This window comes from Colletotrichum jinshuiense, chromosome 9, assembly GCF_051148585.1.
Source record: "Colletotrichum jinshuiense chromosome 9, complete sequence".
Lineage (NCBI taxonomy): Eukaryota > Fungi > Ascomycota > Sordariomycetes > Glomerellales > Glomerellaceae > Colletotrichum > Colletotrichum jinshuiense.
Window position 1 is genome coordinate 3749435 of NC_139316.1, and position 206578 is coordinate 3956012.

General features: G+C 51.9%; 49 protein-coding genes across 49 annotated transcripts; 25 read left to right on the forward strand and 24 right to left on the reverse strand.

Moving 5' to 3' along the window:
* Positions 1 to 3776: 3776 nt before the first annotated feature.
* Positions 3777 to 4353, reverse strand: EsH8_IX_000988 (DUF1993 domain-containing protein; the record flags this gene model as incomplete). Its single annotated transcript, XM_083267324.1, has 2 exons — positions 3777 to 3939; positions 3998 to 4353. 2 exons carry the CDS (start codon positions 4351 to 4353, stop codon positions 3777 to 3779), a joined length of 519 nt encoding a protein of 172 aa, XP_083130889.1.
* A 4862-nt stretch (positions 4354 to 9215) lies between these two features.
* Positions 9216 to 10577, reverse strand: EsH8_IX_000989 (uncharacterized protein; the record flags this gene model as incomplete). The annotated part of the gene is made up of 4 exons (XM_083267325.1): positions 9216 to 9517; positions 9572 to 10035; positions 10098 to 10224; positions 10286 to 10577. The coding sequence occupies 4 exons, from the start codon at positions 10575 to 10577 to the stop codon at positions 9216 to 9218; spliced, it is 1185 nt and encodes a 394-aa protein (XP_083130890.1).
* A 2633-nt stretch (positions 10578 to 13210) lies between these two features.
* Positions 13211 to 13801, forward strand: EsH8_IX_000990 (cell wall mannoprotein 1 family protein; the record flags this gene model as incomplete). Its single annotated transcript, XM_083267326.1, has 2 exons — positions 13211 to 13351; positions 13415 to 13801. 2 exons carry the CDS (start codon positions 13211 to 13213, stop codon positions 13799 to 13801), a joined length of 528 nt encoding a protein of 175 aa, XP_083130891.1.
* Positions 13802 to 15328: 1527 nt separating this feature from the next.
* EsH8_IX_000991 (P-loop containing nucleoside triphosphate hydrolase protein) lies at positions 15329 to 22491 on the reverse strand (the record flags this gene model as incomplete). Its single annotated transcript, XM_083267327.1, has 6 exons — positions 15329 to 17262; positions 17309 to 18202; positions 18257 to 18948; positions 19015 to 19351; positions 19400 to 20854; positions 21003 to 22491. 6 exons carry the CDS (start codon positions 22489 to 22491, stop codon positions 15329 to 15331), a joined length of 6801 nt encoding a protein of 2266 aa, XP_083130892.1.
* A 658-nt stretch (positions 22492 to 23149) lies between these two features.
* Positions 23150 to 24489, forward strand: EsH8_IX_000992 (uncharacterized protein; the record flags this gene model as incomplete). Its single annotated transcript, XM_083267328.1, has 2 exons — positions 23150 to 23327; positions 23375 to 24489. 2 exons carry the CDS (start codon positions 23150 to 23152, stop codon positions 24487 to 24489), a joined length of 1293 nt encoding a protein of 430 aa, XP_083130893.1.
* Positions 24490 to 26631: 2142 nt separating this feature from the next.
* Positions 26632 to 28140, forward strand: EsH8_IX_000993 (3'-5' exonuclease; the record flags this gene model as incomplete). Its single annotated transcript, XM_083267329.1, has 3 exons — positions 26632 to 26824; positions 26896 to 27122; positions 27202 to 28140. 3 exons carry the CDS (start codon positions 26632 to 26634, stop codon positions 28138 to 28140), a joined length of 1359 nt encoding a protein of 452 aa, XP_083130894.1.
* Positions 28141 to 28909: 769 nt separating this feature from the next.
* EsH8_IX_000994 (F-box protein) lies at positions 28910 to 31518 on the reverse strand (the record flags this gene model as incomplete). The annotated part of the gene is made up of 4 exons (XM_083267330.1): positions 28910 to 29685; positions 29742 to 29853; positions 29906 to 30622; positions 30775 to 31518. 4 exons carry the CDS (start codon positions 31516 to 31518, stop codon positions 28910 to 28912), a joined length of 2349 nt encoding a protein of 782 aa, XP_083130895.1.
* Positions 31519 to 37471: 5953 nt separating this feature from the next.
* On the forward strand, positions 37472 to 38689 carry EsH8_IX_000995 (chalcone-flavanone isomerase-domain-containing protein; the record flags this gene model as incomplete). Its single annotated transcript, XM_083267331.1, has 1 exon — positions 37472 to 38689. One exon carries the CDS (start codon positions 37472 to 37474, stop codon positions 38687 to 38689), a length of 1218 nt encoding a protein of 405 aa, XP_083130896.1.
* A 515-nt stretch (positions 38690 to 39204) lies between these two features.
* On the reverse strand, positions 39205 to 39699 carry EsH8_IX_000996 (thioredoxin-like protein; the record flags this gene model as incomplete). Its single annotated transcript, XM_083267332.1, has 2 exons — positions 39205 to 39374; positions 39549 to 39699. 2 exons carry the CDS (start codon positions 39697 to 39699, stop codon positions 39205 to 39207), a joined length of 321 nt encoding a protein of 106 aa, XP_083130897.1.
* A 2719-nt stretch (positions 39700 to 42418) lies between these two features.
* On the forward strand, positions 42419 to 43360 carry EsH8_IX_000997 (BAG family molecular chaperone regulator; the record flags this gene model as incomplete). The annotated part of the gene is made up of 1 exon (XM_083267333.1): positions 42419 to 43360. The coding sequence occupies one exon, from the start codon at positions 42419 to 42421 to the stop codon at positions 43358 to 43360; it is 942 nt and encodes a 313-aa protein (XP_083130898.1).
* A 1015-nt stretch (positions 43361 to 44375) lies between these two features.
* Positions 44376 to 45547, forward strand: EsH8_IX_000998 (60S ribosomal protein uL13; the record flags this gene model as incomplete). Its single annotated transcript, XM_083267334.1, has 5 exons — positions 44376 to 44396; positions 44635 to 44770; positions 44911 to 44961; positions 45052 to 45310; positions 45409 to 45547. The coding sequence occupies 5 exons, from the start codon at positions 44376 to 44378 to the stop codon at positions 45545 to 45547; spliced, it is 606 nt and encodes a 201-aa protein (XP_083130899.1).
* Positions 45548 to 48052: 2505 nt separating this feature from the next.
* EsH8_IX_000999 (ankyrin repeat domain-containing protein) lies at positions 48053 to 48985 on the reverse strand (the record flags this gene model as incomplete). The annotated part of the gene is made up of 1 exon (XM_083267335.1): positions 48053 to 48985. One exon carries the CDS (start codon positions 48983 to 48985, stop codon positions 48053 to 48055), a length of 933 nt encoding a protein of 310 aa, XP_083130900.1.
* A 2060-nt stretch (positions 48986 to 51045) lies between these two features.
* EsH8_IX_001000 (Clr5 domain-containing protein) lies at positions 51046 to 51722 on the reverse strand (the record flags this gene model as incomplete). The annotated part of the gene is made up of 3 exons (XM_083267336.1): positions 51046 to 51182; positions 51270 to 51484; positions 51580 to 51722. 3 exons carry the CDS (start codon positions 51720 to 51722, stop codon positions 51046 to 51048), a joined length of 495 nt encoding a protein of 164 aa, XP_083130901.1.
* Positions 51723 to 52461: 739 nt separating this feature from the next.
* Positions 52462 to 53484, reverse strand: EsH8_IX_001001 (alpha/beta fold hydrolase; the record flags this gene model as incomplete). Its single annotated transcript, XM_083267337.1, has 1 exon — positions 52462 to 53484. The coding sequence occupies one exon, from the start codon at positions 53482 to 53484 to the stop codon at positions 52462 to 52464; it is 1023 nt and encodes a 340-aa protein (XP_083130902.1).
* Positions 53485 to 57645: 4161 nt separating this feature from the next.
* Positions 57646 to 58980, forward strand: EsH8_IX_001002 (uncharacterized protein; the record flags this gene model as incomplete). The annotated part of the gene is made up of 4 exons (XM_083267338.1): positions 57646 to 57810; positions 57869 to 57973; positions 58050 to 58491; positions 58547 to 58980. 4 exons carry the CDS (start codon positions 57646 to 57648, stop codon positions 58978 to 58980), a joined length of 1146 nt encoding a protein of 381 aa, XP_083130903.1.
* A 975-nt stretch (positions 58981 to 59955) lies between these two features.
* On the reverse strand, positions 59956 to 61175 carry EsH8_IX_001003 (carbon-nitrogen hydrolase; the record flags this gene model as incomplete). Its single annotated transcript, XM_083267339.1, has 3 exons — positions 59956 to 60929; positions 60985 to 61078; positions 61128 to 61175. The coding sequence occupies 3 exons, from the start codon at positions 61173 to 61175 to the stop codon at positions 59956 to 59958; spliced, it is 1116 nt and encodes a 371-aa protein (XP_083130904.1).
* Positions 61176 to 62178: 1003 nt separating this feature from the next.
* Positions 62179 to 63699, reverse strand: EsH8_IX_001004 (FAD-binding oxidoreductase; the record flags this gene model as incomplete). The annotated part of the gene is made up of 1 exon (XM_083267340.1): positions 62179 to 63699. The coding sequence occupies one exon, from the start codon at positions 63697 to 63699 to the stop codon at positions 62179 to 62181; it is 1521 nt and encodes a 506-aa protein (XP_083130905.1).
* A 2865-nt stretch (positions 63700 to 66564) lies between these two features.
* Positions 66565 to 68415, reverse strand: EsH8_IX_001005 (general substrate transporter; the record flags this gene model as incomplete). The annotated part of the gene is made up of 7 exons (XM_083267341.1): positions 66565 to 66671; positions 66726 to 66957; positions 67013 to 67290; positions 67382 to 67417; positions 67473 to 67594; positions 67649 to 68147; positions 68220 to 68415. The coding sequence occupies 7 exons, from the start codon at positions 68413 to 68415 to the stop codon at positions 66565 to 66567; spliced, it is 1470 nt and encodes a 489-aa protein (XP_083130906.1).
* Positions 68416 to 69278: 863 nt separating this feature from the next.
* Positions 69279 to 70841, forward strand: EsH8_IX_001006 (sulfatase family protein; the record flags this gene model as incomplete). The annotated part of the gene is made up of 1 exon (XM_083267342.1): positions 69279 to 70841. One exon carries the CDS (start codon positions 69279 to 69281, stop codon positions 70839 to 70841), a length of 1563 nt encoding a protein of 520 aa, XP_083130907.1.
* A 1240-nt stretch (positions 70842 to 72081) lies between these two features.
* Positions 72082 to 73563, forward strand: EsH8_IX_001007 (fungal specific transcription factor domain-containing protein; the record flags this gene model as incomplete). The annotated part of the gene is made up of 1 exon (XM_083267343.1): positions 72082 to 73563. The coding sequence occupies one exon, from the start codon at positions 72082 to 72084 to the stop codon at positions 73561 to 73563; it is 1482 nt and encodes a 493-aa protein (XP_083130908.1).
* A 1320-nt stretch (positions 73564 to 74883) lies between these two features.
* EsH8_IX_001008 (glycoside hydrolase superfamily) lies at positions 74884 to 77429 on the reverse strand (the record flags this gene model as incomplete). The annotated part of the gene is made up of 3 exons (XM_083267344.1): positions 74884 to 76657; positions 76710 to 77019; positions 77072 to 77429. 3 exons carry the CDS (start codon positions 77427 to 77429, stop codon positions 74884 to 74886), a joined length of 2442 nt encoding a protein of 813 aa, XP_083130909.1.
* A 604-nt stretch (positions 77430 to 78033) lies between these two features.
* On the reverse strand, positions 78034 to 79169 carry EsH8_IX_001009 (Alpha/Beta hydrolase protein; the record flags this gene model as incomplete). Its single annotated transcript, XM_083267345.1, has 2 exons — positions 78034 to 78229; positions 78277 to 79169. The coding sequence occupies 2 exons, from the start codon at positions 79167 to 79169 to the stop codon at positions 78034 to 78036; spliced, it is 1089 nt and encodes a 362-aa protein (XP_083130910.1).
* Positions 79170 to 83227: 4058 nt separating this feature from the next.
* On the forward strand, positions 83228 to 84340 carry EsH8_IX_001010 (pectin lyase fold/virulence factor; the record flags this gene model as incomplete). Its single annotated transcript, XM_083267346.1, has 3 exons — positions 83228 to 83534; positions 83598 to 83842; positions 83915 to 84340. The coding sequence occupies 3 exons, from the start codon at positions 83228 to 83230 to the stop codon at positions 84338 to 84340; spliced, it is 978 nt and encodes a 325-aa protein (XP_083130911.1).
* Positions 84341 to 84760: 420 nt separating this feature from the next.
* Positions 84761 to 86378, reverse strand: EsH8_IX_001011 (major facilitator superfamily domain-containing protein; the record flags this gene model as incomplete). The annotated part of the gene is made up of 5 exons (XM_083267347.1): positions 84761 to 85260; positions 85319 to 85505; positions 85562 to 85963; positions 86021 to 86035; positions 86085 to 86378. The coding sequence occupies 5 exons, from the start codon at positions 86376 to 86378 to the stop codon at positions 84761 to 84763; spliced, it is 1398 nt and encodes a 465-aa protein (XP_083130912.1).
* A 2089-nt stretch (positions 86379 to 88467) lies between these two features.
* On the forward strand, positions 88468 to 91493 carry EsH8_IX_001012 (bifunctional triacylglycerol lipase/ester hydrolase; the record flags this gene model as incomplete). Its single annotated transcript, XM_083267348.1, has 2 exons — positions 88468 to 89693; positions 90494 to 91493. The coding sequence occupies 2 exons, from the start codon at positions 88468 to 88470 to the stop codon at positions 91491 to 91493; spliced, it is 2226 nt and encodes a 741-aa protein (XP_083130913.1).
* A 257-nt stretch (positions 91494 to 91750) lies between these two features.
* On the reverse strand, positions 91751 to 92726 carry EsH8_IX_001013 (uncharacterized protein; the record flags this gene model as incomplete). Its single annotated transcript, XM_083267349.1, has 2 exons — positions 91751 to 91809; positions 92222 to 92726. 2 exons carry the CDS (start codon positions 92724 to 92726, stop codon positions 91751 to 91753), a joined length of 564 nt encoding a protein of 187 aa, XP_083130914.1.
* Positions 92727 to 93833: 1107 nt separating this feature from the next.
* EsH8_IX_001014 (uncharacterized protein) lies at positions 93834 to 96010 on the forward strand (the record flags this gene model as incomplete). Its single annotated transcript, XM_083267350.1, has 4 exons — positions 93834 to 94349; positions 94413 to 94653; positions 94850 to 95278; positions 95409 to 96010. The coding sequence occupies 4 exons, from the start codon at positions 93834 to 93836 to the stop codon at positions 96008 to 96010; spliced, it is 1788 nt and encodes a 595-aa protein (XP_083130915.1).
* A 2175-nt stretch (positions 96011 to 98185) lies between these two features.
* Positions 98186 to 99337, reverse strand: EsH8_IX_001015 (uncharacterized protein; the record flags this gene model as incomplete). The annotated part of the gene is made up of 1 exon (XM_083267351.1): positions 98186 to 99337. One exon carries the CDS (start codon positions 99335 to 99337, stop codon positions 98186 to 98188), a length of 1152 nt encoding a protein of 383 aa, XP_083130916.1.
* A 2410-nt stretch (positions 99338 to 101747) lies between these two features.
* On the reverse strand, positions 101748 to 102565 carry EsH8_IX_001016 (uncharacterized protein; the record flags this gene model as incomplete). Its single annotated transcript, XM_083267352.1, has 2 exons — positions 101748 to 102417; positions 102468 to 102565. The coding sequence occupies 2 exons, from the start codon at positions 102563 to 102565 to the stop codon at positions 101748 to 101750; spliced, it is 768 nt and encodes a 255-aa protein (XP_083130917.1).
* A 2986-nt stretch (positions 102566 to 105551) lies between these two features.
* On the forward strand, positions 105552 to 107386 carry EsH8_IX_001017 (uncharacterized protein; the record flags this gene model as incomplete). Its single annotated transcript, XM_083267353.1, has 4 exons — positions 105552 to 105627; positions 105686 to 106239; positions 106294 to 107162; positions 107242 to 107386. 4 exons carry the CDS (start codon positions 105552 to 105554, stop codon positions 107384 to 107386), a joined length of 1644 nt encoding a protein of 547 aa, XP_083130918.1.
* A 1064-nt stretch (positions 107387 to 108450) lies between these two features.
* Positions 108451 to 110288, reverse strand: EsH8_IX_001018 (dicarboxylic amino acid permease; the record flags this gene model as incomplete). The annotated part of the gene is made up of 3 exons (XM_083267354.1): positions 108451 to 109480; positions 109536 to 109829; positions 109888 to 110288. The coding sequence occupies 3 exons, from the start codon at positions 110286 to 110288 to the stop codon at positions 108451 to 108453; spliced, it is 1725 nt and encodes a 574-aa protein (XP_083130919.1).
* Positions 110289 to 116353: 6065 nt separating this feature from the next.
* On the reverse strand, positions 116354 to 117922 carry EsH8_IX_001019 (NupC/NupG family nucleoside CNT transporter; the record flags this gene model as incomplete). The annotated part of the gene is made up of 2 exons (XM_083267355.1): positions 116354 to 116518; positions 116576 to 117922. 2 exons carry the CDS (start codon positions 117920 to 117922, stop codon positions 116354 to 116356), a joined length of 1512 nt encoding a protein of 503 aa, XP_083130920.1.
* A 3703-nt stretch (positions 117923 to 121625) lies between these two features.
* Positions 121626 to 125424, forward strand: EsH8_IX_001020 (cation-transporting P-type ATPase PCA1; the record flags this gene model as incomplete). Its single annotated transcript, XM_083267356.1, has 2 exons — positions 121626 to 122436; positions 122492 to 125424. 2 exons carry the CDS (start codon positions 121626 to 121628, stop codon positions 125422 to 125424), a joined length of 3744 nt encoding a protein of 1247 aa, XP_083130921.1.
* Positions 125425 to 134951: 9527 nt separating this feature from the next.
* EsH8_IX_001021 (multicopper oxidase-domain-containing protein) lies at positions 134952 to 137079 on the forward strand (the record flags this gene model as incomplete). Its single annotated transcript, XM_083267357.1, has 5 exons — positions 134952 to 135320; positions 135432 to 135498; positions 135599 to 136482; positions 136541 to 136591; positions 136657 to 137079. 5 exons carry the CDS (start codon positions 134952 to 134954, stop codon positions 137077 to 137079), a joined length of 1794 nt encoding a protein of 597 aa, XP_083130922.1.
* Positions 137080 to 138340: 1261 nt separating this feature from the next.
* EsH8_IX_001022 (uncharacterized protein) lies at positions 138341 to 139456 on the forward strand (the record flags this gene model as incomplete). The annotated part of the gene is made up of 1 exon (XM_083267358.1): positions 138341 to 139456. One exon carries the CDS (start codon positions 138341 to 138343, stop codon positions 139454 to 139456), a length of 1116 nt encoding a protein of 371 aa, XP_083130923.1.
* Positions 139457 to 139794: 338 nt separating this feature from the next.
* On the reverse strand, positions 139795 to 141218 carry EsH8_IX_001023 (Mu homology domain-containing protein; the record flags this gene model as incomplete). The annotated part of the gene is made up of 3 exons (XM_083267359.1): positions 139795 to 139801; positions 139859 to 140828; positions 140882 to 141218. The coding sequence occupies 3 exons, from the start codon at positions 141216 to 141218 to the stop codon at positions 139795 to 139797; spliced, it is 1314 nt and encodes a 437-aa protein (XP_083130924.1).
* A 1922-nt stretch (positions 141219 to 143140) lies between these two features.
* On the forward strand, positions 143141 to 144779 carry EsH8_IX_001024 (1, 4-beta cellobiohydrolase; the record flags this gene model as incomplete). The annotated part of the gene is made up of 5 exons (XM_083267360.1): positions 143141 to 143232; positions 143280 to 143687; positions 143746 to 143993; positions 144044 to 144346; positions 144400 to 144779. The coding sequence occupies 5 exons, from the start codon at positions 143141 to 143143 to the stop codon at positions 144777 to 144779; spliced, it is 1431 nt and encodes a 476-aa protein (XP_083130925.1).
* A 739-nt stretch (positions 144780 to 145518) lies between these two features.
* EsH8_IX_001025 (uncharacterized protein) lies at positions 145519 to 148978 on the forward strand (the record flags this gene model as incomplete). Its single annotated transcript, XM_083267361.1, has 3 exons — positions 145519 to 146402; positions 146517 to 148351; positions 148434 to 148978. 3 exons carry the CDS (start codon positions 145519 to 145521, stop codon positions 148976 to 148978), a joined length of 3264 nt encoding a protein of 1087 aa, XP_083130926.1.
* A 6831-nt stretch (positions 148979 to 155809) lies between these two features.
* EsH8_IX_001026 (uncharacterized protein) lies at positions 155810 to 156477 on the forward strand (the record flags this gene model as incomplete). Its single annotated transcript, XM_083267362.1, has 2 exons — positions 155810 to 155854; positions 156178 to 156477. The coding sequence occupies 2 exons, from the start codon at positions 155810 to 155812 to the stop codon at positions 156475 to 156477; spliced, it is 345 nt and encodes a 114-aa protein (XP_083130927.1).
* A 914-nt stretch (positions 156478 to 157391) lies between these two features.
* Positions 157392 to 158012, reverse strand: EsH8_IX_001027 (uncharacterized protein; the record flags this gene model as incomplete). The annotated part of the gene is made up of 1 exon (XM_083267363.1): positions 157392 to 158012. One exon carries the CDS (start codon positions 158010 to 158012, stop codon positions 157392 to 157394), a length of 621 nt encoding a protein of 206 aa, XP_083130928.1.
* A 1127-nt stretch (positions 158013 to 159139) lies between these two features.
* Positions 159140 to 161133, reverse strand: EsH8_IX_001028 (flavin-containing monooxygenase; the record flags this gene model as incomplete). The annotated part of the gene is made up of 3 exons (XM_083267364.1): positions 159140 to 159274; positions 159329 to 160437; positions 160512 to 161133. The coding sequence occupies 3 exons, from the start codon at positions 161131 to 161133 to the stop codon at positions 159140 to 159142; spliced, it is 1866 nt and encodes a 621-aa protein (XP_083130929.1).
* Positions 161134 to 164514: 3381 nt separating this feature from the next.
* Positions 164515 to 166563, forward strand: EsH8_IX_001029 (amidase signature domain-containing protein; the record flags this gene model as incomplete). Its single annotated transcript, XM_083267365.1, has 1 exon — positions 164515 to 166563. One exon carries the CDS (start codon positions 164515 to 164517, stop codon positions 166561 to 166563), a length of 2049 nt encoding a protein of 682 aa, XP_083130930.1.
* Positions 166564 to 171433: 4870 nt separating this feature from the next.
* Positions 171434 to 172111, forward strand: EsH8_IX_001030 (uncharacterized protein; the record flags this gene model as incomplete). Its single annotated transcript, XM_083267366.1, has 1 exon — positions 171434 to 172111. One exon carries the CDS (start codon positions 171434 to 171436, stop codon positions 172109 to 172111), a length of 678 nt encoding a protein of 225 aa, XP_083130931.1.
* A 1602-nt stretch (positions 172112 to 173713) lies between these two features.
* On the reverse strand, positions 173714 to 178243 carry EsH8_IX_001031 (uncharacterized protein; the record flags this gene model as incomplete). The annotated part of the gene is made up of 8 exons (XM_083267367.1): positions 173714 to 174345; positions 174401 to 175122; positions 175220 to 176960; positions 177016 to 177201; positions 177263 to 177514; positions 177568 to 177781; positions 177858 to 178149; positions 178215 to 178243. 8 exons carry the CDS (start codon positions 178241 to 178243, stop codon positions 173714 to 173716), a joined length of 4068 nt encoding a protein of 1355 aa, XP_083130932.1.
* A 2154-nt stretch (positions 178244 to 180397) lies between these two features.
* Positions 180398 to 181138, forward strand: EsH8_IX_001032 (DUF2306 domain-containing protein; the record flags this gene model as incomplete). The annotated part of the gene is made up of 1 exon (XM_083267368.1): positions 180398 to 181138. One exon carries the CDS (start codon positions 180398 to 180400, stop codon positions 181136 to 181138), a length of 741 nt encoding a protein of 246 aa, XP_083130933.1.
* Positions 181139 to 181311: 173 nt separating this feature from the next.
* Positions 181312 to 182074, reverse strand: EsH8_IX_001033 (sugar O-acetyltransferase; the record flags this gene model as incomplete). The annotated part of the gene is made up of 2 exons (XM_083267369.1): positions 181312 to 181621; positions 181725 to 182074. 2 exons carry the CDS (start codon positions 182072 to 182074, stop codon positions 181312 to 181314), a joined length of 660 nt encoding a protein of 219 aa, XP_083130934.1.
* A 2291-nt stretch (positions 182075 to 184365) lies between these two features.
* On the forward strand, positions 184366 to 184977 carry EsH8_IX_001034 (uncharacterized protein; the record flags this gene model as incomplete). The annotated part of the gene is made up of 1 exon (XM_083267370.1): positions 184366 to 184977. One exon carries the CDS (start codon positions 184366 to 184368, stop codon positions 184975 to 184977), a length of 612 nt encoding a protein of 203 aa, XP_083130935.1.
* An 870-nt stretch (positions 184978 to 185847) lies between these two features.
* On the forward strand, positions 185848 to 186438 carry EsH8_IX_001035 (uncharacterized protein; the record flags this gene model as incomplete). The annotated part of the gene is made up of 1 exon (XM_083267371.1): positions 185848 to 186438. One exon carries the CDS (start codon positions 185848 to 185850, stop codon positions 186436 to 186438), a length of 591 nt encoding a protein of 196 aa, XP_083130936.1.
* Positions 186439 to 197520: 11082 nt separating this feature from the next.
* EsH8_IX_001036 (polynucleotide 3'-phosphatase domain-containing protein) lies at positions 197521 to 198513 on the forward strand (the record flags this gene model as incomplete). Its single annotated transcript, XM_083267372.1, has 3 exons — positions 197521 to 197652; positions 197702 to 198239; positions 198299 to 198513. The coding sequence occupies 3 exons, from the start codon at positions 197521 to 197523 to the stop codon at positions 198511 to 198513; spliced, it is 885 nt and encodes a 294-aa protein (XP_083130937.1).
* Between the last annotated feature and the right edge of the window lie 8065 nt (positions 198514 to 206578).

Below are 206578 nucleotides of genomic sequence, written 5' to 3' on the forward strand. Positions count from 1 at the left end.
AGGAATTGGCGATCAATGCTGGCCTGGCGGAAGGATAAAGGAAGAAAACGAATATGAAGGGCTGGGCTGCCAGAATCGAGAGAACAGAGACAACTCCAAGACTTGTCCAAAGCCCCCTGAGACGCATCCCTGATAGCCACCGTCTTGCGTCACAGTGTGTGGGTTGGATGTTGTTTCTAGCCTGCAGTCGTGTACGGCCGCTACACGCAAATGTTTGCACATCCAGTCGGGGCAGGCTACTCATAGTCGAGCCGGTATTGGTCTATTGCTACTCAAATGTGCCTCACCAGCGACGGTGATCGGCAGCGGTGTATGTCCGCGAAATCTGTGTTATTGCTGTATCACACACCAGATCTTGCCCTCACAGCTTACCCCTACCGGTAATTGTCTTACAAGGCCAGGGCCTGGTCGATCGGCCACTCACTGACTCTTGCAGGATGGGGGACGGCAGCAGGGGGTCTGAGCGTAACCATGCCGTCCGTCAGAGGGACAAGCTTGGGGGCGTTCTTACTTCTACAACGTCTCTCCTCGGAGTAACAAGAACAGGCTACCTTTGGATGTCGACGATTATCCTCGTTTGGACCCTGATCCGGTATCCTCTTCACAGAAATGCCACAGTAGCTTTTGTATTCACAAAAAAGAAGGTATTATCAAGCCCATTGCTAGCGAATGGATCAGTGGCGCGTCGCATAACGACGAAGGATCGGCGGATCGGCTAACGGGCGTTGTAAATCCTGCTAATGAATGTCTGACAGGTACATTTCTACAGGGCACGGCCCCGATGACAGGCATGTCATCCCACGAGCAACTCTGCCATCCATTGCAGACAAGATACTGCATGATGCCGGGGTTTGTCCCGCCCGTCACAGGAACTTTCGTAGAGGTTCCATCATGTTAACTGCGTGCACGGATGACATTTGTTAGATTGCCATCCTTTTCTCATCCCACCTCTGTAAGGTGCACAGAGCGTTGCCCTCACATCGTTGGGAAGACCGAGAGCTAAACATCGCTACAGTCCCAACCACACTGATGACTCTTACCACGCCTTTTAAAATAAGGAAAAGGTCTTCGTGTGTACAGAGAACCTGGTCTTTGATAGTGAAGGTTGCTTGTCTTGGTGCACGATGCCACCAGAAGAGATTCAGCTAACGAGATCCCAAATGCATTTGGGCATGAAGAGGCCTAAGACAATCCACTCGGATTGGTAGGTTATGCCGCACCGTCCAGGGTCCGACTCTAGTCAGTTTGGTGTCGCGCGAAGCAGGGAGAGGAGTGTGTTGATGAATGAGTACGCCCAGTGCCCTACGGCTCGCTACTTTTGGATCCGCTCCGTTCAGTAGTTACACAATGAGAGGGATCCGACACCAGTTACCGGTTTTACGGCTTCATTGCTGTCTCTCCAATGTCTAAGACAACCCAACCCGTCGCACCGAAATGTCAGACGTGCCAGGGAAGTTGTATGGATCAAGCTCCGTAGTAGAGGCGATGCTGTGCATGTAGTCGCATCCCAGAAACCCCTCAAGTTGAAGGCTACACCTTTGTGGAGATGGGGCACGTCCAACATCCAAAACCCGTGGCCCATTTATGATCAGGGGCTGAAGCAGCCGCCAACTTCATTATCCGCAGACCAAACTTGGCAGGAGACTCTCTCTCCATCACTCAGCCTCTTCCAACTGAGTCGCTCATGTGCTCCTCCATTCCCTGCGTGTGTTACATTCGGAGCAGGTCAACTGAGTAAGGTAGCGTAAAGTAAGCTCAGGTAAAGGTGAACACACAGGAACGGTTTATCTTGTTGATGCGTACAATTGCGGAACGTTATTCACAGGCCCACCTCCCTTTCACATGATTATCCCTAAACAGCGAGTACGCAATTTTTACGACAAATTTCCCGAGGTGAGCTGGGAGCATGGCTGCCCGAATTGCCGTTGAGGTTGTGTGCACATCCTGTCAGTGTCGTTGAGAGCAAGACTGAAGATTCCGAATGTGCTTTGTTGATGACCGTTGTCAGTGTTCTTTCCTTTGCCCTCGTTTCTGGAAATTTGCCCAGCGATATCTTCCGGCTCCCGCTCTGGTATTGTCAAAGATGCGGGGATACTCAACAGAGCCTTGAAATCAGGGTACAACGGCAGTGCGTTTAGGTTCGGTAAAGGAGTAGGTATACGTGCTCGCTCTCGGCACCGATATCTGTAGTTTTGTGCATTATTGAAAGTATCAATACTGCCGTCCGTCCATGGTGACATTGCGATTATGCAATCTACTCAGCTGATGTAGCCCCCGACGCGAGCTGTGCTTGCTCACGGATTCCGCGGCTTAGTGTCTACTATCAGTGATGACATCGGTAGTGAACTTCAGGCCGACAATGGCTGGGGCAATCAACCTGTCTTAGAAATGTTCCCTCTCGTCGAATGAAATTGTAATTGAGAGGTAACCTGATGGCTCGTACGAATAGATGTTCCTGAAACTAAACGTCGAGGGTGGGAAATGCCGAGCCTTTCAAGGGATTCAGTTGACGGACCTGGCGGCAAGTACTTCTTGTCGGATTTTCTACAAGTCGCTGAACAATACCACAGTAGCCCACTGTAGCCCCTGATATCAGCGCCTGGGTGACATCCACTATTAGCGGTGGTCCGGTCATCCTAGGAGTGCTGCAGCCCAGAAACCCCTTCCGTAGTAGAGTGAAAAAGTTCCCACAGGCTTAAAGAAACAGGACCTTGACACACTGAAGAGTCCACACAGGTAAGTGAGCCGGCCGTACTTCGATATTCGTTCCATGCATATGCATCATGGAATACAACGTCTTGATGCAGTTTTCTTTCATAGTTATTCGAGTCCGAATCACGCACAACTGGCACGTCGGCGCATGGGAGTAACAGGATGAAAATTGTATTCATTACAAAAACGCAGTAGCCCTGCTTGAATTACTCTTTCGTGGCTTCCTTCTCAAAGCAACAGCTACGCAGCACCCCAGAACCTAAGATGTACATTAAATAGGCCTTCTCTTAGGTTGTCATATGACTTCAAGACTATGCCTCTTCCACGTGATATCACCTCAGTAGGTCAACAAAGTAAAAATCAAAACCTGAGAATGTAATAGAATTCCAATCACAAAGAGAAGGGGTCTTTCCCAGCTCCACTCAGGAACCTCCATGTCAGTCGCTCTATAGCAACTTGCGAAATCCGGATCGTCAACCAAAGTTACTGGGTTGGTCTCGTGGCTCAATGGTAGAGTGTTAGCCTCCTATACAGGAGCATAGTCAGCTGAAAGTTGCGGGTTCGAGTCCCGTCGGGATCGTTTTTGGCTCCGTAAAGGCCCCATGTGGGCCCGCTGGATCGATTTTTGTTGAAACTGGAAAGGCAATACGGAGTAAATCGGCAAAGATATAAGAAGAGCAACAGTGTTTACATTAGAGTCTTTTGCCACGGCGGTGTTCTGTTGACGGTGGCTTTGCTACTGCTCTTTACAGTAGTCATGTGTGCAATAGCGAGGCATGATCCGATATCCTAAAGAAACGCAGACGAAGAAATGCAACTCTGTGCATCGGCTACTCAGACTCCATAGTCAGCTAGCTTAATCCAAGAAAGAAACTGGCAATAAATAGGTGAGATTCTACAAGACCTGAAAAACCTTGCAAAGTCCTATATGTGCTCAGGTGCCCATTGATACTCAACTGCTCGGCTATTTAACCTCCTTCACTCTACTCGCAAGATACGCAACTAAGAGCACATATTTCATTGGTCATTAAATTTTTATTTTCCTAGATATTGTTTCTAGTTGACTAGAGAACAAAGCTACCAAGGTAATCGGCCTTGCCAACAGGTACGCCCTTTGATCTCAGAACGGCATATCCTGCGTTCAAGTGGAAGAAGAAGTTGGGGATACCGTGGCTCAACGCCGCCTCCTTGGCCGTAACCTTCAGCGTCTTTCCACCGAAAATAGGGCTATTATGAATGTTAAAGACTTGTTTTTTTCCAAAAATTCAATGCGTGGGTTACTTACAGGTCAACCTGGGAATCAGCGTTGGCGTTGACAGTGGCAGCATCGACCTTGCTGAGCAGCTCAAGCGTCTCCTGGATGCGCTTGTGCAGGTCTTCGACCGTCTTCTCCTTGTTCTCAAAGGGCTCCAACTCGACGCCCGTCAGGCGACCGATATTGGTCTTTACTGTCTTGGTGGCGTTCTGCACCTGGAAGGTGAGCGGGAGCTGGTCTTCGACCAGGCGCGCCTCGGGGTAGGTGTTGACGTCGACGTTGTTGGCCTTGGCGTACTCCTCAGCCTTCGTCAGGATGTGGTCGAAGGTCTTGAGACCCTTAATGAAGGTGGGGATGACAACATCATAGACGGTTACTGAGGCCATGTTTGCGGGTTTGGAAAATGAATATGGAGAGAATGTTGAGTTATTTGGGCGAATTGAGTTGCCTGGTGGGTTGTTGAGCTTTGAATTAGATCTCAGTGTGATGGGTGACTTCAAAATAGTAGGCATCGGATGGAATTGCAGACTGTCTTTATATAGCATTCGAAGCTGTATAAAACTATATAGTGAGGATTTGTAAGACGCCATGACAATTGCGTGCTTGGTAAGCTGCATATCAGTGCGCATGCGAGGCAATCTCACAACAGGCGGTGACCGCTGCCAGGTACGCAACAGATCTGGCGCGGATCCCGCATTTTTCGGGCGGCTTCGGATGTCGTGATGGTCTGGGGTTGAGGGGCATCCCCTGGAATTGCCGCTTTGGGGAGCTCAGTTCGGGGTTCGTCACCATCCAGGTGGAACGTCACGTTATCATCTGGCGGATGGCGTCATCAGACTGCATCAGGAACCCCGCGACATCGCTTTGACACAGCGAACCGCTGCGATACAAACAAATGATAACAATAATGCACAATGCGATGCTCCAATGACGTTAAATTTGAGAGGGGCACTCAAAAGTATGAACGAATCTGTCCGAAATCGGCCATTGTAAGATGCTGACAAACTACCTAGATGTTATACTGCCTAAACAACTGCTCAAACTATCTCTCCAACAACCTTTGGCATGTAGACAAAATCGGGGAGACAATTGATTTCTGTCTGCATCTTAAGGGTCACAATGACAGGCTGCCCAGTTTGTATAACGTGGAAGAAGGATTTAGACATGTCACACTAGTAATTGTCTTTGCTTTCGCGTCATTTAATGTCATATTTCGTAGATAAAATCTTTCCTCATCGTTGTCACAAGGCCAGCGCGGATATCCAATGGCACGATGTGTGGCATAATGACAATAGTAATTACTCAAGTACAACATCGATTACATGTGTAGGCTCTTTCAAGGGAAGAAGCTAATTGCATTGCAACGACTGCATGCAGTATAGCAGTTAATAGTGAGAGAGGCTTACGCGGGTGCGCAAAGTTATCTGCCTATTAGAATAGATGGGCAAGTTATCTAAAATCATTTAGAGCAAAATGTTGTAGAAGTTCTCTATATGGTATGAGCGGGACGCATGCGACAATAACACATAATTTCATGAGGAGAAAGGGGAGGGGAAAAGAAGATGGGAAAAGCCATCATTTCAGCGCCAGTACCAATTTGACAGCACTCGGAAGCTAAAAACAATGGGCTACACATCAAATAACACCGGGTTTCCCCATCCATACCCACAGAACGCCGCCAAAGATCCGAGAAATAAGATACAAATGAATCAAATACAGCAAGTTCCTCCTTTTCACTCATCCGGAAGACTTCGCTTCACACCCCGAGGAAAATGATGGATTGCCTCCATGAGGCGTCGATGGAATGACTCGTGCGGCTCAAACTGTACAGTGGTATGCCAGATATTCAGACTTGTTGCGTCCGCTGGTCCAGGCTTTTTCGAGAGATGCACCAATTTGTCAAGGAAAGCGTTGGTGACGTTAGCAGTATAGACGCGGATCTGCTTCTTATCTCGAATGTTTGAGAAGACAACGTGAACCTACAATGGCAGCATTAGAATTGTTACGGTAAATATTGAATGGTTCCTGACCTTATAAGAGGCATCTGCCTCGAGAACATGTTTCTCAGGATATCTCGCTGTCTCGGCATCTTGCTTTTGGCACTGTTGAGCTTGTGCGATTAGAAGAGCTGCAATGTACGGATCGAGATGTGGTTCATTTGGGAGTTCAGGTTGTTGCATGAATGATATTCTCCGATGGCGCAAACGCAAGATCCCCATGTGGTACTCGATATAAGAGATGGAGCAGGATTGTAAGCTATCTGTATCAGTTGTACGACTAACGTGTGTGTCACATGGAAGGTGAATATCAAATCTCCCGAAGCGAAAGACGAGGCGTTTTCTACAAAGTCAGCGTATTTTGTGAGCCCTAGGATGAGAAGGATTTCACTCACGGTAGTTTTGTGAAGGAGTAGCATGCCAAGAGAGATTGTAGCGCCTCGGCCCTCACGATCTCATCTATATCGGCCATCATCCAGCCCCATGCCGTTGCGACCTCCACAGATGGTTCTTCGGTGATGTTCCAGAGACGTGTATGCGATGGCTGGGGTGGTGTTGACATCTCAAAGAAAGTGCAGCGAAGGAGGTGGAGTTGACGTGCAGTCCATGCCAGCGGCTGTGCCACGAGCCGTTCTCTCCAGAATCGGAAGATTATTTCGTTGATTGAAAGTGTTGCGAGATTGTCTGTGTCTTCCCCTCCATATTCTTCCTCTTTGCAGGCCATTGCGAAGTTTCTAGCGAAACTTTTTCAAGGGCTGTCTGGTTTTGGATGGTGAAGGTTTGAGCAGCTCAATATTCAAGGCGGAAGACGGTCAGTCACACAAATGCCAGGCGGAAAAATTTATCTGCCGAAATCTTACCGTGGTTCAGACGCAAAGGTACCGTGGCTTCCTTAACTTTGCTAAGTTATGTCATAGTTTGGATGCCTAAGTGCCTTAGATATTATATGTTAATCCGTAACCTGCTACAGTATCCTTAGTCAAGCCAAATATCAACTCCAGTGACTAAGCGCTACCCGGTACGTACCCGAACCCTTCAGGAGCAAACATCAACTCCTAGAGGATCAGATACAAAGGGCAGGCAGCGTTAACAACGTTGGTACAGAGGGGTTTATTATGCGCATTCCAAAGGCAAAATATAGTGTAATCATATCGGAATAATATTCAGCTGCTGTCTTCTCCAAAGATTAGAGGCGACAGATTCAACTGCGTCCTTGAGACCTACTGTTGGATTACGTGACCAGAATACGGGCAGGCGGTCAGCAGCCAGGCTGCCGGCCACCGGCCGCCGGCCGCGGCAGCGGCCGCAGCAGCGGAGCCCGGAGATTATGTCTCCGGGCTGCCAACAGCTATATCTACACTTCCGCTTCTACTTTCTCTTCTACATACCGATTTACAGCTTCCGAATGTACCATATTGATATTCGGCGAGCTCCAGCCCATACGGGCAGTTCTGTTGTATACAACAGATGCCCTGTGATTCCAACACCTACTCTGGTCTTGAAAGGCGACGCATTAGTCAAAGCCAGCGGGAAAAAATAACAGGTTTGGAAAGGAGGCATACATGAGCCAATTTCTCCTATCCTATGGTCTCTCACAACACTCCTGTCTGGTATCTTGAGGCAGTCTATTTGCCAGGTAAAGTTCAAGGTGAAAATGAGGTGACATGACACCTGCAGGCTGAAGATAAGTTGCTACAAGCTCAAATATGTTCACTTTATTTAAGTTTTTCCCAAATCACCTCATTTGGCTCTTTTTATAGATAATTCCCCTTTCTTGTCTATGAAGTCTCTCAAAACTTATATTGGCTTCCGCCATATCCCTGTGGCTTTCTCTCTCTGCTAACCCCTTTTTCGGTTCAGACTCACCCCATTATCCGTATCTCGGGAAGGAGCCATGAACCCCTTAGGTTATGGTGCCTAATATTCTTCTTCCTTCTCTCTTAGACATTAAATACCACTCCTAGGTGTCTTATTTCTGGTCCCGGAAAGAACGTTTTGATGTACTCTTACCCGGTTGAGTATTTTTCTGAATGTTGATCGCAGTGATTTTCAGCAGACTAATATCAACTTAGGGTTACCCAGAGAGCCCCATATCAGAAAATTTTGAGTTGCGCTCTCAATATTCGGCATCCTTTAAGGGAAAGGGTCCTGTGACAGCTGATCTAATGTCGAGTCCGGTTCCTTGCTCCTCTTGATAGAAGAGCAAATAAGGTATGTCACCAAATGCATTCAAAAGTTCATATGAAAAGGATAGAAAGATTTGGTTATACGGATAGCGCTTTAGAGTGTTTTCTCGAGTATGTGGGTAACTACTTTGACAGAACTTTCTGCATCGGCCGGGAAGTGGTTTCAACTTTGACCTTGACACTGCCTTTGTGTGCATCGTCCGAAACCAGATTTAACTTCTTCCTGACTGGCTTCCTGTCACTGCAGACAATAATCAATCGGAGTACAAGTGGCAAAGAAAAGATCCGGGCGGCGTGGCTGGGTTCCTGTTTGCACGGTTTTACCGCTCTATGACACCCTCGTTAAGAGGACTGTGACTACGAGATGCTGTATGAGTACGTGCATCTAACGGCGTGGCTTGGAAACTTTGACGTGCGACCTGACCGCGATTGCGTATTCTATTTCAACGAAGTCTGGGCGCTGCATAAGGTTCGTTTTTTGCTTGACTGTTTATAGCTCATCGGGACTGCAAACGGTTTGTAGTTAATCATAGATCATAGTCTGGTAGTATCATCCCATGTTTCGCGACTAATGATTGGGCATCCAAGCTGGGCCCGGTACTTCACAGACAGACGCACTGCTTCCAGGTATGTTTCAGCCAAATACATTTATACCAACGACTTAAAATTGTTTCATGAAGGACTCTATGGTAAATTGAAGAGGGAAGTGACTTCAAAGGCAAAGATATTTTTGTCAGAAAGGTTTATTTTGGGGTTCCACTTATTCTGCAGACTTCCCCAGACCGAAGAACATGAGATCGATGTTGACGTACGGAATACTGTCGTAGAATGTTCGCTGAAACGTCTCGCGATCAAGTAACTATCGTTCAAATGAAGCTCAACTGCATGACGTATGTGTTTAATTCAGACTCCCAAAAACGCAATTGGATATAATGTTTCAACTAATCAAGTTCTATGAGGGGCGTGTGGTCATCAGTAATTTGTTGACAGTTCAAATCCTTGCAGCGGCCACGTGCTGCCTTGGTCGTATCCTTTTTCTCGCCTGTACCTTTCTCCGGTAGTAAATTAAGCCTTGACACATTCAATGACTTGCATCTTCATGTCTAAGCCATGAATCTTCTCGATCTTTAACCCAGCACGCTTAAGCAGGGCTCCCCAATCCTTTTCCGATCGTTCTTTGCCGCCAATCTGCAGCATGGAAAAGTCGGTCATGGCTCCCACTGGTGGTGGAGGATTCGAGAGCACATACTCGACGACCAAGACTTTGCTGTCGGAAGCCATGGCATCAGAGAGTTGGGAGAGAATCATGACGCTATCGTCGTCCCCGTAGTCGTGGAGACACCGGCGGATCCAGTAAATCAGCGCGTCTGCGCATGTCAGTTCTTGTTCGTAACAGAAAGGACTCTAAGAATCAGGCTCACTCGTAACCGGCTGCGCTTTGTGAAAATCGTGCACTTGGAGTTGAACTCCTTGAAGCTCAGGGTCCTTTAGCGTAGTCACTTGTTCAATGACCTCGTCTCGGTCTTGCAGTATAACGCGCTCCGAAGGAATAAATGGGTTCTCCTTCAGAATGGCTTTGATGGCGTGTCCTTTGCCGCCGCCAACATCGACGAAAATTGGCCTCTCGTGTTGCTCTGCGATCATTGCTTCAACCCAACCAAAGTCGTAGATACCCGCAAGTGGGATGAATTGCTGAACCATTTCCATGGATTTCATGGCTCTCATGAGCTGCTCAGGATTATCCTGAAGGATCTCCCAGATCTCTCTCTCGGGGCTTCCGTGGGCGAAGGCGTAGGGGGTATGTCGTCGAGTAACAGGCTCACGGCGGCCATACTGTGCGAAATATGCCGGGAGCTTCATGGCCGTTACAACGTGCTCATCAAACCTTAAAGATTATGTTAATTGACGAGGCACAACGAGGGGTTGAATGCAGTGCCTGAGACTCACAGCATGTTAAACAAGATTTCATTCGGTGCACCAAGCAGGTACGATTTAGACTTTTCAGTGTGTTCAACCTTGTCTTCATCAATTTGTCGCAAAATGCCACCAGAAATGAGGACCCAGGCGAGACGCCCTTTGTGAATATTAGCACTTATCAGAGGCCGACAGTGTCGCGATTCGGCACGGTTTATTACTTATCAACGGTTCGTCTGCTTCCACCTTCTCAGCCAGCTCGGTGTACAAGATCGTCCCTTGCTGCGGTATGGCCTCAAAGGCTTTCCACTCGAGAAAGAGCTTCAGAGCGGCTAACTCCATAACGCTGATCATTCGATCCATCCAGTCTGGGGTTGGTTCTTTGGAGGTAGTGAGAATCTGCTGTGCGATGCTGGCAGCGGCAATCTTCTTATCGGCATCGTTGGAGGATGACATGGCTAGCTCCGAGAGCTGAGCGGTCAATCCCGAAAGTGTCTTCGAGTAAGTTGCCATACTTGGTGATGTCTTGGCGTATGGGTTTCGGGGGCAATAAGACGCAGCGGGCGATAACAGATATCAGTGGAAGGCTTAGGAGGAATTTTAGAGGCGATGGTATTAAGATAATGATGAGGATGGCGATGAAACTTTAAATTTGAGAAGCAAAACGATGAACACGATCGATATAAATATGTTCAATCATCATCAAATACAACCCGGCGTCTAAGTCTTACAACCGACGCCACTACTGAATTCACCGATCGAATTAATTGCCCGACGCTGTGTGGGGCTCGGGCGACCGAATCTGACCCCGCTTTTCCGTTAACACCGCGCCGCAGCGGGGCCGAATCCTTTCGGCCTTTTGAGATGGAATCAGCTACATCTATTGATTGCACCGCGATGAAATCCGAGACGGCCGAAAGAGCCTGCTTGCCTCAGGATATCGTTTTGGGACTCTTTGTCATCACGCGTCCCAGCGCCAAACGCTGCAGGTTGATCTGATGCGCGAATCGCATTTCTCAGACGCTCGGCCGCTTTCTTAGTCATTCGGCCCGCCTTTTCCGTCGCTGCCGTAACCGGTGTAGCGAATGATGACACTCGCTTCGGCAGCTCGGAACAAAACATGGCGCCCGAGAATGCCACTGCTACGGCAACGTCTGGTAGTGTTCTCGAACAATACCCGTGTTTCTGTGCAGCAGCGCCAGGACAACGGAACGGCTGCCCTCCCGCGCAAACCAAACCGCAAAGCCGCATTTGCATATTTGCAAAACTTCTCCCTGCGTCTGTCCCGCTTCCAGCCGTCACACAGATTGCCGAAAAAGGAAACATGGTGACTGCAAAAGACGCATAGGCCATCATGTGCGGCGACCGTCCTGGCGGGTGAGTGACAGAGATCGATTAGGCCATTCCGCCTCCCTCTTGGATGTCGGCGCTCTTTTCATCATCCGGCTTGCGCTTCATCCGTGGCCGCGTAAGATAGGGCAACTGGACACATTGTTGCTATGGGCATTAAAAAAGGTCATCAGGCGGTAACAGTGGCCCCCTTGGCAAGCTAAACTTGGGATGCCGGCAGAGGCGTCGGTAGTGACCCAGTTCGATGTTTGGCGATGAACTGAGGGGCCCTGCGTTTGCCAAATCTAGGTCGCAGTTGATCAGCCGTCACGTCGTGTGGTTCGATTGGGCCACTCTTTGACTAGGACATGTCAAATTGAGATACGACCTCGCCGGATCCCGTCCTCAAACGGCCAAGACGACGCCGCGTATCCCCCAGATCGGGCAACGTCCAGGTGTCACGGAAGAAACTCCGTAGTGGGGAACTTGTCGCTCGTTTCGCGGAAATCGGGAGCTTCCTCGCAGACTCGGCGGTTTCCCCTGTACTAAGGTTAAATCTAGTGCCGTATTGGAGTAGTGCCGTGAGCCGTGAGCCGTCAATCGGTGGCTTGGCCGCTGCGTAACCCATGCGGCGATCCAGAAGGTAACCCCGTTTAAAGCGGATTTGGGGCCATTCCTTGCCAACTGATGCCCACCATGCTGAAGAAAGTTTCTCCCTTGCGTTTCCTATTTTGGCAATCCATACGTTGCGCCTCCGCTAGGTCGTGGGGGGGGGAGGGGGGGGGCAAAGGCTGGGCAGAGTACTCTTGGGCCCTGAATGTTTGGCGTGCTAGCGAATGACAGATGTCGTCGCGGCTGAGGCTCTAGTGTAAGACCCTCTGACTCGAAGTCTAGTTGAAGGGTGTGGTGCGCGGACCACGCCAAAAGTGGCAAGTTGGTGAGAAGGTGAGAGCCTCAACCCTGCAGTGTGACCCCATTGCCACAACACGTCCGTCGGGAACACCTGGAATGACGAATTTTCTTCCAGAAACGTCTCACGAGTTTGGCAACAGGCGTGCATGGATCTCCCTAAGCACCTCGAAAGGGCAGTTGCCCTCGACCTTCTGAGACGACGCACACGGCCGGGTTTCGTTTCATCTGAACCTCAGCGCTCGAAGCGCGCGCACGACTAACTGAATTTTGCCCTCCACACCATTAGGTCAACGCAGTGCAAACTCACACTCACACTCTGACATGGCGTAATTCTGGATTCGTCAAACGCACAGGAGGGGCAATGCTGTGGAAGCTACGGCTGCTCCCCTCAACTCAACCGGGCCTGCTGAACTCGAGGACTTGGCCCAATGTGGCACGCACCCCCGTGCCCTCGCCCATTACCATCTCCATCTGCCAAAACAGGGGAGATCTCTCGAACCATTCGAGACATCCGAAGAAAATGGAAGCAGGCCATCGTGCCGTTGGTATGGTGCGGGAATGATATCCACACTCTATGGACTTCCATCGTCTCAGGCGTCGGGGCTGTGCGCATCCTGGGTTGTCAAGCCGCAGGGAGGAAGTTTAGCTGCCGAGGTGAACTCACGACACAATACATTTTCGTGACACATGGGGCCAGTACGTAGCCATCCGTTCAATCCTATATTAACGCTGATAGTTCCCGCCCTTCATCGGAATATAGAAGCTCATCATCCAACAGACTTTCCTCGCACAGACTCTTCAGCGCTCATACAAATATATACTCCCTGGTTGGAGACTTGCCTTTACAAAACTATTCACTAATTCACATCAATACCGATCCCTCCGGACAATAATCAACCATCAAAATGCAGTTGACCAAGACTCTTCTCTTCACCCTCGTCGGCACCGCCTTCGCCCTCCCCACCGAGAAGCGTGACCTCGCCACCATCCAGGGCGCCGTCACCTCCGTCCAGGACTCCCTCAAGAAGCTCGACACCGCCGTCAAGGTACGCCCGATCTGATGATTCCGGGGATTGGAAGATTGGTTTCACTAACATTGCATTCTGCAGGCTGTCGGCACTGATGCTGCCTCCGCTGCCCCCATCTTGACCGCCGCCGGTGACGTCTCCACCACCATCCAGAAGGCCAACACCGACATCGGTGCCAGCGATGCTCTCCAGCTCCAGGAGGCCCTTGGTCTCCAGCAGACCGCCACTGACCTGACGACCTCTGCCACCACTGTCGTCGACGATATCATCGCCAAGAAGTCCAACTTCGACATGATCGGCGTCTCCGCCCAGGTCCTTGACCAGCTCAAGCAGCAGAAGGATGCCTCCGCCACCCTCGGCACCACCATCGTCTCCAAGGTTCCCGCCATCGGCCAGACCATCGCCCAGCAGAGCATCGACCAGATCACCGCCGCTCTGGACAAGGGCATCCAGGCCTACTCCGCATAAATGCATCTGCATCCATCGCGCGCCGTCCCCGCCACTCCCTTGATTGCGTCCGTCCGTCCCTCCGAGGAATAATCGACTAGCAACCAATGCGCCCGAATCTTCCAGCCGCTCCTAACAGGTGCTGGAGCGCTGGAGATCTTGGTGCTCTCCTCGGAAGTCTTGGTGGCGGAGCTGCTGGGGGGTTGGATCGTGGCCGGCGCGACGAAATGCGAATGTGGTCGATTTGACAGAAGACGCAGCAGTGGAGGACGAGATATACAGTACAGACCGGGATACTCCTAGCAGTTGTTTAGCCTGTAGCAAATCATCATTGCGGATTCCTTTCAATCATCGTCACGTTTGCATTCCCCTGTGAATATCCCTTGTTTATTGAGGCATCGTTTCATGATTCGACCTTCTAGGACAGCTATACTAAAATATCCGATATGGTGTGGTAAGGAAGTGAAACGCTATCCATGGGCGATCTTATGTTATGTAACCGCGTCTTTTGACTTTGCCCTGTGATGCCGCGGCCCCCGAATTTTACACGCCCGCTTGGTTGCCAGAACCAAGAGCTTCCATGTAAAAGGGGACTTGCAATATGTCATGACGGCGGCTGATGCCTAATGCCGCTCCCTCTGCCCCGCATGACATTATCACGACAGAACTCTCTCCGCGTTTGACCAAACTCTCTCGATGCTGCTAGCACCAAGGCTTCGTCATAGGCGATCGCCACCTCGTCCATTGCCCCCATTCCCAAAAACCCACACCCGTCATGCCATGGTAGGCGGGTTCACCACGTGCCACTGCCGATTGCCAAGCGCCAAACGTGTCGAGGCATCGCTTGGGTCCAGCCCGCGCCGGGACCAGCTCGCCCTCCCCCTTGACCCCTGCATCCCACCGCAGCATGGAGGTCCGGTGAAGCAGATACTGACAGGGCGGGGGTGGGATCTCTGGGGGCGCCCAGTCGGCCAGGGCGTAACGGGCCACCTGGAGCCCACCTGACTGGTGCGCCAATCGCATCTCGGTCGAGGCTACATGTCAGTCGATGTCCGGTCGAAGGCCAAACACGCCGGGGCCATGACAGGCTCACTCATCAGACAAGCGCAATATCCACAGGAGACCCATCAAAAAAGAGGCCCCGTTCATGATCCTCACGATCTGCAACATGGGGGTAATGAGGCGTCCTCGAGGGCTTAGCCGTTTCGCGGGTCCAACCAGGCTGGATGTGGAGACGTTTTGACAAGAAACGTATTTGGAATGCCTTAATACAACTCCGAGATGCTCGTACTTTGACGCAGAAATGAATCGCCAGCAGTTCCGCAGAGATATTTTTGACAGCGCCGGTTTTACTGGCAATGCAGGCCGGGCGAAGAGAAGGAATGGAGAAGGAGACACATCCAAGAACACCAAAAAACAACAGAGCTACCATCACGTCCATGGGGCATTGGATGGTCAAGTAGGCTGAGGGAATCAGTCTCTATTGGGTCAAATTCGTTGGTCTATGTCTACCACATCTCCAAAATCAAAGACATCGGGGCGAGTCGTTCAAGAGTTGGCAATCTCCTCGTCGGAAACAGCATGTGAACCTCCCTCACACCGGTACCCTTGAGCTTGCTTGATCCACTGATATCCCATGGGGCACCTTCCAATCCGCGCCGCCTTTTTGCGCTGCTCTTCTTCCTTCTTCCGCCGCTCTTCCTCCTCGATCAACTCCTTGACAATGGCTTCACGTGCCGCGCCGGCCGCTTCCCGCTGTGCCTTGAGCAAGGCCTGGTACTTGGCCTCTCTCTCGTCCTGGGCCTTCTTGTCGCGTTCCAGCTGTTCCCAAACCTCGTCGCTGACACCAGCATCCCGTACTGCCTTTTTTCTTCCGTTGTCAACATCTTCGACGGGGCTCTCGGGGGGCGTACAGGTCGTCTCGTCTGCCGCTGTTGCGGACTGGTGCTGTGTCTGGATGTTGTCCCGGGTTTGTATCAGCGGTGGCATCTGCATAGTCTGCGGCCCGGCCATTCCGCGTACGTGTGCGGCTTGCCTGCTGCGGGTCTCGCGCTCGTTAAACATCTTGTCGAGCTCCGTCTCAACAATCGCCTCTGTGATCGTGACGCATGTACCTCGCCGGAGCTTGACGGCCTCGTTTAAGATGGACTTGACCAGACTCTCCATGTCACGAGCGCTGGCCCAGCTGGTCTGCATGGACAGCCCACGAAGTATGCTAATGACGTCTTCCTTGAACTCTGAGGTTGGGTTCTGTAAGCAGTCCAGCACGAGGCTGTTATTCGTCTTCTCGAGCATGTGCTTCTGCTTCAGGAGGAGCTGTAGGATTAGGTCGTAGCAGTTATTTGGGCTGAGGCTGTGGAAGTCGATGACTTCGGGGAACCGGCTGGACATGCCCGGATTAATTGAAAGCAACCGGTTGATATCGTCATCGTATCCTGCCAGGATGATCACAAGGCGCCCCTTGTACTTTTCTTTGGTGACTGAGTCGACTAGCTCGTCGACTGCCTCCTTGGCAAAGCCACCGTCGGCGAGACGGTATGCCTCGTCTATGAACAAGACCCGACCGAGAGCCTTGTCGAGAAGTTGCCGTACTTTGGGACCAGTCTGCCCCACGTATTGGCCTATGAGATCGGATGCAGAGCAGTCTAAGACATCGCCATTGGCTAGGAAGCCCATGTCGTAGAAGACCTTACCCATCTTCCTCGCAGTTGAGGTCTTGCCCGTTCCCGGAGGGCCGCGGAAGAGAAAGTTGAAGGGAATGTTCTCCTTAGGGTTCATCCCAAGTTCTTTCAGAGCCCGGACATTGTTCTGGAAACCTTCAAGAGTCGCAACGATGGTTTCGCACCCAACAGTGTCCTCGAACAGCATGGCCACGTTGGTATCAGCCCGCTCCGCGCGATCAAAGTCCTCGTCAAAGTCCAGAGCTTCGAGCGTGGAGACTTGACTGGTCTGTTTCGATGTGAGACGTCGTTGGTGGCGGGATTTCGCGTCGTCCAGTAGATTGTCTACTTCCCCGGCGTTGCCGAAGTTGGGTCGATTTCGAGCACGATCCAGCATTTCCATTGCAACTCGCTTGGCCTGGTCCGTTGCTGAGAACCCCTGCTGCTGGAGTTTTTGGTCCAGGATCTTGCGCAAGTCGGCGCTATCAAAGTCTTGAAAGAGGAATGCAGACGATAGAGGGAACCGTCGGCTGAGACCGGGGTTGACATTTTGGAACATGTCCTCCATCTGGTCCTTGTAGCCTAGAAGCAGTACGCAACGATCCTCTCCGGGGACACTCTGAACTTCGGCGACGATTGTGTCAATGACAGCGGTCTTGTAAGGGTCCGAGACGCTTCCATTCGAGCCGCCACCGCCGTACAAACCGTACGCCTCGTCAATGACAAGGACCTTGCCGACCGTGGATGCGAGAATCCCTTTGGTTTGGGCTTCGGAGCCACCCAAAACAGCGCCCACGAAGTCGGCCGGCTTCTTGACGACCACTTATGTGAATTAGCATTGAACACGAGACTTGCAGTGAACACTCACCTTCTCCATTTGATAAGAGCCCAAGGCTCACAAGAATCTGGGCGTACAACTTCGCGACTGTGGTCTTTCCGGTTCCGGGTGATCCGAGGAATACCTTGTTCAAGGAGTACTCGATGATAGGTTCTTCGGCAAGCTCCCGGAGGTAGTTGGTTTGGATGCTGTCAACCAGAGCTCGGACTGAATCCTTGACCGACGGAAGTCCGGTAAGGGCTTGCAGCTTAGTCCAAGCTTTACATTTGCCCAGTGCACTCGAGGGTTCCGGTCCTATCAAGTCCTCCTTCGTGAACAAGAAGTCGTCCGGTTTCACTCCGGAGCGCCGATCTTTTTGGAGCCTGTTGGCCTGTCGGCTGGATATCTTGGCAAGCATGTTTTCGACTGCTCTCGCGTTGCCGAACCCTTCTTTTCCCCGTCCTCGACCGAGTCTACGGGTTGCGACGCGCAGGTAAAGATCGGCTTCCCACTTCATGCGACCTTTGTATTTCTTCCTCATCTGCACTTGAAGGATCCGCAGAAGCTCGCCGTCGTCATAGTCGTCAAACTTCATCTCGATCGGGAACCGACTTGGGAAGCCGGGGTTGTGCGCGAAGAAGGATTCCATCTGCTTATTATAACCAGCCAAGATAAAGACTACTCTTCCGGTAAGGTTCTCGACTTCGGCCAGGAGGAAATCAAGCACGGCCCGGCCGCCGGGACTGTTGCCAGACGAGAGCTGGTAAGCCTCATCGACGAAGACCACTCCGCCGCCGTCGTTCAGAACATCGTCTAGCAGTTGCTGGCAGCCACTGACCCCCATTGACGCAAGCTTGGAGCCAGAGGTCTCTTTGAAGCAGCTTCCAGCAATGACGCCAACTGATGTCAAAAACTTGCTGTAGATTCGCGCAACGGTTGTCTTGCCTGTAATTGATTAGCCACCGATGACTGACTATACACTACCAAGAACGAATTTACCAGTGCCCGGGTTTCCGAGAAGGGTGCAACCGAATCTCTCATTTGACAGCGAAATGTCTTGGCGGACCGCGGTATCAACCTTGGACTTGATTGAGAGAAACTCCTGCTTGACACTTTCGAGGCCAATCATACCCATCAGAGTATCCAAAGCGCTGCTGCTTGCCCCGTCTTGCTTCTTCATCTTATTCCATTCTTCTTGCGAACTGTCAGGGGCTGGTGGCACATCCGTCCGCTGCTTATCTGTCTGAGTAGTGGCATTTGGGGTTTTCTGGCGGGCTTCCGCCGCGGCTCGCATCTTCTCCGCTCGCGATCTCGTTTGCTTGAGTGTTTCGAGTTCTCCGCGAGTTTGCCCCAAGGTCTTTTCCTGGTCCTCTTTCTCCTGGGCGTACTTGAGCAAGCGTCGTTCGTGATCCAGCTCGTCCTGCATCTGTTGGAGCGCTTGGGCGTATCGCTTCTGGGCCAAATGGCGGTCGTGCTCCATTTTCAGGTCTCGCTGGATTCTTCTTCGATTGTCTTCATCTTCCTTACGGCAAGAAGGACAAACAATGTTTTTCTCGGTGCAACGGACACTGAAGCGGTGGCCTCTATCACACTTTTTCTTGATGCGGCTTTCGCACAGTACCTTGCTGTGATCCGCAATGCGGTGGCAGCGCATTTGGCACATGTGCGTGCCACAGGATAAGGGAGCGTTGCTATTAATGCCATGGTCAGCTCCGGTGCCCACAGTAGGCAGCAGTCCTGTATGCCTTTCGACTCACCAAGGTTCGTCACAGCCTCCATCGGGGCATTTATCGTCAAAGTCCTCAGGGCTAGTAAGCAACGCAGTTTTCTCGGGATGTTGTTGACAGCGGATAGCCACGCCATCATGCAGATACTCCTTCTCTTTGAGCAGGCTGAAAAAGGGCACCCAGACTTCTTTGCCTTGTAAAGATGCCATGAACGTTTCCATGTTCCCAATCATGATCAGGCATTCTCTCGCTCGAGAGCATAACACATTCAGACGCTCAGGTGCCTTCATGAACCCAATGTCACCCTTGTTGTTGCTGCGAGTTAAGGATGCGATGACGATGTCGCTCTCTTCACCTTGGTAATTGTCTGAAAATGTCAGTCCAACAGTCTGGATAGGCAGCACATTGGTCTTACCTATAGTCGACAGCTTAATCCGTCCCGACCCAGACTTCACTTTGCTCGCTGCTACGGTCATCAATCCCGCACGGATGAGCTCGAACGAGTCCAAGTCGTTCAGACATGGGTCGTTTTCTTGGCTCAACAGCTCCTTGAGTAAATGAAGCTGTCCCAAATAGGGCGTGAGAACCACGAGGTTCTCCGTTCGATATCCCTGTTGCCCCAAGTATCTAACAAGCTTAAGGACCATCTTCGCCTCGAACTGGTTCCTCTTGCTCGAGGGCACCCCATTGTCCCGTCGGTCGGTGATCTGGTCCGTCAAGTCTTCCAGGTGGCTGTGGTTGATGAAGCTGACTCTTCCTTGCAGTCCCTTGGGTTCTTTGCGTTTCTTGGTCTTCTCGTCGTCCATCAAATCAGGATATGTCATTTTTCGAACAAGATCTGAGATGTCGGGGTGCATCCGGTGTTGCTTCTGAAGCGTGACGTGATCATGCCCTTGCAGAATCAGTCGTTCGAAGAGCGAGCGGTTGAGATCGAAGCCATTCCCCTTCTCTACGCTAAGCGCGTAGTTGTTAATCTTGGGTCGCAGTTGCTTGTGGTCGCCAATCAAGATCAACTGGCTCGTTTCGCCATGTAGGGCGGTCAGGACATGAGCCTCGAGGATCTCACCGGCCTCTTCGACTAGGACAACATCTGGTTTGGCAGCCTTGATGAGTGCTTTGTATTTGGCGGCTGCAGTAGTTGTGCATCCAATGAGTCTCTTCGACTGGATGAACGCGCACTTGGATTCGTTGAATAGAGTTTCGACTTGTTTTTGAGCCTTGTCGAAGCGCTGGACTAACTCCTGCGCTTCTTCAACTCGTTCCCTTCGCAGACGTGCAACCCATGTCTGAATGCGCTCCCATCTCTGGGCTTTGGACATCTGCCAGATGTGCTTGCTATCGGCGGAGATATGATGACGAAGCTCGCCGGGATCTTTCCCTTGTGCCCATCGGTCGAGTAGATAGTCGGGTGCCATGACTTTGCCGTCCCTTCCTGCAAGCTGGAATCCTCCATCTTGTTCAGGCAGGAGAAATGCGACATAAAACGCCTGGTCATCGTCGAAGAACTCAAGAAAGTGGAGGATTTCCAATGGGCTGACGTTTTCCCGGACAAGCGCAGCGCATGCGTCCTCGATCTCCGTCCTGATTTCGCTTATATCTCTCTTTGCTCCATCAATCATCTGCCATGCGGATACGTTTCGGCGAAAACTCCCGCTTGCACGTGATTGTTTGTCGAGTGACAGCATCGAGGTTGATTCGGTCGACTTGGAGCCCAGCCGCACCATGTCACCAGATGGGATGCCGATCTTCATCAAGTCTTCGAGAAACTGGTCGAGCGCATGATTTGTGTAACTGAGCACCAGAATACGTTTGCTGGGGTCTTTCAGCAACAACTTGGTTACCAGTGCACCCACAAACGATTTTCCGGTCCCTAGAACAACGCAAATCAGTGTCGGGGTCTTTATTTCGGTTGTTTAAGGATGGGAAGGATTGCACAAGTCATAGAAGTGACAGAACAGCGTGGCAGCAAGGAGAAACACCCACTGGGCGACGTTGGATACGATTGAAATTTCACCTACCGGGAGGGCCTTGGATGAGGGCGACATGGCTCTCCAAGGCATGCAGCAGAGCTCGAATCTGAGACCCATCAAGATGGAGGCGCTTTTTGTCCAAGTTAAAGCCTCGTGATCCGCCTTCCAATATCTGCTCGAGCTCCCTTACATACGGTTGCATTAAAGGAGACTGGTGCAACGATTCGGCCAGGTCGTCTACCTCATCGGTCTCAAGGTGGAGAAGCTTTCCTCCCAAAGGCATCTCCGTGACTTCCTGCAGACATTCCAATACAGGCTGATAAGCAAAGACCGGAGTATCAACTAGGATAAACCGGAGGTTATTTGGCGATTGGAGGGCAAGTAAAGCTCTCGCAGTGGCGTCGCTGCTGGTGAACTGCAAGGCTATGACAGGTGGATGCTTCATCAACTGATCAACATCCCGAAGGAGGAACGCAAACGCGACGATGTGGTTCTCTCCGCAAAGGGCGCCAAAGGACTGGTGGCGAAGGAAGCTTCTGTTGTCGTTCAAAAAGGCCTTGCGCTTGGGTACGGGTAGGTTTCGCAGAAACTGCAATCCATCGCGACAAGCGACAAGCACGGCACAGAAACGGCCTCTTTTCTCGTCTCCAGTGTCGATTCCGATCGGCAATAGGCCGGCAAGTATCTGAGCTTTCTTGTTGCTCCTCTTTCTGCCAGTGGCTACCTTCAGGTCTTCTCGGAGTTCCCCAAGCATGTCTTCGCGGAGAAGACGAAACTGGTTGTCGAGATGTACTCGCGGTCGTTTCGAGTGATCGACAGCAGCAACTTCTGCCGCCCGCTGGTAGAATGGCAGGGCGCTCGAGTAAAACTCGTCGCTGGTGGGAAAGATGGAAATATCCCGGAAGTCGGCGAAGTCGTTGTCATGACGGCCACCAGCCGCTTCACTGTCCTGCTTGGGCGAGGCAGAGGACCTGAGCGCAATGACTTTCTTGATTCGATAAGTGAGCTCTCGGGTCCGATGGTCTTGAGCTTCCTGGAATGGCTTCTGCAGCAAAGCAGCGGATATGTCGTCGACAATGCTGTTGAGTTCGTTCCCCGGAAAGCTTACAAGCTCAAAGCAAAGCCATGCGAACACGTGGAGTTCGTCATCGTTGAAACGAGATTCCCCAAAGGCTTGAAGAAGGCTGCCCCAGAGAGTAGGTGGCTGGACAATGATGAGGAGGATTCGATGAAGAAGCTGGCCGTTGTACACCATCTTCACTCCGGGATCACTCAAGTAGTCAATGAACGGAATGACGTGCGTACGGGCGAATGAGAATGATGAGTCAATTCGGATGCTCTGTTGAATGGCATTCCGCGCTACATCGCTCGCCGTGATGATCTCCAAACACGCAGGCGGCGAGGGGCTGGTTCGGACCGCTTCGAGGAACAGCCGGGCGTCGTTAGCCGTCGCGATTGCTCTACCGCCTTTGGTAACTTCTCCGAAGACCTTCCGCAGGCGAGCGGCACGGGCCGCTTCCGAATTGGTGTGTGCCATGACTGCCGGCGACAAGACGTGCAAATGACAAGGCCGGTGTTCGCTAAACCGCAGTTCTTTAAGGCCAGAGGGCTGACGCCTATATCAATTGCGCAGCAAGAGAGGGTGATCAAGTGCAGACAATGACAATGATTTTGGCTGGTTCGCGTGATCTTCCAGCCTGGCTGGTCGACTGAAATACAGAGAACGGACAATCAGTTGATGGGGCTTTAATGACACCGACAGACTGCAGCCTTCTCGGGGGAGCGGTGACTACTTATCACATGTCTCGCCTCGTTTCCTGCCAGGCAAGCAGGCTAGGTTAGGCTTTGGCGCCCAACAGCTTTGTTGGGGGCAGTGAAATGAAATCAAAGTAGAAATACCACCAACAGAAAGCCGTCGAATGTTGGTCTCGGCCGTCGTTGGTCGCGCGGCAAGAGGCGTGGTCGGCCTCCAGCATGAAGGCTGCATAAAGCCGCAGCAAAGGCCTCTAACTGGGTCGACTCCTGCAAGGCCAAACGGCCGCTGGGCATACTTCAAAAAGGCCGGTTAACGCGCAGTCATTTTGGTTTTCCCGTCCGACTCATCCAACTCGAACCCAACATCCCAAGACATGGACAGACTACAGAGACGTGGAAACTTTCGAGGGGATTTCGGCCGGCGTCGGCCCGAACCCAGAATGCCGTTGCCGTCGCTATCGCCATCGCCGCCGTTGGGAGCTTTGGTAGAGACGGTCAACATCGCGGACCTGTCAAAGCCAGCCATTGCATTTGAATCCTCTGCTCGGGTGAGCGGCTGCATGCCTATAGCATCGTACAATTGGCTAGATAGAACGGCATCATCGATCTTGGTCCCAGGTATGTGACACCGTAGCGCTGAGTAGCATTTTTTCTGATTGCACCAGGTGCCCCGGCCAAATGGACACCGCTTTCACACCCTAGAAGACTATCAGAGGATAGCGGTGTCTACTATCGTGACAAGAATGCCGCCCGATACCCGGCTCATCCGATGGAACCAGCCGCCCAGGCTGTTCTGACGATGCATCCGGAGCCTCTCGAGAGACCGGTTGATCTCGTTGCATGTGGTGGTACAATTGGGAGTCTGCTCCGTTTCATTCGGGGCGATGAGCGACCTTTCCGAATGCTCGTGGAGGTGGTCGGTGGCGCTGTCCACTTGATTCGCAGGGAAAACTCGCCCAAAGAGATCATCCCAGACGTCAGGGGCTATGGCCACACGTTTCCAGACGCTTACACGACGTGGGATGCTGATGTCCGCGGCTCGGCATCCCATCAACGGATCCTCCAATATGACTTTGGTGGTCTTGGCTGCATTGTCCGGCACGAAGGCGACGGCTACCTCAAGGATAAACTCGGGAGATCGTTGAAAACATCACGTCCCGCATGTGTCGAGAAGAGCACTGTCGAGGGGCTCATTGCTGGCATGGATGCCAATAGGATGAACACAAGAACTCCTGGCGAATCGTCTCGACTGCGATTGCAGTCTGGGGGCTTCGAGGTTCCCCAGTCAGCCATATTCGACCTCAAGACCCGGTCAATGTTTCGCAAAGGAAAAGACTTCCTGGGCGAGGAACTCTCTCGCCTCTGGGTGTCACAGATCCCCAACTTCGTCCTTGCATACCACGAACGTGGCACCTTCACCGAAATTGAGGTCATGGATGTGGCTGAGAGGGTCAAGGCCTGGGAGAAGTCAATGAACAAAGAGCTCTCTCAGCTGGCAGCGCTCCTGCACCGCATCGTCCGGCTTGCTCGGGCGAGTCCAGATGGCAGGCTCGAGATCAGCAGGCAATTGGTCAACAAGCTGGACATCCGAGCCCAATCTCCCGGGTTGTCGCCAGCGTTCTCAGTTGAGGTGAAGAAGAAATGGGAGAGCTGGCTGACTGCCAACGCCAAGAGTGATGGGGGTAAGGGCGAAGAGGACATGATTGTATGGAGCGATGGGGAAGGCGACTATACTGCCTGCTCGGAGAAGTGCTCGTACTGCGGGCGATGCACGTACTGACGTTTCAGCGGCGCCGAAACAACCAAGGAGCGCGACGCGACAGTGATTTTGGAATGTTGGATTCTTCCTCGTGTTTATGGCTACAAGATTGTTCAATGCTTGGGTTGGTTATCGCGGATAGTGGTATCATGCAATTGGGGGTTAGCTATATGTCTTTAGTTAGTACCAGTGCTTTCGAATCTGTTTACCAAACCCCAGTGAGTAAAGCCAAGTCCCGCCCTGATGCAATATGAGGATATTTGGCGTGCCTCACGGATACCACAGGAGCTCCGCCAGCTGCCCGGTTAATCATGTTGCACAAATGATGCATATTTGACTTGGTGGTCCTAAGGTATTCGCGGAAGTTCCGGACTGCTTGAAGTACAAGATGGCACATAGTGAATGCATGAAGCGGCGATGTCTTGTGGATGAGCACACTCTCGACGCGCCAGGGCATGACGGCACCCATAAAAACATGATCACGTGATGGTCTGGTGGGGACGGGTATGTGCGGCTTGGCCCGGTGAACCCGTTTCGGTGAACGCAGTCGCTCACCGAGCCCATCATCAACTGCCCCGTCATGTAGCAGCAACATCCCCCAAGAGCTCTGCAGGTATAACTACAAGTATTGTTATGTAGAGTATCAATTCTTGGCAGTCTTTTCTGTCTCGCGATGCTTCTGTTAAGGTATTCTATGTCAAAGTCGGATCTAACAATGCCGTGTTCAGGTGTGTGACAAACCGCGCTTAGCGAGGCATGAGCACCATCGCCGAGAGCCCCTACAAACTGTTTTGCCTCATTATATGAACATTTTCTAGTATTTCCTGGACATACACAATGTTTGCCTTGTTGTAGTGATGGGAGATTCCGGTAGTGAGGGGTACGTCACCGGCCGTGCATCGGGCCGTCGATGGCGAGGAATCTAACATTGAGTGCAACTTTATATCGCACCACACTCCGTCGAAACGCAGGCCAAAGAATTAATTTGTGATTCGGGTAGTATTATCTGGTCTTGGTACATGATTTCCGACTTAGTTGATGTGTTTTTTGTGTTTGTGGACCGTCATGCTATTTTTTCACTTATTATTAACCCATTTATAAAACCAAACTTAATACGACATGCCAACAAGTCACTCTATTCACCAATGCCTGGGGGGATTCGGCAATGAGTCGCCGGCCTTTTCAATGACTAGGCACCAGAATTTACACATTGTTGATAGTTTCTAGAGCATCCATTCTGTTGGAGCTGGCATGGTGCCAGCTCCAACCCGGTCACCACGATGGCGCTGTTGGTGGTGCGGCGGTTGATACACTTTGCTACGCGATTCAGCGAAACTCACTTGATCTCCCGCAGCAACACCGGTACCCCCGCGAATAATACGAGAATACGAGCAAGCATTCCAATACTACTGGCCTCATATAGCGGTCGGCGGCCTGCGAGGCTGAGCAGTCTCAGCCGGCGGCAACGGGGGGACGGGGGGTGGCGGCGGGCGGACGGACGCCCAACTTTGGCCTCCAACACCAACGTCGCCCATCACCAACATAAAGTGGGGCCTTGTTTTTTTCTCGCTCCTACTCTCTTCCAACCCTTTTGATATACGCCTCGCACTCTGCCTAATAGACCGGGATTGCCGAGGGAAAAGGGAAAAAAAAAGGAAGAACTGGACGACGAAAAGGGCAGGCAGGGCCCGGTGATGTCTGCCTTCCTCGCGGCAAGGGAAGCAAACGGCGGCCGAAAAGCGCGGCCGTCATCCAAGACAAACACCTGCAGGAGGACGGGGGACCTTGTGCTCATCCACCTCGACTCACAACCTCGTCACGTCACGTCGCCTTCTGCTCCCCATCGTCGTCGTCGTTGTTGGCCTCCTGCGTTCCCATCTACGCCTGCGGGAAAAGTCATTCCATACCCAACTACTTCCTTCTTTTTAGACTCGTCCTCGTTGCCATAAAATCCCCGCCCGGCACCGGGCATCATCTCACACCTCAAATCCCACGCGCGTGCGCATCTCACTCACTCACTCGGCGCTCACCGAAATTTATCCATCATTCACCGGGCGACGAAAACCCTCGTGTATAAAGTTTCCTTCTCTCTAATCTGATATAGTCACCATCGCATCCTATCCCTTTGAGCGCGATCCTCCGTACCTTCCCAAAACAGACGTCATGGCCTACCTCCAGCCCCAGAACCCGTACGGGACCCCCTCGGCGGCTATCGAGCCCACCCAAGCCTACGTCCAGCAGCTCCGCTCCATGACGCACCGCAGAGACGTCCTCGCCAAGAACGGCTTCGTCGTCAACTCGCTCTCCGACGCGGACATTGACGATAAGAAGCGATGCCGCAGGTGCAACGCCCGCTGTGAGTCTCCGTTCTCCAAATACCGCTCCCTTCCGCCACCCCATTCAGAATTCGCTGACACACCGCGGCAGGCTCCAACACGAGGAACAGGTTCAAGTCCGACGGAAAGGATGGCCAGAAGGGAACCAGGAAGCCCTTTCTCAAATCCGCGCCATCGTCTCAGCCCAGGGCCAAGCCAAACTCCGCGCTCGCCCTCAACTCCGACGGCATCGTCAGCAAAGACAACGACCAAGAAGGCAAAAAGCCCTCCAAGCCGGTCCTGAAATGCCAATACCACACCGGCCGCGTCGCCCGCATGGTAACTTGAACACCCCCCTTCCTTCTCCCTCATCCCCTTCATCGAGACACACGAAAGCCATGACTAACATCGCCGCCAGTACTGGAGCTGCTGCCGCGCCTTCGTCTCCGCCCCGGGCTGCACCTACGCCCCGGACCACCTCACCAGGGCCTACACCCCCGGCGACCTCGCCGCCCGCCACCAGTACCACCGGACCCCCGCCCACGCCCTTCTTGACCTCTCCTCGACCGCCGCGGCCTCCCCCCCGGCCCGGCACCCGCGCCGCGCCGTCGCCATCGACTGCGAGATGGGCACCGCCTACGACGGCGAGTCGGAGCTCATCCGCCTCACCCTCGTCGACTACTTCACCGCCGAGATCCTCCTCGACAGCCTCGTCTGCCCCGACGTCCCCATGCAGCACTACAACACGCGCTACTCGGGCGTCTCCCGCCAGGACATGGACGAGGCCCGGTCCAAGGGCAAGTGCATCGCCGGCGGGCTCGCCGCCGCCCGCGCCGAGGTCTGGCGCTGGGTCGGCCCCGAGACCGTCGTCGTCGGCCACGCCGTCCACAACGACCTCGCGTCCCTGCGCTGGATTCACCCCCTGGTCGTCGACTCCTTGATTCTCGCGACCGCGGCCCGGGCCGAGAGGGAGAAGAGGGAGGAGGAGGAGGCGGAGGAGGAGGAGAGGAGGAAGAAGGCTGCTGCCGCCGCCGCCGTCGCCGTCGCCCTTCAGGAAGGCGACCTCATCTCCTTTGACGAGCTTCGGGTCTCGACCCCCGCAGACGACGAGAAAAACGCCGGCGGCGACACGGCGGAAACGGAAAGGGGGAAGCGCAAGTCGGGCGGCCTGTCCCTAAAGGCCCTGGCGGCCGAGTTGCTCGGCCGCTCCATCCAGAAGGGCAAGATGGGCCACGACAGCCTGGAGGACGCGCTCGCGGCCAGGGACTTGGTTCACTGGTACGTCGCGCAGAAGTGTACGGAGTTGCAAGCGCAGACTCAGGGGCAGGGGCAGGTGGACATTGCGGGTTTCTGGTGACGAGGAGGCTCCGCAGAATGACGGGTGTCCATGCGAGGTGGTGGGGGGCGGCACCAACTTGGGTGGTGCAGAAGCCTTCACGACACAGCGGACCGATGAGAAATGATGGAATGATCAGAATAGATAATTTAATGCCTCCCTGGGCGAGGCCTACGAGTTCATGGGCTTTCGCCCCGACTTCCTTTTCACCCCGCAGTGCCCTCTCTATAACGGGCACCGTCTCATGGTCTCGCCTCAAACATGTTTTGTTCCTCGTCAATGCTTAATTTAATAACCGTTGCCCTGACGGGCCGTGAACCCTTCCTGCATGTCCCCGCTGCTACCAAAACTCAATCAATGTGAAGAATTGAAAAGTAAAAGAAAAAAAAAAGGAAAAAAAGACCGTCCTCTCCCCCAAAGTCTACCGCCGCACAACAGTCGAATGAGAAAGGCCGAATGGCCAGTACCGTGTAAAGAACCTAATGAACCAAACGGTAGCCTGGGACGGAGGAAACCAATCACAGCCGTCAACGCCTCGGAGGAATGTTTGTGTAGCAACTAGTCTCTCCCCGATAAGAAGCGATGTCAATAGGGCTACATGGACCAAAAAAAGCCCAACAACCAAGGCAAAAGAGCAATCGACACTTTGCCTGTACCAATCCACTATGTTCCGGTGTTTCCCGCGCGCTCCTGGGTATATTGTCGTTGCGTATCTCATGCCAGTGTATCATAATCCCCTACTACTCCCCGAATCGGGTTGCATCCCATCAAAACCTCGATCACCTATAGGTTACATCTGTTGCCCAGTCGGCGTGGAAGGCTCCGGTGTGTCGGGGTCGAGAGGCCCCAACATCGATGCCTCCATGGAGATGACACTTGCTGGCCGATCGCGGTGGAACTCGGGACTCAGCATCGAGGCTTCCATGGATGCGGTGCTGGCACCCAGTGGTGTCGGTCTCCTGTTTGTGTATGCGGTGAAGCCGAGGTTCGTTCCTTGCGGCGAAAGCGTATTCGCTGTCGATGTGCTAGGTCCCGCACTCGTTGGAGAGTAGTGGCTGGACACGACCAAGGGCGATGGGTGGTTTGGCGTGCGCGTAATGGTTGGCGATCGGGTCGATTGCGGGAAGCTTGGACTTGAAGGGCTGAACAACAGAGGAGCCTGTCCCAGGGGTTGCGCAAACATGGGTACGGCGCCGGTCGGGGGCACATGGGTTGGCGGCGGCGGAGGAACTCCGTTTTGGGCGTTGCCGTTGACAAGGTTTTGTGCCAACAGGGGCTGTCCATCCACTGCCATCTCGCTGCCGTCGAGGCCCTCGAAATCGTCATCCTCGAGCGCATCCGCGTCGTCCGCTTCAGCATCGCCGTTTGCCTGCCCGGCATTGCCAGCCGTCGCGGCCCGAGGATCGACAGGCTGGCGTGAACCATAGCCCGCGATGCCGCTAGAACGAGGGGCGGACGAGTCACGCAAGCCTTCGTATTCGGGGGAAGAGTTTAGGTAGTCGCGGAGTCGCGAAACGCCGATGCCGGAGAAGACGCAAAACACTCCACGCTGGTGATCCGTGAATTCTGCATCATGGTTAGTTTTCCTTGTGGCCAAAGCGATGTCGTGGGCCTCAACATACCGGGAGGAGGAGGCCGGCAGAACTCGGCAAACTCTTCCCTGAGGAAAGCAGTCACTCCTGTCAAGCTGAGATGAGTAAGTCGTGGGCAGTAGTTCAGCAACTTGATGATGCTCTATTTTGGGTTAGCAGGGGGCCGGACGTTTCTTCGCGGAGGGCAAACATGCCTTAAGTGTCAAGTTGGTGCAGTAACTTAGATGGACTCTCTCGAGACTGGAGGAGTAGTACTCGTCGATGTTGCCGTTTGCGTCCCGGCGGGCGCGAGGGCGGTGGTTGGCGCGCGCAAGAGCAAACACGGACTCGTCGGTAATGCTGCTGCACTTGACAAGGCCGATTCTCTTGAGCTTGGGGAGCTGGGCCAGCTTCGTGACGGAGTCATCCGTGAGGAGTGTGCAGCAGCCAAGATCAATGTACCGTATGCGATTGCATTCCTTGACGAGCCGCTTCACGGCATCATCGGTGATGTGGCCGCAGTGACCCAGATGCAAGTAATGCAAGTTCTTACCGAGCTTCGAAATGGCATTAACAGCGACATCGGTGATGTTGCGACACTTGGCAAGCACAAGGTTGCGAAGACGCGGCGCAGCATCGATAATCTTCTGTACAGCCTGGTCGGTCAGCCTGGCGCATGAGGTCAGGTCCAGAATGCGGAGGTGATCGTATGTCCTGCCGACGGGCAGGGTCAAGAAGGCGCTGTCGTCGATCAGCTCGCAGCCTGCCAGCCGGAGCTCGCGGAGCGACTGGCCCTTTGCAATGAGGGCGGTGATGGGCTCGTTTCCAATCTGGGCACACTGGTGCAGGTCAATCTCGAGTATGTTCGGGCAGTTCTCGGCGAAGGATAGGATTGCGTTGTCTTGCAGTTGAGCACACTCGTTGAGTTTGAGCTGGAGAAATGTCAGCGAGGTCCAAAACGCGATGCGGGGGTGCGTCATGAATCAGTCACAAACGCAAACCGCCCAGGCTGCGCCCGAGGGGGGAGGGAGCAGAGAACGAACGACGCCAGGATAGGCCAAGGCGAACCAAATCATCTACGTACCCTCTTGATGAACCGACAGTTCTCGGCAAGCTTGATCATGCTGTCGTTGGTGATCAGGCGGCAGCCAGATATGTTCAGACCCTGTAGCCTCTTGCAGTGCTCGGCGATGGTCCTGATGGACACGTCCGAGATGTGCTCGTCGCCCGAAATATCGAGGGCAAGAAGCGAGGAGCTGTTTTCCACGAGGGCCGTCAGGCCCTGGTCGGTGAGGTTCCGGCAGTTCGTCAGTGTGAGGCGCTCGACGCGCGTGCACACGGACAGCGGGATGACGCTGCCATCGTTGATTCTATCAGCGAGGGGTGTGGCGGCAAGGTTGAGGCGCTTGATGAAGGCGCGGTAGGCGAAGAAGGGGTTCTCGAGCTGTAATGTTTGGCAGATGGACGAGTGGTTCTTCCAGTTTGTGCAGGCGGGACGATGCCACAGCAGGTCGACCGAGTTCTTTGCCCATCGCTTGCACGTCAGCATGCAGTGGAAGAGGTCGGACGAGTTGTTGAGCTTGGCGAAGATGGAGATCAGGATCTCGCTGGGCAGCCGGTTGACGGCGGGCTGGCACGGGTCGTCGTTGACCTGCATGTCCTCTATGTTGGGGACGCCGAGGGACGACTGCGAGTCGTTGCCGGCGATGAAGAAGTCTGACTCCTCGTTGTCGGCAGGGAGGGGGGAGTTTGTGGACGACGAGGAGCGGGAGTCTGGTGTGACTGACTGAGCAGCCATGATTTCTATTGAGGGGGCGGCGGGCCTCATGGTGAAGGACGGCGGCGGCGAAGCGAGCGAACAAACGGGTCGGCCGATCGAGGGATTCGCGGATTTTTCGGTCAAGGGGGCAAGGGGGAATCGAGACCCCAGTAGGAGAATGGGCGTTGCAGACGGCAGAGCGATGACAAGCCGAGGGATGCTGTTTGTCGTGGAGTCGTCGGGTTTGGGTTCAGGTTCGACGAGGTGAATGGCGGGGATTTGTCACCAGAACGAGGGTTTGAAAGGCGGACCAGTCCCACGAGGCCGACGGGACGCTGGACGCTGACGCCTGACCCACGGAAAATGGGAATGGAGAGGCTCCGACAGTGGTGGAGGATGGCCCGGCGGACGGTACCTAGAGTCGACCACGCTACTACTTGCCCTAGCAGCAACGGGGGGGCCGTAAGTGCAGTACCCGTGCAGTGCTCTGCTGTGTTGTGGTGCGCGCAGGGCAGGGCGGGAAGTGCTTGTGTGACGGACGGAGCACCAAGGTAACGGAGTGACGAGGCGAGGCGAGAAAGACCTAACAACAACAAAAAAGAAGGACGCCAGGGAGACGGAACTGTCGTCGGGGGAGGCGAGCAAATTGTATTGTGAAGGACGAAGCCGGTCTAAAGTTGGATGAGGGGGAGGGGGAAGGGAGAGTTCGCGTCGCGAGGACAGGGTCGTCAGGCGTGGTCTTGAGGAGAGTGGAAGCGGTGATTCAGATTTGCAGCAAGCACTGTCTCTCTCTGGCGCAGCAGCAGCGTGCAGAAGCAGTGCAGTGACCAAGGGTGAGTGGATGACGACGGGGTGGGAGACCAACAAGGCAAGGCCAGAGGCAGTTGGGGGCTTGGGTCTTGGGGCTTGGTGGAGGTGAGTCGGTCAGTGGGCGTAGCCGTGCTGATGGTGGTGGAGGAGGCGGTAGTGGAGAGGGAAGGGGGGAGGTGACACGCTGGGCTGCGCTGGACTGGAACTGGAACTGGAGCTGGAACTCTAGAAACTCTCTGGAACCGGGACCGGCCAGGACAAGGGCTGGGGGAGGCTCTCACGAAGGCGGAGGACGGTGCTCTGGTCTGGTCTGCTCTCTGCCGTGCTGTCGACTGGAGTTTCCTGTTCGTTGTGCGTGTTTGTGTTGGCGTTTGGTGGAGGAGGAGGAGGCTGATTGACGACCGGGGGGGTGGCTGCTGGGGGGCGCTGGGCTCTTTCTCTTTCTGTATGTCAGTTCCATGTACATGTACTTGTGGGCGTCATGGGAAGGTAGCTGAGAACTGGAATTTCGATGGTAAGGCTGCAGCCAGAAGCACGGGCGACGGGCGAGCCGACGATGGTGGTCACCACAGCTACAGACGTCGTGGCCTTCGCTTCCTTCTCTTCACCCGTTCTTCAGGGGATGATGATTTGATTACAGAGTCCGAGCAGAGAATGTGGAATGAAGAATGGACATGGAGCAGAACAGAACAAAAGTGAAGGCAATGCTGGAAAGGTGTATCCGTATCCACCGCCGTACGAGTAAGCGGCCCGCGGCGCGACGAGGAAGGAGGCAGGGGAGACGGAAGGGAAAGGAAGGGAAGGAAGGGCAAGGGAAGGGACGGGATGGGACAAAGAACCGGGGAAGAATGCAACAGGCGGGAGGACTGAGACAGGCAGGAACGGGTGTACAGGGTACCTTGCTCCCTTGGATGTACACCAGGTACTTGGGGGAGGCACGGTACGTACCTTGCACCTCATGAGCACCTGCAGTGGCAGGCAGGCAGGCAGGCAGGCGGGCACTACATAATGCTGTGTAAGTAAATCAGGTAGGCACGCATGTATACACGCAGGTAGGCACTATGTAGGGTAGTCTGTCAAAGCAGGCAGGAGGACGGGGCAAACAAAGCAAGGTGATGCGAAGCGAGACGAGGCAAGGCAAGGCAAGGCGAGGCGAGGCGAGGTTCATCCACAACTCTTTTATTTTTATTGTTACTCACGTATTCTCACCTGTGTTCTTTTTTTATTTTTACCTCATTTTCTGTCACATCACAACCCATAATCCCCGATCCGAGAGGTCTTCATGCTCCCTACCCAAGTATTAGAGGAAGACGGGGAAGAGACTGGACTGGGCTGGACTGGGCTGGCCTGCAACGCAGCATGAGAGCTGGAGCCAGCCGACGGTGACTGGCTGCATTTACATAATTACACAGTACCTGGTACGAGGAGACGAGACGATGGCCCCGACACGCCCAGCGCGGGGCATATTTCAGCCTTGTTGAGATGTGATGCGTAGCGTAGCGTTACGTTTATGCGCCCAAAAGTCTGAAGTCGCTCGTGGAAAGAGGGGGCAGGAGCAGCAGCAGCAGTAGCAGCAGCAGGGCAGGAAGCAAGCAAGAAGCAGATGATGATGAATGAGGGCATTGCATGCGATTGAGTCACTTGCACTTGGTAGCGGATCTGCATCTTATTCAGCGGGGAATGTTGGCCAGAGCCGCCGGAAAGCGATTGCTTTGCTCTGCTGCGCAGGGGAGCACATGTACCTCGACGCACTGTAGCCGGCAAGCAGAGCGGTACGGGTACTTACCGCCTCAACCCTCCCCCCTCCACCCTCGCTTATCACCCCCCCCCCCCCCCCCCCCCGGATAAAGGAGACAACGTCACTTCGAGGCAAGTAGCGTGTGCATGTACTGGCTACCACTCATTTTCCACACACCCCCCGATTATATCATTCCAAGCCAACAACCCCGCCAAAATTCCACGGCGGACCAAATGCTCGACAGAAGAGAGACAATGACAATGACAGAGAACAAGCGAATGGGCCTTTGAGGGGGCCACGGGAGCCCGTACCTGACGCCACCGGGAAAGGAAAGGGTCAACAGCAGCCTCTGGCATGTACTCTAACTACCGCCGGATTCTTTGTTCACCAGAGAAAAGTTCCCACAGACCCGACTGCTACAATGCTCACTACCCATGATGCCTGCAATCTTGAATTACCGCATTCCTTGACCCTCTCCTTCCCTGCTGCCCGGACGAGATGCCGACTTGTTGACAACGCTGGCTGGCTGACCCAACTGACTGACTGATTGACTGATGACTGAGGGCATAATGACGCCAAACACATCCCAAGTTAACCACGAGCAGAACAGGAAAAAATAAAAATAAAATAAAGACCAAAGTAAAAATAAAACAAAAAGCGTTAATCATCGACCATGACTTCTGCGGCGCCCAAGCAGGGGTAGCCCGACAAGCTCGACACCCTCTCGCAGTCCTCTCCTGCCGGCATGCGGCCAAGCCAACCTTGTTTACCTGACAAGCAGCGAGAGGCAGGGCGGGGGACCATCTCATCGTCGACGACCGACATGGACCAAGAGAAGCCAGAGCTTCCTTCTCTTCCTTTCGCTCTTCGCCTCTTCGGAGACCAGACTTGCCCTTGATACCCGTCCTCCACCCACCGCTTGGACGCCGGCCTGTATGTTCGACTGCTTCAGGGCGGCCACTCTCGCACTCCTCACTCATTTCATTTCAATTTTGCATCTCTGGCACAGACGCACACGCTCTCTCGCCCCCGTCCACCCCATCCACACCCCCATCTGCTTCCATTGTCAAAAGACTGCTCCCCCAGCGATCTCAAACCCTTCCTGCTTTGCAAAGACGGGATGTCAGGGCCTCGGATGCTGCTGCTGGGCTATATGCCATGATGCAGTCTCCGCTCTCAAGTCCAGGCCTAGATACTTGACACCCTCCAACCGCTGCCAAGAAGCCTTTGTTTCGCGATGGCCCCCGTTCCCCCAATCTCTTCCTCTTCGGACCGCATCTCGGCCTATTTTTTTCTCTCTCTGTTTTTTTTCTTGATGCTTTGTTGCGGCGCGGTGGGTTGCTGGAGCTTGCGAGAGAGAAACGGCCTGCCCTGCACCTGATACCCGTTTCATTCTTGCCATCCGGGCCTGGCTGCCCATCGTCGTCCTGGATCATCCATGTTCTCGTCTCGTGCGCACCTCAATGGCATACCAGACACGCGACGGCATTGTAGCGCAAGACCACTTGTTCATTCATTCGACTGGCGGCAAGTCCCGCACGCCAGAGGGGGCCAACGTCGGATGTCGGGGGTTATGGGACACCGGGTTCGCGTCTTCGGCGTGCGTGCCTGCCTTCAACCTCGCTCGCTGTGGGAGGGTTTCGTCCGTGGTGTCGATGTCGATGTCGAGCACTGAACGAACGCCAAGCCGGCTTAGACGGGCTTTGCAGGCTTTGGGCATCGCACATGGGAAAAGTGGACGCACTGCGCAGCGACGACGAGGGTTCACTTTGCCAAACCAGCCCGTCAGCCAGCCGCCTTTCCAGCTGGGCGGGTTTGCTGCGTTGCGCTGCGCTACGTAGGTGGTTGGCCAATGGAACCGTGCCCTCCCGGGCTTCCGAACCCTCCCCAAATCGCCAAAAACGCCATAGATGCGGTAGAGACGACGCGTCGGGTTCAGGAAAGAAGAAACCTTCAGTGAGTCAAGAATAGACGTGTGTACCGTCTGCGTGAGCAGGGTGAGGCATCGAGGCGACGATCAACTGCCGCTGCCGCAGTCTCACCTCATCCGTCATTGAAACGGGGGCATCGACATCTAGTCCTGGATTGGTCGACACTGAACTCGGTCATATCTCAGAGCATCTGTCGCTGTCGTTCACAAAAAAAGCCAAAAAGCAAGCCACGGTTCGTGAGACTACGTAGTTCCCCATACCGAACGCGCAATTGTCTCTCTGCCGGGGTCCATCCATCTGCCAGATGACTGGGGTGACGGCCGATGTCTGCATGCAAGACGCACGCTACAGTGACTGCTGCTTGAGGGGTGGTGATGTGTGAGCGGTGGCTGCGTGGCTCAGCGTGATACCGTCACGATCCCTGGACGCCATCACGCGTGGGCGCTTAGACGGCCACAGACTGGCCACTCAGCAGTGCCCCTCCCACCTCGCAGATCACGGGCAATGCCACCACGCTCCTGCGGGCTGGATCCCATAGTCTCTGGCTAATTGATAGCCTGTGCCCGTTCAAAAAACACTGGAGACGAATCCTGCCCGCCAAGGTCTGTCAGCCGTAAGAAGCTTGGAGTAACAGACAGCTCCCCCCTCACAGACTACCGTCAACGTCAACCTATCTACGTAGTGTAGATAGCTGCAAGGTGGGGGATGAGGGATCAGCAAAAGTGTGTCGAGCTAGCATCCTGTCCATTCGATCCGAGATCGGGCTGTTTCCTTCCGGGCCGCTTTGCACAGACCCCGAGCATGAAGAAGAAGGAGAAGAAAAGAAAAGGGAAAAAAAGGGAACAAGATGGATTCAAACATTGGGCCGGTCCAGTCCCCCCCCTCGTGACCTGCAGCAAGCCAGCTTTCGATCTTTGCATTGTCGCAGGAGACTGTTGCAGTTGGAGCTCTCCCTCCCCTTCTCCAGACTCTCTCGCTCCAGGGACCTTGGAGGTCTGAGGCCAAGGCTAGTCGATGCATTGCACGGGGCCAAATGCGGAGTGCCCGCTACGTACTGCGCCGTTCAGTGCCTGAATATGCAGCGGAGGTTTCCGTGCCACGTGACGCACGAAACGTCATTCCGAAGTCCCGGCAGGCCCGACCCACCCCATGCCCCGGACCACTCAGTGCACTACACTGCCTACTCGTTGACGTGCTTCCAGTCAAGGAGCTCCAATTGCAGCTTTCCCGCACCACCAATCGTCTGCACGCCGATTACGAGCCTCACGATCAGACTCCCTCGCAGCTGACCAGTCTGTGCAGTGTAGTCTCGACGACCCCAAATACCCTGCTACATGACCCGGGCCATGAATCGTCGTACCCGACCGGCACCGAGTTCCAATTAGCAAACCCGTCCTCCCCCCCACCCTGCCCGAACATCCCGCGCGCCGTCTGAAGAATCTCGATCCAACAATCAGCCCACACTCTCCCCGTCTCTCCTCTGCGCGAGCCAAAACACCACCACCCACCATCAACCACGGCGACTCCACGCCCTCTGCCCCCAATGTTCCGCCCGCGCACCCTCCGGGCCCTGCTCAGGGGTCTGCCGCCCGTCCGAACCTCTCGACGCACCATCTTCTCTCGCCAGCGCACCTCCTCGTCCCACCCCGTCGAGCGGTTCAACATCAACGAGCTCAGCCAGGCGCGCTCCAGCTACGACCGCGACCGCACTTATTTCCTCGCCGCCGGCGCCCTCGCGGGCATCGTCTCCATCATCTACACGGCCAACAAGCTGCGCAAGGCCCTCGCCGCCGAGAAGAAGCGCAAGGCCGCCGAGGGTGGCAGCAGCAGCACCAACAGTAGCGAGAACCACCGCTCCGGCTTCCAGCTCGACTCGGCGGTGCCGACCGAAACCTTCACGACCGAGGGCGGCAGCAAGCGCAAGGTCGTCATCCACGACGACGAGGGCCGCGAGCTCGTGCCCACGGGCAACTCGACCGTGCCCACCTTCCCCCGGACCATCGGCCTCTCGCTCGGCAAGCCCCACCACCACAGCACCCAGGAGGGCGACCCGGCGGCCCCCGCGCCGGCGGCCGCCTCCGTCGTCGACGCCGAGGGCGTCGAGTACACCCTCGTCGGCCTCGGCATCCGCACCGTCAGCTTCCTAAGCATCCAGGTGTACATGGTGGGCTACTACGTCGCGACGGCCGACGTCGCGCGGCTACAGCACTACCTCACCAAGAAGATCAACCCGATCGCGACGACGCTGGTGCCGTCGGAGCGCGACGCCCTGCGGGAGAAGCTGCTGCACCCGGCCGAGGGCGAGGAGACGTGGTCGGCCATCATGCAGGAGGTCGGCTGCCGCAGCGCGTTCCGCATCGTGCCCGTCCGCGACACCGACTTCCACCACCTGCGCGACGCCTTCGTGCGCGCCATCACGGCCCGCTCGTCCGCCGACAAGGACGCCTACGGCGACGACGCCTTTGGCGAGTCCGTCAAGGAGTTCCGCCGCGTCTTCAACCGCGGCAAGCTGCCCAAGGGCCGCGAGCTGCTGCTCTGCCGCGACGACAAGGGCGCCCTCGAGGTCGTCTTCGACGACGGCCGGAGCTTCGGCCGGCAGACCATCGGCGCCGTCCAGGACGAGCGCGTGTCGCGCCTGCTGTGGCTCAACTGGCTCGCCGGCAGCAAGGTCGCGTCGGAGCCGGCGCGCCAGAGCATCATTGACGGCATCATGGAGTTCGTCGAGAGGCCCGTCGGCACCGTCGCCGCGCAGGTCGTCTAAGAGAGGGAGGAGGTGGCGGAGAGGAAGAATTACAAGAGGAAAAAAAAGAATCACATGAGGAGGACTGGGAGTGGGAAGGGGGAAAACAAAAAAGGAGGCTCGACTGTAGAAATAGTAGTGAACAAGTCACAACTCGCATCATGTACAACAGTAACGGGACGACGCCAAAGGCGCATATATTCCCGGCGACGGCAAATCTTCGAAAAGAGAAGAAGAAACGTATTTTTTCACAAAAAATTGTCTTTTTTTTTATGAGACCAGATTCTATGCGCTAGAATGTCTATTCCCTTCCCCCCTTGGTTTCTCTTAAACCATTGGTATCTCGACACGTTCCACCCTTATCAAACACGGGCGGACGGGCGGGCTACAGCGATATCGGCTACAGCTTGGACGGCCTTTTCGGTTTCGTGTCGCGCCCCGTCAGCCTCTCTCTCTGCGGTGAAAAGAAAAAGCCCGCATGTCTATTCCCCCCCGATACACCAAACACACACAATTGACGGAAAGAGGTGATCGGCTTACGCCTTGAGGGCGCCGGCCTCCCTGAGGAGGTTCTCGAGCTTGCCGCCCTTGAGCAGGCCCTGGAGGTCCGAGTTGCCGCCGATGTGCTTCTGGGAGATGAAGCTGTTGGGGACGGTGCGCTGGCCGGTGATCTCCTGGAGGGCGTCCTGGATGGCGCTGCCGTCGTCTGGGGTTCGGTGTGTTAGTAATTGTCGCAAACGGAGTGGCGATGTAGCTGCAGCATGGTGATGGGGGCAGAGGGGAGAAGGAGGGCGAGGAAGAGAAAGAAGGACAAAGGCAGGCAAAGATAGACAGGTAGAGGGACGTCGGGGAGGGGGATGCTGCGGGAAGGTAAACTCACCAATCTGGTCAAGCTCAAGGACCTCGTAGTCGGCGTTGAGCTCGTCGAGGACGGACTTTGTCGCGCGGCAGTAGGGGCAGTACGACTTGGAGAAGACGACGACCTTGTTGTCGTCGATGAGCTGCTGGACTTTCTGCTTGGTGGCGGCCATGTTTGCGGGTGATGTCTGGACGGAGGTAGAGAAGAGACGTCTGAATAGGGATGCCATTTCTCGCGACGGAGGGGGGAGAGGGGCGGGCGGAGTGACGATATATATACGATGATGAAGGAGGGGGTGGGGTATTTGTCAGGCGCTGCGACTGGGTGTGGGTGGTGTAGTTGCACGGCAGCAGCGGCGGCGGGGTGGGAGGGGGATTGAAGAATGGACAGGAGGGCAGGCCAGCAAGGTAGCAGTGGCAAGGAGGTAGCTGAGCCGGGTAAACAGGTACTTCGGGAATGGCTGCGCGTAGGGGAGACGGCGATGTACCGGGGCGGCGGGTGGTGCGGTGAGGTGCTGTAGACAAAAGCGGCGCTGATGTTGGTGCTGGTGCTGGTGCTGGTGCTATCTAATGCGTCACGGAGTGGATGATGCAATCGGGATTGGAAATGGACAATATTTTTATTTTTTGGGCAAGTGGGCGGGTGTCTCTCACGGCAGAATAGCGGGTTCTCGGGGTTCCGATTTATAAGGCAGAGCCAGCGAGAGACAGAAAAAGAGTGAGAGAGGGGCGGGCGGTGGCTGTTGGTATGCGCTCGTCCCAGCTGAGTGAGCGTCAGCATCTGCTGTTACTATTGCTGTGTAAGCTATGAATCTACAGATACATGGAAAGGAGGAAACAATTCCAAATCCCAAACAGCCGTATCGGATGCAGCATCTCAAAATGGCAAGCAAGAAACGACAACAAGATTCGAGCTGCTGATTCACGTTTGCCATGCACGCAACACCCATGTCATGTTCCCGAAGGTTCAGGCGATGCGATGCAGGTACTACCTATGTAAGCACTGAGTCGAGTCGAGCGTAGGGGGCGGATAAGATAAGAGCACCGCTACCGCGTACGGAGCGGGAACCGCTGGATTTGGAAGGGAGTGCACCTCACGATCCCGACAACGGCCCAAGTGCCACCTCTTGCCGCCTGCTGCATCCTTCAAGGGGTCTCCCATAATCAAATGCCGAGGACCGAAGAGCTGAGTGGTTGACGTTGTTGAGCCACCGATGGATCTATCCGCAACCACGTTCAGATAGACTAGACACACGCGCGTCTAGCGCGGGACGGGATCCTTGAGCATCCATGGTGTAATACACCACACACTACAACTTATGGTTGATGATGATGCAGCGGCTGGGTTGGGGTAGAATTCCCCAGGAACCGGCATCCCTCCCAGCCCAGGAGGAGCCATCTTCTCAGCCGCCCCGGCTACCCGCCTGACTGAACAGGCCATCAGATGTCAGGCAGCCAGGCATGCAGTTAGTTAGTCAATTTGCAGGGGGCGTAGCCATAGGGCCCGGTTGTTGGAGCTTGCTGCCGGCTTTCCACTTGACACCTTGCCTTTTCCGAGCTCTCATCCATCGTATCATCTAAAAGAAAAGGAAGAAAGAAGAAAGAAAAGGAAAGGAGAAAAAAAAAGCCACCCGAATCCACTCCCCGCCCAGATCCATACAACGCCAACGCAAAGCGCAAAGACACGGTGACACTCGGAACGCCCTAGCACCAGGCATCGCTCGCACATTCTAGCATACCAGCTCCTCGGGATATAGCGTGCTTCGAACTCGGTACTCTCACCACCACCATCGATATCCGGCACCTCATTCTGCCACTCGCTCGACTCTTCCGGCTTTCCTACCCGTCAAACGGACCGCAATAGCACGGCGCACCGCTGCCAGGTACGTACGAGTGTCTCTGTCACCCCCCCGAATCGTATCAAAAACGTGGCGTCTCCAAGACCACGCTCGAATCCTCTGCCACTGGATGGTGCCGTCTTCCACCGGCCCGTCCAATGACCAACACGGCTCCTCCCTCCTCCCTCCGCACCCCCCATCCCGTCCCCCGTCATTCGCTGCCTTCCCGGGTTTCTAGAACCTCCCCTCCACACATTTCACCACCACCATACATATCGTTCCCGACTTTCTGCCGTCATCCCCCTCCTCCCCCCTCTGGTCCAGCTCTGCCCGCCACACACACCCTCCGCACCCCTGCCCACCACCGCTCGCCCTCACCATCGCTGACAGCGCATTGTCTCCTTCCAGTCCTTCTCTTTCCGCCTCACCAATCTCACCACCTGGACCCTTGACCCAGGCCGGTGATCGTCGACGCCAGTCCCCCGGCAGCAAACTCAGCCAAAGACCGATTCTCCACCGCCCAGCGCCGAGCTGCATCGAGCCCGTCCAAGGCCGCAAGAAAAGATAGAGCCTGCTGTGCGTTGCTGCAGAACGGCCTGATCTTCGACCCCGCGACTCGGAACCCCCCAAGCGAGGGCATCCCCACGACACTCACTACCTACCTACCTTCACCCATCCCTCTTCACCCCCGGCCCGTCGCTCGTGACGCACGATACGAATCGTTGCCGACGCCGTCGCCTTCGCCTCGCTCTCCCCCTCCACCTTTCCTCCACTTTACCTACTCTTTCCCCCGAGACAGCGTCCTTAGCTTTAAGGACCGCCTACTGCCGCCAAGGTGGCTTCCAGTCAGCCTCTTCTGGCATCTTCTGGTGCCCTTTCCAACATCACAGCACTGCTGCCCGCCTCCCTCCAGGTCTATCTTGACAAATCCATTGCTGGCCTCGCCAACGCCATCGCCGCCTACTCCGACTATATCTCCAACACCACCGGCATCGACCCGAACCTCATCCTATACAGCACCATTGGTTGCATCCTGCTAGCAATCCCGCTCACCATGTCTCGATTCGGCTGGTCGACGAATCGGGAGCAAATATCCCCATACTCCTCCACCCTTAGCGGCGTGCCCGACGTCAAGGACGAAGACTTCAGCTACATCACCACCGAAGACCTTCAGGCATCCTCCGTGGGGGGCTCCGTCCCCACGAGGTCATACGCCCACAACCCCCGAACCCGCGGCGCCATCCCCGAAGACGATGTGCTGCTCATCAAGAACAAGGGCGTCACCTACCCTGCCCACTTCCCCGCATACGCCATTGGCGACGGCAAGCTCCGGGTCCGCGACGTGCGCGACCGCGTTGGAGTCATGCTGGAGCTGTCGGACAGGCGCGTGCGCCGCGTCAAGCTCCTCTACAAGGGCCGCCAGCTGAAGGAGCCGGCCGCGCCAGTCCGGGACTACGGAGTCAAGAACAACAGCGAGGTCCTGGTGGTCCTGCCGGACGGCGATGTCGACGCCGAGAGCAGCGACGAGTCTGACGAGGAGATGGTCGTCGTGGACGGTGATGGCGGTAGCGCCGTGGGCAGCACTGGCGGTACCGACGACGGCAAGAAGCGCCGCAAGAAGAAGGGCGGTCGCAAGTCCAAGAAGCGCAGCAGCAACAACAGCCCGCGGGACAGCTCGTCAAATCTGGGCGTGCCCGGCCAGGGCGGACAGAAGTCGCCTCCGGCCACCGGCCCTCACGCCAAGCTCGAGGCCATTGCTACGCACTTTGACACCGAGTTCCGCCAACCCTGCGAGGACTTCATTGCCGCGCCGCCGTCAGATTCCAAGAAGCGACAGGAGGAGCACCGCAAGCTGTCCGAGATGACGATGCAGCACGTGCTTCTCAAGCTTGACGAGGTTCAGACAGAAGGCGACCCGGAGGCCAGGGCAAAGAGAAGAGCCCTGGTCCAGAACGTCCAGGACGTGTTGAAGCGTCTGGACGCTACACTTCATTAAGGAGATACCCCGGCATCGAAAAGTGGCCATGGTTTCTACATTGTGTGTTTGTTTACCAGGGAACGGCCCTGGATTTCCTAGATGAGCATTTGCGGAGGATTTTCAGTCGGATTGTATTTAATCACAGCGAGACTTGCATCTAGAGACACGCCGCGTAAAGAGGGCGGATACGTTGACAAGCAGGGGCTTCTGGGCGGTGATTGAAGTGTTTGCTACGATAGGAATAGGAAGTCTAGCAGGTGAAGGCGGTGACAGAGAAAGAGAGAGGCGCATAGCACGCCCGTAGACAGGAATGGCAAAACGGCCCAACGTTCTGGGAATCTTCACTCCATCCAGTGCGCACATGATGCATTTCACCGACCTTGGAACCGCCTTCGTTGCCCATACCAGGGCTGCAGCGTGACGTTGGCGACGACGCCGTGTCGTGGGGACATCCCGGTTTGGCCTGGACTTGACGTCGGCTTAGTCACCCCGGGCGCTCCTCGCGCGACTGCTATCTCTTTTGACAAATCAATGGACCGAGGGGGTCTAAATTCGGTCCATTAAGGGGGCCTGGCCGTTGGGTGATGCCCCGCCGCGCCCACCTCTCCCACACCGAGGTGAGCCCTCACCGGTCTCGGGTGCAAGGTGAGGCGGGGTGCACGCGCCACAGGTATGGATTTTGGTAGGTCTTTCCAGCCCTAAGTTGCCTCAGGCCCCAGTACCAACCCTCGCTTGCGCTGGAAAGCACCTTGCCCAATCAGGCTAGGGCACTTCGCTTTTGGGCAGTCACGCTGGGGGCTTTTGTGTGCTGTTGTGCGTGTAAATTTCTCCGCCAGCCCCGATTTCAAGATTGTCGCGACGGCTTCTTCCAAAACTCACCCTCCGACAATCACTACTAACCCAAAGGCAGCTCCCAGCCCAGACCAGATCTCTCCAGAGGCACCTCTTCGCCCAGAGATTTGATATCCTATTTCGGCCCTTTCCCTTCAATTCAGCAAAACACCGCGACCGGTGTTTTTAAGGAACAGGAACGATGTCGTCTTTCGAGCCGGTGGTGAGTCTTTGGAATTATTCTTTGTCTCGACGGGATTCGTGGGATATCGGCCGTGAGGGTCGTCGTTTGCGGGTGGGCGGCGGAGAGCATGCGAGGAGCGATGGAAGACGACAATCACCTGCGACTGTCTGCCGTCGCCGTCGCTACTCGACGTCCCTCCCTCTCCGAACGAGAATACTTCACTGGCCCGCGGACACAAACGGGAAATGCAGATCGCTGACTCCCATCCTCTACACAGGTCGTCATCGACGGCAAGGGCCATCTCCTTGGTCGTCTCGCCTCTATCGTCGCCAAGCAGCTTCTCAACGGCCAGAAGATCGTCGTTGTCCGCACCGAGGCCCTCAACATCTCTGGCGAGTTCTTCCGTGCCAAGCGTATGTCGAACCCCAACCCCCCACCGTCGCACCCGGCCAGGCAAGAGGAGGACCTTTTGAGGGACAGCATCGTAGAGAAGATGCTGCGTGCTGGCACGGCCGAGACCGCTTCCGAGAATAAGATACTGATGGACCAACAGTCAAGTACCACGCCTACCTGCGCAAGATGACCCGTTACAACCCGACCCGCGGTGGTAAGCTTTATACATAAACATCCGAGCTCTGATTTGTCTTCAAGACATCAACTCGAGGACATTCAATTGTCTGACCTGAACAACTAGGTCCCTTCCACTTCCGCGCCCCGTCGAGAATCTTCTACAAGACCGTCCGTGGCATGATCCCCCACAAGACTGCCCGCGGTGCCGCCGCTCTTGAGCGTCTTAAGGTCTTCGAGGGTGTCCCCCCCCCTTACGACACCCAGAAGAAGATGGTCGTTCCCCAGGCCCTCCGTGTCCTGAGATTGCAGCCCGGCCGCAAGTTCTGCACCGTCGGCCGTCTCAGCCACGAGGTCGGCTGGAAGTACCAGGACGTCGTTGCCAGGTGCGTTCTGCCCTGTGTGCTACTGCGGGAATTCCCCTCCCCCGTGGCACACAATCTGTCCCCCCAATATATTGTTCCCGACGCTAACCCCCACCCAGACTCGAGGAGCGCCGCAAGGCGAAGGGTGCTGCCTACTACGAGCGCAAGAAGGTCGCTCAGCGCCAGCTCTCCGATGCGAAGAAGAACGCCAAGGTCGACCAGAAGACGGCGCAGGCCCTCGAGGCCTTCGGCTACTAAACGTGGCCGTCAAAGTCCTGGCTTGACAGCCGCGCGCTGCTGCAGGAGGAGGGTCTCCTCGTTCCCACCACCCGTGGCGGCTGCGTGACATGACGGCTTAGGGTTTTCTCGCGCATTTCTGTCCTTCCTCGCGTTTCCTCATTAGATTGGCGTGGCGGTTCATAAGGGAAATTCTTCATTTGCTGATGGCACAATGGGCTGGTCATTGGAGGGGGGGTTTTTGAGGGGGGGGGGAAGTTTTTGAAGTGAGTCGAGAGACTTGCTTGCGATCATCCTGTTCACTACCCCCGCCGCCGTTCTCGGTGTTTTCGGTTCGGTTTACCCCCCTTCTCGCAATAAGTCACAACACACACACAATCAATCAAGATGATTCATGTCCACGGGCTTGTTGTTATTTGGTGGCTACCGCAAAAATGGGTTCTGGCTTTTCGATTTTATTATGGGCAATTGATGGGTAAAACAAAACGGTCAATGGACATAACTTCAAACATTTACCTTTCCCCCCCTTTTCTCTCCACGAATCCCCCTTTCAAGGTTTCCCTAGAACAACACCAATAGTCCAGATGAGGCGATATGAAGACGGACGGAAAAAATGAAGATATCAAGAAGACTAAAAAAAGTATACCACGGCATTTTTGGGAGGGGACCTTGGCGAGGCGTCTTGTGCTTAGAGAGAAGTAATTGCATTACAATCACGACCTTGAGCTTCATGTGACGATGCGATGCCCACACACAAGACCCTCAGAACCCGGATCCCGACGCAATCGACCAGTGATAGACGATGGCTAGTGACTGGAATGTGAAGACATGAGGTGAAGAAGATCGAAGATAGCATGTGAATGTCTCGTGATGATGGAATGTGCTGCATGATCCAATCAGCCGATGGGGGACCGGCCAATATCGATATCCCAAAGCACTTGGTGATCTCACGCTCGTCCCGTTCCCCAACCCGACATGTCAACATCGCGATAGCCCGCCCAGGTGACGTGACGAGTTCGCGATTTCACGCGTTTGGTGTGCCCTAGACTAAATGACCCGGCGCCCTAACCTAGGGACCATGCAAGGGTGGCCGACTCCCGGACGCTGACCAAGCGCGCAGACGGTCCATGGAAGCCAGACCGTCCTCCGCCTCTCTCTCCCACTCCTCTCCTCTGGACCCGGGAAGACGTTCGTGGTGGATGATGTCAGATAAAGAGGAGACCAGACTCGCGAGAGGGCGGATGGATGCCCCATACCGCGTCGTGACCTGACGTTTGCTGCCGCCGCTCCATCAACTTTGGCAGCGGGCATATGTTGAACCCACACGAACGTAGTATGTCACCGTTCCGCCCGTCGCAGAAGAGAGGGTCGGGTTCGGGGCAGAGCCCCGCCGTGATTTTCTTTGTCTTGTCGTCGTCTGTGGGTTTTCCAGCGGCGGCCGGGTACATGAGCGTCCTGGGTGCCTCTCTCTTCCAACAAGTTGGGCGATTGGTTTAGTGGTATAATGACCGCTTAGCATGCGGTAGGTCCAGGGTTCGATTCCCTGATCGTCCATTTCTTTTGCCTTTTCGCGGTCCGAATCACTTTTTTGCTTTGGCTCTGATGGCTTGCGGTGAATTGGTCTTCGTGCACGAGTTGTTGCGAAGGTTATACGTTTAGAATTGGCTGCTTCTTTCCGTCTTTTGACCTTCTGTCCTCTCTGTTTTGCTCTTGCTGCATACACTGTGTGTCGGATCCCAGTTCCTGTGCCGCCTCATTCGGTCGACGTCTCGGAGGTGGACCGTGCTCCCACTTGAGATCAACGACAACACAGCCTTGCATACAACAGTCACCATGTCGTCGCCCACAGACAAAGCCGCATCACAGGATCCTGTCACTTCTGAGATGCTGAGCTCAAGAGAATCTGACCAGAGTACGCAGAAGAGCGGTGCCGATGATTCTCACGGGTCAGCCCGTGAAAAAGAAGGAGATGCATTTCCAGAAAAACAAAGTGAAAATAAAGCAGAGAAAAATGAAAAGTAGGTCAACAACAACAGTTTGCACATGAATTTTGATCAAAATCTACTTTGATATCATTTAAAAGCTACTAGAGAGATTATAAGCTAACTGGGAGGGATTCAGACAGTTTGAGGACGCGTCGGCGGTGGTGGCGAGGCATGTCAGACTGCTGAGAGAGTACAACGAGATCAAGGACGTGGGGCAGCAGCTGATGGGCATGGTTGCCGAGAAGAGGGGTGTCACGGTTGGGAGACTTTACAAGATGGGCGAGTTTGGTGTCGGGCCCAAGGACTGATGGATGGTCATTGTGTTGGGGAGTTGATGATGCTTTCAAGCCATGCAGGTGGGCGGGAGCAAGCGCGGCCATTCCGCTATCAATGTCTTTTTGAGATCGAATCAGCAGAACTTCTGGCATGGTATATTGAGTAGCGTTGAACATCGAACTCTTGAGCATTGAACTCCGTATGATGGCCAGGAACTCCCCATAACAATAAATTCCATCTGATCATGACGAGACAGAAATCAACATTACCCTTGCCAACTTAACCACGGCATCTCTGAAGACAAGGCCTCGTACGCCTCGGCCCAAATTTCATCCACAGGTTTTTCTGTCGCGCCGTAATAATCCCTCTCGATGCTCTGTCGAACCTCATCCATGATTGAAGACGGAAGACGCTCGCTCGGTGCTTCTCCACGAACTGCTTCGTGGGTGCCTGAGCTCTCCTTCTCCGCCTCATCATCTGCGGCTTCAGGAAAACCTTCCGATGATTCGTCGTAGGACTGGAGACCTGTTTCTGAAGATTCATGCTCCTGGTCCGGATCCTCTTCTGACTCTTCATTGCTGTCATAATATAATCCTTCTTGACGCCTTGCGATTGCCTTTGGACGTTGGTCATGGTCAAGGAGGCCCATTTCATCGAGAATTCTTTGGTCAGCCTCAGTCCATTGTCTGTGAGATTTTAAAAGCGTCGCGACGGTGTGGTGACCTTCTTCGCTAGCAAATGCGATAGCTCGAACATATTGACGACGCTCGTTACCATCGGTTTCGACGCCCGAATTGAGTAGTAACTGCACCACGTCCAATCTTCCATGCTCGGCGGCACCTTCCAACGCAGTTCGCCCAAATAACTCTGAACCTGGCACACTTGGATCTGCACCCAACTCTAACATTCTGCGTACGAGACCAAAGTACCCCTTGATAGAAGCGGCCTGAAGCGCAGTGACGCCACTATAATTAGTGACAGGCGGCAGGTTAATGTCAGCTCCAAGATTGACAAGCCTTTCTAGTAATATAGCATCCCCCTTCTCGGCTACTACTTGGACAGGTGATCTGGAAAATCGTACGTCGCCACCACCGTCTTCCAACTCCCTTCCGTTGAGATCGATGTCTAAAGACAGCAGCCATTCCGTTAACTCGAAATCGTTACGATTTATCGATCCTTGAAATGCTCGCCATGACATATTTGTTCCATGTTCATATAACAGTTGGCCTAGCCCGACGGAACGAACGTCATGGCACCAAAGAGGTGCATGGTACCCATATTTTAGTAGCATTTCGACGTAGTCCAGCCGTCCGATATCCATGGCGACCTTCATCAGAGGGTGAATGAATTTCGAATCCAGAAATTCCGACCCCAAGTAAGCGCATGTGACACAGCGCCATTGAAGATAGTTCTCTGACATTTTCGAGGGTTGGTTTTCGTTGAAGGAATTAATTCCGCTGTGTTTGTAGATTGCAGCTAGTGATAACTTAGGTCGGAGACCTAATGTGAACATTAACTCCGCGATATTAAGAACGCCGAGGGTTGCAGCCGCAGAAATGGTTGTGCCAATCCCAATATCATCGTGTTTTAGTTCTTTTGCATATTCCTCTACCAAGCGGCGACAAAGGGTCAGGTTCGAAGTTGCTTCTGCAACAAATATGGCGGCCCAGAGAGAAGGTACAGTGACGGCTTGCGGGTTGGCGTCGATAATTCGGAAGACCAAATCCGTGTTTTCTGTCAGAATCGCTGCCTCGAGAACTGACACATTGTCGAGGTTGGTTGGTATATCGTCTAAAGAGGCTCCCCTAGCCAGAAGTTGGTCGACGAGGGAATTCTGGCGAGATAGAATAGCAGTGACCAATTCTCCTCCTACTAAGGTTGCTCCTGTCTTCAATAGAAACAGAGCATTTTCAGTGTTGCCTCCAATCAAAGCAGCTTGGAGTGCGGTTTTGCCAAAAACCTGTTTTACAAACGAAAACCTACGTGATCTATGTCTTGGATCCTCAATAATTAATTCACAGGAGACTGCACTTGAAGAGTGACAGAAATTGAGGTTGGCCCCGTGGAGCAGAATTCGATGAAGCATATCCAAATCAGCATAAAAAGCCGCATGTTGGAGTGAGGTGGCGATGGGCCGGCTCTGCCAGGTCTTTGCTGGCGGTATATCAATACATGCGCCAAGCTCCAATAGTCGCTCTAGCACTTCAATATCATTTCCCCAGATAGCTGCCTTGAGCGGAGTTTCTCCAGAAGAGTTTGGAATGTTGATATGGCTGCGGCTCTCTGAGAGCAAATCAAAGACGAATTTGCTGCGTGCCACAATCGCCGTTATGAGTAGTTGCGATATTGAAGACGGGGTACGAAGGATATTCCGGAAAAACCCAATGATCTCTTCTGAAATTGGACAGGCTGTAGTTGTAGTGGAAGCAATGCTTTGGAGGAGGCCGCAGGCAATTTCTTCCTGTTCCTGCCGGAATGTAAAATTTGAGAGCAAAAACGTATTGAACTCTTCTGGAGTCGTATTGTATCTTTTGCGCATTTTCCAAGCCGTAGCCATGATTTTCAGATCCTTTATCTCGGTAGAAGCTCCGTGTTTAATAAGAAGTTGAGCTAATGGTGAATTGTTAACAATAGCCGCATACTCGAATGCTCTTGGCGCCCTCCAAAGGCCATGTTTTCTTCGGAGATCTGGTAAGGATTGATTCACATCAACTCCTATTCGAAGCAAGGATCGTATAAGACCGAGGTTAGATCTTCGAACGGCTTCCATGAACAAGCGGTTCAAGGTTGACTGCAGACTTAACGTAAGCCTAGTAGACTGTTGTACTGCCAAAGTAACCCAACTGTGGGTAATCTGCAGCATGTATAGCAGCGAGTCGATCAATGCTGCTTCATCTTTGCTGCCATCCTGCAGAAAGTTGTTGGACAGAAGAAATGACAGCACTTCGAAGGCTTCTGTATTGTTGCTACCGCATTGGGAAGAGAGAAGAAGGCCTTCGGCGCGAAACACATGGCTCTCCAAGATATGTTCAGGCATAATCAAGGAAAGTGCCTGGAATGTGTATTGGAGCCTGCTTGTATGGCTGGTAAGAGCTGACTTGTTTCCAGCCGCCCAGAGAAGCTCTTCGTCGGTTCGAAGTCGAAACGAGCTATTGCTCTCTTTAATGGAGAGGGAAATTTGATTCCCAAGAACTAGAGGTATTTATAGGTAGCATTAGAAACATTGCTATAGTGCTTCAGCTACTATTCAAAGGGCGATCATGGAGACATACCCTTGAAAAAGTCTTTGGCCAAAAGCCAAGGAATGTTGTGCATGTTACAAATGTTTGTCACCATCTGGGGAGACGGCGTACGGATGATCAAAGACAAATAATCTGGCGGCGGTGGTGTGTTCACTGTGAATAAATATCAGTGCTCAGTGGTCCATGGCAGATTGCTCATATTTCGAAGGTCAGCGGAGGGAGAGGAGGCCAGTGACTTACCTCTCATGGTCTTCTCAATGGTTGTTTCGTAGCAATGCCGCGATCTTGCTTTCTCCACAGTTGCAAGCCGTAGTGGGATTCCCGAAAGATATATTTTGCTGTCCTTGCCCTCGAAATGTCGCTTGCGAACCCTTCTGATGACATGCTTCCACTCCGTGCTCGTCATGTTCTTGGTCATGTGCCACTGTTTTAGCTTCCATTCGAGCTGAGCCTTGCTGTAGCGGTGTTACTAGGGTGGCATTTCATGATTCTTGGGAATTTTGAAGTTTCCGGACACAACAGATGTGAAGTTCGGATTTATTGTACTGACCTAGGGCGGAAGTCACGAAAGGCGCTGAGAATCATCATGACGTCTTTCAAGCTCTTGTCCTCAACAAGGTACAGTCTGCGGATTTCAGGCTGGACTCTCGCCCATTCCTCATCCTTGATGACAGTCTTCCTTGGTCGAGGCATTTGTATGACTGTTGATACGAACTTGTGTTAAGGACAAGTCCCAAAGTCAAATCGTACAAGAGAACTCCGCGGCTTAAACCAAACGGGCTTACTTGGGAATTGGAAATAAAGTGGAAGGGACTGGTGCATGATTTACATCAGGCTGTGTTGGGGCGGACATCCGTGGGCTTTTGTATCTTCAGAAGAGGCGTTCTAGTACAAACAAAACCAGTGTGTTGATTGGCTCAAGCCGAAATCTCATGGAATCACTTCCTGATTTCATTGGGTATCAGAGTAGATGAATGATGATGGTGATGCAGCTCGAGCGATTGGCTGTTGCCGAAATCCGGTCTCCTTTGCGTCAGCCATTTTGAAGTGCTGCCAGTGACATTGCAGCTGATCTGCAGGTTGATGCCGACTAACAGCACCGTCGCGTAGACACGTAATTTGCGACAAGGTTGGGCACAAGCTCTCACTACTTCGACCATGCTGCTCCTCCCTCATATCATTTTAGTATTCCTGTTCTTAGAAAGGGGTTCCGGGTGTCAAAATAGCCAATAGTGGCTGTGAATCTCTGGAGGACATAAAATCAACTATGATAGACTGTGAACGACGGTAGTAAATATATTTTGGTCTAGTGCCCACGATGTGGAGGAAGTCATTTCAGTATGTACATCCATTACAATTATAATATCGTATCCAAACAGCGCCCCTCATCGCGGAACATCACACCTCCTCCCACCCAGCTATTCCTTGTCAATTATTTCGACAGCCAAGCGACGAGAGCGTCGTGGAACTCCTCGGGGTGGGAGATCTGGGGCGCGTGGCCGAGCTCGGGGAAGGTGTGCAGGGTCGCGTTGGGGATCTGGGCGGCGACGGCGGGGCCGAGGGCGGCGAAGTTGCCCAGCTTGGCGGCGACGGCGGGGGGCGACCACTGCTTGCCGATGGCGGTGTTGTCCTTCTCGCCGATCATGAGCAGGGTGCGGGGCTGGACGAGGGGGAACTCCCAGCTGACGGGCTGGGTGAGGACGAGGTCGACGATCTGGGCCTGGTTGAGGGCGTAGGTGTCGGCCTTGGAGCCCTTGTAGACGTTGACGAGCATGTTGACCCAGGTGTCGTACTCGTCCTTCCACTCGCCGACGTAGTAGGTGGCCTGCTCGTAGCCCTTGATGGAGGCGTAGGAGCTGGCGCGCTCCGTCTTGTAGTTGTCGTCGATGGGGAGGTAGGGCACGCCGAGGGCCTTGTAGTCCTCGAGGCCGACGGGGTTGACGAGGACCATCTCGTCGACCTGGTCCGGGTACATGAGGCCGTAGCGGGTGGTGAGCATGCCGCCGAGCGAGTGGCCGATGACGGTGACGCTCTCGACGCCCAGGGCCTCGAGCAGGCCGTGGGTGTTCGTGGCGAACTGCTGCAGGGAGAACTGGTAGCCCACGGGCTTGGACGACTTGCAGAAGCCGACCTGGTCCGGGGCGATGACGCGGTAGCCCGACTGGGCGAGGACGCGGATGGTGGTCTCCCAGGTCGGGCCGCAGAAGTTCTTGCCGTGGAAGAGGATGGCCGTCTTGCCGTTGGGCTTGCACTTGGGCTTGATGTCCATGAAGGCCATCTCGAGCTCCTGCAGCTGGGAGGTGAACTTGTACAGCTTCACGGGCCAGGGGTAGGTGAAGTTGGAGCCGTTGAGGTCCTCGGGGAACGAGTCCGAGTTGTCGTCGATGACGCCCTGGGCGGACACGAGCGCGACGCCCGCGGCGGCGAGCGTGGCGAGGAGGGAGAAGACCTTCATTGTGACGGCTGGGGAGGAGGGGTTAGCTACCCGTGAAAGCGCGTGCGGCGAACCATGAGGACGGGTTCATCTCAATTGACAAGGCGGAGCAGAGCCGGAGTCAATTGAGGTGTTCGGACGCTCCATTGAGGGATACATAAAGAGACACAAAGTCACGGAGCCGAGGATTGAGCTCCGGACTAGGTTGGGATGAAGTGTGAATTGAGATAAACAAGGCTTGCCTGCTAACTTACCTAGGCGTGATGACAGCTCGACCTAGACTAGGAACCCGGACCGTTGGCGTGAGTACAGAGCCAAATGCTGGTGCGTGCGAGGGGCATTCATATATTAGACTCCGGCCCGGGGATGGGCGCCTCTGTTTATATTACACTACACAGCTGGAGATTGGCCGGGTTTCCAGGAACCAACAGCCGCATGTTGGAGCACACGTGTGGGCATGCAAGGCATAGCCGCACTGCACGAGGAGAGACGGGGGGACTGGAGGGAGGGAGGGAGAGGGAGAGGCAGGCCATGACGCGGTGCCTCTTTTGGCCGCAGTAAGGCGAGATCCATAGCCGATGGCTTCATCTCCAGTGGCTGCAAAACGCCCTAATTTCCGCTTTTCAGTGGGCCTGGCAGCTGTCGGGCTCGGCTCCGCTGGCGAACGAGCCCCCCTCCATGTCCTTGTGGACCTGGCGTGCCGTCGCCGCTGAGGATACGGCCCGGGTCTGCTCCGCTTCTCAGGTGATGTGACGCGGGTGCGGGTTCGTTCACCTTGTATGGTGGGTGTTCTGAGGTTAGCCATGCTTGTGTTTTGGTTCGGTCTCCACGGCCAACGTTGAGTCCTGGCCACTACAGAGTCGGCATCCATCCGACTTGGTGAGATTCCACGGTTCATACGGCGAAAGGAGGAGGCAGTGTGGCATGGATGCGAACGCCGTTGGTTCAACTCGGAGCCGATGCTCGCGATTCCCCCACTCACGCCCTTGTCTGGGGAAGCATGCTGATACAATAATTGACAGCACCAACAGCAGCTTGGCCGGGAATAACGAGATGTAAGGGATGCTGCAGGGGCGAGACTGGCACCGGGAGTGCTGGAGACGAAGGCATTCGAGCACAGACCGTGAGCAATCCTGATGGAATGGGCAACTCGCCGGTGATCCATGTTCTTGGCGGGAACTTTTTCGCTACTCAGGAGAGGGGCAGCGTCTCTTCTTATCGACCTACGATGGCTGGGCACTCGAGGCGACGGGAAGCTGGGGTAGGGGCAACGATCATGCTGCAAGCTGTGCTGAGGGCCGTTCTCACGATCTCCATCAATGGTGCCCTTCGTCATAAAGAATGCATGATGCGGATGGAGCGTTGCAGCAGTGGTGCATTCACCAATCACGTATTGAACAGCCCAGCGAACAGGATAAAAGCCATTCGCCCCGTACATTTATTTCATGGCGCACACTGAAAGTCAATGAGTGGTGTCTCGGCGACAATGGCCTGACATCATCATAAATCAGATGCCAACAATATGAATGACCCCTGTTAATATCATCTCTAGGAGCTATTGCTCGTATCCCACCGGTCTACTGCATTATTCTTCGCAAGAGTATCTCTGAAAGGCCGTCGCCGCGTTCTCAGGTGAAAGAATGCTGTCCCTTTTGGATTGGCACTGCAGCGACCTCATTTTAAGCCGTCGCCGACGACAGGGAGCCCCCGCATCTTTAGCGCTTGGTCCCGGGCTTCCGCGGGGGCGATAAAATCCCTCAGAAGAGTTCGTCTGGCCGATGGCACCCCTGTATGTTCTCTGTCAGGATACAGGAACAGCGCTGCCGTGGTTCCGGGATAGCACAGACATCGAGGTTGAACGCGAGAAACGAGCAGATCGAGGCGGAAGCGAGGAAACAGGGTGAACACGCACAGCAGGATCAACCGCTCTCATGCCGGTGATTCTTCCTCTCCTAGGTCCATCATCCTTCCATCACCGACTGACCATTGTCGGCCAGATCGGGAAGGCCTGGCAAGGAAGGATTCTTTGCCCTGAGGCCTGCATATCTTCATCGGGGGATGTGTAATGCCAAGCATGGCACACCCCCTGGAGAAAATTCTCCCGGTGAACATTCGGTGCCCCAAGAGGAAACCCATGGCCGCGTCGTGCGTTGACCGAGGACTGTGATGCGCTGTTGGTAGCCAAGTCTGCGCTGTCCACGACGGCTCCGCGCATGTGAGCCATCTCCCTCGCCAAGGGCGGCAGAACACCGTCTTGCTTCGTTGTAGTCCTCGACGACCACTTCGCCACCACTTCGCCTAGTAGCATCGGTTTTTACAACTCAATCGGTTAGTTGGAGCGGACTTCTCGCCGAAATGAGAGTTAGTGGAAGCGGGAACCCGAACGGGATGCGGCGCCACGAGCCCTCCACGACCCACCTCACCCTCACAAAGGGACCACAAGGCAGACCATTACCCATAATCCATTGTAACGTTGGGGCCCTATTTTCTCTTCTTAAATTGTTAACGGCCTCCATTGTGCACAGACTGAACTGCGGATGCTACGGATACATCGGGAACTCTAAACGAACCATGTCCGACTAACGTATGCTACTCTGGCTACCCAAGATGAACTGCATCGCTTGGCAAAAACTCGATGGCAAGCAACGCCGAATCCTCTCATCCCAATCATGTGGGCATTCACAGACAGTTCGTGCCAGTCCCATCCTCCGTCCTTAGATTGCTCAACACAATGTCGGCCCATCCTCCAGCAGAAGCAGCCCGGGTGAACTCCTTGAAGAATGAGATGATTTCATCTCCAACGGACAGGGCAGGGGTATCCCGCTATGCTTATGCAGAGAAAACCGCTGCATTGGAGCTTGCTGGCTAGGAACTCCGCCGCAGGAACCCATATAAACTCTCCACCTGCATCTCTAATAAGCCTGGACCACCACCGCGCCACAACCCATCAGCCCTAGGGAGGAGAAATACGGAGAGAGGATAAAAACTCGAGAAGTGAAACCTGCCTGCTTTGGGCTCATGGTTCAGGGCACTATGCATCTCATTTCCCTCGCAGTCGACCTCGACCGAAGTCCCTGACTGACTGGAATGGTCAAAATCCTCTTCCAAATCAAGAGGGGCTAACCAATCTTGTGATGCAGTCCGATGCCCTGAGATCCTCCAGCATCTCTGATGCAGATAAAAGTGTGTGACGGCATTCGGAAGGTGCATGCATAAACCCTGTCAACTCTAGGTTTGTTGCGCGTATTCTTCGGGTTTTGTTTCTTCTGATCCTGTCAAACAACCGCCCCATCGATTTGCAGACACAAGTCTAAGAGAGAAACACTGCGAAGATAGAGCGAGAGAGGAGCCACCTATATGACACATTGCGGAAAGCTTCATCTCGCTCTGCCAGCCGAGTCATATCACCGAAACCCGATATGCCCCAGAGTCGAACGTTTTACAGTGGAGGATGGCGAGGACGGCCCAAAAATTGGCCCAGGCGGTACGAACGCCGAGGGAGAATGCCGGGTTCCTTTCCCACCCTTCCGTGATGGCCAAGCCCGCACTCAAACAGGGGGCACGGTTTATTTTTTTCTCTGTCGTCTCGCCATCTGTAATCTCGTTCACCGGCTGTTTCCTGCTGGTCCGCAGCCCTACCCTCCATCTGGCCCCCATCCCCCGACCATCCCTCCTTGGCCGTTACGTGACTGCCTAGCCCCTCCCTGCCTGCCTCTCGGCGCCGCTGTACCATCTCCGCAGTAGTCTGGAGACTGTCACGCCGTTGAACGCCACCCGCATGTTGTTGCTGCAGAAGCGGGAAGAAGAAGAAGATGCTTACAGGCGTGTGCCTGACAGGAACAGGAAGGGGGAGGGGTGTTCGTTTCTTCGGTGGCCGATCTTGTCCAATGAAAAAATCCCGCCATTCCTTTTTCACTGGGAGACTGCCGAAGATTTCAACCAAAGCGGATTGGTTGTCCCTTGTCGACAGCCACGAAATGGGAAAGATTGCAAAAAAGGGTCTGGGCATGAACATATAACCGATCGTGGGGACCCATACGTCCCAGTCTCCCGGAGTCCCTCTTTGGTAGGTATCTGCTTTCCCTTGAAACTAGGCATCTTGCCCACAGACCATTAGCGGTCCACCGGCCTCTATCAGATCGCCAGACTATTCTCTACTTTCGATTGAGCTCGCCGTTCGCCATGGTCGAGGGGAATATCCCCGGCGAGAGCAATGCGCTCATGGTCCAGGTGCCGGCCATCGTCTTCTTCGTGCTGACGCCCGTCTTCGTGGGCATTCGGTTCTGGTCACGCATCAAGATGAGGTCGGGCTTGGGATGGGATGACTGGACAATTCTGTTTTCGTTTGTAAGTCCGGCCCCATGTTGTTGAGTGATGATTTTTTCAACTGACTGTGAATACCCAGTTCTGTTGTCTTGCCGTGTCGGTTTTGATGATGATCTCTTGCGAGTATGGCTTCGGCCAGCATATCAAGAACCTTTCCAAGCCGAACAAAGTGATGACCTTGAAGGTGAGTGTCCGAGTAGTCAACTTGACGCTTTGGGTTGATGCCCCTTTACTCTTAGGCACCATCTAATCATTGGCAGCTGTTCTATGTGGCCCAAATCTTTTACAAGATCACCATCAACCTCACGAAAGCGTCTATCCTGCTCCTGTATCTCCGAATCTTTGTACAGCGATACTTCCGCGTCTTGTGCTACATCCTGCTGAGCATCATCCTGGCCTACATGGTAGCCACCTCGGCGTCCTCCATCTGGCAGTGCACTCCCGTCCCGCGCGCGTGGGACAAGTCCATCCCCGGCACTTGCATCAGCTTGACCATGAACTGGTACGCCAACGCGGGTTTCTCCATCGCCACCGATTTCCTCATCATGGCGTTGCCTCAGCACGTTCTGTGGAAGTCGAAGCTGCCCATTAACCAGAAGAAGGCCCTCATGGCTGTTTTTGCCTTGGGTTTATTCGTCACCGTCACAAGTATTCTTCGCATGACGACGCTGGATTTTTCTACGACTAGCCCGGATACTACCTGTAAGTTGATGATGTGCATACGCTTCTGACCCTGGGTACTGACAACTCGTGCAAGTTGACATCGCCTCCACCCTCTGGACCCTCGTCGAAGATAACGTCGCCATCATCTGCGCCTGCCTACCCATGTGCCGCCTACCACTGACCTACATCTTCCCCTCCTTCTTCGCTTCCAAGCAAGGCTCGACCGGCGGTGGCAGCTACGGCTACGGGTCCGCGCCACGCTCGAATACCGGAAATTTCCTCCTCGCCGGCACGGGTCGCAATGAGTGGCACCCGTATCAGGGCCGGGAGGAGAAGAAGGGCATCCATCTGACGAGCGTGCAGGGCCGGACCAAGATCGGGGACGACACAAGCGAGGAGTACATCCTGCCGACAGCGACGGATAGCGGGCATGCGAGGAATCCAAGCGAGGATCTGGATGACAGAAAGGCTATTCGGAAAACGACGGCGTTTCACATGACTTATGACGAGCAGGGGGCAAAAGCCTAAGTAGGGGGCGGGACAGAGGAATAAAAAAAAAGGAAAAGTGAAAACGAGTTAATTGTTACCAACATGTTAAAAGTTATGGTTAATCAGCTGGTACGGTTTTGTAATCAAGTTCTATTATTTCGGGGATGAAGTTTGCAAGTGCGCCCGACTTGTGTGAGTAGAGATATCAAAAGCGACACCCTTCATTGTCTTATGAGAAGGAAAATAAACCAAGCTCGCACGCTTTTATCCCCCCTTCCTTCTCTTTTGGAAATCAAACACTAGACCGTTGCTAGACGTTCTGAGAACCTGGAAGTTGTGGCGGACGGGGTCCGGTTCACCGACCTGGCCATCTTACCAACACCTTTACCAACCGCTGGAAGGCCCGGATTATGCACGCATCAGGTGAGGAAGGGGTCCGTAGAGCTCTATCAATATTTTTTGAAGTACAACTTGCACCGGCGCGTAACTTCTATGGGCGAGGAAGCCGCATTTGTGCCAGATTCCTTCACTGAGAGTGCCGCTTGCCGTTGGGAAGGCGGACTAGTTGCTGATCGCGCCAAGATGTCGCAATTCCACGACACAAAGGATGTGCATGTTGTGGCAGAACGTCGCATAGGTGGTTTTACGCATGACAATGGCTTATACTGGGAGCATAGTAGCTAGGGTTACTGCTGGACCAACTTCGGAATAGGGGTCCCAGGGGAAGGGGGTTGCCAAGTCCTCTAGCTTATAAATGAGCTATTATCACAAAAACAAGTTTCGGAGTTGACACATGCAGTATAGATTGAATAGGAAATTTTCAATTTCGTTTATTTGGAAACTATTGACAGGACGGAGGAAAGTGGTGTATTTAGACAATATGGTAGGAAAATAATACAGGTCCTAGGGACTTGACATTGATGCACGAATACACCACGTCACCGAAGACGGAGCAATTGGAAAATTGCTTTGAGGCTTCGACATATGCATCAGAGGAAGACCGACTGAGACCCCCTAGAGCTTCTTGGCAGGCTGGGCAGCAGGCTCCTTGGAGACACGCTTGTTGACGTTCTCATGCTCGTGGAGCTCGGGCTTGGAGTCCAGAGGGCGGTCCAGTCCCAGGCGATGGTACGTGCTGTATGAAGCGATGCCGCCCTCGGGGTCGGCCTCGGTGACGAGCTCCTTGCGGCGTGTGTCGACCAGCAGGCGGATGAGGTCGGGGCGCATGTAGTGACCGGCGAAGTCAGCGAGAACCTTGGTGAGGTGGGTCTCGTTGAGGTCGATGTCGACGAACATCAGGCCATCAAAGTCCTTCTCGGGCTTGGCGTACAGGCTGCCGTCGGGCCTGAAAATGCGGGCGTGGCCGTTGTAGACGGAGGGGTCCGTCTCGGGCTCGACGCCCTCGGGGGTGTTCTTCTTGAGGCCCTCAACGGACAAGCGCTGGAAGGGAGCGAGGACCCAGGTACCGGTCTCGATGGCGTAGGCGGGGGTGACGAGGTCGGACGCAGGGTCGGCGTAGTTGGTGGCCGGGTCGGGGGCGACCTGGCGCTCCTTGCCGGGGTAGACGGGCCAGGCGGCGATGTGGACCTGCTCGCCCTGGGAGACGTTCAGGGACTTGAGGAAGGGGTTCATGTTCTCCCAGCAGTTGAGCTGGCCGAGGCGGCCGATTTCGGTCTCGGAGACAGACATGAAGGTGTCGCCGGAGCCGTCACCGTAGACGAGCTTCTCGACGTGGGTGGGCTTGATCTTGCGGCGGTGGTTGATGACAGTGCCGGTCGGGTCGATGAGGACCTGGGAGAGGTAGAGGGTGGCGTGGTCGAGCTCGGAGAAGCCCATGGAGACGAAGATCTGGTTGTCGCGGGCGGCGCGGCGGATGCGGCGCATCTCCTCAGAGTCGACGCGGAGGGAGTTCTCGCGGTACTTCTTGAGCATGGGAAGGGACTGCATGTAGGTCACCTTCCACATCCAGTAAGGGTATCCAGGAACCCCTATGTTGAATTAGTATGTTGCATGTTCGTCGGGATGGAATTAAAAAAAACTTACAAACTTCGGGGAAGGCGATCAGCTTGCAGCCTGCCTGGCCAGCCTCGTTGATAAAGTTGATGGTCTTCTGGACACCACCCTCAAGATCGAACCACTAGGAAAGTCAGCGGAGCTAATAGATGCGCCAAAGAAGGGTAACTCACTCCGGGCTCGGAAGTGACAGCGGCGGCCTTGTACTTGGTGATAGGCATATTGGCGGTTTGTTGTCGAAAAAGACTTCGAATTGAGTGAGTGTTTGTTTGAAACTGAAAGTTTGGTTGATCGAGTGTGTTTGAGTGTGATGATCCGAAAAAAGAACTCGAGCTTATTGAAGAACCAAACCTACTTATACGGTTTCTTCATCTCTGGCCGAAACCTATCTCCAACTAATAATTTCACAACAAACCTCCTCACCTTCGGGCTTTGAGAAACATCATGTAAAACTCGTCCTTCTCCATTGTCAAGACGCCTCCATGTGATCGCAGCCTCTGGGCGCACAACCTACAAACGGCGTCTGAGCTAGATGCAAGTCTTGATGCCGACCCGGCACTTGGTGAGCATGTTTCTGTCCAATTGTCGTGTTCCGCAGATCGCCGATTGATTCATGGCCTGATGGGTGCTCGAATCTCCGAGCTCAGGCACGGTAAACAACCGGGCACAATTAGGTACGACTCAGAAATGCGGATACAGACAACCGCCAAAAGCCTTGGAGGCCGAAAACTGTTGGCCCCCTCAGGATGTAACCCCCGACTTGACGAGCTTCGTCCGGTGGTACGAGGACGCTGAGCAAAGGCCGCGCCCGAAAGTGGCATGTTTTGTGTGACGTAATTGTCCCGCGACTGCCGTGTGTGTCTGGGCCGATGGGGAGGGATCTGTGGATGATTTAATTTAGCTCCCGTCCTCCCGGCGGGAGATTCGACGTGCAGTTTCTGGATCGTCAGAGGTGGGCCACGGGGTCTGGTGTTGCATGCGATTCAAATCCCGGGGGTGCAAACACCTACATCGTCTGATGTTCGGGAACGCTCGACCCCCGATACTTCTATGGAGAACCCTGCATGTCACACGCACGAAGGATTTTAACGCAGAGAACGAGGATTGATCGTTACCCACTTCTAATCTGATAATACTTATGGCCGCATCCTGCCGATCACCAGAATTCTTCACCTCTCACGCCGCAGCCAACCCCCAGACGCTTCTCCATGACCTTTCATCATCTTAGTTGACGACGTGGCCACGTCCAAGCATGGTCAAGACGACGGTCTTCCAGAAGGACTCCTTCTCCATATAGTTTCCCTCCGCGTTGTTCGTCTTGTCCCAGAGACTGGGCAGACCGCTAGCACCCCACTTCTTGCGCAGCTGATCGTACTCCTCCTTGTTGTAGACGGACCAGAATTCATCCTCGGTGGAGTAGTTGTGAGCATACAACCACTTGAGGCCACCCAGCTCGCGGACCTTGGCCTCGATGGCTCGGTTGTCGTCAATGAAGCGCTCAAAGGCCGCGTGACCAAAGGTTCTCTGGAAGAAGGGCCAGTTCGAGGTCTTGAGGCCCCAGAGTCCAATGTTGATGATGGTCTTGGTGTCAGCAGGACGATTGGCAATGTGGAGAGGGGCATTGGTGGTGGCTTTGATAGGACAGAGCCAAAGGGGATAAACGTGAAGCTTATCGTTGGACCAGGTGAGAAAGTCCTCGGCCGACTGCTGGGGAATCGCGAGGTCCTGGACAATGAAAGCCTGCGATTTGTTGTTGTGATGGATGATGCTGTTCGTGACACGAGTCTGCATCAGAGGGTTCATGATGTAGTACGAGGACTTGTTGAAGAAGACTGGCTTCTGGCCGTAGATTCCCATCCAGAACGCGCCGCGGTTGTAGCGGAAGAGGTAGTCGACGACGGGAACAAGGTTGGTGACGATGCCTTTCTCGTAAGCAGAGCGAGGGCTGGAGTAAGAGCAAGTGTCGCAGCAAGTGTGTCGAGCATGGGCGACGGATCCATGGACATGGAGGTAGTACCAGGGGTCCTGGCGCCGAGTGAAGCGGACGATCGGAATACCAGGCTTGGCCTCATCGGTGAGAGTTCCGATGATCACGGCGCCGCTCGTGGGGCCGAAGATGATGGCGTCCACAAAGTTGACGAAGGAGATGTTGTCGGTGTACTCCTTGATCTTGGCGAGTGCTTCGGCCATGGAATGAACGGGCAGGTATCGAACCTCAACGAAGCGGCAGGCATCAATCAGCTTAATCTCCAACAGGGTACCGATGCCAAGGGTGTCACAGGCTCCGGCCGCGCCGTAGAAAAGATCAGCATTGTCGTTGGCCGAAGCTTTAACGACGTCGCCATTGGCGAGAATGAACTCGGCCCAGTTGACGGACTGGTCGAAGTAGCCGAACTTGAACGACGAACTCTCAGCTGCGGTACCGGAGAAGCTGCCTCCAACGGTAATGCCCGGGAACTCGGGGACGACCTGAGGAAGCAGGCCATGCTTCAACGTGGCTGTGACGAAGGCATCCATGGTCACATTGGGCTGGACGAGGGCAACGCGGCGGTCCTTGTCGATGGCGATGATCTGATTCAGGCGACTCATGTCGATGGTTGGGTCGGCCTTGCGAGTGGCGAGATGAGCTTTGTTGGTATCACCGTGGTAAACACGGAACTGAATACCGTCGGCGAAGAACTTCTTGATCTTCTCAGCGATGGCCGCGACGGCCTCGTTGTGTTTCTTGATTCCCTCTTCCTCCATTTTGGGTTGACTTCTGAATAGTGATGTCAATGTACAGAGGAAGCGATGGATAAGTGGAAGATGGAAGGTTTGGAATTTTCAGAAGGCGGTCTGAAAATTCGAAGGAAGGTGGCAGTTGAATGAGGTGTTTCTACAAGCAGACCTCGACAGAAAAACCCAAAGCTAGCAGGGCGGGGTGAGAGTAGTGTTGACGAGTCATCCAGAAAGTCTTCACAGCGGGGTGAGGATATCGAGGAGTGTGTGCGGAAGGGACCGGAATGTGCTGTGAATATGTCGTCAACCAGGTGCGTTCGAGCCAGCTGTCGATGCGGTTCCATACTTGGAAGTTGGTTGCTGTTATTCTCGAGAGGGTTCAATTCAAAATCCCACGACACAACGACCGGGTGCAACAAGAAATTTAGTCAAGGGCTCGTGAAGCATTTGTGATTTGAGTCGAGCAGCAAATGATAAGATAAAAGAAACCGGCCAGAGATGATATGAAAGCTTCTAGCCTCAGGAGAATCGAGAATTACTGGCTGCTTGATATCTAGGTCTGGTGCACTTAGTCTTCGTTAAGATAGACAAAGACCATAGTTAACATTAGCACTCGCTTTAGCAGCTAAATCTGCCATCATTACAAGCAGACAAAGATTTAATTCATGTTTTCCTTGAACTCATTGTTATGAAAGGAGTGGATAATTTAACCAGGTGATTACTGGTATCGTGATGCGATGAGATCAGAATTTCTTACAGGAGTCAGCTGGTCCATAAAGTGGCCGGCTCATCAACCGTGCATAAACGTTGAGAAAGACGCGGCACTGTACGGTATATGGTCTATCAACTTGTGTAAATAATAAACATTCTTTGATTTTGACTTGAATTTTCAGATGAGAGATGTCATGAATCTTACAATTTCAGAAACCCAATACTGAATGGTTGAGTTTTGTGAGCATTCTCAACTACTCCTGCTTAAAGCCCATTTTGTGGATGGAAGGAGGCATCTGCCAGGCGTCAGACAAGAAGCTACCACAACTCAGCCATGGCCGAAGGAAGGAAACCCCAAGTTGTTGCTTTCAGATACACTCTATCAAATTTGGGGAACCACAACCCAATCCATTTCCTCCTTCTATTCATTCAGTTTTGCACCGGGTCATCTAACATCATTTCTGACAGACCATGATTCCACGAAGTTAGTGCAGCATCCAACTACGCCCTCAGCACTCAAAGTCGCGAGCAACTTTCCGTCCAGACGAGTCCCCCACAGCATGTCCGAAATTAAACGCCAGCTTCTCATCGATACGACTCACAAAAGACTCCAGAAAGTGGCTCAATGTTTGAAGCGGGGCATTGCCTCCGCCTGCGACGAAGAGATTCTCCAATTTGCCGCCATGCTGGAAGTTTCGGACGACCCTGACTGGGACCTGGAGACTGCAAGTGACGGCACATGGGGAATACATGACGAGGTTTCTTCCTCTGGGCATGGTCCTGAAAGTTTTGGAGTGCAAAACATCGACGGAACCCAGAGCAAATCGCGGGACAATGCATATCAAAGCGCCGTGGAGGGCGTGCGCTCTCCACACCCGAACTCGGAGGATGTTGACTCGGACAAAAGTAGCCTCGTCTTGCTCATGACGGCATCGCGGGACCCAACACCCGAGAACAACAGCAAATTACATCATTCCCCAAGGACTGCTGGCGGATCTGCGGAATACTTTCTCCAGAACATGCGTGAGGAGGGGATTGACTTTATTAAAAGTGCAGCCTTGTTAACGAATGAAGTAGACAGAGGTTCTCCAGAAAACTCAACCACACACCGGACCAAAAACACGACCGAAGACGCCAACACAGCACACATTCCATCGCTACTGCTCAATGGTTCAACGCCAAAAGAAGCGCCTTCAGAGATCCACGTTGAAAATGCAGAGAATGAATACAGAAGCGGAAGAGAGCCTCAAAACATGGTATCAAGCACGAGTATATTTAAAGAAACTCACCATTGTTTCATTCTCGAAGATGAGTGGCTTCTGCAATGCCACCGGACGCTCAGAGTTGGACCAACCACAGCGGAATATCTCCTCCAGGTGCATGACCTTCTAGACAGTGGTCTGAAGTTCTGGGAAGGAATGTTGGCTGAAAAATGTCGTTTCGAAGCTCAGAAAACTGATAAATCTAAGAGGCGCAAAAGTGAAAGGGCGTATGCTGCAACGGCAGGAAACAAGGGGGAATTGCTTCGACCCAGTCCCTTGAAACAAAGCGTAACGATGGAGTTATATGAGGCAAATCCGGAGACAGTTTTTCCGCGAAGAAAGGTGAGGTGGTAATCGCTACCGAAAGAGACTCGGGGAAACTATCATATTGGCGCTAAACGAAGGATTGGACAGAGCCAGGCTATTTGCTGGCACATAGATATCAAGTGGGTGCACTGGGGACCTGCTGTCGTGCCATTAGACAACGATTGAGCACGCTAATAAAGGATAGAGGAGCACGCTGTAAGCATTAGAATATCTGTTTGAATTGCCAAAGCTTGAACTAAAGTATAAAGTTCCATCAGCCACATTTGTTACCTTTGCTAACCAGCATCACCTTGATTCCAAACCACCAAACCCACCCATTACTACAACTTTTCGTATCGTCGTCTTGTTTTTTCCCCACTCTTATTTGTGGATATAACTTTCAAGCTCAATGTCTCATTTGATTCCTACTAAAACCATTGTCGTTGAAGCAGTAGAATGGAATCTCGCACGCTTTACACTGATTCGGGGGAGTTAAGAATTGACTTTGGGAGGATGGATGATTAGTCGTCAAGTATTAAACCTAAACGTTTGAGATCGAAGAAATTCCTTAGAATGCTCAAGTATAAAGACCTAGCAAGTTTCGCCGGTGCTATCAATTCTTTTGTTCCACGTCCTGCGGGGTTCGAGTGGCGTCTTGCTCCTCACTTCTCTTCTCTGAAGCAGTTTCAGCATCGTTCCTGAAAGCTTTACCAGAAAACACTATAATGATCACGTCAGTAATTGAAATATTTCCTTTCTCAAGGTGACACTTACATGCATCCATCTCCTCGAGTGACTTGCCCTTCGTCTCCTTGATAAAGAACCATACAAACACCACCAGTGCCCAGTTGAAAATGCAAAACATGAGGAAAGTCTTCCAACCGAGATTCTGGACTGCATGCGGCGTGGCCTGAGAGAATACAAAGTTGAAGAGCCATTGAGTCGAGGTTCCGATTGCGATTCCAGCTTCGCGGATGCGGGACGGGAAGATCTCGCCCATGTAAACCTGTTTTTTGATCAGTTTGGTTTCTTCAAACCTAAGAGGAGGTTTAAAAACATACCCAAGGGGCGGGACCCCATGAAATGTTGTACGACATTGCCTCTAAGTAAATCATCGTCATTGAGGCGATGGCAGTGGAGGTCAAGCCTTGGTCCACGGATTTGGGTGGGTGCGTTGCAGTCAGGCAGGCAATGATGAGCATGTAGGTACCCATGAGAAATGCTCCAGCGAGGAGAGAGCCGCGCCGACCAATGCGTTCAACGAGGAAGAGGAGATAAAACAGGCACGACACAACTTTGACGACGCCGAAGAAACCTGTGATGAGCAGGTTGTTCTGACCTGCGCCAACTGCTGCGAAAACCTGAGGGGCATCTGTCCGACAGAAGTCAATATTCGCATCCTGCTTTAAGGCTGTATCTTGTTAACTTACAATAAGCCAAGGAGGTGTTTCCAGTAAGTTGAACACCTATTGATCGAGTTAGCTCTGCTGAGAAAATACTGACTACCTGTGCTGAACCTACCAACTTGAAGAGCAATGATGAGGAATATTCGGTATCGGTTGACAGGTTGGGCTAATTCTTTCCAAGTGAGACCCTCTTTTTGGCTCTGTTCTTCTTCGATGCTAGCGATGATCTCTGCGAATCTTGAAATGGAGTTAGCATATCCGCTCTCCCTGCGAAACCAAATTTCAACATACTCTTCTTGGACTTCAGGCGTGTCACCGCCCCGAACCCACACCAGAGACTGCAGCGCCTCTTCCCTGCGCCCCGCCTTAGCCAGCCATCGTGCGCTTTCCTTGCAGAGCAACATGCCCAATCCGAGAATTGCGCCGGGAACGAGCTGTAAGCCGACAGGAATTTGCCACTGCTTGGTGGACGGCTTCAAGTGCTTGCTGACACCGTAGTCAATCCAGTAGGAAGTCATGACGCCCATGGTGAAGAAGAACTGGAACATGCTGCCGAGCATGCCGCGGATGTTCTTGGGCGCCATCTCGGCCGAGTACATGGGGATCACGACGGTGGCCATGCCGACGCCGACGCCACTGACAACGCGGGCGACGTAGAAAGCGGCCAGGGAGTGGGTGTTTATAGTCTGTACAATGGCTCCAACGCAGAAGATGACCGAAGCGAGAATGATGGACCGTCTTCGACCATATTTCGCAGTGAAGGGCCAGATGAAGAAGCAGGAGAAGAAAGCTGATACAGGAATTCGGGTTAGCTGGCTCCCGGCTGAAGTCGCGGTATGGAATGGAGAGCGTGGTCACATACCGCCTGCTTGCAACAGGCTCGTAGAGTTGGAGCCAACGTTGGCTTTCTGCGATGGACCGTAGCGGAAGTCTTCTTGAAAACCCTCAAAGGTGAGAATACCACCGATGATGCCCGTGTCGTAGGCGAAGAGGAAAGAACCAACGCAGCAAAGAGCCACGAGGTAAACAGCTCGGAACGTTCCCAGAGTCTTTGACATCCTGAAGGCTGATATTGCAGATGTCAAGGCGGACAGTAACTGAAATTCGACCCAGGCTACAACGGCACCAGACGGCCTTTTAAAGAAAATATAGAGCGAAACAAAGTACCAGGGAGTCGGGTGCAAAACCTCGTTTGTCCCTGGGAAACGCCCTTACAGTAAAATATCCATTTCAAGATGATGGTGTTGACCGGAACATTTCCAATTGCTCAGCACGCAATCCTGAAGCATCCAATGGTTAAGCATCTTAGGATCCAATGGTGCGTGTTAAGAAGAGCAACTCCTCGGGCCATTCCTCTTGCCTTTCAAGCACGCAATGCAAACCCTGCACTTGAATGCTGGGGTCTGCCATGATCACCAATCGATATTCCCCATTGTTTCCTGTCCTTACCAGTGCGGCAGCTGTCGGTAGTCGGTCGGTAGGCCTAATGGGGTATGGTCTCATCACCAGATGAACCCCCACATACTCTTTTAGGTCGCCGGACCGACTACCGAGACGCTCAGTCGGTAGCGGGGCACATCTCCGGTGAGACCCTGGGTCGCCGCATACCCGCTTCCATGTCTGTCGATAGAGCTTTTGTAGAGGATTCGATGTCGGTTGTCGCGAAATCAACCCATCTGAGAATTGTCTGAGGTCCCTCTGTGTCAAAGAGGGGCATTGATGCAGTGACAATAAGGTGGGGGCATTGGAGGGGCTTTGGTGCTGCAGGATCGGAGCTGTCTTAAGCTTTATCGAAGACCCCATTTACTCTAGGTGCCTTAAAGGAGCTCGACGCGTCTTTTGCCTGACTTGCGTGTTTCCCTCACCTTCTTTCGCCATCGAAACCTGCTTCATAGCCGATATCCAGCCACAGACCTCCAACATGGCAGATTCCAGACCCAACATTGTGTTCATTATGGCCGATGACCATGCGTCCAAAGCAATCAGTGCTTACGGAGCTGGTATAAACCACACTCCGAACATAGACCGCCTGGCGACGGAGGGCATGAAGTTCAACCACTGCTATGTCACCAACTCCATCTGCACGCCGTCCCGGGCGGCCATTCTTACAGGCACCCACAACCACGTCAACGGCGTCATGACATTGAACGACGATATCAACAAGCACCTGCCCAATGTCGCCAAACACTTGCGTACCGGTGGATATCGAACGGCGATGGTGGGCAAATGGCACTTGGGGGAGGGCAAAGCGCACGAGCCGACAGGTTTCGACTACTGGTCAGTTCTTCCCGGACAGGGAGACTACTGGGATCCCGAGTTCATCGAGTCGTCCGGGGAGAAGGTTGAGGAGGGCTATGTCACGGACATCATCACCGACAAGTGCCTGAATTGGATCTCAGAGACCAAAGACACGAAAAAGCCATTCTTCCTAATGTGTCACCACAAAGCGCCGCACCGTTCGTGGGAATGCGACGCCAAGCACAAGAACCTTTACACCGACCCGATCCGCGTGCCCGAGACTTATGACGATGATTACAAGAACCGCGCGAAGGCTGCAAAGGTTGCCAAGATGCGGGTGGCCGAGGACATGACATATCAAGACCTGGGGCTCGTGCAGCCCGACGGCGGAAACAAAATTGGCGAGCGGGTGGTGCAGGAGTCGGGTTCTGCACAGCGTAAAGTCCCAACAGACGCCAAGAGGCTGATAGACAAGGAGGATGGCACAGTTTTCACCTTCAAGAGCGAAGAGGATCTCGCGCACTTCAAGTTCCAGCGGTACATGCAGCGATACCTTCGCGTAATCCAGTCCGTCGACGACAATGTTGGACGCATGCTCAACTATCTCGATGAGAATGGACTGGCAGAGAACACGATTGTCATTTACACGTCCGATCAAGGCTTCTTCCTTGGCGAGCACGGTTGGTTCGACAAGCGCTTCATGTATGAGGAGTCTTTCCAGATGCCGTTCCTTGTTCGGTACCCTGCGGCTATTGCCAAGGGCTCAGTTTGCGACGACATCATCTGTAACGTCGACTTCGCGCCAACGTTTCTCGATTTCGCGAATGTTCGCATACCCAGCTATATGCAGGGGGAGACCTTCCGCAAGTTGCTCCAGGGGGAGACGCCAGCCGACTGGCAGCAAATCGCATACCACCGTTATTGGATGCACAACGATATTATCCACCATGCCTACGCGCACTACGGCGTCAGAGACCAGCGGTATAAGCTGATTTACTGGTACAACGAGCCATTGGATATCAAGGGCGCGAGACCGGGCGGCGAGAGCGACAAGGAGTGGGAATTATTTGATTGCGAAAGGGACCCGTTGGAGCTATTCAACGTTTACCATGACCCGGAGTATGCAGAGGTTGTGAAGAACATGACAAGGTTACTAGAGTTGAAAATGGAGCAGATCGGGGATGAACCCGTTCATCCCAGGACTGGTGAGACGGATGCGCCATTGGAGTTGGCGAGTAAGTTGTGAGACGCTTTGAAAGTAAGAAAGCACATGGTTTTAATCACAGACCCTTTTGCTCTCGCACCAGGAATTATTCACGCCCGTGGGATGATTGAGCCATAAAAAACTCCAGCCGGTTGTATTCAAGGGTTTACAAGAAAGATGCGTTGCGAAGTCGAGCAACGCGGGTTACTGAAACCAGGCTTCGGAACGTTATAGTAAAGCACAGAGCAGAAACACGTTCTCGTTGCCAGAGGAAATGGATGTCGGAACTAAGGGTATTCAGTAATAGGTGAATGCGATGTGTTGTACCAGTTTGGATGAATAAATGGCATTTCTAGATCTGGTTGTTGCAGCTTTGCGAAACGGATATGACAGTTGGTTGTGTGACAATTGAACCATCCCGAAAATTGGGCGAGAGCGGTGTTAAACGGCAAGGATTATTGATTACCTATGCCAGTTCCTGCTTGGCTCACCCAGATCCATCTTGGATGTCGTTACCCTATCCACTCCTCGCGTCATGGCAAACTAACCTGAGTAGGCGAAGTGCGAGCTCCCCGCATACCCATAATGGCAGAAAAACCCACAATATCGTCCCAAGAGGCCCGGCACACAGGGTACGGGACGTCATGTGGGAAGACGCAAGCAAGACGCTTTTTGACAGTTAGTTCGTCGGATCATCAGGCGGTTGCCCAGATGTGTGCTTCCAACCTTCATCAACACATTTGCCTCCATTGACTACCTACTTCGGGCTCAACAAATTGGTCGCGTTGCGGCAGGTGCAGTAACATGAGTCGGGAACAAAGATGATGTGCCAGGATGCCACTGTTTCAACGAGAAGATAATGGATTCACTCGTCGGCTGCTTTCAAGGTGGCCCAGGCACACCGCGTCAGACATGCTCCCAATGCCGATGGCGGAAGGTCGGTGGTTTCGTTAACGTGGGCCGCAGGGCCTATCTCCCCATACGTCGCAGGGCCTTCTCGGCTAACTTGACCCAGGTCCGATGTGATGGAGGCACTGAGCAGTGCTGTGGAACTTGCGCCCGCCTTCGTCTCGACTGTTCTTATTCAATCGCTGCAAATGGAAGAAACGTTCCGGTTCTTGGTCAGCAACCGCAGACTTTGTCCAAACCACGACGGCTTAGAGGCACGAGAGCGTGCCGGGCTTGTCGGGACAAGAAAGTACGCTGCTCCGGAACATCGCCGCAATGCACGAACTGCAAGCGCCACAGCCGAGAATGCGAGTATCCAACTCCTATGCGCACGATGCGCGCACCTTCCCCGCAAAGCACATCCACAGAGGGGGACGAGGCCTGCGGGGTTGAGATTGGCCACTATCTTGCCGATTCCGTCGAAACCTTCTTCGAGAAGGTCTACCCACTTCCATCTCATGCGTTTCTGCATCCTGGGACGACAAGGGAGCGCTGTCATGAGGGGAAGATCGACCCGGCACTGGCGTATGCCATCTGTGCCCTGGCGACCCTACACACTGGTTCGGATCTCCAGATGCGAGACCGGGCTACATCCTGGGTTCAGACGGCGGAGCGGAGAATCTGGCAACAACTCGAAAGCCCTACCATACCACGGCTGCAGGCCCTGTTGCTAATTATCCACTATCAGATGGAGACTGGAAAGTTCCAACGGGCGTTTATGCTTATGGCCACTGCTGCCCGCTTTGCCGCGGCCATGCGTCTCAATCATGAGCGACCTGATCTAGACTTTGTCGCGCAAGAGGTGCGCCGAAGGATCATGTGGTCTCTCAAGATTACAGAGCGATACTTCTCAGTTGGTTTACCAGAGTTTGAAGCATGTCCCATTGAGACGATATACCTGCAATTTCCCTCGGCTGAAGACGATTTCTGCGCCGATGGAGAACCGGGCGACGGCAGCTGCTATAGGTTATACGTGAGGCTGGAGATTATCCGGCGGGATATCATGAAGTTGACCAGAGGCGTTGCGCTCTGCGACCAGCCGTTTTTGCCTTTAACGAAACTCATCAGTGACGTTGAAAGAGACTTGGCTGAGATTGGGTCTCTGATGCCGGATGGCACGGAGTTCTCTCTGTCTCAAATCCAATCCCATTTCAGCGACCGGTGGTTGAGAAGAAGGATGTTCATGCATATTTCATTCCACCAAGCGCATTGCGACTTGTATCGGATTTTACTTCCGGGCTATCCGGAAGCGGCACCCCGTGTGGTCCTTGATGCTGTGGATGACGCCTACGTAACGGCAGCAGAGGAGAGCTGCCTGAAGCACGCTACCACAATCATCCAGATATTAACAAATCTGAACCAATATAGCATGAACCGCCTTCTTCTCGAATTCGATACGGCTATTTGCGCCTATCATGCCACAAGACTGCTGTTATTCATATCCCGGTCTGCAAGGGCGCCAGGCTGCCCCTCACCAGAGTTCTCAATGAGCCGCGCAGGTCTGTGTCTTGCCGCACTCAAGCGATTCTTCCCCTCGTCAGCGTTGGTGAACCCCATCATTGAAGACATGGAGCGCCTAATGAAAGGGCATGCGCCTCAGGAGACTGGCATCGGCGGCCTTTCTTCGCCAGAGTTCCAGGAGGGTAGAAGAAACTTAGAACAGCAGCTCTCAGAGGCAGCAAAAGCAAGGCAGCGGTTGGCAATCCACAGCCTTCTTAGACAGGCCGACTTTACCGACGAGGATGATGTGGATGGATACTCTTCGTCCATGTCAACTATCGGGTTGTCCCCCGTCACGACAAGACGGACGCCGTAGGCCTAGTTTCGAACAACCGACTGTCGGTCTCGGCCTTCGCAAAAATAGCCTGGAAAACTTTCAAGAAGCCAGCATTGCGTACGTTGCAGGCACATGCAGAATGGCATCCTTTACCAAACAGCACCCTGACAGATTCGATGAAACCAGCGGGCCCGCATCGAAAAGAGTCAGGGTACGCAATTCTATTCATCTTGCACTGAACGCTATTCGACCAGCATTCTGTCGTTGTAACTGTTGGTTGGGCGAGACTCTGCCGGCGGGTTGAAATGCATAGTTGCACGAGTACCATGGCACATACATGGGGAACCAGCACAAGCCACTGCGATGTCAAGATGGTGGGTACACCTGTTGCACTTGTTGCAACTGGGACAACTTGATACACTTGCGCCTACCTACCCGACGTGTTAAAGGACCCGAATTGTTGGGACACTACCTTAAGCGTCCAAGAAGGTGGTTCGTCAGCTGAATTTAAGGTTTTGCACTCCCGTACGTTACTCATGCGATGGAAGCTGTCATATTCTACTCTACAATGCCCCTCCTGTCTGTAACCTATGTGCGTTTCAGCCCACCTCTCGGCATTTCCTGTCTCTAAGATTTCTGTCTCTTGTCAGCTGTCGTCTCATATCCCCTGCCAACATGACTCAAAATCACGGCCATGAAATTCAGACTCATGTAACCTGTATAGGCTACGATGCTCGGAGAGAATAAATATCAACTGAACACCCGTGAAAATAGTACGAAATTATCAGAAACCAATACACATCATTCTTCCATCTCATACCCCAACTATTACTCTTTAATTCCTACCTTAGGCTTTCCGGTTAAAGTCCCTCCAATATGAAGTTCTCTGCCGTTATCTTTTTCGTCGCCTCAGTTGCCGCTGTCGCTCTTGACACCGATGTGCCTCCCGCCCTCAGCCAGCCCGGCCGTCGTGGCGTGGACTGTGGAGCATGCGCCAGGCTAAACTTTTGCCCTGGAAAGCCGAACAATAACGTGGAGTGTGAGCTCGACGGCTGCTGCTAAAACTGGGTTTAGATTCGCAGATCTGGGGGTATGTGGCATAAGTTTTACTTGTACAAATCTTGACATTCGCTGACATCTGAGAAGACGCACCCTCAATTACCAAGGTTCATTATGCAGCAACGAGCCTTGCCTGAGGATGGAAAGGATGTCCTTAACCCTAAACGATCGATATGGAAACTGGCATTTGACTGCGCTCCAATATTGGGCTGCCTATTACTTTTTACATAGAATGAATTTGTAAGAGTATTATTTTTCAACAGACTGTTGAACAACATAGCTTGCATTACCGCGAGGAAATCATGTCAAAGTAACGTTCAGTCCCTGAAGATCCTCGGTTCTGGCGCTGTTTCCGACCCAAAAGTTGTAAAGACCCGTCTCAACATGCCACTCTCCGTCGATGAAATATCCCAATTCTTTGCATGGCACAGTTAGACTGATTTGTTTGGACTCCCCGGCTGCAACCTCTACCTTCTGAAAGCGGATAAGTTTCATAACCGGAAACTCGATCTGAGTGTACTCGGGTCGGTAGTAAAGTTGCACGACTTCCTGGCCAGAAACATCGCCTGTGTTGGTCACTGTGGAAGTCACAGTCACTTGGCTATTCTCGCCACATGACCCAGTGATGTTGCTGCCGTCTGAGTGACATTGGATGGATGCAGAGGAAATGTTGAAAGTGGTGTAGCTCAAACCAAAGCCAAACCTCATCGGCGCATAACGCGTCAGCTCCGGAAAATGCCAATCGAACTCTGTCGCAGTGCCAAAGCCGCCTTCGTCATCCGAAGGGAAGTAATCATAAGCGACAGGGAAGGCGCCGTCAGCTTCGGGAAACGTAATGGTCAACTTGCCGCTGGGGTTGACGTCGCCGAAGAGGATCTCAACAAGAGAATCTCCAGTGAACTCTCCTGCAAGCCACGAGTGGAGGATTGCCTTGGATCGCTTGGTTGACTCGTTAAGTAAGAAGGTCTGGCCGCTGCTAAGAATTAGGACTGTCGGCACACCAGCGTCGAGGACCGCGTCTAAAAGCTGCTGTTGCAAACCGGGGAAGCCGAGGTCAGGATGACTGAAACCCTCACCATCGGTCCGATGCAGTGACTCAAAGGAGTTGTCGAAAGATCCCCAGCCGGATCCAAGAACGATAATAGCTTGTCCGACCTCTATAGCAGTCGACACGGCTTTGTCGATGCCAGAGCTGTCGTTTGTGCTGAGAATATCGACACCCGGGACAAATCTAACATTCTCAGCACCAAGCTCTCGCTCTAGGCTGCGGCGGAATGTGTCTCCGTAGGAAGGGTCGGAAGCGTTATTGGCGGCATATTGACCGGTGTTGAGAATGTCGGCGTAAGGGCCGAGCAAAGCAATCTGAGATGTGTTGCTACGTCGTAGAGGTAGTGTGCCGTCATTTTGGAGCAGCACAATGGCCTCACGAGAAATGTTGCGGTTGACTTCTAGATGCTTTTCATTACGAAGTGTCGAGTTTAGTTTTTCAACCGAGGGGAGTGGCAGATCGAAGGTGCCGGTGGCAAATTTGACCTCAAGAATCGCTCGTGCTGACTCGTTGATAAGATCCGCAATCTCGCTGTTGTTGACCGAGCTAATCAGTGTAGGAAAGACGGAAGGAGGTCGAGGAGACAATTCATGTTCCAACCCGCCGCGAATAGCTTTTAGGCCAGCATCTGAGAACGACTGGGCAACCTTTGACTGTGTATACATGTTCCGGATGGAACCCGCATCAGACATGATCAGGCCTTTGAACCCCAGCAAGTCTCTAAGAATCTTCTTGTTGAGATATTTGTTCATAGACATCGGGATTTGGTCCACACTTGCGTAGGAAACCATGAGCGACAAAGGCTTAGCCTCTTTGATCGCTTTGACATAGGGAGCACCAATATCGTTGAGGATGTGGTTCAAGCCGCCTTGCATGCTGGCAGTGTTGACGCCTCCGCTACTGGACCCGTATACCCAGTGCTTTATAGTCGTGGCCACCTTGACGAAGCCGTTCTCGTCTTTCTCTTGCATTGTATTAATGTAGTGGGTAGCAAATTCACCAACAAGATACGGATCCTCGCCGAACCTAAAACTGCGGTTAGAAACATGTAAATACCAAGAAGTCAAACAATACATACATTTCTCCATTTCGGCCATTTCTGGGGTCTTTGGCGAGGTCAACTTCAGGTGAGAGAACCCAGTGAGTGCCGACTGCCATGTTCTCGTCCCGGATAGCTGCAACAGCCTGCTCATAGAGCGGAATATTCCAAGTTGCGCCCATGGAGATGGCGCCCGGGAAGAGGGTGCCACCGGAGATCATCAGTCCGCTAACGGAATCGGCAATCGTGATGTAAGGAATGCCAAGCCTAGTGCTGTTGATCTGCTCCGTGCGGACCTTGTTGGCAATTGGCAAAAGTTCGTGTGCATAATTCTGAGGTGCGCCGAAACCTGAGATGCTTTAGTGACAAACATTAATAGCTGGGGCATGACATAGACGAACCGATTTGGCCATTCTGTGTCTTTCTAATTTCCTCAAATGAAGTTTCGTTAAATGAAAGCTTTCCATTTACCGTCTCGGCAAGTCGTCGAATGCCGCCCAGCTGGCCAACCTTCTCCTCCCACGTCATGAGCCGAACGAGGTCATCGGCGCGCTCCTTCGCAGAACGATTTGGATCCAGGTATACCGAGCCATTTGACAGTGAAACAGCAGAAGAAACACCGGTCAACTGGCATAGAGCGACAGCAAAGAACGAGGTCGCTAGCTTCACCATTTCAGCGGTGATTTCGACCAGCTCTAGAAAAGAGTCTTGGTAATAATTCGATTGAAAGCGAGCGCTTACGACAAACAGTTGAAACATTGTCCCAAAACAAAGCTTATATCAATCAAAATCGAAGCACGTCATTGTGGTTTGGCCCACCTTCGAGTTCGGCAAGCAAGGTGAAATCGGCGACCCCACTTGGTAGACCGGGACTTCGGGATGGCAGCTCGGATGTCGGTCGGTAGTCCTGAAGAGGACAAGTGAAAAACCGTTGCAGTCCTGTTTTCTCCTACGCGACCAAATTGCGCCATATGAGTTATCGAAGCGGTCCGATGTTTTAAAAATGGGATAAAAAGCTCTCAAATATACATCGGCAAAGAGATTTAATGCTGGTCAACCGCTGTTGGCTCATTTACAACACACCTCTCCATACTTGTACCCTTCTCTCTTTCTCTCGGAACAGAAACAGAGGAAGTTTTGATATAAGATATCGAAGTCTTTTCATCCAATTGCTGATTTCGGGCAAATTGCAGAAAATATACCGAAAGAGGGAAATACTGAAATAAGGTCGCTTTTCGACGTGCTTAGGTAGTTGTGGCTAAATACGTGACTTTGCGACAAGTTGATTGCAACCATTGATCTGGTTACTCGGTGGAGAGTTTAGGGACTTGCCATTGCCATTGTTTAAAAGTTCCTATCCCCTCTATCTTATTGGCAACTCCTTCGATTCCCGGCTCGGGGTGGTGGAAAAGAAGTTCTTCAACTTGTCGTCCAACCACTTGACATCGTCAAAATTCCCGGGGGGTCCTCCAGCCCAGTGACCCCAGACGGATGGGATAACAGCTAATTCCCCAACGCCATCACTCATGCAAGCTAATTCATGTTCGGAATCCTCAGGCCTACCTCTGTCAGCGAAAGCTCTTCATCTTTGCAAGGGAATTCTTACGGGAAGTAAAGGTCGGTCTTGGAGGGCAGCACCAAGGTTTTGGCCTTGATACTCGCCATGGCTTTCTTGAAGTCACCATTGTATGGATCTTGCTTGCTCACGTCGGCACTCTGCCACGAATAAATCATAACAAGCAGGTTCTCAGGATCCTTGCTTAGCGCCCATTGCTCCCAGAAGCTCTGGAGAAAATCCTCCAGGTCCTTGGCCTTATAATGCTTCTTGTAGAGCTCAAGTCGATAAAATGTCTGTGAGAACCCCCAGCCCGCATACCCACGGCCGAATGCCTTCAGGCCTACCTCTTTCTCCTCGTCGGACCAGATGCGGGCGGACTTGCTTTCGGCCGTTTCGATGCATCCTTTGGCGCTTCCAGCTGAGCTTTTTTTCTTTGCAGCCAGGAGTGCTGATTTGACGCCTTCCAAAAAGACTTGGTTATGAAGCGCAACTTTAGCTGCGCCGCAGAAAGGGACGCAAATGTCCATGAAGTCTGGGTATTGTGTCGCCCATTGATAAGACTGAGCAGCGCCCATAGACCATCCCAAGACTGCTCTCGCATGATTGATCTTGAGTTCCTGAGTGATGAGTTGATGCTGTGCCCGAACATTATCGTAGATGGTGACGTCGGGGAACGGGTTGATCTCTGAATTGGATGGGCTTATGGACTGCCCATTACCGAAGAGGGCGGGGATGATAATAAAATACTGTGTCGGGTTTAGAGTTTTGTCATCGCCAACGAGCCACTCATTGTCAGATATGGCACCGGAAAACCAAGTCGGGTAAATGACAGCCGGAAGCGAAGGATCGCCAAAGGTCTTGTATGCGATCCAAGCTTGAGGCAATGTTCCACCATTCTGGAGCTCAAAGTCACCGAGCTTGAACTTCTTGATATCGGCCATGGTGTGTTGGAAGATAGGGCGTTGGGTACGATCGAAGAACGACAATGTCAACCTAGATTGAGTTGGCACAGAGAGCTTTCTATCTTAACAAAGTAAATAATCTTTATCCTAGAAGAGGAGAACGTAGCCTGGAATCGAGGAACCAACACCCTTATCTATCGTCATCAACACGCCGCCGGCCACAAGAGGGGAAACACTAGTCAGCCGACCCAAGCCGGGAGCACCAGACCCCGCAATTATCATGCAGGCCGCTATCTCCAAACTAGAGTTCCGATAACCTAAGATAATCAATGATAGGTTTAGATGGCTACGGATATTTTTCGGTGAAACTAGCACAATTCCCATTACTTTACGTGAGAATGAAACAGTCTGTTGGGCCGTAGTTATATTGGAGAATGACCAATAGTGGAAGACGCATTTTCCCGAGTGGCTGAAACCTGCGACAGTGAAACTCTACTAGGAAGCAAACGTGACACCACAGGAATTTTATAGCTAAGCTGTTAACTTGGTGATTAGAAAACAAAGGAATTTTTAAGCACCGGTACAGTGTTCTAACCTTCTCCTGACGCAGACACTCGCACCCGCGCCAGACAGCCGGCCGACCACATATGGGAACATCCATTAACAACTAAATAAAAATAGATGATCATGTGCCATGTATATCGTAGTGATGCTGAAGCTAACGCGGCAGGGAATGATTTGTAACTCGTAGAAGTCGATGGGCTTCGGTCAAAGAAGTGGGATTCTTGGAGTTTTCTGGCATGCTCTTGTTGATTTGAAGTCAAAGGTGGGCTGCGCTAGCAAGTAAAAGCTTGATAATTAATCAGATGAGCCATTTGCTGTCTTTACGACGAAGGGGGGGAAGAGAACCCATCAAACTGTTGGAACTGTCATGGAATCTCATAGATGAGTATGGAGGGTAAAGAAAAAAGAACTTGTGAATGATAGAAGCAATGTATCAATATGCGATACTGCTAGGCAACGAGTTTGAGTTTCTCCAACCTTCTCGGACATCGCAGTTGGCAAAAGTATACAAAAAATGAAGCCGATTTTCTCCGGGAGCACCAACGCCAATTGGCTCCCAACCCGCCGGGTCGACCTTCTGGCTTATATTTTCTGTAAGAAATAAAACAAAAAAATCAAGAAAAAAGCGATCCAAATCGACACTTGTCTCTTGGAATGCTTTTCTTGCTCATCGGTGGCCGAAACGTGATTTGGCTTGACGGAAGGTTTCTATTAAGTACCAATCAACGGTATGTGCCAGTTTACTTCGTATATACGATGTATTTGGCCGTCAAACAATCATTGAACAGGTAGGATATTTCAGTAAAAGAAATAACGAGAACAGAAGCTGGAAAGAAATCACGAACAAGGTAAAATCATCCGACTCTTACCTAATTTTCATACATTGCCATCGAATCTTACACTTGACAATTTCGATTGCTAGAATGCAATTACTATATCTGACTTTGCCATACAGAACAATGAGTTGAAAGTTTCGGCCGAGCGTTCGTAGCCAATAAGTCCAATCTATTCAATCTTAGTGGAGGCGAGAAACGGAAAGAAGTGGGCAGATTCATATTCTCTCTATAGTGTGGTCCCCAACGGATAAATTTGCTTTACAGAATAGATGAACCCAAGAACCTTTTCTAGCATATTTCACTGCGTAAATTGATTAATGACTCGAATTCAAGCCCAGCCAAGCTTTCTCCTCCCTGCGTTCGTCCCGTCATTTGATGTGCTTCGCCAACGCGGGTCTAGGGTCTAGGAGGAGATGAGGGCATCGTTATTGGTGGTTTTCCAACATAATTGACCTTCCAAGATCAATCGACACTTAGTTGGTGTCCGAGTCAAGAGAGCAGACACAATCTAATGCTGAGAGGGTATCGCGTGCGAGGCAGCAGGATGCGTAAGTGCATGTAATCCTTGCATGTAACCTCCTTCCTCTCTGAGGTTTGTCGGTGGTTATTCCGTATGGCTCGTCGGCTAGCATGGAATTTGTCCCATTCGTGCGAAAAACATCAGCCGCGATGATCACAGCCTCACTCGGGCTGTGCGGGAAGAAATGAGTGAGCCGAAATCGATGGCAAATTGGCAAAGTCTAGGAATCGCTGCATGTTTGACTTTTGAATTTGCCTTGGGGATTCGAGGATTGGACGGCAATTCTACACTCCCGGCCCGCTTCGGTACTGGAAGCTGCAGATCAGCTAGTGGGCGGCAGCACGGATAGAAATGCAAGAAAAAGCTGGGGGAAACGGGGTACGTCGTCGTCGCTGGCCGTCAGCTGCAGCAAAACTCACGTCATGATGCGTCGTGTTGCGTCTGCGTAGCTGCGCCCGAAGTTGTTCTTAGACATCCACGTGCCCCTTGACACAGCCCAAGAAACCCCTTTGGCGCGCAATTCTTACAATCAATCTCCTTTGCCACAACAACTCCTGATTATGCTAGTACTGTGGATTTTCGCCTTTGGAATACGAACTGTTTGATTTTCATGTAACAATACCCTGCATTGCAGAGTGCCAAGATTGGATCGTTATAAACCTCTTGGCGCAATTGTTTCGGCTGGACTGATGGGAGCCGAGGAGACTACAGAAGCAGATTCAGATGGGTGAAGTACCGCGTGCTGAACATTCTTACTTGGTGAGAGATGAAAAAAGGTGGAGCGGGCAGTCAGATCGAGTGGCAGTTGGAAAGGAGAGTTTGCCAATGCAGTATGCCAATATTCTGAGTCTTGGCGGCCAATCCCCCTTTCTCAGAATGCACCGTGCCAAGGTTGCGGGTAGATGCACAGCTCAGTCACCGCCCCTCTCACTCACAAACTTGTCAGTCAATTGATTGCCTAGAGTTACTACGAACATAGTTACGGGCAAGCTCCATCAAGCTTGCAGGGAAGCAAGCTGCAAAAGTCTTGTTTCGCGTTTCTGCTGCTCTATAGTTGAGAACCTGAGCATTGCCTACTGTCTATTATGATGCTCTTGCGGAGTGGTGGCAGCTGTCTCATGTCTCATGTTGCCGAGAGCCAGGGATGATCCCCGCACGTCTATAAACCCCCAATCGATCAGCAAGTCATCTGCTTAGATAGGCGACGGCTCCCTCTGTACCTGCACGGAGACGCTCTGCTTCTAGTTATTCCTCCAACAGCCGGCCATCGTTCATTTACACAAAATCTTGGCGTTCATCTATCTGGAGTGCCGCGCGCAAAAGTCTCTCAACCACCCATCCAAAACACATGATCTGGCAATTATAGCGCAGGGTCAAACCTGCAACTTTTCTACGAATGCTGCCCAGATGGGGGCTGTCTGGCCCATTATTCTGCATGGAGTGGATTGGGCTAGCGAGTTAGCAGCAAACCTGCCGAATGAGCCTATTCCCGATCCTGGCGCTTTCTCTTGTCTTGCAATCCCACAATCCCAACACCGCCAAACTGTAAACGGACAGTTTACTCCACTTTATACTCGCCCTCTTTAGGGCGTCAAGCCATGCCCAGTCACCTGGTTCTGGCGCCCTGGTCAACTTGGGATGGATCAGGACATGATCCGACCTTACTCGCGCCGGTCATCTCAATGTGACCGTCTCGTTTGAGACCAATCACCTTGCGTCGCGTGTGCCAACAGTGAGGGCTCCGTCCACGGAATTTTCGTCCTGTGTATCCGATACCCTTGAATGGTGGTGAGGCTATCCCGGCTCTCGCAGATGGGAAATAAGCAGGGCTTGGATGGAGACCAGGACTGCATGTGGTTCGTAAAGCTGCACTGGAGCGGAAGTAGAGTTGTCGGCGTGGGGTAACCTGCTTTGCGCTTCAAGCATCCTGAATGACACCATCTATAATCTAACTAAGAAGCCAAGACTTAAGCTTGAATCTTCTATATAAGAGGATTGCTATCGAACGAGTCGGACCATCAGTTCCTTTGGCCCTCCATCGCTTCTCCGACTTCAAGTCACAGTCTTTCATTCATTCTTCACTTAGTCCTATTCTGCAGCCCTCGCAAGTGCTAGTCACTCAATTCGTACTCTCACATCTTCTTTTGACTAAATCAAAACAACAACCTATCACCAAAATGAAGTTCTCCGCTGTTGCCTTGATGGCCACGTTGGCCGCGGCCTCGCCCACCAACATCCTCAGCGCCCGGAACGAGGTTGCTCGCCGCCAGGCCGCCGAGGCTTGCACTATCGGTTACTGCACAGAGAACGGTGGTACCACTGGTGGTGCCGGTGGTGATACCGTTACTGTCAAGAGCGTCGATGAGCTCGTCGCCGCCGCCAAGACGGAGGGACCCCTTACTATCATCGTCTCCGGCGCTATCTCCGGCAGCGCCAAGGTCCGCGTCTCTTCTGACAAGACCATCATTGGAGAGAAGGGTAGCTGTAAGTAGTCCGTTTCTTTCTCAAAGCACCTTTACGAGGACTCTGATGCTGATACTACAACAGCTTTGAGCAACGTCGGTCTCTACGTCCGCCAGGTCAAGAACGTTATTATCCGCAACCTCAAGATCGGCGGTGTCAAGGCCGCCAACGGTGATGCCATTGGCATTGACGAGTCTACCAACGTCTGGGTTGACCACTGCGACCTCTCCGGTGACCTGAGCGGAGGCAAGGACGACCTGGACGGTCTCCTCGATGTCTCTCACGGTGCCGACTGGATCACCGTCTCCAACGTCTACTTCCACGACCACGTAAGTTGCTTCCTCAAACCTGATACCTATTGTGGTTCTTAGCTCGGATCAAATATTGACACAACAATACAGTGGAAGGGATCCCTCGTCGGTCACTCTGACAGCAACGGAGGCGAGGACACTGGCAAGCTCCACGTCACCTACGCCAACAACCACTGGTTCAACATCAACTCCCGTACTCCCCTCGTTCGCTTCGGTACCGTCCACGTCGTCAACAGCTACTACAACAAGCTTCTCCTCACCGGTGTCAACACCCGCATGGGCGCTCAGGTCCTTGTTCAGAGCACCGCCTTCGCTGACAGCCCTGCTGAGGCCATCTTCTTCGCCGACTCCAAGGAAACCGGCTACGCCGTTGCTGAGGATGTTGACCTCGGTGGCTCCGTCAACTCTGCCCCCAAGGGCACCCTCACCTCCGCTTCGCTCCCCTACAAGATCGCGGCTATCGGCTCCGCCAAGGTCGCCGGCACCATCCCTGGCACTGCTGGCCAGAAGTTGTAATCGGTGTAATATGACCCGGTATTTTGAGCGTGCCAGGATGGCTCCTTGTTTTATTTGTAAATACTTGACTCAGTATATATGAGTGGCAGTGATGGCTTGTTGATATATTGCCCCTAATGTGTACATATGGGGTCAAGTCTCTCGCCACAGCCGGATATTTGGAGGCATTGTATATAAATCTGCTGTCTACCGTGTAGGCCGAACAAGATTTACTCCTTATCTGTCTACCTGTCTTTCCTCCCTTGTGAGATTATACAATCAAGACATCAAGTACTCCAGTGGATGTAGAGGCCATTTGGGTTTTGTCTTCGATAGTTTCCAGAGAACTTATAAAATGTATTTCTGCGATGAGCTTTATTTCTAACGTCGCCAGCCGCGCCGTGACGTATAATCCGGATGTAGGCTTACCAGAGTGTTGTTCTAGTCCTTCTTCTTAATGCGCGGGAAGCAAAGCCATACAAGAGCAACCACGGCAATGAGCGATAGGACAATAGGTTGTAGTACAGCAACGCCCTTACTAGTCGCAATTGCACCAATGATGAAGGGGAAGACCGTGCCACCGGTGCCGCCTATAGCCATGGCAAAGCCAATGGCGCTGACGTGGATGTGCTTTGGAAGCAACTTGGCCGTCATCATAACGGCGCCGGGGAACATCGGCCCTAAGAAGAAACCGAGGAATGCCACAGCAACTGCCGAGACAATGAATTGCGGTACAAGCCAGAAAAGAAGCTCGAGGGCGATGCATATGGCGAGGTAGATGCTGATGCAAAGTCTCTCGCCGAAGCGCTCGGTCACGAATCCCAGGCATGCACGACCGAGAGCCTGGCCGGCCCAAAAGCCAGTAGCTGAGATACCAGATGCGTAAGCCGACGCTTTACGGACTCGCAGCATAAAGGTAACAATCCAGCCGCCCAAGCCAACTGAGAAATGTGTCAACCGCTTTCCTTTCATATCCTGAAATGATACTTCGAGACATACCTTCGACGCCCATGTAGGCAAAGAAAAAGAGAGAACAAAGCCAGGTCACCTTGGACTTGAGAGCGACTCTAGTTCCTGCACCTCCAGCTCCCTCGTTCTCATGTGCGTGTTCCGCGCGGTACACGGCGCCTGTCTTTGGCCAGAAGGTGATTGTAAGGCCAACCAATTCGAGAACGGATGCGCCAACCTAAGTGAGGGTTCATCAACATAACTACATCAAAATATCCGCAGCCTCTGACCTACCATGACATAGTAGTAGTTATACCAGGGCAGTTTGGCAGTAACCACCATTGACGTGGCAATTAGTGGAGAAATCAAGGCTCCCACGGAATAAAATGAGTGTAGGAAGCCTTGGATTGTGTTGGCCTTGTCCATGGCACCAATCCAGGCGCAGAAGCATGCATCGGTCAGTCCGTTGCCAAAGCCACTGATCGTGTTGGCTATGACCAGAACTGGGTACGGCGGGTGTAGAGCTAAGACGATGTAGGTGATTATATGGCAGAGAGGGGCCATAATAGCAACACCTCGCTGACCGAGCTTTTGGTGGATCCTGGCATTGGTGAAAGCTGCGACGGAGTAGCCAGCAAAAGGAGTCAGGAAGATAAGGGATACAATGGTGTAGCTGAGGTCGTAGTAGGTTTCAAGCTGTTTATAAATAAGAACGGTTGTTGAGCCTCATGATGGATGGGGGAGTGAGCATACGTATGGAATCAAGGCCTGTGAAATGTAAGTGAGTGCTTGCGGTTCAGGGTTTTGGATGACATACGCCAACCGCCGCATCGTTCATGCCGGCGATTATAAAAGAAAAGAAAGCGAAGCCGAGCCTTCCAACATTCCCCTTTGGCGAATTCCATCGTTCTACGGCGCCGTGGGCATGTGGCGGCGGAGTATCATCTGGGATATCTGACAACTGATTCTCCTCAGGCCCGTCCCGCTTTGGCGAGACCTCGCCAATTGAGCGAGCATGACTAGAGCTGAGATGGCCGAGCTCGTACTCCTCTGAGCCAAATGGCTTATGTTGCTGCGTCTCGGAACGAGTCACGGTTGCTGTCTGCGACATGATGACGGCGTCGAAGGAGCACAGACAATTTGGTGCAACGCAGCGTGATAAGAAGATTTCGTCTTTGCCGACTCAGGGCATTTGCGATATGTTCCAAGAGAAGGCAGAACTATCAGTCAACGGCGAGAAATTATTCAAATAGAGCGGCTGCTGCCTCAATCGACTGGGGTGAGCGGGGCGGGGAAGCCGGGGCCCTGGCCCCGATGATTAGCCGGCCGATCTGGAGTACTTTCGGAGTCCTATGCGGAGTTTTTGGCGGAGTTCACTCGGGGCGCTCATTACTAATAGGTATAAATGTCTGATGGGGAATGCGGGTTTGAAGACCATTGATTCGTTCGTTTTTTTGGTTCGTCGCACGGGAAGAGAATCAATCGCGTCCCGCTAGACTGAACGAAAAGTCTCGACGATAGATGGCCGTATCTCTTTACGAATCCGCGAAACGAAGAGGAAAGATTGAGAGGTTTCTCGAAATGATGCAGGGAGAGCCATCGTGCCCAATACGTGTATGCGCACCAGGCATATTGTCGAATAACAATTCTCGACGAAAAGGGTAGTCTGGCACAAGGCCCCTGCAGATTCTTTCGGACCACATACGATATTCTGTATGTTCTTCGAAGGTAACCATTAATTCAACAAGAGCGAACAAATCACGACGATCTAAACTACTTATTGTTGCAGATCAAGTCAGTTGATCCTAGAAGGATATCTGTTATCCGCCATAAGACCAGAGAAGTTGCCGGATGGAGTGTCTCGGATTGCGGAATAGCCTGGAAGAAAAAGAAAAGAGAGCATTGTTGGTATCGACGAACGATAAAATATAGTGCTAGAGTCTCGGAGCAGAGGGCCAACCGGGTGTCGTTTCACAGAGCAAGTGCAGCGGTGTGCGTCATAAGAAAAGTTCCAAGGGCGTTGCCCAAATCGGTCTGTCAGATGACTTTTCGGACGCCAGCAAACCCAGTCAATATGTAAATAATTGCTGCTCTATGTAAAACAAGCGATACCTACGTTTCATTTCCAATATTCCTACTGGGAAATGACGCTGAAAGCAGATGTGACCAATATTCTTCAATGTGAAGACTAGCCCAATTAAACTCCATCGTTTTGGCAGGTGACATGATTGACACACAAGGTGATATGGCGTGCAGATTGTGTCCCCCGAAATGTCTTCCTATTTGAGTTATATTTCACTTGAATCCCCCGCCCGCCTTAACAATGCATGGATATATCCGCGGTGTCACTTGGCCAAGGTCGCAGTGCAACAGATGAGCGTGACGGGGTAACCAATGTCTCCAAATCACGGGTGCGCCAAGCAGGTTTGTTTATAATTCGGTGAAAGATGGCGTCGAGAAGCTCGTATACGAAATGACAGTTGATCGATCTAATACCTCTCCGTGGTAAGATAAGTAAACTGCTATTTATTAGAAATGGAGAAGTAAGACTAGAAAAGTGGGTGGTCGAGCCTGCATTGTAAGTCATGGATGCCTCTCATTGTACACCCGGACCTGCAGACCGTCGTCACTCAACTCTGAATGTCAAGTGCGAGTCACTGCTGTTTCCCGGTAGAGTTTTCGTGATTGAAAGGACAATGGGTAGCATGGTGCGACCCTTTTCCTTGGCATTAACCGTGTCCTTCGAGAGGACAGTCCGGCGTGGAACACTTCAAATAAACAAACAAAATAAACTGTGTCGCCAGTCTTGAAAAAGTAAATATTCTGGTATATTGCTCCATCTAGTAATCATTATCCCCACCAACCTTCTTACTATTTACTGGTGGTTAAATAGCATAAACTCAATTAATTCAACCGCCATTACTATTTTATCGATAACAGAAGACATGCCCGACATATCCAGAGCTCGCAATGAAGATGTCATTGGGAACGTCGCATTGGTCGGATACGAAGGCTCAAGCAATCACAACCGAGTCGAAATTGGGAGTCAAGGTGCGCAATTCAGAGGAAATTATATTGACAGCCTCAAAAATACGACCAGTGGGGTTGAAGGGGAACGCATCGATCCAACGAATTATGGGAGAAATGAGAAGCTCCGAAGATGCCTCGTTCGCAAGTTCGATAACAGACTGCTGCCCTCTATGTTTTTGGCCCATCTCCTCTTCTTTCTCGACAAGAGCAATATTGCCCTCGCCCGTATCAACGGCCTCGAGAGAGACTTGCAGCTGGTCAACGATCAGTTCAACACGGCCCTGGCGATGTTTTTCATCCTCAACATCATCTTCAACATCCCAGGGAACCTGGCAGTCAGGCGTGTTGGCGGAGCCATATGGCTTCCGTCTTTGATTATGGCTTGGGGGGTTGTCACTACCTGTAGCGGCTTCGTTACAAATTTTACGGGACTCTGTGTTACCCGTGCCTTTCTGGGCTTGACCGAAAGTTCATTTCTCGGCGGAGTCTTGATCTACCTCGGCTTCTTCTACACCGCAGATGAGCTCATTCTTCGAGTCGGACTATTTTACTCAAGCACAGCCCTTGCGGGCTTCTTTGGCGGTCTCATGGCAGGTGGCCTTGGACAAATCAAAGTCCGCGGCTATGACGGCTGGCCGTGGATTTTTTTCATTGAAGGATCTTTGACAGTCATTCTCGGACTCGTTCTCTTGTTCCTTCTGCCGCACACGCCTGCAGATGCGAAATTTCTGACTTCGGCTGAAAGAGCACTTGCAATGCAGCGCATGAGTGCTCAAGATCGATGGCATTACCTTGAGCCTCAGTGGCCTGCTGGCCAAGAGTCAATAGAGACTTCACAATCAAGCAGACAAGCACCAGTCAGCAAAGACCCCCTTAACTGGGATGCAGTCAAGAGCGCTATCTTTAATGTTGTCACCGTAAGCATGGCTGTCGGAGGATTCTTTTCCATCGAAGCCATCTATAGCTACGCCATGTTCCTGCCAACTCTCATATCAACAATGGGCTACAAGAGACTCCAGGCTTCATTGATGACAGCCCCTCCGAATCTCGTCGCTTTGGTGTTTACCATTGCCATCTGCTTCTGGAGCCGAAAGTCTGGAAAGACAGCACTGCCGCTCAACGTTTGTAGCACGATCGGAATATTGGGTTATATTCTTCTCATCATTGGCGCAAACTTTGGACCACCTCCGTTGTTCATCAATATCAGAATTCAATATGCCGGCACATTCTTAATTGCAATGTCGGCTAATGCTACGCCTCCGTTGGCGCTTACATGGCTCAGTATCAACGCCTCTCCACATTATGTGCGTGCAATTGCGCTTGGATTTCTTTTGTCGATCGGTAATGCTGCTGCATTCCTCGCTTCTTTCACATATGTCAAAACTGAGGCACCCAGGTACGTGAGCTCAATATCCGTGGTCCCTTTTTGGGGTTCTGCTAACTCCGGCGTCTTCGTAGATATTTGAAGGGCCACTTCATCAACTTTGGTTGCCTCGTGGGTCTTCTTGTCATTGGCACCAGCTTACCATTGTATATGAAATGGGAAAACAGGAAGCGGGAGCGAGGTGAACGAGACTACAGGTTGGAAGAGGGCCGGCGTAATGGCTTAACACAGGAGGAACACGAGTTTAGACTTGGGTGGATGCATCCATGTTTTCGTTTCAAGGTCTGAGATTGGGGCTGTTGAAGTTCGTCGTGTGCTTTTGGAGCGATAAAATTGCAAGCCTCAATGAGAAGAGCTGGCAGATTTATTGCTGGCAAGATGGTCCAAAGTAAGACTTATATGATGAGTTATAGAAATCGAAGCAGATTGGTTTCAATAATTGAGTTGGTCTTTGGTTTGTTCATTTTTATTCTTTTTTTCTATTTGTTCTTATTTTCTTCCTTATGCTCAAACGCTCTAAAGTAACTCATTCCCAGAGCAGAAGACATGGAGCCCATTTTTCCGGCGAATATTTAAACGCCGATAAGGGTTTTGTTTTTATTTTATTTTACCTCCGTGCGGTCGGATCCGGGCATCCATGGCGCTAAAACTGTTCCCGAAAGAACGCGTCTTAGCAATCTACGATCCACTGCCGAGGTGGATCTGCCGTCACTCAACCTCCTTTCCTACACCTTTTTCCGACATCAGACGACACCACACCCACGGCACAGAGGTGACAAAATCCGTGCAGGCCGTGCTCCGTTGCGAAACAGCTTCAACGAAGCGTGCATGCAGAGAAAAATGTCTGGGAACGGTCTTTTTTTCTTCATCCCGGGCAATCCGGGTCTGGTGGATTACTACACCGACTTCTTCGATGCCCTCAAGGCCCGCATTGGCTGGGCTGAAGGCCGGATCCATGTCCACGGCCGCGATCTTTTTGGGTTTCGCGACGACAGCCATGAGCCTTTCAGCAAGGAGAGCCCGCCCTATGACTTGGAACATCAGATTGAGGCCGTCTTTGACCATTTGGCGTCATTGAGGCGGACCGACTCATCAAGGAACGCGCCGGGCAAGAAAGGCGAGCCGTATGACTTCGTCATCCTGGCAGGTCATTCGGTAGGTAGCTACATCGCCCTTGAAATCTTCAACCGCCACCTGAAAGATCCCTCGCGTGCGCCGCATCTCAAGCTCCATGCGGGCATGTTGCTCTTCCCGACAATCACACACATCGCCCAGTCACCAAGCGGCAAACAACTCGACCTCCTCCGCACGACGCCGTTCCTTGACAATACGGCGCATGTTGTTGCGCAGAAGTTCCTGAACCTGATGCCCACGTGGGCGCTCCATTGGTTCGTGGGGACCGTACTTGGCTTCGGGGCCAAGGCAGCAGATGTGACGACCAAATTCCTGAAGAGTCGGGATGGTGTGTGGCAGGCACTTCATATGGGCAAAGATGAGATGAGAGTCATTACCGAGGACAAATGGGACAAGGAGCTCTGGGAGGTTGAGCAAGAAGATGTGGGCAAAAGGACCGCGCCGAGATTCTTCTTCTTTTTCGGAAAGAAGGATCATTGGGTTGCCGACCATTTTAGGGACCATTTCATTGGCGCACGAGAGAAGCACATCAAAAACGGATGGGCACGGGTTGAGATTGACGAGGTCGGTCTCCCCCACGCTTTCTGCACAACTGAGAAGAACAGTGAAGTCATCGCTGCCAAAGTGGCGGAATGGCTTGCGGAAGTTTGCGGGCCCTTGGCTCAATCAACATCCTGAAGTTGGACTGCGAGTATGACTTGCTCAACTTTTCTTATAGAGTATTAGACAATCAAGAATTATTGTATTGTTGTAAAATGAAATTGAACGCTTATGGTGCTACATAAAGGTGACAAGCTGTAGCGTCTACAATCAACCCGATTCAAGTTGCCGTTAGGGCAAGTTCCCTGCTCTTGCTGTTGATACCCTATACATAGGACTGAATCGTCTTGTTGGACTATTTGGTTTCAACACCGTTCCACATCTACCGCAATTCTCTAACCGCAATTCAAATCGGCATTGGCCTCCCAATTCGCGCACTCGCGACGCTGGCAGCCTACAACAGAGTCAGTCAGTATACATGAACTTCTGGAGCCTATTTCAATCATACCTCTGCTTCAGTCCTCTTCTTTCGCCTAATAATCAAGCCATAGATAAATATACCCATTATCAATAAAGACACACCAGCTGCGTTATGTGTCAGTGTATATTCGATGAGACCAGATCAGAGTGAAAAAGCTTACCAACGCCTGCAAAAACACCTAACAAGACAACGCCCGTATTAGTGCCGCCTGCGCCCTTGGGCATCATTGAGGCCGATGCCGAGGCCTTGGGTGCGGAAACCGATGCCAGAGGTGGCCGTGTAGTTGTTACCGCCGGTGGCGGCACAGCCGGAGGAGGTGGTGGAGGGACAGCCGGGGAAGATGGTGGCGGAACAGCCACAGGTGGAGGCGGCGGTGGTACTGTACTCTTAGGAGGAGGCGGAGGAGGAGGCGTACTATTTACTGGGGGAGGTAGAAGCAGCGAGCTGGTCTTTGGAGGCGGAGGGCTGTTGACTGGTGGTGCTGGAGCCGGCGCTGGTATCGCGGTCACGGTAACAGTCGTGGGGACCATAATCATGACGGTTTGTGTCGCTGCCGGTGGAGTCACGGTCACGAAAACAGTGACGGTCGGAACGTTTGCATTGTTATTTGGAGGCAAGCTGTTGGCGGGAGTTTGTACTGCTGGAATTCCTGGCGTTGGTGCCGCTTGTGTCTGGCCGCCCAGAAGCCCCAAGACTGATAGAAGTTGATTCGGGTCGATGGGCAGCGCGTTGGCGTCGGGGGCTTTACCCGCAGCGGCGTCCTTTATGGCGGCAGAGAAGGAAGCTTCAACATTAGCTGCGGCGGCGTTCTTCTCTTGGGCGTTTTTCTCTTGACGACGTTGTGCCCACGACTCCTCCATGTCGCGCTTGACAGTGTTGTCCTTGTCCATGTCCACAAGGCCACCCGATGTTGACGCTGATGTTCTGCGAGACGGCCTTCCGATACGATTCTGCTCTGATCAAGCTTCGGTCCCCTCTTAGTCGATAGATGGGCCGAATGGTCGTTGCACGATTGCAAGCATATCACAGATTGCTTGTTGTGGTAGTCCGGTCGCGATCAACCTAAAGAAGGGTCCTGGGGTGTAGTCTCTGGACAACCTGGCGTTGCGAGCGAGGTGGAACCCATGCACTTCTTATTCGGGTGTCCATTCTTGTCTTGCCAGTTTGACTTCTGGCTCGTGTCAAACTCACGGGGCCGAGGTGCCACCCCTCGGACCTTCGCGTAGGCCTACTACAGTACAGGGCGAGAAATGTCCAAATGGGGCAAGTGGGCGGCAGGTTTCCGAATGAAGGGTGGAAATGCTCAGATTGGGTCTCATGTCATGGTTACCGAAGACGGGAGGAAAAGAAGACATGCTTGCTTGCTGTCTTTGGGTGAACGTGCGCTCCCTGACCGCCTCATCCCCATTTGTTTCCTCTTCGCCAAAAGTGCTTTCTCTGATTTGCGTTGAGAGGGGGGAAGGGGAGGGGGTCGGAGAGCCACACACTCGACGCATCTAAGGTAGCGGTTGTGCCGCTGCACCGAAGCAGCTTTGGTGTTTCATGGGGGACGCAGATGTGGTAAAGAAGATGGGATGCCAAATGAGTTTTGTGATTTGCGAAACCAAGTTCTGTAACCTGCACTTCCCGTGCATTTGGGGTGGGCGGCCGTGCTTTGACTCGCAGGCAACCCCGGCCGAGACTGAACGAGGGTAGAACTTCTTCCCCTCTTCCCCACCAACCATGGCAGCAATTCGAGCTGAATGCTTTAATTCCGTTAAGCTCTTTCAGCCGTGTTCGCGATCCAGTTGACGTCAGGTCGATGATGGCCACCGACCGGCTGCGTCACTACGTGGCGCTGGAGGATGAAGTTAGTGTCCAGCGGTGCTGATGACCATCAATGAAATGTCCTTATATGCATCGGACAACCGAGCGCAAAAACGGGCGATAGTGCTAAGATAGGTTTCTGTAGCTTATTCTCTCCCGGTCCTATCGAACAAAGACAAGCCCCAGTAGTTATGAATCCGAACAGACTTCAACCGCAGAGACCCGAACTGAAAAGAGGGATTCTGGGAAGTCTGGGTGCTGCATCGGTTGCTGCATACAACTTCCTTACTCATGACTTTGAGTATATCCCGGATCGGCTACACGACGAAAAGCTGACCCCCACGCGGTTGTCTCGGGCCGGAACGAGCATCCGACTGGGACAAGCGCGTGGCCGGAACAATTACCCTCTGAGACCACCACCCATTCGGAAAAGAACATGGCAGAAACTAGAGGACGGAGAGCTTCGCAGCAAGTCATTTGAGGATTCACAGCACAACCAATATGACGAGGGACGTGGTGGTCGTGACCGGGACCCATTCGACGATGCTAATACGGTCGAGGACCAAGGGGACGACAATGACGAAGAACCATTTCACGTCTTCACGAAGAGACAGAAGTGGTCCGTCATTGTCATAATCGGCTCAGCCGGTCTATTTTCTGGGCTGTCGTCAAATATCTATAATCCTTCCCTAGACGCCATCTCGCGAGTATGTTCCACTCTATTTCGAAACTACTTAGCGCGCGGCAGATGCTAATGTGGGTTCCCAAAGGATTTGGGCGTAACAGCATCACAAGTGTCACTTACCATCACGTCTTACTTGATTATGCAAGCCGTGACTCCTCTATTTTGGGGTCCTATGTCCGATATACTTGGAAGGCGGCCTACCTATATTGCGTCCTTTGCAGTTTACATAGCCGCGAATGTGGCGCTGAGCTTTTCGCCTAACTACGCTGTGTTGCTCATTTTTAGAGGTGTTCAAGCTGCTGGAAGTTCTTCTACTGTCAGTATTGGTAAGTATCTTTACCCTCATGAAATCTCCGAGTTGGTAAATAACGGTCGTAATAGGTAATGGTGTCATCCAGGATATTTCTCCAACGTCAGAGAGGGGGGCTTTCATCAGCTTTTACCAAGCCAGTAAGTATTGATATTTAACTCAAAAAGGTCTTGTTGGTAACTGGCTTGCTACAGTCCGGAACTTCAGCACAGCGATTGGCCCGGTATTGGGTGGCGCCTTGGCTAACTCCCTCGGCTTTCGATCGGTTTTCGTTTTTCTGCTGATTGCCTCGTCGCTCATTCTCATCGCCATTGTAGTGTTTCTGCCGGAAACAATGCGAACCATTGCCGGAAACGGTTCGCTTCGCCTCACTGGCATCTACAAGCCTCTTTTCAGATATGTTACGAAAGAGCCCAAGTACATGCAAGATCCGGACGGACCTTTGAGCCGAAAGAAAATTACTATTTGGACGTTTTTGAGACCCTTCCGGTTGTTCAAGGAGAAGGACCTTGTTATCAACCTCGTATGGGGTGGTGTCATCTATGCTATCTGGAACATGGTTACGACTAGCACAACACCTCTGTTCAAAGCACGGTTTGGCTTGAGCGAGCTTCTCTTAGGTGTTGCATTCTTGCCCAATGGTGAGTGGTGCTTTTCATCTCCGAGTCTTGGAGGATGATTGGTTCTCCGTTTCCCTCAGCTTTTTGTCCTTCATGCCGAGGGGATGCGAGTGTCTCGGAAGTCGGCGCCGCTAACATATCATGTGAATAGGCTTGGGGACCATTGTCGGCTCAGTATTTGCCGGGAAGCTGTTGACTCGAGATTACAAAGCCATCGAAACTGAATACAAGGAGAAACACAACATAGCATACGACGAGGATCTATCACCAAAGGACATTCCTGCGGATTTTCCTTTGGAAAAAGCTCGCTTGCAGCGACTACCATGGATTGTCGCCCTCTTCATAACTTCTATTGCCGGCTATGGATTTTCACTGGCGTACCCAACCGCGACAGCTCGGCCCGGGTGGATTGCTCTTCCGCTAACAATGCAATTCCTCATTGCTGCTTCGGCAAATGCTATATTCGCCCTCAATCAGACCATCATTTCGGATCTGTGTCCGGGGCAAGGCGCGAGCGCGACAGCCATCAATAACGTGGTCCGCTGTGGTTTGGCAGCCCTCGGTGTAGCCTTCGCAGAGCAAATGCTTAATGCCGTGGGTCCAGGCACGGCTTTCCTGGCCTTGGCAATGGCGGTCATAGCTGTGTCACCCATACAGGTTGTCAATCAATATTGGGGGCCCAAGTGGCGGGCAGAGAGGGCAAGAAGAAGGCCCGAGAATAATGAGATGGATCAAGATCGGCAGAAGGCTTAGAAACTTGTTTCAATTTCGCAAAAGAAAAAAGAAAAAAAGTTGAATCATATTTGTTGACATCTGTGGGCCGGGCATTCGATGACGTTCATGAAGCATATTCTGCTATTTGGTTTACCTGCATCGTCATGAAAGAGAGCGGTTTGTAATGGAGACACATAATCAGTAATCCACTCAGATCTTGTTTCTTCCAAAGCCACCGGTGCTCATCCCAGTTGAATAAATCTATTTTTGTGTATGGCTTGCCGTTGGCGAAGAGCTGAGCTGACATTAATTAACTTAGATTCCGCATCCACGCCAAACTTCCGCCTCACACCTTGGCGCCATCATTATCCTTGGGCAAAGACCACGAATGACCTACAAAATCGCCTTAGCTTCTCTGTGGTAGTAATGATCTGCCCGGGATCACCCCTCTAGAAAGCCAAATCGCGTTCTCGCGTTAACCGAGAGTTTGGGGATCCCCACGGGTTGATCATTTCTGTTGCAGGTCGTCTGGTGTTGACCCTGAAACTCGGGGCCAAGCAACGAGCATCCCAGTTGCATATTTGCGTGTATTGCAACCTTCTTCGGCGGTGCGTACTTTATTCCCAGACGCCGCATAGCTTTCTACATATGGACAAGGCCCGTGCCATTCTATGCTAGCTGCACTGGGGCATAAAGTTCACGTGGCATCTCGGCTCGTTGTGAGTGAACCAAAATGCTATAATAGACAGGTCTCGTCAGACTACGGAAATATTTCAAGAGAGCCGAAAGACCGATTACCTACTAATCCAAGCGCAAGATCGTCTCGCGCCGAGAGGTTCACATTTGTTTTCATTAAACAACAGATGACGATCGTTTTTGATCTTTGCGACACACACACTACAACAATTTTGATGTAACGGGAATGTAGTATCAATCGAGATTGGACTTTGGTCTGAAACTCGGCGCAACTTTTTTTTTCTTAAATTCAGCAGACTTCCGTGGAGGTTCTACAAAGTCAAAAGGTTGATCGTGCGTCCTCTTCCAGCGTCCTCTTCCAGCGTATCTTTACCATTCACATCAAATTATGCTTGTTTCCGGCTTCATTCCATCTTCGACTTCAGCGCGCATGCCAATATGAAAATGTGGGAGGATCACAGTCGAATTTCGGTATGCACATGCCAAGATGAGGAGGTAGTGGGAAATTGAGGCGCATCTCGTAAGAACTTTGCTTAGTTGTTCTTCGGTGAGTCACACGATTATCTCACCAATGCTAAAATTCTGGAGATGTATGATATGTCAATTCACGGTCGCGGAGTAGTTCGAAAAAGGGCCCAGCCATTGGGTCCCATTGGATCCTTGCCAATAGCCTGAATAGCCTCTCAACGTAACTGGTTACTTGTCACATTCTAAAGGAGATTCCAAGGTAACAGAGTGAGGAAACCCAGCATGCATTGCAGCACTGATTACGTTAACTCTTCATTTGCCGGCCATATCATTTTAATGTTTATTCTCATAGAAGGTTTTCAGGCTTCTTGTACCGGAGGCAATCAGGGCATGCACTATTGAGCTGACGCTGTAATCATCCCAGATACCAGCATTCCAATCGCAATGTGTAAACCTTGAAACACTGAAGATTAATACTCATGCTGGTATCGACTAAATAGTTGCCATTGTCATCTCACAAAAATAATACAGGCTGCAGTCATCAGAATAACACGTTGTTTAAGAAGTTACCATATTTGATGTTTTACAAACTGTTGTAGGTTTTTGAAGCCGTTTCATTCGACCAAATGAACAAGATGTGAGGATAGCAGTCAGTTACGAATACCTAACTCCGTAAACTGATTAGAAGTCCATAATGACTTAAAGTAGGATCAATGTTGCGGAACTTTATGTGTCCAAAGCGTTGAAATAAACACTGATTATCTTGCATTGTGCACATGAATATGTGAGGAGCTGAGACGAAATAGTATGCAAAGAGCCCTGGATTGAGCATTATATAAGTCGGTATACGCAAAAGAGGGAATTGGAAGTAAAAAGAATGTGATACGCCTTAATCCAAGGCACACACATAAGAGTGCAGGTAATGGATATCACACAACCGGCTTTTCGGAATACTAATCAAAGCGAAGTTCTTCCATGCTCCTCTTCTGCCCTCCGTCAGGACGACATAATGAGAATCGGCATACTTGGTCTTTTCGAAGAGTTAGAAACTCATTCTTCCCAATGAGAAGTTGATTCATATCTCTTTTCGGGAACACCGATGGAAGATACTTCCCCACGAGCATTGATGCCCCCATGACCGACAAGAACCTTGCGCTCCAGATCAAAGCAATTTTCCTTGTACTGCTCGTCACAGAGATTGTAGAGTTGCTTCACAGTCATATCGCAGTATGTTGCCTCTCGGAGGGAAACAACATCCCAACCATACGAGGTCGTGCTGTTGCAGACAGCTGAAGCCTCGTGTCCTTCGGCTCTAGTGACAACAAGATGACTGACATCATGATTCGTTCCTTGCCGCTTGCTAAGTTTTGCCCTCTCGGGCTTTCGTTGCGATGATGCCGTTGACCGTCTGACAATGGGCTGTGGGTCTGTCTTGGCGTCCTTGTCCCACTTGACTTTATCGATGGCAAGTCGGGGGTCTTTGTCTCTACCCTCTTGGCCGGAAATTTCGTCACGCTCATACTGAAGAGGGGGCCGGAAGATTGGAACGTGTGAATCCGGGAGCAGGTTTTTCCAAAAGGCGAATCGAGGCGTGCTCTTGCAGAGATACTCTTCTGGGTTCTCTCGGTACATCATGACCTTGTCTGGGGTTCCAAGCATGTCGTTGAGATGGAAACTGATTGCTCGTGCATTGAAGCCAGCGGTGTGATCTTCATCGATCCAAACACACTTTGGGTGCGGGAGCTTATCACTCAGACGGCGTCGGCTAAAGTACCAGCTCTGGCCGCAAAAGGCCCCAAGATCGCCGTAGAAGACCGCCGAGAGTCTTCCATTGGATACTTGCAAGGCTGAGAGACAAATGGCATCGGAACTCCACTGATTGACGACAACATATTTTGGAGTCTCCATCTTGTTTTTGTGTGCGTTGTGCTCGATCTTGTAAATGTGCTTGTCTAGGTCGTTGCTTTTGTCCACTCTGTAGCCCTCTCTGTTGCTGCGGTGTCCGAGGAGATACCCGTTATCATCGTAAAGATTGATAGCAGGTTGAACACCGCTTGCGCCATTCTCATCACCAGTCATCAATGTAACCAGGGTGTAGTCGACATGCTTGCTTGGTATCCCCGCGTCGTGGGACCATTCAACGTTGTAGATCTTGTTGTTGACGCTAAAAAGCAGACCAAGGATGTTGCGCCCGCTAACCATATTGAAGAGAATGTTGGGATACCCGAGAGACCTTGCCGTAAAACAAGTTGGACCAGAGTCGGAGAACCGGTGGAGACTCTTAAAGAAGTATAACTGTTAGCCGAGGCGAGCTAGTTGGCAGTTTGCTGAGCTGTCACCGAACTAGAGGATCACATATCACTGATGCTGAAATCCAGCTTTCAAATAGATTTCGAAGAGACAGTGCGCACTTTTACAACCACTGAGAATATCAAAGCATCTTTAGGTCAAGATGTCAAACCACGCAAATGATCGAGTCTGCAGGGGGGGTTCCGAAGGGGTTGGTTCGTTACACACTCATAAAGATATCTTCTTTTCAAGTCCAGGGACATAGACCAAGAGTAAAAGATTCTGGACCCGAAGCTATTTGGGGATTCATAATCATAAAAGAAAGCTGTGGGTACAACTCTTTGCGAAATGCACAGCTTTCAACCTGGGATGATGCGGTCTTGGCCAAAATCACAGACTTGATATGTGAGCGATGCCTCCGGATCGAGGACATGTTCGAGCGAAATTATTCTGTCTAATTTGCTGTTCTAAAGACTAGGCTCTTAGTTTTCCAATCGCGTATCCCTCTAGCTAAAAGTCTCTCGGCCTGTCTGAGTGCAATTTGTCAGTAGTACTATACCGTTCTTAGCACGACTTTGTGGAGATACATCTAAGTTTGTGACCTCTTGCAACCAATCTTGGAATATCGTCAATACAGAAATCCTAGAAAGAGCCAATCGAATTAAATAACTTGAAAGAGGTCCAATCATACGGTCGTGGGGGGCTACTTGCATTGGTCTCATTGTCCGCAAATTCCGCAAATCAAAGAATCTTCTTTTATTGGGCCTCGATATTTATAATCGCAAACGGTGTAGGTGATGACGTGCCTCGGTTTCACTCTCTTTGTTCACAGAGTACGAGACTCCAACAAGGACATTAAAAAAGACACTAAGATCTGGACAGGCTATTTATTATTTGGTTGGAAGGGCTGTTAATCCTACTCTTTCGTGACTCGGCCGTTTATTTCATTTCTCAGTCGTGGACGTCGTCTGTGGCAGGTCGTGTGACGGCTAAGAGAACAAAACTGAAATCTATACCTTCAGTAGACCGAAATATCAAGAAAGGTTTAAAGAACATTAACTTCAATGAAGAATATCACATGCCTTTGAATGCGCCCGCGTAGGAATGTTTCCAATATGAGCAGATTCATAAGAATCGATGTCGCAATCACCCCTAATGAAGGGATATCAAGGATTAGACATTATTAGAAAATATCCAAAGATATTGAAGGTCAGTTTGAACTTCTCTCTTCATAGCTGATTTGAATTCCTATTCAATCCTTCTCCGGTAGACGATGCTCAGGCAGAAAATAAGTTCGGTCAAAGCACGAGAAAGGGTTTGTCACGAGCCTCTGTTGTGAGGTTTCGTAGCGTGCAATTGAAAACATCTGTAGCAATTGAACAACCTAGTGTAAGACAAAAGCAAATTTTTACCGTAGAAGCAAAAAGAAAGTATTTGGTAGGTGTTCAAGAGACCTGGGTTGCGTCTCTTTTGGACCGGTAGGATGGACAACGTTCCATCTATTAGCCAAAAAGTTAACAAACGAAACATCCCGTCGGACTCATACACATTTTCTGATTAAGATTCTTCATAAATCTGTGTTACCGGTTATTTTCTAATGATTTCTATCAAGAAAGTTCCTCCCGGTAATACCTCATATCTTAAGATACAAGACACGAACAGTACCGAGAACGAAATAATCAAAAGAGTGACCTGGAGATCAATGGCAATGACAAGCACATGTAACCATCGTAAAACAGCTTCAAAGACGAATCTGTTACTTGATCTTGAATTTCGTTACTTCATTGGCTCTTCTCGGTTTCGCTTCTCCAAAGCCTCAGTCTGAGAATAAGCATGCTTGGAGACCAAACTTTATAAACGGGCTCCCACACATTGAAACTACTTTATCTGCATGAATACTATATATGTAGGGAGGGGCCTTGCTTAAACGCAATAAGCTTTGCCCATGAAGTTTCTAGTCAGGGTCCGGAGATATCCGAGGAGGATCAACCTTGTCACGATGAGGCACTAGTGGCAAGTTATCCGACTAGTAGTCATCATCATTTCACGTTTGACGTTGTCCTTGCCTGCACTACACATTTTTCTCAAGGTCAGGCCAAAGGCCTTGGATTAAGTCACGGTCATAGCCCGCAACGGTCAGATCATCAAAGTAGTATGTACCACCAAATAGAGTTATTGAATTACGGAGTTTAGATAACCCACAAGCCAAAACGAAAGTCCACATCGATTTAGCTGCCCAAGCTTCTCTGTCCCGTGTGATTCGCTGTCTCCGAAAGATCGCTGTCTCAATTCCCTGCGCAAAACGACTCGTCAACACAAAAGCTCACTCAACATTCTTTGCGGGAACGGCAAGGGGAAGACCCGCAGGACCTGCGGGTTTCGGCGCGGGGGCTTGAGGAGCAGCGCCGGGCTTTCCACCTTGGGCACCACCCAGAGCCCCAACCGCGACAGCTCCTGCGGGAGCGGGGGCGGGACTGTTAGGGCCGGCAGCCTTTGGCGGGGCGGCTCCAGCCGGGGGAATGGGCTTCGAGCCGACCGGGGCGGGAGCGGGTTTTGCTTGGTTTGGATTACCTTTGGTCGCACCTGCGGCTCCAGCCGCAGCAGCACCAGCTCCGGTAGCACCAGCAGCCTTCTTCGGGGCGGCGGCCCCTGCTTTGGCTGGTGCTGCAGGCGCAGCGGGGGGAGTAGTGGCCTTCGCCGGAGTTGCAGCAGGTGCAGCAGGTGTACCCTTAGCCGGCGGTGTCGTAGCCTTTGCCTTTGCCTTGGCCTTGGCAGGGGTGGCCGCTTTAGCCTTCGCCTTCGCCTTCGCCTTCTTCTTCTTCTTCTTTCCCTTCCCCTTCTTCTTTCCGAGTGCCTTTAGCAAGCCTAGGAGTTGCCGTGACTGAAGCTCGACCTCCTCGCCGCCTGCGGCTAGCGCAGCGTTGGGCTGTTCAACAGCAGCTACATCGACTGGGGGGTTGATCTGTGGTACGTCTGCCTGGTTTCCAAGCGCACTGTTGCTCGTTAGATTTATCAGTTACCACATGGGAGTTTGTGTAAGTACCTGTAATCAGTCCTCGCGACTTCGTTTCCTGCTGGAGCACCATTGATGCCAACAAGGAGGGCCGAAGCGAGCAAAAGGACTGGTGTAAGGTATTTCATTGTAGCGAATGGTTTTCTTTTCAAAAGTTGTTTATAGAAGGAGGGATAAAAGGTATGCCCAAGCCAAGCTTTGAACTTGGTGGTAAGAAATGTACTTAAAAATATGCTATGCCGTTGGGGGTCGGCTTGATCTGAGGTGCCTGCCTGCCCTTCCAAATACACAAATGGGCGGCGAGACATTCCTATAAGTACTCGAAATGCATGCTTTCGACTCTTCGTCCCAGTCAAGGATGCACAATCCTCATCCAAACCTTAGAGCTGTCGTCTACACTGCCAACGTACGGACCTGCTGGTCGGCCAGTCGTTACTTCAGATTAACTTTCACGGAAAGGGTAACTTGCGAGTGCCTGAAACCAGCAGTTGTATTTCTAGGGCGACAGGTGCCAAAGTTCTCGGCTCAAAGTGCCTCACCCCGCGCCAGCCACACAACGCATGGGCCCACATTGTCATATACTGGGATACTACCTTGAAGCCGAGTTACCCTGGATCGCCGCGAGTGGAGGGCATCTCCCTGAGATGCTCGAAATATTGACTTATTTAGGCTACGTTGCGTTTCGATGTGGTGTTTCGTGGGTGGAGGCCATCCTCATCTGATGTCAGCAATAAGCAAATATGTGCAGGAGAACGCGAGCTAAATCGATTCATCCCATCTGATGTTGTTTCAGTCCCCCTCTGTATGGTCTGTTTTGAGGCAGTTGCTTCTCACCTCTTGGCAAGCGGAGCCCTGCTCTTAAGCTTACCTCTGGTGCGGCGATTCCGGGAACAGGGCAAAGGAGCATGGGGTTGGTCCCCCGTCATTCGTTGACCCCAGGAGCGGTTGACCATCTCCCGCATGCAGGCTGGAAGCTTCGGAAACCTTACTTTCTCGCGATTTCAAAACCGTGGCATCATTTGACTGAGTTTGCGTTAGTTCGATTTTGGAATGGTTTTGAAGTCCGTCATTTGACTGCGTACCCCTTGGTTGATTATCTGCAGCCCGGGAAGCAAATTCTCGCCTGCTGAGAAACTCAACTCTGCACCCCACACCTAGCGGAAATGTGCTCGGTAATTGCAGCAGCCTAGGTTTCTCGTCCAAAAGCCCACGTTCTCGCGAGATAAAAGTGAAAATTAAGGCCGATACATTTGGGCTAGCTTGCGGCTCTGCACCAAGGTTTTTGGCCCAAGTACACAATGTAGTGCTGCATTTTACGCAACATAGGCAATTCCGACTTCCACGCCAAAGATTGCCGTGCATCTCTATCCGTGGTTTCATTTATTCCCTTGGACGTCAATGAACCCCATGACAGCTGGCGTGAAGAACTACAGACTGTCTTTCAGATGGCGTGGGCCATCACCATCTCGTAGCTACCCGCGGTGCATACACAAGCACAGTCAGATGGTAAGATCGGGTGCTCTGCGCATTTTCATGCACGCAGATGGTGTTGGGACGGCAAAGCGGCACCGCTCACGGACGTTCCGTAAAGACCAATTTAGTGTATGACGAAACCGTTGCATGACACGGTAGCCATGTTGTTGCGTTCGTTTGCCCGAGGCTGATCTCCCAAAATGGCGGAAGCGCCCACCGGGATCGACGACCGGTGAATATCGTTTCATGCGCCTCCCAATCGCGTGTTTATGCTGGCTATTATAGCCGGGTATGGGTGGCGCTGGTGTCTAAATGTTCACCCCGTATTTTCTGCTGGCCAGGGCTGGCTAGATCATTCGTAACCGACGTATCAGGAGGCTTGATATTCTTGAGGCAGATATGCCGGTCTGGGACCCCATCCAATGGATGTTGTAGCTCGATCGTCTCATGCTTTTGCCCTTAGATGTCCGATAGCTCGCGAGGCGAGAGTCCTGTCTGAAGACTGAGTTGTCTGAGCTTGTTACACAAGTAATGCAGTTTCGCGCACTTTAAACCCGTGGGCTCAGCGAGGGCCTGTCTAGACGACCAGTAGGAGAACGCTTCCAGACAATCCAAGTAAACGAACTGTATGTACTTTTCATGCGGAAAATTTTGACTTGGAGACCGATAACATGCAATGTAGCCATTTGCATGATGCACTGTGGCGCAGATAATGCTCTTACTGGTTATCCATCTTCAGCTGAATGAACCTGGTTGGCAATGCTTTCTTTACGCCGGATAGACTTTGGGGGAAAGCCCGAGGCCTGTGACGTTCGGTCATGAGTCGAGGGGGCGAGTGGAACTTGTGACCGACACTCTGCCCTACGTACGACGTGACTAATGTTATCGACACGAGGTCATCATTATTTACGGGAAGAATCACAAACACTGCCTTACATAATTAACTTAGCTTACTAGGACACTTGAAATGGGAGGACTTCGGATGTCGGATGCCACCCCAGGGATGAGCCGAAGACTCACCGTTGTGGAGATAAGCCGGCGCCACGCCCGGGTAGTGGTGGAGGTACGTATCGGTCTCCATCTGCGGGTTTCCTCGGCGACCCCCGGTGCACCGGCAATTGTGCACCGGCATTTGTACCCCGCACGTTTCTCTTGATCCTTCAGGAGCTTCTCCTTCACGAGCCCGGAGAGTGAACTGCCTTCAAGATATCATCATTCAGTCGTAAACGAATGCCCAGCACGCGGTGGGAGGGAGCGTTGTTCCGCTTATTCTGCCGTGTCTTGCATGGGGATTGAAGCATACCCCAATCCTTTACGTCATGACTTTCTCCAGCCGGTTCTTATCAAGAATGAGCTGCCTCTCTGGGTTGAAGACGCCATCATACAGCGTCAACTAAAGCTACGCGATCCCGGGCGTGTCTTATCGCACTCGCCTTACTGCGGGGCCGCGCCGGCAGACTACTCGACGCGATGCAGCAGTGCATCGAACTAAACATGCAGGTGAGCATATTTCAACCGGGACTTGCAATATTAATATACGGTAAGCACCCAGACTAGGTGTTCTGGAAAGTGATCAATGACCAAATTTGGTCATTTGAGCTCAGAACGTCGAGCGAATCTTCTCGTTCCCATCGTCGCACCATGATTCTGCAGCGATCATGCATATGTCTGGCCCTGATCTGGCTAAGGATTTCCAGTGTTGCCAACTGTCTAAGTGGTACGTTCCAGGTTGCCAGCCGTGTTCCAAGTGTGCGTCAATTGACTTTAGCCCGTAGTCAAAGGCGTCCCGTTTCCCAGTCTGATCGATGTGACGGTCGATGAATTGGCCGAGGGCTTGGAAAACGGCCTCTTCACCAGCGTCGACCTGGTGAAGGCCTACTTGGGTCGCATTGAACAAGTGAACAGCAGCCTTAGTGTTGTGACAGAAGTAAACCCCGACGCCCTCTCTATCGCTGCAGACTTGGATACCGCACGTTCAAATGGCACGATTAAAGGGCCCTTACATGGAGTCCCCATTCTCATCAAAAACAACATTGCTACTGCCGACAAGATGAACAACACCGCAGGATCCTGGGCGCTTGTGGGGGCCAAGGTGCCACAAGATAGTTTCATGGCGAAGAAGCTGCGAGAGGCTGGTGCCATCATCCTGGGCAAGACCAACCTCAGCCAGTGGGCCAATTTCAGGAGCAACAACTCTAGCAACGGCTGGTCTGCTCACGGTGGTCAAGTTTATGCGGCGTATTACCCCCAGCAAGACCCGAGTGGAAGCTCAAGTGGTAGTGGAGTGGCGTCAGACCTGGGGCTTGCCCTCGCTGCTCTGGGCACTGAGGTATTTCTTTATACCGTTGTGGCATTTTATCTACTCATCACTAACACTCTAAAGACCGATGGCTCGATTCTCTCTCCTTCCCAGCGGAACAACTTGGTTGGCATCAAGCCAACAGTTGGTCTCACTTCCAGACACCTAGTGATCCCAATCAGCGAGCACCAAGACACAGTTGGGCCGATGGCCCGGACCGTCAAGGATGCGGCCTACATTCTCCATGCCATAGCTGGTGCCGACCCAAATGATAATTACACTTTGGCAATCCCCAACAATGGTGAGATACCAAACTATCCCGCCGCTTGCAACATGTACGCTCTCCGCGGAGCCCGCCTCGGGATCCCGCGCAACGCCATCGAGCTCTTCTCGGACAACACCACAGGAACCGAGACGGCCGCCTTCGAGGAAGCCCTTAATGTCCTGAAGTCCGCCGGTGCTATTATCGTCGACAATGCAAATTTTACTGCAGCAGAGCAGCTGGCGACATCCACCTCCGAGAGCATTGTCCTGAACGCGGACTTCATATCGAACCTGGCATCCTACCTCGCCGCGCTGAGTTTCAACCCGAATAACCTGACGTCATTGGCCGACGTACGCGAGTTCACTCAGTCCTTCGAGCTCGAAGGATACCCCGACCGCAACACGGGTGTCTGGGACGGTGCCCTTGACGAGCAGGGCTTCAACAACACCGACCCGCGGTTCTGGGACGCGCTGCAGGAGAGCGAGTTCCTTGGCGGCGAAGGCGGCCTTTTCGGAACGTTAGATAGGCACGGCCTCGATGCTGTTGTCTTGCCGACTAGCTTTTCGAGCACTTGGGCTGCCATCGTCGGGGCCCCTGTTGTGACCGTCCCCCTGGGCTTCTATCCCGCGAACGCAACAGTGATCAAGAACAGGAGGGGCAACCTGGTGGACACTGGCCCGCATGTGCCGTGAGTGAACTGATTCTTCGTTGCTGTCTTGGCGCACAACGCGTTTGTGAGACTGTGGCAAGTGGCTGACGAGCCGCAGATTCGGCATCAGCTTCCTCGGCGCGAAGTTTCAAGAGGCCAAGCTCATTGGCCTCGCGTACGCGTACGAACAGAGGACATCTACCAGATCCAAAGTCCAGCCTTACATCACACCTAACATTGAGATCGGTGACTTCGCAGGGTAATAATACAAGCCCGTCTTGGCTCGAAACACGACGCTTCTTCTTGTAATCATAATTAGAACAGTCGATTTTTTTCCACGGTGTTCACCAGGAATTCCCGGGTACATAACACAGTTGGCTTCATCGTTGCAGGTAGTGTCGGTGCCCGGGCTCATGTAGTGCCTCACTTTTGATCGAATACAAGTAGAAAAGCGTAAAGTTGAGCCAGGTGCCAGGCGTGGGTGGTTACCTTGATGATCCAGCAAAACAGTAAAGTACTCTGTAGTAAGAAATCAACGGAAAAGGACACTGGGGTCAGCGTTTGGCAGTTCAGCCGGGTCGCAACTCTGGCAGTACGATTACCGACAAGGCCGGAACCATTTCTGCTTGCTGCCCACCGGCAACTCTGTCATAACCGCGGCTCCAATGCAGGCAGGCTGTGACGGCCCAGAATGCCAGCAAATGCAGTAAAATACACGATGTAGTGAGATCGCGGGAGTATTTGTTGATAAACAAGGAAAAAGACGAATTTCGCGCAACCAATAAACAGGTTAAAACAAGAAAGGGTACGGTAACATAGCGCAGAAATAAATAAATAAAAGGGAACCCGTACGAAGGATGCACGCTTTGCCTACTATGCACCGGCAAAGAAATCATCAAAAAGAAATCTAGCACGACCTGGTTTCGATCCAGGGACCTCTGGGTTATGAGCCCAGCGCTCTACCCCTGAGCTACCGTGCTTGAGGCAATTGCTCGATGAGCAGATGTTGTCCCAGTTCAATATTTGCACTAATATTTCCATGGGGCGTGAGTCATCGTGGGTGGATAAGATTCACGACCCAAACCCCACTTAACTCAATCTCAGTTTGCGTTAGTCAAGCCGTCATTTCCCGAGGCACTCAAATTTCACAAGGCAGGCAGTGGAAGGTCTGATATTTGTGCGCGAAATCGACAATGTCTCTTGGTCTAGATTGGGATATCTACGTAACGACTAGGCGGACCAATACGCCATGGTATATTCGCAAGACATGATATTCATAGAACGACAACAAAACCTCCTCTTCCCATCCTTATTACGTATTTCATGCTTAGAACAGCCAAGAGATGAAGGTCTTGTAGAACCAACCACCACGGCCACCCTTGCCGCCACGAGCCTCCTTCTCGGCGGCCTTGCGTGCCAGGAACTCCTCCTCCTCGCGGTCGATGATGTCCTTGCCAGTGTAGAAGTCGGCCTCGTGAGGCTTGACGCCGCGGGTCTTGTAGTAGAACTTGTGGCCAAAGAGGATGATGAGGTAAATGGGGATACCGAGGTAGCCGGTGATGAAGGTCTTGTACTTCTCCTGGCCGAAGTTGCCGCCAACGAAGACATCGTAGTTCTTGGTAAGGGCAACAAGGATGCAGAGGAACAGAGCGCCGTAGGAACCCCAGATACCAAGAGGAGCAACGTAAGGCAAGATCTCGTTCGGGATATTCTGGGCCTTGCGGGCCTTGCACCACCAGATGTGAGTGACGAGGATGGAGATCCAGGTCAACAGACCGAGAATGGTAGTCAAGTTCACGAAGTAACCGAAGACAGCCTTGGAATCGTTCGAGACGTTCATGAAGGCAAGCAGGGCAAAGAGGGCCGAGGCGCCGAGAGCGTAGACAGGGACGCCGTTCTTGTCGGTGCGCTTGAAGATGGCAGGGGCAGCACCGTCAGAGGCCAGGCCGTAAAGGGTACGGCTGGCAATGTACAGATCCGAGTTGGAGGCGGAAAAGACGAAGATGCAGATGCAGGCGTTGATGATGTGGGGAATGACCTTGACACCAGCAATCTCGGCAGCGACGACGAAGGGCGAGGCTGAGGCACCGGTCTGGGCCTTGTTCGCAAAGGCGAGCTCCTTGGAGTTCCAGGGGACGAGCATGCCGATCAGGAGAACACTGAGGCAGTAGAAGAACAGGATGCGGTAGAAGGTGAGCTTGATCGCACGGGGAATGGTCTTGCGGGGGTTCTGGGCCTCGGCGACAGTAACACCGACAAGCTCAGTACCCAGGTAGGCGAAGGTGGCGTTGACCATGCAGGACCAGAAACCGAGGAATCGGCCTTCGGAGCCAGTCTTGATGTATTCCTTGAAGGCACTAGACACACGTTAGCTGCGAGATATTACAAGTCTAGAGAGTCTGAGAGACAAACCCAGGATCGTTCCAGTAACGGAAACCCTTCGCATCGTGGTCGGGGCCACCGCCAACGGCCAGGACGAGAGAGAAGATGATGATACCAACGATGGTAATGACCTTGAAACTGGACAGGTAGAACTCAAACTCGCCGAAGAATCTGATGCCAAAGTAGTTGATGGCGATGATTGTGACCAGGAAGATGGCGATGAAAACACCAGGGTTCACGCGGTCGCGGTCCACCCAATATTGAATGACCAGGGCAGCGGCTGTAAGCTGGTTGGGTGTGACAATAATGTACTTGAACCAATAGCTGCGAGGTAATGGTGGTCAGCACAGCTGAGGAGTAGAGCAAAGGTGTGGTGACTTACGTCCAGCCAAGCGCAAAACCGAGCGAAGGGTCGCAGAATCTCGAGGCGTAACCAGTGAAACCAGCAGAGATGGGCAGCCAGGCGGCCATCTCACCTAGAGCAGCCATGACGAGGAAGACGATAAAACCGACGAGAGTGTACGAGATGAAGACGGAGCCAGGACCAGCTTGGGCGAGAGCCTTGCCGGTTCCGACAATGAGACCGGTACCGATAGCACCACCGATGGCAATCATGGTGATGTGACGGGCCTTGAGACCACGGTGCAGCGACGTCTCGGCGCTGGTCTCGAGACCGCGGATCTGGACATTTTCGGTGTCGTAGGTCTGGGTGTGGTAACCCGTCTTCTCGACATCGTGGGCGCCCTCCGAGGAGGACGTCCGCTTGACGAGGCCGTCGCTCATGGTTGCTGTGTGGCGAATATGTCCGTACACAGATTGGAGAGACTCTCTGTCGGGGGAGGAAGATGACCGGGGGGATGGTAGAAGAGAGCTCTAGGAGCGAGAGGGATGGGAAGAGAGAAGGGGAATCAAGACCGAGGAGGGAGGGGGGATTGGAGGTTCTTTAATTAAGATTCGGGCACCGACGCGATACAGCTACCGCATGTGAGACGGAAGCAGCGACGGCATGATAGACAGACAGGGAAACGTACCAGCCTGCATCCCGTTGGCTGACATGGGGCGCACCACAGGTAGGCGACTAGCAGACACGGCAGGCAGATCACAAAGTCGCCTCCATGTTGCTCGCAGGTTCGTGGGCTGGACCTGGCCTAGTTGGCTTGGGGGTTTGATGGAGGCTGCAGACTGGGGACTGGCGTCGTACGCTAAGATAGACCCGTCAAGGATCCCTGCAGCTGCAGTTGCTAGACAGTACGGGCGAGTAATTACGCAGCAAAACGGTCTTGATTGTATTAAGTATTACCCTAGTTTTTTGGGGGCGCGCTATCTCTCTGTATCTCTCTGTGGGTGCGCGAACATGCCTGCCCCCCTGTAGACCATTACTACCCGCGCCGCGCTCGTGGTTCTGCGCCTGTGCAGGTTGCAGTGTGGAGAGGAAGAAGAGGATACCCCGTGCGTGAGCAGGGCCATGTCTTAATCAGCTTCTCCATTTTTGCGACAGTGCCGGGGTTCGTACCGGCCAAAGGAGGGGGGGGACTGAACTGGAGGTGAGTGGTGAGGGGAGGGGGGATTGGGGTGGAGGAATGGCGTCTCTACCGGGGGTGAGATGGGCCAAGTTGCTGCCAGGAAGGACAAGGATGGGACGAATGGGGGAGGGGGTGAGGCCGGGCTTCGTTCTGGGTGATCGCAGTCGCCAAAGAGGAAGAAGCAAAACGGCCACAGAGCAGAATGGATGGTCGTATCCCACGGCACAGTTGGAGACTAGCAGGCTGCGCATACAACGCTGTTCAGCCTTGGCGGGCATCATGAGGGAGACGAGAGTGTGGCGGAGGACCGGATAGGTGCGGCCATGGAAACTGGTTCGCGTGAGGGGGGTGATGGGTAGCTCAGGGCTGTCATCGACGAGGTTGAGATGAAAGGCGATGAGAGGTACTTGGCGGGCAAAGTCACTCGTTAACGCCAAGTATCGTCAGTCGTCGAGCATGAGTCGCGAAAGCCCAAGATTCCGTGGGCCATCTATGCCTAGAAGCGCCCAGCCGCCCAGTCTCTTGACGGGCCAGTCTGTGTGATGACAGGGACAGTTGGGAAAAGCTTAGAGAGGACAAGCACAAAGGACAAGCCGCGAGGTACCTGGCGAGGGTCGACAACCCTTGTTCGGGGTGGGCGCGATCGGTGGTACCAAGAAAACACCAAGACAATGGCCCAATGCGCGGGATTCCTTCCATGGCCGCATGGCCAGATGCTGCCTCATTCGCCTGGATGGTTTCTGGAATAACGCCCGCAGGCGGATAACTTGTAGGTGGTTCCCTCCCGCGAGCCAAGTGTCTGGGATTGAAATTTTTCTCACTAATATTGAATGTCGCGTGTGTAGCCAAGTGCTGCTTATCTCTGGGGCGAACTCAGATGAAGTGATTTTTTTCTTCTTTATCGCCAAAGTGCACAGGTTCCAACCACAACCTTGCCAGCCTACGCCATCCCAGGGGGAGCAATCGCCTCTGGGTTCGCCCTGTTGCCTATGCGAATCGGCCGGTAAGACACGGGACATTGTGTCAACCTGGCATGACCTTCGAGGAAGAGATAAATGGTGCTTTCGGAATGTACAGAAATAAGGTATCGTCATGCAGCCCGTGTGTCCTGGACATGGCGTCCCTCCCACGCCCACTCCCAAGCAGCTTACCACCACCACCACCACCGCCGCCTCCGCCGCCAGTCAACTCGTTGGAAAAAGCCAAGAGATAGACTGCTCACGCGTTTGGCATTCTTTCGGGCAATCTGCGGGGGCACTTTTCAGCCACGATTCATTCCGTCTTGCCAATCACTGGCCATTACCCCGGCCCAGATAGGCTGTTCGCTCTCGTTGAAGCGATCCTTTCAATACTGGGAGTGCCTAGCGAGCCCGTCGCGTCGTCGACCCTGCAATGCACAGTCCAGAGTGCACGAGACAGAGATAGACATCGGCGTTCCCGTCCACCCAGTGATTGTCTAAATTTCAACGTCGACACTGACACTGACAGGGCGACACCAGACCATTCACAGATTAGACCAAGGCTTCTCGACGGTGTGCTTGGTTGGTGGAGGGGGGGATGCACCCGGCCAAAGGTTGTGTTAAGCGTCTTCTGTGTGCCGCTAGCTGTGTCCAAGAAGCCTACGAGTTTGCCCATCTCTTGTTGTTTCTTGTGGTCTCATCCTCCCGCAAGCTAGGCATTGCTTAGCACCAGCCAGCCCGGAGCAGGCTGGAGAAGCCCTAGAACGCCTGGCAGAGTAGGGGACCGGGGAAGCCTCCCCCAGCCTCTTCCGGTGTCTCACCGAAGAATGCCCTGGATATTTCAGCTCATCCCGTCGCCTCGCCTCACGTTGAGACTCGTCCGTCGGCAGGATAGAGCGTCCCGGAGAGCAGTGTACGTACTCGTTATGTGAATCCGTTAGGTATCCAGCTACCGGCGGGTGGTAGAATAAGTCTAATCACGATGCTGACACTAACGCCTATTGATAATATCGTCCCCATGAGTGTTCCATCTTACGTTCTAGAAACGGGCTGCATCTCTCCCATCCATCTTCCCTGCTGCCCTCCCCTCCATCGCTTCTCCCGCCGCCGCCTCGTCCATTCAGAGCTCGTCGTTTGTCTCCCCGCCAAGACGTTTATCTCTGGCCTAAATAAGCAGGTCCTTATCTCCTCCACATGCCCCCTGGTCTCGTCTTCCCTGAGACTTTCGTAGTGGGCACTTGGGTATGGATTTGACCGAGCTTATCCTCGCCCTAGACTGTTTCGGGCTTAGACTGCCGAAGAGCCACTTCGGATGGCTTGGGATAGCTCGGGCACTTGGCCTCGTCCTGTCAAAGTCAATGGCTGGAATGGCTATCCATCCCTCCCTCCTGGTGCGCAGCGCGTCCCCCATCCACTAGCAAACGTCTGCCATCTTGTTTTGATTCGATGGCCGGGACAAAACTAACTGACTGACTGGCTCCGTCGCATTAGCTTCGCTAGTCGCACTAGCTAGCTAACCCGTCACCCAGTCGGGCACGTCGCTGGATGCGATTCCCCTGCCCACCCATTTACGAATCAGTCCAACGCCCCGGCGTGCGGGAGCCATTCCCAAAGAGTCCGAGGCTCCCCTCCCACATTCCATCCCAACTTCCGATTCAGCATACCATGCACCGTGATATTTCGGGAGTACACATGTCACAATCGGCAGCCTGGGCTTGAGGGAGAAGCCAGGACTGGCTGGACTGGTGCTGTCATGTCAGCCCTCTCCTGAGACCCTGAGATGATGCGCTGTAATGGACGGCGATCCCAAGGCACAACGCAGCCTGACCTGATCCCTGGTCGAAAAGGACCGTTCTGCCGCGACTAGCTTTGACCGAGGCCCGGCGGTCCAGCAAACAAGGTCGACGTGCCCGTTGGAGCCCACTGAAAAAAATGCCTAGCCATCCCAGCGTACGGTTTACAGCCTGTGATACCTGACGATCTGTGCGCATCTCCCAAATGTATCCATTCTTTCTTTGCCGTGTACGTACACAAGTCCCCAACTCCCGGTCCAGTCCCGGTCCCACGCATTAGCTAGCCGTGTTCGTATGTGTCCGACTCGAGCAGAAAGATGTGCCAATTCGCCCTCATCTAAAAGACCCAACTTTTAACTTCCGACGTCCACAACACAGTCCTGCGTACGTTTCCACGCACAGCGAGATCTGGGGTCTCTGAGCGGGACCGCACAGGGATGGCACCTTGAACGCCATCGCTCGGCGTTCGATGGTTGTTGCTGTCTGCTCAGTTATGACGAATTCCATTCAGTCACCACAAGCCGGACGGCAAACAGCGTCCAACCAGACACACGGCGCTGTTGGGAGCGGCACCGCGCCCCGCGCGGGACGATGTGTGCGCGCATTGAGATTTGGGTTTTTCCCCCTCCCGAATCCAACCGGCCTCCGCTCCGGCGCTTCCTGTCGCGCTGCGTAATAAGATTGCGCCATTCCCAACACCCCTAGACGAATATCTTGCCGGATCAACATCGCCAAGAGGTCCTAGATGCGGTATTTTAGCCATCGACCAAGGCACATTCCCTCCCGTCCTGCTCTGTTGACTCGTATGCGCACCTGGTTTGAAATTTGCAAGTTCGGTTTTAGCCCGAGTGTCGACTAGACTCCTCCTCTGGCGTCCAAGCAGGTCGGTGTGGCCAACAAACACGAGCACAAGCCACTCCAGCCCTCCGTTTTGTTTGTTTAGTTTCGCATCGGTGAGGGCATTTTTGGCTTCCCTACGTCTTCTGTCAACGAACCGACTGCCAACGGTTTCCACAGCTATGGCGGTCCATTGCGCTCTCGCTGTTTCTCCTCATCTCGCCATGATCTGTTTTTATAATGAGTGAAGCATATCCGAGCCTTCGTAATTGTCGGGATGCCACACTCCCATGCGTGTCCCCTGTCAGCGCATATTCGGCTACCCACGGCCAACGGTCTCCTGGTAGACTTTTGCCGTTTGCCTATGCACACCTAAGGCTCTGCAACCTGAGAGGCTCTTTTCCTAGCCAGCCCTGATCAGTTCTTCCCTCAGCTCCCGCCTGCCGCTATTTTGGCGTCCTTCCATGCGTTTTCTAGCGTTTCCATCACCGCCATCACCTCCAACTCGATTCATCCCCTGCCATCCCCCCTCATCATGCCCTCCAGTTGATCGGGTGGACCATGGTCCTCTTGCCCTGTACCCATCCTTCTCCCCAAGCAGCACCCCAAATTGACCCCAGATGAGCCTAGCCAGGGCAGTGCAAAAGCAACATGACATTACCATGTGCATTGCTAGGTTTCTCCAGGCGTTTGGTGGCGCTTTTTTAGAGCTGGTGGGCGAGCGCACAGTTGGGGAAAGAGTAGCGATGGGGTAATGAATGGAAACGATGGGGTAAATTTCTCGTAACAGATTTCATCGCGGCGGAACCATTCTGGCGCCATTGCAACTACTCTCCTCCCCCGACTCACGCTCTGGCAGTCTCAGGATCAGAACTATTGTGCCATCTGCCCGAAGGTGAATCTATTACGTGAAAACGTCGGGGGAATTGCGAAAGAAGCAATCCGGGGTACGGGGTACGGGGGAGGGGCAGAGAGGGGAAGCCCTGGAGAAGGTAGCTCTGGCGGATGCTGCGGAGAATCGACGACACGATGAGCTTCGCCACGCCTATTCAGCCTAGGGAATTCCGTCCGTCAGCCAAGTCAGACATGACACGCGGATGCCACTAGCTTGGGCTAATTATTTGACATTGAGGGGATGAGACCAGCCTCGATTGCCGTTGTATGGCCAAGGCAGGCTGCCAAAAAACTCTGAAGTGAGCCCTGCTGTCTCGGCTGCGATGCCGGACGGCTACTGCGACCAGCTGAGGGTGTCACCAGCATGCAGGGCTTTCCCGCTGTGTGAGACACCCAGGCTTACTCGTTTATCTCCCGACGCAATAAGCTCCCCCTTCCATCATTCACAAGGCCCCAAATGTCCGATGCCGAAGCATCCTTTAGGCTTATTTGCATGCATACGTTGGTCCGGTAGCTCCCGCATAACTTTGGGCTAGTTGTTGACCCCTGGTGAAATCCCGCACCATCTGGACCATCTCCCGAGCCGAGTTAGCCACGTACGCAAAGCAATGACATCGCACTCACACGCCGGGATGGCTGGTTTAGTGGCATTGGGGAAATGAGACGTATGGCACGCATGTTCCCTTTTGACGAACGTACTAGCGATGCAAACACGGCATCTCCAACAGTGAAGTGAATCCCATAGCCTCCCCGAGATCGTCCGCCTTTTGGTCATCGTGCGAGCGAGGAGTTGTGATATCTGTACCGATTCCATGTCCATCAATTCTCCGCGTGTATTCAGATTACTCGGTATACAGCATGCCAGCAACGCTGGCGGAAGTCAGGGTTGATAGAATGCCTGCAAACAAAGCAGACACGGAGACCCGAGAAACGTCTCCGGCGCGTCCAGGGGCGATCTGTGAGAGGACTCCAATCTGAGTACCGAGAGAACCAACATTGCCAAAGCCCTGTTCATGGGTTATTAGTCTCGGTTTGCATTGAAGTGACATTCAGAATATACTTACACAGCAGGCGTAGGTGGCAATGAGCTTGGATCGGGGAGACATGGAAACGTAAGGTTCGACGTTACTCGAGAGGGATCTGAAAGCAAGATATTCGTTCGTGATGATTTTGATCCCGATGAGCTCACCGACGACTCGGAGGTCCTTATTCGGCACCCCAAGACACCAAGCAACTGGGTAAAACACGTAGCCAAGTATTAGCTCCAGAGTCAGTGGCGGGTTGTCGATGCCCAAGTATCTGCCGAACCATCCGAGGAGGCCGTTGACCAAGGCCACGAACGAGATAACGCAGAGTAGAGTGGCCACAATCATACCAGCCACCTTGATGCCGAACCAGGCGCCGTTGGCGAAAGCATGTAGTGCGTTGGCTGCCTTCTCTTCATCATCGGGAACTGTGATGCTGCCGGAGGTAATACTCTCCTCAGTCTCTGGATACCTGAGCTTCGATACTGCAATGCTTGCCGGTATTGACATGATGCATGAGGAGACGAGTATCTGTGCGTTGAGGCCGAGACTTATGTAGCCCACCAGAACGGATCCCGCAATGGTTGCAAACCCGCAGGTCATTACCTGGTGGATCTCGGCGAGGGTCAAGTAGGGCACGAAGGGCTTAATGAGCATGGCCGATTCGCCTTGTCCCACGAAAGGGGTTGCTGTGGCCACCACGGCCTCGGCCCCTGAGACACGGAGGGACCAGAAGAAGAAGACGGCAAATTTACCGATAAACCATTGCAGAAGACCGCAGTGATACAGTAGCTGAACCAGGGATATGAAGAAAATGATGGGCGGTACCACGCCGATGAGGAACCACGTCCGGGTTGGCACTTCGTCGTCGGTCAAGAACTTCAGACCTTCCTTGGCGAACTCCAACAAGGTTCGGGCCATCTCAGATATGAAGGCGAAGATGTCGTAGCCAACACCCGTCTTGAGGACGAAAAGGGCGATAATGAACTGGGTCAGCATCCCGCCGATCACGGTATGCCAGGGAATCTTTCTCCAGTCACGGGAAGTAATGGTGAGTAGGGCAATCAACAGAAGCAGGCCAAAGAGGGAGATGGCTCGGCTTGCGCGCGTGTTTTCTCCAACTTCTTCTGGAATCATGGATCCGACTAGGAAAACGGCCATGGTGAAGGCGGCGGCAATGGGTTGGTGCAGCTTAGTCGGCGTCATGTCGTAGGCTTTGGCGGCAGTATGTTTCCATACATAACGCAAAGGGACCATGGTGGCAGAAGCAGGAAGCCACAAAGTGACTATTCGGATGGTAATGGCGAGATAGACCAGAAAGGGTTTTAGCCAACCCAGACTGTCGGAGCGGTGGAAGATGAGGCCAACAACCCACCACCTAGCCATGTCAATCGATTGATTCTGCGAGATTTCTGTGGGTGGGGTTTTACTTACGCAGTAAATAGCAGCCATATCAGCAAATGGAATAGAAACTTGTACTTATTGTAAAGCTTCTTCAACCTTGCTTTCTTTCTCTGGTTCGAATCTCGCGTGGAGTCGGTCGTATTAGTGCCAATCTCCAGATCACTTCCATCGTTGTCTCTGCTCTTATTTTTGCGAATCTCGCTCTTGTTTTTCGGTATATCAGAACCCAAGTCTATTCCGTCTGAACAGATTCGTGTGTCGTCCGGCTCTTGCTTCTCGGATCTGGCGTCAGCACGGGATAAATCGTCACTCGGCGCTTCTGTTGGGGCTGAATGCATGATATTATATATCGCACCAGCGCGAAGCATCAATGATGTGGCCTTTCACAAATGACTTCTCTTGCTAGGTCTTCATTGAACAAGAGTGGTGGTGGAATTGAGTGTGGCCAGCATACCATGGTCGAGGATGGGACGATGATGCAGAGAGGAAGGGTCAGTGCGAGTCGGACAGCCTAGCAGGATGATGTAATGTTAATCAACCAGTACTAGTGTAGGCCAAGCAAAGATCAACGGCCCATGCGGAGTAAAACCCATCTGCTTTGTTCCAGGATGGAAATGACTCCTTATGGTGTCCGGCGGCAGGTTGCTTATGTATACAAGGTGGAATTCTGAAAATACAGAAGTAAACTTATGACACTTATTCGGCCTTCTGGGTCTCAATTTTACTTGGTTTCGTCGTGGGAACCATGGCCGATGACTTTGGGTTGGTCCAGCATTGTAGCTCGATGGGCACGTGTGACGAGTTTGAACAGCGGGGGCTTGACGCATACATATTTATCAAAGGACTAGCAGCTGCATCTTAACAATGGACAAGCCACTCCAGTTTTGGCCTTTTCTAGGGGATTGGCTACATCATTAGGCTGGCAAACGGAGCCGTGACAGTGACGTTGTTGTCCTGCTGAAACATATGATGTAAAGTTTTGTGTGTTGAGCATTGGGACGAACTAAACAGTCTGCTGACATCACTGAATCTGAACCAAGGAATCCATCCAACCACAGCGTCAGCTAACCTCTAAGGTGATTCTGGCGCTCATTCACCTCCCTTTTGGCCTTGTTCTTGTACCACCCGATGCTAATATCCTCGCCAGAGCCGGGTTAATAAACGTCCTTCGGAACCTGCTGCCGCGAAACTTGCCCCCATGTCGAATCTCTTCGTGGGTATTCTTAATGAAACCCGCCCTTTTTAGTCAGGCCATCCAGTTCCATGAGTCTCCGCTGCTCCCGATACGCTTTGAAGAATGTATCAATGCGGTACGCATCCCCGATATACAAGCATTGTGACCGTATGGGTCTATCCCCTTTTTCCATTTCCTCTTCTTGCGTGTCTTCGCCGTCTTCGCTGTCTTTGTCCATATTTTTGCCGTAGGAGTTTTTTTTTTTGTCGCCAAAAACAAATTAGGCCAGGAGCGTTTCGGTCAGTTGTCGCCATTCATCGACAGGATGATATTGTTGGGTTTAACATCAATATACATCGCGTACCCGTACTCCTTACCATAGGCTAGACAGATCATATTGGGAGGGAGCTCTTCTTCTTCTTCTTTGTCATCTTCCTTCTCTAAACTATTTCCATATTCCTTTTGTTTGGGTAATGAAGATGACGCCTCATTGTCAGTTGATCTATGTATCGCCTTCAACAAACCAGGGCTGATAAACTCTTGTGGGTACGTCTCGCCCATTATGCTGATTTCGCTGGCAAAATTGAAGTATGGGATGTGGCGTACCAGTTCAATGCCCCCGTCAGCCTTTCCTAGGCCGATAAACGATTTCAGCGTGATTTGTGGCCATCCCCTTGGAGGCTGGTAGCGTAGTTTGAATGATCCGTCATCTGAATGAACTCTCAGGACCTTCTAACAGTGGGAAGTGATAGCTGCCACCGTAGCATTATGCGGATGACTTTCGTCATTAGACTTGCCGCCTCGTGACTGATCTGCTGGTCTGAATGGTAACATTGCAAGATGTTGCATGGGAAATAGGACTACAGAAATTTGAGAACAAATTTTTTGTGCTGGTTCAAGCTTGAGAGTGTCATATGCAAGCTTGTGTGAAGATGGGACCCCGTGGAGCGAAGGACATCGGGTAGCTAGCCGTCTGTGAGGTGAGAGTCAATGTAGTTGAAATGTGGAAAACAACATTACGGGGCGCCGAACGGCTATAAATATGGACAGGAGGCGCGATGTGACTAATGACTTACGGGCAGTGATGAGAGCCAAGGCAGGTAGCCTGAATAAGTTCATGGCAAAAACACTTAGTACCAACAGCGTTAGCGAAACACCACAGAGACTGTCCCATGCTGTGTAAGTGCTTTGGGAGTGAGGCCAAATCTTTATGAAGCCCCACCAGCCCTAGGAGATAGAATCCTTACCTCATAAATTAGGAGGCAATGATTGTTGATGATCTGAAAACTTACCTACTATGTATTCGCCAAGTTCAATGTTGTTGGTTTCACCCAGTTGACGCCCCCGCAGCGAACCAACACCAAGTCAGTCCCATCGTCACCCCCAACACAACTCTTAACCTTAATGAGACCCAACTAGCTTCAGCCGGGGGAGCAGCCGTTCAAAAAATACATGGATATTGCCGGAAATGCAGCCAAAATGTAGTTTGGGGCACCATCTTCGCAGGGCTTGGTTGGCTCGGGTGAGTTGCCTCGTATCACATCTTCGTTTACAGTGGATGATGCCGTCGTGTTGAATGTATCAAGGGCTGGTCGGTCAAAAAAGTGTTCTATTTAGGTAGTTCGATAGGCACATGCGACTAGTTGATAGAGCAGTGATTCCCGCGTACTATACTAATCGAACAACTAACAGTCGGGTCTCAACAATACTAACTACCCCGGCTTATGGATTTTTTAAGAGATTGGGCGCATCGTTATGTTGCTCAACGAAGGTAACGACAGAGGCGTCTTTGTCCTGCTCAACAAAAATGATATGAAGTGTAGGTTCAAAATTAAGACGAAACAGTATCTGCTAATATCGCCGAGTTAAAACATAGGACTTTTACTTCATCATATCCATTCAACTGTAAGTCTAATAGCGATGGACAATCTAGACTTCCTATATAGTGGTAGTTCCTTTTAATTGTTTGTTGAGCCATGCGTAGTGATATTATGGCTTGGATTTCACAATGGCGAGGCTTGTATTTGACCGTAAGGGAGGCCTCATCGGCCAGAAACTTGCACACTTGCTCGATGTCTATGGCATAGGTCGAACAGACGAGTGCTCTGGCCCCTATAATTTTTATCGCCCAGCCTTATCCAGGAATTTACCAAGAGACGGAAGTTTGGAAGTTTCATTTGGAACCCCCTCTTTTGCAAAAACTTCCACAATTCAAGAGTGCCATTGGCAGAACTCTATTCCTCCCTGCTTGCATGTGGCTGTAGCTATGGCTTGGCTTTTCGGCGATAGCCGGCGAGTTACTCCCTGTGGGTCGCGCATTCAACCAATCATGCGGCAACATACGCCGATCAAATAGCTGTGGCCAACTCTCCTTACCGGCGTGTGCTTGTACTTCAGGCCCCAGATTTCGGCATCTGAAGCTCCCCCACCTTCACTCATGTCCACCAAACAACGTCAAACCACGATATCTGACAACAAAAACGAAAGAAATCACGGCATCAATTATCCGCCATGGCCTGCGAATCAGGTTGTTGCGGCCCCAAGGACCAGGAGCTTGTCGTGACCAATCCTGAGCCCTTAGTGGCCCCGACTCAATCAGACGGTGAAAGAGACAACTGCTGCGACGATGAAGGTTCTTGTGCTGAACCAGGCGGCACAAAAGATGACACGCGCAACACTAAAACTGAAGAAGAAAAGGACAGCTTGAATGCGTGCTGTGATTCTGACAGCAACCTGAAGAAATCCGAAGTCAAGGACACCTGCCATGAGGGTTGTTGCGCTTCGGCTGGTACAGCTCAGCATGTGGCTGATGAACAAGTCGATGACTCCTGTCCTGCACCAAACAGGGGATTCAAAACGGACGACTTCAATTTAGTCGATGTCTGTTGCACTTCAGACCGCAAAACCGAAGAGGACTGCGTTGAAGGATGCTATGATCCTACTGCCGAGACCCAGGTGGCCAAGACCTGTGGGGCGAATGTAGGTGTCAGTATGGATGATTGCGGTGCGAAGACCACCGCCAAAGAAGACTGCAAGAAAGGGTGCTGCGGCTCTAACAATGAAGCTAAGATGGTCGGTGGCAGCTGTGGAACTAAGAAGAACGACTCCATTGACGACTGTTGTGCCCCCAAACCTCTGCCCGATACTGATTGCAAGGAGGGCTGCTGTGCGACCGTAACTCCTGCTAAGACACAAGAGGAGAAGGTACCGAGCTGTTGTGAGGGGAAGACATCTCCTTGCTGCGACTCAAGTTGCATTGATCGCCTCGCGCTGCGCGAATGCGCCGGTAGGAAGCCATCAACTTCCAACAACAAGAGCAAGAGTAAGTCAACCCATCAAAAGTCAGACCTGTCTTTGCATGGCTAAAATGGTTATAGCCTCCTTTGATACTGGTGACTGCACTGGAGGTAAAGACGGCAAGCCTTGCCGCGGCCATGTTCGCACCATGCGCGAGACTTACCAGTCAAAGCTGGAGGCTTTGGGGTGCATTTGTCGTGCCCTGCTGGCCCTAGGGCAAGAGTCCTGCTGTGCGCCCCGTGAACGCTCATATACCGAAGGGAAGCGGTCTTCAATCAAGTCATCTCGGTCCCGTACTTCAGTCGACTCCTGTTGCGCTTCTGGGGCAAGCAAAACTGCCTGCGGCTCCAAAGTGCGCCCCAGAGTCAGAAGCCCCCGCCAAGCTAGCCCTATACTCAACAGTAGTGGTTGTGCTGATGCTTGTTGTTCGAAACCAAAGGCCCCGAGCCTCGCTGGGTCTTGTGCTGATGCTTGTTGCGTCGGCAAAGAATCAGCAGGTGATGTCGTGGAGCTCTCTACGCAGACGGTCAAGAATTCGACTAATGCCGTTGATCCTGAAAAGGGCATCTCTGGAAGAGAGCATGTCGTTCTCAGCATTACTGGCATGACTTGTACTGGATGCGAGACCAAACTCAGACGAACGTTCGCCACGGTCGGAGCAGTCAAGAACCTCAAGACCAGTCTGGTGCTGGCTCGTGCCGAATTCGACTTGAATTTGAGTGCTGGATCCGTAGTCGACGTCATCAAGCATCTTGAGCGAACTACTGAGTTCAAATGCGAAAAGATCACCAGCCAGGGGTCCAGTATTGACCTCATAGCCCCCGGCTCTCCAGAGGATTTCATTAACCAGCCATGGCCTGAGGGCGTCACCGATATTCGCATTGTTGACAAAACAACCGTTCACGTCGACTTTGACGGCGAGGTAGTTGGAGCCCGCCACCTAGTCGAGAAGGGCTGGAGCACGCCGATGAATCTGGCACCTCTTCGAGCCGATCCAACTTTAGAGGCGGGAAGCAAGCACGTTCGCAACATGGGACTAATTACTATTCTCTCGATCATCCTTACTATTCCTGTACTTGTAATGGCTTGGGCCCCTCTCCCAGAGAGGGAGATCGCTTACGGCTCGTCCTCTTTGGCGCTGGCGACCATCGTACAGGTTGTGATTGCAGGACCATTCTATCCGAAGGCCTTGAAGAGCTTAATCTTTTCAAAGGTCATCGAGATGGACTTGCTGATTGTGCTGAGCACTAGTGCCGCATACATATTTTCCGTTGTTTCCTTTGGGTACCTTGTCTCCCACAAACCCCTTTCGACAGGCGAGTTCTTTGAGACGAGTACGCTACTTGTTACCCTCATCATGGTCGGTCGCTATGTCAGCGCTCTGGCACGCCAAAAAGCTGTCGAATCCATCTCAATTCGATCACTGCAGGTCTCCACAGCACTTATAATAGATGCATCTGGAGAAGAAAAAGAGATCGACGCTCGGCTCCTTCAGTACGGGGATGTTTTCAAGGTCGTCCCAGACTCTCGAGTCCCTACTGACGGTACAATAATATCGGGCTCATCAGACGTAGACGAGTCGATGATGACCGGGGAGTCGAAGACTATTGAAAAGCATGCCGGGTGCTCAGTCATTGCTGGGTCGATCAACGGGGCCGGAACCATCAGCGTTCGTCTGACCCGCCTTCCGGGCGAGAACACTATTAGCAACATCGCCGGAATGGTTGATGAAGCAAAACTATCAAAACCAAAGATCCAAGACGTCGCTGATAGAGTTGCTTCGTACTTCGTCCCGGTGGTTGTAGCGCTGACAATTATCACTTTTTTAACCTGGGTTGCTGTCGGTGTTGCTGTTCGGAAACAATCTGGTTCTGAAGCAACAATCCAGGCCATTACTTACGCTATCACGGTTCTTATCGTCTCTTGCCCATGCGCCATTGGACTTGCGGTACCCATGGTCATTGTAATTGCGAGTGGTGTTGCAGCAGAACGGGGCGTCATCTTCAAATCAGCTGACAGTATTGAGGTTGCCTACAAAACCTCCCATGTCGTATTCGACAAAACTGGAACCATCACCAATGGAAAGTTGGCCGTTGTACAAGAACAATACTTCACAGATGATACGAAGGCAACAAGGGCCCTGCTCCTTGGTCTTGTCGGCAGCATTAAGCATCCCGTATCTGCCGGTGTCGCTGCCCACCTGAAGGCTGTCGGTATCTCGGCCACAGCCGTGTCGGATCCCAAAACCCTAACTGGCAAGGGAGTGGAGGCAATGATTTCTGGGTGTCAACTTCGTGCTGGTAACTCGCGATGGCTCGGTCTTTGTTCTGATCCTAGAGTCGAGCCCATCCTCTCCAAAGGCTATACGGCTTTCTGCTTTACTGTGGATGATTCTCTAGCTGCGGTATTTGGCCTGGAAGACTCCATACGGTCTGATGCTGTTGAGACCATCGCAAAACTGCAGTCCTCCGGGGTCTCAGTCCATATTATTTCGGGTGACGATGATGGTGCTGTTCGAGCCGTTGCAACTCAATTGAGCATCCCGGATGTCAATATTCGCTCCCGTTGCACCCCCGCAGACAAACAAGAATACATACAGCGACTGCTAAGTACCACTGTTTCGAACAATTCGTCCAAAAGCCCGAGCAGTTCAAAGGAGCCAGTCGTTATCTTCTGTGGTGATGGAACCAACGACGCAGTTGCATTGGCCCAGGCCACGATTGGAGTCCACATGAACGAGGGCACCGACGTCGCCAAGTCGGCAGCAGATGTTGTCCTGATGCGGCCCAGCCTAGCTGGTATCCTCACCATTATTTCTATAAGCAAGAAAGCTGTCCACAGGATCGCCTTCAACTTTGGCTGGAGCTTCGTCTACAACCTATTTGCCATTCTTCTAGGGGCTGGCGCGTTTGTCAAAGTGAGAATCCCACCGGAGTTTGCCGGTTTGGGCGAGCTCGCCAGTGTTCTGCCAGTGATTGCCGCTGCAGTTCTCCTGCGTTGGAGCAAGGTTTAGATCTACAAATTTGGTCTAGCAAGATAAGGCAAGAGGCATGCCCAGGAGAGGGCGCACGATGCCGGGAAGGGGCGCTTGAGGTGGTGCGCTGGCAAGCCGATTCAACATCTGCTGCAAGAATGCTGTTCCTTTTTAGGCTTGGATACTATGCTTTCAGTTCTTGCCTTTGCTTGATATGGACCTTTTGCAGGCCGTAAAGTACGACTTGGCGATATTATATTTAAACAGGGATACAAAGTTGCCACTTGAAAAATGATGAAATAAGTTTGGCAACATAATTAAATTTCTTCCCCAGCGTTGAATGACAAATCATGCAGTGAGCCATGCTGTGTAGACACCAGAAGTCCTAGGTTTAAATGCACTGCGTAGAAATTTGATAGGGGTGTTGTCTACATTCCTCAACGCGTCCATCACCCTTTGAAGCCTTTAAATATGACTACACGCGGACGAGAACTAATGGAAACTACAAAGACTAGATTGAGTGTACACACATTTAAATAGCAAATACGTTAGCATAATGTAAATTTATACCAAACCACCATCTCGTTCGAGCTTTAAGTTTCAGAATCCACCTAGACCGTTTGATGAGATCTCAATAAATGGCTTTTTTTGCTTGTTTTCCCCGAAGAGGAGTTTGGCTCTTTGAACTGCACTCAGGGTCGACGGAATAAGCTGACGCAAGATTCTTGGAAGCAGATGATCTGTAAAATTTGCTGCTCGAGATGGATGACTTATATGAAACGCTGCTCCTCGAAGAAGACGAACCCGAAATAGCCGGCGATAATGTTTCCTCCTCGTCAACGAGAAAGCCATGGATCTTTGACACAGCAGATCCCCGGCGGTGTGATCGAGTGGCAGAGCCGTATCCAAACTTGCGGCTAGCCGTTCCCTTGCGGAGCTCGCGGAAACTCATATCCGGGGTTGTTGGTTGTGTAGAAACTATAGTGGCTCGGTTAGTCACATCATTGATCGGTACGAACCGGGCGTCGCAGGAGGAGGATTTACGGTAGCGCGTGCATTCAGCACAACATCCATGGTCACATGTCTTGGCCCCATCGGCGTTCATACCACTGATGTCTTGCATCGACTTGGGCATCGTGCACCAGCCCTGGGTGTTGGGTCCGTGGCCACACTGACAACACGTCCAGCTGCCACTCATGGCTTTGAACTGACAGTTGAGAAGAGGGCAATCTGCATTGCTAGGCTGTGCGTTTGCGTAGTTGAGGTGAGTGCATGGAGTCTCGATACCGGTTTCAAGGTCAATTAGGGCGGAGGGGCAATAGTGCCAGTTGATGGAAGTGTGCGAGCAAGGATGCCAGCGAGGGTGACCGTGACACATCGCGGTTGCTTTCGTACTAAGTGAAATACTTGGAATAAGAGAAACGCCTAGGGTAATATCTGGCGGTAGGATGTGATGAAATCTAAAATAGCAAGCATTTACAAACTGACATTTAACATTCCATGCGGCTTGTAGCATCTTATATAGTGTTTATTGAAGCACTTTGGCCAATGTTCCAGTACAGAATACTCTCATTAGAGAAATACAACATCACAATGATTACGTTTTCATCCATTCTGCCAATTGACGCCTCACTTGGTTTCTTTTCTGCATCTACTGACATGCATTCACTTTTCGCTAACCATATCGAACATCACTACAATTCCACATCTCAACTGTCATTATTTCTGCTTAACTAACAATGAGTCTTGTACAACCATGTCGCAGATCTGAACCAGATTGATTGTCTTTGATAAGTCAATGTCTCGGAGTTGCATATTGGGTGGACGATATGTTCTGAGCATGGTGTTGTGATACTGATGTCAAAGAATGGAAGAACTAGTGTCGGGCGGCCAATGGGATTACCCAGAGATATAGCCAAGAGTATCCGAGATAACCGAGGGCGAATCTAGATGAAGTCCCCGACGGATAGTCGCAGCCTGTGCTACACCGATCCCACCAAGTATTGAATCACGGCGATCGGCACCGTCATCTTTGTATCACACGGCTTGCGCTGGGTCCATGGAATCATTTCTCCACGAGTGGTAAGTTGCATCGGGACCCGATCACGCCTGACCGGTCTCCTGTTTGTTCAGATCTTACTGGCGGTGTGGCAGACATACTGTCATGTATTGGCTGAGAAGGATGGTCTTACGATAATTACGAGATTCATCGGGGATAGATCTTAATCTGAGACTTTCTTTGGCCAATCGGTTGCTTGGAGACCCAAGTCGTCGGGAAACTAGCGGCGTGGGTGACGAGGAGGTGGCTGGATCGAAATGCAGCTGTGCAGGATCTGGGTTGATATTTTACCCCATTAAAACATGCAGGCCTGGTTAAGGAATCAGGGGTTTGATTCTTTTCCGGCAAAATTTTCAAAGCCAGAGTAGCTAGGATAAAGATAGCAATCAAATGTTGTTTAAACAATATGCCATGACAAGCTTGGCGACAGGCAGAACTGACGTGCAACGACAAGAGCAAGAACCATAGGCTCATGATTGGAAGGAAAACAATAGTATATTAATCTATATTCAGCATCAGCCAAAGCTCGCTTCCCATTCTTTCTGGCTATGGATATGGCATCAGGATCGCTGTCAGCTTTTGGCAACTTCACGTTTAAAATAAAATAAAGTTGTCTATCTAGCGCCTAATGTGAAATTATGGGGTTAGCTTAACATTGATTTAGAAATTCATCTTCTGCCGACTTCATTATCATACATGTAAATTGAAGAATTCTCAACATAACTAATTTCTTGTTCTCCCATACTTCTCATAGTTTCTTGTTGTTCGGCTGTCAGAAAGCAGCAGTGCAAGTATTGCAACAGATATGCTCACACCGATACTCGTTTCCATCAATGATCATGACACAACTACACCTGCCGCAGTCATTCCAACCTTTACCGCACCAACAACAGTTCCAGCAACAGTTTCGAGTCTCATAAGGGCAGTTTGCGAGCGGGCATTTTGGCAATGTTTGTTTATCGTAGCCCGGCGGGGGTGGAAAGGGGATGTTTTGCTGAGTGACGTCGCTGCAAGTCTTGCGGTTGGAGGAGTCTCTCCTAGTAGGTAGAAGTGCTTTTGAACAGTAATTGACTTCAGTTTGAATATGCTCGCACGGCAACTTATAAGAGACGATGTTGCACATGGTGTCTTGATCGGAGCTTTCGTAGGTCTTTGGTTTTTAAGGTTGCAAAAATGGAGATTCTTTAGTTGTGGCAAGGCCAACGTAAATGCTGAATTTTGATTTTGAAATTGCGTGTGAATCGGTGTCGGTAAGTTTTTAACTACTCCTGGTCTGCATTTAATATGTTCATGATTATTAGAACTTCTGGAAAGACCCATCAACTATATAATCTAGCTTCCCTGTGGAAACAAAAATGAACAATGGTGCTCAGTAATCTGTCCCCAAAGTCTTAGAATATTGAATGGTGTGAGAAGGTAGCTACGCTGTCAGTTCTTTCCTCCAGCAATCAGGTACCATACTCCTATAGTGATATATCATTTGTGAAAGTCCAGCCGGGCTTTTGGCCTAAATGATAGCTAATTATTTCAATGATCCGTTCAAAAGAACTAATAGTCTGAAAGGCTATTGAAAAAAAAACGTGGCAGCCAGGTCTTTGATATTTTCAAGAGTCGAGTTCGGACGGGTCCAGATCCGGGACACTGTATGGGACTGATTGCCTTCGGAAGCTAGACAGAGAGAGTCATACTACATACAGTAAGTCAGATGATTGAATAATGTGCGTGGAGGGTGCTTCCATTCGGCTAAATTGCGTGATTTATTGCAAAGGCTCCGAAGACATCTTGTCTCTATCTTTCAGTCTTGCGCCAGGTCCAGCCCTCAATAGCCAGCCAAAGTTCCTGAATGTTTAAAAGGGGCGTCTTTAGTCATAGAAATCATCCCTATTGGCTTGTTCCTGTTGCAGTGGCTCACCCAATTCCGAATTCTTGTACCACCCGAGTTCAGCTCTTGGAAACCTGGTCTGGGAGTCTAGATTTAAATGCCACAAGGAAGAGGCCCCCGCATTAGGAATAGGTGATATTAATGCTGCTGACTATGAGGTGCATCAGTTGAAATATGGCGTCTGAAGCTACATGTTTCCGTAAATTGGACATTGTCGTTGTATTTAGAAATTTCAGATATATGGATAACGTCTCGTGTGCTCTTCCCTTTCAGACGGTACACACTATTGGACTGAGCTTACTCCGAAAAGCCTGCACTTCTTGCTATAGTATGATTGTTAAGTGTTAGTGTCAGGCATACAATTTTCGCAGACAGGGTGGTAACAGAAAGTGTCTGGGCTTTTTTTCATCTTGTGTCGACACCATCGTAGTGAGTTGCTGCCCCGGCTGCATTGGCAGCAGATCCAATGGCCATTAAGCTTTTGCAGGCGGCAGTTGCCAGAACTACAGTCGGGTGAAATGAGACAGCCACCGGTAGCGCAAGGGTTGTCGATATCGATGGATTGAACCGGATCATAGAAAACCCTGTCGCAAGGGACCTGGAATATCCCGTCCGAGTCCTTCCCCGCGTCCTTGCAGTACTCGTAATGAACAACATAATCGATGGGTCGAGTACAGGGTTGGACGTGGTGATGATGTAGATAGGAGTAGTTGCACATGATAATTATTTGCCGGGTGAGGGTTTGTAAGGTAACCTGCGAAAAGCAGAGTCACGGGTATGAGGTTTTCTTCGGAATATTCCTCTTGGTGTGAGAGCCTGCACAACTAGAGCAATAAGTATGACTAGGCAGAGTTTGGAAATCGTTCAGGCCTTGGGAAATCGGCAGCTGACCAAATCTTGAGGTCACACAGACCGGTGAGTCTCGGGCAGCGATTGGAAGGGATCCCGTGATTAGAGCGAGCCCTCCAGGGCGGTTGCAGGATCTGACCGAAACAGTTTCGTCGAATTTGATGAGGCTGCCTAATGATTCGGAACAAAATATAAACAACTTTTCCGGCAAACTCGAGTAGTTATCATAAACAGCTTGCATATATGCAAGGTAATGAGTCAAGGCTTAAGAGAGTGTACCTTGATTAGCTGCACACTGATGAGCCTTGTAAATGTCTGTTTGCTATCGGATCTTGATGAAGAATACTGTTTCTGGTGAATTATTTCGAATTTTTCAAGTGCCGCAGGGAAGATATTATACAATTATTATGGAGAATTTTCCCACATATCTCACTCTTGGGCTCCGGAAGTCAGTCTTCCATACCATTTCCTTCGCCCGGGGCTTCATTACAGCTGAACTGAGCATTAATGGCCAGATCTTGTTGAAAGTTGCCTCAATCACCTTGGTGATATGGCAAGACTATCCTTCCAGGCTTCAATAATTGGCCGCCATTGTCAAACCTGGTCGCATCTTTCACTATCCATCCGAAGGAGGGCAGAGCACGTGGCGTTCGCGTGGCTACCGGTCTTGCACCTGCAGGCCCTTGCAACATGGAAGGCCAGTGATATTGTGAGGTCTGAGACATAGGAGAACACATCCATGAGAACACGCGGCTTCACTAGTGCTACGACTTCGTGGTTCATATGAAAGTCACATGAGAAGTGCGTGGCAATAAGCCACGGGCGGAAGCTGGACTGCTCGGCGTCGCATATTCCTTTGGCTACCTCCAGCACTACACTCCATTGTAAGTCTAGATTTCCTGGATCTTGAACTTGTTTGACTGATAAATATTTTTGAATTACTCATCATGATATTCTAAAAGGGTTTTAGAAAACCACTGGTGCGGACAGTGGACCCTAAAACACCGATCTTATGTGCGTTGTGTCCATTGAGTTGATTGATTAATAGTAGGTGCATATCGGTAGGCTACGTTTTGATATGTATATCCCTACCTCTTGAAAGATGTTGTCTAATTTGAAAAACGAAATCAGCAACGTACAATCTCGCTCAGACATCGTCAGTTGCTGGAGATTCGTGAGTATATGCACCTCACCAATGGTTAGGAAGACATTTTGCAACACATTTTAAGCCAAGAGAATGCAATTCATACATATAAAACCATTGTAGCGACACTATTTCTTAATTGCAGAATAAGCAATATTTTGCATTGTAACCATGATAAAATTATTCAAAAAGCAATGCGGGTGTTTAGTAATTTCCACTAATGTCTCGAAGGTGATACAAAAGTACAATCTTTCAGTTCAAGATTTCTCTACTCACGGCCGTACGCAGTTAACTTTGTTGCTTTGATGCTGCTTGTGCGCCAGCAACTCTTCTTATGTTAGCATTGGTCCCATCTAAGTTACCTCAAGTACTCCGTTGAACTCTGCAGAACAGAGCACGGGAAAATCGCGATGCATATTTACGATGCTTTATATAAATAATAGTAAAGCTAAAGGATAGAATATGCGCACTGAGTTGGTGCGTAGTGTATTCTAGGTCCCATGCCCGCCATATCACCCTGGATTGAGTTCTCTCATCCAAGCAGATGATGCCAAAATGAAGAAGGCCGCATGTGGAAGATTCAACCCGAGACTAGTGCGCTACTTCGAGGAAGACCTGGTTGCTTTTGAAGCAAGTCTTTCACAATATTATTAGGCAGATAATCAGTCTCCAGACAGCTTCTCTACACCTATTTGCTTCAGGGAGTCGCACTGCATGTAGCCATCGTAGATGTGTCTGCTGACGGCCAACTCGTATGAAGGGATGATTGGAGTGTTGATAGGCTGAATTTTAAGTTTTCTATTCCTATAAATTGCCCCGAGAAGCTGAAAGCCCAACCTCCCGTGGCTGGATGCCTGAAGTATGCAAAGTAGTTAGCTCAAATGTGGCCTTATTTTCTCCATGCTTTGATCTACGGACAAATATTTGACTATTCCGATCGGGCTTGAAGAGATCCAGCCCCTGGCACATGTTAGACATACTGTCGGAGCTAATAGCCAAGTTGGGAACCCATGCCGGAGATACATCATACCACGGCACACCTGTCCACTTGGACTACGATGCGGCTGTAGTCCGCCGCTGGTCGGTAGTACAGAGATGATTCAGAGCCCGGGGCTCAATTCAAATGAGACGAAAGAACTTCCTAATTCGGACATGTATCTGTCTTTTGAGAGAGACAGACATGCAATTGTTGAGTTTAAACTCCGTAGCCACGCTGTAATGTACTATTCGATAGCTTCAAATTTGGAGTTAAACAAAAGCTTACGGCCGGTCGACGAGAACTTGCCGCTTGGTACACATTAACCACCCATGAACAGCAAACAGGTTTGAGGCTTGCATACGCACTGTAGTACGAGGGTATGGTGCTTATCGTGGCTCATTTTGTGGACCAAGCAAATGGTCTAGGCCTGAAGCCATGGGCACATCTTCCTATCAATGCGCAACCTGTGACAAAAACCTCATTCAAGACTTGGATTTCTAGCCAACGGTGTCATGTTCGTGGTAAGTAACAATACTAGGCATGCATGCGTGGAACTACTCTAGAAAGGACAGTATAATTCAGCGAGTTCCATATCTCTTTAGCATCTACTCTCCAAGTTGCAATGCTTTCCACGGCGTCTGATAAGTAAAATCTACCCGTTACAACGAATTTTATACAACTGGTGGATTTGCCGTTGAAGTCTCTAGTTTCGGCCTATTTTTCGATCCTGAGATCGAGTCAGGGCAAAGCATGTCGGTGACATCATATAAGCATCATATATCCATCAATGTATGAATTATCCAGTGCCCTACAATATGATATCAGTCATTAAAATCGTGTGTTTCTTTCGATGTGGCGACTGTTGAATCACCATCCCTGCCGGTATTTCTTCTGTTCACTTTCTAGTTAACAACCAATACACCTGTAACAGCAACGTGAATAGGGGTAGATGTTAGGGGCTCTTCCATGGTTTGAATGCTTTATTTAACAATTTACCCAATTGGTTGCATCAAGTGTTATATCAGTCGCAAGCAGCTCCGGCAAATGCTGACATTCTTCGTGACTGCTACCAGCGCCACACCAAAATCCTTCCCAGGTCCGGCGACAAGCAAGCCACAGCTGGGCTTAGTATCTCCGCCCGAAGGTATCTCGTTTAGCCCGAGTTCTCACGATATAAGAGCCTGTGTAGCTTCAAGTCCCATGTCTCGAATGAATCCTTACTATTGCCAAGCTCTGATTCCCAGAAGCAAATGCCGACCGGATGGGAAGCAGCGTGGGATGTGGAAATGAGACAGATTAAGGTCGTGAATGCGTTTGTCTCGAAATGCTTGATTTGATTGGACACTTCCAGCGGGATCTGGCATGGAAAGGACGAAAAATGGCATGATCGCCATCCCGAGAATACATTCGCGTGGCCGCTTGCATTCCTCTCGGGACTTAACCTGGCAACTGCCACTGTTCTGCTACCCGAACTGTCTCCTGTTACCCCAACGTATTACTATCTTGAGACAAGCGCGCGCAGCTGAACATCCTCAGCGGGCCTGCTTGGATTTGAAAGCTCGTTGGCCGTTCAACCCCTCATCGCCCCTCGCCCGAAGACGGTCTAACTACTAGCCGTTGACTTGCTGCAACCAGGTAAGTGGAAAAAACTGGGTCCAAACTTTGTTAGCAACTGTCTCAACACGAGCGGAAGACTCACTAACTTCATTCGCGCCGGTCCGTCCCTGCTATGAAGCGCTCAAGGGTGGAAGCACGGATCCCCAACTCAACGTCGTACGACAGAAGCATTGCCCGCTTTCCTCACCATCCACACCACCTCTGCATGGATATCAACCACGATCCCCGCCTTTTTTCTGACACGGCTGCGGAGATTGGGTTAGAGGCTCATTTGAGGTCACTTATTCTTGACGAGCCAAGGAGAATGTGATTGTCCTTCTTATCAAGTTCAGTATAAATACGTTGACTGGCAGGAAGACATTTGGTGGCAAGCAACGTTTCTCGTAGTGCTTCCATCGTTACTTAGCTGCAAATGTAAAGAGAAACGCCATACCGTTCCAGTCCCAAGTCGTCATGATTTTGAGTTTGGCTTCGGGAAGTCAAACCGAGACCTCAAAAATGCTGCTTTCCGCATACGTGATCGAAGCTCTTCATGTCTCTTGTAAGCCTGAAAGGAAGAGCTTTCAGCTTGCTTACCACACATCAGTGCTAGTTTATTTGTTCAAATGCGCTCAAACTCCCTCGCTAGAAATGGGCTTCAGATCAGGATCTACTGAGTAGGTTCTTTTCATATTACACATTTTTGTAGCTGATCAACTAGCAGCTGCTGAAACGAGCCGAGATGTTCGGCCTTCATCACATCTGGATCATTGTGACTGACGTTGCACATTCATTGTTTGGAGCCCCCCTACTCAAAGATGGACTCCAATATCCCCTTGGAAGCAAGTTCAACTTGCCTCACATAACTTCAATTACAAATCTATCTCCTGATTATCCGGATTTTATCCCATATGGTAGCAATATCGACCGGTTCAGATGCCAATACCCTACCTTGATCGGCTGGGAGTATTGCGGCAACGCCGACAACCAATCATGTTGGCTTCGGAATCCCTCAACCGGAGAGGAGTATAATATTAACACTGACTACGAGGACAAGATGCCTCCAGGTGTCCCCCGTATCTATACTCTGAATGTCACTGATGGTGTGATAAACGCCAATGGTCTGAATTTCTACGAAGCAAAGATGTTTAACAATTCGTTTCCTGGTCCATTGATCGAGGCCTGCTGGGGTGACCAAGTTTTAATCAATGTTACGAATTATCTGACCTATAACGGCACAAGCATTCACTGGCATGGCATCAGACAGTTTCAAACAATGCACATGGACGGCGTCAACGGCATCACTCAGTGCCCTATTGCTCCTAACGATTGGTTTCTCTACAACTGGACTGCGACACAGTATGGCTCATCGTGGTACCATAGCCATTACTCAGTCCAATATGCGGATGGCCTCCAAGCGCCAATAGTAAGTTACAGATAGTACTTTCACTCAGAATGTGTTCGCGTCCAACTACCTCCACTATTCATGTGATGTGAATGTCGTAACACGGATACAATGGCACTAATTTTAGCATAGACAATTCACGGGCCAACGTCCTTCCCTTACGATGAGGCAGTAGAGCCCATCACTGTTACGGATTGGGGTAAGCCATCATCTTATATGGTTGGGGCCACTACTAAGTGGCAGTGCCTTTACGCTCCCAACCTTTACATTATGCTTCCGTACTGACAGATCTTCCACAGCGAACAACAGTGCTTTCTCGTTTCTGGGACCCGATCCTCCGTACATGCAGCAAGACATCCTCCTCGGTGGCCGCGGAAATATTACGCGGTTCTCCAACAACACAGTGACAAACACCACAGAGATTCGACCAGGTTTTGAACTCGTGTTTGAGCCTTTGGATACCAAGTCAGGTTCGCGGGCTAAACGGTACTTGCTGCGTATCATCAACACGGCATTTGATTCAATGTTTGTCTTCTCCATCGACAATCACAATTTCACCGTAGTAGAAGCCGACTTTGTCCCGATTGAGCCATACAACACCACCTCTATACTCATTGCCATCGGCCAGAGGTATCATATCATCGTCGAGGCGAATCCAGTGACCAACAGCTCTGATCCTTCTGCCAACCCACTACCCCCCAAAGACAACAACAACTTTTGGATTCGGACTTGGGTTCCTACAGTCATTCCTCCCCACGGAAAGAAAAGATCATGTGGTGAGGCCGGCGTCGGCGGCTCTTATATGAATACCGGCATTCTTCGCTACGATGAGACCAGCACGGCGGATCCAATCACCGAACCGTGGGTATTCACCGATGATTGTTCGGACACGACCTTCCAGAACAACTTCAAGCCGGTCGTACCATGGACAGTTGGGCCACCTGCCAACGGTGAAATAGGAGAACAGTTCAACGTCGCGGTTCTAACGGATAAGGGCCAAGGCAGCAAGGGCCCGTATGGCGCAGCATTCTTTGGGTTTGATGGGCCTAACAACGAAGGTGGGCCTCTGGTTCCTTTCCAGACCACCTACGGCAACCCGACATTTTTGAACCTTGACAATGTCGGTGACGAGTGGCCTGCAGGATGGGTTATTGTACCGGAGAATTACACAGACAGTGACTGGGTAAGTCAATGGACATGCTACTTTTCGATGAAATAAACCACTAACTCGGCGATACCAGATTTACCTGGTCCTGAACTCCGGAGGGAGCCATACCTTCGGCCCTCATCCGGTGAGTTCCTCTATTGACATTCCCACAACAACTGAGCTAGGACGATGTATGCTAATAGCGCACAGATTCATCTTCATGGCCACGATTTCGCAATCGTCCAGGAAGATGATAGTCAGCTCTGGGACCCAAGCCTCTTCAATCCCAATCTCGATAACCCCCCGCGCCGTGATGTGGTTTTACTACCTCTATCCGGCTTTGCGGTTATCGCATTCAAGGCGGACAACCCGGGAGTGTGGCTGATGCATTGTCACATCGCCCTGCACGCCTCTGCAGGCCTCTCTCTGCAGATCATGGAGCGACAGGCGGCGGCTAATGCCCTTTGGCCACCTGGACAGTCCCCTGCGCTGGACAAGGCCCATCGTGTTTGCGCCAAGTGGAACACTTGGGCGTATGACTGCAAGAATTATTGGCCGGGTAATAATGGCACAAAAGAAAACCCCGAATATCCTTCCTGCGATGAAAACCTTCAGAACGATTCTGGGGTATAGTGTAATGGGGATAGTATGGTTACATCTTGAGGTGCATGCGCAAATTAGTTGAGACGCTGTATGTTGGGGATGAAACTGTGGAACTGTGGAAGGGCAGAATGGCAAAACAAGCAACTTTCCCAGCGTTAATTCAATAAACAAAACAAGTAAAATTACTATTACTTCCACTTATTACATTGACTGATATTTGATCAAGGCACAATTTGTGCCGTGTTCAATATCGACATACATAAGTCGGTCCTCAACATCCCGGTATTCAATCAACCAGAGATATAGGGGTTCACACCAAACCAGAAGAGCCCGCCACGAGACGCATTTGGTCAAAATTGATAACGCCAAGATCTCGATACTTCCAAAGAGGAGCCTGCCTAAATGTTTCCGAACGGGCAGTATCTGCATAAAGGAAACCGCTAATGCAACCTTCTAACCCAGCACAAGAACGATTGTGAGGCAGCGGCATTCATCCACCTACCAGACAAGCAATAGAGGACTTGCTTTGCCCAAAGTCGTCGAAAAGATCATCCATAATTTCACAGTGTACTGTCCTAATACAGCGCTCACCGTCAATTGGATGGTGGTGAAGCATGAGACGCAAATACAAAACAAGCCTTAGGTTCGACACGTCAGCCTTGTCAGCAATTGCAGCACATCTGCCAAGCCTGAGTTTGTCCCATTATTTCCCAAAACGCCAGCGGCCATGGCATGGCTGCTGCAGACTTCCAGCTGGGCCTCGGCCAGGCCGGCCCATGCAATTTGCAAGTCACTCTTTAGCTGACGTTGCGTTGGCAGTTGAGCCCGGCCAATGAGCGACAAGTCGTCGTATTATGGTGTGCGAGCAACTTGGTGCAGTGGGGCTTATCAACAGCAGTGATCCTTTGGGACGAATCTGACGGTGGCGCTACCCCCCTGAGAGTCAGCATTGGGTGTAGACGAGGAGTGATTTCTGGTTGGATACGTGGTGATAAGAAGATTGGGGGAGCTATACGGACGTCTAAAAGGCATCATCCTTCGAACATTGTTAATTCACATCGAATTATCTCAGAACTAAGCCATGGTGGTGAGCATGGATGAGTTATGCGAGCTGGCTGCGGATTCCTTTGAATGGATGGCTAGCTGGTCAACCTCAACCTCTGCCGAGGGTCCTTTGGCATGTATAACAACCGCAGTCCTGCAAAGATGGCTTCGTCACCTCCAGTTGGGCACACTTCTGTACACCAGAAGCCTCCCCGAATTCAAGAAACAGCCTCTCTCATCACACACAATGTCCTCAAGATCCTTCACCAAGTTCCCAGACCTTCCCGCCGAACTCCGCCTCAAGGTGTGGGACGAGGCTACCGCCGGGCCTTCAATGCACATCTTCGACGTCTGTTTTCCCTCCTGGCGCGGCAGCGACCGCAGCAAACGCGCACTCCAGGATGTTGATGGCAACATCTCAAAGAACAACGAAGCGAGGTGGAGCAAGTATAGTCAATGCGCCTTTCTAGACGCTGTCGAAACGGGACCCGTGGAACTCACACGCCCAACACGAATTGCGAGGCACGCGTATGATCCGTCGGTGTATAAGCTGCGGCGGACGCAGCAGTTGGTGTGCTCCGAAGCCTCGGCGGCCGCAACGAGGCATTTGAGAAGCACAAATCGCAACACTGTTTATTTGCCAGGCCGGAACGAGAAGATACAGTACGACAACGACGAGGACGTGCTATTTCTGCGGTTTAGAGACGGCGGGGCGCTCACTGATCTCAGTCACGGAGTGCTTTCTGGCGAGTTTGAGGCTTCGGGAGCAAATAGCCTCACCGATGTGCTCGAGGGACCTTGGAGTGCCGAGATGGCCGAGACGCTGCACGACGCGCGCCAAATTGCTTTGGACATCGCGGAGACGTGGACTCTCGCGACCATGGGGGCTGTTCTTTTGGAAGAAGCGGCGTATCTAGCTTGCTGTCTGCAACAGGGTCTCCGGGTGTTGTACTTGGTCGACTACTGCAACGGCCGATGCACACGATGTAACCGGCAAGATACCAAGGCGGCCAAGCTCCAGACCCGCGGGGACCTGTATCGACAGCTTCACAGTTGGTCCACGGACGAAGCTATGGCGAGGAAACCGGATGTGATATACGGTGTCGGGAAAACGTATCGCGAGGTTTTCGATTTTGATGGGCTTGGTTGGTCGGATGAGCATCCGTCTTACTTATTTGCGAGGGCGATGGACGAGATGATCAGAAGCCAGCAGGCCGATGCAGACGCGCCCAACTTTGAGGGGGTGAGGGTATTGCTGGTTGAGGACGAGGAGGTGGGAGATGTGGACACAACCACGCTGATGGACTGCAATCCGAACGGCGCCCCGGAACGCTTTGCAGGTGAACTCGTGAACATGCAATGATCGAGCTAAGCCGGACTTGGTACGGGTCAAGATATCCAGATATAGGAAAAGTCCCCAGGAGTAAGCTGACGCAGGAGCCAGTCATCCTGAGCAAAAGATCAAACGTGCTGACGTGGGTTAACGAGACGCACGCTTGGTCGGGACGCTGCACTGGCTGGTCTCGGATGGCAGGGACACCTTGTATTACTATTGTCTCTCCAAATGAGACCAGAGAACAACTTGGCCGCCGTAAGCACTGATAAAATGTGCCAAAGCCCACCAGTCTTTGACTGAGAATACCTTTTGACGCCATACTATGCATATACCACACAAGCTTAAATCCACACATAATTAGCCCGCTAGAAGCTGTCGAATTGTTAGCACATGGTCCCAAGGTGGTGATTGATGAAGTGCAGTACTCACCGTATCTCATAGGATCCCGCTCTCGTCATGTACCGCACCCACTTGACGCTCGAATAATTGCTCTTCTCAAACACCTTCAGGTACCTAACCAAAAGGCCCGAACTCGTAAACATCAACAAGCTGAAGTTGAGATTCAGGGGTGGTCGTGACCATGCCCGTTGGTTTGTCATGCTCGTTAGGATAGCCTCGGCGCTCAACACAAACTCGCTTTGGCCGGTGAAGCGGCCGATTTTCCAAACAATGTTGTTCTCGCTAGGCTCGTACTTGGCCTTGCCCTGGGTGCACCGTTCCGTGATCTTAGCAGTGTTGAGCGGCGTGGGAATGCGGACGACGACGTTGGTAGCGAAGAGCTTGGAGCCAAAGTTGGCCTTGATGCCGATGCTGTACTCGACCTTGGTGCGGCCCACCTCGTTGACGATGGCGTGGACCTTGAAAGGCAGGTTGACATTCTCGGTAGCACGGTAGCGCATGAGCTCGAACTCGCCGTCGGGGGGAACGAAGGAGATGATGCGGTCGCTGTCGAACTTGCCTAGCTTGACACACTGGTGGAATTGGCAGTCCTCGAGGGTGACGCTGCCCGCTGCCGCCTTCGTCGCCTTGGTGCCCATCCTGTTCCCACTGGGCAGGCTCAAAAGCCCGTCGTTGTCGAGAAGAAGACGGTCGTTGAGACCGAACTTGCATTCTGGCGTGCCGGACAGGTAGGCGCGCATGACGATCTGGCCCGTCACATCTGCGCGAAGCACGGCTCCCGTGGCGGACATGAGGAGGTTGACGTCCTCAATGACATCGACGAAAGCCTCGTTCTTTCTGTACTTAACATCCGCCTTGCGCCACGAGAGCGCACCTGTCGCCTGCATTGTGATCTTGGCCGAGTCTTCGGCGGCTCTCTCCGACTTCACGCCTTCGGTGGTGATGTACATCTTGAGGGTATCGGTTTCGGTGTTTTGAGGGTAGCCGAAGTCAATGATCTCTGCGGGCAAAGGCGTCAGGGCGAGCAACAAGGTACGGATTGAGCGGACCTACCGTCGAGCAGCTCATAGACAAGCACGAAGTTGTTCTTGACAGCCTCCTCATCAAACTTGCCAAAGTAGCCCCTCCCCAGGGCGATCAGGCGGTACAGGAACTCGAAGACGAGCGCGGCGTTCGCATTGCTCTTGGTGATGGCCACCAGGTAGATGTTCTCGTGCTTGACATGGCTGAATGTGGTGCTGCCGAGAGTCAAGATGGGGGACCGGACTTGTGCGTTCGAGATCACCTGAATCCGGAAGACGTCGGCAAGTCGGGGTCTGCAGTCGTTGCGAAAGGCGCGGAAGATGAGGTTCTCGCCCTTTTGGTTGAAGATGAGGATTCCGGACAGCATCTTGGCGAGTGCGAGAGCGCGAGGGGAGCGACCACGGACAGCAGCCAGCGGCTCGGAGGGCGGATGTGGTGGTTGTGGGAGATGGAGGCTCGCGGGCGGGACGGCGTGGGGTGGATTGGGCTCGGGGACGGGATCTCGGTCAGCGTCAGGGGAGCTCGACGAGGTCGTGGTGACACTTTCGGAAATTCTGCCCGCTAGGTGAAGGAGCCGGGGCGGTGAAGCTCACCTCTCAGGCACAGTAGTGTACTACTCCGCCGTTGACCTGACCGGGGCTCCGAGCGATGTGGATCTCCTAGTTACGTGATCCACCTGCTAAACGCACTGTCCGTGGAACGATCTGCTCGGCATAGCGTTTTAGCGGCTTCCGAGGGCCATCTTATGTCAGCACAATCCTGATTGACAGTGCGGAAGAATCACTCACACCCACACGTCCCTCCTCCTCCCTCTAACATTTTCACCTGTCCCGTCTTCAGCCAACCTCCGAATAAATAATACAAGGTCAACGTCCCTATCAACGATTTCAACACGTCATAACCTTGTTCCGTATTCCATCGCGTTAAGAATGTGTTGGAACAAACGCACTGTAAATAACAGACTGCGCTACCGTTGGCCTTCCGTTCCCTTGCTGGAACAACTGCGGTTGGCCTAAGCAAACTCCCGAGTACAAGCTTGGATGCCTCCCTGCGCTGTATTCCGCCGTGAAGGCAAACGCCTGTCCTTTTGAGATTCATATTGCCTCAAGTAGTGTCTGGAATACCTTCATCGACATCATCAAACGACGATATTGAGGGCATGAGGTTCTGATGTTGAGATCTATAGCAACATCAATATGGATCGTTTCCATGGACCTGGAATCAATCACTAGATTGCCAATCAATGTTTAATAGACAAGCAATCAGTTTTGATTGCCTCTTGTCGTGGCCATCATTAACACCCGACAGGGCCGAGTGACACGGCACCACCACCTACCTGGTCTCGGCCACTGTAAACCCCAAATTTCCCCAACTCGCTTACTGTCCCTTGCGTGCGGCTCCAACGTGTTTTTCCTCGCTACCGGTACCTGAAGCCATGCCACTTTTGCTTCGGTATTCGATCCGTCAATAGGCCCGTCCCACATGTCCCTCACACCCGCCTCTGTGGACGGTATCGTGACACCATCATCAAGCAGGCTAACAGATCAAACACACCGAGCACGCCACTTTGAAGCCGCTCGCTTCGGGGTGATCCAGCCGTTGTTCCAATCGAGAATATGCTCTACTGCAAATTGGCCGGAACGACATGAAGACCTTTCCGACTCCCCATGGCACCCTCTACGACGTTCCCCACACCCAACGCGCCCCCATGACCAATGCGCTCTTCCTTTCAAGGCTAATATGGAGCGTCACCTCCGAGATGACTTACACTCCGTTACATCCAACCCGCTGCCTGCTCACCCCATGGTTGGCGGACTTTCCTCCTTTGAGCAATCAAATATCGACAACGGCGGTGCCTAGTTGCGTCGCCAACTAAATTCGCCTCCATGCCCAGCTTTTGTTCCTGGTCCATCATGGCATCGACCAAACAATTCCATGGTTCAACCCTGACCTCCGGATGTCTCTTCCATAACCCCATGGGCACGATACGACGCTCGGCTTCGCCCGTCTCCTTTACGCTTGTCTCAAAGGAGTAACTGAACTCAGAATGCCGAATCCTCGCTCCGAGATCGTGGGGCACAGTCCCTCGTCCGTGGCGAGCCCAGAACCCGTTCATCCCGTCGATCCGAAAGACTCAAGCTATGGACTTGGAGGCAGCTGGTATTTGTCGTTGATCGGAAGATGATAAAAGAGCCGGTTCCCAGGTTGCTTCGAGCCTTTTGGAACTGCAACCCACGGACAACCCCTGCCTTCAGAGTCAAGTCGACGAGGTTCAGAACCAAGCTAACAATGGCTACCCGCACTCTTCTTGCTGCTGTCCTCCTGGGCACTGCTGTCTTTGCCATCCCCATTGAAGAAAGACAATCTTGCGGAGCCGTCTGGTAAGTTATCGATGGGACCGCCATGAACATGCTCTAATCAAACTTAGGACCCAATGTGGTGGCCTTGAATGGACTGGCCCTACCTGCTGCGTGTCTGGCACCACCTGTGTCCTCAACAACCCTTACTACAGCCAGTGCATCCCCGGCAGCGCCCCTCCTGCTTCCAGCACCACGGCCGCTTCTTCGACCGTTCCTACCAGCACCACCGCGGTTATTAGCCCATCTCGGACCTCGACGACCGGCGTCACGACCACCAGCCGCGCCGGCAGCGCTACCACCACCGCCCCCCCTGCCACCGGCGGTGCTACCTACACTGGTAACCCCTTCTCCGGCGTGAACCTCTGGGCCAACTCGTACTATGCCTCCGAAATCACGACTCTTGCGATTCCATCCCTGAGTCCTGCGCTCGCGACTGCCGCAGCGAACGTTGCCAAGGTGCCAACGTTCATGTGGATGTAAGTTGATCATCTTGGAGCGTATGTCCTAGACCTGCCATGCTGATGCTGTTTCCAGGGACACCCGCGCCAAGATCCCCTTGGTTGATACTACTCTGGCCGACATCCGCCGTGCTAACCAGGCTGGCGGCAACTATGCCGGTGAATTTGTCGTCTACGACCTTCCCGACCGCGACTGCGCTGCCGCTGCCTCTAACGGCGAGTATTCCATTGCCAACGGCGGCGTTGCCAAGTACAAAGAGTACATTGACGCGATCCGCACCATGATCCTCAAGTACTCGGACATTCGCATTATCCTTGTCATCGGTGTGTACCCTACTCCCATTAACAAATTTGAATTTCCTAACCATTCTCAGAACCCGATTCCCTTGCCAACCTCATTACCAACCTCAACGTTGCCAAGTGCGCTGGTGCGCAGGCCGCCTACCTCGAGTGCACCAACTATGCCGTCACCCAACTCAACCTACCCAACGTCGCCATGTACCTTGACGGTGGCCATGCTGGCTGGCTCGGATGGCAGGCAAACATCGGACCCGCTGCTACCCTCTATAGTAAGGTTTTCAAGGATGCCGGCAGCCCGAAGGCCTTGCGTGGCCTCGTCACCAACGTTGCCAACTACAACGCTTGGAGCGTCAGCTCTCCACCTCCCTACACTTCAGGTACTGAATCTCTCAAACCCCTTGATCATCTCAGTGTATTTAACTGTTCTTAGGCAACTCAAATTACGATGAGAAGCACTACATTGAGGCTTTCGGTCCTCTTCTCGCAGCGCAAGGTTGGAATGCTCAATTCATTGTTGACCAGGGTCGCTCTGGCAAGCAACCCACCGGCCAGGAGGCATGGGGAGATTGGTGCAACGCCATCGGTACTGGCTTCGGACTTCGGCCTTCCACCAACACTGGCTCGTCGCTCGTTGATGCCTTCGTCTGGGTTAAGCCTGGTGGTGAGAGTGACGGTACTTCCGACACCACTGCCGCCCGTTACGACTTCAACTGTGGCAAGAACGACGCCCTCAAGCCTGCTCCCGAAGCTGGCACTTGGTTCCAGGCCTACTTTGAGCAGCTGCTCAAGAATGCCAACCCGGCCTTCTAAGCGGAATCGCTGTGCCTTGATCTCTCTCGGAATTGGAGAAGCGGCGGAGAGCATAGACTACCAATCTCAAATTATCTTCTTGTACATAGTTGACACATATTTGGAGACGGGTTGTACATACGGTATGAAAGTAAAACCACATAAATCGTGCCTAGGGCCAACATTGTTATGTCTGACTTGATCTAGTCCAGTCCAGTCCAGTCCAGTCCATGTATATCATAAATGTTCCCTGTATCGTGAAATTTCGAGGGAATCCTCTATGCCCAGCATAATGAAACCCAACTTCTTCGGTGCCATGGAAATGATAAGCTCACATCCACAGATACAACAAAGTCAAACTACAAGGCCAACCTAGTTGATCCCAAAGTTTACCTAGTTGGCAATACGAAGAATTCCTTTTGTTCTCAGTTTCATCATGTGCCTCTTTCATTTTTCGGATATGTTAGCCATTAGAATTTTTGATGTTCCTACTGGGCTGCTTGTGGTCTGAACCTCTTTCCGACCCCCGTCCTTGATGCCAGAGTCGCAGGGTTGAGACGGTTACGGCCCTGCTTTATGTGCTTTCTTTCAACTTTGTCAGCTTCTTGAACGATATCTCTTGCTAAAAAGAGAATCACATACTTTATTCAAGGGCCGGTGGTCGAAGAACCCGTTTGTCACAAGCCAAGGGCAACAAAGGCAAGGAGGCCATACGTCTAGAAGTTCACAGCACTTCAGCCTCTCTGCTTTCACGTCGACAATGTCTCCGTTCTGGCCTGCTAATGCGTCGTTTCACGCAAAGGGCAAGACCCAAAGCCCCGACCTTCCGGCGCATCAAGTCGGTGAGTCAAGCCGCGCCACGAAGAATCACGATGGTGGGAGAGCCGACTCGGTGGGTGATCACGCCTACGAGAGCCCGATGATGTCGCCGTCGTCAAACTTGACCAGCTACTTCAACCTCCAAGGGGCCAGCTCAAAGAAAGGCCAGGAGCAACCTTACGATCCAGGTTACCCTGGCTTCCGCCCTGTCAACAAGAGGCTTCTTGAGGTTTTATATGAACCAGAGTCGTGCCAGAAGATACCGGGTTTGGTCCCATCGCGTCCACCAGCAACCATGGAGCATCATCCTCTTCCTTCGGGCGGAAAAAATAGAGACCCGGACGTCAACATGACCGACGCGCCTCTCTACGATGGTTCCAATCATTTCCTCCCTGCTTCGTCGGACCCTTGGCCGCGGTTGGCCTATTCGAACACCGCCCACCACCCCCAAACTCTGCAACGGTCAACTTCACAACCCATCTACAATCCGAGTTTTCCACCCTGGGGCCACAGCCGTCCATCCACTCCCGCGAGGGGTCCTGCGCCGGGTGTCGATCGGAATGTGGTGACTCCCAGTTTCGAAAATAGTCTATACAATCCTACATCAGTAGGGTCATCATCCTCTTCGCAATCTGCCCAGTACGGCGCCGGCCTCGCTCCTGGCTCCGACATGACGTATTCGTCGGCAACATTGTCGAGTCCCGTGATGGCGCCGCAGACGCAATATGCGGAGTGTTCGGGAGGAGTCGTGCAAAGTCCGTCTCCGTTCTCGGATGCAAGCTATACCATCCACCAAAAGCCGGCGCCGAGTCGGAAAATACTCTCGTACGTTTATCAAGTCTTCCCCTCGATGCCATTCCAGCCTTTTCCCCAAACCGAGGATTCTCTTCGGGGAGACTGGAGGTGTCGGTTCGAGTACATCTGCTAACGTACAAACAGCTCGTTCAATCCCCAGTATGTTGAAGCGGCCCGCGTCGACATCATGGACTTTTCGTCGCCGACACCGTCGCCTGAAGAGGAAGAGAAGCTTCTTCGACACTTCATCCAGCAGATTGTCCGTCAAAAGTGCCCCAACTGCAGCAAATATGGAATGTCCCATTCCAGCAGGGCCGTTTTCAGGCACGCCAGAAATATCCTAGCCCCTAGTGAAGGTTCGTCGATGCCCTACCCGCACCCCCTTCACAGATCCCGGCCGCGTTGCCCCCCGCCCGCTGGCCTTGGAAACTCCCCCCTAACGAGCAAACACCCCCCAGGCCGCCAGACTTTCTCGCTGCTAAGCTTTCCTCCAGTGTCGGGAAACCCGCCCGTGGACTGCAAGCACTCGAGGTGCAACGAGGCCTACTGCCCCGGCTGCTTGCGATCGGCCACCCGGAGCTTCGTCCCCATGACGCCCTTCAATGCCGTCGGCACCGGCACCACCCAGTGGTGCTGCCCCGCCGGACGGCTTTTCCATATCTTCGCCCTTCTCTGCGGCCCGACTGCTCATCCCAAGGACACCCAAGTGTCCATCCTTCAAGATCACCAGGTCAGGGTCAAGCTCAACATAATTTCGGGGCTTGAGCACGCCCATAAGTCCCCTTCGTCCATCAAGAAGGTGACCCAGAGGATAGGCGCCGCGGTGGGCCCGGCCATCGGCACGGGTTACTCGGCCGGCGGATCCGGGTCGAGCGCTGACGCCCCCGACGCTCTTCACATGTCTCTGCTCCAGGAGGAACCAGACAAGAGCGCTGAGATGCTTCCCGGGCTCCTTGCTGCGCTCTGCAAGGCCTGGCCTTCGACGTCCAACTCGAGCGGCTTCGACCAGAACCCCCCGCAGCTCCTGCTGGCCATGGCTCGTCGGAGCCCCTTGATGATCAAGATAGCGGAGCTCCTCCGGGATGACTGCATAGAAGAAGTCATGCGGCGCGGGGCTCTGTACAGCGCCGTGTTCGACTTCCTCCAGGTCCTGGCCGCCCATCCTCTGTCGGCGGCTCTCGTCAGCGGCCCTCGACCGGATTACCCGCTCGCCAAGACCCTGCTGCCCGTCTGTCTCGGCCCCATCCCCTTCTCGGTGTCCGTGGCCGCGGTTGCCTCCCAGGTCATCCCGGACAGCTGGAAGGGCAAAGGCAGAGCCCCGCCGCAAGAGGAGCCTCAAGAGGCTCTGCAGTCGCTGGCCAGCCTGCTGTCGTCCCTGTCGGTCCAGGCCCGGGCCGTGATGAAGTATTACGACGCCAAGAGCGATGACGCCTCTGCGACGCTCGCCATGTGCCAGCGCATCTGCAGTCTCGCGAGCGGATTCCAAGACTTGAACGCCAGCGACGCCGGCACGTCTTCCTCCCCTTCGTCCTCGTGCGCCTCGGACGCGACCGTGGTCGCCACAACGAGCCCCAGGCTGCTGAGAGAGGAGAGGAAGGCGGAGATTCGCAGGTGGCTGGGCGACAACAAGGTTGCCGAGATAGAGGCGAAGAACTGGCTTCGGGAATACAGCTATAGAGAAGAGATCTTGCGTACCGAGGGGCGCATCCCCGAGCCCGGCCGCATGAAGAGACTCGTCTACGAGCTCTCTATGCTCCGGACATCGCTGCCAGAGGGCGTGTTCGTCCGGCATTGCGACACGCGGCTGGACGCCATGAAGGTCCTCATCGTAGGGCCCGAGGGGACTCCCTACGAGAACGGCCTCTTCGAGTTCGACCTATTCTGCCCGCTAAGCTACCCCAACCTGCCGCCCAAGTTGTTGTTCAAAACGATACCGGGCGGGCGCAAGTTCAACCCGAACCTCTACGAGTCTGGCAAAGGTAGCACACGATCTCCCCCGCATCCCTGCCCAAGTCCCAACACGCGTTCTTTTGCGAATCTGACAACTAACGTTGATACTAGTCTGCCTCTCGCTCCTCGACACCTGGGAAGGCGAGCCTTGGGTCCCCCAAAAGTCCACCCTCCTCCAGCTCCTCGTCTCGATCCAGGCCATGATTTTCTGCGCGGAGCCCCTGTGGAACGAGCCCAGCGTGGAGCAGCACCTCGACTCGGCGGCCTCCGAGGTCTACAACGCCGAGGTCCGGTCCGACACGGTCCTCTACGGCATGAGCGAGTGGCTCCGCGGGCGCGACAAGGACGCCGACTCGGGCCCCTGGAAGGACGTGGTCGGGAACCACTTCGAGCTCAACTGGCGCACGATCCTCAAAACCGTGGCCCGGTGGGAGAAGGAGAACCCCGAGAACAACCCCGAGAGCTACAAAAAGATGATGAAATTTGTCCCGGTGCAGCGGTGGTCGAAGCAGCGGCTCGAAGAGGGGACCCGGAGGCTGAAGAGGCACTTTGCAGCGTGGGCGAGCTCCGCCGAGGAGCTGGAGCTCGTCGGAATCTCGCCGGGAGAAAAGAGTCACGTTGGGACGGCCGAAATCGACAGTTCTGATAGTGACTGAGGGCGATGTGGCTTCGGTATGTCAGTGCGACTTGGCTGCTTGCTGTTGAGGGTGGTGAGACTGTAAGAATAGGGTGCCGCTTGTTCTTGGCTGGAGTTTACAACCAGGAGGACTCTTTTGTGCCTGCTTGGAAGACATCCTTGGCTCTGTTTGGAATTCGGTAGCGCTTTACTACTCTATCCAGAGTTTGTTGCTTGCTTCTTCGAGCATCATTCAAGTTGACACTCGCTGTACATAACCCCGATAAGTCAGAGAGGTTCAACACATACGTATAGTAACCTCAAAGCCTTCACCAGCGACCTTCCTCCGAGTCCGAATATTATAACGGTTTGATTTTATCTTAATAGTCTCCTTTCTACTTTGGAATTAGGTCCCTTCACGGGCAAAGGGGGCCAAGCGGCCGGGCATCGGGTGGGATAAGTTGTTTCCCGGACCAAAACCACCCATCATCCGGCTTTCAGAGAAATCAGAGTTTCGACAGCTGACGAACATGCCCAACTTAATCCATCTCGGTTGGGACATTCTGAGCGCCAATTCCACGCTGCGAACATTTTACCCAGGGGACCCGCGTCCAACCTCGCTTCTGTCATAGCCCGGTGGGCGGCTGACGCTTCGAGTTGCATCCCACATAATTTAGCTGTTGCTTTGCCACGTACGTTGGTTCCTTGAACCCTGATGACCTGGCTTCTCAAATATCTAGGTCCGCATGCTCACACCGAGCGGCGTTATCCAACTACGCCAATCGTCTTCAATGAAGACGGCATCCGAGTTTTCCTTCCCTTCGAACGGCAGCTAACGTGACATGGCGCACCAAAGAGCTGGCCCATGCGCAACCTTGGCGACACGTTGCGGTGCATTGTGCGGAAGGCAGACACCGGTTAACTCGGATTTGCTGCTCGTTAATGTTGAGTTCATACAAAAGATCGGCAGCAAACAGCCGGGGTGGCAAACTTGAACGACTCGAGATGTGTATGGGCACCTCATTGACCGCCGGCCATCACCACCCCTAATCGCTCCAGGGTTGGAGTAACTCGGCCTGTGATCTGTCCCTTCAAGGCTTTGATATCCCCCATTGTGGTTGGCGCCACGGCTTGATGGGACAAAGTTAGACGAGGTTTGCATGCGAATGCAGCTGGCGCGGTTTCGAACTAACAAACCTGATCCACCAGATACGACACAGCGTTGCAAGCAAACACGGGCTGACATGCGGCTGGGAACCTGTTGGGAGCGGGGCCACCCTCGTGGCCAGTGTGCTTTGGAGCGATGATACTCGACAAAACAACACGACAAGTTTAAAAGGCTTGACTGACTGACGCCTGGCGGTCGCCGCGGCACTGAGTTTGTGAGCATGACTGGTGTCATCCAGAGGAGAAGAAATGCCGGCCCGCCGATCTTTTGTCACCCATGGCTGCGTAGAACATCAAGCCTGTCGATAAGTCGGCATACAACTGAACGGTCTGCTGGATACCTGGAGTGTTTGTACCACCCGTGCAGTTTCCCCCCGACCCGAATGTTGAAGCTGATTGGGGCTCTCAGGCGTCCGTTCCCAAATAACGGGAAACCCACGTGGAAGAGGTGGGCACAGGCGGACTCGGACCGCGTGTAAGTGGGCGGCCATACATGGCACGCGTGTGCTCTCCAGTTTGGCATTGGGGCAACTGCAAGCTCAGCCGACGCATGACTCGGGACCTGTTGTGCTTGTTTTGTACCCAGCGATCGGTACCGTTTGTACGTAAGAATCGTGACACTCCGTGGAGGAAGCCAAATAGGGCGCAGAACGCGGCGGGCACGTCCAGAAGCGAGCATGATTGAGGTTAAAATGCATAACGAAACCCAAAAAAAATGGGAAGTTCCGACAGACCAGGCCAGCGTAAGAACCGTGGATTACGCCCCAGATTCCTGTCCGTCGATGGGAGACCGAGCAACTGAGAGATTTGCGGCGGAATAGACAGAGGAAGACGCAAGTGACTGCCCCGTTGCTGAGCTTGAGCAACCCCCCGGCCAACGGCAGTCCAGTGCCCGACTCATGGAAACACGTACTAGCGATGGCGACAATTCGTTGAGGGGGGAATCCATGATGGTGCTGCGTGGAAAGCCAAGATATGTCAAAGTTAATTTACACGGCAGGCAAATGGCCATTCAACCTGCGTTGTGGTTGGCCATGGTTGCCGATAGGACTGTGCCGTCTGTTGTGAGCGCCCCCTTGTGGCCCATGGGCCACAGGTGATGCCTAGCGGCCGGGAATGGGTGTGTATGCCACGTGCGGCGCATGCAGGATCCAGGTACACTAGACGTATTAGTGTACACACAGAAGGGAAAAGCGCGAGTGATGGGAGGGGGAGCAGCCAATGGCGCTCCTCAGGTAAGCCAGAGTCGCATTGAAAGTGGTCTGAGGAGTCGAGTTTTAGTGGTGTCGGTGGTGTGAGGGGGCTACGGTGGAAACAGAAACAAAAACGTGGACCACCACCTGAGACGGAAGCCATGAATGAGTGCGTGTGTGTGATTTCGAGAGACTGAATTGCCTACCGTCCCCCGGCCCGCGGACTGGTCGAGAAGCATGAGGTAACGAGAGGATTGCCAGAGGCTTGCTCTTCTCGTCAGATACCGATCGACAAGCCCCCTATCAATCGGCAATATTTGCCACATCTTTACCCGTTTTCGAACAGGAGACGCCAGTGAGGCAGGCTACGATTCAGGGGGGCGTCATTTTGACAGACGAAATCACGCTGGGTGACGAGCCAAGTTGTTGCCCCCAAGGGTCGGTCAAAGGGCCAACGGCGTTAGGCACGATGCCTGATATTTCGACTCGACAAGGGTGGAGAAAGAAGGGGAGGGATGGGTAATCTGCCACCCATGGTCTTGGAGCTATAGGATCGACAATGATTTAAAACATCAAGGGGACGATGGCTGGGTTGAAACGACAAAACAAACTGCAGCAATAGAAGCCACCGGCTGTTTGACAGTGGCCGAGACAGAGGACCGAGACAGAGACGTCTTGGCTACGGGCTGTCAGGTACGGCATTGTCACTGTCGGTGGGCGTTAAGACGTATGTAAGATGATGTCGGGAGCTCGAATCTCGCAATCCGCTCCGTCGTGCAGCGGTATGTGAGCATGGCTGCGCGAGTGCATGGCAAGGCGGAGGAAATACCGAGTCCGCAGCAGAATGCTCTTACTCTGTACGTTAGATGACATGCCTATCGGTGCAGCTGCGCAGGACCTGGAAGAGGCCAAAGCTCCGTTGATGCATGCGACACGTGCAACTGGCGATATACATAGTATATAGCATGGCTGGGCAAGTGTCTGTGTGGTGGTGACGAGTGGACATGGCTTGTGGGCATCATTGGCCGTTGAGATAAGTCTTGCTTGCTCGAAACAGACCACAAGTCCCGTGGACAGCTAAAACGAGCTGGCTGGACCGCCGTCGGCAGTTCGAATAGCATGAACGGAGTGGTGATGGACTCAAGTGGGTGGCGGGATCGTCTCCGGCTGATTTCTTTCAGACCTTCCAGACCCCTGTGCCTCATTTTCCGTAGTTGATCGTTTTCGCCTGAGCGGCGGCGGGCCCGCCTCCCCCTGTGCATCGTCTAATTCAAGGGCTAGGCTACGGAGTAAAAGGACGGAGTGTGTGGCACTCGGGTGGATGGGCGACAGAACAGACTTGGCGATGAAAGAAGGGCATGGCGGCCGAACATGATAAGGCGGCGGGATTGTCGGCAGCCGAGAGACTGACTGCATTCCGACACGTTTCTTTGATTGGTGCAGGTGTTTCTTCAGCTTTGGAACTGCAGGTCGACGCATCCGGCCGGTTGGGCAGGCGATAGTGACTATCGTGGTCCGTGGCGGCGGCGGCGAGGTGAGGGGCGGGAGCCGCCGGGAAAGGATGCAGATGCAGACAGACAGTGAATGATGTGAGCGACTCACTCGGGACAATTGACAGGATCCCAATGACAGGCGTGGGTCTTATCTGAGCGGGATATACCACAGTATGCCATGGGACGTGGGCGATGTGAAGAAGGAACGCAGCTCATCTGCCAAGGGTCTCGCCACGAGAGACTTACACGGGGACTGGCTGGGGCTGGGCTGGGCTTGGTACCATGGTATGTATGCCTCCGGGACCTTGGCTACTCGGGTTGGGTTGGGTTGGGTTGGGTCGGGACGGCGAGCGACTGATTATTGCCGTATCCGTAGCATGGAGAGAGGAGATTGCGAGAAAGAAAGAAAAAAATGCAACATTTTAGGTTGGCAGCTTTGTGTCATGGTGCGAGAAGGAACCCGGCTGATCTCACACTGATCTCACACCGTCGCGCCTGCTCCCACGCTGCCACCTGCCCAGGGCTTGTGTGTGAGAGTGAGAGACTGAGCGTGTGAGATGTCCAGAGAGCGAGACAGAAGGAGCGCGGGAGAAATGCGTCGGATGAGGTGAAGGTGAGTGAGGTGCGCATGGTACATGGTACATGGCACTCCAGCGTGGTAGGCAGTGGATGAACGGACACATGGGCAAAACCAAAAGGGTACGTACACTGGGCTCATGTTTTTCTGTTTCTGGCATCTGCCCTGTATGCACCCGCACGCGGGTATCCGCACCTACCTAGGCACGGTACGGTATGTAGGTAGTATGTGGACTCAGCACCGCGGTAGCAAGTACGTTCTGGGTGCCCATCCTACCTATTCCTGCGAATGTATATACGTACATTTACGGCTACCGCACATGCCTCTCTGAAAATGCCCGATAATCGACAGTGGTCCGCCAACAAGACAAGGTAAGGTGCAGGGCAGCCGTTTGGCAACGAGGGGGAGGGGGGCCAGATGGGCATTGCGACGGCCGTTCTTTCTTTCTCTTCCCCTTCCCCTTCCCCTTCCTTCCTTGGTGACATGAGGGTGGAGGCCATCTCATTTACCTTGACTCTTGCTCCCAGGCCTAGCCCGGCATGTGTTTCCGTCGTTTCTGACTCCTCTGCGGCCCGTGTCCGAGTGCTACGGAGGATACCGCACCATCGGATGCCCCTCCGCTCTGCTGGTGTTTTGGGAGAAGGGAGGCGAGAGAGAAGCAAGAATGCCCAAGGCTGGCCGGTAGTTAGGCGCTGTCTCGGAGGCAGCAGGCAAGGCAGCATGCATAGCATCTAGTTAGTTGCATGACCACTCCGTAGACGTCCGTAGTCTTGTGTTGTGTTGTGTTGTCTTGTCATGTCTTGTCCTGTGTTGTTCCGTAGTCGGATCGTCGACGCACCTCGCAGCACCTCGCGCCTCTAATCTCCAATCTCTAACCTCTAACCCCCAGCCCAGCCTCTAACCTCACCTCAGGGCTGGCTTGCGGCTCAAGCAAGGCTCGAACCTCCGAGGCTCGGTGCCTGCTCCATTCATTCTCCAGTCTCAACGCTGTTGTTCGGAGCTTTTGTGCGGATACACATGCTAGAAAGAAACCAGGCCAGGCCGCCACGGATTGGATGTCGGCCCCTGACATTTCATCCGACACCCTCGTTCTGACTGAGGTACTCGGTACACTGCTCTAGGTACCCGTATCCTTCCTGCTGGTCTCTTTGGCTTGCCGCCCCTGTCTCTCTCCTCTCTCTTTTTTGCCCTCTCTCCCTCTCGGTCCCGATCCTTGTTCTGCACATGGCTCATGCGTGCCTGCTGCTCATTGCTTACTGCTCCCTCTGCTTGCTGCTTGTGTGTTTGCTGTGCTTCCTGCCGAGCCAGCCAAGCGCAAAGTAGGCTCTCTCGCTGCTGCATGCTCTGTATCCGTACAAGTCGCTCTTTCCTCTTCCCATGTCCCATGTCCCCTGCGGGTACTGTCTCCACTCTATTTCTTTCCTCGTCCAGTCTTGTGGCCCCTCTCCCTGTCTCCCTTTCCCTTCTCCGGCGCGTTCGCGGCTGCTCTCCTGATCTGTTTGAGATTAAGTCGCCCTTTCCTAGACAGGCACTCGCTCCCTTTTCCGCCTTTCCCTGTGCGATTTCCTCCGTACGCAGTAAGCACTATGTGTCCGTACCTGCCTCGCACACCCTCCTCACACCTGCCCTGCACCTGCCTCGCAACTCACCTCACTCTCACTCGCTGCTGCTCACTCGCAACGCCATGTACGTACCCCCTCCCCACCACCCCACCCCCTCTCACCCCCTGTCCTTGCCGTGTAGTGTAGTGTGTCGTGCCTTCCTTTCCACTCTTGTCCAGCACCAGCACCAGCACCGGCACCAGCACCAGACCACCAGCCAGCCAGCACCACTCACTCCAGCGCCTGCCCTGTCTTGCCTACCTAGTCTAGCTCCTCCGTCACCTCCCCGGCCTCTGTCCTGTCCTCCACTGCCTGATATTATTTCCGCTCCCTCGCCACGGCTCTTCTTTTCAACTGGTCCTGGTCCGCCTCCATTCTCCTCTTCACTCCCAGTCTCCGTCATCAATCAACCACTCACTCCGTTCTGGGTCACCGCAACGGCTACGATACGACGCTTCCCCAGTACAGACCCATCGATCGTCTCCCCGAACTTCAATCTCGCCTGCGTGTTTCCAAGTCCCTGATTCTCCAGTGGCCTCACCCGCTCCCCGCCCACTCTCATACCCCCGAAGCGAACGAACAAAATCTTGCCTTGCGTTGAACGTCCGCGTCCACCGAGAGCCCTATCGCTGCCGCTGCCGCTGTCGCTGCCGCCGCCGTAACTCGCCGTCGTCCCAATCCAATTCAATCCGACCCAATCGACCTGCCCGCTTGTCTGCTGCTGGTCCGACAGTCGTGAAGCAAGCCCCGGCCTGTGGAAACTCGAACCACAGTCGAGACTGGACGGCCACATCGACAAACCTTTTTTACGCAGGGATCTCGTAAAAGCCAAAAGACACAATGCCCACCTCACTCGACTCTTCTCGTCCCATCATGGCACCCTCAGTACGTCCTGCAGTCTCCTGAAGTTGCCTTTCCCCCCCTCTGGAGATACTTGCCCTACGTCCCTCTGTCCCACGTCTGTTCTCCTGTGCTCCGCCTCACTTGCAACGCCGTTTACCTTTTGCATTTGCACGCCGCAAATCCCGGCCCCAAACTAAACCCACTTGTCCTATCTTGCCCGGGGGCTACCCGTTGCTGTCAAATCCTTATACCTCCTGTTCGGACCCCCCTAATCCTCTCTCCTCTCCGTCTCTCCGATTTTCTCTTCCTCTCTCTCAATCACCACCAAAATGACAGCCGTTCTAACAGAAACCCCCCCTCCACAGACGCGAGCCTCCGTGCGATACAGTACCTACAGCATGGCTCCCTCATTCGCCAACACTGTCCAGACCACCGACTCGGCCCACGCCGAGATCACCGACATCGCGACCGGTCTCGACCGCATGGAGAACAAGGCCCTCGCCTCCCAGAGGGTTACCTTGAGCGAGGAGAAGAGCGCAAACATGAGCAAGCTCGCCCTCGGTGCCAAGTTGGAGCGCGCGTTGGACCGGAGAATGAGCAGCCAGGACGCCGTCATGCGGCCGCGCGGCAAGACAATGACCGAGAAGCCTGCTCAGGCGGCGTAGGATACTGTCGAGCAATCATCACCCACACGAAAATGGCCATGGCAGGCCAAGTTCAACGCACCAAACAAGCAAGCAGACGGTAGAGCTAGCCACAATCCGCCACGGGCAATTGTGAGCTCGAAAATTGGACGAGGGGAACAAACGCCAAACCTCTGGTCTGTTCCGGACACTCGCCCTTGACGGACAGCTCGGCCACACGACGCCCACGACGCGACAAAGCAGTCGATGTGCCTGTGAATAGCAGCCACACAGGAGGAATAATAGGAATGGGACTGGGCCGCCGTGGGAACAATCAAGCTGAAATGGTTTTTTTGGTCTGTTGGGATATCCAGAGGATGACCGGAGCGCCGACGCAATGATGGCATCCCACGCATAGTGTTTAAATGGCTTACTACGATGCTCCGGCTGCGTTACACTGTTTTCTTCTCTTTCCAAGGCACTGCCTTCAGAGACGTCGGATCATGGTATAGGGGTCTCCTTTTTATTTTACGGAACTGGGGTTTATAGGTATTGGTACATGTGGTATACTAGAAATGCCGAAAGACCCAAAAAGACCCGATCCCACCCATGACGACAGACCTGATATATATGCATGGTTGGCCTGCCTAATGCTGTCTCCATACGAGAGAGCCTCCCATCGCACTACTGCTGCTGCTATGCAGATCCAAGTTAAATGCGGCCGCTAATCCATAATGTCGCAACTGTCGTTGGCAATCCACCGCTGCTGTCTCTAATAACTCGGTTCCTCCACTCTTCTCCCCCGCCTGGCGATTCTCGTGTGGGTATTCTTCTGTGCTAGTAAGACAAACGTAGGGAGTGCCGCTTGTCTCAAGCCCTGCTGCCTCGATGCCTGCGCGCCTTGGGCCGTCTGTGACTTTTCATGTCGAAATTGCTTCCTCGCATCATCTTCTGCCTCAAGCGTTGTCCTTGGCATCCAGACGCGCCTCAATGTCCTTGTACTGCGCAACGAGCTCGCCCTCCTCGCCCTCGTACTCGAGGGCCTTGCCAACCCACTCCCTGGCCTCCTCGAGCCGTCCCATCTCAACCAGGCACCTGCCACGGCGCCACCACGCCTTCGCGTTGCCGACCTTACGCGCCTCAACGCTGGCCTCGGCGTCGACGGAGCCCTCGGCCCATTGTTGGAGGGCCATGTGCGCCTGCGCCCGGTTGGCGAACAGCCCGGAGACCTCCTCGCGGACGAGCTGCGAGGGCTCCCAGAGGGGGCGGGTGAGGGCCATCTGGAGGCCGAGGGTGTAGAACTTGATGGCCTCGGCGTACTTCTTCTTGTGGAACTCGGCGTTGCCGCTGTCGCGGAGCTTGGAGACGTTGGCGGAGCGCTTGGGGTTCACGGGCATGGGCGGCGGGGGCACGCCGTTGGGGCCGGTGGTGTCCGAGGTCACCAGCGAGCGGTGGAGGGCGTTTAGTTGGGCGAGCTCGGCGGCGAGGGCGCGCGAGGTCGAGGCCGGGGAGGTGATGGACTTGGACTGGGGGTCTATTTGGAGGGGGAGGAGGTCGAAGTGGGTGAGGTCGGACATTTTGGCGGTGGTGGGTTGGTTTTTGGGGGGGAAGAGGAGGGGGGGGATTGGCCGTGGAAATGTGGTGGTTTTGGTTTTCTTTGTGTCCTTGTTGCGCGCGAGGTGGGCGTGTAAGGTGTGTGTCTGTGTGTTATCTGTCGCGGGTTTGTTTAAAAGGTTTCTTGTTGTGGCCTTCGGGTATCTTGTTCGTCGTGAATGGGTTGTGAAGGTGGCCGCGACCGTGTGAGGAGAGGTTGGGTCTGGTGGTGGTGATGGTGGTTGCGGTGGTGGTTTATTGCCAGCTGTACGGTCCTGGGTGGACCCTTCTAGACGATTAGAGGACACTTCTCCGTAGGTTATGCTTATCGGGTCAGTGCGCGATGCAGATCACGTGCTGATAGTGGGAGGGTGTGCTCGGTTGTCCCAGCAGTCAGTTAGTCAGTCCACCGAAGACCACAACCCACCCCCCCCGCCTTTCCTCAGCTTGTACCTCACCCTTCCCTTGACCCCACAGAGGAAATTGATAAACCTGAGACGCTACATTCCACAAGCAAACAATGCGTTGGTCATGACCGCATAGTTATGGTATCTTGAATGTTTATGTGACTGGTATGTCCGCTAATGACTACTTGCGGTTGTTGAGATGGTTACCATCACAGTCAAGTTGTTGAGCGGGTGTATTGGATATACTGCCAACCAGTTGCTTAGGCGAGGTATGTTCTGGCTTTGGACATGGCCGAGATTTCCACCTACTAGATCCAAGCAGCTACTACTTTGTGGTCAATGAGTGCAAAAGAAGGGTTCCTCGACGCCGAGATGGACAGAGACGGACAGGTTTGGTTATCAGCGTGTAAGATGAGACCGAACCAGTCACATGGAATGTTGGAAACCAAGTCTTTGATATTGCTGCCATTTTCCTCTGGGTAGCGTTTCTTTTGGGACTGCTACAAAATTCCTTTCGGGTATCTTTGCTGTTGAAAAAGACGCCTAGCCTTACATGTTGAAAGAAAAAGAAAAGACATTTGATCATACGATCAGGCGGGGCACCGAGTTTCCCGGCTTTGCCCCCTCCACCAGAAAGTGTTGTCCATGCGCACATGCTCCCTGGTGTACTAGACCGGAATCCGCTCCCTGCCCTGTTTACGGCTTCATTCGTAATGAGACTGGTTGAGACCCTTCTCAACCGCCGCAATCTGCAGCGCTAGCGGCAGCGAGAATTGTCGGCAGTACATGAAGCTTCCCGTCATGTACCAGAACCCGGGGACGCCGGTTGATCGCCACCACTACACTGGCCGTTAGTATTCATTCCACTGCAGTTAATATACGGTCAAACTTACGCCTGCGCGCTCTTGCTCGTCATCAAGACCTCCGAACCTGTCCAGCTTCCCCGCAACACCGGCCCCGAGCAGTTTCCCAATAGTCGTGATGTTGTTTTCGAACCCGGTGGCGAGCACGACAACGTCCGCCTCCAGCTTCGTGCCATTGGCAAGTGTCAGGCCGTCAGCCTGGAACTCCCTCACGCCTTCTTCGCATCTCTGGATCTTGATCTTGCCGTCGATGATCATCTGGTTTGCTCCTTGGTCAATGTAGTATTGGCCGCCCTTGATGAGCTGGTAATCCGCCAGGCCGTACCCGTCCTTGCCCTCCTTCAGCACAAGACCGGCCTTCTTGAGCCCGTCGTGAACAACTTTGTCGTGCTCGGCCATCATCTGCGTCAACCCGATGCTCATGGTCCGAATCAGCGCCAGCGGAATCGCGTTCCCCACAATGTCCGCCTCCTCCGTGCTGAGCCCCTCCATATTCCACAATGACAGCATGAAATTCTCCCACGACGCCCGCGAGATGGAGTATATCGGATGCCGCTGGACCATCGTCACTTCTTTGGCACCGTGCGTGACGAAGTCCGCGGAAATGTCATGGCCACTGGTGGCGCAGCCAACGACCACGACCTTCTTGCTCCGCACATCGGGGATCTCGGCGGCGGTCTTGTGCTGTTTGGAGTGGTAGATCCGGCCCTTGAAACACTCTTGTCCCGGGAACTGCGGGATCTTCGGCTGGTCGCCGTAGACACCCGTAGCCAAGACCAAATGGCGAGTGGAAATCGTCCGCGTGCCCTCTGGCGTCCGAACTTCAACGCGGTACTTTCGCGCTTGCTCATCGTACGTGGCGTTCGTAACCTCCGTGTTGAATGCGACATCAAGGCCCATGAGCTGCCCATAGTGCTCCATAAACTCGGCGACCTTTTCTCCTGTTAGGAACCTAGGCCAGGTCTCTGGTATCTTCATGAACGGCCAGTGGTCGGTGTATGTCGGTGTGTGGAGGGTGACGCTCTGGTATCGTTCCCTCCACGAGTCGCCCAGGCGGGCGTTTCTTTCCACTAGGAGGGTTTTGATTCCCATGTGTTTGAGGCGTGCGCCGAGCATCAAGCCAGCCTGGGCTTTTGTTCCTGTTAGCATAGAACAACCAGGCCTGGCCCATTGGGGCTTTAGACATGAGGACGGTGGGTTGCAATTGACATACCTGCGCCGACGATCAAGACCTGCAGGTCCTCTTCTGTTCTCGCGTTGGTGTCGCCATTGACACCGTTGACGCCGTTGACGCCGTTGACACCGTTGACACCATTGGTGGCAGGCCGTGTTTGGGTTGGAACTGAGGCAGCGTTCTGCGCCTCCACCTCCTTTTGGAAGTTGAGCTTCTCAAGCTGCGTAAACACGGTCCATGCCTTCCACTCATTCGCCCCGACGTTTCCCAGCTTCAACAACCCCTTGCCCTCGCCGTGCGGAGTCTTGAAGGTGAAGCCGGACTGGATCCAAACCATGCCACCAAAGTCGAGAAGTATCGGCTTTAGCCCGCCAATCTTGGAGGTTTGGAGCTCGCTGAGCCCATGGTCTGCGGAGTCGAGGTACCTGCTGATGGCTTCCTGGCCTTGCTTGCTCGTGAAGTCCCAAGAGAGAGCAACGATGTCTCTCCACCAGCAGTTGTCGATGAAGAGGTCTGAGAGGTCGCCGAAAGCCTTTTGCTTGAACTTTTGCTCTAGCTTCGCCAGCCACTCTGTGGAAACTTTCTCGGCGTCGACGTCCTCTTTTTTGACGCCATCCTGCAGAGCGAGGGCGGGAATCTCGGGAAGCTTGGTGCCATCCATGGTTTCAAAATACAACAAATAGGTTCACAAAGGAAGTTGCTCGGAAATCAGTAACAGCACATGTCACTGACGTTGTTGGGGCTACAAAGGTATACATAAGACTGGCAGATAGCATCCGATAGCATAAGTCCCCAATGTCATCCCACCGGGCCGTTGTAAAAGGTTAAGCTGTCCACTCAGAAGCAGGCTTTGAGCACCGAGTTGGGGCGAACTCGCGCGGTGGGGGGTTACTAATGTTTATTGCTGTCATATCCCAGTTGCTCATGGGTGAATTAGATTATCAGATTAGATCCTCCCCGCATGTGAGCTTGTGAATTCGCTCAGATCGACAACACCCCGCCAATCACGTCATTGTACGACCGCAAATCCTTGCTTGGATGCTAGGGTGTATACTGGTAGAACAATCTACTTACAGGAAGGTTAAAGAATCAGGGTTACGATGAAGCTTTTGGGTGGGGTGGTTTTACTGCAAGCATCCCGCATTGTGGACTAGGGGATTTATTCGACAGCCGGCATGTACGGATGCACTATCCACTCCGGTAGAGGGGTAAAGATGTTAAGATGCAAACCATAGGGAAGTGGCAGGGTTCCCCAAGACGCCCAGCTGCCAGATTCCCGGTTGGTTGCGGTCAACATGAACTGTAAATTTTCCTGGGCTCAAAAGATTAGGTTTTGACACGGGATATTTCCCCAGGGCCGAGATCTCCGAGGCTCACTGGATGCAGAACTGCACCGTTACGGACCGAGAATGTTTTCCGGCTCGTGCCATCGCGCTTGGCATTTTTCGCTTTGTGTTTCTATAGGGTGATCTTACCGCTGGGACCAAAGTGGGCTGGGCGATGATTGGGCTGTAACAAAAACACACACCTACAAATTACGGAAGTTGCCCGTATTAGGACACCTATGACGACTGGGGCCTAGCTACCATCAATACCGAATCTTGAGTTCGTATTCGTAAGAGTTCGGATAACTCGAGTTATGTTCCAGAGTGGCAGCTCACCAGTCGCATGGTCCCATCGGCGGCTTACCCAGTCGGTCAAAGATGGCTAACCCCGCCCCCCGAATGGGACTGGACAGTAGTCCTAAGCGCGGCACATGACCTAGGGTATTGGCAAATAAAATGATTATCAATGTGCGAGAGATCAATCGCTTCTTTCTGGCTGAAAACATGCCCGGCTTTCAGTTGTCTTCCAGTTTGGATGTGTAGGCAAGTTTGCAAACGAAGTACTCACTTCAGATCGGCATGAATGAAACCGAGTCAGGGGCTCAAACCCTACCCTTACTACTTTATGGAAGTTTACGGCGTTGGAAACCCGGCTGGCATCACCTGCAGAGCATCGATGGCAACAACGGTACTTTTCGTGATGTCAACGAAGTCCAGTATTTGTCAACAGACCCGTTCAACTTACCAGGTATAACTCAAGTTTATCCAATTCACATAGTCGTTTACGTAACTAGTTTCTTTCAATGAAAGCCGCCTACCAGATAATTGATCTGTTGCATATGCTACTTACATGTTTCAACGTTGTTGAGATGAGCATGAAGGTGTCCAATAGCCAAGGATTGTCGTGCACGTAGTTCCCACAAAGCCAAGTAATGCAGATTTTCTAAAGGTTTTCTGAAAACTAGTAGACGTCCACGGTTATAAGGCATGGTCTCGCAACATTGGATGATAAGTCGTGGCACGTCTCTTGAGTAGCCAGTTACATACATCGCTCCATCATCACAGACACTCCGAGGGGTTGCGTGGCTTCTTAAGAAAAGTGAAGAGATGAACAAAAAATAAACTTCGCTCTCTTAGTTTCTAATTTGAAACATATAAGTCGACGAGTATATATGTGTATTACCTAACAGTTGAGATGTCAGGCACCTAAGACGACATCAAGGGTCTACAGGGAAGCAAGCAGCGCGGGCGCAAGGATCTATGCTGGAGATATTTAGAAGGAAGTGTGGCGACAAGTATAAGAAGCTTGGATTGCCCCGAGGCAATCCAAGGGGGCAGCTTTCAGCAATAGTCTCATCTATCGCCACTCTGCCTGACAACATCTCCGACATGCGAACATTTATGTCGAGATTCAAAAGTCGATAATACGGGTTACATCTGCTTCCCTTCCGGATTCATTCCTGATAACTAAAAACAGTCCGGTTGTGGAATTGCCCTGGTTGGCGAATCTATATTAACTTTATCTTACTTTCTTATTCATACGATATAAATCTCGATGTCGTAGTTTCACAAGCAGCTCTACCATTGGTATTGTAGTTCAAGTAAAGGTGCAAGGTTCAACACACGCAGCCCAATAATTATGTATGTGGCAGGGCCATTGTCAGCTTTGACTGCAGAAACTAATCTATTTCTCCTTAGTCGTCGGCAAGTGTTTTATGACATGCCAGAACAGGGTGGGCCTGGTCCGACCTCACCGTTGACACACACTGGCTCTAAAATTCATTCCCTGTATCCTTCAGACGACCTCTATCTACTGCTTTACGCCCGCACTACCAACGATGGTGACCACTGAACAACCAAGACAATCGCTTGGTTCTCCTCATACTGCTCAAGAAGATGAGTATTCGATTAGTGTGAGCCTGATCAGGCCTTATCTAATAGACACCATCTAGTTTCTACCAACGTAGCCACTAAACTGTCTGTTAACTATTGCCAATATGCTCTGAATACAGTGTGTTTATTACTTGCTAATACTTGGCTTTGAGGACTTCATGCTGGTGTCAAATTGAACTGAACAGGGCTTCAACCTCTTCCCATTCTCAAAATGGATTTCTCAACTTAGGGCATCTGCAATATTTCGAAATGCTCTAAATCAAATCGCGCCTCAAGCCACAAAGGTGCAAAGACATTTGATGACACAACCGTGCTAGTGTTGCTGGCCTGGGGATCTGATTCAATACGGACTTGCTGTTCTACTGCAACAGAAAGATGTGCATGGCAAATAAAACAGCAACAAAGCGCCATTTTTACGGAAGGTCAAGCAAGTAGCAAACTAGTTGTCCGATTATCGGCAGATTATTAGTGTTGGAATGACGGCCGGGAAATAATGTAGCTAGCGTTCAGCATTAGCGAGAGCGAATCAGGTCTTGTCATATGCCCTTTTTTGAACGTTCAGCTAACAATTTCGGCTCGACATTCCCTGTTCGGTTCGACCTTCGCGTTTGGACTCCCGGCTCGACATTCCCTCCTAAAGCATTGCATCGTTGGATAGAGAAGTCGCGGAGGTGAACGGAAAATACGATATAAAGCAGCAGTGTCGATGAAAATTATTTAGAATCTCTTTTCTAGTCGTGATCTTGTTATCCGTGAATTGTTCGACGAGTTGTATCTTAAGCAAGCCGCTGTTTCTTGGCCTTTCGCCCCAACCACATATCAGTATGGCGATCACACAGACCCTGGATATCACCAATGCAACCATCAGCCAACTACAGCATGCTCTGTCTACGACTAAGTTTACGAGCGTGGATCTCGTAGCAAGGTTTCTTCATCGCATCGGCAAATACGACTATCGTGGGCCCTCCTTGAACTCCATCTGCATCCTCAACCCGCACGTCTTTGATGAAGCGCAAGCTTCAGACGACTTTCGGGCTTCCGGTCGCCCCCCGAGACCCTTGGAAGGCATTCCATTCACGGTCAAAGACAGTTATCAGGTAGCTGGTCTTACGGTCGCTTCTGCATCTCCGGCATTCGAAGACCTTGTCGCATCATCTGATGCCGCTGTTGTAGAGCTCCTGCGCAATGCTGGCGCAGTACTCATTGGAAAGACCAATATGCCTCCTATGGCCGACGGAGGAAGTCAACGAGGCCTGTACGGCCGTTCGAGCAGTCCATACGACCCCGAGTACCTATGCACGAGCTTCGCGTCCGGTTCGTCGTACGGTTCCGGGGTAGCTACGACGTCATCTTTTGCTCCTATTGGTCTCGGTGGTGAGACTGTCTCGTCTGGCCGAGCGCCGGCATCGCACAACGCATTAGTCGGCTACTCGCCGTCGAGAGGTGTCATTCCTTCTCGCGGCCAATGGCCGTTATATCCGACGTGTGATGTCGTTGCGCCTCATACAAAGACCGTTGTCGACATGTTGGCTCTCTTGAACGTTATTGTTGCCGAGGACGCGCAGTCAAGAGGAGACTTCTGGCGTGAACAAAACTTTGTCTCTATTCCTTCATGCTCCGAGATCCGGCCTCGCGACTTCTCATCCTTAATGGATCTGGATGCGTTGAAAGGCAAGCACATCGCAGTGCCGAAATGCTACATCGGAAAGCAGACATCTTCTGGCTACTCTGTGGTCTGCACCGAAGCCACTCAGCGGCTTTGGGAGCAAGCCCGATTTGATCTGGAGGCACTTGGCGCAAAAATAACAGAAACCGACTTCCCTTTGGTCGAGAACTACTCCAAGAAGCTTTTCCCCGGACAGGCGGCGAATATCCCTGGAATTCCGAGCACTTGGATGGATACTGAGCGCTGCCAGATGATTGCCACTGCCTGGGACGACTTCCTACGGTATAACAACGATCCCAACTGCGCTCGCCTAGAGGGCGTAGACCACCGCCAGATCAACCCGGACTTTGCGCCAATGGATAACAGAGCAGAACACACAGAGCAGCAAAACCATGTGCGGTATGCGGAGATGATCGACTTCATCCGCAATCGACCCAACACTATCTACGACCTCCCCGGCTGTGCGGATTCGTTGCTTGCTCTTGAAAATGCTCGCAAGAGAGACTTGGAAGAATGGATGGATAGTAATGGGTTTGATGTCATTGTATTCCCGACAAATGGTGATGTTGGGCGCGCAGATTCGGAAGACAACAGAGCATCCATGGCACACACCCTGCAGGATGGTGTGAAATATTCCAATGGCAACCGGGCGCTGAAACACCTCGGTATTCCGGCAATTACCGTCCCCATGGGGAATCTGGCTGACAAGAATATTCCCGTCGGTCTGACATTTGCTGGGAAGGCATGGAGCGACAGCGACCTTTTCCGGTACGCCTATGCGTATGAGGCCTCCACACAACGCAGAGAGAAACCTTCCCGAACACCTCGTCTGCGCACTGATATAATCGACCTGGAGCAATGTACATCCAAGCGAAGTGAACGACTCGAGTTGGTTGTCACGCAGGTAGATGTGGAAATCACCTCAGACAAAGTCTCAGAGAGCCGTAACGTTACGGTTCGGGGATCAGTCAAGAGTAATAACACGCCTATTACGGTTGAAGGCGTTCAGGTCTATACCAATGGGGACTTGTCCAGTCCTGTGACCTTGGATGGCCACGATTGGAAATGGAGTGGAAGGTTGCAACGAGCGAAGATTGAAGAGGCATATTTGGCTCCCGGAAAGCTTGCGCGAGATCAGTTTATGATTGTGATTCTTGCTCAGGCTTCAAGTGGTGGATCTGCAGGGCGCTTGATCATGGTCGATTAAAATAAAACAGTTGCATGTATAATTGAGATACGGAAAGTACTTTTTCCTGTAGTCGCAATTAGTTCTACCATTACTAAAAAGACACTCGGATCCCTGCTGACACATTGACAAGAGGCCTGATACATTATGTGACATGCTAGAGTCTTCACATTTAGGATAGTTTCACGACGTACTTCAAACCTAAAAGGCAAATGTCTACTTTAATAATCTGGCTCTGGGCAAAATTTTCTAAGCTCCCTTCTTAAATTTTCTTCGATGAATGTGCTGTAAATCATTTTCCATTCAAGTCTATGGGTAGGATACGAATACTGTTGCAGTCGGGCCCGGAGATTCTACCTCCGGGCTGTCAACGGCGATATCTTCACAACTGCTGCTTCCGCTGCCTACCTCTACTTTCTTCCTTCTACATCTACAATCAACAGAATACAGTACCAGTTTTGCTCTTCGTTCAATTTATCACCCGTATGGGTATCCTGTGATACCTACAAATATAATGATCGATTTGCATACAGTTGAATCGTATGTCCTTTACATGTCAAACACGTTTTTTTTTAAACAGCTTGGTAGTAGATTTAAATATACCGGAATATATTGAGACTGCAGCGCAGAGATTAAGGGAATTGGAACCGTAGCTTCTGTTAGTTTTTTACTTGCTGAGAACCGGTGAATTATCAAGTGGCGCGGTTCTCCATTCTCGATGAACAAGCCCAAACCAGGGTTTCGTTTTCTTTTCCACCTGCACTTTCGGGGCCTTCATTACCTTTTCTGACCTGTGACCACATTCACATTGGCCAAAAACCGCCTGTGGCTTTTTATGGAACGACATTTAATATTCAGATCCAATTAAGTCATATCTGAAGTTTTGGCCAAAATGACTAGGCATTCCGTCATGGTACTGAGGACTCAATCATTTCCACCGTTTCATCTAATGTTTCTACCGAGGTTGACCTAAACCCCTGTCTTGACGGGAGGGCATCTCTTAGCCACATTCCGGTTCATAGCCTCGATGGCGGAGTGATTGGTTCTGTTCACCGCTAAGGTTGAAAATTGAAGACGCTTGATCGGAAAGCTAGGAAACCCCAGATGTTCACCCCACTTGGCCGGGATGGGCAATCAGGCAATCACCTACACCCCCGCAAAGGCGTAGATCAACATTTCCTTAAACATGAACACGCTGTTTACTATGTATAGACAACACGGTATCGAGAAATTGAGTTCGAGTCATTATGCCGTGCATCAGGGGTTTGTTTTCGTGTTAGCGGGTCCTGGTGTTGATTATACTACGCATGAATCGTTCACCAGCTTCTGCCATTTGACACTGAATATATTGCTGCTACACCCATACCACGAAAGAAGCACATTCTATTCCAAGATCTGATCAATAAGTTCTCCTTGTTTTAGATTTTTGCAAGATGAAGTTGGCACTTTTCTGTTTCCTGCCTACGGCGTTTGCTCTGCCGTGGTACACGAATGACGGGTGGTCCAAGCCGGCGGATTTCAACAGTGCTGCTTGCGAGCAAAACAGTAACGCCAAGTACTATTGCGTACGTGAAAATACACCGCCTAATATACGAGAAGACATGATTAACAGAGCTTTAGGGCTCCTTGCCATCGACGACGAACGTGAATCAGTTCCCTGAGGCTTTCCCTCACGTAAGGGAAGGTTGCACCTTGGCGGATATGCTGGGAAGGTCATGCAATTGGAAGGGAGCTACGGGATCGGTGAGCCATTTAACCTATGCACTAAACTAAGGATTAGCTAACAAACTTCGATAGGTTATCTGTGTAGGTGAAATTCTGCCAACCGCAAGAGTTATGTGACTAACCAAAATGTAGTGCTAATCGAACAAATACTGCCTTATACTAGCGAGAGCGGAAGACCACGTCGCTCAGGTATGAAGTATATCGGACCAAGTGATCCGAAGCGAGGAGCAATGCAAAGAATTGAATATATCGCCGTAGATTTCATAGGCATGACAGCATGATTGTGAATCATGTATCAACTAAAACTGTACAACTCATCTACCAGGCTCAAATTATTATTCACACTGCACAAACATTAAAATGGATTCCGAAGTGAATCGATGTTCAATATGTGCATCACGGCGTTGAAGCCAGGTTGACAGCAGGGAAAAGGAGGTCGGTGCTATGCAAAGACATGGTCATGTTGCAAGAATGTGCATTGGTCAACATTTGAGAATGAGTTTCAAATGGGAATGATTGATGCTGCTGAGATTGAAATCAAAACTCACTCATTCTGAATAATCAATATTATGAAATTTTGTTCCCAAGTCATAGTGAATAGGACAATTTTTAAGAGACCCGGTGGATAAGATTATGATTGAGTTGGCCACCCATCCCAGTCGGATTATGTACGAGCTCAATGGCCTCAACTATTGTATGCTGCGAGTTTTTACATTCAAGTCTAGTTTGCAAACGTACACCTCACACAACCTGCGCGGTATTTCTTGCAGGAATACCAACAGCACAATCACGCCATATTTCAAAGGGAAATAAGTTCAAGCTGAGGTTGTGAATTTTCATGCTTGTTCACACGTTGATGCTTGGTTAGGGACCTCAAAGCAGGCCGTGTGCTCCCGAAACTTAGACAGCAAAGTGGTGCTCGAAAGCTCTGGGGCCTCATAAGACCCAACAGTGAATTCTGACAGCTCGTCGGTTAGGCGGGAGAGTGTTTTACCCGAGCCGAGCCCTTAACAATTATGACTAAGCCCTTTTATGAGGTACTTTCAGTTGCCGAGTCACCCCGAATCATGGCGAGCGACGCCTCAACGGAGGGTTGCCCGCGCATGCACGGGTGTTGGGAGGCTCGAGATGGAAATGGCCTAGAACTTCCCACGCTATCGGACTTCGGCATGTCGTCGCGATCGGGCTAGGCACGGGCATAAAATCGCTCAGAACGAAGACTCGGCCCGGGTCTTTTGTTGCTCATGAAAGAAGGCGATTGCTCACTACAAGGCATTGTTGAGAAGTTGAGAAAGGTCTAACGATGCTATGTTCCGGCCGGTTGCATACTGGTTCGCAGTCATCGCGGGGTACCTACCCCGACGTGGCATTTGGCTTACATAAAAAAGTAGCTCCTAACAATTTATCCTCTTCCGGCTCACAAAACCAACTTTATGATTGGCACATGACGGCATCTCCGCTGGATGGGTACAACCTGCAAGCACTTTTGGCGGGATGGCGGGGGCCTCCTCTAACCCCTCTAACAGTTGCCGACATGACGCCAAATGGTCGTCACAGTACCCGCCTGCCAGCGAGGAGGAACTGGTGGGAGTTGGCAAAGCGGACACGCCCGCCAACAGTTCCAACTCCTGAGCGCCATGGCCTATAGTCTCGGGGCAACCTGCAGATGTGCTGGAGACATGCCAGAATTTGGCAAGGGAAAGAAGAAAGCTGGTTCGGGGCTTGGAGCCTTGTGGGACCATTTGTGAAAAACTAGCACAAACCGCCCTGGCGATCACTGCAGCGCTACGCTCGTCGTGGACTCGTGGCTCGTTTCTAGGTTCCAATCCTCCAGTTCCGACTGGCCAGAGGCGGGTTCGGCCAAGCCAGTCCAGCCCTTGCGGGTGCCTCGTCCACGCCTCCGCGCCGAGTCAAGCGTCAGGGCTGGAGCCGCGTGGCGTAGCGGGGTGGGTTCCCATCAGTCGTTTTTATCCAGCCTGTCAGTCTGACTGGTTTCCTTCTCCCGTCCGGCGGTACGCCCATGTCGCACGCTGCGTTGTACCTGCGTTTGCAGTCGGCAAAAATGCCGCCCCTCTTCAAGTCGTCTCCAAGAGGAACAGCGCCCACTACTCCCGTGCCGCCATGGCCCGTAGCCGTGGTCGTGCCGGAGTACCGCCCCCTTGGTCCCTTCCCCTGGCCCTCCCCTCCCCTTGAAGCCTTGACTGACCTCGACATGAGCCAAACAGCGGTTTGTTCCTGGACCGCTCCTGTCATCAAACCTAATTCGGGTGCCTTGGCGACCCATGAGCGATTTTCATTTCCTTGCAAGGCGTATTCCCCTTTCCTTGTTGGGATTTGGGCCATATTTCCTCGTGGAGTTTTCTCCGGCCTTGGCAGGCTTTGGCAGTACTTTGGCTTGCAAAATCGGTGTGTACTCCTGGCCTTCCTTGCCTAGCGTGGCGTTTCCTACCCTTTCTGATAGGGCTTTGATGAAGTAAGCTTGTGTTGCTTTTTCTTTTGGCCGCAGCACGGCAGCTTGGGGGAGTGGAGGGATGTTTCCAAAGGTTCCACGACCTAGCTGTCAGATTTCATGGCAGCCCATGATTGACCAGAGAACCCGACTCGCCGACCCTTACCCTGCGGGTCTGGCCTCGAGGGCACACACACCTTCGGTCCTCTTTGCCCCCCTTGGCTCCTCAAAGGATCAAGGTCCCAAATCCCGCGCAATTGCCATCGGCGGCGTCTGTGGGGACAGAGCGCTGCTACGTGGGCCGCCGCAGATGGGCCGAAGGCACTGACCGGTAGCACGTGTGAGTGACATCTCATCTTTCCGACTAGTATTTGGCGTTTTCATCCCGTCACTTGTAGGGATGGCATTTGGTATATAACCTTCCCGTTCCATCAGCTAGGATGGTCCTGTTCTGATCATCACCACCATCATTACATTCCCTCTTTGAGTCTCCTCTCTTTCCACACTCACTTCCCTCGGCCGGCCCCGAAAGCACGCAGATTAGACATCACTCCTTTGAAAGTTCAATCAGCCGCTTCACTCCTTTGCAAGCCCACCATTCTTCCCGTCCTTTACGAGAAGTATCCCACAACCCCAGATCAACGAGATCTACACTAGCCCCGGCAAACCACAATCATTTTCGGAAATTTTCCAAACATCACCTCAACCTCAACCAAGATGTTCTCCATCACTTTGACCACCTTCCTTGCTGCCTCGGCCAGCTTGGTCTCGGCCGCCTCCATCCCTATCCGTGACGCCGGCAAGTCCGGCTCCGCTAGCATCACGCCCCACGACATGTTCTCCTCTTCCATCGGCGTTCTGGGTTGCAAGATCAACACCAACCGCGTTGCCTACTGGCCCAACTCCGTCGGCTGTGACGACATCTGTGTCAAGGTCACCAACGGCGACCGCAGCCTCCACCTTCTCCGCATCGACCAGTCGGGCGGCGCCTTCGACATCTCCTACGACGCCTGGAACTACCTCAGCACCGGCAAGTCTGCCACCGAGGCCCCTACCGAGGGTGGTGGCGTCGCCATGAACTGGGAGAGTGTTGACGCCAGCGAGTGCAAGGACCTGCTCAAGGACGGCAAGCTGGCCCTCTCCGCCTCCAACAGCATGAACTACCTCACCTCTTGCCTCGCCCAGCCCGACAGCTTCGTCGCCAAGAACCACGTTCTCTACAACATTCAGAACTCTGCTTGCACCTGGGGTGTCGATGAGGTTTGCAACCTCGACCTGACCGTCAGCAACCAGGCCGCTTGCCCTAGTGGCCTCGGCATCACCAAGGCGTTGACCAACACCCCCGTCGAGAACATTGCCTACGGCACTGGCAAGGTTTCCGTCGCCGTTCAGTGAACGAGCAAAAGCACAGGTTGCATGCATCAGGATGCCATTACATGATGAACATGAAGATTTACGATATATGTATATACATTATAGAAAGGGACCAAAAGCAATCATTCTTTTTTCAAATATTCTGCACTGGCATGTGATCATATCGCGCTATCACGAGCTGCTTTACTTCTCGTGCTGTTCCAGTCTTATTGGTCTATGGAGACGCCGTCCCTCTTTTACATGGAGTATCCAAAAGTCCACTACCATTCAAGAAACCCAATGGGTGATCCAGAAGATTGTCCCACAAGAAGAATATGACATATTCTTGTGGCCGCTTCAGCTTGTTTGTACGTCTTTGCAATACAAAATCATTTCCAAACCACGCGCACAAGTCTTTCTATTGGCCTTTTTTTTTTTTTTTTTTCAATCCTATTCACATGCTCAACACAGAAATGAAACAAAACTTCTTAGTTTGTACAAAAGACACCAAAACCGAAGAGTTTGTCGGCAACTTCTCCATCTGCCAAACATTTTTGTGAGAAGGCGCCTAGTGGTGTATCGCAGGCCCGGAAATTTTCAACCCGACAAATGTCTTATCATGTCAAGTCTTTTGACGTCTGGTATCACTTGAGTGGTTGAATATTGATCTTGAGACCTTCACACTTGGCTTTGTTGAATCTTGAGATCACTTCTGAGCCTAGTATGGATTCCCAGATTGACAACGCGTGAAATGCCGAGATGCTGGGTTCCCATGCCATGTACATCCTACCAGGAATATTTAAGTTGGATTACATCAGGCAATTGCTCAAATTTATTAGCTTTACTTATGAGAAGCTCAAATGTATTTGATGGAATGTGACGAGGTACTCAGACCTAGCGTACGAGCTGGTTTGTTCGATGTTGTTGGCCTGGGATGATCCCTGGTGAGTTCACGAACATCCAGCACGGTTCGATCCACACTATTGCCGTTCACTTTACGGAGAGAATGTCGGAAACTAGCCTGATTCGGTAACCCTTGTTAAAGTACGGACATTTCATCATGTTCCCTGCCTAATCAGTGGGCCTCGGCCAGATCAGTTTTGTCGTTGCTGTTGCAAACGCTTTTATGGGGTGACGTTTCCGCGCCGTGGGACTTTCATGGAGTTACATACTCCTCGATACTCGTGAAGTAGAAGAAATATAAGGTGATTTTCTTAGACTCCAAGGAAAGCATATGTGAATTATGGGGATGCCCGATCGAAAAGCCCATATTACAACACCTTGGATCTAGCCAATAGCTTCTTCAACTACCTGTGTCTATGCCACACACGCTGATCGCATGCAATTAATATCCATTGACCCAAGTCACAGAAAAAGTTGGGTGAGTGGAATTTCACATCCACCGGCAGATTTTGGTACCATACGGCAAGATTATAGTCAAAATAGAGCCTTAAGTTTACTTATCGGTACCTAGTATACTAGCCCCGTATCCGGACTACTGCCTCTAAGCGCTGCGACAGTGGCTCAATAAGACTCTGAACCTTGGATTATGGAATTGTTTCCACGCTGCTCATTCCACTAGTATTCTGAAATTTTACGTCGCTGGCTTTTGTTCTTCACTCTTTCTCTTTCCCCGTCGTTATCTCAATTATCACGTAAGTAGTGGCCAGTGGCCCCATTTTCGATGTATTTTTGTTTGCAGAAGACAAGTGACTTCATGTCCCGCCGGACCAGGATCGGAAGCTGTTGGTCTGAGTTATCGTCTGAAACGTACGAAAACGGCTGCTGTCTGTTAAGGACGACCACGGCCTCTCCTTCATGCGACCCCGGGAGCCACACGGAGGGCCGGGCTGCTCGCATATCGATTGTCGCCGGGAGAGAGAGTAGACGCGCCACGTCATCGGAATTCCCTTGCCACTTGCGAAGTTCTAGACTCTGAGCACCGGTGCTAGTGGCACCTTTGTCCAAGAGAAGCGTATGTGTTCCCCCCAAGGTTGTAATCCGAGGAGTCTCTGAAATCAAAACAGCTGATTCTTGTGTCGTTTGTAGTTCGTCGTGTCGTTGCCTCTTACTTCGCCCCTCCTCTACAGCGAATTCAGTAGACTCTTCCCCATAGAGCTCCCGAGAACGCTTTCCCCTTGAAACTGGAGGAAGTGGCAAAACCGAAGGCCATGGATGTCCAAGCCGTTTAATCGTGAAGTACTCGCCGCAGTCTGAGAATCCGACACCGTCGATATCATCAGGAACCACGTGGGCCGCAACTGGTGGTGTTATCCCTGAGAGGGATTCAGGTTAGAAGTGTGTGAGTGAATAATGTAACACGCGACTTACCGTCTTGCAAATCCCACATGTACAGTTTATCTGAGGCAGCGAACAGAAGTCTCGGATGACGATTGTGCAGTACGCACAGATTACCCCCTGCCATAGACAAACGGTATGGCAGACGCTTGAGAAATTGCACTCTAGGCTCGCCTTGTTGAATGTGCAGACTGAAAACGGTCATCGAACATTCTCCTGAAGCCCGAAATCCAAGATCTTCATCTTGAAATACAACGAACTTATCATCGCAGCCAATCTTGATGTTGTACAAATATGGTAATTCAAAGAAATGTCGCCGTTCAGACCAGTAACAGGCATCCGGGTCAATGTACCCAACGTTCAGGGTTTCCGGAGCCGACAACGTTACAGTAAGACGGTCAGAGGAAGGCTCCAATCTTGCGGTATAGATTGACCGAAGTATGGAAATGACTGAAAGGCTGGAGCTGATGGCCAGAGGAAAATTCGACTTCCACCACCCCCAACCACCTCTGAGCGATTGGCGAAGCTGGATCGCTATATCGTCTTTCTTGAGCGGTATGGTAATGGTACATAGTCGGTTGGTACTGTCACCAATTTTGTAGATGTCGTACGTAGCTTTCCAGCCGCTGCTAAGCGTCGAGCTCAGGATCTGATCGCGCTCGGTTTCGGGTAGGTTGAGCAAGTCATATTGCTGGTATCTTTCGGCCACGGCGGCCTGAAACTCTTTGGTCCTTGTCCAAAACATTTCAAACGGCCTACAATGGAAATTAGTCCCAGTTCCTTTCATCGACGTCTTGTTGAACACAAGACTCATCGAGGAATTGTTTGGATGGCGTGAAGGCTAGAACTTACTCTGATGGCCAAATACTAAGGACTGCCATCCGCTGCCCGTCGGACGATGTTTCAGAGACAGAGAACCTCGCTTTTCCCTTCATTTTCTCCGAAGGCCCATCTGCCGATAGGCATTCCACGCTGGCTGCTGAAGTAGTAACCAGAAAACGACTCCGAGTAAATAGGGTGACATCTCCCCAGATCTCCTGCGGGCGACCCCGGAGAGCCACGCGCCACGTTGTGTCCAATTCGAAAATATCCTTGGCAAACTCTTCAAGGTCACGAGGAAGGGATCCAGTGGCCGAAGAAACGGCTGCACAGGTTGCGGACAGCTGCTCAAGTACAGAAGCAGCAGCCTTCAATGCCCCAATACAGGGTCTCATTTCGCCAAACTCCCCGTCTGCTCGCCCCCGCGGGAACGAGTAGAATGACTCTATCCACAACATGATGTTATGCTTTAGGGTGAGGAACCTCTTTAGTCTTTGAAGACAGACGCATATGCTCATGATTTGAGTTGACCGACTCCATTCGTCGAGGGCCTTTTCAGCCGATTCCCTCAGGTGGTAGGGCCAGTTTAGCGAAGCGTATTCTAAAAACGGGTATGTGGCTCTTAAATCGTCGACGGCTGCAGACTTGGCAACATGCCCAGAAAGCGGCTGTAACGGAATGGCGAAGATGAGGTACCTCAAGCAGGCATCGGTGATCTCGCAACTCGCCTCCCAGGGAGAAGGCGTGAAGTTTACGCCTGCCGGTGAGATGATGATGTGCGAAGCCAGGAAGTCCTTAGCGGTCGCGTGGATGAAGCGGAAGCGCCCGTCAGGCCTCCTCTCGATGATTCCGCGGCAAGACATAACGACGGCGTGGTCAATATCCATCTGAAGGTCGTCCGGTTCACTGCCCAAGTTGCGGTTCAAGACAATGTCGCGTAGTTGCTGGGCTGTTGGCTGATCGTAGGCGTGCGTGCACCAAATAAATACCTGGCGGGCTAGCAGCTGACTTGGCTTGTCTTGGCTCTTGATAATGCTGAATATCCGACCGTATAGGTCGCTAATACCCTCTGGAGTCTCGCGCTGGAGGATTGCCAGTCTCTGCCTCGGTGTCAAAGCTGGCGAGTTTAGATACACAACCATCAGCCGCGCCCACAGAAACATGCCATCGGCACGGTTTCCCAGGTGCCGCACGAGCGCCGAAAGATTACCATCCACAACATGCCGCGGGAGGAGGTTCAATGCCGCGAGGTTGCCGAGCTCTTGCCTAAAGTAAACGGCGATGTCACTGTCCATCTTTGGCCCCCGCATCGAAATTGACCGGATGGGAGACTTGATCTGGCGCATCGCGGCGACGGTCGGTCGACTGAACAGGGCAACACGAGTTCTGGATACCTCGCAGAGCCGACACATATCAACGACGAACCGTGTGTCTTCCTTGCACTCATCCACGCCGTCCACGATCAAGTAGACATTGGGGAGCAAAGAAAGGCATAGGCAGAGAACGTCGAGCAATTCGTTTGTGGAGGAGGGTTCCTGGGGGCCGCGGGCCGCAAACGCAAATATGTCCCGGATTTGCTCGAGGTTATGGCACTGCCGGTAGAGTTGCGTTGCGAATGCGCGATACGCGTCGAGCCGAGTTCCTGGACTCGGTCCCACCCCATCGAAGAAGAAATAGCAGACCACGCGGGCGTCCGCCCGATCCTCGGCTGAGATCTCCAGAAGAAAGTCAATAACGGAACCGGCCAAAACCGTCTTTCCTGACCCTGGATTTCCTATAAGAGACGTTAGAATATTTCCAAAAGTTATATAAGCGGGCAGTTTTCTGACCGTGTACCCAGAGCATCGAGCCATCAGATTCCGAAGACGTATTTATCTTCCGGTCCCAGGTTTGAAATATTGGCTCTTTGAAAATCCATTCGGCGGTTCCTTCCAGCTTTGCATCTGCGGCGTTTTCGAGCGGAGATTTGTAAGATGGGGGTGAAAGCCACAGATTTAGCTTCTGATCAAATTGCTCTGGGACAAATATTCTGTTCAGTATGAACTTGGACATGGAATGTTTCGTAGTCGTACTTACCCTTCGCTGCCTCATCGAAACTAGACTTGATGTCCAAAATCTCTTCGTATATTTTGTTGATATCCTGCAAGCCTTTTTCAACCTTTATTGCGCCATCCCGCGTCTTGCTTTCCATGAGAACCAAAAACGCCAGATCAAGTTCTTTTTGAACAACCTTTTTACATGACTTCATCTTGTTAAGGACATCATGGAATCGGGTATGGAATGGCTGCCACATGATGCTCGCGACGTAGACTGGTGTCCGTTTAAGTCCTGGCAAGTGCATTAGATAAGATAATCATAATGGTCCAGGTTAAGATTCTTACTCCCATCTTTCCTGGTAAACACCCGAGAAATAGAGTGGAAGAAGTCGAAAATGCAAGCATAAAACTTGACCAGTGCCTCGGGTAGTCTCTGGGAGAAAGGACTGCCCCCACGACTAAGACTGTCGTAGACTTCGGTAAATCGCGGAAAATCTGCCGCGAGCTGGTCGAGGGTCTCACAGAGGGTGTCGAAAAATGTGCCAAAATTGCTCGCAAGCTTCAGGCCGTTAATAAGCATCGTCATGCAGAGCATTCACGGAATTAAACCAGCAGAAATTACTTGATATACACACCTGCAAGACGAGGCGCAGAGCTCCCCACGCAATATTTGCCCATTCGGGGTGGGTTGAGCAGAAAATGTCGATGATCTTGAAAAAGGGACTGAGCTTGTCGGCAAATGTCTGGATTTTCCGCATTACGACCCTGCCCTTCCCCTTTCCCTTCGCTAGGACCACAAATTTCTGCGCCGATTGCAGAAATTCATCAGGCGAACGGCATGTTGAAAAGGCCGATTTTTCCTCTTCGGAGATCGACTTCAGGAAAGCGGCCTGCGCCTCTTCGAAGAGCCGAACCAAGTCGGTACCGCTGTAGACGATTATGACTACGTCAGCATGCCATCTCAATACCAAGGAACTCCTCTTGAGGCTTACTTAAGCACTGGGGAATTTGGCTGGGTCATAGTGGGCGGTCTCCTACTGGTTGCATAGCTATCGCTATCGTAGCCTAGACGTGACAACTGCGCCGTCACACGTCAGGAGGCCGTCGACCTTTATGTAGCCACTGTTATCAGTTCCTGTCCCCCACGCCGTATTGAATGGGGGGCTGTGTGAGTTGAGCACAGCCTTGAATTCGCTGGCATTGGCTGAGCCCTTGCCTGTGTCGCCGAGAATCAACCATGTCCAATCATTCATATGCAGGTCGGGATGCCTACTGCTTGTACTGGTTGCCTAATGACAGGTCCCGCCAGTTCGCTCTCAGATACGGGGAAATTGGAACTTCATTCGAAGAACAAGTTTCTTTAGGGATCCACGGATACTTGGTGGCTTTCGTTGAGGGTTGTCACTATTAGTAGGCGACTGCTAGGCTGACATGAGACGCCTGCCTTGGGGCCAGCAACTAAAATGACGGCAAGATTTCCGAGCAAGCACTTCAGTGCTCTACATCATTACAGCGACAATCCAACTGGGTCAAAAAGTCTGTATTTATGGTCGCAGGGAAAATAATCCCTTGGGCTGCAACCGCCTACAGTTGAAAATGGAAGCGGCAACATCATAGCAGACTTGTGGACTTGCTCGTTGTCTGCACGGATGGCATTAAGAAAAACAGTTTCGCGGGACGCGGGCCCGGGTAGCTCCGCTGCGCTCGGAGCAGCTCACTCCAGTGGCCGGGACCTAATCTTTGCTAAGTCTTGGCGCGCCGGGGAACGAGCTCCTCTGTGCTGCAGTACGTGACTCGCTGCTCCTACATATACTGCGCTGCTCCTCTGGGCTCTAGTTTATAAGTTTAATCACTTTCCTCCTTTCCAAAGCTCGTTCTTACGCTCCGGCTCGTCACCCATTAGATTCTCTGTACAAAGAAATGAGGAAACATGAACACAACCAAGTCCGAACCTGAAGCGGAGGCTCAACTGTGGCAATGAACCAGCTGCTGTTGAAGTTGTACAGATAACTATACAGTTACCCTAATAAGCCATTCATAACCGTAATTTGGCAACCCTATTCACGTGATTCACTTGATTCACTTGAGGCGTCGCGCAGTCCTTTCAGAAGCAGCTGTGCTTGGTGGGCAGCTGGGTGAAATAGCACTTATTAAGTATCGCAGTCAGCGCCTCTAAGTCTGATGAATTATACTCTGTTTGGAAGCTACTGTCGAAATTTCATCCACTATGAATGTGCATGGTTAATATTTTGACCAAAAGCCTGAATTTTTATCGTTGGATGTGGTAGCTCTTTGGACAGTTCATGGCTGGGCCGATGGTGGGCAACGACCTGGCAATGAACAGTTTCATGCCATATATCCAGCATGAAACTATGGTGCATGGCTACCTAGGGACAAGGTCGCATGACAAAAATAAAAAGTATGCGAAGAGCTGGGAGAGCTTATATTTTGCTTCCTCTCCTCGGTTTCGGTTTGCCGGAAGCCACTTTGGCTATGATGTGGCATTCCTTTCCTCCGACCTTCACTCTGATCGATTTGCATTAGAAGGTAACTCGGCTGAGATGCTAGGAAAACACTCGAAAGGCACACTTTGAGATCTCGTTCGTCGGGGGAAACCCATCATCCCCTGGCTGCCGGGAGAAACCCATTTCATTGTTAGGGTCCCCCCAGTCTCCAGTAACGAATCATATCTTGCCAAAGTTGTCAGCGCGTGGTCATCATGGGGAAATGGATATTGAACCCGCATGGTCGGGCTTTTATCGTCTCCCGTCCAATCTTGTAAGAGGAAGTTTGCCGCGAATCAATGTTGATAACCGTGTAAACAGGAAGCAAATAACAGCTCACTAAGCGGTAAGCGGACTCGGAAGCGTGTAAATCCACGGTGCAACTGCCGACTCACGGATCGTTTTAGATCGGCCAATCGGACTTTGCTCAGCCCCAAATGTCCGACGACCTCCCCTTATACTATCATTATAAAACATCTTATTCTCTCCTAGAATACGGAAGCGTTTCTCGTTGGGTATCAAAATCGACAAGTTGCGATTTGGACCACAATCCTACGACAATAATTTCTCTCAGTAATCTCTCTTTTTAGACAGAATCCAAGGTATGTTCAGTCTTGACCCTCAAACCGGTCGATAATATAGACTAACGCTTTATCCAAGCTTCTTTCAAGATGCTGAACGCAACCTTCTCACACCGAAAAGCGCTGGTAGGGGAGACCGCGAACCCCAAAGATGTACCAAGAAGTGTCTCCCGTACTTCCCAAGACAATGGTCCAGCCGCGAAGTCCGACAAATCTCAGAAGAAGGCTCGCTCCAGCTGGCCAAGCCGTCAGTGGTGGCTCATGGCCATTCCTTCGTTCATCATTGCTACTCACGGGGCAGCCTTCTTTTTCGGCGTTACAGTAGGCGATCCCGAAGTAAAGGCCAGAATCATGGCCTCCCTTGGAGGCGTAATCCACATCGGGGGTTCTCTCATAGCCATGGGGCTTGGGCCTTTTCAGTTTTTACCAGTCCTGCGGCAACAGTACCCTGCAATCCATCGCTGGGTAGGCTGGGTCTATGTCGCCGGTGTTACATTCGGAGGCACGGCTGCATTCATAGTTACGTTCCACAGCCTGGCGTTGACATTTGGAAAGGTCGGGTTTGCTGTCTTGGCTCTTGCATGGCTCGAGACAGCTAGACGGAGCATTGTGGCAATCCGGCAGAACAAAGACGTGAGAAGCCATCAGGCTTGGATGACGAGGAACTTTGCTCTGACATACGCCGCGGTTATGCTGCGTTGGCAATTCCCGTTGATGCTGGTCTTGGGTGTGGAGCTGAGGGTTGCGCTTTCAATCGCCGGATGGGTTTCCTGGATGCCGAACCTGGTGTTTGTTGAATACTGTGTGTTGAGGAAGGGCATCAGCAAATAGGTGGTCTATGTCGGAGGCTGCTATGGCTTTCGGTAACCTTCGCCAGCAAGCTTCCAACGACAGCTCACATCAAGAAATGTCAATTTTGGGTAGTAAATTCGGGGCCGTAAAGACAAGGCCATAAGCAAAGTCTCGCCTGCCTCAAATGACAAAACTCTTCTCTTAACCTTCATCTAATCGATAGGATCTACCTTTTTGATGACCTTGGCTGGGACACCCACTGCAACCGAATAATCGGGAATATCTTTGCTCACAACCGCGCCGGCGCCAATAGTGCAACCCTTGCCAATCGTCACACCGGGCAATACCGTGACATTAGCTCCAATCCAACAGTCGTCGCCGATAGTGATGGGTTCTGCGTATTCGATATTATCCCTCCTTGACTGCAAGCCCGTCTCGTGCGTCGCCGTGATGAGGCTGACGCCAGTGGCGAACATGACTCGGTCGCCAATGGTGACATGGGCGCAGTCGAGAATGACGCAGCTTATGTGGCATTTAATTAGCATTCCTCCTTCTATACCTGACTTGTATACCGATAAAGTCTTTCACGAAAGGCGTTAAGGAGATGGAAAGGGCTGAGTCTTACTTGAAGTTGGCATAAAATCGATCCCCAACGGTGATGTTGCAACCATAATCCACCTGCAAGCTGGGCTCAAGGTAGACGTCCTCCCCCACCTTGCCGAACAGCTCCTTGATTATAGCCATCCTGGTGTTAGAGACATCGTCGGCTGTCGCGTTCTCATCGGGGACATAAGTGTTGAATTTCTGGGCCAGGCGCCGGGCACGGGTCCTAGATTGCAACAGCTCCGGCGCCATACAGCTGTAAAGCATGCCAGAGATCATCTTCTCGTAGTCGTCGCACCATGGCACGCGTTCCAGTGTCTTGGCGTAGGCGATGGCCTTTTCATCTTTCGTCGTGCGGACCGGAGGCACCATGGCGATGGTTGTGGTGATGGCTGGGATGCAAAACAGTGCTAATCGAGGCGGAATACGACGATGAAGTTTCCATTAAATAAACCTGGGATCGCATCATCTTAAATTGGGCGCGAAGATGAGGTGGAAACGGTGTCTTCCGCGCCGATTTGAGCGCTAACCAGGGGTGAGCTGCAGGATGATGCATGACGCTAATCGAGCCTGCTGGGTAAAGTTCCATTTTCGGCAGTTGTCCCAATTAAACTGCGGAAGCCTCCGCAAGCGCCCCTTAAGTCTGTGGTTCCGAGCTGGTGATGCACCAAGCGAGGACTAGGAAAATAAGACGAATTCCCGCAAAATCGGCGGTATGCCCCGCAGGAAGATGAATAATCATGATTCATGCCTTAGATTGGGGCATGTGTATTTCCGAAGATGAACTGCAATTGGGCTGCTGAATACGACAAAGGCAATACGCATCCATCTTGCACACACTTGACAGCTGGCATGTCCGGCGGCTTTAGCCAAGATGAAGCGCCGCACTGAAATCATGCTTTGATCTCCTCCCAAAGGTGTCAACCTCAAACTAGCCAGTTCAACACCCAGTACAGGATGTGGACCGCTGTGACCACCGATTACATCGAACGCAACTTGGTTATACTCGATGAACAATATCTGGCTTTGGCGGGCATACCAGAAGAAACGGCGAATTCGTTGCCGGGTTTTGCAAGGACTCCATGGTGCACCATCTTGATTGGGCGGGGGCGTTGGTGTTGACGAACAGTATGCCGGTAAGACATGCGAACGGAGGCTTGATGACCCAAGCTGATTGTGGGTGAGTTATCCATCACCATTTTCTATTGCCCTTGTCGCCATCACGGACGTAGAAGTCTTGAGCTGAGAGGTCGAACTAGCAGCTGTGAACTAACCGTTTGGGCCAGTCAGTTGGGCAAGCTTGGCGCTGGAAGCTCGTACGCTGCCACTGCCAGCCATGTTGACCAAGTCATGTCAACCCAATCTGAAGAAGGGTCGGCGCAATCATAAAGACAGCCATGGAGGGCATTGCGTTGGAATTTCTCGCGGGAGACCCGACGGAGTAAGAGTAACAACCGATGGTCCTCGGCGTGCCATGTAGCTCCAATGATGATTTTTACGTGATCTTCTTGGTATATCATAAGCTGGAGGGCGACGCCTACGAACGGATATGCCAAGCAGCGTTGGAAACACTCGGCAACCATGAAGCAGTAGCTATGTTGAGTCAAGCCAAGAGGGAAGTCGTCGTTATTAAATACAGATGCCGCATGGCTAGCAACAAACACCTCTTACACATTGCATCCAAAAGCCTAAGGGAGCCACAAAGTAGCAATTAAGTTGAACCAAGAGTCAAAATTTGCTGGCCGAGCCCGAACTCTAAAGCAGGCTTTCTCAGCATCTAGGTGACCGCTCAAGTTTTGGATTTGCTCGTTCTGCAAGTACGGTTACAGACTGCAGTCTGAAACTGTGTATTGAGTACATGATAAATAATATTATCCAGCCTGCAGCAGCAAGACCTTTGTCACTCTTGTATCAATTCCGTCCAAAATATGGTCAGACTTTGGTCCTTTGCTTTCGAGGCGGGCGTCACATCAGCCCAACTACCTATCCTTGAGACAAAAATAAGGAGGCAAAGTGGGCTGGAAGCTAGCTTAGAGAATGTCACAAAACAAATTACGCGGATTTACACATTGGTTGAATAGCGATGGGAGGATTGTAAGCTGCAGATGCCTCTGCTCAAATCAACCACTCAGAGATGCGAGGGTTGATGAGACACAATATGTGGTTGTCGCGTACCGTAATCGCTACCAAATCAGCTGCTTACGTCCAAGCAAGTGCGTGATGAATAATGCTTACTCCGCCACGTTCCTTGCGCCCTGCTTGCCAAGCAAAAAACTGTCGATCGAGGGATCAGCAATGCATGTCAAGCCACATAAACTGCACGCTGAGTTGCTGCATTAGGAAGTACGAAGTCTTTTCAACCCGCCTTATGGATGGTCTGTTGGCTTTAAAAATAGTGATATTGACATCTGCAACATCCGAACCTGGGGCAAACTATGTTTTATTCATCATCCTTTAATGTTGACAAACGTCAAATCGTTCAGTTTGCCATGTAATGCTGCATCACCAGTAAGCCACATCAGTTAGTAAACAGGGCCATATCTGAGGATAAATACCTTCTCCTCCCTCAAGACCTAGTTACACCCCTCCTTTATTTTTCTTGTGTCAGAAATGTTTTCCTTATAGATCAACGCATCAACTAGCACAACCGAAAGTTATACACCATGATGAGCAGCAATTTCAACTCCACGACAATTCCTAATGGTACACCCTGCGAAGTCCTTCGTGTAACGGCGCGATACGGCGGTGCCCAAACTACAATAGATCGTGTCGATCCTGTAACGGGTGCCGAGATACCGTTTTACATCTTGCACAGCAATAAAGAAAACAAAACCGTCGCCGTGCTCCACGCGGACCCCCGGGCGCAGGTTTTAAACCAGGCATTGGGGACTGCAAAATACCACTCGCTCACTTCCAAAATCGACGTCGTCCTCCGTAACGTGCCTATTAAAATGAAAACCAACACGCTGGGCAACATTCATCGCTTCGATCATCAGGGCCAGAGTTACAGCTGGGGAGTTTCCAGTATGAGCGTTTCGGCTAGTACGCTCTACTTCAAGGACGCTGGAGACAACTTGCTGGCGAGGTGGAAGAAGCACCCCGAGGGAAGGATGAGCGGAAGTTCTAGCCCCACATTTGAGGTGTTTGTACCGCCCCAGAGCATCGATATGGATATGGTTATAGTGACGGGTCTGGCGTCTATTGAGTACTGGGAGAAGTACATGAAGGATTCGTATAAAGCGATAGGCCACGCCTTTGGTGCGGCCACTGAATGATGTCGCGTCATCTTCGGGTATAAACATCTAAAACCCTGGCTAAGTTATTGTCGGCTTGTTTCAACTTGGCAATGTTTGATGAGGCTGTATTATTCGTCGTCTAGCATGTCGTTATGTAGTGAATCACTTGACTTGAAGATATTGTATGGGACTTAACCAGATTGAGCCAGTGTCGAGGAACAGAGCAAAGCTGGTCAAGGTTTTCATGGTTTATCAAGCTTGTCTTTTGTTTCTAATTGTCACTGTCAAGGTACGCAGCTATTTGTAATAAATTGATCATTTTTTCCTCAGTCCATGAAGGTATGAAACTATTCCGGGAAATATGAGGTGAGTCAAAGGTTTTTGCTAGTTAACTGTAATGCTGGTCTGCAATGCTGGCGTGCAACCCCGGATACCTCGTTGAAGTATAACGTGTTGTCCCATGAACTCGTTCCAGAGCTGACCAAGTCATTATCATTACCTCATTAACACACGCTTTCTTCCCTATTGTCTCTCCTCTATTGAGCACACGCAGCTTTGTCTTGCTGCTGCTGCGGGCGTGAACCAACTCACCAAGAAGGCAAGAAGGTTCCTTTCTTGCTCATTTCAAGGGTGCACCTTCCTTCCGCTCCACGAACTAGTCTGATTTGTTTTTCCCCATTCAAAACGAATTGGTTTGGGGGCTTTTCCCCCTCTATCTCTCCTAAATCTCTCGATCAACCAACTTTTACACAGGCTCCAAGATCTTTGTCACCCAAAAACCTCGTGTCGGTACCTTCAGCACTTCTGCCCAAGATCTCGGGATTTCAAAATTTTCATTTATTCAACCTTTACCTACTCCCCGCCAACTTCTTTTTCCCTTCAATTTCTCTCGCAATCAAGAACAACACCATGGACGAGTTCTGCGTCCGTCTTCTCTCGTTCTTCGAGCGCGGCGCCGACGGAAAGCCCGGCAAGTGGCCCCATGCCACGCTCTCGGCTGAGGCTATGGCCGGCGCAGGCTTCCGATTCCAGGACAGCCAGACCAAGAGTGGCGACAGCGTCATTTGCGACTTTTGCAAGATTCAAGCCTGGAGGTGGGAGAAGAAGGACGACCCCTTCCTCCAGCACCGGGAGGGCTCGCCCCATTGCGATTATGTGGCCAGCAAGCTGTTCGAGGATCACCATCAAGTCTTTTTGAGGGGGGGAAACGACAAGAAGGAGGCCGCGGAGGCGCCACCCTCGCCTCCCCCCACCCCGATCAAGAAGTCCTACACGCCGCGTCGCCGCCGCCTTGACCGTCCTCCCATCGTCACCGTTTACGATGCGGCGCCTGCTCGAAACGAGGCCCAAGGCTCATCTGGCCAGCAGGTAGAGAGTCTTAGTCCGGTGGAGATCTCTGTCTCAGCCGGCGATACCAATATTGTCATCCGCGTCAGCGAACAGGACAAGAGAGGTGGGTTGGCGTCTCATTCACTCCCTACTCTCAAGGCTGGAAGATGATGCTGACGAGAGCAGCAGGTTGCAAGAGAGCTCGCATTGAATAAGCCTGAATCAGAAAACATGAAGCGGCTCCACACTGGACTATGTCAAGTCTGACATGAAGAATTTACATTGCTCCCACTCCGGCTTTGGTAGGTAGTGGCCTTTTTCAATTGGTCGTCGAACAACGTGAGCTGTGCTAATATTATGGTGAAACAGAAGAGTCTATGAACTTGCTATATTATGAATGATGAACGAATAGCCAAACAACAACATTGGCAAATATTGCGTTCGATTAGGGAACACGGGGGACGGACAGACTGCATAAGTTGGCGGATTCTACGACCCAACGACAACACCATGACGCGAATTCTGTGTCGCTGGGAGACTAGTGATGATCTACCGCTGGCTTCTTTATTCCAGTGTTATACAGACGTACCTGGGACTCGCGCAGTGAGCGTTGGGAGGGGATGATGAAAGATGAGCAGAAGAGTCTAACCTGTTGGCCTTTTTGGCATGATCTTTACCACGGTAACAATTCATTCTACGATCCATGGCAATACAAACATGGCAAATGGGTGTCAGGCTACCGTTCAAAGGTTTTAGGGGGTAACAGGGTGTACTATTCCTGGAAGTCGGGCTCTAGGCCATCTTGTTGTTCCTGGGCATGATAGGTTCTTGTAGGCTCAATACTAAGCCTCGAGATGGGTACAGCCGACTGCACAGTACATTGTATGCTGAAAACGTTTCATTTATTCCCGTACGGATATAGCTATTAGTTCATCGATTCAGGGGACATCCGTTTGACTTACAGAACGGCTGGAACGGAACACTGTGCAAACTACTTAATAACTCATTAGGTAGCAGTCCTTAATTGCACATAACTTGCGCATGGTCAGTGGTAAGAGCCCCCTGGTTATTAGCTTTTGGCTTTCATTCAAAGCGCACTTATATACACTTAGACCAAAGTTAACCATATCAGCAGAAAGATAAGCAGCAAACGTACTGCTAAGATTAGACACAAATTTCTGCTTTAAAGAGAATAGTTGAGGTCACTACACGCTCCACCGAAATACTATCAGAGATACAAAAAATTGAAGGATGAACTGCACTATAGAAAAAGCCAGCGTTGTAGGAATGGTGGCGTTCTGTAGATCGTCTGGGTGGTTGGAAAGCCAATGCGGCGTAAACCAGAGCGTCAGTATGAGTGTAAGCCCAGTCACAACGACAACTGGAATGACGATGACTAAAACGGAACAACGCCGTTCAATATGAATGCCCCAGGCGACGAGGCGCGAATCGGGGGTTTCTTTGAGTAGTTTGGGCAGGGACTGGTTCAGCGCCGTGGAGGTGCCGCACTCGTCGGGGTTGTTGTAGAAATACCAGGCCTCGCCACTGAGGCACGGCAACTCTTTTCCGTCTTCCCACGGCCGAGGGGAGTATTCATAATTCGAATAATCGGTGTCAACCTTTCCGGGATATCGCTCCTTGTCTTTGTGTATGATGACTTGACGGCGCTTAAGGGCCTTCTTGAAGTGAAAACTCTGGAACTAGATATTGTCAGCATCTTTTTTCCGTTTTGTGAAGAGTAGGCTTAGTACTCTGTAGAACTTCAATCCTATAGCTCTTTTCCATTTACCAGATGGAAGAGCGCAGAATGACTTGTAGAGATTGCGAAATGTCGTCTCGTCGTTCTCCCCGAGCTCCGATGTACAGGCTACCGACTCATTTACCGTAACATCGGTAGTGATAAAGACAACCTTCTTGGTTGTCAGGGGTTTCCGGCTATTGCTTTCTTCGGCAGTCTGATTCGTTGGCTGTTGAATTTCTTGGGATTGTCTACTTGCACCGCTGACACCCTCATCTTGCTGTAGGCCCTTGCCAATTGCGCATACATCATTCGTTGTATCAGCCAGTGGGCTTTCTGGCAGTTCAATTCGATGTATTTCTTCATTCTCTGTCCATTGTTGTAAGACATGCATTAGGGTTGTACCCTGAAGGACAACAGTCTCGGGTCTCAGAAATCTCCATCGGGATTCTGTATACGAAGAGCGAAAGCGAGCAAGATTTGGGAATAATTTTTCCGCTAAAGATGTCGGAATATGGTCGTAAAACCTCCCCGCCTTCTTAAGTCGCGTGGCATAGGGGATGGAGTAGACTCTCGTGTATCCTGGTTTGAGCTCGGCTTCTGGTTCGGTCAATGGCCACCATGATAACTGAGAGCCTGCAACGGTTTCGATGCTTCTTTTCCATGAATCTTGAAGAAGAGAGAAAATTCTCCAAGAAGAGCAGACAGTATAATCAAACTCGGCCATCTGGCTGTCCAGGGGTGCCAATGTCGTAAGAGCTATGTTTCCTGCAGGCGATGGCTGGTTGGCCAATCTCAAGGTTTGTTGCGCCGCACGTTGAGTTTCTTGTGACAGCTGAGTTTGGTGGTTATCTGGCGAAGAGGTGAAGGACACGGAGATCTGAGGCGGTTGGGGATGCTGTGGCTCATCCTCGTCCTTGGGGCTTGAAGTGCCGTCAACCGGCATTACGTGAAGTGGTTTGATCTCTTGCGCTACTGTCGTAGACCCTTGTTGCTCTCCCGTGATAGGTGGGGGGAGTATCTTCAACTCATTGGTTTTACCGCTATATTGCTGTTGGGATCCTCGGGTGGTTTGATCGACGGACGGCATGCCCATCACGTTTTGAGCGGTTGGCTGAGCAAAACTAGGAACGCAGAAGGGTTCACTGGTGATTTCTGATCCGTGGAAGGGAGACTGTGAGTTATACGAGACTGGTGCTTGGAGGTCGTACTGGTTCTCGTTGGCCTTGCCTTTTCCCACAAGCTCATCATGTACCGTTGATACGCCCATATGGTTCAGTTGGTGCAATCCTAGAACGTTATGATCGAGGGTGGGAAAAGGCTTAGTCCCCTGGATGATAGACTCGTGCTGCTGCTGAGTTTCCATGCGTTTGGCATTGTGATACAGTTGATTGAATATTGTATTTCCTTGGCCAATAGACTGCATGCCAATCGTGTTCTGAGCTATGGGCTGAGCGATGCCCGGGTATTGAGGCGAGAACTTGTGATCATGAAATGGAGCATTTCGCTTGACACCCAGGTATGGAAAATCCACATTCTGATACGGTCCGTTGCTATTGAGCACCATAGACTGAGGCTGATATAACGATGGGGGCCCGTAGTTGGGCTGAGATGGTGCGCCTATCATAGCCGAGGGCGCTTGTGCATTGAAAGGAGCCCTGGACGGAGGAGCCCTGGACGGAGGATCCGGCACAGGACTGATGATTGTGTCCGGCTCTAGCTCCTCCGCGGCAACTAGGCCTACAACAGGCAAACTGATGTTGTTCATGTGATTGGCCAAGTGAGCCGTCAGTTTCTTCCAGGTCGGGAACTGCTTCCCGCAGAATCGGCAAGGCTCTTCCTCCGGCCTCTTGCTTGTTTCGTGATGACATTCTTCTACTTTTTGCCATGTGGCGTCGATGCCGCCAGCTTCCTTGATAGCGACCTTGGTCTTGATTTTAGGTTCAATAAACTTGTGCTCACGCACGAGATGCTGTAAGAAATTGTCTAGGCGGTAGCACGTGTGCCGGCAATCCTTCATTTCACAGGTCCACCACTCTAAACGGCGATGGGTTTCATTCTCGTGGCGTATCCAGTCAGTTTTACGCTTAAACATCTTGGGGTAGCGGCAAATATCCCAAGTGCAGGTAATCGGCTGTACATCTTCGCAGACATGCTTTGTCCAGTCGGAGGGCTTATCAGGTTTCCTCAAAGTAAAACATATTGGGCACTCAAACTCCGCAGGGAGGGATTGTATAATTGGTGATGGAATGACCTGAGTGGATTGTTCCTTTGTAATGGAACCCTCGGAAGGAGTTGAGTCAAGGCCGGTTGACAACGGGCTAGTATTTTGTAAATTACCCTCATGGTCAAGCAGAACGGAATGCCCGCCGCGTGCTTGACAGAGGGATCCACAAGGGCAATCTGGACCAAGCCTAAGATGCTTTAGTTTAGCTTTAAGCAGATTATTATAGCGAACAGCTTGCTGATGGGCAATTCGATCGACAAGGTAGGCATTGGCCTTTGGCATATCCGGGTTGAGGCGAAGAATATGCTGCCGGAAGCCTGCAAGGTTTGGCGACAGCTTGCTGGATTCTGCATCCGTATCACCATGCTCCTGCGGGTCATCCTTATCATTATCACCGTGGCCCAGATCGTCGCTTTTTGAGTTACCCTTTGCAATAACAGCAACAAGCTGCCCGCCAGTCTTATTCCCCGTGTTACCAGGGTTTGAATGAGCGTCGGTGCCGCTCGTCCTTGGAATGCTTGGGTTTCGAATGTCCTGATTGAAGCTGTCGGACCGGTGACCCGGGGCCAGAGAGGAGAGCATGTCAGCTTCCGTGTCGCCGATGCCAACGCCGAAGAAATTGCCTTCAGAAGTATTACTGAAATCGCTCGACTGATACGGGCCCAAGCCCGAGTCGGAATTTCCTGTTGATACGCCCAAGGCGGGCGAAACCGAACTGCTCTGGTGCTGCGACGAGAGCGAGGTATCGTTCGGGTCAAATGATGTGACACTCGACCGTCGTCGGTTTGCATTTGGCGGAGTAGCCTTGCGTGGTTCAGCGTAAGTTGAAGCCATGGCGATGCGAGGCATAAGCCGAGATGGGAGATTGTGGCCGGGGCCTATCGAAATCGTCGGCCCGTTTTAGTATTAGCCAGGCGACTAGGTTACCAAAGCCGAGATATTGAATTGTTCCCAATATTCAAATGATGCCAGACTCTTCCATGCTTTGGCCTGCGATGGCTGAGTGGGAGGCGACAGGCTGGGACTGAAGGTGTCGGTAGGCGAAGTGATCGAAATCAGGCTGCGGGAGGCGGTCTGTCTTGAGGCTTTAGGTAGGTATGGAGAGGCACGAGGCAGAAAAGGGTGGCGCAATACCAAGTGGCGAGTTTGTTCCTGGGAGGAGGAGATGTGGTCGGTGGCAGGCTAGGTAGAAGCCACAAGTTTGTATGTTCCAAGTTGGCGAGGTCGGCGGCTCAGCAGCATGGGTGCATGGATGCTCAACGGATGCTTACAAACTATGATGCCAAGTAACAGTTAAGAATGATGAGCGGCCAATTGGATGGTGACAGGCATACAGACCAATTATGAGCGAGAACAGGTTGGAGGATGACGGGCTCAAACTAAGTAAGATCAGAACAGCATACCTACCCCCCTGTCAAACGTTCGCTCGATTACAACTCGCTGTTGTTGAACACGGAGAAAGGAACCGTGAAAAAAATGAAAAAAACAGAGGCCACCAACGATGTACTTTACCATGAGACCATCCCGCTTACAGATTCATTTGGATTACCAAGGACTAAGGGTAGAGGCCTGGCACAATCTACTTACTACAGTCGCGCGACCTTAGAGCGACTTGTAATACAGCCGCAATTGAACGAAATGATGGCCGGCATACACTGGCATCGGTGCTCTCAGCAAAATTATCGACAATTGATAGAAGCCAAAGACCTTGTAATGCAGGTTGCAAAGCTGATCATTGAGAACGCCATGGGAAAGGAGAATACACGTCGCTTGCTGTGACTCCTTTCAAGAATTTAGATGGTAAGGCGAGCTTCGGAAAGTGTGAGAGGAATGCACCAGACGATGTGAAATTCCCAAGAACCGGTCATTTATTCCCCAGGTATTCTTTTACTCAGAGTCCAGTAATAGTTCATGTAGATACCCAGTATAGATGTGCGCGACGTAACACTCAGGAATTGGAGGGAAAACGGGGCGAGAAACGAGAAAGAACAGCTATTTCAGGGTACTGATCTATCTCTTGACGTGGTCCCTTAACCTAGCCACCTGATTCTGGAATACATTTTACGTGTAATTACATTATGTATATATATATTCCGTTAAAGCCCATCAACGCCACATGTGCATCAATAAAGCTTACCCTCGCAACTATGTGTAGATAGAAGATATGGAATATTAGAAACAGGGATTTCTGGCTATCCCGGACAGAAATGAACTACCTACTACTTGTAGGTGGCAGCCACTACTGTCTTATTCTATGCTGACTTCTGCAAAGAAGAACCGGATGCCGTCGGGCTTGTCGAAGCTAGTGAAGTGACATATAGCGATGGCGGTGCGCGACGGCAGTTGATTATGGCGGATCCGTGATAAGCAGCCACATTAGGAGCAAACCTGGGACATGGCAGGCTCGATTCGAAGCTCTTGGTGAACAGTGACTTAGTGGGGCGTTGCTAATGTTTTTGGATGCTGCGGCCCTAAAACCTTTATCCGTGCTTCCAAAACCCTTTCATACATTTCTTTAGCTTCGGCATGTTTTCCTAGACTGTATAGTGCATTTGCCAAGTTATTCATGCCCCCTAAGGTCTCTGGGTGTTGTGGTCCGAGAACTTCGATTTGTAGATTTAGCACTTGACGATAGACCTTCTCGGCTCGACCAGTCTGTCTTTGGGAAAACAAGATGTCACCCAGGTTACCCAGAGTCAGTATTGTGTTCGGATGCTTTACTCCTAGCAATTCCGTTTGGACTTCGAGAGCTTCACGGTTAAGGCTATAAGCCTCGTCGTATTTTGCTTGATGTAGAAGTGCATCGGCTAACCATCGTTTGGTTATGCACGTGTGTGGGTGGCGGTTCCCTAAAACTTTTAAACGGAGATATAACACTCGTCTGTGAGTTTTTTCCGCATCCGCATAATTTCCTAGGTCTCCCTGAGCACCACCGAGACAGCTCATGGTCGCCAAAGTACCTGGGTATTCTTCCCCCATCACCCTCAACCGAGTTTTGAGTAAGTTTCTGTGCATCTCCTCGGCTTCTTTGTATCTCCCCTGCTGACTTAATGTTTGGGCGAGATAGCCAGTCGTTGTTAATGTGTTTGGATGCTCGGGGTGTAAAACCTCTTTCTGTAGTTTGAGTGCATCTCGATGCACCTGCTCCGCTTCAACATATTTCCCACCATCATACATGGCCTGGGCGAGATAGTTCATACTTCTTCCTACTTCAGGGTCTTTTGGGCCCAACACCTTTTTTCTAAGTTCCAGGATCTTTCGGTGCTGGGATTCGGCTTGTATGTGCTTGCCTTGGTGGTTCAGGGCCTCGGCCATACCGAACATGTTTCTTAAAGTATCCCGATTCTCTAAGCCAGAGGCTTTGATCCGTAGCTCTAGAGCTCTTTCGTAGACTTGATATGCCTCGCTGTACTCGCCGTTGCTGTAAAGACATTTGCCTAATTTCTCTGCCAATACAACAACTTGTAACCCGCCCTCGGAAGCTATGGCCGAGTTCAAGAGGTATTTTGCGTGAGGTAAGTATGCGGTCCATGTTGTCCTATTCTCGTGTCCGCCGTCTGGAAGAAGCTCTACGAGCCTCAAAACTGCGCTGCTTGTCCACATCTGCAGTTTTTTTTCGTTTCTCAGCCAATTCCTCGTAGCCAGGTGTACAAGTGGGTGCATGTCAAAGCTAGGACCATCTTGACGTTTCCTGATAAATGAGTATGCCTTGAGTGCACCAACAGCTTCCAGACTTTGTTTCTTCGATGGCGCCGGTTGGAGGAGCGATTGGGAGATATTATTATTGGACAAGCAGGCCATGAAGGAGAGATAACTAATTGCCATGGGATTTGTGCGAGTAAGTTGGCTCAGGGAGACCAACCATGTTGTTGCTATCGAGTTTTTCGTCGTCTTGTATCTGCCGTGAACTTCAAAATCTTCGCTCAAGACTTTCATCACTTCTGTTTCGCTGTCGTTGTACAAACTTGTGTATTCATCAATGGTCGTGTCATTTTCGTTGATGTAAGCCGCCGCCTGAATTATTGCTAAAGGCAAAAATCCAAGAAGTCGAAGAAGCTCTTCGGCAGCATCGACATCTGAGAGTATCTCTTGCCGCAACAGTGATTTCCCCAGTAGCTTGTTGGCATCTTCTGGTCCCATTATCTCTAGTAAAATGATGTTATTGGCGGCTTGCTTGACGGCTACCTTGCGATTTCGTGTAGTAAGAAGTGTAGACCCATGGAGACTAAATGGGATGTAGTCTATCAAGGCCGGTGCTATAGGTTCAATGTCAGTTGGCTGCCGAAAAACCATGTTGATGTCATCCGCATTGTCAACTATCATCAGCCATGGGCCTATTCTTTCGTTGTCACACAGCGCATCTTTGACAAGTTGCTTGATGTCTGCGCCATTCGCATCTATGCCCTGTATGTTGAGCATACGGCCAATTTGTTTGTAGGCTTGTTCGAACGCTAAATGGTCCGTGGCTGGAACCCAGAAGATAGAGCAGTTTGGATTTTGTTCCTTTGTGCAGTAAGCAAACTCAAGGGCAATTTGGGTTTTCCCCACGCCGCCAAGCCCAAATACAGCCATATTATGGCTAGTGTCCTGTGATGTTGACCATTGTCGTAGGGTGGAAAGCTCCTGCTCCCGTCCGACAAAAGATCTGTTTCTAGAGAAGGGTACAATCCAGTAGGGCCCTGTGTTTGGCAGCACGATGTTAGTAATGAGACCATGACTGGGTTAGAAGAATGGATTATGCCGGTCATATGTTTGCCGCGGCTCTTCTCATGGACTGTTTTCTCACACGTAGAACGTACCTGGAAATCGGCTCTGTATAGTAACAAGTTGATCCGGGATACCTGGTGAAGCCGACTGTGTTTCTTGGAAACCATGTTTTTCAAGGATGGCCGTTGGCAATGTGGTGATGAGTTCTTTCGTGTAGGCTGCCGCGACCGCAGCAGCGTATTCCTGCCAATCTTTGTTTTTATGGGCATCTGCATAGTCGCATATCCCTCGTATGACAACACATGGAAACTCATTCATCAAACCTGCAGCCTCCATTTCAATACACAATACACCACCCAGGCTGGCGCTGATCGCATCTCGGCGTCGGCCACTTTTTATCACTTGATTACCCGATGCGATCAACCCATAATGAATCTTGATGGATTCGTGAGGTTGTCTTGGCGGTCTTTTGACTTCTTTCCACCCTTCGAATGGTTCTGGATCCTCAGGCTCCGGCTCATACAGAATGTCGGAATAGGTTTCTTGACGAGTGAATTGAGGGGACAGATTAGGATGGCGTTTCACCATCTCCGATAGGTAAAATTCAATCTTGTTACCCCGTATCTGGTGCAACGATCTCAACTTCGAAATTGTCGTCTTTAATACCGGTGGTGGCCCATTTAGCGATCCTGTTCGCACCCATCCGCCATCCTTGGTATTCTTTCCCATATCATGCTGTACAACGCCGCCGAACCCGTTAGTTGGTACGCTAATAACGACATCGCCGAGTCTGATATCATGCTCCTTGCTTGGAACACCACCTCCAATGCCCACCATGAGCCCTATCTTCAAATTGGGGAAGGTGGCTAGCATTCTGATGACCACGGCAGAGGCTGGGTGGCTTCCAATGTCTCCACTTGGCAAGCTAGCGATGACTATGTTGAACTCTCCTATAGAACCCAGGCAGTAGTTGTTATAATCTGATGCTGGCTGGGGGAGATTATCATGAGTTGTATCAAGCATCGCCATTGCCGCCGTCATCTCTTTAGGCAAGGCGCAGATCCAGCCGATCGTGTAAGCGCCATGGTCGAAGTGCGAGATAGACATGTTTATCCTGAAGGAAGACAGACAGGATTGACTTTTGATAGCAAGGCTGAAAATCGCGTCATGGTAAAGTAAGAAGATGAGGGGGTACAGAAGTGTTGGCGCCTAATAGGCATTTCACCTGTACACGTGGACTATCTGCATATATAGCGAATCAGGTGCCTAGGAAATGAGGAGCTCTGAGCTGTTGCTGACGACCCCGCAATCAGGCTGGCATAGTGCAGTTTTGCGATGATTTCCATCAACGAGCATCCTCATTTTATACATTAGAATTAACCCAGGAACTAACAGAGTCTTGGTTCAATATGGAAGAAACACCAAACATCTTAAATAGCTCCAAACCAGACCAGCCGTCACTAAAGACGGGCTTGATCAACCCAATCGGGTATTCGACCAATCCACCTCCTTCTAACCGACCCGTTCGCATCTTTGTCCATGGTGTCTTTGACTTGTTCCACACAGGGTATTCATTTCCCCTTGAAAAAGTGCTGCTTTAGCTAAGAGATACTTTAGACACGTCCAGTTTCTTGAAATAGCCAAAACCGTTTTCCCCAATACACACGTCATCGTAGGGGTCACTACCGACACAGACACCATTCGCGTTAAGGGCTTGACGGTAATTTCTGCAGCTGACCGCGCACAAGTTGTCAGAGGATGCAAATACGTCGACGAGGTCATCCAAAATTGTGACCCAGTCTTGACGCCTGAGTTTATGAATGAGCACCGCATTGACTACTTTGCTCATGCCGATACAACCGATGGCCCGAGGGAGCCGGATCCATACAGATTTATCAAGGAGCAGGGCAAGTTTTTGGTTATTCCGAGGGTCAAGGAATGGGGTTCTACAACGGAAATTATCTCGCGCGTCATTCGGAATCGGGATGAGTATGTGTTCCGGCAATTGAAGAATGGGGCTTTACGGGCAGATATGAATGTTTCTTGGCTGAAATTCCAGTGGATTAAAATGCGTGTATGCCTTTCCTAGGCGTCCTTGGTGCATAGGTGCCAGAAGAAAAGCCATAGCGGCATGCTCCCTATCTATATCTTCAGTCTTATTGTGTAAACGGTACCCCTTGGTTTTCAGGATAGAGAGAGGCAGCCTAACAGCACTGAACCAACCTATAAGGAGGCATATATGTGACAGTTTAAATGCATAATCCGATACACAATAATTACTGCGATGACACCAACAGATAGCCAGCCCAGTCGCGCCACCTAGATGGTCTGTGCGTCGCATAGAGCGGTTAAAACAACCCGCGCCAACGGAGACTGGACTTAACTGGATAGGTGGACAGGAGTGGTCATTTAGGCAGCAATCTCACTATGACGAAGACATTGTTAAATCAAGTGACCCCATTGTATTTAATACCTAGCTTGTTGTGCGCTATCCCTCTATCGCTCTGACGGAAATGTTTGTAGCTCGTCAAGTCAGTTAATTTCCAATCAGTGTTCGAAATTTGTATAGATTTTGATAGCAATGGAACTACCCGTGACTTGGACACTCCATCGTTCTGGGGGCTTTGTCCTTGTGGGTCGTTGCATGGGACCAGAATCGATCCTCAACTGTGTTAATGCGCAACAGAACATAAAGATTGCGGCGATTGATCTAGTATGCAAGTTGATTTTCATCACGTTCTTAACTAACAAGTCTTTACCAGAACAAAACTCTTATCATGTCCAAATCGGGAACTTTGCACGGAAATGACGAGACGGATTGGCGATGGTGGCACGAAAGCGTACCTGCCAAGTTGCGAGCCCTTGCACTCAAGCATTACACAGTTATCATTTCTTCCAATCAAGGGCGGTTGACTGAATTCGATGGAAGTGAGGCACCCGAAGCCGGCCCTTTTAAAAGGAAGATGGAGCTTATCATGCGCGACTTACAAGTCCCCGTTACCTTGTTTGTGGCATGTGCGAATGACATTTACCGAAAGCCTAGGCAAGGGTTGTGGTCGATCATTCCAAAGCTAACAGGAAATGAAGGCTGCAGCATAGACAAGACAAATTCTTTCGTTGTTGGTGACGCCGCTGGTCGCCCAAGTGACTTCTCAGACTCGGATGTACACTGGGCAATGAATGCCGGAATTCCATTTTACACCCCTGAAGCGTTCTTTTTAGGGGAGGCCCCGGAATCCATAGGTCATAAATTTCATCCCGAGTGGCATCTAAATGGTAATGAGGAGGGAGAAGGTAGTGGTAAGCACAGCTAACATGTCTTCGCAAGTGGACAAGACTAATGACTATTCCTATAGTAGATATCCTGCAGCTTCCATTTACATCGATGGTCATCCTTGTTGGTCTTCCTGGCGCAGGAAAGACTACGTTCTATCGCCGCGCCCTTCAAGCTCGTGGATTTACAAGACGAGACGCACGCTCATATGATTCTCGGCAATCTTTCATCCTTTCCGTCGACGAAGTGGTGACGCAAGGAATTCCGGTGAGTTCTGTATCAGCATACGATGGCTGCTAGTGTTAACCAACTTCAGGTTGTAATCGGTTTGTAGCTCAACTGACCCAGGCATCAGCGCCTTTTCCTGACGAGAATAGACGATTTGAATCTCGATATTGAATCTCGAATGACATGGATATCAATGGCTTCAAAACATGGAGTTACAGCTGATGCGATTCTTTTCACGTCGTCGACTGATTTATGTCTTCACAATGATACAGTTCGAGCACTTGGCGGTCCTTTGGTGCGTATGATTATCCTGTCGTTGATTATTGTTCAATGACATTAACTAACGAATTTTGAAATGAGATGAACCAGGAGCAACGTCCTGTATACCCTCGCTTGCACTTTCTCGAACTTTTGCCTCGCTTCAAAAAGCCAACTGTCAGTGAAGGGCTTCGGGTCGTCCATGAAGTCAATTTCAAAGTACAACCCCTAAGTACAGCCCATATCTTACCGAAACTGATTCAAAAGTAGTGGAGTGGCACCGAAGAAGAATTGGATATATGGAAGCAATTCTGGTTGTGACTGCTTACGGTGAAAAGGGGTTTTTTGTTGTTTTGCATCTATCAAAGACGAGGGAAATCGTGCTCGCTTTTCTTTATTAATTTGGTTCTTTTGCATTTTACTGCAAGCACCCTGGAAAATTTTAGCAGAATTATTGCTACCCCCAAATTGTAAGCCCAGAAGGTTGATAACTTGAACCCCTGAACGTGGGATATAGTTATGTTACACATGTAAGAATCACTAACGCAAAATACATATTTTAGTCTGCATTGCCGTACTGTAGAACTTCGTGGGTTGAAAACAACTCTTCTTGCAGTAATTTTTACTACAATTGTCATGTAAAACAACCTATTCTGCTTCTACAAATGATATTCTATGTCTACATGAAAATGAACATTAATACACGTATAAAATGTATTGCCCCGCTCGATGGCAAAGACAAGTAGACGTCACATATGTCCGATACACCCTTCTCACTTACGTTAGATCGTATTTCGAAGGGTTCTTCGGAACATCTCACACTAGGTAGTAGAAGACATTGGGAGATCCTTATTCAGAAATGGATAGCTATGCCGACCTTGCGCCGTGGTAAGAGTATATGCCGCTTTTCTCACGCGACGGGCTTAGACCAATTCCACCTTCGAATTTTGTTTGCAGAATGAGTCGAAGAAGTATCTATGGCTATAAATGGCAAATCACTTAACCCATATAAGTATGAACATGGTATTTCGGTTATATAAATCCATATCTAGCTGGCCACAACGACTGGCCTCTTGGCTTCTTGGCTTACTTCAGTGGTGGTTGTTGAATTGTGGTTGGTCTTGGGTTCGCACCCAGACAATGTACGTTACCCACATTGGAAAGTCTTATCCGGCCATACTGATAAGACGATTAGCCATGAGACCGCATGATTCGACACTTTACTTAACCGTTAATTACACGCCCCTGCTTTGTTGGCCGAGACACCGTAGCTGACTGACAGAACCTCGGGTGCGGGGATAATAGCGAATAGCCAGCATCCACAACGAAGAACCCTTTTTATCTTGACAATAAAAGGCTCAAGGTCAAGTATACGATGGCGTCACCGATACTCTCCCAGCGAACGTACAGGCTCAGCCAGATTCCAGACGGAACAACTACAGAGGAAATCCGCAAAATTTTCCCGCTGCATGTGAGGGACACTATCCAATACCTTTCCCTTGCGCGCGCTCTCGACTCCGCAGCGTCAAACAACCAAGTCTCCGCTGTGACTTTTGAAAAGGAGCCTTCCATTCTCGCACCGCTACCCTATAAGTTTGGAAGCCCGCTGTCAGCGCTTGTTGACGATGTTCAGGAGAAATTTTCTCGCATCTGGATCGACGCTCATTTCCATGGGTTGACGCCGATGAACAATCCAGCAGATGAACATGAGGCTGTCGAGTGAGCAGTGCTACAATCCTTAGGGTTGGAAGTAAAAGAAGCTTACAAAGTTAGCATAATTGCCCTAACGGGACTAGGTGGGAAGGCATTTGCTTCCTGGCAATGCTATGACGGGTCCATGTGGCTCAGGGATCACGTCCCACTGGACATTCCAAATTCTCGCATCTCAATATACGGATACTCCTCAGACGTTGGGAGGAGTGATTCAATAGCAACTTTGTCAGAGATAGTCGAGATGTTTGTTCTTGACTTGGTGAATCACATGAGAACGAGGCAACTGGGTTATACCAACAAGGTCGGACCCAAGTTTTCTTGTAACTGAATTATGGGGTTTCACAGAACTGACGAACTACTATTGCAGAGTAGTCCTTTAATTCTCATGGGCCATTCTACTGGTGGGCTCATCATTAAAGATGTGAGTTGCGTCAACCGCGAACAGTTTTGTTCCCTGGCCTAGCTAAGTTTCTCAGGCGTGGTGTCGATGCGCCGAAAGCGCGTCTCCTTCGCATACTGATATTTATCGCTCCATTTACGGACTTGTATTCTTTGGAACACCACATAACGGAATGCAGGTGGCCAACATACTGCCGGGACTTGCGGGTCAGTCGTCGGAGAATCTCGTGCGAGATATTGAACCAGGCTCAACCTACATTAAGTCTCTGAAAGAACGTTTCTCAAGAGCAACAAAAGACTTAAGTATTCTTTCTTGCTACGAGCTTCGCCAAACTCCCCAATCCGAATTCCTTCCTGATGGTACAATTGTTCGAAGCGGGAAGAGCGCCATGAATGCTCCAGAAAGCACTGCGTGCCTGTATTGGGCAGACGAGGTTAGGGTGCCAATTAACGAGAACCACTCGATGATTGCAAAACTAGCTAAAAGGGATGGAAGTGCTTATCACACTGTGGTTAACAGTATATCCCAGCTCGTTATCGCTTCCCGTTTGAGGGTTCCAATCAGATTTCTACCTGGCACCAGAATTAGTTCCGGGGCCCATGCTAGCGAAGCAAAACGCCTCGCAGGCGTTGGAACCGCTACAATTCATGAAGCAATGAAACTAGAGCCATGTTCCCAACCTGGAGACGCAGTGACTCTCCAATATACAAACGGAAAACATGCATGGACAATGCCAAAACTCGACGAGAGACCCATACTGCTGGCCCCCCCGCCTGGATTCAAATTGAATCGACCTCCTTTGGATCGCCAAGTCAGAGTCTACGTCCATGGAACATGGGATATTTTCCATTACGGGTAAGGAAATTGCACCACAATTCTGTTTCGTCCACTAATTACTCCAGTCACGTAAGGTTTCTCAAGTTCGCGAAGCAAACAATTCCCAATACATATCTCATAGCAGGAGTGACAGGTGATGAAGGTACAAAAACGGTTCAGGGCCCCACGGCCATGTCTGCTGCCGAGAGAGCTGAGGTCATCCACGCATGTAAGTACGTGGATGAGGTCGTGGAAGACTGCCCTTCTACTCTCCTCCCGGAATTCGTATTACAATTCCACATCGATTATGTGGGCTATAGCGAGGAATTGTTACCGATGACTACCCCCGACCCTTACGAGTTCTTAAAACTACAGGGCAAAGTTTTTGTTATACCAAGGACCTAAACCTTTGGTTTAACGGACATTATAACGAGAATGACACGACTACGTTTTACGTCTACAATACAAGTAACGAAATAGTTACGTAATAAAGTCATTGCTTAAACTTGGATGTTGGTACAACCGATCACCATATTCGGACAGTATTTAGGCTATAGGTTTTTATGAGCGTAGGCTCGATTTATTGATTTAATATTATAGATATCGGATGGATAAAGCTTCATTTTATCTTTTTTTTTTGTATCGGCATTTTCGACAACTCGAAACTGATTTATGGCTCACGAGTCCACCAACCAGACGTAGGCGTTCTCGTAGAATTCTGTGCGGGCCTTTTCTTCCATATCTGAATACCTTTTTGATAAAATGAAAGAATTCAAATACACACCTCTTTCCGCCCTGAACACCAGTCCCAGCGGTAGTGTGTAGCCAGGCAGCGCGGCAAGCGAGCGAAGGGGCCCCTCATCAGTAATGAAGAAGCCGCAGAACCTGGGGTTGTGGTGAGTATCAAAGTCCCTTGGACCTGTATTTTCGCTCATCTAGATCTTGAAGACCCGTACAAACGAATTCACGTCGTCCTGCTTGCGTTGAGAGTTCGCCAGCTGGAGATTATCCTGCTCTGCGGACTTGAGGACTCCGAGTATGAAGTGACAGGCGAGTTCTTCATTCATTTATACACCGAGTTTCCCCGTAGCCAGACGATTCTCGTGGACAAAATATGGAGTAACCCAACGCCTGGCTTGTCCATCGCGGATAGTCACAGCACCTTGACGTTACTGAGTACGTCGTGCAAGGCACTGGGAAGGTAAGCCACGGATACTTTTAACGGACATCGATGACAATCATCAGATGTCCTTACCAATCTAGCCTCATGATACCGGGGCGTAGGAAACGCCTGATTGGCCACCGTCGGCAATGCAGTTGTTAAGCTTCTCTACGCGGCCCATTGCCTGGGTGTCCTGGCCACGAGTCTCGCGATGTGTAGCATATTTAGAACTGGGCCCCCGCCACGGGAAGCTTATCCTGAATCGACGTCTTGCTAAGTCTTAAGACAGAAAATTTGGACGTTGCGTTTATGTCGGTGAATCGAGTTGTCTCGGAAAGAAAAGTAGTTTAGGAGAATGAAGTGGTTGAACACAGGAATCAACTGCAAGAGTATAGTCAAATACGTAGCAAGTCCTCTCCAAACCAACTAGTTACTCGATTCGACGCCATTCTACTCTTTACACCACGTCACCCACCATGTTCCAACAATATGCGTTGTCGTATTACAAGAATCAAATAGATATCTTTGGAAACACGTTATTTAGTCGCCTCAACGGACGGAAGGTGTACTTCCAATCGGCAAAAGCCGATATGCAAACCAACATGTTGACTAAGAGCAGGGCTGCAATGGCACGCCCTCCATTAAGACGGGCTGTGTTAAACTCGCGACAAGAAACCCCCCCATGCACACACCGCACCCGTTTCAGCGGACGGCAGACCCTAGATGCAGATGAGACGACCACCCCCCAGCCGCCGCGGACAGGATCACGCCGCGCCAGGTCACGCAGATCATCGGAGAATTGTTTTATTCTATTTCATTTTATACAGATTCGGGTGGCGTGCCGGTAGGCGAAGGCCGTGGCTCGGCGCGGGGATGATCATACGGGACATGCACGGCATGCGAGACAAACCAGATGGATACATGCCCATCTGAATCACCGGGAGGGCGAGAGGGGAAATCGGAGGATTTGGCGGAGAGGGTGAAGAATCTAGATGGAGGGAGGGAGAGACAGAGCATCACACGGCTGCGACACACTCATGTGGTGCTGTGTGTGCGTGCGTGTGAGCCGCCCTCGCCCTACGGCGGAGTCGCAAGGCGGATCGATTTCGTTCTTCACAGCCAGCTCTCCTGCTAGTGTCGCATGGGAAATGAGCATGCGTCGGTGCAAAGTATAATCACTCTGCTGGTGGCGTGTGCCTGGGTTAGTATTGTTAATACTAAAGTAGTGCGAAGTGTGCGGACGGGTGAGAGAGAACGCCACCACCCCGTCGGGAACCCGTCCCCCATGTGGCCTTGATGATGCAAGTTTTTTTTATTTCGATTCGTGCCTGTAGCGTGCCATGCAGCCTCCGGACCGGAGAGTGATTGTGTGTAAATGACGAGACGGGGTGGTCAGCCAAACGCATCAGAAGAGGCACTTGATCGGCGGCGCGTGGTGGTTGGCTGGTTAGTTTGTCTGGCGGTGGCAGTTGAGGATTTTGGAGGTGTGGTGATGGTGGTGGTGTGCGCCGGCGCGCGCCTGCGCTGTCGCTGTGCCTGTGCCTGTGCCTGTGGGTGGACGGACGGGGTCGGTCAGCGGCCCTCCGTCAATGGCCAGTGGCCGATGGGCAGGGGGGCGGTGGCTCGGTCGGGTGCTGTGCTAGCGGTGGAACCGCTGTCAGGCGGTGGGGGGGCTGCGGCGGACGCGGGGTGGTGCTCGTGTGACGGGCGCACCGCCGGGTGACAAGGCGGCAGCAGCGAGACGGGGTGAGGCACTCACTGACTGACGCGGGGTGGTGATGGGCGGACTGGCAGAGGGATGACAGAAGCCAAGATGGACGGCGGTCATGATGGAAGGATCGTGTTTTGCCCAGACATATTTAAATGATGAGGGCGGTCGCCCGTCATCGTTGTAGTTGAAGGGGCTGTCTGTGAAGCATATCAACGTACGCACTCATCTAGACACAACAGACTTGAACAGGAAAAGACCACAAGAAAACCAAACGATCAAAGGTCGGACAAACTAGCACGCATATACAAGAAAGAACCTCTACTCGAGACGAGACAGCAGGACAATAACCACAAAACACCAACAGAAATGACGACCGTCAGCCAGTACCAGCGGAACGGTCGGCAGGGCGGGCGTTCAGGGCGCAACCCGCTCCGCACCGTCTGGCGCGAGACGTACGAGGTGTGGGATGGCGTCTGCTACGGCGTGGGGAAGGCCTATTTCAAGGTGACGGGCAGACGATGATTGGCATTGGGGATGGGAGGTGGGAGGTGGGAGCGCCGACGCCGTGCGAGCCCAGCATCGCCGAACCCGGCATCGCGAACCCCCATTCGATCCCCGGCGTCTTTCTGCTTCTGCTTCTGCGTCTTCAGCAATTTTCATTCTATTTGTTTTTTCTGTTCCGATTTTTCCGGTGCGAGAGATTCGCCGAGACGGGCCACCGCCGCAGCTGCGCCAAGCAGGAACCCAAGCAATGTCAAGCATGTCAAGCATTTTCCCGACGATCAACATGTACGAGAGCCCACCGAAACACGGCATGATGCCAAACAAAAAGGGGGAAACCACTGGTTCCAGAGGTTCTGGACCAACCGCAAGGACAACACATCCAATAACCAACCCCCCGAGCAGGGCTTTCCCCAAACACAAGCGCACGCAAGGTGGGGGGGCGGTTGCACGAGGGAAGCTGAGAAACAACGCCTGCCCGCCTATCAGGGCGGATTGGCAAGATTGGCAAGATTGGCATCGACAATGCCCACCGATGACGTCGGGATGGGAAATCCCAATCAGCCCGGGTTGGATGGGGTGTGAGTGGTTCCCCCCATCAACTTGACACGGACTTGAGGGGACATCCCACCGGGGGGGGCACACAGGAAGGTTTTGGAGAGAAGGGTACATGCTGGCTGAGCGACGACCCGAGTTCGGGGCTGAAGAGGGCCGCCGCTGGGAAGCCGAGCCCGCGGGATGGCAGCCGGATGGGACGAGTTCCATGGACGGCGGGTTTTGGGTGAATGGGCCGAATGGGCTGAATGAAACACTGCGACGGGGGGGACGGGTACGGAGGCGATCCCAGGACGAAAACGGGATGTGAATTGCCAATAATAACAGCAGACATATGGAGACGGCCGCGGCGATCAGGGACAAGACGACCATGGATGCCGAGTTGTATCGGGACTCGGTGTAGCCATGCGTTGCACACCTTTATTACGCTACGGCCATCGACTAGCTCCCCGGCTCGCAGACCAACGAACTTGGACCTGAAAGAAAGAACAAAGCCAGGCCGATCGACACCGTTTGATAAACGGGGAGGGGGGATGGGGATGGGGAAGGGTCTCGGAGAGAAACAAGCAACACCAGGTAGAACAAGCAAAGCAAATCCTTTAAACCATGCCCATCGTGGATTTGCGCGTGATGCCGTATTCCTTTCCCTGCGCGGCAGATGAGCCAGTGTCGGGCGGTCCACCAAACCGACCACAAATCATTCCCAGATATATATACATAGAACAAACATCTGGGGCCTGAAGAGAGCATGGCATGGCATGGAAAGGCAACCCCCCATATTTCGCGTGTGACCGCTGCCAGCTGGTCGCCAATGCCGGCCGGACCTGGTCAGCCGAAAAAGGAGGGTCGGTTCGCCCCATCAAACAAATAAAAATAATAAAAATAAAAAACCTGCGCGCTTGGGCGAAGCAATTAACTTAAGGTAGGCCCTGCAGAAGGAGAAAGAGAGTTAATTGGCTTTTGCGCCGCCGTCCTATTTTTGTGGCGGTTACGTTGTTTACTGGAGTCGTCTCTGCGCTGC